This window comes from Petromyzon marinus, chromosome 3, assembly GCF_048934315.1.
Source record: "Petromyzon marinus isolate PM22_M1 ecotype Great Lakes invasive population chromosome 3, UKy_Petmar_22M1.pri1.0, whole genome shotgun sequence".
Lineage (NCBI taxonomy): Eukaryota > Metazoa > Chordata > Hyperoartia > Petromyzontiformes > Petromyzontidae > Petromyzon > Petromyzon marinus.
The window spans coordinates 2,774,015-3,023,525 of NC_133669.1; the positions used below are offsets into that span (position 1 = coordinate 2,774,015).

At 44.8% G+C, this 249,511-nt stretch overlaps 6 protein-coding genes across 13 annotated transcripts; 4 read left to right on the top strand and 2 right to left on the bottom strand.

Moving 5' to 3' along the window:
- Nucleotides 1-234: 234 nt before the first annotated feature.
- On the top strand, nt 235-17,117 carry LOC116951583 (xylosyltransferase 1-like). The gene is made up of 11 exons (XM_032970333.2): nt 235-2,197; nt 6,177-6,753; nt 8,288-8,511; nt 8,934-9,136; nt 10,917-10,997; nt 11,821-12,037; nt 12,694-12,870; nt 13,919-14,187; nt 14,573-14,765; nt 15,016-15,349; nt 16,066-17,117. The coding sequence occupies exons 1-11, from the start codon at nt 1,943-1,945 to the stop codon at nt 16,401-16,403; spliced, it is 2,868 nt and encodes a 955-aa protein (XP_032826224.2). The 5' UTR covers nt 235-1,942; the 3' UTR covers nt 16,404-17,117.
- Nucleotides 17,118-26,259: 9,142 nt separating this feature from the next.
- LOC116951602 (Golgi apparatus membrane protein TVP23 homolog B-like) lies at nt 26,260-42,785 on the top strand. Of its 3 annotated transcripts, none has more exons than XM_032970377.2 (7): nt 26,260-26,406; nt 26,507-26,592; nt 28,140-28,284; nt 28,393-28,482; nt 30,439-30,570; nt 31,627-31,755; nt 42,135-42,785. In XM_032970377.2, the coding sequence occupies exons 1-7, from the start codon at nt 26,398-26,400 to the stop codon at nt 42,171-42,173; spliced, it is 630 nt and encodes a 209-aa protein (XP_032826268.1). In that variant the 5' UTR covers nt 26,260-26,397; the 3' UTR covers nt 42,174-42,785. The 3 variants fall into 3 exon arrangements, with proteins under 3 accessions (XP_032826268.1, XP_032826258.1, XP_032826277.1); XM_032970367.2 differs by lacking the exon at nt 42,135-42,785 and adding an exon at nt 36,160-38,726; XM_032970386.2 differs by lacking the exon at nt 42,135-42,785 and adding an exon at nt 35,139-36,114.
- NUBP1 (NUBP iron-sulfur cluster assembly factor 1, cytosolic) lies at nt 42,456-94,017 on the bottom strand. The gene is made up of 11 exons (XM_032970354.2): nt 93,904-94,017; nt 89,443-89,547; nt 83,935-84,068; nt 80,451-80,519; nt 76,634-76,666; nt 71,070-71,160; nt 67,453-67,607; nt 61,290-61,400; nt 60,961-61,063; nt 58,533-58,616; nt 42,456-43,476 (listed from the first exon to the last, which is right to left on the bottom strand). Exons 1-11 carry the CDS (start codon nt 93,932-93,934, stop codon nt 43,433-43,435), a joined length of 960 nt encoding a protein of 319 aa, XP_032826245.1. The 5' UTR covers nt 93,935-94,017; the 3' UTR covers nt 42,456-43,432.
- Nucleotides 94,018-106,130: 12,113 nt separating this feature from the next.
- Nucleotides 106,131-131,006, top strand: LOC116951620 (peripheral myelin protein 22-like). 3 transcript variants are annotated; one of them, XM_032970407.2, is made up of 5 exons: nt 106,131-106,510; nt 108,630-108,724; nt 108,927-109,032; nt 123,792-123,932; nt 127,176-131,006. In XM_032970407.2, the coding sequence occupies exons 2-5, from the start codon at nt 108,647-108,649 to the stop codon at nt 127,334-127,336; spliced, it is 486 nt and encodes a 161-aa protein (XP_032826298.1). In that variant the 5' UTR covers nt 106,131-106,510; nt 108,630-108,646; the 3' UTR covers nt 127,337-131,006. The 3 variants fall into 3 exon arrangements, with proteins under 3 accessions (XP_032826298.1, XP_032826304.1, XP_032826289.1); XM_032970413.2 differs by lacking the exon at nt 106,131-106,510 and adding an exon at nt 106,572-106,849; XM_032970398.2 differs by lacking the exons at nt 106,131-106,510; nt 108,630-108,724 and adding an exon at nt 108,276-108,575.
- A 16,845-nt stretch (nt 131,007-147,851) lies between these two features.
- Nucleotides 147,852-220,227, top strand: LOC116951640 (glutamate receptor ionotropic, NMDA 2C-like). Of its 3 annotated transcripts, XM_076072487.1 has the most exons (14): nt 147,852-148,596; nt 151,747-151,789; nt 165,547-165,963; nt 177,916-178,511; nt 184,185-184,299; nt 187,240-187,448; nt 188,666-188,840; nt 191,487-191,640; nt 191,954-192,079; nt 193,921-194,150; nt 199,585-199,745; nt 202,284-202,471; nt 205,556-205,794; nt 216,479-220,227. In XM_076072487.1, the coding sequence occupies exons 2-14, from the start codon at nt 151,757-151,759 to the stop codon at nt 218,285-218,287; spliced, it is 4,452 nt and encodes a 1,483-aa protein (XP_075928602.1). In that variant the 5' UTR covers nt 147,852-148,596; nt 151,747-151,756; the 3' UTR covers nt 218,288-220,227. The 3 variants fall into 3 exon arrangements, with proteins under 3 accessions (XP_075928602.1, XP_032826333.1, XP_032826324.1); XM_032970442.2 differs by lacking the exon at nt 151,747-151,789 and having other exon boundaries at nt 147,853-148,339; XM_032970433.2 differs by lacking the exon at nt 151,747-151,789 and having other exon boundaries at nt 147,854-148,596.
- A 7,549-nt stretch (nt 220,228-227,776) lies between these two features.
- SLC35B3 (solute carrier family 35 member B3) lies at nt 227,777-248,572 on the bottom strand. Of its 2 annotated transcripts, none has more exons than XM_032970453.2 (10): nt 248,299-248,567; nt 243,668-243,925; nt 239,554-239,675; nt 238,101-238,255; nt 237,563-237,670; nt 235,861-235,958; nt 235,045-235,137; nt 233,419-233,530; nt 231,234-231,303; nt 227,777-229,184 (listed from the first exon to the last, which is right to left on the bottom strand). In XM_032970453.2, exons 2-10 carry the CDS (start codon nt 243,857-243,859, stop codon nt 229,040-229,042), a joined length of 1,095 nt encoding a protein of 364 aa, XP_032826344.1. In that variant the 5' UTR covers nt 243,860-243,925; nt 248,299-248,567; the 3' UTR covers nt 227,777-229,039. The 2 variants fall into 2 exon arrangements, with proteins under 2 accessions (XP_032826344.1, XP_032826351.1); XM_032970460.2 differs by lacking the exon at nt 227,777-229,184 and adding an exon at nt 229,255-229,739 and having other exon boundaries at nt 248,299-248,572.
- Nucleotides 248,573-249,511: the final 939 nt, after the last annotated feature.

The window sequence follows — 249,511 nt, forward strand, 5'->3', positions numbered from 1 at the left end:
GCGTGCAATATTATCAACAACACTGGGTTGAGATGTTGCTCATGTTCAGCTGCTAGCCACAAGGGTCGATGTGAGGCCTGAAACCTGTGAGCCCTTTGGTTTCACAATGTCATGAGCAACTTGAGCTGCTGTGTTGCGTGCTTTTCAATGCGATCTCACACCAAAACATTCAGGCGTTGTGTTTATCGCTCAGCCGAGTTAAATGGGCTGACTGAGCATTTTTGTAGCTCTCTTATCGTGTTCTGTGTTTACAGAGCTCCTTAGCTCAAGACGCTCTATAAATATAACCAGAATGTATAACTACATTCTGGTTAACGTCCAAGATTTGGATATGAAATGAACGTACACTTGAGGTGGCCTGTGTCAGAGTGCTCTGTGCAGTCAGTGCTTAGATCAGAGGATTGAGTAATGGGTGATCTCATGTGTAGTGAGCTCATAGTGTCTGTCTGGTTACCAATAACCTCACAGTGTTCACTTAAGCGGGCTCGTCTAAGGGACTCTAAACGGAAAAGTGTGTCCGCATGAAGTGCAGTACAGTATACGTTTTGATTTTCTAGTTCATCAAGCTATTCTCCTTGCAGAGTCGTGTTGTATAACGGCGTCTGTTTAAGCAAGCCTCACTGATGATTTGAGACCCAGACGGTAAGACCATTCCAGCATTTGCCTGCTTAAACAAACTCTGTTATGAAACATTGGTCTGGAAGGTCCATGAGCTGATAAAAAAGGGGGGAACATATTTTTATGCAGCTAGTTGCACTTTTGACTTTTTTTTTGGAACGCACAATGTCCTGTAACTTTGTGTAAGGAGTTCCGAAGGCTATAAACTGGAAGAGCAATGCACGACCAACACCCCTGTGTTTAATGCAGGATTACGGGGTCTGGTGTGGTGGTGGATAATTGCGATCGGTTGGGAATAATTAACGAATATTAGGGGAGGGCATTTACCCTCGCTGCTCTTTGATTACTATGCCCATGGCCAAATTTAGTGCAAATTACAAATGCGGAGCGTTTGAGAGGCACGCTACCGTACCCTTAGGATTTTAATTCTTCACTTTTCTAAAACTAATATCCTAAAATCCCAACTAGGTTCAATAGACATGTCATATATTTTATATATAATAAAAACCCACAAAACCTCTCAGTCCGCTTGTCACCAGGATAAGCGGACTGAGAAACGAACGAACGCACGTTTATTTAAGCCTATACAACAAAGACGTCCAATGATTTCAACTGAGACTTCCCAGAATGCCGAGTCTTCCTCCCCCACCCACCCACCCACCCCTATAGTTTGCACTCCCTCACTGTAAGCCCCAAAATTATGCTATTCATCTTGGGGTTTCGCCTCTCTTTCCAGCGGCTGCTTAATGCTTGCTTAAGTTCCATTGGCTCGCATCTGGCTGCCCTAGCGGCAGTTGAGGTGGAGTTGGGGAGGTCCCCTTCCTCGCGTGCAGGGCTCTCGCTCCTAACTCCCTGACGCCGGCTCATTGTGCCAAATTCGAAGAGAAGTTTTCCACGCTCGCGTTGACACCGGTTGTGCAGTCTCAGAGCACCGGGAAATTTGTTTTAAAAAAAACCCCAAAAATCCAACGCTTATAGCCCTTCGCTTGCATGAGAGACGCATCACCTGATGTTCTGTGGAGGGTTTTTTTTTGTGTAATTTGTAAAGTGAGGTTGGAGGGCACTGCTGGGATTGTCACCTGCACATCAAGGCGAAAGACCGAACCGCGTCAACATCTCAAACGACGGATATCGCCTGCACCGACAATCAATCTGCCTCCAGGAGTGAACCAAGTATTTCGTGACGCGCAAACACCCTCCACCGCTGTGGTTTAATTTTGGTTTTGCTGCGTGCCCAAAGGAACACGACCACCGAGACTGCAACCTCGACATTTCATCGGCCAAATTCCTGCAGAGGCCGTGAGGCAGGAAGAAGACGTGATAGATGATGGGTCACCTGTCCTCTCCGCCCTCAACGTCCGCCAGAGGTCCCGTGGTGCGGCGCGTGGTGAAGCTGCTGAGGCGGTACCGCTCGGCGGCGGCCGTCACCCTGCTCATCCTCGTGGCGCAGAGCGTGGCCGTGTGGAGGTTCGGCAGCGTGCAGGAGCTGGGGCACCCGCAGCAGCCGTGGGGGGGCAGAGGCGGGCGGCGCGGCCGTGCGCAGCTGCCGGACGCCGACGAGCTGCTTCCACGTAGCCACGTACGTGCGCGCGTGTGTGTGTGTCACACTGTGTGTGTGTCACACTGTGTGTGTGTCACCGTGTGTGTGTGTCACTGTGTGTGTGTGTCACCGTGTGTGTGTGTCACCGTGGAATGCGGTGGTGTAGCGGTGAGCGCTACGCTGCGCTATGAATCCGGTGACCCGAGTTCGATTCCCGCTCACGGCCAACACCGGTGGCGATTATCTGGACCGGTCCTGGGCCTCCTCTAGGTCGACTCAGCCTCAAATGAGTACCTGGTGCGATGTGTAAGCGTCGCCACTGGGGAGACAAAGGCGGCCGGGCGTGGTGCTGGCCACCCACCCACCCCCTCGTGTGCCATGCCGGCCTTCATACTGTAAGGTCCTACTCGCTAACAGCACTTGCCCCTAAACTCTGTTAAGTCTATACCGGTGATCTTTGTATTTGTGTGTCACGATATGCATGCCCAAAGTGGGGCTTGAACCCACGAACCCTGAGGTTAAGAGTATCGTGCTCTGAGCTCGCCGGGAACTGCGTTGCAGTGATTGTCGCGCACTGCGTTATGTACCAGGGGATCACCCAGGGCAAGTTCAATTCCCCGCTCACACAGCTGACGTCAGTGACGAGTGATATGTGAACCCCGTCGAGTGCCTCGTCGAGGTCGACTCAGCCTCAAAAGAGTACCTGGTGCGGTATATAATCAACACCAGCAGTTTGCAGACACAGGCAGCCGGGTGTAGTCCTGGCCACAACGCCCCATTGTTGTGTAATGTGGCCCCAAATGGTGCTCGTTAACAGGGCTTGCCCCAGCAGTCTGAATGACTACACGGGGGTCTTTGTTAGTGTGCAAAATAACTGGAACCTCCAGGAACAACTCATATATTTAAGTGCCATTATTCCCACCCACCCCCCACCCCAGATTACTCACATTGTAAGATATACAAAAAATATATTAATAAAACCTGCTTTTTAAAAAAGTATTTCATGCAAGGTAGAACAAATAGATGAATGTTGGATGCAGTGAATGAGAAGGGAAAACATTGTATCCTCTTGAGTGAAGTCGTTTTTTTCTTCTCCTAATTGGGACCCCCAGTGGAGGTAGTCCCGTGGCTCACGACCGCATTAATCAGCGCAGAGAGGCGTGGGCAGGGGCCACCACTGAGATCAAAGCTACAGTGGTGGCTCTCAATGGGGATGGTCGAGATGTAGAAACAATGTCACCAATCGTCACTTTTTAGGTGGATAAAAAATTATTATATTTTTTACCGCTCTTTGGGAAATCCGCAATGGTTGTGCCATTGATAGATTGCGTATGTATGTTGAACTTCTTTCGCACAGTACCTAGCTAACCTGTGGCATATAGTGGACAACCTTTTATCTGAGCAGATGCATGGAGCGTTTACGGCGAATCCTATCATCCGTGTTCACCCACACACAAACCTCCGGTTTTAATCTGGCCGCTAAGAGGATAAAAGTATAATGTAGCTCTCAGAGACACCGTCTTGTTCAGTTATCTGTATATTTATTGTGAATAAAGTCCGCCGACTCACTGATAATTGAACGAGTAACCGCGAGTTGACTATATACAGCTGGGTAACTTCTGTGACTCTACGCGACTCTCCCCATGTAGTTGGCTGGCTACACAGCAGCGGACGCGTAGTAGTCACGGAGACAATATGTAACTCTAGCCTTCCAAGACTACAAGGTGTCCGATCCAAGATGATGAAGACGACCCACTCCAAGACGACGACTACAGTTTCTTGATTCCCCCACAGCAGCAGCCCAGAGCCCTGTTCCACGCCGGCTTTTATCCACTCACCGACCCGGCCACGCTCCTTTTCCCGAACACTCTCTAACCTCATCTGGGCATGTGTGTGTCCCTGCCTCAATGATTATTTACGACTACTTAGGTCCCGTGCTTATCCTTATGCGACCCTGTCAGTGCCCGTCACGTCAATTAGTAACCACGGCCACGAGGAGCCGTACTGTCCTTACAATAGGATGAGTTGGCGCAACTTTATGGATCGCTCTTCTTGTCAGCACGAAGGGTTCAGATAATACGATGGATCGGACACCTCTTTTCGGTCATTCCTCTCATCTGCGTAATCGCGTAGTTGAATAAACATTAAAATCAGTTCACATTGCAAACTTCTAATTTAACTAGCATTAGGGTTTCGCAGCTGCCTGTCATTGCCTCGCCGAGAGAGACAACTCGTACTCGAAAAACAAACCTCGCTTAACCAATGCCATAGAATGTACGCACTCTCCAAATTGCCGTGTGGCTGATGTGGGATGTGTAAAAATAATTTATATTCTTACGTGGAGGTTCAGAGTTAGGATTAGGGGTGGAGGGACAGGGTTTAGGGTCAGGCCTGTGATCCTGATCACTTAATCATCACGTTCGTAGTTCTGCCACACAGTCGAGATGAGGTGACAGCGACGGGCAGCTCACGCATGCACTTGCGGCTTCGCACGCTTGCACAAGAAGGCCTTAGAGGTATTTTTTTGGGGTGGGGTTAGATCGCGTAAATATATATGGTGCCGTTAAACCCGGCACCATCCGTCTCGGTTCTGCCTCTGGCTTGTTGCCACCAAAAAATGTGACATTAACAATGAGCACCGAGAAGTTTGTATGCAATGCGTTGTGCATGGGGTTAGAGTGGTGGTGCAGCAGTTAGCATACCATGCAAGCCGGGTTCAATTCCCGGGTATGGCTATTTTCAGTGGCGACTGATATCTGAGCTGCTCTTGCGACCCACTTAACAAACACGCACATAGGGTAGTGCATAACAATCTATAGTTATACTGTACTTCTATGCTCCCACACCGATGTTCCCTGCCTTTGCCAACTTACACAGACCAGCGTGGTGAAGTATGGTCAAATAACCCCCATGACCCAAACAAGGAGCTGTAGATTAAATATACTTTTTTACAATATCCAGTGTGTATATATTACACTCTATAATGTGTTATATACTCAGTGGTCAAAATATAAATGTAGAAGTGCCACTATAAACCTGTTCGTCCTGCAGCCCATGTTCAATGCCATTTCATTGCCCTCTGCGGAAACATCGTGGTGTAGGAATATGAACCGTTCTGACAAGTATCGGTGTGGCGCGCCATCACATACCCGCCCCATTTTGACCACTGCTTTGTGCTGTGTATTGGGATTTTCAAGGTGGGGCATTGCACGGCTTAAGTTCGTTTTCTAACTCAGCGAACGAGTTAGCAATGGCGGGACTTGTAAGAGACACTGTTCATGGTGTTCCCATCTGCCCGGCATATCATGTATGTACGGTTTGTTGTACGTCTGTCACATGGCACGTAGCCGCCTGTGCTAATCAGAGGTGCGGCGTGGGGGGACTACTACACACCAAAATCAGTTCTAAAGAAATTAGTTTTCAATCTAGATTTAAAAGTGGACAGCTCCAGCGGCTTTCCTAATATCGAAAGGAAGAACGTTCCAGACGGCCGCAGACGCCTCGGAGCGTAGCGGTCCCCAACGAGACGCCGGCAGGCGATCCTATAACCCGCTCCTGCCACCACGCTGAGAGTAGCGTGGTCTGTGTCAACCGGGGGCCCGCCTAGGGGTTGTCTCCAATGTCGTCGATGGGTTTTTTCCGGCCTATCGCTCCAGCACAGCACAGAGCTTCGGGCTTGCCAGAGGAGCCTGGCATCCCAGGATTCCACTTGCCAAATAGTTTTTTTTAGGAGCAAAGGCAAACTTTGCTCAGTGTTTCCATTTCCTGCTGTTGGAATGCTCGCAAAGATGTCTGTACGCATGTATGTACGTTGGATTTCATTGGCCCCATACGTTGCCAACCATGCTGATCAGAGGTCGGGAAGATAGCGATTATATAAAAAAATATGTACATAGTTGCATTGTATGGCACGAAGAAAAGGATTCAGATATTAATGTGGAACACGTTAAACTTTACACTTTCATGAAAGTACGCCGTTATCATGTTTTGTAACAGTTCAACAATTTTGTTTTTGTAGGACTACAACGCTTTGTATCTACCAAATGAACGTTTCAAGAGCAATATCAAAGAAAACGTTAAACAGTTAAAGAACATGTCTTCGTTGGAGACAAAGTACTCCTCGTGGCAAAACCTGGGAAATGAGATTGCTGTGAAAAATGAGATTGAAAAGAAAATATTGTGGAACGCTCGAGCAGCGAACGGCATCGCGCGTAAGGGGAACACCTCGAGCAAGTTGTGGAGTCAGCACCATCAGAAAAGCCTTGGCAGCATACACGGCATGAAAGCTTCTAGATTTTTACAAAAGGATATCAAGACTCACGGCGGCTTGACGTCGAACAACATCAAGGCGGTAATGGTCGGCGGAAATTCGCTGCGACAAAACAGGGCTAAAACCAAGGCTTCAACTGACGAGTCGCAGGCTTTCCCGCAGCCAATCTCCGCCACTCCGTGCAAGATCGTCGAAGCAGACGCCCTGTCGGCGATGTCCCGGGCACAGAGCCGGCAGTGCAAGGAGGAGCTGGCCGCTGTCGTCTGCCTCCACCAACAAGGACGCCTCATGCCCGAGGAGTTGCCGCGAACGTGTCCTCTTAAAGGTAGGCAAGAGAGGCAGCTGCACGCCACAGCTGCGCCTGCTGCCACTGTTGCGCCCGACTTGTCAAGGAGTCGTAGTGTCCCTCCCACCGTGGCAGTTCACTTGCCGCAGTCGCAGCGGTTGGCTGCGCTGCCTCTGCAGCAAGAGGCACGTGTAACATCTCGATCTGGTGTGGCCTGGTGTGACACGGCCAGGTGTGACGCAGTCAGCGGTGATGACAGGTGTGACGATAGGTGTGATGCGGCCAGCTGGCAGGGCCAGCTGTGACGTGGCCAGGGTGTGACGCAGTCAGGTGAGATGCGCACAGGTTTGATGAGGCCAGATTTTATGAGCACAGGTGTGATGAGGCCAGGTGACAGGGCCAGGCGTGATGTGGCCAGGTATGATGCCAGGTGTGACGCAGCCAGGTGACAGGGCCAGGTGTGATGAGGCCAGGTGTGATGAGGCTTGGTGCGGTTCTGAGGTTCAATTTGGTGCATTTTCTCAAATTTTTCACTCTTTACCATCCGCGGGTTTGTTTAACACCCAAACTTCTAAAGCTGTTCATTTATCAACTCCATGCACAGTAGTAGTAGCAGCTGAAACAAAGCATTGAAGGTGCAAAGTTTTAAATGCAGTTCCGAAGTATAAGCCATGAGTAAACATTTTCGTTTTTGCCCTGAACCCCACATGTGACAAGTTGAGCGGACTTGTGTGAATACAGGACAGTGCTCTCGGCTGTACTACATGTGAATGTTGCGTCCGTGCGGGAAGTCACCTAACCCCTGACGGACTGCCAACATGCCGTTTCACTCGTTGTCGGTAGGCGTAGCTGTGAAAATAACTCGTGAAATAATAGATGGGCTCTCACGACAATGCCACAAAAGCCCTCCGGATCGACGGATTGTTTTAATGCATTACGATAATAATCACAGCCACATGTAGCTGAGCCATTCCCCCCTCCCCCATGTCACTTATTTGAAATATGAAATCCAGTGGGGCTCAGGAGGGTAACGCAAAATAGGAAACATCACCAGTTGGTTTCTTTTTAGATTAACTGTGTTACTGTTTATATGCATACAAACTTCAACGAGCAGAATACTCAAATTTAGTCGGATTGTCTGTAGCCGTTAGATTCGCACCGGCTACATCGTTAATGCACGTTCGCGCTCTGAATGAGATGAGTTCATATTTGTTGAACGTCTCTCGTCTTTTCTTCGCTGTCTCTGTGCAGTCTTCATGGCTCTGTGTCTGTGTTGTCTTCACAGTTGTGCCTCTGTGTTGTCTTCATGGCTGTGTTGTCTCTTGTGCACAGGGTGGCCCAGGTTCATTTAAAAGCTAAATGAATAATGCAAAGGGAAAAAAAATGTTAGGGGTCAATTAATTGGGGGGGTCACAAAACATCTGAACCACCCAGCACAATGTCCCCCTGTCTTCACGGCTGTGTCCGTGTGAAGTCCCCTGTCTTCACCGCTCCGTCTCTGTGTGGTCTCCACGGCTGCGCGTTGTCTCTGTGCTGTCCTCCCCCCCCCCCCCCATCTGCGGTGTCCGCGTAGAGAAGAAGCCTGGGGTCAGCGTGCAGTGGCTGCAGGAGGAGGCGGCTCGCGCGGCGCTCCCGGCGGAGAGGGGGAGGCCGGCAGCGGCGGGGGAGGCAGCCACCTCGTCCCCGGTCCGCGTCGCCTTCGTGCTCGCGGTGCACGGGCGCGCCTCCCGGCAGCTGCTGCAGATGTTCCGCGCGATCTACCACGCGTCGCACTTCTACTACATCCATGTGGACAAGGCGAGCCGAGCACCGCTCTGGGGTGTTCTGTCGTTGTTGTTGTTGTTGTTGTCTCTCTCTCACTCAACAATGCACGGCCCCCGTCCTCCGCGGTACAGAGACGAGTTGGCGACGCTGCTGTGTTGGCAGTGTGGCGCGCGAGCACAAATTGCCAGAAACTCTCAACATGCAGCCGTAGCAAACGCTGTGTGGCCTTAAAAAGGATAACAAATATATACATTCGGTGACGTTTTGGGGCAATGACCTTTCTTCACAGCACATTATTTATTTATTTGCACATTTACGTGCTATAAATGATGTCCTTTGAAGCGTGGTTGGTTTACGAATGGTGCGAAAGAAGTTCAACATTCGTACATACACTTTTTTTACGTAAAAAAATGTTTTTCATAAAACATAACGGGAGGTGTTACTGTTTGTTGCAGCGTTCGAATTACCTCTACAAGCAGGTGCTGGTACTTGCCCAGCGCTACGAGAACGTCCGCGTGACGTCCTGGCGCATGTCGACCATCTGGGGGGGCGCCAGCCTCCTCACCATGTACCTTCGCGCCATGTCTGATCTGATGGCCATGGACGACTGGCCGTGGGACTTTTTCATCAACCTCAGTGGCTCCGACTACCCAATTCGGTTCGTACGGCGCCGTGCGTCGTCTCGTTTTGAGCGGTACACGTGCACGCGCCTCTGTCCCGTGGTTGCGTAATGCTGAGAACAGGCCAAAAAGGCGCCAACATGTCAAGCGGCCAGCAATAAACAGCACGATCAAAGTTGTAAAAGATAAGAGTGTAACACATTTCTTCATGTGAACAATGTACATTGATACAGTAGTAGTAGTAGTAACCTTGACATGGTGGACCTCAATCTCAGGTTACACAAGCGAATTACCAACCCGAGTTGAAATCCAGGCCAAGGCTAACAACATTCAGAGTTTGAGGTTCAAAAGCCTAATCCAAAACAGCCCCATTTAGGGGCCAACATTTGATTGTTAGATATCTTGGGGAAATCAGGGGTGCAGCTCACGTGGAACTTAATGTGTTGAGTCTGAGCCCAAGGGAGAATTTGAACCGTGTGTGGTTTATTGTCCACTGGAGGCAATTGTTGTCCCGAGCGCAAGTTTATAGTTCACAGGATGCCGTAGACGCCAGCGTTATTACGGAGCTCTGGCTATGCCAGCACAATTGGGAGTCGTTTACCGTACTTTATACGGCACACAGGGGACAGGGTTTTTTTGTTGATACGTGATAAAAAAATTTTTTTATCAACTTGAGGTTTGTATTTTTGTGAGCAGAACTACGGTTCGTGAAACATCTTCTCGGTGAGATCTGTCCTTATCTACGATTGTTTATATGTTAAGTCTGATTTCCAGCCACACATCATTCATGTTTATAGTTATGATGACAGTAAAGCTTGCCATTTGTTTTATACAGAAACTTGCCTGCAGTGTATTATGCTTGGTAAGGTATAGGTGCATTTACTTAGGTTTTTATGTCTATAACAGAGGTTTATGGGTTAGAGTGCGTCAATATAAATGTGTCGTTAAACCAGCATCCACCCGACATAGCCAATTAGTAAGGTTTGTCACGTAACCAAAACATGCCAATTCTTTACTGTTTCAGCACACCAGTGTGTTGGAGAGCAAACCCACAACATTTACTGTTGTTACTAATTGGCTGTGTCGGGTGGTGGCGGGTTTAACGACACATTTATATTTATGCGATCTAACCTAAAAACCTCTATTGTAGATAATATTGGTCGCGAAAGCCTACGTGTTAAACTGTTTTTATGTCTTTACACTGCATTAAAATTCAGTGTGTAATGTATAACTGTAGAACGTTCAGTGGATGGCTTTTATTGTTCTCCTGGTGGTTTGCCAATATGAGTTTAACCTTTTTTTGTATCAGACATAATTACATTTGAACAAAAGGGAATGGTGCCTCCTACCTCGTATGGCAGGCAGTCTCATTGGACTTCTCATGAACAAACTTGCATGATCTTTTCCCACAGTTCAGTATTTCCACTCCTGTTGGCTGGCCACCACTCTATGCCCATTGTGGTCCATAGCTGAACAGGCATATGAGGGTAAAATGTATCCATGTTACATCATCTCTGTAGACAGCACAAAGCACTTTTGGCCTGTATGCCAAATGCCTGAGCTTCAGCTCTCGTGTGTAAAAGGTGAGGCAACACAGTACAGTACAACAAAATGCTATGACGAACTGTCTTGGTGGATTGTGGGAGAATAAACTGACATTGAGTCAGTTAAGGAGGCATGTGTAGCAGTGCTGAATGATGCGCATCAACCGTTCATTTGGAATCGTGTAAATATGAAATGTTATCAATTAAATCAGTCTGCTTATGTTTTAAAATATAAAACATGTTTTATGCTGCTTTTTTACATTATTTTTTTTAGAAGCAATAATGAACTGGTCGCCTTCCTCACCAAATACAAAGACAAGAATTTCCTTAAATCTCATGGCCGAGAAACTGAAAAGTAAGTGTGTTGATGATCATTATTCATAAAACTATTCCTTTCATCAAACGCCTTACACTTTACATAGTAGAGTATATTGTATACCTGTCAACCCATACGGTTTACCCGTATTCTTGTACAGAAAAAAATTGTTTTTAGGTCCATATGGTGAGATTTATAAGGGCATGGAATGACCAATTAGGTCTGAATTGTTCTGTAATACGGTAGGCACTGATAGGGGGTTGCCAGGTATGATCTTGTTTTGTACATATTCATTTAACTTTTAAAATCCCTTTGTCATCTGTTGCCAAGACAAATTTGAATGGTCCCTTTGACTGAAGATAAGGTTTCTTCATAATGTGCAATATTGTGGATATTAAATAGAAATCCGTTGTGTGATATACTGGATTGGCAGTGGTGCAAAAGCACAAATTACAAAAACACAACACGTAAGTGCTTGAGCCATGTACATAGCTGGCAATATGGAATAATTTCCTGTTATTCAATTTCATTGGTTGCAGATGATGTCATCAGAAAATCGAAGAAGGCCCAATTCTCTCTTAAGACATGTTGATGGATACTTTTTTGCAATGTAATGACGTAGCAATCTAGAGCTTACACTGGTTAATTGTAATGTCTGTACGTACTCTATATTAATGACATCGTTTTAACGGGATATACATCTTTATTAGCAGTGGCATATTTGTTTGATGTCAATTTTCGAGATGATGTTTTGTAAATAAATGTTATGATTAATGTTGAAAGAATGCGGCATGCTGAAAGAACACAAATACACTCTCAGTGGATAGGTACGGACATGTAAACTTGCTGATTTGCTCCACAGATTCATTAAAAAACAGGGCCTGAACAGAGTGTTCCACGAATGCGATGAACACATGTGGCGCGTAGGAGAACGCAAAATGCCGGCAGGGATTGCCATCGATGGCGGCTCGGACTGGTTTGCGGTCACCCGCCAATTTGTGTCCTACATCATTCACTCCAAATCCCGCCTGGTGTCTCAGCTCAAACAGTTCTACGCCTTCGCCCTGTTACCAGCAGAGGTAATGCACGATCACGTCTACAGCATATTACATTTCGTGCACGTGCTCCTCCTTTAAAGACATTTGTTATTTAATTCGAGGTATCAATGGCACGGTGACTTGCGCCCTCCTCTGCGTGGTTATTTTGCGAGACCAGTGGTTCTCAACGTGGACAGCAGTGGTCTGCGACAGTCCTCCAGGTGATCCGCGGGGCTGTGATGCAAATGCAGGTTAATCCGGACAATAATGACAATGTTTATACCTTTTGTTTCGAACATTAATTAACATTTCACTGATGACATTTGATTTTAAAATAAAGTTAAGTAAGCAACCCTGATTAAACTGCCCTAAACCCTAAGATCTAAATGTCTCCCCTAAAAAAAATCCTTATAGCTGCGTAAAAAAAAAGTGTTTATGTTCCAGTAATATTAATCATTTTGTCTTACTGGCATTGAGAGAGAGAGAGAGAAGCGAATGCGTTTTGTCACTAGGGGTCGGTGGGCTGGGTGGTCCGCGGAAATGTTTGCATCGGCTGAGCGGAGCGGTTCGCGGGCCAGAAAAGTTTGAGAAACACCGTGCCATAGACGAACAACAGCTCTGTTGAATAACCGTTATTTGTTGGCTGTAGTGCGAGCCAATGATACGACGACCACCGTGATATATGTTGCCGTTCACAGTCGTTCTTCCACACCTTGCTGGTGAACAGCGAGCACTGTGCCACACTGGTTGACAACAACCTGCGCATGACGAACTGGAATAGAAAGTTGGGCTGCAAGTGCCAGTACAAACACATTGTGGACTGGTGTGGCTGTTCCCCAAACGATTTCAAGATGCACGACTTGCCAAGATTCCAGGTACGTGCTATTCAATTTAGACGGAGGCTATTGATGTCCCGTGCTCACAAGGATAAGGATTTTGAATCTCTCGTACCACCTAAATAATCGAAACTGCATCTCAAAGTATTTTTTTCCCCCACATCTCCGATCGGCACGGTTGGCTACGTACGATGCGATTTAAGTTCTACATACGTACATCTTCCACGTGCTTAAAGAGGGACACGTGGCTCGGAAACGGAAAGCTATTGTAGAAATTCAGCTAACCGGCATTGTCCTGGCCTGCCCAGCGGAAAGTTTAAGCACCGTGCCCCCGTGATGTCGATCCCCTTCATTCTGATGCAGTGCCGATGCGGTGACGTCTTTCGAGTGAGCTATGGTATCAAAGCTTGACCATTACTTTACTTTTTGTATATCTCAATAACGAAGTTTTTGTCAGACAGCCCAGGGCTTGCAGCCCAGGTGTGTGTCTGAGAGATGAGAGCAGTTTTATGGGTTGCAGCTTCCTTTAAAATCACAAAGTGTGTTTATTACTTTTCCAAAAAAATGGAATGTTCTTCTAAAGGTGCATGCACTCTAAGCATGCAGAGAAAGCAGTGCCGTGCTGCCTTCTAGATTAAAGTAGTCAATTTTAGTCTTAATTTGCAGACACATTTGCCCATCACATTTATTTTTTGGCTGAAAGTACATTCATACGTAGAGGGCTGCAGAGCTTTGTGCAATTCTAGATTTCTATATTTGAAGCTTTCGTGACTGCAATGATCCATACTCTTTGGTTCTATTCGGTAAAGTCACGTGGGTAAAAAAAAAGAAAATTGTTGGCGTGGGCTCAGCGCTTGGCTGCCTTTCAGCTCGTCTCTGGTTCCGAAGCGATTGTGAGATTAAATTTGCATGAACTACGATTTAGCACTGGACATCATTATCTTTTATTACATCAGCAATCAACATTGGTCTATTCTCTTGTCAAATGTGTCACGTGTTTTTTAACTCTTGAGCGATTCGTCTAATTACTTGCTGAATATTAAGTTTGTGCACCGTTTCTTTCCTTTCCTTTTGTTTGCATTCGCAGCAACTTACACGCCCGACATTTTTTGCCCGTAAATTTGAGGCAGTGGTGAGCCAGGGGGTGCTCACGAGTTTGGACGCGGCTCTGTTCGGAGGGCCGCCGCCGCCCAGCGGACCGTCTCTGCAGGCCTACTGGGAAAATGCGTACGACGAGAGGACGGACTCGTCGGCATCACTCGGCGACGCCGCCCTCACGATCTACCAGGGCCTCTTCCGCCTCGGCCTCGCTCAAAACGCGCACCAAACGCCACGATCCGGCAGCAGCCTGTGCAGGTGAGGTCATCATCGTCGTCATCGCCAGCGGCAGCCACGCTGGATGAGGGCCGCCACGGGGTCATCGGTATCCCTCACGGTCCCGCAATGCCGCAATGTCGCAATGTCCGCCTGGCTTGTGCACGTGAGGCGATCCCATTGCTCCTTCTCCACGATGGTCAACTCTGTCGGCCGTAGGAGATTTAGAGTGTGGAATTTCCGCTAGATTCTCAGGGCCACTAACATATATGAGCACGGACAATAGCCGCTTTGAATACGTTTACACACACTTACACTCTTTGTATTATTTAGTTCTTATTAATAAATAATAATGTGATGACAGAATTAAATGTTTTACTGCAAGATGTTTTATTTCCTCGTATTTTCACTGCTCTTGTGCCCGCAGCTACGAGCCAGTGGGGCATCCCACAGCTGCCCACATTTACTTCTCAGCCGACCGATTCCAGGGTATCTTGGTGCAGCAGAGAGCGTCACACTCAGCCTCCCGCCACGAGGAAGTTCTGGAAACCTGGGCGTACCCAAGCAACCACTACAAAGTGTACAACTCCACTCTGTTACCCCGGCTGCAGAAGATGGAGGTGAAAGTACACTCACCACCAAGGCTAAAAACTCGACACATTTGTCAATAGCACTGTGGCCTTTAAAGGGAAATATATGTTAGGTGACGTTTTGGGCAATGATCCTTCTTCATGTGCTACGCAGAAGGGGACATTATTGGCGACGGTGTGATGGTGAAAAGCCTGCGAACTGATTCTGAGATGTGGGGGACTTGCGCCACCGTCACAAGCTAGTTTGAGTGGGAAGTTACTCGCACGTTGTTTTCCGCAGGTGGGGACAGACTGGGACCCCAAGGAAAGGGTTTTCAGAAACTTTGGGGGGCTGCTGGGCCCGTGGGAGCAGCCCGTGGCCGTGCAGCACTGGGTACCGGGGGCTAACGTCACCGTGACGGTGGTGTGGCTGGACCCCGCCGGCGTGATTGCCGCTTCGTACGACGCTCCCGTGCGCGGGGACCTGCTCGTGACCCTGTACCGACCCCCGCTGCGGCTGCCTCTCCGACCAGGGGCCTGGTCCGTCCGCCTGCTCGTTCGCTGGCGCCCCGTGGCGGAGGTGTTGTTCATGGTTTGCCCGTTGGCTTTCTTGGACGGGCAACCGATGACGAAAGGTGAGGTATTTCGTACGTTATTTTTGATCACGTATTTTTAACTATGCCTTTTTGTCTAACGGTTGTTTACCAAAGGTGAGCCTCGCCGAGTCTCGCGACTCTGTTTCAGGAGGGTCCCGCCAAATGTTTACAGGAGGGGGCCATGATGGAAAACTAATTTCTTTAGCACTGCTTTTTGTGTTTAGTTCGTTGTCCTTCCGCCGAACCTCCGATTAGCACGGTTAGCTACGTACGGTGGGCAAGAAGTTCAACATGCAATAATACAAAGTTATTACTTTGCGAATGACACCACGCGATTTGTATCGCCTACTGTGAAGCAGACGGCGCGTATTTTTACGGCTAATATACCCACGGTAGTGACTAGGGCTGCCGATGGATTTGAACCGCGAACTTCTGCAACAAGCGGCAACGCCTCTACCACTGTACATTGAGTGGAGTTGTGCCGCAGTAGTTGGCAGGGACGTGCAGTGCTTAAAACAATTGATCTGCTGCGGTCGATCGTGCATTCGGCTCTAGTTCTGGCCCCCTTGTGTAAAGGATGTAATTTCGCGACACAAACTGGTGTTAAACATCGTACCAACATTGTTTTAGTTGACGTCACAGTGCGCAAAGAGCACTGTGATGTAGCTCAGATTGTATGTTCTCGTGCTGAAGTGTTATTTGAAGTTGCACAGTATTTGCATTGTACTGACGTCTTAACAATTCTTTATTTGCAGAGAAAGCTGCCTATGCGCACATGGGCCCTCCGCAGAACAAATATTTGGAGCAGAGCTTTCAAGGTCTCAGGAGAGTGCTGAAACTTCCAGTCGAAAACACAGGGCAACAGGAAGCTAACGAACATGCCTTACTCACAGACAAGGCCCTTTGGGCCTGGATTGAGAACCTAATTTCGCGATTTTGGGTGCTGGCCGACACCTGCTCTGTTTCTGAGAGCTCTGTCCGACTGGGTTGCCAATCGTTGCCTCCCTGCAGACAATCGGTGTGGAGCTCCCATTATCCTGATCCAAAATCTGAACTTGGACCTGTCCAGTTGAATGGCACCATCAGACATTAGCCCGGCCGCACAGCAGCGGCGGCACGGAGCTCTGGGTTAGGTAGGCTAAGAAACTCACCTCGCGTATTCCATTCTCAGGAAAATGCGTGCGGGTGGATTGAGAAAGTATAATGCGTTGGCAGGAGCTTCCCCCAGAGTTTCTCCACCACCAGATGGACACATTCAGAGTCCGTGCAGCTTTCTTGAACTGGTATCGTGGCTGCTTTTGCCACTGCTGCGTTACCATTGCACACTGCTTGTACTTTTCAATGGTCAATTGATCCACCTGCATTGCATCACCTGAGATTGGAAAACCCGTATCGCCACTGCAAAACGGGAGATTGACAGAAAGAAACAAGGCTCTTCCAACATCAATTTGGTGTCCGTTTTGATGTTCATGACATTTTTTTGTAACAACAAACGTTTTCACTTCCTTATATTATACCAATTAGATTTGTAAAAAAAAAAAATTATCATGAAAATGTGTAGATGATTTTCGTTGTCATCAGCCATACTCTATCCACTGCTGGATCAAGACCTCTCCAATCCATTTCCACTCCATGTATTGTTACATTGGTTTGACAACTCCACGCCAGCCGATTTCGACGCTCCATCTCTGCGGTGATGATACTGCTGATTGGAATATGGCAACGAGCTGTGGCTGTACATCTGTACATGTGCATTGAGCATCCGTTATTCTATACAGGGCAATAAAATGAAATGGCTAGGAGCAAAGCAAATCAGATGCTGCCAGCATTGAGCCCCCCAAGCAATACTCACGAAGTGGCCCTCATTTCGACTCCAGAGGGACAAGCTTCTGAGTTGACCCAAGCAACTGTTTAAGCCCTTCGGGATGGCGTATTTGCGGGCATGGACTTTACGTATTCAACACGTGTAAAAACCAGTGGAGGCAGAACCCAATGAAGTGGGTTTTGCGTGGAGCTTCCAAGTTATTTCTGCAAAAAATCAGGAAGCGGCTATCACCTTTATTGAGAACACTTTTACACTGAATCAAGGTGCGACTGCATCTTACTACGGCCAGGAAGACATTAGCAATAGCGAGATTTGAGGCCATTAATTTTCTTCCAAACTTTTTTTAAACGCAGTGCATTCTTATTCTGGACACCACCATTGCACATTTTGGAGACCTCTCGCCTCTAAAATACGAATACCGTCAAAAGGCCTGAATCACGATGGGAAGAGCCACAGATGGCACAACTCAAGCCGTTGACGGTGATCGCGACGTGGCTTCAAACTGTGGCGCTCAAAGTGTGCAAAACCGTACACGTCATTTTTTTGCAGTGAACTCATGCCATTTCCCGTATTTTTATTTCTCAAGCACGCACTGGCATTGTTTTTACAACATTCCTACGGCCAATTTGGTCCCAATGTGACCCCATTCGTCAATGTCTGGTCATGACTGTAGCAGTAGAAGCTTGTTGCAAGCAGGGAACGCATGCTATGAAATAAGTTATTCAGATTTATGAAAGAAAAGTAATATATACCATTGCTCAATATTCTGAAATATTTTGTTAAATTATTGTAAAATGTCACCTCATGCATATTTTGCGGAAACTCTATTTATAATTTAAAATATTTTTTAAAACAAGTCTGCATTTGTTTTAAAATGTAGGCCTAAATATACAAAGCAAGGGCACAACGTTCTGCCGAGAGTAGTGGCCCACACCTGTAGCGGAAGACGTGGGGCTGGTGAACCCCACGGAGGTGTGATACCCACCTGTATGATGCAGTATAGAAGGTGGGTTGCTGACCTGTATGTGGCAGAGCTTCAGTTGCAGCGGTGGCGCACGACTTGAGTTTGAGAGCTGGAATCATCGCCTCTGGATTGACGACATTTAAAATCTACGCATCTTCATTGGAGATCAAGGGGCCGTCCATAAATGACGTCATGCACCTGGGGGGGGGGGGTCAGATATTTGTGACGATGTGTGACGAGGGGGGGGGGGGGTGAGAAATGTGACGTCACGTAAAAATGCGCAACTTTAAATAAATATAGACAACACGTTCTACTTAATTAAATAGACTTTTTAATAAATGTTTTCTCCTACAACATCAGAGTGCAGCGCCACATTAAATACGCACTACAATGACAATAGTGTAAAGCGATTTGAAGCTTGTTTTATTTTCAAAATGGAAATATGGTTTGGGGGGGGGGGGGCAGAGCTTTGTGACGTCATATTTGAGGGGGGGTCTGACTTTTTGTGACGCCGTGTGACGACGGGGGGGGGGGGGTCAAAAATCGTCCAAAATCGCGTGACGTCATTTATGGACGGCCCCCAAGTGCGGTGGCAACTCTCCACGTCACGTGAACAAGGAAGGAACTCGATTGCGATTTCAAGGGACTTCATAAGAGCAACGTATTATGCACCTGTGAATATACAGCTTTTAATTACCGTATTAGCCAGATTATGAGTTGCTCTGGAAAGTAAGATGCACCCCAAAGTTTGGGGTCGTTTTCAAACATGTTCTGTTTACGCGACAAACCTTACAAATTGGCTGTGTCGGGTGGTGGTGGGTTTAACGACATATTCATATTTACGTGATCTCACCCAAAAATAGACGACATCCCGGGAATTAAAGACGCAAGGGTACAAATAGACGCATATAACGTTAGGAAATAAAGAGTGGACGCTGTGGAGAATGCCGTGATATTATGAAAAGACGTCTTCCACAAGATAATTGCTTTAAAACAGGAGTCGGCAACACGCAACATCCGGAACCGTACGCGGCTTTTTAAAGACTGCGTCGTGACCGTTAATTATTCAGGAGCACCGTCTCGTCTTCACGTGCATTGCTGCTCGTGAAATATTGATGGGTTTTATTTTATCGAAATCGCAAACATATGGCTCTTCTCGTTATTCTGGTTGCCAACCCCTCCTCTAAAATTAGGAGAGATTTATTTTGGAAGATACTTCTAAACGAGATTAACATTTGTATGAAGGAAGATAATGTTTTACCGATATCACAAAACAGTGTTGTCACAAATAAGTGGCTACATATGGAACTATAAGTCCGATAATACGTTAACTGATGCATAATACATTGCTCAAAATACGTTGTCCAATTAATTAACCACTGTACATCTCCTACAATTATAAAACCGAATGAACAATTAACAATTCCCCAAAAGCAGAATGAGCTTGCATTGAATTACGGTGCAGTTTCATCAAAGCATATTACTATTACTTTATGAAGTAGTTTGACGTTTCTTATTGCACAATATTACTTTGATTTTAGAATATTATATTCTCAAACCTTAAATGTTCTACTTTGTTTCATCTCAGCCGTGTGAAACTGACCAAAGCGATTGCGTTGAGAGTGACAGGCATGGGAATTAGGCGTATGAGTGTTTGTCGTTAGATTGGTGCTCGATTGATAATAAAAAATGACTAAATTTCAACATTACAAGATTGGGATTTTGACAACTATTAAGGGATTTAGATTTTGACTGGTATGGGAATAATTATTATGGTTAGTTTATGGTTAGGAATAGACTTATGTTAAACACCGATGTTGGGAACTGAATAATTCCAGAATATAGTTATTTTTCCGATAGGGAGTTATTTGGTTAAGATTGCATGCTGGGTTTCCAGCTTAATTTTGCACCATTAAGCGTTTTGAAATAGCATACATTGGATTTGTGGAATATAATATGTTACCATAGTGATAATGATTATCTATATTAAGGGCATAAAACCAAATGCCATGACAGGAAAACCTCCATGATAATAAACACAACACACAATAACATCAAACAAATATTTATTATTACAATCAGAATAATTTATAGCCCTTTGTTAACCCAGTGTTCATGAAGCCTTCCCAACGTCGTGTCGGTCATGGGGATTGTTTGACCATACTTCACCACGCTGGCTAGCGTGGGTTGGCCAAACGGGGTGGGGTGCAGGACCAGTTCAGACATCACCACCGATGTTACCCGTGGCCAGGAATCGAACTCGGGTCGCCGGGGTTTATAGCGCAGAGCGCTTGACCATTGTGTCACCACCCCCTCCCCTGTTTTTAGTTATAGTATATGTTAAATAAATAGTTCTCAAATGAATGCACTAAAGTTGCAAATTAAGATTTTGGTTTTGGTCTTCACTGTGATTGGCAGCACGCTACGTTAATCAATATCGAGTCGACGCACGGGTATATCCTATGTCACGTGATTTGAAAAGGTGTGCATGCTTCCTTCCAATAGGTTCCATGAACATCTCTGATATATCATTTAGCATGAGATCAACAACGCCAAGTTTAACGGAACGTTGTGCGAAACCAAATCAACGTCGAAGTATTTGCAATACTGTGAACATTCTTTTGGAAATAAAACATTCCTTGTAATTGAAATGTTTATATGCAAATCTCATTATCTTGTACCGTACAGCTGAATGCCTCTACCATTGACCTTAATACACAAGTATTTGTGCTGCTACTGTACTGTATGAATCATCTGCAGTTGATGTTGCGCTAGAAACATTATACAAACACAGTTATACAATCTTAAAGTGTTGGCAATGGTGCACAAGTAAAAAGACGAAAACATTCATCAGTAACACTGTGGCCTTAAAAGCCAAAAAAGGAATAGGCGATGTTTTAGGGTAGTGTTCTTGATGAATGTGTAGAGTTTGTAATCTTAATTAAGGCATTATATGCTTAATTTTATTTTTGCAGCATACAACAATTGTAAAGTAAAAATAAAATAAAAGCAGTAACCGTACAAAGACTTACAAATTTCATACTTTCAGAATAAAATCTGTATTAACATATAATTTACAGTTGCCCATCACATTTATGTGTAGGACTATAGTTTTTTTTTCCATAAACCTTTCAGATCTTAAAAATGCTCTCGTTCCTATGCCAGGCGATGGCAGTCTGCTACCGATAAATCCACTGCTGGCGAAAAGCAGCAGTTTCTGTTGCAATGTTCAAGGGCATAATAAATGTGTTTGCAGAAGCTGGTTTCTACTCACTGGAAAACAGCGTATGGTGCAGACAATGTCTGATGCACACACTGCAACCAGAATGGCTCTGCAAGGAGGAAAGTTTTCCACTTTTCTCCAGTAGTACCGGATCGTGACATGTGATGCAACGTCTTGTTTCACAACAAAAAAATATATAACGATGTTCAGTTTCATATAGCATCGCTCAAGCAAATGTGCTTCTCCACAATCGCTGGTGAACTACAGAAAAGCTGGAAAGCAGCCAGGCAGTGAGCCGGTACGAGCAATTTCCCAACCTCTGCAGCCCTCTAGATATTAACATGTTTTCAGTCAATTAATGTGAATGTTTATACATGTGGGAGGAATCCAGAGCACCCAAAGTAAACCCACGCGTGCGAGTGGGCAAATACTCCATCCGACACAGAAGGGGCAGATCATATTAGTCCACACTGCGGTGTACCGCCTTCTCCTGCCGAGTGAGGGTATGGCACTTGGACATGACAGGTACGTGGCCAGCCCTTTGTAAATACACTGCTGGATATGAAAGCCTCCCCACGCATTGTCAGCCATGGGGGGGTTGTATGATCGTACTTACTGGACATCTATGAAAAAGAGCTTCACAAGCTCATCGGATTCCTCCAGGATAGATACAGATTTTTGCTTCGAGACCAGTTCCCATAGAATTCACAGCTGCTGCTGTTAGCCGTGGATGGGAATCAAACTCAGGTTACCGGCCGGGGCTCACATCACAGTGTGATAACCATTGTACAACCCCCAAAATAATACACTCTTACGATACCTGTTCAAGATGCCATACCCTCTGGTCAGGTTACAGTGCGCGTAACCTTTATTTAACAGAGATGTGATACAACCTGTTTCAATAGCGGACCCACAGAAAAATGCATGACATTCAATATTTGAGTACTATACACATATACATTGTTTGCATCCCGGATTAAATCACTAATATACAGTCCAGGGTATTTAAGCGATATTGCCACCACTTGAGCGTTCCGTAACTTCTAAAGTATAAAAGCCGCCACGGCAAACGGATTTACCAACAAACGGATCGCACAGCAACGACGTTGTCCAAAAAGGTTGTCAGGCCTGGCTTGACGTCAGACTCGCCACACGCCGGACAGCCGATTTACACTTGAGCAAGAGGTGGCAGTGTGTGCAGAGCTTTGTGGAGAGCAAATCCCCAATCGCTGTGCTGTGCTGTAGTGATGAGCCAAACGTTTTTTTTATCTTACTGGAGCCAGCCGGCAACAGACAGAAATACAAAACATGAGCATTTGAGCCAGCGAAATCCATCACCATATCCCCAAAACCTCAAGTATCTGAGAGGTCTTGGACGCCACGGTTGCGAGATGTTAACTACCTCGCCTGGTATACAGGAGGTTGTGGGTTCGATCCCGACCCTGTGACGCCCTCTGTATATTTGGAGTTTGCAAGTCTCTCTCCCCGTCTCTCTCCGAATTTATAATCTGCGTGCGGTTAGAGCATTTCGCTGCCATAAATTTCCACGTGATAAGCCACTTCGTTGAGCTATCATTTGTGGCAAGATCGCTTCTGAAAGAGAGCTATACTAGCTTAGCGGGCCTTACCTGGTTAAAAAAGAGAAAGTATATTCGTGTTTTTGTTTGTTTTAGTAATTGAATTGAAGGTGGAGGGGACAGCAGCTCCTTGTACAAAATGCAGAGTCCCCGTTGGCTACTGCGGTGGTCATGTGCATGCGATGGTGATAACAGCTCCTAAGCATGCATCAGCACACTCTTCGCCTTCCCCTCCCCACAGTGGCATAGATCACAATCACACCACAGTGTTGCCCTTTGTGACACCAGCGATGCATGAGGTGGCGGTTGTTTTGTCAGACAAACAACAACAGCCGCCTTTTACAAATAAGTGGCGGTGATGTCAGTAATTTCTGCGATGACATTACTGCGATTGGAGAAGCATCATCTTGGTGATGTTTTTTCCTTTTCCATAATTGTTTAAATATTATCATTACAAATAACAAGACACAATTGTACCACCAAATGTATTTGCTTCATTGGGAAACAAAAACATAATTGTCGTGGTAGATTCTTACATTATTATAAGCCATAGCATTTTTTAAATGATGGTAAATATTCTTGATAATTTTGAGGATATAACAATAGCACGGTTATAGGATGCAAAACTGTAAGACTATTTACAGTGAGGGAAAAAAGTATTTGATCCCCTGCTGATTTTGTACGTTTGCCCACTGACAAAGAAATGATCAGTCTATAATTTTAATGGTAGGTTTATTTGAACAGTGAGAGACAGAATAACAACAACAAAAATCCAGAAAAACGCATGTCAAAAATGTTATAAATTGATATGCATTTTAATGAGAGAAATAAGTATTTGACCCCCTCTCAATCAGAAAGATTTCTGGCTCCCAGGTGTCCCTTTAAGGGTGTGCTCCTAATCTCAGCTCGTTACCTGTATAAAAGACACCTGTCCACAGAAACAATCAATCAATCAGATTCCAAACTCTCCACCATGGCCAAGACCAAAGAGCTCTCCAAGGATGTCAGGGACAAGATTGTAGACCTACACAAGGCTGGAATGGGCTTACAAGACCTTTGCCAAGCAGCTTGGTGAGGAGGTGACAACAGTTGGTGCGATTATTCGCAAATGGAAGAAACACAAAATAACTGTCAATCTCCCTCGGCCTGGGGCTCCATGCAAGATCTCACCTCGTGGAGTTGCAATGATCATGAGAATGGTGAGGAATCAGCCCAGAACTACACGGGAGGATATTGTCAATGATCTCAAGACAGCTGGGACCATAGTCACCAAGAAAATAATTGGTAACACACTACGCCGTGAAGGACTGAAATCCTGCAGCGCCCGCAAGGTCCCCCTGCTCAAGAAAGCACATATACATGCCCGTCTGAAGTTTGCCAATGAACATCTGAATGATTCAGAGGACAACTGGGTGAAAGTGTTGTGGTCAGATGAGACCAAAATGGAGCTCTTTGGCATCAACTCAACTCGCCGTGTTTGGAGGAGGAGGAATGCTGCCTATGATGACCCCAAGAACACCATCCCCACCGTCAAACATGGAGGTGGAAACATAATGCTTTGGGGGTGTTTTTTTCTGCTAAGGGGACAGGACAACTTCACCGCATCAAAGGGACGATGGACGGGGCCATGTACCGTCAAATCTTGGGTGAGAACCTCCTTCCCTCAGCCAGGGCATTGAAAATGGGTCGTGGATGGGTATTCTAGCATGACAATGACCCAAAACACACGGCCAAGGCAACAAAGGAGTGGCTCAAGAAGAAGCACATTAAGGTCCTGGAGTTGCCTAGCCAGTCTCCAGACCTTAATTCCATAGAAAATCTGTGGAGGGAGCTGAAGGTTCGAGTTGCTAAACGTCAGCCTCGAAACCTTAATGACTTGGAGAAGATCTGCAAAGAGGAGTGGGACAAAATCCCTCCTAAGATGTGTGCAATCCTGGTGGCCAACTACAAGAAACGTCTGACCTCTGTGATTGACAACAAGGGTTTTGCCACCAAGTACTAAGTCATATTTTGCAGAGGGTCAAATACTTATTTCCCTCATTAAAATGCAAATCAATTCATAACATTTTTGACATGCGTTTTTCTGGATTGTGTTCTTGTTATTCTGTCTCTCACTGTTCAAATAAACCTACCATTAAAATTATAGACTGATCATTTCTTTGTCAGTGGGCAAACGTACAAAATCAGCAGGGGATCAAATACTTTTTTTCCCTCACTGTAAGTGACGGTAATCGGAGGTGGCCAGGTCTCCCGGGGTCAGGGTACAGGGTTTAGCGTGACAACACAAACAACAACAACCGCCATTCGCCACTAAGTTGCGGTGACGTCTCCACGGCGCCTGTGCCAGGCTAGGTGCACTTTTGAGGCCGCGTGAAGTGTCGAAGGCTCGCTGCTGGCAGGAAGTCACGGGACAGACCCAGGTGGTGCCATGGACTGACTGAGATGACTGGCAGATGCACCACCTGTGCCAGGCTAGGTGCAGGAGGACACGGGGTAGACCCAAATGGTGCCATGGATTGACTGACTGAGATGGCTGGCAGATGCACCACCTGTGCCAGGCTAGGTGCAGGAGGTCACGGGGCAGACCCAGGTGGTGCCATGGGTTGACTGACTGAGACGGCTGGCAGATGCACCACCTGTGCCAGGCTAGGTGCAGGAGGTCACGGGACAGATCCAGGTGGTGCCATAGATTGACTGAGATGACTGGCAGATGCACCACCTGTGCCAGGCTAGGTGCAGGAGGTCACGGGGCAGATCCAGATGGTGCCATGGATTGACTGAGATGACTGGCAGATGCACCACCTGTGCCAGGCTAGGTGCGGGAGGTCACGGGACAGACCCAGATGGTGCCATGGGTTAACTGAGACGGCTAGCAGATGCACCACCTGTGCCAGGCTAGGTGCAGGAGGACACGGGACAGACCCAGATGGTGCCATGGATTGACCGAGATGACTGGCAGATGCACCACCTGTGCCAGGCTAGGTGCAGGAGGTCACGGGACAGACCCAGGTGGTGCCATGGACTGACTGAGATGACTGGCAGATGCACCACCTGTGCCAGGCTAGGTGCAGGAGGACACGGGACAGACCCAGATGGTGCCATGGATTGACTGAGATGACTGGCAGATGCACCACCTGTGCCAGGCTAGGTGCAGGAGATCACGGGACAGACCCAGGTGGTGCCATGGACTGACTGAGATGACTGGCAGATGCACCACCTGTGCCAGGCTAGGTGCAGGAGGTCACGGGGCAGACCCAGGTGGTGCCATGGGTTGACTGAAACGGCTGCATTCACACCACCTGTGCCCCCCACTAAGCACAAACAACAACGGGCATCGATTATTGCGCTTTGCATCGATTAATAAAATCGTTAGTCCACGAGTACTGGGATCACTTTGAATCGTGACGTTCGTAGGAATCGCGAGAGACGAATCGAATTCCCACCGCGTCGATTCTCCAGCGCCACGCCCGAGAGCGACTGCCGATTTCCGTCGGCGCCATGAGAGCGGTACGTCCATACTGTCCCCCTCTCCGTCTCTCTTTTTATCTCTCTCACTGCGGCTGTGCTTAACCCGCGGACGTCTTTGTGTCTCGCCCTTCTCACCCAGGCGTCAGACGACGACACGGAGGACGTGGCTCTCGAGTTCGGCGACGACGATGAGGGGGCGCCTGGCCGGGCGAGGCGGCGCGTCGGGTGGGTTGCGCGCCCAGGCGAGACGGGGGGGCCCGAGGCGGGCTAGGCCGCGCGTGGGCTTTGCTCGCGCAGTTTGTGGCCTTAGGTGGTGGATTTTAAAACTATATATTCTTAGAGACCAGGACCGTCAAACAACTCTCAACTTGAGCGAAGGCGCTCTATCAATGATAAATTAAGACTACAGGGTTGTGTAACTTTTATTAAATAGTCTCGGAGGGGAACATCTTGCATAAGACTGAATATTTCATAGTTCATTTATTTGGTATAGCCCTGTGAGCCATTCGGCTCTTGAATCGGGTGCAACCGCAACAAACAAAAACACGAACAAGAAAAGATCTTAAAGTGATTATGTCACTGTGCAAACAGAAAATCCAGGAAAAAAACATTAAAATATACCTGAAATAGCACCGTACACCAACGCATCGCATTGCAGTGCGTTTAGCGGTGTTAGAGAGAGACGTCTTATAAGACATTAAACAATATTAAATATCACCAGCCATGGTCAATCCACTGCTGGATTAAGGTCTCCCCAAGCCACCGTCATCACTCACGATCCTGCGATGTCACAGCGCTTTGCGCGTAGGTTGGCTACAATCGGTGGCTTAATATTTTCATAGTTTCATTTATTTGATATAGCCCTGTGAGCCATTCGGCTCTTGAATCGTGTGCAACCGCAACAAACAAACAAAAACATGAACAAGAAAACATCTTAAAGTGACTTTGTGCATGTGCAAACAGAAAATCCAGGAAAAAACATCAAAATATTCCTGAAATAGCACCGTACACCAACGCTGTGTGCAAAAATCACAGTGGGATGCAAGTCAAACAACAAGAAAACTTATATTAAGGCCATCAGTCTAACTCCGTACTACAATAAACAAAAACATGGCCAAACCAAAAAGCTTTTAGAAATCACCAAAATAATTGAACACTTAATAATGACTCAACTATTCACTATTGTATACAGTGCTGTAGTGTGGGTAGTGTTCACTTATGCAGTGGCCTTGGAGAAAGAGGGGTTTCTCCCAGAAGATTGTCAAACAGTACTTTGTGATATTCTTGGTTCTTTCGGTAAAGTCACGTAGAAGGGAAACAATAAAATAATAACAAAATATAAAACAAATTTCTCAAGACGTTTCGACTGCAACACAATCATCATCAGGTGTGATGATTGCTTGTGTTGCAGTCGAAACGTGATAATTTTATTTTATATTTTTATTATTTTGTTTCCCTTCTACGTGACTTTACCGAAAGAACCAAGAATATTAATCCCTGCAGTCACGAAAGCTTTAAATCAAAGTACTTTGTGATGTTGCAGTAGTTGTGGAGTTGTATGTATGAACGGTATGTTGAACTTCTTTCGCACCGTACGTTGGGACTTTTTTTAGAGAGTACTGCCACAGTGCTGATGTAGTGGAATGGTCAAAACTATATATTTTCCTTAGTTGTATTACAGACAGGGAATTCGTCAAGATGGGGACAGTAATGATTAACCGAGGGTTATTTTTTTCTACCCTAACCCTATCGATGGTTTCCATGTGTTTCAGGCACCCGTTGGCGACATTTTCCCACCTATTTTTCCGTGTTTCTGCAATTGTCTTTTACTTAATTTGCGAGTGGTTCATCGACAGTTTCATTGCCAACTTTGTCACCATCATCTTATTTCTTTCCTTCGACTTCTGGACTGTGAAGGTATGAAATACATCTCGCGTTTTGATTTTAAATAAAGATCTCTTCTTCAAACAATAATGCAATATGTTGCATAACAAAACATATTTGTAAAATAATATATTTCATTAGAATGTCACTGGAAGATTGATGGTGGGATTACGTTGGTGGAACCAGATTGATGAAGATGGCAAGAGCCACTGGGTGTTTGAAGCCAGAAAGGTATGGTCGCATTTAACATAACCTGAAAACCAGCATTTACATGGCAGCTTTCTTGTTTAGTAGAGGTTTTGAACCTTGTCAGGATTTGATCTTTGAATGTTATGGGTTCACTGGATGGCACATTTTGAGCGCTACCTAAATTGTACATGCCTCATTTACATCATAGTTTGAAGTACACAAGTTGTCATGATGCCGATGGGAGATGTGTGGGTGTGGAGGAAGGCCAATGTTCGTATTTCAAAATAAATATTTTAAATGTAGGCATTGCATTCCATTTTTACATGAACCAAATATTAAGGCATTGATAATCACATAATTAACATGTTCAATGGAAGAGCCACACCTTTTAATTTAGTTTTACACTTTCATGTCGCTGTCCAGTATTTAAATAAGTGAATTGTTTAATTAGGGCCGTTATTTTGTTTGGACGAGTTTCTCAAAACTATACTCTCGACAAATGCCTAAAACATATGTTTTGTCACTGTTTTCACATGAAAAGATATGTAGGTGTCAAATGCAGACTGAAATACAGTGTCCATAAAGTTATAATCATATTCTTTGGTTCTTTCGGTAAAGTCACGTAGAATGAGATTAAAATAAAACAATAAAATTCTCACGACGTTTCGGCCACAACACAAGTGGCCTTCTTCAGGTGAAAGTAACAAACCTGTTGGGACGACAGCTACAATGAACGCTGCTAAGATTCGTGTCTTTTAAGCTGGTTGAGAGAAGTGAGGCACCTTGACAAAGGGGTTTACATATCAAACAGGAGAATTTAGCATTGAACCAGTAGAGGGATTAGCTTGTGACTGGTCACAGAAATAGCTATGTTAAAGTCAAAGCCTACACATCTACAGAGGCACCTCGTACATGGACGCCAAAGGGGCTGCAACAACTCAACTATCATACAGTAAACCGATGTGAAAAAAACCTAAGTCTAAATTACATCAATATAATAACTGTACCCAATATATTCTTCAATAAGCAGAGTTATTAACAGCAACTGGGTATACACTACACTATATAATGAATACCATATAGTAAACAGATAAAAAACTAAAATATAAACTACCTCAATGTTATCAATAAACTCTATATATTCTCCAATCAGCTGAGCTACCAACAATAAGTCATTATATATCAAGATGCTATATGGCGAAAAAATGGGTGGATTCTTACCCTCCACATCAGCACCACGGACCGCTACGAGCCCCGTTCAGACGGACGAGTCCATCGTGGTCGGAACAGAGGAGAGAAACAGCTGCGAGGCGCTGTTATAATCATGTTATAACCATACCATTAACCGTGGTGTGAGAAGTATTAAGAGTCAATGCCAGCGAAAGAGCTGCGGTCTGAAGGTCACCATAAAACAATTAAGAACCGAAATGGTATAAAACATCTTTCCAATGGTTACTAAGCCAGAATCCATCTATTTTATTCTCATTCTACGTGACTTTTCCGAAAGAACCAAAGAAGATGAATCCTTGCAGTCACGAAAGCTTTAAATCGAAATTTATAATCATATATCGGGTAATTAAATTAAACAGCAGTTTGAATTGCATGGTTGAACGTTGGGGTTCTGTTGAAAGATAAAGTGTATGATGGAAAAACTAAAAGAGCTTGAATCTTCAGTAGCATTTATAACGATTACACATGACATGTTGGCGAACAACTGCAGGAACAGCTGGGACTCATCTCCATGGGATACTGTGATTAATGCCATAGCAGACATGTGGAGGTTTAAAGAGATGAAACTGATCATAATATCTTGACACTACCAGGTGTGTGTGTAGTGTTATTAACCTCGCTTAATCTGCGAATTATAATTGTTTAATAATGGATGACACCTTTATTTACACTGACTGACATGGCTGGCAGATGCACCACCTGAGGTTGTATGAAGCAATGTTTGGTTAAAAATGGAATTGTGTTTCGTGCCTTGTGTTATTTTTTTAGGCGTCTTCACGAAACAAACTTAACTCCACAGAAGCAGAAGCCAGAATATTTTGGTTGGGCCTGATCATCACTCCTCTCATCTGGTCCATATTCTTCTTCAGCACACTCTTTGCTCTAAAGCTGAGGTGGATGGTAAGGGTACTGGCTGTATGTTACAAGTTTTACATATACATGCTTTTAAAACAGTGGCGCACTGTCCATACTGAAAATATGGATTTTCAGGTAAAGTTGTGTACAAAAGTAAGCTTTTTACGGTTGTGTCTAATACATTTGCATACATTTTATATTGTGTAGATGTATGCCTTGTATTAGTATGTAATGTATGCAAATATGTACTGATAACACATTCCTGCGGAGGGAGCTGGTAAGAACGTTGGGTTGCTCGGTCAATGGCCAGGGTCAACGGCGGCACCACGTGGTGTATTCCGCAAATATGCCCGACTGTGAGGGCGGGCACAAGCCGGCGTGAGTAGGTTAAACGTTGAGTTTTATAAGGGCACCACGGGGTGACCAGCCCCTCCCCACCCAGCCCCACCCCTCCCACCCCCCACCCAGCCCCACCCTCCCCACCCAGCCCCTCCCCACCCAGCCCCTTCCCACCCAGCCCCTCCCCACCCTCCCCTCCCCACCCAGCCCCTCCCCACCCAGCCCCTCCCCACCCTCCCCTCTCCACCCAGCCCCACCCCTCCCATTTTTGGATGCACAACGGACGGGCAATCCCCTGTGGGCTGGTGTAACCAGGAGGTTCCTACCAGTAAAAATACATTCTTACACTCAGTATCAACAGATACGAGTGATAGTTACTGTTGAAACTACAAAAAATAATATATATTTTTTTTAATCCAGATCTTGAATTGTGACAGTTAATCACATTGTCAGTTGGGTAAATCATAATTTAGGCATTGGGTGTTAGGAATGGTTAGAAATATAAAATGGTTACAAATATGGAATGTTCTTGTAAAGTAACAGAAACAGGTCACTGCATGTACTTAGAGACATGTGCCTGTGAAAAAAGTATGTCCCCCGTGCTCTGTTCAGCAAAAATATGGATCAGCATCTTTACGGGAACATGCATGTGTAACATGTATGCCACCACTCGTCCAATGTTTAATAAGCAATGTATACATTAGTTTTACATGATTATTTGTATGCACACGATCATGGCTTGCATGTCTGTTTTTTTTATAGGCATTGGTGATACTTGGAGTGATCCTACAGGGAGCCAACTTGTATGGCTATGTGCGCTGTAAACTTGGAGGCAAGCGCAATTTGACCACCTTAGCTTCTACATACCTAGGCCAGCAATTTCTACAAAGGGTAAGTCTTGAGATATTTCTCCATCTGTACCTTATATGCTTCACTTTTAATACAGAGAAGTATCACACCGACTCCCATAGTGATGTCAACCCAAATACAATTGACCCTTTACATTCGTGGGTTTTTTTATCGTTGCCTTTCAGTATTTCGTGACAAGTTTATCGTCATGGATATTTTAAATTCAAGGGGTTGTATTTTAATTGTTCGCGGGCGTATCTCGCGACTACCCGACAAGAAGTCTGTGACGCGTGGGAGCGGCGTGGATCGCTGAAGCGTGATAATTGCCTTGCCCACGCGACGTCACTCTAACCTCTGTCTGCCTCTCTTGACACGCAAGTGCTTTCCTATATAATAATTTGGAATTACCTACTGTATAATATACATTTTATATTCTTTGATATTTGCACTCTTAACCCTTTCCCGTTCCGATGACGTACATCCGTGTACGTCATCGTTTTTTCTTCCGATTCCCTTCCAATGACGTACGCTTGCATCATCAAAACCAAACCGGAAGTACAAATAAAACAACTTGCGATACCGAGGTTCCCACAAAGCCAAGCAGGAGGGTATGTGGCACAGTTTGGCGCCAGTTATCATAGAGTGCGGTTGTGTCACTACGGTTCTCTGCGGTGAGTACAATGTCTTTAAAAACAAAGGCGCTACATCTCTCTTGAAGAATATTAATGCTGAGCCGCTTGTGTGTTGCGAGATCAGAGGTGAACGAGACACCAACCCTTCAACTTGCAGTGGTCTCAGAATGGGAAAGGGTTAAATGTTTATATGAATCATTATTAAAGGTAAGTTAAATAAGAATAATATACAATATGTATTAATTGATATATAATACAGTTTGTATGTTTAAACCTAGTATATGTTAATGCCGCCTAACCCTATTTTCCTCAAGCTTTATTAATATTCACGGATTTAATATTCGTGCCGTTTTAAAGGAACGTGTCCCCGTGAATATTAAGGGTGCGTACTGCATTGTATAAATGAACAGGTTAAAAAATAACTTCGCTTTTCTGTTGTTAAGAAGCTCTCAATGTTAAGAAAAAATACCTTTACTGAGGCTTCGATTAATAGGCATAAATATCCTGCAGGCATTGGCTTCAGTTGTGTTAACACTGTTGATAAAGCACTAATTGTAAGTCGAGGGCGAGGGGTGATGGTGGAAGGGTGGTCGCTTTCGGCTATATTTGTCTCATTCGAGTTTAATTAGGCTTCAAAGTGCGACTAATTGGCAAGGTGTTAAGGAGGTTAGCAGTGGGCTTGGTGTGACAGTTTAACGAACGCTGCCATATGGTTGGTAGGCCTGCACAGTAGGTGTTTGCAAATACCTGCTGTGGAGGATGTACAAAGGCGCGCTGCTGGATGGTATTTTAAAAGTCTGCCTCATCTCTTTCATGGGCACTCGAGGGGGATGAAACAAGGCGTGATTAGGTGCCACGACTCGGGCACATGCAGAGCTCGAATATTTATCTATTCATGTTTATCTTGTGGCACACGCGATTTATGAAAATGCTGCACCTCCGAAAAACGCGGCTGCTGTGGCCGCCATGTTAATGGGTGCACCAGTGTTAGAGTACTCTTGTCATCTTGGGTGAGTGAGGCTCCTCGTTATTACCCTGCTGTATTTGATAGAATCGAATGTCAAATTAGTCGATTGATTGGCCCGGTGCTAACTGGTTCACTCCAGTCTCACTGGGCCATCGTTCAGTCGCCCCTTATGCTTCTGTCACCAAGTACACAACCATTGTAACTGACCGACGTTCAGGACCCGTGCTCGACCATCATATTGTAGGGACACGTTCATCTTATTTCCTCAATGCTCGACTTGGGAACACACTCCCAATAGCTCCCTCCCCAAGTTCCTGTAAAGCCTTGTTCAATTCAAGAAACATGTCCTCGTCCGCTCAACTATCATCCATGCCTTTAATTACTGATTACATTGCATTATGCGCCCTTCAGACTCTTGTGAGGAATTCGGATGCCTTTAATTGAGCTTTCGCGCACCCCCATCAATTCTCTAAACTCCTCCATTCGAACAATCACATTCAGCCATCAGTTTTAAGCTTTAAATACCTTCTGAACAGATCGAAATGTTATTTTGTTCCATCTGGAATAATTGAATTCCTGGGGGTTACTTTGGATTTTGGACTGGAATGTCTTACTTCCAGAGGTTAAGGTGTGAGACTCATCAAGACAAGTTGTGGAGTTTGAATAAGATGTGCAAAAGAACTATTTTTCTTAATAGAAAAGCTGCTAGGTCCTGAAAAACACTAAAGGTGGCACGCTCTTTCTGACTGCACATAAGATATTTACGATGAAATTTCAAAGTTCTTAGAATGACAGCCTCCATGACAGCAGTTTTTAAAAAACAATGTTCTGAAAACGGGTACTTCTGTGGCCCATACAGATTACATGGTACAGAGTGATGAGCAGTTGTGAATACCAAATAAGCACCATGACACATTTATGTCACTACAAAAGTGCAACATGCCACTGAAGGTGAAAAAAATCAATGAAATTTGTTGGGCATGCCTCTCGGACTGCAACATCATGCATCAAAATGTTCCGGTTGCTTAAAATATTTTTTCAAAGAGCGAAGCTCATGGGCGTTGGGCAGCAATGTGTGCTGTCAGCATTGATGTATGAGATGTCAAGACAGTCTTCAAAGGCCAACAGTACAGGCAAAAGTTTACATCGCCCTTCATTGAAATTCTGCTGGTTAGAAATTTTATCCAGTCTACAGAGTAGAGACGGCGCTTGGTGCTGTAATTTAAATTGAAATAAATCCATTGAGCAAAGCTTGAAATCTTTTTACTCCCATCCTCGTTCTTTTTGGTGGTTCTAACCCACAAATGCAAGTCAAGCTGGACAACTTCACTCCATTTACGTGGGGTTTGGTCCCTGGTGGTTGAAGTGCTACTTCAGTCATGCTAAAACCATGGGAACCATACGTGCTGCAGTTCATAGAGCCCCTGTGAACTTTCCTCTTGTTGTCATTGGTTCTACGAAGCCTATACATTCCGCTGACATGGTCCTTCTCTTGAGGCCCCCAAATGAAAATAGACAGCCCATAAGTGAGAGGAAATTAATGCATGGTGTTTTACAACACGATGGATGACAAGAATCCTTAAAAAGCAAAGGTGGAGGATGAATATGTTTATTCCTCAGCGCATTACATGAGACAAATGAATTAAAGATTTATTCCTTCATTTTGGGAACCATTGAATGGTTGTCAGCCCTCCCCCACCCCCCATTAAAGAATCAATTTGTGTAAAGGAATAGATGAGGTTTGTTGTGTAGTCTATGCAGCACAATGGATTTTACCTTCTGCAAAGACCCGTACACGTGTTCCCTATTTCTCTTGTGTTTGTCAGGTGAACAAGAGCCACTGACAAAAACGTTTTATCGGCAAAAAAGTGCAGCGGCACTTGAGACAAGATGGTGATTTAATGCCCCTTTGATTTTATCATCTTAAGAATAGAATGAATGTGGCAGTGAACAAAGTGGTCCTTGGATATTTTTGACATATCTAGCTGTACATGCACATTAGAAAATTTGAAAACATGCCCAGTTCCCCAAATCGCAAAACTTCAATGCAGAATATACAGCTAAGCGAACCCCCCCCCTCCCCCCAATATCTCTGCCTCGGTGGGCAAATATGCCCTCGCCCATTGCAGATGAGTGGTAAGTTGCGCATATGTGCTAGTCGTGTGGAGATTGTTGACAAGGTGGAATGTTGAGCCCTTGCATGTCCATCGCTGTTACACGATGCTTGGGGTATTGTTGTAAAGCACTCCTACTATATTTTTAAGGATCACATCCCAGTATTGATATCAGAATTTAAATACAGATAACCATCATTCATGTTGGAATATTACCTGGATGTAACACCACAGGCTTTTAAATTACATTCATATTACCTATATGTTGTATTACCACAACCACTGGATGACATTCTTTTGCTGAGCAGTTGGTTCATTTGGGTCTGTGCCGAATATGCTGTCACGAGTTGGGACGGTCGAAATAAAGTGCAAAATAATTGCAAATGGTGTGCATATATAGCAGTTGGTGACCATAGTGAGTCCGTAAAATTAAGTATCTGGTTTAATTGTGGGTGGTTGCTAAGATCACTACAATTTCAGTGATGCAAACTAGATATTTTGATATGGGCACATGTCCCTTATGAGCCACCTAGTTGTATCCGATTAATTCTTAGGGTTCAACTGTTATCAAGATCATAAAACATGAACATGTTCACTCCAACAATGGCATCTACTGGTTTTATCTGCATCTAATTGTAACTGGACATTGAAGTCAATAAGTATAGGAATATATGTGAAAATCATGCAATCTTTTTTAAAATTGTGTTGCTTGGCTTCTTCAAATGTGTTGCAGCCTGGAGCATTCAAGGCTGACTCTTACTTCAGTGGTGGAAAAAGCTGGTAGTGCATCTGTATTCACACCAGCATATCAAGGTCAAGAGGTCAACACGGCCCTTGCCGTTTGCCACCAAACCTCGGCTTGCCAATAATATTAGTCAATTTGATGAGGGCTGAGACAGCGCAAATAGAATTACCCTTCACTGTTGGTTAGACCCATGATTAGCGGGGTTTTTTGCCTGTGTGCGCATGTGTACGTGATCTTGTACGTACGTTAAAATCGATCACATTTGTGTGCACGCGTGTGCTGTTGTCCAAACATGGGCACACTGAATTTATACGAGACGAAAGGTGTGAGAGATTTTGACAACCCATCAGCCCCCACGGCCTTACAGGAGTATGTATGTGCACTAGAGATAAAGGATTACGCCACAAAAACAACTGCCACTGCCCAACTCCCATTTGACGAGATGACTACTTTAGTCTTAATGGGCGGAACACTGCACGAGTGAGTTGGTTTTCACACTCAAAACCAAAATCCTAGTGCTTACCTTAAATCCAGTTATCTGTGGAAAATTACAGATAACTGACGGGAGTTTAGCCAACAGTTTTTCTTATTTTCAGATGGAATTTAAGGTATTTTACCCCATCTAATTCAGGCTGAAAGCCAATAATTGTAGATGCCCAAAGACAATGCCGAGTCTGCAAGCAAATATTGTATTGTGAAGAAAGTGCATGGTGTACAGGTGCTGTGTTGCACACAGTTCACCGGAAATCACAGAAAACAGAAACATCTGTTTTTATCCTGGAAAATAATATCTACTGGCCAAGTTGACCTTGAGAAAGAGTGGCGTGTGTATAGCTCAATTGGCTTACTTGGCAAAAATGCTTCTGAACTTTTTGATCTTAAAAATGGACAACACCATGTCTCTTCGCGGCCTTCCTCATATCTCTAAATTCGCAGATAATTGGAAGTACAGTACTGATCTGGATAACGACATGTTATCCACACGCTTTATAACAGCCTGTCACGAATAAAGAACGGTTTCGCTAATTCGGATACGGATGGCAAGGGTTTAATTATGATTTACAACTTTAATGAGTGCGGCTTTAACGTTACAGTTTATTCGACGAGCTACGCATGAGAAGAGGCGCCTCGTGTTTTGAATCGAACGGCACATTTTGTCAACGGAAAATATTCAATGATATTCCAAATGCGATTGCTTTTTGCGCACAGCCATACTGCTGCTGCGTTGTTAAAAGTAATTGTAAATCTGTAGGTTTTGGGAAGTAATCTAAATGACGGTGTATTCTAAGCATATTGATTAGTTGAGTAATGAAAAAAAACCGTAATAGTGTGTAGTTATACAAATTTCTGGGTGTGCTTTGGTTTTTTTTGGCGAGTTAGAATCAGAATATTAATTTGCACTGGAGGAATCCGATGAGCTATAAAGCTCTTTTTCACAGATGTCCAGTAGGGGTGGGTAAGAACGTTACAAGAAACAACAAAAACACGTGATAGTAATGCAAAGTACAAGAAAGGTCAACAAATGGCCAAAACACAAATCGAACTAAACCATCCCCATCCTGCCAGACAAAGCCCACTGAGGTATTAACTTATTGATCAAAAGCGACCTGGCTGCAAACGATAGCTTGACAAAGTGGCTTATCGTGTGGACATTTATAGCAGCAAAATAATTTACATAGTTTTAACGCACGTTTCTAAATGTGGAGGGGAAAACCGGAGGACCCGGAGAAATACATCCACGCGACCATGAGATGGACGTGCACACTCCAAATATAAATACGGTCAGGGTTGGGATCGAACCCCCAACCTCCTGCATACCAGGCGAGGATGATAACATCTCGCCACCATGGCACCCCTTAAGTAGGGGCAGGATTTTCTGACGTTTGCTGGCAACTTGCACGGTCACATGAAGCTGCTTGTATTATAATAGTTGTTTTGCTTCTTCGGACCAATTAAATTAACGTGAATGTGATCACGACAATTCAGTATTGCCGAAATCTCATGTGGCCATGTGGTCGTACTCTGATGTACAAACTAAAACGGTACATTCACACCATTATCACTCGGTTACTGTCAGGTGAGATTTTATTTTCCTTATCCAATTTGGAATGCCTCATTTCATTGAGAAGTCGCGCTAATTGTTGTGATTTACCACCTGGTAATTAGATGAGAAAGTAGATGGTGACTTAACTGCTCTCTCGTGTTATGGAAATGTGGCTGAATAAGCTGCACGTCTAAAATTAACTTCTGTGCAGGAAATGTATTCATTGAAAAAAAACCTGGTTATGGTTGCCTTTTTATTTTCTTTATTTAAATAAACAGTATCACGGCTAGAAAAGCATCGCAATTCATTTAATGAGCTGAACTGTAGTATGAATGTAGTGTTATATTTTTAACATTATAATCGTGGCGGGACTATGACATGTACGAGGATGAGTCACGTTTCTCGGTTTAAATTCAGCAGCAAAATACCGCTGTGGAACGTCTTAAAAACATTTACTTGCCTCCATGGGGATAACACGATTGATGTATATTATTAAAAGACTTGTATTGAACGTGTGCCTTTTCAATTATTTAAAAAGTGCATGCCATTTCACAAATCGTTTGCTTATGAGTTGTTTGACCATACTTCACACCGGTTAGTGCGGGTTGGTGAAGAGAGGCACTCCAGCTTCAGATAGCGCTTACCGTTGATGATAGCTGTGGCCAAGAATGGAACTCTTGTTTGGTTTAGAGCACAATATGCTAACCACTGCATCACCGCTCCATTACTTAACCACATGATTTAACATGGGATTTTCAGTGACAGGGAAAAGAGGTTGTAGAACATTTGCCGATTGCTGTAAGAGGGTCGTGGTTTGAGTCCAGCGGCTGCCTTGGTTCATGCTGCGAGTATGCAAAAAAATGTACCGCTTATTGGTACTGATACTACAACACGTTGGTAAAAGGAAAAAATATATATGCCATCTTCTTCAGTGGTTTTTATGGATCCCATGATGTCATCGAAAAATAGAGGCGTGTGTGCCGGCGTCATGGTCCAGTTTTTTTAATATCTGCAAATGACTAAATTTGGTAAAACTGCATAGCAACATTGTCCCCTGCTGGCAGTGTATGCTCAAAGGTATAAATACAACACCTGAAATCCTTTGTGCTGTAAAACTGGTGCAAATAGCTTGTAAACTATTTATAGTTTTGTATTGACGTATCTTTTATAGCGTATAAGTACATATATTTATTTTCTTCACTATATTGACTATTACACTAACCTTGGCATGGGCAAGGCTTCATGCAGCGGTGGATTGACAAAGGACTGCAAATTATTAGTAATCTATAGGAACTAAAGGCCTGAAACCATTGCATGCCTTGACATTTTTTTGGAAGAATGCATCGTCATTCGTAAAAGCACATCAGGTGACGTGCAAGGTCAAATTGCTCATTGCAATGAGCGCCTAAAGGTCAGAAATCCAATCAAGGAAAAAGCAGATGGCGATATGGTAAGCATGGGCTTTGAAGGCGCGCCGTTGTCTGCAACAGCTAAGAAATCGGGCAGAGAGTAGTGCTGACAAGGAGAAGTGACTGCTGTGATCATCAACTGGCCCATTCTTCCTTTACGTTGACTATGCATCGCGTTAATACGAGGCCCTGCAATGTTCACGTCACACACTCACAATTAACTATTAGTTGCCCACTGCCTCTCCCAACTATTGCCACTCGTCCTATCTGTTGCCCTCCCGTTCTCCATCGGTCCACGTGTGTTTCCCTGCACATTTACGGGCAAGCAGAGCGTCTCTGCTAAATGTGGAGTGGAGCTCTCCCACCACACCCAGCAGTTGAAAATGGTGTAGCCGCGCTTCCCGATAACGGGTGCCTTGTTATCCCCTCCAGATGTCGCTGCTGGATTTAGAGCGAGCTGGATGCAGTGTCCTTTTTTATCCAGACGAGATCGCTGTCGAATGGGAAAATAGCCTCTTCACTCCGCGTGTGGCGAGGCGAACAGGCATGGCATGTGGGCAGGAGGTTGCACTGAATGCTGTAGCGGCATTCCCGTTCTGTTCAAACCCAGACAGACGGCTGCCAGTTTTTTTACTTGAAACTACGGCGCGATTCAATTGGAAGTTACCTCCCACCCGATTGACTTCTCCAAGTGAGCTTTATTTGCTGTCAAATGAAATATAATTGAATACATGGTCCATCGCTGAAAGGTAAAGTTGCGGTTCTGATTATATGGTTGGTGAAAGGACAATTTCAAGCGGTGTTTATAGGAAATGGTAGGCTTTCCACGATATGGATTTGGCAGGTTTTTTTCTCTTAAAAAAACCTGGCAAATTTGTTTATGGCAACATGAATAGGGCCATCAATATTTGTGTACTTCCAGAAACGCAAAGCACTGACCTTTTTCACAGGTGGGAGAGATATAGGTCAGGGTGATATCACTGTTGTGTGTTTCATAAGCACCATGGTGGTACGTGACCTTATGTAATATCAGCAAGGTTATGGTCCAAGCGCGTAAAGACGACGCATCGAATGAAACAGATTCTTACGCTTGCGGCACACGCATCCGATTGTGCTTGTGAGAATCACATATTTAGGTGAACGGGGCAAAGAAAACTATCCAAAGGAAAAAAAAATGAATTAGGACATAAATAGCTAACGCCACAACACCAGCGGCTGAAGAATTCTCAACGGCAACCGGAGCAGTGGTCGCTCCGGCCATTAGCTTGTCTTACGCGAGGGAGGTTATTCACAACAAATCTGTCCTCGGGTGGATTTAACTCCGCGCGACTATTTGTTTTCAAAACAGGCCAATTCTTTTCATCGCCGTCTTCCTGCCCGATGTTTTCTCGCCAGAGGGGAACTTGCTGGAAAAAATAACTGCCTATGATGATTCACCCCCTCCTCCCCCCCCCCCCCCCCCAAAGTGATTCAATGAATCTTCGCGATTAGATTCGGGAATAGGTTCGCTCGTGCTCTCGTTTCGATTGACGTTGCTGCGAAATGTTTGTACATTGAGATGGTAAGAGGCATCTTTATAACTTGTGAAGCAATGGCAATTATTTACCAAGGAAAACCTTATGACTTTTTTTTAAGGAAGGTTCTTCATTGGGATGTTTGGTCAGTCACATTTACAAGTACGAGGCTGAGAGACTCAAAGACCCGCACAGGTCAATCAACAGACAGTCCAGTGGAGAGGATCAAATCCATCCGTGCTGTACTATTAGGCACCTCACATCCTCACCGATGCCTCACCTGTAACACCTGGTCTGCACTGATGGTCCCCGAACCCAAACACCAACCAGGGTTGAATCCCCCTCTGCTCAGCTTCTGAAATCGGATGAGGCTGGGCAGTCATTGTGATGTGGTCATGAGCTCAGCTGTTTAAGTTGATGACGCTTTGCTCAATGTTGCTGTATGCACTCTAGTCAGCCATTAACAGGTTGGTGTTCGTAGAAATCGCTCAAGTTGGCTATGAAGTATTTGTGATTCAGAATATAAATTTCGATTTAAAGCTTTCGTGACTGCAAGGATTCATCTTCTTTGGTTCTTTCGGTAAAGTCACGTAGAATGAGAACAAAATAATATAATATAATTCTCACGACGTTTCGGCCACAACACAAGCAGCCTTCCTCAGGTGAAGAAACAGGTCTATCCAGGAGACAGAGAAGAACCAAAGAAGATTCAGTATATAAATTAAATGGTGTTTCTTTGATTACGTGACAACCCAATTACGCTCATGTAACAACTGAGAACACGTACAAAATCATGGAATATGTATTTTCTAATTAAATAAAGGAATTGAAGTATAAATAAAAATTGTGAAAACACCCCCATACTAATGAATCTAAATTATGTTACTGATAAATTACCTGCAATTTGCTCCACGCTTAATAACAAAGAACTGTTGCCATTCTTCATCGAACAATAATTTTCCTTCACTGACAACAAAACTCTGTGCTGTGTTACAGGCGTTTGGGAAGACGGCGGACCCAAATGCTGAAAAGTGACATAAGGTGGCTGCACGGTGATTGTGGGAGAATGGTGTGGGGTGTCACTTTGGGCTTACGAGGTGTCTTGATACTGTGGGGGTGGCAGCTCCAGTGCTTTGTAAACGTGGGTGTACATTTACGGGTTCAACTGTGGGCATTTCCATAGCTTCATGTAAAGGTGCACTTTAACTTTGTAGAACCTGTTAAATACATTGACAACTTTAATCAATAAACGCTGTAAGGAATAATCTTTAATCGGAACGCATTATAAGATATGAGCAAATTGACCCGACTGCAACGTTGGTGACAGAATATTTTTTTATTTGATTGAAACTTAAAACATCTGCAAAAAGCTGTGGCAATTTGGCAGTTAATCCATGCACCAAATATTGGTGGAATCGCTATTTATACCAACACATCAATCGGGTCTGATCCTGAGAATCGTGCAATGAACACTTTTTCACAAACACTTGTGAGAACTTCTATTTTTTTCTCTCTCACATGTATTAAAGCCGGGAATCTTGGTGCATTAAAATTTAACATATACCACTTGTTACTCATTTAGAATATTCTGGGGTTTTTTTTCTTTTCCTGAATATAAATGCAATGAGCTACTCAAAATGTATTTTCTTTTTTCCAGTAAATTAAACACGTCAGATGAGGGCTCTAATCTCCTGGTTGGATAAATATTGATCAAGTGCCATTGACGCAATTTAGAGGTGATACATTCCGAGGGGAAGTATATTATGTTTATTGTTAATGTTTAGGTGCAGGACCATGCTGTTTTTTTAAATGAAATCAAGAGGTACATTACATTATTTGCATTACATGTAAATTGCAGAAATATCATACTGGTATAACAAATATTTTGAGGTCGCAGAAAACACAGGTTTATTTTCTCTGTAAGTATCCTGTAGAACTCGCCTAGCAGACGTGAACATCAAACACTCGGTGGTGGAACGGCTCAGGTTTTGAGAGCCCAAAGTTTTGGGTTTGTTCACCCCCACCACCTGCCCAAGTTGAGATATGCTTGTTTGTCGGCTTAGGAAAACAAAAATCTTAACATGTATTTTGAAACTGCAGAATCAGAAATAATTTATTGCATCTATGCAACAATTTTTCAAAGACGTGACGATTATAAAATAAACATTTGCATTCTTGTAATTTTGGAATGTTACCATTTGCAATAAACACATTTTCTGTGAAGGGAAAACAAATGTCCATGTGTCTTCAACAGCAGCCATCACTGGGTTCGCATACGGTGTGGAGTTCTTGCTTCAGCCGTTATTCATTTTGATGGATGTGCAATATTCCTGAATCTCTGAAAAACAAGACGATAAAAAAGTATTGTCATGCGTTGAGGTTGCACAACACTCAATTATGACATGCGTTCATAACAATTTCCATCACACCTCTGGTGTTTGTTATTATTTGCTTAATGTTTGGATAAGTACGGCATTAATGTTCCAAAAATGTACCAAAGACTTACTTTTATGGCTAATCAACCGAGTATAGAATTAACTTATTCCATCTGTGTTTGGATATTGCAAGTATCTGTCTAGTTAATTTGTAAAAAAGAATATTCCATTCAATAGATTTAATACATTTCATGTTGCCAGATTGGTAAGTATAATGCACGGGTAAATTTTGCACAAAATAATTCAGAGTTGAGTATTTTATTAAGCTCTAACGATCACTTTTAGGTGTTGAAAAATGTCGTTGATTTCCTCTTCATCTTTGACGGGAGAACGTTGATGGTGGAGTGAAGAGACATGTGCCAGCATTTGTTTTATGGCTGGGGAAGTGGCCTCACAATGGGAATGCTATTTATGGCAAAAATCCTTGGGTGTGTGGTGAATGGAAAGAGCTGGCTTGTGTCTTGCTTGCTTTGGCTGCTTTGGTGCAGCTGCAGATCAGAGTGAGAGAGCTGGAAGTCAGCAGAGAGAGGAGGGGGGGGGCAGAATGTGGACTGCCTAGAAAAAAATACAATTTCTTTGCCAAGTAGAAAACAGCTGAAAAAAACATGCGCTGAATACGTTCTAAAAATGTAAAACCCCATGAATATGCATGATGCTTGCAAAATAATGGTGTCCCCATGTTCAAAACATGTTGTTTACAGGACTCGTCCCCATAGGTGGCACTGGGGCAGTGGTGTAGCAGTCCCCCATGGGGTGACTGTTGATTCAGTGGACCAGTTGGAATTATAAGCAACCTCCTAACTGGATAGAATATCAATATAGAATATCAATAGTGCTCTCAACTGGGAGCACGCTGGTGTACCAACTGAGCTATATCGTGGCTGGCACTCAGTCCTTTATGCTGAAGAACATTCTTGATTGCAAGGATATTTATCGTCATCGATCAATATCATCGACAGCCATGATCAATCCACTGTTGGATGGAGGCCTCCCCACATTGTTGCCATCCTGATGATCCAAGTGATGACGAAAGCCGCTTTGCTGCCGTACATAAACTGAACCCAACGCTCTGTTTTCTACGGCCAGCGTCCTCTCTCGGGTGCTTCCCCTACTGGCTGTCATTCCGTCGCCATCAACAAAGTGGCATCATCAAAGAAGTGGGACCAGTTGGATTAATAAAAGCTAAGTGCCTAACACAGAAATTAAATACCTCAGTCATGGACAGATGCCGCGATCCTTTTTATATTAAAAAAGGAGACAAAACTGATTTCTCAATTAAATTACTCCAGAGCTGTTTGCTTATGAAACACCTACATTAAGTGTTTATGAATATCATAGGGAATGGAAGAACGCATAATTGGGAAGCTGACCACCCAAGCTAGCCAGCTCGATATGTAAAACATTTTCTACCATTGATGACAAACAATATCAAATAACTCTATGCCTGGCTTTTGTCGACTATGAGCCATTTTGATTTATTCAGATGAAATCTTTTTTTATATCTTTTCAAGTACACCGTTAAATGTTGAGTGCTATTACAATAAAGCTGTACACATGTATTCATAACTGCCTAAGGCTTAGCAGCAGGCCATAGGAACATTTTGCAAAGTGTAACGCAACATAATCCCAGTTATTTCTTGCCACACACTACAGTGAAACGAGATGCAAAAGACCTTTACCGTTGTTTGACCCACTGACGAACACTCTGCTCTCTTGCATGCGGCTGCCAGTTCACTTTATTTTGGAAACAAACCTTTAAAATACCCCGTGTGTATGTTGGAACTTCTTTCGCATCGCACGTAGCATCTGCGATTAGCTCGGTTGGCTACATACGGCGCGAAAGAAGTTCAACGTATATACGTAGCCAACCGTGCTAATTGGAAGTGCAGGCCCTATTGTGTACTCTGGCAGCGAGGCAGCCGTGGAAATTGAGGGTAGGGAGGGACGCGCACTGGTACAAACCGGCTTCATGCTATATAAAGATTCTCAACATTCATCCTCCTCCTCCCCGCCACCCATGGTGGAAATCCTACCCATCGCACCTCGGCTCCACCAAGCTGGCCTGGGCGCAGAGATGGGACACGCCAGCGGATGACCATGGACAAAGCCAGGCACAGCGCGGGCCATTCGCTGTGCTCGCTCGTTCAGCTGCTCATTTTATTTCATGCATTATAATCAGAATATGTATTTAGACTGGAGGAATTCAGTGAGCTATACGGCTCACAGATGTCCATTAGGGGCACGGGGTAAGAACGTTACATCAACAAACTACAAAAACATGATAGTAGTGGAAAGTATAGGAAAGGTAAACAAATCAACCAAACAAACAAATAAAATTAAACCATCCCCAGACAAAGCCCACTGAGGTATTAACTTATTTTTCCAAAAGCGGCCTGGCGACAAATGATAGCTCAAAAAGCAGCCCATCATTTGGATTTAAAGCTTTCGTGACTGCAAGAATTCATCTTCTTGGTTCTTTCGGTAAAGTCACGTAGAATGAGAATAAAACAATAAAACAAAATAAGACAATAAAATTCTCACGACGTTTCGGCCACAACACAGCGCTGTCGTCCTGACAGTTCTGTTCCTTCACCTGAAGAAGGCTACTTGTGTTGTGGCCGAAACGTCGTGAGAATTTTATTGTCTTATTTTGTTTTATTGTTTTATTCTCATTCTACGTGACTTCACTGAAAGAACCAACAAGATAGCCCATCATTTGTTTAGCCAGCTGGGCCAATATTGGGCAACACCTGGCCCACCTTTTCACCCAGGCAACTGGAGAGCACAAGACGAAGTGTTACTAACCTAATGTTAAAATTGAACAAATATCCTGAAGAGTCACAAATAAGAGACGAACAACCTATATAGTATTCTTGTTTCTTTTTATTATTTTATTGTTTCCCTTCTACGTGACTTTACCGAAAGAACCCAGAATATGAATCCCTGCAGTCACGAAAGCTTTCAATCAAAATTTTACCTATATAGTATTAACAAAAATTGTACGTAATTTTCTCGAACTTGAAATCGAATGAATGGTTCTCAAACTATCTGGGACACTTTTTCCAGCGCCCAGCCAGGCTATTTAAAACACCGTGAGCGTCAACCGAACGCCACGAGGAAAATGTTTGCTATTGCATGCCCTTGTCAAGTGTGCCCTTATCCATTGCACGAGTGGGCGAACAATGTGAATCGAGTCTTAAACGATTCACATGCACGAAATTCACGTTGAAAGCTCACGGAATGGTCAGGGAATTTCACAGATTCAAAACCCCATAATTATGATTTTGGGAATAGTTTCTTCTGGAAGGGTACATTTCGAGGATTTTTTTTTTACATATCATTGCCATGCCATTTTCTGTCTCTTATCAGATCTGTAGACTTGGTTAAAAAGGAGGGCTCTGGAATGTTCTTTACAAACTGGTGGAATTAACTGCAGTACAAACTTATCAGGCTGGCCTTTGAAAACCAAGAATATGATCTATGTGCATTTACATGACCGTACAAGCCCTTTGTCAATCCACTGCTGGATGAGAGCCTCTCCACGCCATGCAGGTTGTGGGGTTTATTTGACTACTTCACCACGCTTCTTAGCGTGGGCTAGGAAAGCGTTAATGCATTAGCCGCGTCCGTCTGTAGTGTGGGGTCACGAAGGAGTGCAACTCCTTTAATCCACGTCGTTGATGTGGGGGAACTGATTGGTGGATCCTATAATCTGCAATACACCACGGAAAAAAACTAAAATTGGCGAAATTTTGCAAAATATACGAATTCTTAGGCACACGACTCCTCAAATCTGAAAAAATGAAAATTTTATGAGTTATCCCTTTATTGAAAATTTGGCAAGGCCAAAATATACATACATACTCATTAATGTACACTGTAAGATAAACTGCAGCAGAAACCATATGGAGGGGTGCATTTTGCATAGAAACGTTAAGAGGCTGGCATGCCTGCCCACTACTCTCAGAGGGCAATTCCTATGCTACAGCTTAATACAGCAGAATGCTGTAACAGGGCATGTGCTTCATGCAGGAGAGAGGTCCCCTTCCGAGAGCCCCCCTCCCCTCCACAATGCACTCATAAACACTCGGCCGCATCCCCCTCAGCACGTGCCCCCCCCCCATCCCTTCCCTCATCCACAGCACCACACTTCTGCCTCTTGGAGCAGCAAAAGGTTAATTAAACATTTTTTAAAATCGTTTTTGAAAACCGCTTTCAATCGTTGATGTGATGTATTGCCCATATTTACCCAAAAATCTATAGAGAACTGGGCATTTGACGAGCCGAGCATTCAGACTGGTAGCGACTGGCTCCGGGGTTTTGAAGTTCAATTTAAAATGTCAGCGTTGTCTGCGGACGGACGGATGAACGGACGCATGTACGGCCGTGAAAAAAGAGAAAAATCCGAGCACTCGTTCGTAAGAACTTAACCTTGGGCTCCATTAAAAACAAGTTCAGCCGTGGAAGGCGAGGAGGGAGGGGAGGCGACAGCGGGGGGAGGAGGCATGGAGGGGAGAGGCTGCGGAGGAGAGTGATGGAGCAAGCACAGCGTGTGGGGGACAAGGCTGGTTGATGCCGTCACAAAAATATGACCATGCCTTGTTAAAAAAAAGTATAATACCGCATTGTGTTTAATTGTGTAGCTGGCCGAAGTGCCCTTAATCTGAAGGGGCGTCGATGTTTTTTTTACCGAACGTCTACGGCTATTACAGAGTAGTTAGTTTTTTTTTCTTCAAATTAAACATAATTCATCATGCACGGAGGCAAGCGAGGTTTAAGAAAGATTTCTCTACCGTCAGCCAAAACTATGCATCAGATTTCTGAAAAAGATTAATTCATTTAAATCACGATTGTCCCTAGCCTCCATATACATTAGAACACAAGGATAAGATAATGTAACAGAGTCCCGAAGGATCACCTCTACACTGGTATGTTGCAGATTTAAATAGAGTATTTTTAAATCCATACCAATAGCAGACATCTATATATAAAACACGTAGTAATGAGACACAGGGGGAACTGCTCTCGGAGTAAATAACCAGATAAATGATACCAATTTAGCTTTATCTGTGAAGCTCTGTGTTTTCTGCATCTGCAGGATTTGGGTATACCATTAACATTTCAGAACAGTATTTTGAGTGTGCAATTTTTATTGACTCTGCTGAGACCATCAAACTTTTAACGCCTATTTTACTATGAATGGTTCGTGCCAATTTGGACGTATCTGATCCAAGGCATGAATATCTAAGCGGAGCTTGCTCATTACCCGGGCATAAGCTGTCACTGAGAGATGCCCAGAAAAATGTGAGAGACGGTTTTGTTAATTTATCATATCTCGTGAAGGGGTGCATGCATGGAATTACAATGAGACGCACGAACGTAAATACATGGACCGCTGATGAAACGCAAATTAGACGCATCATGTCGACTGTATGTATGATGTGTATGTTGAAGTTATTTCGCACCGTACGTAGCCAGCTGTGCTAATCGGACTGCGAAGGTAAGAACGCGCGCTTGTGAGATAAACATGACGGCGAGACGGGTGAAGGAGTGGTGGCATCCGAGAGGATGACCACCGTGGAGATGACTGATTTGCGTGCTATGAAGAAGTGCCATTGCTGTGGTTATTGAGATGAGGTCAGTTAGTGTGCGGGCGCAAGTTGGACTGTGGCATCCCAGGGCTCTTGAGGTATGGTGACAACATGGCGAGGCCTTCATCCAGCAGTGGACTGACAATGTCCGATGATGACGATAACGATGATCAATTTAAGATTAATTTTCACAAAATACAAACTCACAACTGCCCACGCATGCACATGGAGGGTGGGGGGAGTGCGTGAGGCGTGACGTCAGCACGCACCGACGCGGCTCCACGCTATGGAATGTGGGTGACGTCATAGCGCAGACGTGCGCGGTGACGTCATCGCAGCAAACTTGCCCGCCCGCGCGCCAGCCAGCAAATCTTTATTTTTATACAATTCGCATTGTGACGTAAATAAACATGTTATTAGTGTTACACTGTGAAGGCCAATTATTAGCAAATGGCGCCTACCCTAACCTCTCCTGAACCTCTCCCACCTGTTCCCCTCACCGTCACCATAACTAACACCGCCAATTTAAACAATAACGCCACCACTATCATCGTATGCACAATTTCATAATCGCTGCAACATGCCTTGGAATAAGGCGCTATATACATCTAACTAAGATAAGATGGTGCAGGGCAGTGATTTGCCTTGCATTCGGCAGTACAGCAAGTAGGTTTGCAGTACTTGAACGATGTTTGTTTATTATAATTGTATCCCTGTGTATTGAAACGGCAGTGTTCCTCTGCATGCCAGAGTACTCGCATCACTGAAAGGAATTTGCTAAATATCCCAAAGGGAAACTGTCTCTAAAATGAGTTTAACCCTCGCTGAAGCTTTGCTGAATAAAATAAATAAATAAACAATAAACGTCAGATTGTGTGCCGTTAACTTTGCATGCAAATTATTCATTGGACTCCCTTTCACTAGTTATATTTCTCATTTGTTAAGTAAAAAATGTTCAATGTAACCATATAGAACTATATTACGTATTTCCATTTTTTTACGTCTCCCAAATATCAGCGCAAAGACCAGATAGGTTATTGCACCGAAATTTGTGATATCAGCTTGCACGTTGGACTAAAATACAATGGCAGTGTTCCAGAGGTTTCTCACGCAGGACTGCGACACATTTTAGATTCTACTCGCAATTTGCAGCCACAAAATAGAACTTTTTTGGCAGTGACGCACAAGCACAAATAACAAAAAAATTACATTAATTAGTCAATAACACTGTGGGCCTTAAAAAAACACACAACTCATGTACGTGCCTATGAAGGGCCATTGCCCGAAACGTCACGGATTACGCGCTTTTAGGGCAGTGCTGTTGACGAATGTGTTGAAGTTGTCACAAAATACAGGTCAGCATCTGCAGTGGGTGAACGCTACACAGGTCTGCTACGTATCAAGATGCCAAGACAGGTATTTGCGTTCGTTCATTCGGAAGTGAAATGGAAGAGGGGAGACTATGAAAGAAAGTATACCATCACAACGGTACATTCAGAAATTAATATCTATTAAAAAACAATGCAAAAAAATTGAAACAGGACATGCTCTTGTAATTAAGTGCGTTCAGCCGTGGCGCTTGGCATAGGCAAACTCGACAAAGGCATAGGGCCCCACACATGCAAATAATCTGAATATTCATACTGGAGGAATCCGATGAGCTATAAAGCTCTTTTTCACGTGTTCAGTAGATGTCCAAAAGGGGGGTGATATTCACCAAAAATATATATGGGTGCTTGAATTAAAATCCTAATATGTATAAAAAGATAATAATTCTAATGCGACAATGAAAATACTGTATATGTTTTATTGTATTGTATTGTTCAGCATATGTTTGTACATGCAGCGGGAATCGACGTGTACCGAGACCTGGGACCGGTATTGCTGTGTTGAACTGTCTCATGGTACACTACCGTTTTGATCGATCTAGGCTGCCTGAGAAACATATCCGGGTTTGGCTCTGTGGAAAGGTCACATGAAGGCGGGCCGACACGCGCTCCACCAGGGGTAGAGGTCAGTGAGGGTCAGGGCTTAGACCATCAAACATCTAACGGTATGGGTGCGTACAGTATTCATATGGTTTTCTCTACACATCTCTCTCTCTCCTGTCTTCTTCTGAGTACATCTCTCTCTCTCCTGTCATCTGAACACATTTCTTGCCTATTTCGTCTAAACCAGTCGGCCGTCTCCGACCCATCCTCTCACGACTACATCACTCTCCTATGAATCCATCCCTTGCATCTCGTCCAAATGTACAATTTGATTAATTGCGGTCGCACGACCTCCGTGACAGCACAGCATGAGGAGACTTTTGTCCAAGCGGTGGATTGACAGGGCTGTAAATCATAACTTACCATAGGTCATCTAACCGTTAAAATTCTAGTTTTGCATATATGGGTAATATAAGCATTACTATTCAAGGTTTCATACACAAGTGGCATGTGTCTTTCTATAAGGTGAGTCAAGAATAGCGTCTGACATGTACAGTAAAATGGATTTCTGTTCTTCCCACACATGCCCCGGGGGACACGAGGGGGCTTATGTATACACGGCACCCACTGCAACACTCTTTAAATATTAATGACAACATCAGTTACATCTCCCTTACCTTTTATGAAAGCCAATGACGACCAGGCAAGGGGCAGCGGCTGTTTATAGGACGGAGATGGAATGGTGGCGTTTGAGTGATGGGGTACTTTAAAAAAAAATAGATACACTGTATGGTAATTACGTATCGGTTCCGTAGTTATGATGGTCTAAGAATATAAATCGAGGGAAAAATGGGCATGGACGGAGAAGAATCTTTAAGACAATAAATGCAAAGAGTCCATTAAAAATATTTCTTTTTTTTCTCCCTCTGTCGGCTGATAATTTTTTTTTAACCCCTCGGCTGCAACAAAAATAGCAGATGACGTACATTTATGAATTTATGACAACGCGTTAGATTTAGGGCATGGGCATATAAAAAAAAGGATTCTGGGTGGTATCCAAAAGTCCTCGAGTATAAAATGCCAATACGAATAAAATAGCAGGATTTTATCCAGCACCAACATCGGTGGGCATGCACACACACACACAGCGTAGTGTGAATCTCATCGTGTGTCCATCTATAAAGACTATAAAGACTCATCTAGATGGACACATTTTATACGCTCATAGATGGACACAAATTGGAGTGCATAATAAGGTAGATGCTCAGTTGAGAAATCCCATGTAATTAGACGTGCACACCATATTTTACTAAAACATAAACACACCAGAAAAGCACTCCGAAGCGAGCGGCTCGCAATTGGAACCCAGTGAGATCAAGTCCTGGTTGCGGGTTTGGACTCGGCCCATCATCCCTCCGGGGTCGGTACAATGATGTACCACTTTGTGGGGAAATCAACAGTGGTTTGTCCTTTGGATGGACTCGCCAACACTCCAGGAATGTAGAATCTCCGCTCCCAGCTCAGGGCTCTAAATGGGAGATGGTCACAGCTTCGGTGCTAATTTGAGCAGGAAACCACCATAAAGACTCTTTTACACACACCAACGCCCCCCCACCCACCCGCCAGTCATAAAGAGTTTTACATTTAACGTATTCGCAGCGAACTGTTGGGCAAAATATATTTTATGGGGGCTCTAATGGTTACAATTCCAAATAAATATCGTATGCACGTCTTTTAGCTGACCGATTGACGAATATGAATTGGTCGCTCTGCATCGTTACAGGAATAATACGCTTCTTTAAGGTAGCGAAAATAACGGCATTATTTTTTTGCGTAACACTTGAGCATATTACTTCAATTACAAAGTGTGAGTACGTATTTAAAATATATATCAGCATCCATTTTCTACGCTTCACTGAACTGCGTGCTCCCCATTACGGAATGAGCATCTGTACGGCTGTAATCTGTCTTCCTTGTTCCGTGGCCTCATTTTGTCACTCCACCTTCCTCATTAACCGACCCGCCGAGTTCATTTCCCCGTATCCACCGTGCGACATTATTTTTTTTTACCTCGCCGTTATCCACTTTACAACCTTGCGGTAATGGGTGCAGGGGAGAGCACGGCAAGGTTAAGGATGCAAAAACGTCGCAAGGGTGTTTTCAACGGGATTCTCTAAGGTTTTTTTTTTATTCCCGAGGGAAAATTTTTAACTTTTTCGTGAAATCCCAATCGCGGCGGAGGTCAACATGGGACGTGTAAATTTTATCGGGTCTCTCTGCATGCCATTTTTGCTGTTTGCATTTCGCGATGTGAACTTCATGTAAACAGGGATGCGCAACCCTACAGCGTGACCTTGTTCTAACAGAGGCGGGGTAGGTGGGGGGGGCAGACGCATAGAAAATCTCAGGGGAGCACGCACACGGTCAGTGTTAAACAAACTTTAAACAAACGTTAAACACTCCACAGAATGAGCAAGAGTACGTTCTGACAATTACCTATCGTGCATTCAGTTCTTACTCTCACGCCATGTGTACACGAGGGAAAGCTGTCATCCCTGGTGTTAAATATTTCACCGTCTATTTTTTTTCTAAATCACTGTTAAGATTTTATAAGGGAGCGCCGAGCCTTCCTACAGCAGGGAGGGGTGGGGGACTCAGCCCCCTCCAGCCCCCCCCCCTCCAGCCCCCGACGCTACGGTGTCGCGAGTGTGGCTCACCAATGCACAAGGCCAATATCGCAAGCAGGATGTGGGTCACGATGTGGAACATTACGCAGCAGAAATGGGATAGGATTCAATAATCTGCATCGACGCAACACAAAGCAATGCAAGAGAGATCATTCACACGTTTGTCTGTTTAATCCCTCCCAGGTGAGATCACCCTCCGAACAGAATCAGAATGTTTATTCATACTGGAGGAATCCTATGAGCTATAAAGCTCTTTTTCACCGATGTCCAGTAGGGGCGGTTAAGAAGGTTACAACAAGAATCAGTACAAAAACATGATAGTAGTGCAAAGTATAAGAAAGGTAAACAAATTACTCAAACACATACAAATGAAACTAAACCATCCCCATCCACTAGGCAAAGCCCACTGAAGTATCAACTTCTTTTTCAGAAGCAACCTGGTTACAAATGATAGCTCAACAAAGTGGCCCATCATCTAGACATTTATAGCACTAAAATAATCTAAATAATCTTAACGCATGTTTCTGAATGTGGAGGGAAAAACCGGAGGACCCAGAGAAAAAAATCCACGCGGCCAAGGGGAGAACATGCAAACTCCAAATATACAGCAGGCGTCGGGGTTGGGATCGAAACCCCAACCTCCTGCATACCAGGCGAAGAAGATAACGTCACATCACTGTGGCGGCCCTTCCTTCCCTTCCCACCACTCGCATATTTTCCACGAGTATCGCTCCAAGTCTCCAACAAACTTCTGGGCCAGTAAATCTCCTATTGGCCAACTTGAGCCAGCGGTGGAAATTCCACCTTCCCATGGCGGGGGACGAGAATGATGAAATTACTCCTGTTAACTTTCCTATATTGGTGGTAAACATGTTGATGGATGCTGGACGATGACGGGTTTGAGTTGAGCCTCCATTCACCAATCACAGTTGTTTAGATCTCACAACTATGAAAACATAACCGATTTTTTTCCCTTCACACCCTTGTATCCTGCAGCCCTCTGTAAAAACGGGGGTCACTGGACAAAGGCCTGACAGGATAGAAAATGCGTCCGGGACATTCACCTCCATTCCTATACAGCAAGAACATCGAAGAGGAAAAAACTTCCCCTCCACACTAAAGAGTCACCTTCGCTCACGAGTTTCCTCACTCAAAACCAACTTATTTTCCCTAGCTCACCCCACAACCCCTTAATCTCCCCTTCATAACCACCACCCGTTGCTGTTCCTTCTTCATATTCTCATTATGCGGTGATCACTCATTGCCCATTCATTCACTCCATTCATCATCGTTTACTGATATAAAATTAGCTTTCACCGAATTCACGCATCACAGATTTGCCCATTGCGTCCTCTCATCTATTTTATTCACCTCATCTCCGCCATTACATTCAAACGTTGTACCGTTCTTAATTATCTGTAAAGCACCTTGGTTAAGGCGCTGTATCAATTACGTTAAGATAAGGTTTGTCCACCTCTGTGCTACTTCTGAACCCGAGCCTCAAGCTCTCCCGAGGCCTACGTTGGGGCGTCATCGTCGATTGCGGGCGGTGTTCCTCCAACCGCAAGCTCACAACTCCGCGGGGCCCCATACACCCACACACGCCTCGTCTCCAATTAGCACGGTTGGCTCCGTACATTGGGAAAATACGTTCAACGTACATACATCTCTCACGTGCGTCAATGTGGCACATTCCGGACCCTGCTGTCGCCAAAGCCTTTGATCAATCTTTACCTGGTACCCTGACTACTATAAACTCCCAACTCTATGCTCCACGTTAAATCCCTCTAAACGCCAGATGATCCTGGCAAACACTGCCAGACTCCTCACATGTCAATGTGACCGATTCTCCGTGATTCTGAGATCATTCCACTGGCTTCCGTATAGATTTCCAATCCAAATCTACCACAAGATCAACGCCATTATTTTCTGGGTACTCCACGGCAATGCTCCCACTTAACTCTCTGATCTTATCTCAACTCGCTCTCTTTTCTCTGATGCTAAGCCGCTCCAAGTCTTCTCTCAAATCCTCCCATCAGCTCCTGACCATGGGAGATCATTCCTTAATCTCTGCTGTCTGGAGCTCCCATACAATGGGTTGTGTTCATTACTGGCTTCCCTCATACAAATCACAATGAAGCACTCTCCCCACTTTCTTCACCTATGATTAATAACCATATTATAGGTTAATACAAATAATAATTTCCAGTCCTTTATCAATTCACAGCTCTCTTCCCACACTGTATTGGTCAAGAGGGTTGTCTGACCATACTTCGCCACGCTCGTCACTGCGGATATCACTCGACACGAATGTTAGTCGTTACCAGGATTCTAGGTCAAGCTCACCACTTGCGTCACCACTCCATTCCTTATTCAGAGCACAGTTTTCTACTCTCTCCCACTCACTTGCTATATATTATCCTTATAGCCCTGATGTGCACACTTACCTACCACCCACAATACCCTACTAAACATGTGTCACATTTTACCCCAGGCCACACTGTGTCTTGAAATAAACTATTTTTACATGTTTTATAAATGCCACGGTACTAGACCGTGACTGCAAAATGTCACCGTGTAGTTCCTGTAAGGTTACACCTTCTACCTGAACGCACACCCTACACTCACCTACCATCAGCACACCCCCCACCCCCCCCCGCCATCATCCAACACCTGGCCAATGGGCAAGGGGAGGTGGTGGATTAACTATTCTATCGGATTGGCTCGTGGTGCCACAAGGGAGAGCTGCGTTGAATGGTGGAGCCTGGGAAGAATGAAGGAGTGGGATGCAGGGGGGGAGAGAGAGGGGGAACGTGCCTACGTTCACGTGTCAAATGTGCAAGACACATGGTGGCTCCGTGTACTGCCATCGCAACAATTATACGATCACACCCATGGGACCTCATTTCCACCTATCACAAAGCCAGGGACAGATGAACAGCTGGAAGCTACTGAGAGGCAGGGAGAGATCATCCCAACGATTTAGAGGTGCAATGTGGCCTGTATACAGAGGCTCGTTTGGGAATTGTGTAGCTCCCAGAGAATAAAAAGGGTCCTGGTCATGTACTAAGGCTGTGGCACAACTGCTGGGACATTGAGGACTAAATTACGTGGCACCGTAGTCCACTTCTGTATGGGTGTGCTTCCGGTACCACTTGAAAAAATATTATTGCTTAAAACGGAATTATAAAGTATGGGTGTGCTTAAATTTTTGGGCTTCCTGGAATCACACGTTTCTGATCCAGCGCTTTGGAGGCAAGGGTTTGGTGGGTCACATAAATGGGTTAAAACTCTTAAACCGGCTGGGATGCGGAGTGGCCAGGAGATGGCGGTACAGCCAGTGGATTTAATCCGTTTGTGCGGACCTCTTGAGTGTTGCCACCTGGAATTCGTGGGGTTCTCTCTGGGTTCTCCGCTGTCCTCCCACAGAGTATAAACACCCAACACAGGACCCTCCTCCTTCAAGGTATTCTTCAGATAAAAGTGAGGCTTTATTCCATAAACCTGGGAACATTACTATTGTCGTAATTTTGTATGATGTTGTATTATACTGGTAGGAACGAAGTTGTAAACTGAGTGTACCAGCCTGCAATAGATTAATGTGTCCGTCCGTCCCCTTTCAATACTTTAACGAAGTGAAATCTCGTGCTGTTGGGTGTAAAATCAGCAATAGACAGCGCAGAGACTTGTCCTACCAGCCCACCCTGCAGGGACCTGTTTATTATAAACTGGCTGGGAGTTATGACAAACATTGATAAAAATTGGAGATGGAGTTGGTGGATTACATGGAGGTGATGTTTGGGCAACGAAAAGCTTGTGGGAGTTAGCAGAGTAAGTAGTTTGACAACCTATTTGTGAATGTTGAGAGCTATTCCCACAGTATGTTGTTTTGAGTTTGTCCTTTTATTCATGCATTCCACATTGTGTCTCCCGGTGTAATTCCCGGCATACATTTTCATCCTGGAATGTATTTTTTTTTAATAATGCCCTTGCCAAAAAAAAAGCTAAACAAAAATATAAATTGGAGGGACACAGTTGGAAACATCTTATTTTTTTAAACGTAAAAGCTCACATGCTGTATAACGCCGCGCGTCCCATATGCACGTCCTCATGGTAAGGTGAATGTTTTTTACCGATTACATACTGCGTGTACATGGGGAAAATCTGATGGAGAAATCCATGATGCACATCATGAACTTTATTCAATTAGCTCGGCGAAGTCATAAATCATTAACTTCAGGATTATCCTTTATATTTTAAGCAATTATATTTTTCAAGTGGACCGGAAGCACAAGGATACAGTACTTGACTACAGTGCCAAGAGATGGATTGAATGCTAGAGGGGCAATGTTAGCTGCATTAACAAATGTGAAGAGCAGAGGGAGTGACGTTTTTAAAATTGATGTCACTGGATGAGCAATATTTTATTATTTTTACACCATGCTTTTGGATTTGACTTTATAGCCATGAACAAAACTCTTTATGAAAATGGACGCAGAAACACAAACGCACGTTGTATATCGAATCGAAGCTGCACTTAACGCACACAGGCTGACACGATTTTAGAGGCAAGAAAAACTGCCGTTAAACTCAAAAGTCACGTTTGGGTTAGGCCCACCAAAATGTTGGGGACGAGGCCACGGACATTTGGGCGAGCGCCACGACAAGGCGCGAAGCACGTGTGTTTTGGATGTTGTGCAAAGCAATCATAAATTGGGTGCCCGCGGCTGCACCAGTGCAGCGAACTTACTTTGGATGATCTCTCGGAAAGCCAACGCCGCCGCTGAGTCTGGGACCTCTGCGACAAAAGACTTTCCCTCATCGCAGCACCGCCCTAGAGCGGCGACGACAGAGAGAGAAAGAATACCGAGCGCGACCTATTATTAAATACCGCCGCATTGAACGTGTTATGGTGCATCGTAGTCTAAGGTGAATGGACGTGGAACTATGAGACGTTAACTTTTCCCGATTAGATTTACTCGTGATTTTTATTGATATAGAATGAAGAGGTTACTTCAACTGGTAGAAAACAAGTTTAGAAAATACAACTTGTTCTCGTGGTTATGTGATTGGTTACCTAAGAGGCCCGTTACTCATCTCACTCCAATATCTATCAGTCATCCTCTCAAAGAAGAGGTGCTGACATTAAAACTGCAGGATCTAGCGGAAGCGATGGCAAGGTGTGGTGGCATCAACCGGGCATTGGTCACGATGACCTCTTGACATCGCACACAGTCACTGATCGTAAAAAATGAGCTGTGACATGCGTGAGCTTCCTGGAGTGAGGATGCAATGCAAACAGCTCATCTTGTAGACACACACTCCTACGCTCGCCGTGTGTGTGCAGAGCCATTGGCGTGAGGCTGAAGCTTCATTCGTGAGAAGAAGAAAAAAAGGACTTTAGATTTAGGTCAGTCGTGCCATTACAGCGCTCGAGTCACGTCAAATTGCAGTTTAGAAAAACACGAGGCGATGTCGCAGTGATGTCACTACAATGACTCATCTGACCTAATGGTTTGTCTGTCCGTAACTGAAAGGTCTTTTATCTTTCTCATTAGCAAAGCTTCAATCTCGTGCTGCACGAGAGCACGCAACCCAGGAAGGTATCTGCAGGAAAAAGAGGCAATTGTTTTTTTTTCTGGGTTGCTTCTTCCTTTGAAGGGAAACGTGCTTTTGCATGCACAATGGGTGTTGCTGACACAGATCCCACTGGGGGAAAACTGCATCTTTTCAATGCAGTACATTTACTAAAACAATACATTTTCCAGCAAAAAAAAAAAGCACAACGATTTCCGAAATATGACAGTGCCGACGGACAAGATCCAGAAGCGTTGCTTCATCACAAAGAAATCCTAGGTCTACGCAAAAAGACAAAGGTGTCAGCCGCGTAGGCGAGTGTCGTGGCTCCCAGACCTGCGGTCCACGGGCCACTGGTGGTCTGCAAAAACCGTGGGAAGCGCTCCGTGGCACCGGTACTGATACTACGATTCAGGGTCGTTTTAATTGAGAAAAACTGTGTCGGTGTGCGCGGTGGGCCGGTGAAGATCGTCCTGGGGGGTTGACGGCAGTGAGCGGGTTCAGAGAGATTGAGAAGCACTGCTGTGTGGGGCACGGTTCACTCGACCCTCTTGTGCGAAGAGGACGGACGGCATTTGGCGAGACCAAATGCACGGACAGCAACAACCCTTGAAGGGTGTCTATTCTCTCTCTCTCTCTCTCTTCATCGGCCACTGAGTGAGCGTTCATTAATTCGCTTACGGGTTGGCATGTCCAGAGTCCCCGACTTCGGGACAGTGTCCAACAAATTACGGGAGACACTGCTACATGCCAGCAGCTGTGCCTCATTCATTCTGGGCCCTGGGTGTGCCGCCTGTTCCATTCCTCATTGCCCCTTCGCTCAGGGATCATGTGACAGCTGTTCAGCAGCAAGTACAAACATAGCCTGTGCCGTGCACGAATAATTTGTTCACCGACTCAAAAAGGTCGGTGCATATTCTGAGGGCATATTCTGAGGGCACAGTGGGCTGTGTGAATTATCCACTCAAAACAGTAAGACGCCTTTCATCGTCGCTCAACTCTGAACCAACCGCCACATATGCTCCGGCAAATACAGCAAGTGCTTTTGGAAAGCTAAACTTGAAAATGAAGAGCAACATGCCGACGTCCGTGAAGAAGCGTAAATTAGCTGCTTTGAAACACATGGATCGGCAATGTGAAATTACACAGAGAGACGGAAAGAGGAACACGTGGATGTGAGGACGTATGCAGATTAATGACATCATTAGGACACATTGCCGCTGGACGAGAACATTTAAAGCGTTGCACCCAATGAAGGGAACGTGCTGGAGAGGACGTCCAGCTTGGAGATGGAGTGATAAAATCAGCCCACATGTAGCTGCCTGGTGGATTCTTCAGTTCGCAGGGCCGTGAGAGATTTCCCAGCAGATTGGGGGAATTCTTCATCCAGCAGCGGACTGACCACAGCTGCTGATGATTGCGATGATGAAGAAATATAACCGATTCTCGTCATATGTTTTATTTGGTCATTTATGTATTTAACAAAAGAACATGAATAGGAAATCTTAAACCGACGTATACTTAATGTTGGGTTCCTTACGCCGCACGATTTGGCTCGAGTGGAAAGGAAGGAAGCAATATAGCTGTGAAAGTATTCTCACCTAGCCTTGGGTCGAGGGGAAGCTTCGCCAGGAAAGGCACGTTCATGCCGCGGCACATTTCCACAGCGCCTCCCGTGCTGGGCGGGAAAATCTGTGACTCGTTCTGAAGAAGGCGGCAAGATAACGCTCGTATAAACTGCGTGTGTTTAGTTTAGTTTGTTGTCCTTCTCCCATACCTCTGATTAGCACGGTTGGGTACGTAGGGTGCGGAAGAAGTTCACTGTACATAGGTACGTACATAAACCGTCCCCCGTGTTACTCGTACGTCCATACCCAAATTCAACAGGATGTCACGTAGTGTTGCCGAGCGACGTTTTACGCAGTTATACCTTGCACTTTGGGCAGATGAACCCACTCATGTTCTCTACGACGCCGATGATTGGTAGGTTCACTTTCCTGCAGAAGTTTATCTCCTTTCGTACATCTTGCAAAGACACCTCCTGAATCAGAATCAGAATCCGGATTTATCCTGGAGAAATCCGAAGGGTTATGAAGCTCTTTTTCACATATGTCCAGTAAAGGGGGGGGGGGGGGGCGGGACATAAAGTTACAACAACCAACAATACAACAAAAACAATAGGAGTGCAAATTATAGGAAAGTTAAGCACATAGCAATAAATAAATAAATAGCAATAAAATACGATTAAATTGTGTAAGTACATCAATTCCCAAGCTTGGGCAAGGCAGCAAAACAGCAAAAAAAAACTGTCCCAGACTACATAAAGACAACAAGCAACAGTCCCTCAATAAAATTGAACATTAAATTGACCATGAAGAGTGAAGGACACAGTTTAGTCCACCGTCTCCGTGACGTCCTGGTACATTTCTTGGTCAGAAATAAATTGAGAATGCAAATGTAGTATCCTTTATTTAACTAAGAGATTAAACATAGGCCCATCGGGACACGTGATACTCTTAGCCTCTGTGTGTTATATCAAGTCGTTAAGAAACCAAAATAATGTCTATTTTTTACGCAACTAATTTAGATTAGTTTCACGATTATCTGTAATAGATGTTGAAACAATGCTGCACCAACATATACCAAGTGTTCTTGTTGTAAACATACTGTATTCTCTGGACTATAAGATACTTGTGTAAAAGTGTACAAATGCAAAATATAAGTAATTATCACAAATATTTTAAAACAATTCTGGTAACATAATGTACAAGACTCGATGGTCTCCTGCACCAGAATCTACGGCAAGGTCGTCCACGGATAAGAGCAGCATCTCCCAAACCCAGCACACCAGGCAGCCTCCTCTATCTTGCTTCACCAGAGTACAGGACGTCCATCTTGTTTCACGAGGCAACGCCCCCAACCACTGTGTGGGGGCGACGCCCGACTGTTATCTAATCGGCCATAATCAAATCCAGATCAAAACCACAACAAGACTCGATAGTAAACCGAACAAAACTGTCGACAATGTTGTGTAATCTGGACCAGTTTTACGAGAAGGCAGTGGCATGGCGATAGCGCGACACAACGCGGATGTGTGAAGTCGCCAATGTGCGGCTTCACCTGTCGACACAACGGTCAGGAACGAGAGCGAGGTTTTCACTCAAAGCGGTAAACGGACAGCTTTTTTTTTGCGGAGGAAGAAGTGCAATTCGTATAATGGCTTAAATGTCACGAGTGGCCAATTGACCCCTTGTAAAATGTCAATTGCTGCAACCATGCCATAAGTAGGGCGATGAACGCAAGGAATGTTCCTCACAAACTCCAGGGGTGTTCAACTCAACGCAAGTAATGGCAAAGGGAAAAGTACGCAATTATGATATAATTGAAAATTTGAGACTATAACTGGATATGTGGAGTAAAACCCGTGCTAATTGTGCAGCCAAGTGGAATTAAAGTTTACAATTGGTGAAAATTACCTGCTATGACTTACAAAGAAAACGGGAAAAGAGCTGAAAAGTGCACGCATAAGGTATGGAGATATTCATGTTTGGAATTACACTGAAACAGAAAGAGGAACACTTAGAGCAAGGAACAAATGCAAGTCAGGGACATCACATTGACCATCAAGGAGAGTAAGTGGGCTTGGGAAGAATATGTTGTGAGAAGGTATGATGAAAAATAAGAATAGGTTGTACCCTTTCTGGCAATAAAACAGGTGTGTTAAGATGTTGAAACACCAAATAGACAGGTCTGTAATAACCACACGTACTTGTGGTGAACATGCAAATAAACATGCTCTGATAATATACGCATTGTCTTTGAAACTGATTGGCCTACACTAATCTTACCAGTGTCAGACCATAGAACAACGCCAACAGGCGAACAGTACATGGTTGATGGATGTGACTGATGACGGAATGGCAGAGAACATTGCCCTGAGAGGATAGCCCACAGCAGAGACGGAGCGATGAGATTTGTCCATATGCAGGAGTGAGATGCGTTGTGGCATCGCAGGACGGTAGGGGATGGTGATGACGTGGAAAGGTCTTCCTCCAGCAGTGGACAGACAATTGTTGATGATGATGGTGATGGAAGGTTAGGAAAATTACAATATTTACATGGTTAGATAGAGTATGGATATATTATTTTTTGTTTTATTTTATTTTTCTACCTTCGTGACTTTCCCGAAAGACCCAAAGAGTATGGATTCCTGCAGTCACGAAAGCTTCAAATCAAGATAGAGCAGTGTTTTGTTTGAAAATAGTGTTACCTTGAATTCTGTTTTAACTTTATTTAGCAAACCAAGACGGGGCGGGGGACATGCCAACACGGCAAGCCTTTGGTTCATTGATTATCTGCGATCGCAGATTCCAATTTGAGAAAACTGGGCACGGGGATATGTGGGGCTGAAGAGTGCTGGAGAGTGGAATGCCTGCTCTGATGATTTATCGTGAGGTGCGGCGGTGGGGGAGATGTGGGTATTTGCGTGGGAAAGGGGGAACGAGGGGAGGGCACAGGGGGAGGGGAGGGTGGAGGAGGAGGACGGAGAGGACAGGGTGGTGAGTATGGGGGAGGGAGGAGTGGGGAGTTCTAATGCTCACCACTCCGAATAGTGTGGTTTGGTGATTAATTGGTATGGATAGGAATTGGGGGGAGGGTAAATAGCTTTCAAGGTGTGTGATTTACATGGTTTCGTTCTGTGTTAAGGATTTCCAGAAATTATGCCCACCCCCCCTTCCTGTTCAGTAACTGGGGCTATGTACTGGGGCTCGTGTTGAGTTGAAATAAAAACAATTTTAAAAAATAATTGCCTGAATATCACGAGTCCTAAAAAGCTCTTAAAGGATTAATCACTGTGAATTAACATAACACACATTGTGTAATGCCTACCGCTGAAAAATATCACATCCTAAAAATATCTGGGCATTTGGTTGCATAATCATCTGTACCTTAAGACACATGGACAAAACGTTACCAAGATGTTTAAAATGTCATTTTTTGAATCCAGCTCTAATCAAATTATTCTCATTTCCTTCCCGATGATAATTGACTGTAGTAATGTGGGATAAAAATACACTGAAGCCACAGCCTGAAATGAGCTAGACCCGGTCGGTCTTCCACCCAGCCCTGGCATTTCACCTCTCATAAGAGTTATGTTGTCCATCATGGCCAACTCTATATATCTTCAAGAGAGAGTGCTTGCCTGTAACATCTGGCAGTTCAGCATTTAATCAAGCAAGCCCGCTGATAAGACGCCATATGTCAAAACCAGCCCAGTTTGCTTGTATTGAATTTACTCCTTGGGGGCTGCGAGAGCCATTGGGTTATAGGGACAGTACTTTACATTTGATGGGTAAAGAGACAAATGTATGGTGAGAGGGAGACATTACCTGCTAATCAATTTTGTTACTATAATGTAACCGAATATCTTACCATCTCAAAAATGTAATGCAATGGTCAAAGTGTGAACAAAACCTTTGCAGATAGGTAACGTATTCACTCAACAGACAAAAATAACAATGATAACCCCGGAGAGTCAGGCTGAGTCTGGAGGGTCCAGCTGTATTTGGTGGGATGTTTGTCCAACAGCGATGGCACCAGCGTTTCCGCATGACGCTTCACATTCGCGAAGCTTAACATTTCCTCGCAAATACAACATTTGGTGAGTTTATTTGCCTAATTTAAGTGTTGATTTAATTTAGATTTGCCACACAGATGGTCCCGTTTAGCCAGCTGGCCGGCTATATCGTAAGGGAGTTCCGTGGTGTGTGAGTGCAGCAACAGCAACAACATCTATATTGCAGAGAACGAATACAGGATTCTGAACCCTTTCACGCTCCGATGACGTACGTGTAGGTGTACGTCATCATTTTTTCTTCACATTCCGTTCCCATGACGTACGTGTACATAATGAAAACGAAACCGGAAGGAAAACTAAAATTAAATAACTTTTTCGGTACCAAGGCTCCCACAAGGCTGTGTGGGAGGGCACGTGGCACAGTTTGGCACCAGCTATCACAGAGTGCTGTCGTGTCGCTACGGTTATCTGCGGTGAGTAACAATGTCTTTAAAACAGCAGAGGCTATGCCTCTCTAAATAAAATGAATGCTAACCGCTGACACGTTCCGGAATTCGGCGGTGAACGGGACCCACCACCCTGCTACTTGCAGAAGTCTCGGAACGCTAAAGGGTTAAGGAATATTGCGCACTGCATTGCGCTCAGAAACAATGCCGACCATGTCAGCTTTCAACAGGTTTTGCATTGCCCTTGACAAAGGTGTCACCTGGGGATTAACATTTCATGCAAACTAACAATACCTCATTAGTGTCACGCACCATGATCACCTTTGTCTTCTCTCTCGTCTCTCGTGTTGAACACTGGAATTGTACTCATTGGTTTTTTCGGTAAAGTCACGTATGTAGAAATACAATAAAATTATATTAAAACAAAAAACAATCACGACGTTTCGATCACAATGCAAGCGATCTTCATCAGGTGTCCAAATCACGGAGGTAAATACAACAAAAAGATGAGAGACGAGAATTCAACAAACCTGAAAAAACATTATGTGAAGCACATCCAGTCAGGCCAACAACACAGTTAGACACTTCCTGGCGGACCACGATTTTCAGAAGAGTGTTAAATTTCGTGTTCAACCTTTGGATTGCACATACCAGCATAGATAGAATGAAAAATACGAGGTACACGGTCAGTAGAAATACATATACAAGTCCACCAAGAGGTAAGGAGGGAGGAAAGACGGACAGGGAGGCAGAGAGAGAGGGGGGGCGAAGGGATGAACAGAAGCTTAAATAGGAAATACAGTTGGAGGGGGGAGGGGCCAGAGCGAGAGCGGCAGCTCAAACACGCACATCTTACACATACAAAACGGCAGCTCAAAAAAGGACCACCTCTTGTAAATATACGTGACTTTACCGAAAAAACCAATGAGTAATTTTATGCAGTCACGAAAGCTTTAATACTGGAATTGTACTTTCAATTGAATTTGATCTTGTTTTCTGTTAATTTAATCTCATTTGCTACTTTGATGTTCCAAGCCTAACCGTGTACATTATGTGATGTATTACATAACTTGGTGTGCTTTTGAGTAAATGTTGTGATGTATAATTGCTGTACTCTTTGGTTCTTTCGGTAAAGTCACGTAGGTAGAAAAATAATAGATCACGACGTTTCGATCGCCACACAAGCAATCGTCTTCAGGTGGGGAAGAAGAAGATTTCGATTGCCACACAAGCAATCGTCTTCAGGTGGGGAAGAAGAAGATGATTTCGATCGCCACACAAGCAATCGTCTTCAGGTGGGGAAGAAGAAGATTTCGATCGCCACACAAGCAATCGTCTTCAGGTGGGGAAGAAGATGATTTCGATCGCCACACAAGCAATTGTCTTCAGGTGGGGAAGAAGATGATTTCGATCGCCACACAAGCAATCGTCTTCAGGTGGGGAAGAAGAAGATTTCGATCGCCACACAAGCAATCGTCTTCAGGTGGGGAAGAAGAATATTGCTTGTGTGGCGATCGAAACGACGTGATCTATTATTTTTCTACCTACGTGACTTTACCGAAAGAACCAAAGAGTATGGATTCCTGCAGTCACGAAAGCTTCAAATCAAGATTATAATTGCTGCTTTGATCTTTGTTTAAACCAGGGCTGCCATTAAAGAGAATGTGCTGTGAAAGGAAACGTTTAATGTCAATGGGCTATCGCCTAGGTATTAATAAATAAATTTACATTATTTAACATTTAGTGTATATAAATACCATGTCTGTGTTGAAACGTGTCACTGTGAAAATAATAGAGTGTAAACTTTAGCATAATAACAGTTGAATAAAACTTTGATACGAAGATCTTACCAAAAAAAAAAAGCATTTAACGCGTTCAACGTAAACTTTACAATAAAAAAAAGAGTTGGCTGCAAATTCTGAAGCAACACCACAGCTGGTACATTTTAGGAAAATAAAAAAACATATAAAGTACGCCGAGTTGTGCACGAGTGTACGTCACGACTAGCACGGTCGGCTACGTACGGTGCCGAAGGCGTTCAACGACACGCGCGTAACGTACGCACGAACCTGTGGCGTGGTGATGATCACTGCCCCGTCGAGGTTCGTTTCACTCAGATACTGGACGATGGACAGGTGCTCATCCGAGGTGCCCGGCGGAGTGTCCACCACAAGGTAGTCTACGGTGCCCCAGTTCACGTCCCGCAGAAACTGCTTGATCAGGCCTATCGGCACAGAAGAAGATAACAACAGAGATAACACAAGGGAAGGCGGGGGGGTCGGCTCAAAGCCAACTTCACCTCCGATTAGCACGGTTGGCTACGCAGGGTGTGGAAGAAGTTCAATGTACATACATACGTACATACATACGTACGTACATACCTGAGGAGCAAACCGTCTAATTGGCCCGTGGGCGAGAGCAGAATTTAGTCACCATCTAAGAGGGCCAATAGTTAATGAAACCAGTTTCTGTATTCTGTGATAAAATACTTCATTAAACAAGGTGAATGCACAATTAACTTTCATTGGCAACTTAAACCTATTGGTACAACTCAAGTGTTTCCTTCCCAGCTGGTACCAACAAGTAATATATTTGGTCTGGGCCAAAGGACTACATTGATAACACTTTGCGAACACCACCCACAGACTGAACGAAGTTAACCCGGGAACCACTGCTGCTTTCATTGAGCGTATTTGTTAAAAGAGCCAACAGAGTTAATGGGAAAAGCACTGCTGAGAAATCGCTAACAGTTTTCACGGGAGAAGTGCAACACATAGCACACGTAGGGAGGATGTTTGCGGCTCGGGCCCAGCGGGGAATTTGTGGCGCCCGCTCGGGATAACGTGCCGACTACTGTGGGCACATCCGTCCCTTGGGTACGGGCGAAGGGGGGCAACCGCTTCGACATCACAGTGTCAGATGTCACACTTCTGATTTAGTTTGAAGGTGTGGGGGGGGGGGGGGCACACAGTGGGGTTTGCCCCGGGCCCAGAACCCCCCCGAAATACGGCCCTGCCTGTGGCCACGGACTGTATGTATGTTGAACTTCTTTCGCACCCTACGTAGCCAACAGTGCCAACCGGGAGGTGCAAGCGGGTGGGCCACACAGAAACGCAGCACCCACCCCTTCTCCCTGCCTCCCTCCAAGCCAGCACCACCGGCCAAGCCTTAGCATGCTGCCTGCAAACCTTCAGAGTTAGCTGAAGTGAACCATGACTCCAATAGCTCAATCACCTGGCCAAGCAGCTTATCCGCTTGTCAAACGAATGAGAGACCCCAGGGCTCACAGTGAGTAAAGTCGGCTAAATTCTTGCCACGTCTCCTCATTAGATGTATGTCCCAACTGTTTAAAGCGTTCTTTCAACGCATTGAGAACTCGGCGATCTGGAATGGAGAGGGGGGAAGCCAATCACGATTTAATCACTTTGTACTTTTAATTCTATTCCACGGAAGCCTTCTTCCGCGTAATCAGAAACAAGCAGATTTCTTATCCGGGACAACGTTGCAGATGCCAACTGGAACAGGTCCAAAAGGAGGACTCTCTCACCAACATATTTCAATTATCTTACGTTACCATTTTAAGCGCCGAGTTATTACTCCATAAGAAAATTAAATAGAAATGTTTACAGAATGCGATTATGAATACGTTTACAATGCAGTGGGGTTAAATTATGAACCCGAGGACCTGAATTTGATTCCTCGCCACGGTTAAACATCAGTAGTAAAGTGACATCTGAACCAGTCCTGAGCCGCCGAAATTTACAAGCACACACTGACCAGCATGGTGAAGTATGGTCAACCTCCCTCCACTCCCCCATGACCAACACTGCATGGGGATGCCTTCATTTAGTGGTAGGATTAACATAGGGCTGATGATTATGACATGTATTTCTTTATTAACATAATCGTATATCGTTAATATCGCTGTTTAACCACTCAATCAGGGAGCGATTCTACCTTAAATGCCTGTATTGATATTAGGGGTGTACTGTAATGATTCACTCGCCTCGCAAGGTCACGATTCAGAGTCGCGATTCTATTCAAGGATTGATTATATTTTTAACATTGCAGTGAATGTAGCAGCACCTAGTGGCTAGGACGGAGTCACGTGAAACCATTATATACGTCTTTGATTTGAAAAAACATCGATTCTCATGATACACGCGATTTGAACGGGTGTACCGTGAGCTTACAAATGGAAATGAACCGGTGACTCGTTACGTTGTTACACCGATAACTGCCCTGATAGCAGATACATTTCGTTAGAACCAACAGGTCTCTCTCGTCCTCACTGTTGACATGTTCAGTTCTTGTCTGCGGTAATCTTGAACTTATGTATTTAATCCCATTTAGCTATCATCTCATTTTAAAACACGGGCGTTCTAAACACTGGACTCGGAAAGCCATGCGGTAGGCATTGTAGCGATCTGCAATTGTAGGCTCAAATAATTTAGGTACTTCTCAGTATGCATTGGCTGCACACGCCCACAGACACACATTTGGTGACCGCAATGCATCGCCTGCTACGGAGACGTGAAAGTAGCAATCATTTAAATTGTATAGCAAAAAAGACGGCACCATACCTATTGGTGTACGTACAGAAGCCTCTTGTATATGGACTTCATGCATACATACATATATATGTGTCCCCTTCAGGAGGGTATTTATATTCTCTGAATAAATTGACTGTCATGGCCAAGGCTGAAACGTGCAAGACAACGCTCTTAACAAAGTCGCGCGACAAAACGTTCAAATGCAAACTTCGGTTGATCAGCGTGGAGAATACCGACAGGTTTAAAATAAGTTTCACGCAACGCCCAGCGTTGCGATGTGGCACGCTATTTATACGTGAACGGTGCCATTAGCGCGGCGCGTTATTTGAAGTGCTGTTCCCTTTATTATAGGTAGGGAGCAGACTTGCAGCATGCGTGGCGTTTCCGCTATTTTCAGATCGGGCACATTTAGCTGGCAGGGCAGCACGCATTGCTTTCGTTCCTGGCATTATTCTGGGACACTGTGCCTGGCTGCCTGGACTGTCTCGCATACTTGTTAGATAATTCTACGCTCCCCCTCCCACATGTGCAAGAGCTGCAACCAAAAATGAAGTGTGCTCATCTTCGGGCTCACTAACATCCACCGCGGGGAGTAAATCACTTTCCAAGATGGGGACACTTTATCTACGAGGGTAAATATAGTGTTTAATCTTGATGGCTATGCACGCAGATGTAGCCGAACGCAGATATACTCGTTCGCGCGACATGAAACAAATCCACATTCTGACTCCATCATCCTCCTCCTTACCGACCACAGCAGGCCAGCCTACCGTGCCGTGCAATGTAAACCAATGAAAAAAAAAGAGCCGGGATAAAACGTGCTTTTAATGTGCAGACTATCACCACTGATACAATTAATTCAGATGAATTCACAGCTCACGATAAATTACTTACAAAACGCACCGTGACCTTTTTAACGTGCAATCAAATCGGCTCAAGCACCTCTGGGAATTTGAAGCTGAAAAAGAAAATCCTGCCAATGTGGATGGAAACTCGTGCGGTGCTCGTAACCCAACACGCTTCTCCTGCGTGCCTACCACCCAAGCAGGGGCCGGGAAAAAATCAAATGAATAACTATTGCTGCAAATCGCACATGGTGTACAGTATGCGCTTGCAAATAGATTTGTACATACCATTCTTTTTCGGTCCGCGCCATATCACAGCATCATTGGGGCTGCTGAGCAGGAACCCCACCGACATGACACCTAAATTCTCCTGAACATACTGCGAATGCAAAAAACACATTATGAAGTTTGTAGATAAATAAATATTTCCTGAAATTATAATTTAAATTACTTCTCTACAGCCGTTGTGCCGTATGTTTATGCTTGCAACAGCTTTTTTTTGTCAGCGTCAGTATCACACTACAGTATTTCAAAAAGAAAAATGCATTGTCGAATAACTAATGTCGAGCGAGGATTCAGTGCCCTTGAAAACCTCCAGATACAAACCTCCCTAAACCCAGGTTCTAAAACAACGCCGTTAAAATTGTGGGGATTTATGTCGTTGTAAGCATAGACTTGACTATACGTACGAGCCAAATTTTGACTTGAAGTCATTCTAGAACAGCGTTAGAATTTATAAAACTCACTCGTGACCTTTTATACAAGGTACACAAAATCTATACTGTTATTATTTTTAATAGTACATTATCAGCACGAGTAAATTGTCGCATGTCATACCAATAAAACACAATTAGTGGAAACAGCCAAATGTATTATTTGGAAGAGGTCAGAGACCATTTCAATGTCCCTTTTTATAAATATATCTCCACCACCACCACCACCACAGTATTGAGGGGGGAAAAAAACCCAAATGAAGGTATTATACATCCATTTAAAAGTTGAAAGCAAGTTATTTTCATTACCAGACAAATTAAATCCGCACTGCACCACTGCACAAACGTTCAATGGTCACAAAACCAAAGGATTCCAGCCAAGGTTACAAAGAATGTCTTCAGGATGAGAACAACTCCTTTTCCGCTTCCCGCGTGTGTTTACACCGTTGTCATTCAGAACGGAATGGCCGTGAAGGACTCCTGATTTTATCACCTCACGCGGAGCTTTCAATATCGGTCTTTGGAAAAAGAAAAAAAAGGCTTCAGGATATATTTTGCCTCAACTGGTTTGCTAATTTTTTTTTTTAAAATGCACTGAAAATTTAATTTGAGCCAGAGCATGTGATTCATCGTACAATGAATCTGCCGGGTTTCAAACGATGGCTCAACAAGTCTGTCATCATATCAGGTTAGCAGACTGTGATAAAATTGTTTTAATTACAATTCACTATGTACATATGTATCAATAGATCGTTTTATTCAATTCGTGAATGTAATTTTACATTTAAGAATTATCTTTAATGAATTCAATGTTGAAACTATAAGGAATCAAGTTATCAATTACAGTATTTTTTTTGTTTAACACATGCATTTCCATAGTTGGGGGAACGGCAACATTCTGCACATTACATAACCCATCTAAATGTCAGAGTGCATACATACATATAAGATTAGACGTGAGAGTTTGCAGGACGTGTTGATATTTGCAAGAACCAAAAAATTAGCATTTCCTTGGTAACCTCAAAATAGAAAATGCCTGTGGACCTCAAAGCGGAAAGGCTGAGGCTGAGCGAGATAGAAAGTGCGTAGGTCAGCCCACTCTCTCCGCCTCCCTGCCTCTAACGGTCATCGGTTCGCCCGCCTGCGATGGCGGTTGCACCGCAATTTGTGAATGCTAGGAGGGTAATGGTTACTACCTATGGGGAGGGGGGCAGGGGGGAAATCCGCGGCATATCATGGTGAAAAGAATTATGATTTCCGGTAATACCGGAAGAGAGGATAACGACATGTGGTGCATTCATAATTACACAACTAACAAAAACAACGGGACCTTTAATCGTGCCCGGGAAGACTTACAGATTTCCCAGGACAGCTACTTCAAAAAGAGGACGATTCAGTGAAAACAGGATGGGTGGCTACCCAAGCCGGGGGTTTTTCGTGGTTCCTTTGCTCCAGTGTTGTCCTACGTTTGTTGATTCTTGTTCGTTCGTTTGGTTGTTTAGCCCTCTCACAACTGTTTTTCAACTCAGTGTTTCTGCAGTCATTTAAGTCCTCAATATATAAGAATCGGTATCCCTAACCTGTGTTTATTCTGGTTGCGTAATCATAGTCTGCAAATTAAGTCCAAAGTAACAAAAACATTTTTTTTTGACAAACCAGCCTGCGGACAGATTTAACGGCCGATTATTCTATTCGCAGTCCAGTGATGAGACACTGCGGTGAGCATTGCGTATCTGAAGCCGCACATGGAGACCCAGAATGCCATTACAGGGTTGAGGTATTTACGCCATTATGATTAGCACAGGCGACGAGGGGAGGTTTGAGAGCAGTGGCGCGTTGGATCAAGCACTGCGCTGATGCCGCCTTATCTGAACTCGAACGTTGGCCACGGGCAAACATCGGCGGCCAAATCGGCTGCCAGTGACATCTGAAATGGCCCCTGGGACTTCGCCGACTCGCGGTGGCCAGCGTGTTCAAGTGCGGTCAACCAATCCCCATGACTATAAAACAGTTTGTTGAGTTAGGCCTTCGTCCAGCAGTGGATTGACAAAATGGCTGAAAAATTGGTATTTAATAAAAAAAAATTAATTACATTTTATTTAAATGTTTTTTTGTCATTATTAGAACTATTGCGGTAGGAATTCAAATGCACGCTATCAGCCATTTAGTTTTCTCAACAGTTACAAATGTTTCACTTCAAATCTCATCGAAAATCTGAATTTTAAAACGTGAAAATGAAGTTGGGGACTTTTTTATCGAAAACTAATCCTGCTTCTCATCTTCGGCGTGGCAACCTTTGGAAGCTGCTGCTTTTATGTCTGTCCTAGGCCAAGCTCAAATCAAATACAAATTAACCTCGAAAACCACCTAGGATTCGCTCAATTTTATCTTTCATTCCACCTCATGCTTTATCTCACAAACTAGCTAATCCACTCATCACTGCCATTTCTACTTCAAGACTGGTTATCATCTCGCTCTTTTCAACTCCAGAGTGAGATTCATTGGACGAAGTTCATCTTAAATGCATACACACATAACTCAGTCTCTTATCTCCACAAGATGATTAATCAGGACCAAAACCCTCAAAAGTCTTTGGTGCCCCCCAGAGCACTGAAGTGGACTGTATCCGGGACAAAAAATACTCCATTAATGGCCCAAACACCTCTAGTGTCATTGCTTTCAAAATATCCTGGTTAACTTTCCCATATAATTCAGAATTTGATGCCAAGCTGTCGATTCCACGTAATAACTTCACTTGCAGCCATATTTGACATAAGATACCAGTGCAATAAACGTACAGTCAGTATAAATGTGTTTCTAAAACTTTTAATGGTTTTCAAAACTTATTCCTCCAAGCCAACCTTTGTTATAGGGCAATTTATTTTATTTAATATGGTTTGCATTTGTGCAAGATTTAGATTTCTTCCGTGTATTGCAGCTGTTTTTTGCTCCTATTTGGTTATTTTTGCTCTGATTTATGTTAGCTTCATCTTTGTACTTGTATTTACGTTATTGTTTTTACCATGTTGGTGACCAAGGGCACCCTTTGCAATTGAGACTATCCTTGTCTCTTGAGTTCTCACCGATTTAAAATATACTTTAAATTGTCCTCTTGTTGTCTCTCAATGTAATTCTAAACATCTTTCCATCATTTGCACTTCCCACTTTCATTGTTAATGTCCATGTTTCTGTATGTTGATTCTAAATGTGGAGGGAAAAACCGGAGGGCCCAGAGAAAAAGCCACACGACCACGGGGAGAACACGCAAATTTCAAATATACAGGCATCAGGGTTGGAATTGAACCCACGACCTCCTGTATACCGTTAACATTTCGCCACCCTGGCGCCCTATATACACCTTCTTTAAACAAAATTCAATATTTCCAAGTACAAATACCTTGGAAAGTGTTACAGAAGCCATGCATATGCATGGGTTTTCCTCGTTGTTTTGTGAAGGACGATATAGAAGGAAGACAGAAACGGGAAAAGGACGAGAGGAAGGCCAAGGATTAGGACGGTGGAGGAGGAGCTGGAGGAACGGGGCATTTGTGGAAATGAAGAGGAGGGCAAGGAGCTGAGGAGGATTGAGAAGTTGACAACCAAGGACCCTGCTGTGAAGGCACAGCGCCAAAGAAGATGTCAGACATTGGATTTTGGATTTTTGTTGTTCGCTTGCTACAAAGCCAGGAGCAACCAATGCAGAAGCTTACGGATGACTTCGCGTGCCACTTTTGGATCGCGGGGGGAGTGAACTCCTAAACACCGCCCATTTGTTATGTTGTCGGGGGGGGGGGGGGCACGGAGATTATCTGAGTGCTGTGTCACCCTCTGGGTGTGACACTGGGCTAATCCTCAGTTTGGAGGGGGCTGTGAGGCGACGGCGAACATTCACCGTGCCCACGTTACGACGGCTCTCTCTCCAGAATCTACAACGCCACGCGCCGCGGTTTTCTGTAGGCTGCAGTATGACAATGCAGAGTTGGCACAGCAGCGCTGGATTGTAATTGCGTTGGTTAGCCGAGAGTTGCGCATAGCGAGTCATGACTTTTTTTATAGACATGAACAATGCATGAGAAATCCAATTAATGAAGGTAAATAAAAATACTGTACCGTCAAACGACAATTTTTTAAAACCCATGACCCATCACAACAAGTTTAATAGTCTAACATTTTGAAACATTCTAGTTAAGTTAAAGAACATTTTGCTGGCATAACAATTATAAAACCATGAATAAATCCTCACACGAAAATAAGCATTTTGTACATTTCTTCCGATTGTTCCTCAAGACCATGAACACTGGTTATACCATGGTCTCATGTGAAAACTGCCCAGCAAAAAATGTATAACGGACAGAAAATGTTGGGGTTGGTGCCTTCAACATATATTTTGTTGTTTAAATAAATAAGCCAAACATGCTATTGCATACAAAATCTTGGTCATGCAGACTTTAGGAAAGCACAGGGTATTTTTGGAATATGCTAGATTGGAAATTTCACAGATTGACATGGGCACGGAGGCACAAATTGTATCCTGCCTACACTGTGACAGTCCAGCCATTGAAACGACACATTCCATAATCTGGCATAGGGGTTGCTGCAGCAGAGCAGTTGTGTGGCAATGGACACGGTCCTGTCAATCACACCACCTTTCTTCTGGGCCCAGGAAGGGAAGCGTTACAAATAATAAAGTCTGAAATATCTGTGCCCTAACAGCCTAGAGACGACACAATCAGTTAAAAATAATGCAAACACGTAAGCGGATCAAGCGATAAAAGGTGGAATAGTGTCCTAATTTACAACAAATTCTACATTGCATATAACATTGCAATAACTTCGAGCCCTTTGTCAATCTACTTCTGGAGAAAGGACTCCCCATGCCGTGTCCGTCATGGGGGTAGTATGATCAATTGGTGAATGGGACGCACCCAGAATCGGTTTGGATGTTGCTCACTCCTGATGCTAGCCATGGGTGGGAATCAAAACTCAGCTCGCGGGGTTCAGAGCAATGCCTCCCCCACTGCTCCCAACATGTCATACACTGCTCTTTACTTATGCGTGCGTTGATTTATACGTGTACTGTGAAGTAGCGACCAATGATCTGTTGCATGTTGTTTTGTGGTGGATTGTCAAGTCGCTTACCACAAGAGACCAGCCCGCACCACTCTGATGAACCTAAAAAGAGAGAAAAACAAAACCATCAATATATTTTAAAAAAAGATCAACAACCAAAATAATGTTGGTTTGTATAAATATTATATTTATGTTTGGCCCTGGTATGAAGCTGCTAATAGATGTGATGATACCGGAGGATGGGATATCAGAGAATAACACTGGTTTACAAAAACAATTGCAGAATTGCAAGAATCACATTTGGGGATGACAAAATTAAACGTATCTTCATTTAACCTCTGAAATGAGATACAACGTATGCCAAACATAATATTTACGATAAGGAAAACAACCCAGGTAGGGCTTCAGTCGTGTACTACAATATAATCCTATATCACTCGGTCCTTTGGTCTTTTTGAACCGCTTCAAACGATTAAAATGAAATTGGAACCACGCAAAAACTGACACCGTGGAGAATTTGGAGAATGCCCTAAGCACCGTTTTGTGCAGCTGCTTCTACTGCTGCTACACAGGCTTCATTTCCCCTGCAGTATACACAGCTCCATTACTCATGTCCACTAATACAAGCACAGTTAGGACACTTGGAATTTGAATTTGACGTGCTTGATTTTATATATGTATACATATATAAAGTAAACCTACAAGCAGCCATGCTGCAAAAGTATGCAGAATACGGACTCAAAGACTATGAAATAATCTATCCGATTTATCTTTTGCCAACGAGTAAAATGAATGATTAAAAGCAGTCTCACGTAATGTATGTTTACATTGGATGCTCTTTTCGGCATGCCAGAGAAGCTACGCCCTATCAACAAAGACTGACTTTCATGCACTTTGCTACATCAATGCATTGATTTCAACCCATGTACAACAATTCCTTTGTACTGCGAATGTCACCAGAAGACACACACACACGGACGGAGAGCCTCCGTGCAAATTCTACTTGAAGCAGTTTCGCTGATAAACACGGCCACTTTTCTTGTGCGTGACAAGAATGCTGGCGAGCAACAGTGGCATCTTGTACTGCGGCCGTGCTTCTGTACGGGGCCCGTGGGGCAAGCACAATCGGTTCATTTAGGGCCATTACAGAAGCTGTCATGCTGCTGAATGAAAATGCAAAAGGAGTACGTTATCATACAACTTCTAGATTTACCGGCTTTGAGACGCATTTTCTCAGTGGCGGGGGGGGGGGTTCTTCATGTTTTTAAATTATTCAAAGTAATTAACTGCTCAAATAGGTTTACGCAGTGAAAACTGTCAAGGGAAAATGCTTTGTCATTCAGGTGGATGGGCGACTCCAACGGGTAACGCCACGCGCACGGCTGAGCACTGAGGCAGCAACCGCACGGAGGGCCTGATTTCAAGGCCCAACCCTCAGAGTCAGGTTTTCACCTTGGCAGTATATGAGGGAGCCTCAACATTTGACTCGGCTCAGCTGTGAGGCATTCATTCATTACACTCGCACAGAGTGAACACTCACCCGTTCATTTGCAGGCGGCGAAGCATCCATAACAGAAATGCCGTAGAAATATCGCAATTTGGCATAGGCCTGCTATGCGGTATAACTTCCAGGTCATTTCAAAACTGGATGTTTGCCGGGATTGCTTAAAGGGGTTTTGAATAGATAATGCCTTGTTATGTGGCTCGTATGTATGCTGAACTTCTTTCGTACCGTACGTAGCCAACCGTGCTAATCGGAGGTGCACATGATAAAGGTGCACATGATAAGGTTTTGTGGGTTAGATCGCGAAAATGTAAACGTGTCGTACACCCACCTCCACACGACACAGCCAATTGGTAAAGTTTGTCACGTGACACATTGTATTGGTTGCGAACGCTCACGTGTTAAATTGGCTAATAACTGTTAAATAACTACATTTGGTAGAGGGGAAAATGGCAACAACAAAAAATTGTTAATGACCTTTAATTAAAAATGTTTGTTTTTAAAAATGTACAAGGCTAACAACTAGATAAAAAAAGCAATGAAAAGCACACGTAAACCATGATATAATAAAGATGTATATATGCCAGTATTACATTAGGTACCATATGTATAGTACAGTACTATACAGTACGTCATGTATCCGACCATCACATCCACCCTGGCCAATTACCTCCTCACCCAGTGCAACATCTGCACATGGAGTAACTTTCGCCTTGTACAGATGTCCACAAACCCGACCATTTCACACACAGCCGCGTATTCTTAATCTCGAGTATGTTCTCTCACTTCTAAAAAAGTAAATAATTTCCCCATGCATCAAAAAACACTTTTTACTGTGCATCAGTAACCTGTCTGTGCAGCGTGTAACTGTCATTTAGTTTTTTTTCATAGACGTTCACATTTTCTCACCCTTTCACAGTGTATACATAACCACTGGCACGGTGTTGTTTGCATGGAAAAACACCAAATAGCACCTCAATGGACAAAAACATAATGCAGAAAACAGAAGCAGAAATGGGGGAACAATCCTTTGGGTTGTTTTAAATTAGCCTAAATTATACGAAACAAAATCATTCGAGTTGAACATGTTTCACAAAAATGCACTTCTGTGTATGTTTTTTTAAACTTCTTTTGCACCATACGTAGCCAACCATGCAAAAAAAAGTGTACAAAGAAGCAGAGAGAGAGATACATGCCTGAAATGACACTCCTAAAAAATATAGAAAGAGCAAAAACTCGGATCACAGAAAAAATGCAAATTAGTCTGCTAATTGACTGGGAAGCAAGCGGGTGGGCATGGACAGGACACTTCACGTAGAGAGAATGGGCGCTGGGGGAGTACACACCCCAGGGAATGAGCACCACGGATGTGGAGGGATGAGATCAGCTCATGTGCAGAAGAGAGATTGGTGCATTGTGGGACCGTGAGGCTTTATCACTAAAAATGCTTTGAAAAAAACGCAACTGCAACCCAAAACATGAGTCAGTCGCCCAAGTGTATCGAGAAGGTGGCTCCCAACTGATTCGGGAAGTCACGTGGTCGTTTCTGTTCAAATGGAAATGGAGACGAATGTTGTCAATTCTCCAGTAGCCATGTTTGTAGCCATGGCGGTACTGGGTGCCGTCGCCAGACAAAAGCACAGGAAGTGGCAACCCAGGGCATCTTCTCTGTCTTTAAGGAGCCGTATAAGCACTTGCACTTACCTTTACGTTACAGAGTAATTCAATGCATATATATTCGACATCGACTTCATCATCCACAGCAATATCATTACCAACACCATCATCACAAGTACAGTAACATCACATGAAAACAATGAAAGTTTTACGAAACAATTAGATAGTGTTCAGTTGCAATCATCCCTCAGGGAAACGTCTCTTGTCGTATATGAGGGGGCACGAGTTACTTCAGAAAAGCAAATTCACAGAAAAGCGAAGTTTTCATTCACTCATCGAAGATGACATAGACGGCCCCTTTGCCTGAAATCTCCAGAATGTTTCCAGGCCCCACTGGCAGCCATCACGTCCTGGATAGTTGTTAAATATTCCCTCTTTCAGTTGCTAAGCCAGACCCATTAAGTCTGGTGACACCCCGTCACGTTTGGAAAGCTTCTCATTCAGTCGGCATCGCTCCGCATTCAAGTCTCCAGACCCCCGGCACTTTTCTCCAATGCCTCCCAAGTCGTCTCAGGGTTTTTTTTGTTGTCTCAGACCTCACTGCGGCGAGAGTAAAAACAGTGCCGGTCCTTGCCGTTCACTGCAACTACTTGCTTTCCCCAGTGGTGCCTCTGTTGACGTGCACTCGGAATCATTCATGATCCCTCTCCGTTGTCCACAACAATGTTATTTCTTATACAGTGAAGGCAGGAGAGAACTTCTCACCTGATGGCCTTGCAGCCCCATGATTCTTGGAATAGATGGACCGCAGATGTCAATGTCCAATAGAGCAACCTGAAAACACATTTTTACAAATATTTTGAATGGATATACTGTACTGTTTATCAGTAAACAAATTAAAACTTATATTCAAATTTCGCCCCTTTACAAGAAAAATACTCTGGGGGAAAAAAGTGAAAACTTCAAATGTTTCACTGCCATGTGTGAAGATATATAGATTTATAACGCATCATGCTGCGTTGTATAGCATAACGACATCAATCAAAATTAGATCATGAATTCACTAACCCTAATACCACGATAAACCTTGAGGCATCTGTAAATAACAGCACTATAAACACAACGTTTAAAAAAACACACACACACTTGGAATGTGCAATACCACCCGTGCATTGATTCAAACGCTCATGATAAACGCAGCAAATTGAACGTGTGAGAATGGATTGAGATATATATGTAAATTGCACGCTAAATACACCTGGAGGCTAATGGAATGAACAAGATAGGACAAACGGAACATAAAATATAAACGAGGAAATAAAAACCGAAAAAAATAACTGATTCCTCAATCAAATTGAGACACCCTGAATCACAACCAGCTCTTCAAATGGCCACGAGACTGAATCATTATGTGCCTAATATGTAATGTGATAATATTTTAAGATTGAAATGTGAAGTATTTCAAATTACATTGACATTGTACTCAAATGGCCCCTTACGGGTTATTTGCATCATTAACCTCCAAAGTACTGACTTCACACACTGCGATGCCAACCAGTGAGTCAAGCCCAGAGGTACGCTACGGTTAATTGGAAATAGCTCGGAACGAAAACCATTAACGAACACTGAAATTAGTGCAACCTGATAACAACATAAAAAAGATAGCAAATGTCACGCTGGATGCCAATGGAGAAAATCTTTGAAAGCGGTCCAGATCCCCTTGGGAGCTACAACTCCTAATTTGCAGAGGACGTTGAGAACAATGTTCTACAGAAGACATGTTAAAGCGATCACATCCACCAGTGAACATCCTTTAATGGGGCCAACAGCACTCACTGCCATTACAGAAGGTGTTCCCAAAATGCACAAAAAGTTGCCAATTCATCACGGAGTTAACAGCATACGATGACAGCGTTGGGAGTTAACCACTGCAGTGGTGCAGTAGTTAGCACACTGCACTATGCACCAAAACACCCGAGTTTGATCACTGGCCATGTCTAACGTGACATCTGAACTGGATGTAACTGGTAATGGACCTACCCCTGCACCCCTTTACAACCCACAATGACCTGTGTGGTGAAGTATGGTCAAACAACCTCCAAATGTCCATGACTGACAGCATGGGAAAGCCTTCAGCCAGCAGTGGATTGGCGTTAAGATAAATGTGTGCCTCCAAATGAATTTAATTTCCAATATGATAGAACGGAATGGGAGTTTCAATATGGTTGATACGGACAATGTACTGTAATGGGGAAGCCAGTTTAAATGTGGAGCTTCTCCAGGCCAATAGCAGTAATGTCATCAAGACCTGGGGGATTTATTTATTGATATTTTCGAAGCACTGGCAGAGAGAAAGAGTGGCTATAACATTTAACAGAGAAGACGATTTCACAAGGTAACGGTGGAAATGGGTGGATTTCCATATTTGAAGCACCAAATTTCACAAGACGGAAACTTGCAAATTAGAGAAGATAAACTTTTTTTGATGTACGATCGCAGTAAAAGAATCAAGGAAGAATGCTCAGGGAAAATGAGTTGCAGTCACTTTGTGCAGATTGTTAAAATAACTAGAATGGGCAAAAGAGTGGATTTACACTTTGTTTTTCGAAATTGTTATGAGATGTTGCATTTACAGAGTACATTCAACAGAACTGTTACTTTGGAAATCAAGAAACACGTGGCTCTGGTTTCCCTGCAGAGCTCCATTCAGGATGTATAGTTCTGCATCTACTCGGTAAAACACATTGCCACGAGCTTATATGATATATATAGGGCCTATACACCTTCACTTCCATTAGCAGCTCTTCCAACATAAAGAATAGACGAGAATACTTGCATACAATAAATAATGCCAGGACTTTCATTAGAGTATACGAGTTAAATGAAATAAAGGAATTCCATTCCCTTCAGTAATGCTTACACGCATTTTTAAATAGACTTGAAACATTTCACAATTGGGTGTAATAAACTGTCACGGCGAAGTAGAGTAAATAGCTTGAGTGAGTGACGCTGGGATTATAAAGGCGCATATGCAATATAATCCTATTATCCGCATTGATCTCTTGGAAACCTAATGTCGCAAGACGATCGCCCTACCCACAACTCATCAACAACTCCAATTAATCAAAAATTCCCCACCCCCCCCCACTCACGAGAGAGTGTGGAGCAATGCTCATCTTTGTTGGCAAGTGGTGGAAAATCCACATTACGATGGCAGAGATAAGCCCGTCTTTCGTATGGCTACTCTGGACGGCTCAACGGGGTGCTGCTCATAATATTGCCCCCGAGGAGCCGATGGGCTGAGTCAAACCAGCAAGTGGCGTTTTAACGCAAGGCCGTGGAATTGTTAATCGCTCCACCACAGTGCCATCTGCCATTCGGCCTTCAACTTGGCAGCAGACTTCTGGGTGCCAACAACGAATAACAACCAACGCCCATCATTAGCAACTTGCCGTTCCTCAGCCCTGAACATATACCAGGGATGACACATTTCACCTTACTGGACGTCTGTGGGGAAAAAAGAGCTTCACAGCTCAACCGGATTCCCCCAGTATAAATAAGGATTCTGAGTCTGATATTCCATTACAGTCAGCCACTACTGCCTGCACAATATGAAAATGCCACACCCCAGCCACCCGTGCCATATACTCCCTGCCCATGTTCAACTCCAGGCTCAATGACCTTCCTAAACTCTTCAGCCTATAACCACGTCTTCTCCTGCCACTGCTGGTGGAAGCCCCACCACTCAAGGGAGCTCTAGTGTATTTACACTCCTTTTCTCGAGTATATGCGCATATACACTCTACATATCACTGTCTACATGATGCGCATGTCACACTCTTTTTTGGCCAATGTCTTGAGATGTGGTTGTACTGTACTGTGTTCCATTTCATACATTAGCGCGGATGGCTACGTACGCTGCGAAAGAAGTTCAACATACATACACATCGTTTACCTTTCACGGCAAAGGAATGGTTACCCTTCATGTGCCTACATCTACAGACGTAGAGTCTCGAAGTATATTTTCTATTTACTTTACCAGGGCCGAGCTCATTGACGAAAACAGTATTATAAACGACTCCCGCTACAAAACAAAATTCGTTTTAGCCAACGGAGGCTTTTTGAGAGGTGATTAAGATAAACATGCCACGGCAAGCGCCGCAAGGCTTGCCATAGCAAAAAGCTTCAGCGCCCGTTTTGTTTTTAAAAGCTCGTGAAAAGTCCATTAGCACAACGAGATGTTGCCCACCTGTTTGGTTTTGTCCTCCGCAATGCCACGAGCCAGCTGAGTGCTGAAGGTGCTCTTTCCCACGCCGCCTTTTCCCGACAGCACCAGCACCTTGTACTTCACAGAGGCCAACCTCTCCTTTATTTCTTTAATCGCTGCAACAACAACACACAATCAACCCATTAGTGGAGCTCAAAGGAGTACCGATCGCAGCGCGGCGAAAAACCCGTGGTCTGGGCAACACCCTGGGCTAGTGTGCAGCATACTAATGCAACGTTACCGCAAATCAATTTCGCTATAAACAAAGATATATCTCATCGCTGCACAAATGTTACAGCATTAAACATTGAAAGGACGAAGCCGCCCGACAGAAGGTCAAGTCAGAGGTTGTGTGTACTTAGTGTGTAGAGCTAGTCTGTCAATCCACTACTGAATGAGGGCCTCCCCACTTCACGTGGGTTCATGGGGGTTATTTGCCCATACTTCACCATGCTGGTCAGTGGGGGTGGTGGTGAAGACAGCGAGCATAGACATTGCCATGTAGTACAGTACAAATATGAATTTGCAACATTGTCCATTCCTGCTGTCCACAATAATCCAGGTGTAACAACGTTAAAACGCTGGACAGGACTGATCTCGAGTGGCAGTCAACAGCGGGAAGTGGAAATTGCACATTCCTATGGTGGAACTGAGTTTTTCCACACTGCTCTGTGGATTTATCAAACATCATCACTTGGGGAAATTGTCACGCGGGTAACAAATGTTTGATGTAACTTAGACCTGTAATGATCCCGCCTCTCCCCACCTTACGATTCAATACATCTACTCGGTTCAGTGTTACGACTCGATTCCAGGATCAAAAACAATTTTACACTGTGGCGAACGTAGCACCTCTATTGACTGCAGGGATCATTGTCATCATCATCAGCCATGAACGACAACCTTCTGGATGAAAGCCTCATGCCCGAGTCGTCACATTCCTTCACGGTCTCGGGAAGCGACGGTCCAATCTAGTTCCTGCACCCGAGCCGATGTCATTGCTCCATCTCCAAAGCAGACGCAGATGAAGTCAGTGTGTTCCCTCCTTGCGCTGTCCTTACATTTCCCCAACTTCATCCCTTCGCCACGCATCTTTCCAGGGATGTGTCCTGCCCAAGCATTTCTCATTTTCTTCTGACAGTAAGGTGTCGCTCATTTGTGATCGTTCTCTGATCAACGTGTTTCTCTTTTTGTCTCTTGTATTCGTGTTGAACTTCTTTTTTCGCACCGCTCTTAGCCAGCCGTGCTAATCGGCGGTGCTAATCTCGAGTGTCATCCCCCAAGCAGGAATCTCTCCGTGCTTCCTCGCACACCACTTTTTGGGTTTTACTCCATTTGCTTAGTAAGTGTCCATGTTTGCAAGAGGTGTCATGGCAGGTGACACTGCACTCATTAAAAGCGTTCTAATTCAAGCACTGTGGTACGTAGCTTTTCATTTTCAAATGATGTAATCTATCAAAAGCTCTTGCTCATGTTCTTGCTCACCTATTTAATTAATCATTCTAATCCAGATTCGCCCACCAACAATTTCCCTCGGTGTCATTCCCTCCAACGTACATTTAGTGACCTTGTTGTACATGACCTTTGTTATTTCCTTATACAATAAACCTCGCTATTTTGGTATTTGATCATTCGTAATTGGGGATAATTCTGCATATATTGTATATTAGTAATTCGCCATGAGCCGAATTGCCATACCAAATGGTCCAATTTCGGCATAGCGCGTGGAGCGATGCCGCACGCCACGACCAAAACAACGACTTGGTCTCGCGGCGGCGCGCGTGGTGAGCATTTGTGCAGACCTGTTGCTTTGGACTTTACCTTGTTAATGCACTCTGTGCAAGCCAACCATCTCACAAATGTCGTCTTCACCTACATAAAAAATGCAAAGGGACTGCAGTATACATTCTTTAGCCTGCGAGACGAATCCAAAGTTTAGGATAGAATTGGTGCAGGTGTATCAATGCGTATTTTCTTATCTGGTTACTGTTGGTAAGTGTTACTTTTTTTTAAAAATAATTATTGGAAAATAAATTTAGATTTTTTTTTTTATTGGGGCAAGAGGCATTGTACATAATTTGGAATATTGGCTAATTCGGCAAGGCCAGAGCTCCATATGTCTCAAATTAACAAGAGTTCACTGTATTTATCTTTGAGCTCAATCTTGCAGCCTTGATTCTTAAGTTCTCCAATCACTTTCCATCATTCATTTCCAATGGTTGTCACAACAACTGTCATCGGCAAATCTGAGACGGTTCATATTTTTCTCCACTTATATTAGTTTGTCCAATCCAAATTTTCACAAAATGTGCCCTAATATTACTGTCAACACCTTTTTGAGGGAGCGCATCTCCTTGCCAGACACCTCTTCCGCTTTGTATTTTGTTACTTTCTTCATCACGCAATCACAGCGCGGGTGTTCAGCCGTCATAAATTGCTTTGCTCATTCATATCAATGCCTTCATTCGCGTAGAAAAAAACATTAAAATGGCAAAACAAAATCAAATCGACGATTGGTCATTGACAACTGGTAGACAGCGCGAGGTAGGATTACAGCGCGCACGTGAAGAGAGAACCATGAAGCGACCAGATATGGGGGTGCCAGGAGAAGAGTTGGGAGGATACAATGGCACCAGGCGAGCCGGCCGATAGCCCCTCACCATTGCCACCGTCTTCAATGGTTAAAGCATTCAATGTGGAAAAATCTCGTAAGACGGAGCATCATGTTTGCAAGGGTGTTTCATCACTGCACCCCCTGTTCTGCTCATTTTAATAAATGTGACAATTACACCACTTTGGAGGCCTACATCAGCTTTCTTGGCCTCTTCACCAGCTTGTAGGGGCCCCTGTATAAAACCGCAGGGTCTCTAGACCAGCCCGCTATTCCCTTTAAACCGGGGGGCCGCAAGTTAGCACACTAAGTTCAGTACACCTGCTAGACAAGTTGCTTAGCCTATTCAGACCATCCGACCCTTAGACTACTGCCAAGACATTTCTTGCTCGAGGAGGCCCAGTTGACAGGGAGAGAGTAAGCAAGGACTTTGGTGAGTTCTGTTACAGGTGCCCGTGTCAATCATCAAGGCATGAGTCCTCCCCACACCCCTCAGTCAAAAATAGATTAACCAGTGCACGCACGCAATTGAGCACGTGCGGTTCATTGAAGCACAGTTAATCAAGTCTACTGGACTGACAGTGAGGTGAAGGTCAAAGGAGACCACAGGACGGAAGAGGAGGACAAGTGACCTCTCGTCGTGAGAAGAGGACAGACGAGAGAAGGATTCTCTCCGACAGCAGGCTGAATTAGAGACAGAGGATGTGGAGGGCAATGAGGTCACAAAAATGGGTAAGAGAAAAGCCATACATTATTTCTTTATACTTACAGAGATTATGTAGCTGATATGAAATTCAATAGGAAGCCAGGAAATGCGCTTAATGACAGGTTTAATATGGTCCCATTTCTGATTTGGAGTGATTACGTTGGCAGCAGCCATCTAGATAACATTATCTTCTGGGCAAAGGTGCCACAGGGGGTTATGGCACACCTGGTACATTGGCGGGGGGAGGGGTGGCACGCAATAAACAACAACCCCCACGAAACATCCCCTTCGCTGACGATGGATGGCAGGCAGGGTAATGAGAGCCAAACGACCAATTGTGACTGTTAAAAAAAATGTAATAGTACATTAAAAAAAGGTCTTCTGTATTTGTCAAGTTAAAAAGAGTGTGGCTCTGTCGAGATACAATGTAGATGACAGGTAGGACACAACAAAGCCTTGACGATTGCGCGTGTTGCGATCGAAACGTCGTAGTTTTTTGTGAATTATTTTGTTCTACGTGACTTTACCGAAAGACCCAAAGAATACGAATACAATGTAATGCACGAGCCGCTGCTCAAACCCTCATCCATGCTTTCATCACAACTCGACTAACAATTGCAACCCTCTCGTATGTATGGATAACTTCTTTCCCACCGTACATAGTCAACGGAGCCAATCGGAAGTGAAGTACTATTAGATTTGTTTAAACAGTCCAGACTTCTCTTCCACGTCCGTGAAGGAGACCACACCGCCGACTCCTCCAAATTCCAGAGAGTACATTGTAATCCGAGGCAGCGAATTGAACCCATGTCCTTTGTGTATCAGGCAAGGTCTCCACCCCGCCTGCCTCCCCACCTCAAATCTGTGCTGTACGGTCACCCCATGGTGCTGTGATTAGGAATTTAAAGAGTTCAGTAAAGTTGTTTCAACCTAAGCAGGGATACATGAACAACTGAGCTTTTTGGCACTAGTCAGGGTAATTACTGATGGGAGGATAAAGATATGTTTAGGCAGGTTGGAATTTATTAGAAAATATGAAGCAGTTTTATCTTTGGACAGATACCTTCATGATGTAAACTTGTTTTCTTACAGTTCTAAACCTGAATTCTTATAACGCTTATCATGGCTTGAGTCTGTTAACCATAGGGAATTAGGTTTTTCTGCCACTCTGTTGGCATATTGAATTTCCTGTGCATGCTTCTATTAGCAACCATGCCTCTCCTTCGTGAAAGAAATAATCCGGTCTTTGTGTTTGCTTCAAATTACATTCACAAATATAAAGAAACAGCATTATAAGGAAACACTGCACAACCATGAAGGACTCACACCTTTTGAGACCTCGTTTGCCAGTATTAAATTATGATATGGTTTTCCCCTTTCTGGCTATACAACAGTTGTGTTAAGATGTTAAAACACTAAACTGAAACCTTTGCAAGGAATTGTCTGCATTAACCACATATACTTGTGGTGAACATGTAAACAAAAAAACATGCTCTGACAGTATGTGCATTGTCTTTGAAACTGATTGGTCCACACCAGAGACAGCTTTCTTTAGAGCCTAGTCTCAAACAGTGTTAGACCAGAGGACGCTCACCCCGAGCTCTCAATGTCCTGATCGTGCGTTGTCTTTGTGCTGTTCACCTTTTGGCGTCCTCTGGTCTAACGCTGTTTGAGACAAGGCTCTAAAGAAAGTTGTCTCTGGTGTGGACCAATCAGTTTCAAAGACAATGCACATACTGTCAGAACATGTTTTTTTGTTTGCATATTCACCACAAGTACCGGTATGTGTGGTTAGTGCAGATATGATTCCTTGCAAAGGTTTCAGTTTGGTGTTTTAACATCTTAACACCTGTTTTATTACCAGAAAGGAGAAAACCCCATTTTCATGACTCACACCTTTATTAAAAACCCATCTTCTCATCTCCATCCACACAAACATCACACATTATATCTTTCACCATTACATTTTTGCCCAAGATACCCACCGAATGCATATTGCATGTATTTAAACGTATTGGCGCTTAGGGATTCTTATTAAGTTAGTAAAATAAAAGTGTTAAAATACACCATATCATTCTTAAAATAATGAAATCAAATGGAAAAAAAGCTTCCGATTCAGTATACCTTCAAATACATATGATCCAAAGGATGTGTATAAATTCATTCCGGGTACCTGGATCTGGAGCCTTCGTCACGCCAGATGCACACAGTGTCTGGTTGGGGCATCCTTGGCAGGCCGACACCTTCCCGGCCTGCTCGCTGCTTGTTCCAGGGCAGTCTGTGTAAAACAAATACGAAGACACCCCGTTTAGCAAGTGCTGTTAGAGAGCACCTATGAATGCCGGCACAGCACACGAAGGGGCGGGTGGCCAGCACCACGCCAGGTTGCCTTTGTTTCCCTGGTGGCGATGTTTACACACCGCACCAGGTACTCGTTTAAGTCTGAGCCAACCTAGGTGAGGCCCAAGAGCAGTTCAGATAATTGTCACTGGTTTTGGTCGTGAGCGGGAATCGAACTGCGTATAACACGTACACACACACACCAATGTCCACTGTGTATATACCTCTACAAACTGTCCTGGCAAAATGCTTTTTTCTCTGTGGCTGCTCCAATCATTTGGAATTGCATCCCGCTGCACAAACGCAGCAGCAGCATCATCGTGAAATCCACCGCCACTTCTGAGTGGAAGGCTCATATTAGGGGCCGTCCATAAATGACGTCACACACCTAGGGGGGGGAGGGGGGTCAAACATTTGTGACGATGTGTGACGAGGGGGGAAAGGTGGTTTGAGAAATGTGACGTCACATCAAAATGCGCAACTTTAAATAAATATAAATAGAATTGTTATAACACAAATTTTGATTATCATTATTAACTATTTGATTATTTAAATTTACTAAGGTCACCTTTTATTTATTCCATGAAGGAGCATTTTGCTTCTCCATGGGAGAATGGAGAAGCATACATTTTGTAAATTTTTTGAATGATTATTAAATATTTTTATTTTAATTATTCTACCACGGCATTTCATTCTGTGGAATGTGATTGTTATAATTGTACTCTCCATTTTGCTTGGTTCTACTACAAAGTTTCAAGTATTTTTTAATTACTTTAAATATTTTATAATTATAAGAGAATTTCAATATAATATTCTGAACATCTACAGTTTTAGTTAGACGTTGAATATTTTCAAGTGAATTTTATGCTAAATTTCAGCCTCCTATTTAATAAATGGTTTCTCCTACAACATCAGAGTGCTGCACCACATTAAACACGCAGTACAATGACAATAATTTAAAGTGATTTGAAGCATAATTTAAAAATGAAATTATGGTTGGGGGGGGGGGGCAGAGCTTTGTGACGTCATATTTGAGGGGGGTCTGACTTTTTGTGACGCCGTGTGACGAGGGGGGGAGGGGGGGGGTCAAAAATCGGCCAAAATCGCATGACGTCACTTATGAACGGCCCCTTCGTGTCGTCGGGCAGATGAAGCATGGCTTCTCGCATCCAAATCGCAACGGGGAAATTAGCGTTTGCATGAAAATCTGCCCGTTATAAATTGTTTAAATGTTGTTGAGGTTTTTGCCCTTTAATGCAACTATAATTGGTGACGTTTTGGGCAACGGCCCTTCTTCATGCCACATCGAGGCCAGACAGAGTGAATGGATAAGAGTTGAAGACTTGCACTTAAAAATAAATAAATAACTTTGATGTTTTGGCAGTTTCTATTTTCACAATTGTGGGCACTGTTGTCAAATGACAGATGTAATAACACCTTTCAATTAAGCCAACCACATATGAACGTCAACTGCACAGCCCTTTATCAATCCACTGCTGCATGACCGAATCCCCACACACTTTGGTCATGGGAGTTGTTTGGCTCGTTCAACGATACTTCACTACGCTGGTCAGCACAGGCTGCTGATAGGAGGGACCTTGGGAAGGTTAACGTATCACTAGTCCTTTATGTTAGCAATGGCCAGGAATCAAACTTAGGTTGCGGAGTGTTTAGTTTGTTGTCCCACCAACCCCCCCCCCCCCCACGTCTAATTAGCGTGGTTGGCTACGTACGGTGCGAAAGTTCAACATAGTGTACTTACCGACGTGCCACCGTTCCATGCCCCAAATACATATACAAAGTTATATTGTGGTTTGTAATAATATGTACACCCAGGATGTGCTAACCACAAGTCTGCACATTATGAACCAAGGTCACAGGTCAAGATCACAAGCTGCCAGTCACCTCCACAGCAATGGCTGATACTGCTCCTGCACTAATTCATTGTCTCCAGTGTATTCGCTTTAATCTCATCACACACAGTACAGCAACATAGCCGGTGTCTCCCGACAGCCCAATCTTGACGCTGTCCTCACGCAGTTACGTGTCACTATCCGTCAAGGTATAACTATGTTTGGACGTACAAACAACAAATTACTTCTAACCCCGGTTGGAAATCGACTCGGCCCATCATCCTTCTGGGATCAATTCAAGTGAGTGCCACTTTGCGAGCAGACAAAAAGTGGGATCCGACTCTCCCCCTGCTGTAAACTAACAAAAAAAATGTCTACTCGTTCCTCTGAACTATAAAGAGAAGGGAAAAAAATCCCCACTTGTATTTTTGGTGAACGCTGAATTCAGGTGCAAGTATATGCACTAGGAACAAAACAATGTACAACCTACGCGCTGCACAATATAATGGCTCGCAGTGTTATTTATCCACGCATTTCCTTTCTCAAATATATTAAGAGATGTGCCCATTCGGTGACGTTATGAGACAAGGATGTTCTAATTTGGAACTCTGAGACAGCGGTGCATCTTCTCCACGATGTAGACACTCAATGTCATGAAATGAGACATGTAAACTGTTGAGAGAGCTATAGACACAATTTGATGTTATGTTAATTGACGCGTTTATGTTCAGTAGCATCTGAATTCTAGACGCTAAGTGGCCCATCCACGTTTTCACGAATCTGGAGCTCCTTCAGCCTCTTGGGGCCCTAAGCGTTTGTCTCACCCCCTCCCCTAGGTGCGTGATGTCATTTATGGACGGCCCCTTAGCCACTCTGTTGAGCTATCATTCGTTGCCAAGTCGCTTCTGAAAAAGAGCTGTGTTTTGCTCGGTGGCCCTTAGCTGGTAAAATAAGAAAAGGTTTGTTTGAGCCATTTCTGTCGCTGGCCTCGTTAAATAACAGCCTCTAGGAAGGCGGGATCACGTACAACTGCTGTCTGCTGCTGCTGCTGCCTACAGCTTGACACGTGCTTGGGTTTCGTAACGTTGAGCCCCCTGGGTTGTTATCTTCATGAATGACGCGGCATCAAAGCAATATTGTCTTGACGATGACAGTATTCTCTACTACTCTTGTGAGTTCTTTCGGTAAAGTCACGCAGGTATATAAAATAAATTAAATTACGACGTTTCGGGCGCAACACAAGCGTCCGTCATCAGGCGGGGACAACCACAGCAAGAAACAATTGCTGAAGTGGGCAAAAGGGCTGCTGTGACAAGAGGTTATATAGGTAGGAGAGGGGCGAGGAGCAAGGGAGGAGAGATAGAGAGGTGGGGTAGGGGATTTGTGGTTGTCCCCACCTGATGACCGACGCTGGCGTTGCGCCCGAAACGTCGTGATTTAATTTATTTCATACCTACGTGACTTTACCGAAATAACTCAAAGAGTATGGATCTCTGCAGTCACGGAAACTTTTCATCTAGATTAGTATTCTCTGCTGTTCACGTTTGCCGATGTCCCAAGAGGATCGCGGTGTTGATTGTCGCCACACCCGAGGTCGTGTCGCGTCTGGCTTGGCGCTGTTCTTGTCGCGTCACCGTTTGACGTCTCAAGTGCGGTGCGCGATGTTCAGCGTTTTGAGACGTTCGATCGTGAATGACGCGATATAAAATGAATAAACACCGCTTCTGAGGGCCTCTTATCGACACTTCATACTCTGATGCGACTATTTATTAAGGAACCCCCCTTGAGCGACACCCATACCGAGGGGCTTCGACCCAGCAAACTCAAACCCGAGTTGTTGCTGGGTCGATTTAATGTTAATGGTAAGGCGAAATAATTTACACGAAGAGCACACGTGGAAAAAAAAAGTTGGGAGTACATTTTAAGCGAACCGTACCAGCCTCGTGAATTCGTGACTCACGCCTCTCTCAGCGTCGCTATCTATTGTGCAGTCTCAGTCCAAATCAATGTTTATGTCACACGAACATTGTTGTGAGCACGTCACCACGCGTTGACACGAGGCCTGAACCCATGGCCTCGGCAGTGGTGGCCTCAAATGCTTTCCGACAAAGCCATCATCTCTCTCTGTGTGTCTCTCTCTCTGAGAGAGCAACGCGACACAGCCTGACCTAGGACTCACAACCCAGCCACGGGCATCTCAGAAGTTGCTCCCGCTATGTCCATTGCGACATATCGAGGCGAGGTTAAAAAGACGACCCCAGCCGGTCACCGTGGAAGGGACTCGAACCCAGGTCGTCGGCGGTGCCGACTCAGCGCGTTGAACCCCCCCCTCCCTCCCCGAGGCACCGGGGCTGCGCTTCCGTCCGGCGTCTACTTAACGCCGGCGCGACATCGCCTGGACAGAGGGGCCGAGGGGGACTCGAGAGCTGAGGCGGACTCACGCTCGGGAGCGTCTTGCGGGCGATCGGCCATTGGGGTCCCTGTCGGAGCAGCCTCGCGCTCACTGTACTCGCGGTGCCGCACCCACGTGGTACTTGCACGGGCGCACCGCCCTCGCTCAGCATGCCTTGCCAACTCAGAGGGGGTTTTCCCTCCATATCCATCCACATGTCCACTTAACCACTTGCCCGCCCACCTACCTACCTACTCATCTGCTAACCACATACCCACCTACCCACACACCCACCCAGATACCCACCCACTCAGCCACATTCATTCCCACCCACTTACCCACCTACCTACCCACCTCCTACCCACATACCCACCCACCTAACAACAAATCCACTTAACCACATACCCACCCACCCACATACCCACCCACCTACCCACAAACCCACCCACCCACACTCATACCCACCCACCCACATACCCACCCATCTAGCGTATTAATTTTAACAATTATATGTTTACGTTTCAATTGTGTAACCAGGTGACAACTCTATAGACCAGGATACTGCATGTTAGAATATTTATTTATACTGGAGGAATCCGATGAGCTATAAAGCTCTTTTTCACAGATGTCCAGTATGTGTGTTGAACTTCTTTCACACCTTACGTAGCCAACCGTGCTGTTTTTTTATTTGCTGTTTTTTTTCATTTTGCTTTTTTTTTCATTTTGCTGGGGTTTTTTTCATGGATTATGTTTGCAATCACATAGTCACTTTAAGATGTTTTTCTTGTTTGTGTTTTAGTTTTTTTGTTTGTTGTGGTTGCATCCGATTCAAGAGCCGAATGACTCACAGGGCTATACCAAAAAAAATAAACTGAAACTGAAAATAAACTGAATCGCAGGTGCGGTGGAAGGACAACAAACTAAACACAACAACAAGCAGTTCTAAAGAAATCCGTTTTCAATATAGATTTAAAAGTGCATAGCTCCAGTGTCTTCTTTATGTCACTGCATTGCGCGCTTTCAGATGCGCAACCGCGATGCAGTGACGTCCTTTGTTCCGATGGCCAGCCAGAAGCCGCTGCGATTGAGGGATTTAATTTGGGGGGAATTATCCGAACATGGCAAATTTGGACCGTGACGCGGGCACACGGTGGCCTAGCTCTTGCAAATGAGGTCAGGGGATCCGGAACGTCCATTGCAAAGCAGACGCCTCGTGCTGCCTCCGGTTATTACAGCCACAGTATTAATCAGGGCGGCCGCTGGATTTGAACCGAGGACCTCTAAGACAAGCGGCAAAGCGCGGGACGCATGTGCCATGTCACCGCCTCGAACTAGGAGCCATATCTTAAAGAGAGCACCCGAGCCTATCACGTCTGATCCTTCACCAGCATTCATTCAAACAAGCCTGGCTTTGCGGATTAGACAATGTGTGTCGGTACCAAGCCCAGAGTTTTGCTTGCGTTGAATCAATGCTGCTGAAATGATGCATGTGGTAGAAGGCGTTAGGGCTGATGGATTGTATAAAAAATATCTTACTTTACGTCTAGATATATTTATTTTTTATGTCGAGAGAAGGTGAATGTTTTGTGGTTTTGCTTGCCTGGTTCTCTTCAGCAAATAAATACTGATTGGACAAATGATGTTGGAAATCGTGTTGCTTTGGAAGGCTCAAAGGGCGAGGGAGCTAAATATGACTTATGTTTTGGTGGTGGGTGGGACAGGCCATTGTCAATTATGTATGACCATTCACCCACAATACGCTCTCAGATCAGCACGTAACACATTTTGTGGAGATATTTCATTGTTAGTACCACGTGCATGATGTGGATAACCTTAAGTGGCTCCAATCTTTGCTGTATGATCACTTGTCAAAAATTAATTGGCTATCACATAGAGCAATTCACATTTAATATACCACATTCTCCGGATCATAAGACGCTCTCCAAACTTGTGCCCCAGTGTCAATATAGTAATACAAAGGCAGTCGCACACACAGGCACACCAGACTTTTGTTTTGAACATGCAAAGGGGAAAATGCGTCTTACAAAATGCTAATAATATACGAGCCTCTGTCAGTTGAACACGTAGGCTTTCGCGACCAGTATTATCCATAATACAGGGTTTTTTGGGGTTAGATCGCGTAGATATAAAAGTGTCGTTAAACTCGCCACCACCCCACATCGCCAAATTTTAAGGTTTGTGTGCAGCACACACCGGTGTGCTACATCAATAGCTACCGGTTGTCTAAAAAAGAAAATACCAATCGGTAATTTGCTGAGAGCGGTTTAGATATGGTTTTTATTTTTCGATTTAAAGCTTTCGTGACTGCAGGGATTCATCTTCTTGGTTCTTTCGGTAAAGTCACGTAGAAGGGAGATAATAAAATAATAAAAATAAAACAATAAAAGAAAATTCTCACCACGTTTTGGCCACAACACAAGTAGCCTTCCTCAGGTGAAGAAACAGAACTGTCGGAAAGACAGCACTCCAATGAACACTGCTAAGCTTGGCAGCGTATTTTAAGCTGGGTGGGAGGAGCAGAGCTCCTTGACAAAGGAGTTTACATATCAACAGAAGAATTTAGCATTGAAGTAGCTGTGTTAATGTGAGAGATTAGCAGGATGTTAAAGTCAGAAATTAGCATGTAACTGGGAGATTAGCATGATGTTAGTGTGAGGAATTAGCATGAAACTGGTCACGGAAGTAGCTATGTTAAAGTCAGAATTTACATATCAACAGAGGCATTTAGTATATTGACACTAAATAACTGCAACTACCCAACTATCATACAATAAACCGATGTGAAAGCACTAAATATAAACTACATCAATATAATCAATGTATTCAATATATTATCCAATAAGCTGAGCTATTAACATAAAGTAACTGGGTATACACTACACTATATAATGAATACCATATAGTAAACTGATAAAAAAATATATAAACTATATCAATATTATCAATTAACTCAATATACTCTCCAATCAGCTGAGCTACTAACGATAAGTCATTATACATTACAATTCTATGTCGAAAAAAGTGGCGGTTTCTTTTTTCCTCAACGTTAGCACCATTGAAAGCGACGAGCTTTGTTCAGACGGACGAGTCGATCTATGCTCAGAACGGAGGAGGGGGGAGAGAGAGCGAAACAGCCACGATGCGCTGCTGTCCTGTGTTGCGTTACAACTTTGCTATAAACTAGACTACTATACATTACATACCTTCCAATCTAAACTACATTATATAATATCGTATACACAGCCCAATGTAAGCTCTAACATTATGCATTATATTGATATGTCTCCAACTAAACTTGTTTCTACATTACACGACTATACACCGTAATATACACTGCCATAGACAAACCCCACCATTGAATTATACAATGTGTTACTATACACTACCCTATACTTTAGACTATAAAATATCAGACTTGTAATATTACACTATGTATTATTCTACCAACCCTACTGTATACCACACTGCTGTATATTCACTATACAATTACGATACTATATATTGCCTTATGAAGTATGTTAAACATTACACTGTTATACTATTTATTATTATACAATATGCTATAAACCATACCATTGACCGTCGTGTGAAAGGTACTAAGAGGCAGTGCCAGCGAATGGACTGCGGTCTGAAAGTCACCGTAAAATACAATCAATCAAGAACCGAAATGGTGTATCACGTCTTTCCAATGATTACTAAGCCAGAATCCATCTTCTCGGTTTAAATTGTCTCTGTGTTCACGGATGCAGTCCGAGATATGTCGTTTGGTTTCTCCAATGTAACTGCTCTCACAGAGGCAACTTAGTTTGTAGATGCCCGGGTGCTGTATGTCTGGAACCACATCTTTTACAGACGGGACCAGATCACGGATTTTATGTACTGTGTTGAATCAGACCTGGATCTTGTGTTTATTCAGGATTTTGGAGATATTTTTTGTGACCCCCGCAATGTAGGGTAAGGTGATGGTTTTGAATGGCTCCTCAAGAGGATCTTTCTTCATGGTTGGAGTGATGGCTTTGCGGATTGTGTAGTCGGAGTAACCATTTGCCTCGAGAGCTTGGTGTACGTGCTTGAGTTCACTGGCAATGTGTTCCTGGTCGGAGATGCATTGGGCTCTATGGTATAGAGTCTTGATGAGGGAATTCTTCTGGGATGGAAGGTGGTGGGAATCCGGTTTTAAGTAAGCATCCGTATGGGTAGCTTTCCTGTAGACAGAGTAGCTCATTGAACCATCAGGTCTCCTTTTAATTAGGACATCCAAAAAGAGTAGCTTGCCATCTTTTTCGACTTCCACCAAGGTGTGCTTACAAACAGCAAGAACTTGAACAGCTAGTCAACTTCGTGACCTGGAGCTGACCGCCACCACAAACTCAAGCACACGGGCGAGAAGCAGTACATGTGCGACGAGTGCGGCAAGACATTACTCGCGCTTGGCCTACCTGTACGTTTTTCACTTGTGTGTTTAACTGTTGTGGATCTTTGTTATCTTAAAGTTGGCAATTCTCCTGCTGTGTATCATACTACTGTCGTTCCCGGCCATATCTAGTGCCACACTCAACTCTACAAACGGCTACCCTCGTTACTTTGCGTCCATACTTATTGCTCGATTTGCCACTGCACCTGCAAATGAAACAGCTCATAGACACTTCTACACTCCATCATTGTATCCTTTTAAACCCTATCTTTGTCCCATTACTTCTCCAGCACTCCTTCCAAACTTCATTCTGCTCTTAAAAATAACACCATCTGCGAGCTGCTGCTATTCGTCCAAGGTTCACCGCTCTTCATTCTTTCACAGAAAATACTTGTGCAAACTATTAATTCTACTTTTCTTATTTCTGGGTGGAATTGAGCTTCATCCTGGCCAAAATATAAAGAACTCGTATAATTCGGTAGATTTTTCTGGCAGAAAAGGTGTTGGTGTTCTACATGTCAACATCAGAGGGCTTGTGATTAAATTAAGTCAACTAAAACTAGAAGTGGCAAATCTTGACCCGGACATTTTTTGCCTAACAGAAACATTTCTCACTCCTGCGGTCAATGACTTGCAGATTACGATTGACAACTACAACCATTTTCAGCTTGACCGAGGATCTAAAGGAGGTGGAATTGCCATCTATGTTCGTAATACTATTGCATTTTCACCAGCTCACTCCTTGTTTAAAAAATGTTGCTTTGAAAGTTTGGCTCTCCGAATAACTCTTCCAAATAATCATCAGATATTGGTAGTGTGCTGCTATAGACCGCCTAGTGGAAAGGATGTTGAAGCTGCATCTGCACTGAGAGAGCTTTTTGGGGGCCTCCCTAAAGGTGAAATAGTTTTACAGATTAATTTAACCTGTTTAAATTAATAAATGTCCCCACAAGACCCAACCTAAAAAATCCGGGACAGTCATCTCTGCTTGACGTCCTATTGACAAATGCCCCTCACAATTTCACACTGACTGGTGTTCTGGGTAATAACCTGAGTGATCACTCCTTCATTTTTGGTGTGAGATCATCAGCCAGACCCAAACCCCCCCCTAAATTGTTTGAGAAGCACTCTATGAGACATTTCAGCACTCAGGCATTTACTAATTATGTGCTTCACTCGGATATTGACAAGGTCTGTGATACCCCAACCTGACTAAGGCTTGGGAGACCTTCAGGTACACGTTTCTCCAAATTCTTAACAAACATGCTTCGTTGGTTAGATTTAAAACTAAAGGAAACCGCCCACCATGGTTTGATCCTTTGATTACAAAGCTCATGAAAACTAGGGACAAGGCTTGGGCATGTGCTCAGAAAAGTAATTTGGTCAATGACTGGCTAGAATACAGGATTTTAAGGAATAGATGCGTCAAAAAAATACGGCATGCAAAAAATGCCTATTTTTCCTCCACTCTCCTGGAATCACATGGAAATGCCAGGATTTTCTGGAAAACAATCAAATGTATCGAAAAGGCATCCAAAACAGACAATCTGCCCGTTGAGCTTAACCGAAATGGGGAATATTTTTCAGATCCCAAAAAAATAGTTGACAATTTTAACCTTCATTTTTCTGAAGCTGGTAATCTTTTTGATAATGTATTGGGAGTCACCCCTGCTCCTGCAAATTCCTACACCCCTGTCCAAACATTAAACGAATTTAGTTTCCAGCCAATCCACGAAAGTAATGTTCTGAAACAACTGTCCTACCTCAAAGGGTCCCCCTCTACCGGAGCAGATAGTTTTCCCGTCTTTGCTCTACTAACTGTTGGTCACCTAATATACAAACCTATAGCCCATATTTTCAACCTGTCCATCAAAGAAGCATCAGTTCCTCTACAATGGAAACATTCCTATGTCCGTCCATTTGACAAAGGGGGCCCTAAAGATGATCCAAATAACTACCGACCTATCTCAGTTTTGTCCCCGTTGATGAAAATTTTTGAAAAATTATTGATCTACCAAATTAGCAGTTTCCTGTCCACCAACAATCTACTACATCTAAAACAATCTGGGTTCCGAAAAAAATACAGCACCACAGCTGCTGCATTAGACTCTCTGAATCACATTTACAGTAGCCTTGATAATAAGCAGTACTGTGCCTGTCTTTTTCTTGACCTGTCCCAAGCTTTTGATACAGTAGACCACAACACCCTGCTTAGTAAACTAAGTTACCTCGGTTTTTCCGAAAACGCAGTAAAATGGTTACAAAATTACCTCTTTTCTCGCACTCAAACTGTATTCACAGATGGTTGGAGGTCAAACAGTGTTAAGATAACAAAAGGGGTTTCACAGGGTTCCATCCTCGGCCCTCTTTTGTTCTCTCTTTATGTCAATGACTTGGGCACTGAACTGGATTATTCCAGGGTAAATCTTTTTGCAGATGACAAGACACTGATTACTGCTGGCCACTCTCCGGATGACGTGATTGCTAAACTACAGGGTGATTTCAACAAACTACAACATCAGCTAGTTGCTCTTAAACTAGTCCTGAATACCTCCAAAACCAAGGTGCTATGCTTCTCACCGGGACTAAAGCAGGAAGTTATTTCTCCCCAATTACATTCCTTGAATAATTATCAAATAGAGCAAGCCAAGATCTATAAGTATCTTGGGGTCATCCTGGATTCAAAACTGAATTTTGAAGATCACATTGATTATATTGGTAAAAAGATGAAAATAAAAATTAGTTTTCTGTATCGACACAAGCACTGCTTCCCCCCAATGTTCCGTTTGGAATTGATAAAATCAACCATACTGCCTCTACTTGACTACTGTGACATCGTGTATAAATCAGCCCCAAGTACTGTACTGAAGAAGCTTGATTCCATCTATCACTCGGCCTTAAGATTTACATTGAACTGCCCATATAGGACTCACCACTGTGATCTCTACATTGGGTCAAACTTAACATCTCTTAATGTTCGACGGCTTGTGCACCAGATCTTATTTATTCACGATGTACTTACAAAAAAATCCACAGACTACCTGCTGGATCTCCTCTCTGTTTCAAAAAACAAATTTGACCTCAGGTCTTCGCTCATTTACCAGCTTCACATTCCCTATTGCTGTACAAAAACTGGAGGAAGGGCCTTTGCTATTGATGCCCCCAGAGTTTGGAATGCTATTGCCAATAAACTGCAACTTGAATCGCTACCAATGAGATCTTCTCTCAAAACTGCTCTAGAGGAGTTGTACACCCCTAGCTGCCAATGCTATTCATTGGCGTAAAAAAAATGTTTCTCTCCGGATGACGCTGCAAAGTATTATCTGTATTTTGATTTAGCGTGCTGATCTTAAAGGTGCATTGAAAAATTTGATACTCCGACCGATGCTTCTGTTGTTGTGGAGTAACTCATGCAGCCAGCTATGGCTCTAGGGTTTGGTGTTACATGTTATTTATGCAGTTTACTGTAAAAATACGGTCACAGTCCTTGTGATCACTGTTACGTTGCAATTATGGCTTCATTTTTTGGTGATTTGGAAAAGTTTTTTGGTTTGGACATGTTTGTTTTGTTGTAGTGCGGAGTTAGACTGATAGCCTTAATCTAAGTTTTTGTGGTTGTTGTTGTTTGACTTGCATCCCACTTGGATTTTTTCCACACAGCGTTGGTGTACGGTGCTTTTTTCAGGAATATTTTTGCTGTTATTTTTTCAATGGATTTTCTGTTTGCACAGTCACATAGTCACTTTAAGATGTTTTTCTTGTTCGTATTTTGTTTTTTTGTTTGTTGTGGTTGCACCCGATTCAAGAGCCGGATGGCTCACAGGGATATACCAAAATAAACTGAACCGAAACTGAACTGGTAAATCTGATGGTTGGGTGTATGGAATTGATGTGGTCGAGGAATTGGTCTAGAGCAGGCCGGCCATGTGTTCATTGGAGCGCTGTCTTTCCGACAGTTCTGTTTTTTCACCTGAGGAAGGCTACTTGTTATTATTATTATGTATTATTGTGTTATTTTATTTTATCAATTTATTATTTTATTCTCATTCTACGTGACTTTACCGAAAGAACCAAAGAAGAAGGCTACTTGTGTTGTGACCGAAACGTCGTGAGAATTTTATTTCATTATGTCTTATTTTTATTATTTTATTATTTCTCTTCTCCGTGACTTTACCGAAAGAACCAAGAAGATATGTTTTTTATGGTTTTGCACCTTGTTAGCTTGAACAAGGGTCATTGAACCAGAACAAAATGGTGCAAAATTGTGTTCTTGCCTAGGCAGGGCCTACAGAACTGCATTTTTAAGATGATGGTGAAATATGTTGCACTGAGTACCCTAAAACACATACTTGAGTATTTTTTTAGGTGAATGACATATCCCACATGCAATGCCACAAGAACACTACTCGGTCTCTGAATCTAAGTCAGACGGTTTCTTTTGAGTAGATTTTTTTCGACTCGAAAACGAAACAGAGTGGTTGAATGCGTCACGGATTCTAAGTTGAGTGTTAACCACGCCTGCTACGCGTAAAACGCAACTAAATAAAGGCCGACGCTTCACCACGCTCGATGCTGTGTGCTCATGTATGCGGGTAGCAGCCTCTGCCCTATCTTCTGCGTTTGTCTGTAAAGATGAATGAGATGTTAAGGAAATAAATTATCTCCTTTCACCACCTGGATGCACGGTTGGATGGGCAGTGAGTGCTTCCTGGGTGTGCCGTCTTCACCTTGGATGGAGATGACAATTGTAAATCATATCTTACACTTATAAATGACTCATATAAACAACCGTAGAGGTTGATGTGGTGGTGGTGCCCAGCATCATGGCACACGTGTGGTGTGCCACAGATCAAGCTAAGAAATGCGATATCTGTTATTCACATACTCTCTCAGCTGTGACCCTGTCGACCCACTTCATCACGGATAAGAGGCATCTAATGACATTTATGATGTCAGTTTATGCAGAACCACCCATATATTCATGCATGTAAACATCTGATTTTGTTTTCAAATGATGAGGAGAAAGCCCACTGAACATCCAAGGTTGGCATGTGGTTGGAACCGTTAGACCAACGTTGGTCCAACGTTCTGTGTTTACTGGAAAACTTATACTCAAGATTTAAATGTAATTTCTTTCAACTACTCAATTTATAATTACTAAGCTTGTTAAGGGCACTAGTTCTATTTTCAATGTATTGGATTCGGGGATGAGAATGAGACGTTAATAAGGGTAAAGCTATTGTGTAGATGTTTCTGTATTGATGCTTGTGGCTAACATTACGTGAATCTCTAAAAAATATATTCTTGAATTCTGCCACGAAGCAGGGTGATAAACGGTGTAATGTTGTTGCCGTAGGGTCAGCCTCCTTTACCAGTTGATTTGTTTCTATAAACTGTTTTATGAGTGGGGTTTTTTTAGATGCTAGTCGAGAAGCCGTTGCTCTGCAACGCATTAACAGGAGCACAAATTTTAAAGTTAGATTAAAAAAATTCCGAACCGTGCCTGCCAGTCTTCCGAAATTATTACTCCCACCTCTTCCAGTGTCGTTATCCATGATATGTCTTCCGAACTTCACCTTCCGCCGTCTCAGTTCAAATCAATGTTTGTTACACGGAAAATCCTGTTCATCCAGTTAGTTACCCAATTGGTTTTAGTTGCAACGGTCCGGCAGCCACGAACAAACACATAATTATTGTTGGGTTTGAGAGGAGCCCAGCCAGCAGCCAGCCAGGAAACTCGATGAATTGATTATTTGTAATTGTAGTATAATAGATTGGAATATAATTGCGTTTAAAAAATATTGTGAGAAAAAACGCCAATGCTCTCAAGATTATATATATTTATAACACAGCATATACGCACCTAGAATCTTGGGTTCTGGATTGTGAGAAGCTATGGTTGAGATGTGATCGTATGTCTCTAATTGGCATAAACAAGGCCCCAGCTCTACTCAGCCATCATGGCCCATATGAGGAGCTGTCCATCAGAATGTATATATCGGACTTCACAAGATAAACACAACGTTAAGGGGCCGTGACAAACCCCTTAACTCCAAGCCACAAAACGGAGCTTGGACTGCTTCACCTCATCTCAGTCACCCAAATCCAGGAGAGAGGAGGTCAAATTGTTCAGCTCTTATTAGAGGCAGGCAATGTTTTACCGCTGGGATAATTCCGTGGTCAGGATTGATTCACCGTAGACTCTAAAACAGTACGGTGGGTGGGAAGCTGTCCTTCAGCAAAAGCAGCTTCATCTTGTAGCCACGGTATGACGGTCACCAGTGACATTTTTTCTTATTCGTCATCCTCTGATATCCATGCAAATTGGCAAGAAACTCGGTTCCACGGGTCACTACGAATAATAGGATTTGCGAGTATAAAGAGCCATTTCAATGCACCATCGTGATTCGTGTTTTAGCGTTTTTATGCATCACATTCATACATTGTATTTTAACAGTGCACGCGATTTGATTCTCGCATAGACAAGCACACGTGTCAAACATAGCAGCAGCTATCGCGCACCGCGTCTCGGCACAATGTCACCGGTGAACATTCAACTATTATTGAGATTACGCTGCCAATGATTACAATGACGCCCTTTAGTGACCGCCCTCCCCCACCAACTTCGACGAATTCCCCGTTCCGAGTCACGGGCCAAGAAATGAAACAGCCTGCAAGCCGCTGGTGTTGTAGCCTCGCTGTCAGAACACGACTCCGGCGCTGCGAACCCAGACATCTGAGCTTGGCCACGGCTAAACATAAGGGGCGAGTGATACGTGAACCTCCCCTAGGCCCCTGCTATCACCAACTCGCACTGACCAATGTGGTAAATTGTGGTGGTGGTGGTGGTGGAAAGAGAAAAACAATATTCGTGACCAACACGGCGTGAGGAGATTGTCACCAAGTAGTGGATCGGCAAAAAAAAACTGTAAACAAGTTCGTGTGATTTATATATATGTATCGCACTGACTGTGCTGACTTCACAATAAACAGGGACCTCAACATTTTTATTCCTGAAAATCCCTCCCTGGCTAATGAAAATCGCCACCATCTTGAGGGCGAATGGCCAGCCGCAATATCGCAGAGTGCGTCGTTTGGCTTCAGAACGACCGCACGCACTTTGGTTAATTCCCTGCAGAAATTATGATGAGAAGGGTGACTCCGACGTGAATTCTCATCTTAATGACAAACGGTAGCTCTCAGATGCAACGCTGCCGCCGGCTGGAGGCTTGCGCAGCTGCCAAACTCTGCCCCACCCTTTCACGTTTCCTATTTACCCACTGCCCAAACTTGTCTTGTCCGTGACACGCAACGTTACGTCTAAATGTACCGCAGCCCACCGTGAGCGCTCATACCTTTCATTTAAAGCTCACGTCGCTATTTGGCAGGGCGCTGGTTAAGACAAAGGAGGCGGACTTTGCATGTACATACGAAAAAGAAAACAACTAAAATCATTACAGTCGAATAATAAATAACGTATCCGCCAAGTTGGAAGCGTATTTTCCGTTTGACTTGCCAACGTTTAACGCCACATTTGTGTGCGTCAACACCCGTTTGATTGTTTGACTCATGATGTCCACTTGCTAATGGTAATTTTGTTTTTGGCCGAATGCAGCAATGCGCCCAACGCCCACAAAATTCTGGAGACGCAAAAAAAACCCAACCCAGCCACACGCATGGAAGCCACGAGGAGGGAAGGAGGGAGTGACCGCCCCAGTGCTACCACCACCACGCATCCAATCCCCTAACACCGAGCCTGGTGGGTGGGGGAAGGGGCCCTTTGTAAACAAGTGCGATGGGTCTCCTCCTCCTCCCATCGTACTCCCCCATCATCATCATCACCATCGCCCATTCCTGTCGTGCCGGGCAGGACCCTGCTGCTGCCGCTGCTGCCGCTGCAGTCCGCGAGTGTGCGGCGATGCGCAGTTGTCACGCCCCGACGTGACGCATGAAGCCCCATCCCATCCCCTCCCCATTTCTCTGCCGCAAGCCGTGAGCTTTGGGCGTTGGTCTCGCTCCATCTCCACTTGCGAAGTGCCTCCTCACGTCTCCGTCTTCTCCCTCTCTCTCTCCCTCTCCGTCAGTGCCGGTCCCGCCCGGCTCTCTGCTCGTTCGACCCGCCGGGAGAAAGGGGTTTCACTTCTCCTTCTTCTTAACAATTCGTCGTAGCTTCATCTCCTCGTTCTCCCCCAACATCTCTTGCTCTGCCGTGAGCGTGCAAGTAAGTGCGCAACTGTCACTCGGGACACACACGGAAGGTGGCCGCTGAGCTGTGTTGGAGAGATAGAGGAGGAGAGGAGGGGGAAGGAAAACAAACTTTTAAAGTGTTGGGATTTTTGTTGTCGTCCTGGGAGTGAAAAATGCAGCCTCCTCCTCGCCTGCATCAGCGACGGCAGTGCCCGTTAGCCGCCGGAGTCGGAGCAGCAGCAGAGAGGCGCGGGGAACGCGCCCTGGCAACACGAGCAGACAGAATCCGATACTTTTACACAACACAGGAATAGACCGCGTTTATTCGTTTATCTACGGGCCGAATATTCGGTGTGACGCCCTGTATAAAAGTGTAAGTTCTCTTCTTTTGTTGTTGCTTTGCGAAACGGAAAACGAGCGGTTTGTTTTTGGTTGTTGTTTGCTCGTTACAAACATTCTTTCAATTGCAGATGCGCTGTCATATACGAAAAGAAAACAAATAGCAAGGCTCGGGAGGAGAGGGAGAGAGAAAAAAAAACTTATTTTTGCAGAGTTCCGTTATATTTGTTCGCACAGTACAATTGAACGAGAACGGCATCGGTGCCAAATGTGTTCGGTGTGCGGCAGAGCGAGAGTGGTGTTGTGGGTGGTGGTGTGTGGGTGGTGGTGTCGTGCTGACCGCCAGGAGTGGCCACTGTCAAATGCGTTCGGTGTGGGGCAGAGCGAGAGTGGTGTTGTGGGTGGTGGTGGTGCTGTCGTGCTGACCACCAGGAGTGGCCACTGTCAAATGTGTTCGGTGTGGGGCAGAGCGAGAGTGGTGTGTGGGTGGTGGTGGTGGTGGTGCTGTCGTGCTGACCACCAGGAGTGGCCACTGTCAAATGTGTTCGGTGTGGGGCATAGCGAGAGTGGTGTGTGGGTGGTGGTGGTGCTGTCGTGCTGACCGCCAGGAGTGGCCACTGCGAGTGGTCAGCCCTCCAGGGCTCTCACCTCCTCGCGTGGTTTGTTCGAGGCCGCTATTTCGGGTGCCAATTTTCGAACGTTACATTCCATGCATAGACATTCGGTCGCGTATTGCATTGCAGTGTTTGCTGTTTCGTTGTTAGTGTGTTTTATTTGTTGTCCTTCCAACTACCCCGCCCACCCCCCGGCTCCTCCGATGAGCACGGTTGTACGGTGTGTATGTTGAACTTCTTTCGCACCGTACGTAGTCAACCGTGCTAAATCGGAGGTGCGGGGGAAGGACAATAAACTAGACACAAAAAGCAAATTAGCTCTATGTTGGCTACGTGTGGTGCGAACTAGGTTCAACATACATTACACGTGTTGGACGAGGGCGTGTGCGTGGTGCGTGTGTGTAATTAATAAGAAAGTGACAGATGTGTGTTCCGCTCATAACAAGCACGTTCGGTTGTGCAAAGGTGCTTCACATGGCACGGGAAGTGGTGAATGGCAAATTGTGTTCGCGAATTGCGTTGTCAGCAAGGACGCTCAGCGCAACAACAACAACAACAGAAAAGCCCTCGAGTGTGCGAAAGACACTGACCCACGACACACGCCACCTATTCAAACAGAATGACCCAGATGGCGGTGGGGTGGGGAGGTCCTTGTGCGTGGTGGAGCAATGCGAAACGTGCGGCTGGATAGTTGGGCAGATGCTGCTGCTACTGCTTGCTGCTACTGCGCTTCGGGTGGTATTTATAAACGCCCGCTTGGGGCATCGCCTTTTCTGGGACGTGACATCATTGTTGGGCCGGTCGAGAATCGTGTTACCTATGTTTAAGCAATGGGGGGGGGGGGGGGGTAAGGGTGTTACAACAAACAGAAATGCTGCTATAGTGACCGAGCCAAATCAACTGTTAGAATAGTAATCATCAACACAATATGAATGTGCTGGGGGTGGTGGAAATGACGCACGTGCGCCGTGAGCCGCGACAAATGAGATGGCGAAAGAAGGTAAACAAAAACGTCGCTGTCTAACGTGGAAGATTGTGAGGCCGGATGAACCCCCCGCGTTTGCAAATGAACAAATCCCAGCGACGGATGACACGCTTCCGAATAAAAGGCGGAATCATCGCCGACTCGCTGAACCTTCGAGTGCGGTAAGTTGTCGTCGGTTCCCCGCTGCGGAATCAATCGAGATGCTCTCTTTGCAGGTGACCATCGGGCAAGTATGTTCCTGCTACTTTTGTTCGTGATCTTCCTGCACATCGTGCCCATTGTGCTGCTCTTCGTCTCAACCATCGACAGCGTGAGCACATTTTCTGCTGATAGTCGCTTTTGTTAATCCCGCATCCTCCCCCCCCCCCCCCCCGTTATCCTGAACAAGTGGAATGGGCATTCTTTTTTTGTCTTGCAGTGTGATCTTTTGAATATTTGCAGCCCGTTCGGTTGTGGTGGCGGTGGTGTTTTGATTCACAACTGCTTTTGTATCTGTGTGTGTGTTTTTTCAGTCATGGTGGGTTGTGGAGAGCAACGTCACAGATCTGTGGTATTCTTGCCATATTTATAAAGAAGAATGGAAGTGCAATGATATTAATTACAAGAACGAAGATGCAGGTAAACCATTCTTTATTACCGTCGTTAAGGCATCGTCAAAGGCGCGCAGCACGATTAGCGTTTGTAATATTACATTCCGCCATGCTATGCTAATTGAATACTCTATCTGTGTCGATCCATATAGTGAGATAAAAATGTGTCAAATTATATCATGTACAATATTGCATATATTACCTTCAGGATATATTTTAAGACTCGCCATGTGGTTTAACCGATTTCATTGTTTGACCCTCTGGGATTGACATTCCTAATTCATTTAGAGGTCCTCTGACCTCGCCTTCGCGATTAAAATAAGAATTGGCCTGAATGAGAAAAATCTATCTGAATGAATAAATAACGGCAGGATGTGCATGGGTTAAACCATTGTCAATTCTGGTATTGAACTGGGTGATGGGTGAGTGAAGGGGTGTGTTTCTGAATGCGTAGCTGGTCGTGTGGTTTTAAAATAGCCAAACTATATTTGGGAACTACCAGAGTCAGCTAAATACCTCGACGCTCTTTTGCGCTACGTTCATGCCAGCACTATCTTAGCTCTTACTTGTGATTTTGTGATGTGCTTTTGGAATATTTGAGGAAACATTTGAACGATCGGTCGTGTAATTTATGCATTGCATAACACCACAACTGTAAACGTCACGAGAGGGCCGACGATGATTCCACTCGGTCCTGCATAAGCTGCATGTGGTTGTAATTCTTTGTGTAGGCGTGTTCTAAAGGGATTTGCTAAGTGTTGCGATGAAAATAAACACAATGAGCCAGATACACGTGGTTGTCAAAATAGACTTTCCGAATAATAGTACAATTTAAAAAAATAATGATTTGGGCCGTTTTAGAAGGAATAAAGGTACTTTACCAGCAGCACGTGACTTAAGGACACATCTATTGTATATTTTTTATTACGAGAATCAACGTGAACTTTTGCCAGATAACAGATTCACGTCAGAGATGTGCGAGTACAAACGAATTATGGAACAGACTAAGGATCCCAGGTCTCTTGAGTTTCATTTCAAATCTGACGGCCATTTTATCCTTGTGAAGGGAATCAGTTACCAAGTGCATACACATTGCGTTGTATTTAACTTGTGTTTCGCTTTTGAATCAGTGGAGCAAGCCAACTCTACTGGCCAAACCGAAGTGCCTGAGCAATGAGACAAGGTTTTATAGGGGGAATGAGGCAGTGTCATGTAACAAGACCAGTAGCATCCTTGCCATTTTATTTGTAAACTAATATCAACTGCGGAAATACAAGTCCAAGAATACTTTATGATTTTACTTAAAATAATAAATTTCAAATTCCATAACGTATGCTCGACATGAGCAATGCATCTATGAAAATCACAAACACAAAATTGTCTGAATAATTTTCTCTTGTTGACTAGATATATATATCATTTGTTGGTTAATTTTATCAAAATGTATTCCCAATTGTCATATCAGCGCCACATGTCATGTGACAAATAATCTGTTGGGAAATCTCAGGATGTTGCCCTTGTTGGAGAATTGCTGCAGAAGAGTTTTCAGAAGTGATCTCTTTTATCCTTTACACAGTAGGGGTCACACTTTCTCTCCACTTTTCTGTAAGATTGTTCATCTTGCAACAGTTAAACGAATAAATTTGTAATAGTCAGAGCTGGATTTTAGCGTAATTAAGTTCAAAAGCAAATGTTACGTGATGGGTTCTTAAAAAATAAATGTGAAACAACATTTTTTTTCATCATTAGACCTCCTTTGCCAGTACCAAAATGTAATAATGGGGTTTTTCCCCTTTTTTCTGGCAACAAAACTGAAACCATTTTACAAGGATTCATGTCTGCATTAACCACAATACCTGCAATCAAAATGCAAACAAAAAACATATATGATAATATATGCATTGTCCTTGAAACTGATTGGTCCACACCAAGGGACGGCTTTCTTTTGAGCCTTGACCCAATTGGTGCTCGAATTGGTGCTCGACCACATGACGCCATAAGGCGTCATGTGGTCGAGCATCAATTGTGGTTAATGCAGACATGAATCCTTCTAAAAAGGTTTCAGTTTTGTTGCCATAAAAAAGGGGGAAAACCTTATTATAACATATTTTTTATTTGACACTTTTCATAGAAAGATCACAAAGCGCAGTACATGTTTAAAATTGCAACGCTCAATACAAGAAAAATGTGCCACACAAGACTAAACAGATTGCACCAAGTTCCTTGGCATTTGTTTAGCCATCGTTGACTGACCTGGCTCCCTCAACACCGCTAGACTTGAGAACCTGGTTGATTCACAGGCGGCTAAAACTCAGATTCGAGCCCAACATCTCAGTGGTGCTGGCTCAGCGCTCTATCCTCGGGGCCATTTGGCCGACCTCTTATTTATCAACTTAAAAAATAATACTTCAAAGGGCTTTTCTCAATGCCAAAGAATGCAACATTAAAAATGAAATTCAATATTGACAGAATACTCATCTATTAAACATGGCGCTTTGTATATTCAGATAATTGTGAATAATGGATGTTGTTAAACATTTATTAGTTCTATTTTTATAGAAATACCCTACATTTTTACAGCCGAAGTAGAATAAATTGTGTTGACTCGGGGAAAATATTGCCCTTTGATGTGTGACTATAATCTTCATTATGGTTTGCCAAACTGAGGTTGCCAAAGGTGGGTGTAAACATGATCCGCATTGTAACAACAACCTAACACTGCCCTTGTCCATGTTAAACACGCGTGTGGCACCACTTATGGGCTATGAACCTCATAACACTGCTGTGTTAACATTTATTGTTATTTTGTGATTGTAACATTAATTTACACCACAGCATTCGTGTAACAATCAGATTGCTACAACAACAACAACAAATATATCTCAAAACGTTTCACAAATTCCGCATGCTGCAATGCAGCCTCTTCATAGGACAGTGAAGAGGCTGCCCTATGAAGAGGCTGCGTTCAGGACAGATGGGTGACCATCATGCATAATATATTTTGTGGTAGGCTGCTACTGCTGTGAGGCTACATCATGGGCGAGCCAAGGTCAGTGCAGCAAAATCCATTGTACTGTACTACGTTCCTACGGCCACCATTCCCCACCATCGCCAACCTGCTCTGTTCAGCGCGGTGATCTACGGTCAAATAGTCCTGCGACCCACGTAAAGTGGGGAGGCCCTCGTCCAACGGTTGATTGACATTAGTACCCAAAAAATATATAAACCAGCGGTGTAGCTATTGAGTCAGGAGGAATCCGATGAGCTATGAAGATCTTTTCACAGATGTCCAGAGTGCCGGGCGGTGTGGCTGCACCAAGGCCCGTAGGCCTCAGGGGCCGCAGTAACGAGCTATGAAGCATGGGGAAGGCGGCTGGGAGGCCCTGTTTCATTCCTCCCTGACCACGGAGCCGCGTTACACCCAGCAAATAAACCGAAAAATCTCAAGAGGCTTGTCCCGACTGAAAGCCATGATGCCTAGACACAGTAAAAGGCCCTTATCCTGATCGCCCTTACAACCATCTCCAGGAAAACGGGGCCCAAACGATACTATGTATCCAGTCTGACCTCGGCTATGCGCAGATAAACAACATGAGAGCATTTCCTGATGTGACATTGACGCCAGTGTCGTGGGACCGGGCCGCGGTATTGCTTATCTCGCTGCCTGCAGAGGCGTTTTGTTTATTGATATGAATGAAACAAATTCGAGTCCCTGCATGTTGCAGCATTAATGTGACACGGTGTGGAGCAATCTGGAGATACATGCCACCGGCGGATCATTGAAGATGATCAGAGGGCAACTTCTGTTATCTTCTAACGCCGTTATCTGCGGCCTCGCTCCGCCACTTCAGCAAGGACAACAGGAGTAGTGCCATACTGAAAACACTTTTTGCTTACGTGATTGAGCACCTTATGAATGAAAGATATTTCAAAAAAATTACAAAGGGTGACAAAACCTACTTTGGAAGACACTGCGATCGGCCTCTTATCCACATCAACATCATTAGCCACAATAATCCACTGCTGGATTTAAGACCTCACCAACCAGTTCAATCAATGCATACACATCGGGAACGTGGACAATAATGGAGATGGAACAAAAGCTCAAAAGTGTAAATACTTGGGATTACACTGAGGGGCAGAGGGTGGACGACGTGGGTTAGAGAAAAAAGACAATTCAAGCGACATCAATTTGACTCGAGAAACGTAAGTGGGCTTGCGTAGGACATATTGCTAGATTGGATGATGGCACATCGATGGTAGTGGCTACCAAAAGGAGGGAACGCACCCGAGAAGACAATCCCCTTGGAGATTGAGCGATGGGAGCAGCTCGCGCTTCGGAATGAGCTGCTTTGTAGCATCATAGAATCTGAAGGGATATCGTAGACATGCAAAGACCTAATGATGATGAATTATTCCAGGAGCAAAAGGGTTAAAGAAGTGATGGATCTGAGATATATACAGTATGTTTTATTGTTCAGGTGTGAAAATTTGCGTGATGTAAAGGAAGAATAGCTCACGGTCAAGAGTTTAGGTTGTAAATTAACTTTAAGAAATGTTGAGAGTTCGTGAGTGGAATCTTCACTGGGGACAGACTTTTTACGAATACAGAAGACTTCAGTTTTTGGAATGTTGCGATGGACGAAATTGGGGACTAAGCCAAGAGGAGGGAGCGCCGAAACGGGGAGAGAGAAAAGAGAGTGAGGTGGGGTCAGCCAAATCGAAGACCACGGAGTGCCAATCACTTTGATGTGGTGGTCAATAACGAAGCCGTACATTCAGGGTCACAAAGCATGAAGATAGAAATTGAGAAGAGCGGAGAGCCGAGGTGTGTGACCGTTGCAGAACACTTCAAAAACAACAACAAAAACTGTTTTTGAAGGAGTTGCAGATGTTGATTGGGTCACAGGGAAAGGAGTTGGTTGTGAAATAGCGCAGAGGATAGGTATGAAACGGGTTTGTTGAGGACACACGGTTGAGCTGAGGAGAGTGACCGAGGAGAGCCGCAGCTGAACCAGCCGAGCTCGGCGGCCGAGCCAATCAGCTGCTGAGTTAGGGAAGTGAGCCAATCAGGTCAGGTGGGTCCAAAAACAAAGGCCAAGCAGACTACGGATGTGAGCCAACTTGTCCAAGGGAGTCGGCAAAACGGCCTGAGGGTGACATTTGGGCTGAAGGCAAAACCAAGTGGGAAAGAGTAATGTGTCTGTTGTAGTGAAGCCAGTGGTAGTGTGGTAAAGCCAGTGGTAGTGTGGTAAAGCCAGTAGTAGTGTGGTAGAGCTAGTGGTAGTGTGGTAGAGCTAGTGGTAGTGTGGTAAGTCCAGTGGTAGTGCGGTAAAGATATTTATAGTGTGATATTGCCAGTGGTAGTGTGGTAAAGCCAGTGGTAGTGCAGTAAAGCCAATGGTAGTGTGGTAAAGCCAGTTGTAGTGTGGTAGAGCTAGTGGTAGTGTGGTAAGTCCAGTGGTAGTGCGGTAAAGACATTTATAGTGTGATATTGCCAGTGGTAGTGTGGTAAAGTCAGTGGTAGTGTGGTAGAGCCAGTTGTAGTGCGGTAAAGCCAGTGGTAGTATGGTAAAGAAAGGTATAGTGTGATAAAGCCAGTGGTAGTGTGGTAAAGAAATGTATAGTGTGGTAAAGCCAGTGGTAGTGTAGTAGAGTCAGTGGTAGTGTGGTAAAGCCAGTAGTATTGCGGTAAAGCCAGTAGTATTGCGGTAAAGCCAGTAGTATGGTAAAGCCAGTGGTAGTGCGGTAAATAAATGTATAGCCTGGTTAAGCCAGTGGTAGTGTGGTAAAGCTGAACGTCAGAGATGCCACAGGCTAGGTGATGGAACTCAGTGCTGGGCACGTGTCCGTCTGGTTTAATCTATGACTACACCGGGGTGAGACAAAGTTGTGAATGGCATCAAAGTCGCAGATTCACGATCGGAGCGGATTAGGGGAAGAAAAACACCGATGGATGAGCTCGCCACTAAATTCACCTTGATTGCACAATTTCCACGAGTTAACTTGATCAAGAATGGGAACAGAACTGCAGTTGGCTGACAATGGCAAAACAATGCCGAGACAGTGACCAGCAGGACACTGGCGGTGTCTTCCACTCTACGCGAAACTCGTGATCGCCATCATTTTCCAACGTGGATATGAAAATGTGTTTACAAAATCACACACACACACACGCAAAAATATCAGGTTCGTATTACCGTTTGAACAACGAATCGAGAATGCAGGATACGTACCTTGAAACAAATTATGAATAATTGGTGAAAGGGAAGCAGTTGGCGTTTGGGGTTTACATTTGCGATGGTGAAACGGCAACTCTCTGGGGTGCGCACGGTTGCGTGCGTGGACTCAGGAAGCTCCGCGCAACCGCTCACACGGGATGCAATTATGCAAAGTGCACTTTTCGCTAATTTATCCGACACAATTGATTTTTGGGGCCAGGCATCAATCACGAGCGCCTTTGCCGACCAATCGAAGCACGCGACGGTTTTGTGTGCAGCCAGGTACGTTCCGTGCACCGTGCATCCTTGCAGAATCCCTCGCCCCGCCGTACGAGGTGCGATCTGCGTTTGCGGCAAGTCTCGGATTGGACGGTTTCAATAAAATGGGCAACTGGATTGTCTGTTGGAGGCATTGGAGAGTAAATTCACCACGTTATCCATAATTTCCAGTGGACGAGAGAAGTGTGGGTGGAATGGAGCAGTGGCGCAATTGTGGGTGCGCTATAAAGCCATTGACCTAAGTTAAATTCCCAGCCACAGCTAGCATCAGTGATGAGCGATTATCTGAATTGGTCCTCCTGGGCCCCACCGTTACCAATCAGCACTGAGTTGCGTGATGAAATATTTTGGTCAAACAACGCCTTATGACCATAGTTTTGGGAGGCCTTCATCAGGCAGTGGATTGATGGAGGGCTGTAATTAATTATTCATATTTGCCAAGAGCAGTTAGTGGCGTATTTTAGGCTTCACGAGAAGCAAAAGACTTCAAGATGTGCTTGGCCCTGCTGCACAAATCCAATTTCCTATTACTCTGCTATCTCTGAGTATGCCATGAAATAAAATTAAAATGATAAAATAAAGTGTAATAAAAAAATGGGGAAACGTGAAATTGCGCACATATATTTGACTGATAGGGGGATCTGTGGTGAAATGTAGAATGGGTGACTGTTAAGTACACATTCATCACAAGAGTTGGGTGTTTCATCGAGGACCCTGTGCTGGCATTGCAAAAATGTGACGTTTTGCAATGCCCAAAAAAATTCTGGAAATGTTCCGCCCCAACTCAGTGTGCAATGTGTGCAAAGCGGCAGCTGCACCCATTGCAGAGCTATTACTAGGACACTGGATAGGAATAATATCCATTTGACCTGCCGCACCACCCATCATTGATGCCTTAGGCCTCTACTTATGAGGTCTGACATGGCACGAGGACAGATCTGACCCTCTGCAGATAGACGTTCCGAAATGCCCGCCACTTTCTTCAGCGTGTTCGCTGGCAGCAAAACGTCCGACGGATTCACCTATTAAAAAAAACGACGGCAACTCCTTTATCGCCAGCTCCAACAGCAGCACACCTTGATGAACTGGGTGGAGCAGCGAAAGGGGCGACCGTGTGGCAGGAACAGGGCTATACAAGGCCACGCGATTCGTCGCCACCATCAGATGAACAACCAGTGTACACCAGACGAAAAAACTCCTGCCTGGCATCGACCTGTCATAGGAGATGACCGCAACCCGGACCGCGTGATTTTGCCAACTCCACTGACCCAATATAGCTATGGCAGCTGGTGGAAAGCGCTCGACACCACCACCGTCACGCCCTTCGATCACACCAGTTTATGATAGACCCTGCTGCTCAGCCCAGAGGGCAGCGGAACCCTGACGACGCAGCTCACCTTTCGTACCGTTCGGTTTAGTTGTAAAATAAAGACTACATTTTGCATGTCTCTTTGTCTGAGAGGCGATCAAATGTATGTTGAACTTCTTTTGCGCCCTACGTAGGCAGCCGTGCAAATCGGAGGTGCGGGGGAAGGACAAAAAACTACACACAAAAGGCAGTTCTCAAGAATGAGTTTTTTCAATCGAGATTTAAAAGTGCACAGTTCCAGTGGCTTCCTAATATCGGAAGGAAGAGAGTTCCAGACGGCCGCAGAAGCGCATCTGAAAGCATGGTGACCGTCTTTGTTCAGTAGGCAGCCAAAAGCCACTGCTTCTGCGAGAGGATACATGATGGTTTACGCTCCTTGACATGATCAGCAAGGTAACTGTGGTTCATTGGTGGCAAGCACCTTGTGTGTAATGAGTGCCACCTTATATGAATGGGTATGACCTTATATGAGACGCAGAAAAGGGTGAACGCCAAGCGAGTATTCATCACTTGGAGTGAGGTGCCACGAAAGGAGGCGATCGTTGGTTTTGCAATTCCAGAAATTGCTCTAAATCTGTTAAGCGAGTGTTATTGAAATAACATTAAGTAATTTGGGTTTAACATTTCCCAAGTTGCATGCTCCGTTATAAGAAGAAATTGCACCGGAGAGCCTTAAACCTGTGTGATATGAGTAGCACGAGTTATGGTCCTTAATAAAGTTTTTTTGGGTTACATCACGGAAGTATAAATGTGTCGTTAAGCCCGCCACCACCCGACATCATTAGTAAGAGTTCTCACGTCAACAAAACATGCCATTTCGTTACGAGTTCAGCACACCGGTGTGTGTTGGAGAGCAAACCCACAACATTTACAATTACGAGTAAATGGTATTTGAGATAGCTTTTTGGGTATCAATTTGAGAACTTTGCATGTACACTGTCGTGTTACTCATCCTGACCTTTGCCCTCAATCCCCCATCGTCATCTCTTCTGTGCGCACCCTCAACAGTATGCTCTTGCCCATCTGTACGGCCCTCTGTCTCCTGTGGGGCATCTTGGGTATTGGAGCTATTTGCGATCGGTCGCCATGTCCCCATTAAAAAATATATACGGTGCCCGTAAATGGTACACGAGACTCTTCTCGAAATGAGACCCGCCTGGGCTCTTGCGTTCTCACCTACTCAAACAAAGTAAACGCGAACGCTTGATATATACCGATGTCCTTCAGACTGAAGATTATCCTGCTGTGAGATGATATCGCCAAACACGGACAATTTTCAACGGATATAGGCTGACATACTTACAATGTTGTCACGGATAATTTAACGTCTTGCCACCGTACGTGCATTTAATAGTAAATCATACTTCACAACATTTTTTGCCAATCCAATCCTTAGATGTGAGGGTTGTTTGACCAATTCTTCACCACACTAGTTCGGCATGGGTTGGTGAAGCGAGAAGCCCAGCAATCACTCCACTGATGTTCGCCATCGATCACTGTGGATCTAACGCCAGTAGTTGGGTTGCTAGCGCAGCGCACTAACCACCTCAATACTCAAAATATATATATATTTAATCTTAAAATTTTGTTTCGTTTGTGGAAATGATGGAAAATATTTTTTTTACAGGAAAGTATCTTCGTATCGTTGCTTGTAGAAATAGAAGGTACCTTACTCCCATAGTGTTCAGACTTATCGCGCCATGGTATTCAAATGAGAGTTCGTGCTGGTTGGCTGCATTGTTGTGTTGATTGACGCAAGGGCTGTGGTTCCCATCTCGCAAGTAAGGGCGGTTTACGGGCAAAGTTGAGCCTCCAGATTCCCATCTTTCTGGGAATTATACAGCGGTTCGGAGTGAGACGGGGGGTTGGCCTCGGGCTATGCGGAGCCCCGGCCCACTCCAATGTGAGAGCCGCACCAGAGGACACTTTGCATCATTGCCAACTCCACGTTTTTGTCGCTAAATTGAGCAACTTTTTTTGTGGGTTTCCCTACAAGTGACAAGATTTTGTCACAGCTACCCACGACGATTTGAACAAGGAGCCGCAACACCGATGTCTCGGTGCTTGTGCACACAAATGGCAATGCAGTTTCGCAAATTATTTGTTTGATTTTGAGAGATGCATTTTGAGACGTTCTTCGATTAGAATGTTATGCAGATGCATGAGCGATTCCAGGTGTATATTGAGGATTAATGTACTGCGTTTGATACTTGGTGAATTCTCTCGTGACAGTTTTGACTTTAGATGGTCTGTCTGGTGACATATAGTGCCTCTTTGAGGTTCATTAGTAAAATGTATACTTTGAACAGTTGGCAACATTGGGCGAGAATCTGGTTTTCGGTACCGCGGCCAGGAAATCATGGTTCTTTGGTGTTTTCATTTGAAGAAAAATAAAAACATCTTGATTTCCCAAACTTGGAAATCAGAGTTGATGTCTGGCAGCCACATGGTGATTGCAATGTTTCTGGCCCTCCCCGCCTCCTGGCTTGGAAATAACGACTGTTTGTTTTCCCGCAGTACGGTACAATGCCCCCCAGTGAAATACACGGAGTTATTATCCGTTGAAAGCCCATTCGGAAAAAAACCCCAAAACTTCTATTTTGCAAGTGAATGTTTTGCAAAAACTGTAAGGACAATGTAACTTTTTGTAATCAAAAATGACAAAGGTGGTTATCTCATAATATGTTATATGTTCTGGTGGGGAAACCACTGATGATGTGATACACATACACAATGGGGTTTCCTTGAAAGGAATGCGTGCATGAAACGGTTTTGGTTTAAAAATCAGTAGTCTGAAACCGCATGCCAGTGATGGAAAAGGAATGCCTGATAAAATGCAAGGTTGCAACTGCACTGGTCTAAAGTGCACATAAGGCATTTAAATAAATCATTCCAATAATGATTTTAGAATTCTATGCTCCCTCTTGTTCCCTACAATTATGGATACATAAGCAGCGGCGAAAATATTTAAGAGCATAACTTTAAATAACCCGCACGGACTCGTCCTCGTCATAGTATTGTTCAAAACGATTCCCCTTCAATGCAGTGCTCATATTTACGAAGATGATCTGATGAATATTATTCTGCATGCATGAAGCGGCCTCTCCCGTCGACATGCACAGTGCAAACATGCTGCAGAAAAAAAAGCCATGTGCACACACGATGCGTGCAAAAAGCATTGCATGTATGTGCATATATATACATACATACATCCGTCTAGCGACGTGCAGCATACAAACAGCAAGGCGGCGATGACGCCCCTGCACAGAAGGGGGATAGGAAAATCCCTGAAGCAAGACATTCAAGAGTCTACCACACTGACAGCGGTGTCCATCAGTGGTGCAGTGTGGTTGGCATGGGTCCTGGTGCAGGGAATTAAATGCCTCACCTCACCACGCCCCACCGTCTAATTTCCCACCCTCCAGCTCACATACCCCAGTGCAGTTGCACAGCAGTCTGCACACTTGACTAGCGGCGATGTCACTGGTGTCAGTCTTTCCAGCCGAGGACGACTGCACGCGTGGTTTTTCTAATTGCGATTGTTGTGGTGTCATTTGTGCACCGCAACGTGAATATTTGGAGGGTTTTGTGCATCACCCCCACCTTAGTGGGCGTGAACAGTGCGGCAGCAAGGCTATGCCCCGTGAATTTAAACATTCCCTCTTTTGTTTTCAGTCGAATACAGGCATGTGTCTAAAGCAGGAGGGGTTTATTTTTATAATCGGTTCACATTACCTGCTGCCACCATATGGATCAGACACATACACAAGGGCAAATAGTAATGACACGAGCTGAAAATGTGATTTGTACAGAACCATGCGGAGATGCACGCAGGCGCGGTAGAAAGAGGTGCACATGGACGACAGAACACATGCAAATGAAAGACATCGCATTGACTGTTAAGGAATGTAAAGTGCGCTTGTCGCATGGAGGGTTGATGGCAGATGAACAAGAGCGATGACAGAATGGCAGCCAAAAGGAGAGAACACGATCAAAAGGATGCCCACAGCAAAGGTGGAGTGATGTGAGCAGCTGATGTGAAGCCGTGCGAGATCATTTGTGACGTCGCAGGACCTCGAGGGATGGCGTCCACAAACGGGAGGTTTAATTCCTGCAATAGATAAATGGCAGGGCTGTTGACGACGACGACGTCGAAACTGACGTTGTTATTTAGCAGCCTTGCTTTGAAACATAATTATCGGCAATTCCATCGACGAGCAGCGTCTAAATGCCTGCCCACCCCCGTACATTTTCGTTGAGACGTTGCCAGCCGCGGTCATTCCCCCTCGTCGACCGCGGTGTCTGCTGCTGCTGCTGCGGCGGCGGCGGTGTGTTCTTTAGGCCACGTCGTACTACGGCGGGCACATCTCACGCTCTGCACTGCAGGTGGCAACACAAATATCATGGAGGGGAGGTGGGGTTGGGAGAGGTGCGCAGACTTTCAAAGAAGGAGAGTAGAGAGAGAGTACTACCACCAAGGGGGGGGGGGGTGATCGTGAAGAATGGTGCGGTGAGAAATGTAATGAATAGTCCCATTTAGGACACGGCCCTTCCCTCGCTGTGTGGCTGCATTCGCTGGGGCGCAGGAACGGTTGGGCACACGCACGCGTACATACCCCGCCAACGGATTTGCTGCCGAACGCTGAGGTCGTACATGTAAAAGATGTTATTCCGATGGCCCAAAAACGGTGACGACAACAAGCCGGGCCCGATCTGCCCGTGCTCACCTCCTGTAGGATCAGACGCAATTATTGGGCGTTATTGTACACGGGGCGCACACGTTTGCGTCTGCAGAGCACGACTGAGCTCTGGAAGATTGACGCCAGTGTCCTTAGCTCACACTCCCTAACGGTTCCGAGGCATCTGCTATTGTCAAGGCGTATTTACTGACAGCGCAGTGGCTCGCCGCAGACGGATATGCACGGGGCTTAATTTTATCCGGAGCTGTGGCCCTGGAAAAGATTTGATGGGAAATGAAGCCGTTGGATATGCTTGAAGGCTCACTGCTGATAATGATGGATGACATAATAGCCCAGAATGAGCCCAATTTCGTCAGATCTTTCAAGCTAAGCAGACTTTAACCTGAAGATTGGATGGATACTCGGGGCTGTGCTACATTTTGGTCAGCAGAGGTTGGTCCGACAAAATCCATTGTTGTACAGTACAGTACTGGAATCCTATGTTCCCAGGACGATGCTCCCCACCTTCACCAAGCCACACCAACCAGCGTGGTGAAGTATGGTCAAACAATCCCCATGGCCAACACGGCACGAGGGCGGCCTTCACGTAGCAGTCGATTGACAAAGGGCTAAAAAAATAAATGCCGCAGTCTTATTTTATTGCACAAACTGTATTTAATAAAACCCAAATGTTACAAATACCACTGTGCACCCATTGTCATTTGCCCTTAGCTGACATGAAGCTTGCTGGTGGGTAAGGCTGAGAGTGGTTAAGTGATCCGCTTCATGTTTGCAGATCACACGCAAACACATTTCCAACGCTGGTTGACACGTTTATCTCTGTGCCACGGCGAGTGAGTGTAACATCCTGGTCCTGACTGCACTCTGGATTTGTGTTGGCCATGCAAACCGTTCCTCGCTGTCTTCGTTACTTCTACAAAATGCACTTGTGCGAGATTCATACCCTGCTGCTGCTATTTTTCTGCTTTAGGCTTGGTATTTGTTGCGGTTTATTTTGTATTATATGTATCCATTTTTTTGTATATTTTCTCGGCAGCTAACACAGCTAACGCTGCCGAGAAAATATATAAAAATTACTATCATTCCCACAACGTACGGTAAAAACGAGAGAGATAAAAAAAACGTTCCGCAATAATACGAAATGGATAAGTACCCAGAAACGGCAACAAATACCAAGCCTGAAGCAGAAAAATGAGGCGTGTTTACGACCGTTTTAAGGTTTAGCTGGGGGAGAGGGGTGAGGGTTTGGAGGGGGGGAATTTGCGGTTTGACCGCCATTTCTTACCCAGTAGTTGACCCCAATAACGACCAAACTTCCTGATTGACATCTGGTCGGGAGTTAGTGACCGGTGGTGCTGAGCACAGATGAGGATCTGGTTCTCAGCGGTGACCGTTAACCGAGAGTCGCGCGTGGGGGGAGGTGGAACTGGGGGGGGTTCTCAGTGTTTTCGCAGCAGCAGGAGAGTGGAGGAAAATCGTGCGCCCCGCAATGTTCCAACGTGTTAAATCGTTGCCGCCAGAGTCTCGGCTTTACTGAAATCTTGAATTGCGACGCTCGCACAAACATTTGCAAAAGCGCTGGTTGCCGATAAAGGGTGCATTGTGCATGTACCAGAAGTGTGCACAATGCTTTCTCCATTCACGTGTTCGACTGTGGTGTAAATACATGTTGACATTGTACAAACATACACTCTATATATACGTTGTACATTTGAACACGGCTGTCACGTATTTGCTGTGTCACTTGACACTCTGAATATTATTATTTTACGGTTACTATTTTAATTTTATTTTTAATACCCTTGCAAACGAGGTATTCTGTCTCAACGGACCGTCCAGGTGAAATGTTTTAATTAAAAAAATACATGGAATGCGAGAGACAAGGGGAGTGTGTTTATAGCCTTCTCTGGTATCCACTGGCGGCTACGCGCGCGTGTGATTCTGCAACGCTGTCAGTGACTTAATCTTTGCTGTGTATTCCGCCCAGAGCTTGTTGAGCATATGCAAAAAAGGTAAGGGCGCAGCCCTGCGATTGCTTGCCCACATCCCTCGCAGGCAGACGGGCCCTCCGCTAGAGGAGGCTCTGGAGAGGCCTCTTTGGGGGATATTTTTGCCTCCACGTCGAGGCTGATTTCGTACGCAGCCTCGTGCGCACTCTCGACACGCCGGCCTGTCGCCAACGTTCGTGACGTTCGCCACGATTGCTTCCCGTTCGCAGAGTGGATTCAGGCGGTGCAAGCCCTGATGATCCTGTCGGTGATCTTCTGCTGCTGCGCATTCTTCGCCTTCGTCTGCCAACTGTTCACGCTGAAGAAGGGCGGCCGATTCTTCATCACCGGAGTGCTGCAGCTTCTGGCGTGTGAGTGAGACGCACGTGTGGCGGTTGCGAAAAGACGCAGATGCCTTGATTCCGAGTGGTAATATAATGGTGAATCTACGTACGGTTTGTTCAACGCAGGTAAAAAGGTCATTAGAATCAGAATCTTTATTTATCCTTGAGAAATCCGATGAGCTGTGAAGCTCCTTTTCACAGAGGTCCAGTAAGGGGCGGGTCAGAAAGTTACAACAACAAAGGATACAAACAATGAAAAGGAGTGCAAAGTATGGGAAAGGAAAGAAAATCACAAAAAATAAATACTTAAAATAGATCAAGTATATAAGTTGCGTCTTTAAAAACCGCCAGAGTGCCCCCTCCATACAACTCAACTTCGCTCGCCGGGAAGCCTAAAAGCTGCGTGCTTAGGCCAAACAAGCGAGCTACAGGTACAAGGAGGGACATTCTATTTGAGGATGTTTTAAGAACACGAGCCGTTAAAAAGCTTCGTCAAACCAAACTTTACCAAGTCTTTTTATAGTATTGACATTTTAGCGCGATGTTACGTGAGCTCATTATCGTTATTTTTGATGGGCCATTCTCTAACAAACCCCATGATTGATGTGGTATTGGGAGGCCTTCATCCATCAGTGGATTTACAAAGGGCTGTAAAGTAGTATTTAACTATTTAAGATCTGCCTTATCTTTGCGCTTGATGTGTATCTCCTTGTACAATTTTATTGAGCGCAGTACAGAACGCAGAGTAGTGTTAGTAATGCCACATGCCACCCATTCAAAGCACGTGCACGTGTCCACAATGAGGTATGGGGTAGACGCAGCCCTGGACTCACGGTGAGCATGATGGACTTGCAATCCAGAGGTCGTCTCTTTGACCTCCCCGTGAGGAGTTTGAAACAATTAGCAAGTTACTTCACCACCCCCTACACCTCCAGCCCCCCCCCCTCCCTACTGAAAGCAACCCTACACAGATATATTAAAGAATCCAATACTCTATTGCCTTACGCTTGGCACGGTTACATATTTTAGCGTGTGATACTTGTATAATAAATCGTAATCTCGTTTATTAGTGCCACATTTAATTCATTACACATCAAAAATCGTCAACGGTATGAAGAAATGTACTCCACTTGGATATGCTGCAGAAACAATCCAGCAAAAGCAAAAGACCACCCCATATTGTTTCAGACAGCAATATAAAATGCATTTCTTCCCGGTTAGCAATAAATTATTGACCAAAACATTCTAGAGATGCAAGATGAATGAATGTAGCCTGCAACGTTGTATGCGAACTTAAACGATGAAAGATACATATTGTAGGTGGTTTCCAGAAACCATGTGGCATTCGCTTAGGACATTACACATTTCCATTTCATGAGTCATTACTCATTGGAATATATGACCAAAAATGTAATATTGTCAATGAAGCTTCCCAGATGTGCTTGTAAAAACTGTATAAAGGAAAATGTGGCTTGGTAGGACAATTAAGAGTTTTAGGGTTGAGAATATGTGGATAAGGGGTCTGAATATAATAATTTAAATAAACAGCCCCATAAGCACAAAGATTTGAGTGTTGGCAGAAGGCATTTCCACAGCATTGGCTATTTTCCTCCAAATATCTTTGGTGCCAAACACGTACCTTGGGTCCAAGGTACTACATGTAAAATTAGACCTGATATTGTTTGTAGAATGAGAGCGAGCTTGACAAAAAATGGCAGCTGTATTCATCTTCATTTAGAGTGGTATGTATTGCTTTGGAGTTTACAAATGTTATACATACAATGGAAAGAGACCTCCCTGAGGCCTTAGACATTCAAAATTGCATTGGTTATTTTGTGAGTAGGAACATACATTTGAGATAAGATACATTATTGCTGCTTCAGCAGTTTTACACAATTTCATAAAAAAGTTAAAAGCCAGGTTGAGTTCTATTTATGAACATAATCAAACATTAACGGTTACGAACTTGATTAGGTGCTTTCGTGACTGCAGGAATTACTCTTTGGTTTTTTCGATAAAGTCACGTAGGTGACTTTACCGAATAAACCAAAGAGTAATTAACGGTTACCTTTTGCTAAATCCCTTTTATCGTACAATGATTGCCGAGTGTGTAGCTGTCATTACAAAGGACATTAGAATAGGGGCCCTATTTTGTTTCTCCTCGAGGGCGATGTAAAACTTTTGCTTACATTTGGTCTGCTCAGCACTTGCGCAAAGCCGTCGTATGTGCACACGCATTTGTAAAAAAATCCCTACCGCATTTTCGCGTTGTGTGGGCAGAGGCATTCTTACATGGAGGCAGCTTTGGGTACATGTCAGCAATTGTTGCCAATGCTAAGGAGGGGGCGAATGTGTTTGCCCACGTGGGCTCAAATAGGCCCACGAGTGCAGTCCAACGTGGAAAGCCCCCCCCACTTCCAACTTTGATTTGTAACTTTTATTTCCAACGTGGTCTTCTCTGCAGCAGAAACTGCCTTGCAGGAGGCTTGCCTTACCTTTCCTCTCTTTGGGGAAATATTTCGGCATCCTGTTTAAATATTTTTACGCTTCTGTTTGCATGATGAATCCCACCTCGCCGTCACGGCTAAGCAATGGAACGCGCCAGGAGAAACTCGTACATTCCCAGCAAACGGCTGAGTTCACACAGAGGACCTCGTGAAAAAAAACTCACCACCAACCGCAAGACCTTCCTTGAAGCTGCGGCAGTTACTTTTAACAAATGTATAAAACCAGCTGTTGTAATTAATTGATAGCATTAATACACAGTTATTTGACGTCATCATTAAGCAATAAAGCAATATGTTGTTTATTCACACTGTGGACATATACGGGATATTTTTTATGGTTAGGAACATTGTTTCTTGCTCCTTCCACGTTCAGGTGAAAATTTATTCCGTTGTTTAAAATGTGAAGGAGAGGTGAGATGCCTCTTTGGTGCAAACATCTGTTTTTCCATGAGGAAGTAAAATGTGTCATTGTGGTAAGTCCCTAAAAACATAGAATATTTTAAGGTCCGAGGAAAACCATATTTCCGTAAACAACCCTCCAATTAGCCAATTAGTCTGTAATTGAAGGGTGTAGTTACACAGAAACATTTATGACTTTCCGCAACTTCTATGAACTTGTATTTCAACAACAAACACACCCACCCAATACGCCCAGCCACCCACCTAACAAGTTTGTTTTCTGCATTCATATTTTTGTGATGAAAGTCCAGCGTAATGTGTCGGTGCCGTATTCGTGTGCCCCCTCCCTCTCTCTCTCTTGCAGGTGCCTGCGTTTTGACCGCTGCATCCATTTACGTCGGCTGGTTCCAGCCTCAGCATCTGCCCTCCAGTGGCCCGGGCTACTCCTATATCCTAGCGTGGGTCGCCTTTACCCTCACTTTCCTTAGCGGCATCATATACTGCTTTTTGCGAAAGAAGGAATAATGTAGCGGGCACGTTCCCGAGTGGGGTCAAGGGTGCTTTTCCTGGTTGGAGTACTTTTTGTTTTGTCATAATCACTGGTACTCCCTTTGCAGACGATGCCACAAGGTCCTCAAAAACTTACAATGCTTTCATTTTGTACATGTTTGTAAATAGACAAGTTCATTGTTCAAGAATGCAATAGGAGTCATAAACGTAACATTTTATTTTATGATTTCACGTGTTACTTGACCGAGGCATCATAAGAAGTGAAACTACACAAATATTAATGTATTTTCATCTGTGAAGTATGCAATCGATAGTACTTAACAATAATGATAGTGAGCATGTTTTCTGCATAACATTTTTACATTTTAAATGTTTCATGTTCTAAGATTGATTACATGATTCTTTTAAGAGCTAAGGTCTATGCCCAAAAGACTTCCATTGCTTGCTGAAATCTATGCAAAAAATAACAGCATGTAAAGTTTTAAGAAGTAACGTCATTGTATTTGCTAATTTAAAATCACGAGATTATGATGGGGCATCTCTTGAGGACTAGACTTCACGTGAAAAGCCTTGACTACAATGCTTACAGTACAGTGTATTAATAGTGGCAAATAAACTGAATTTATGAAATACAGTGAGGGGAAAAAGTATTTGATTCCCTGCTGATTTTGTACGTTTGCCCACTGACAAAGAAATTATCTGTCTATAATTTTAATGGTAGGTTTATTTGAAGAGTGAGAGACAGAATTACAACAAAAACATCCGGAAAAACGCATGTCAAAAACGTTATAAATTGATTTGCATTTTAATGAGGGAAATAAGTATTTGACCCCTCTGCAAAACATGACTTAGTACTTGGTGGCAAAACCCTTGTTGGCAATCACAGAGGTCAGACGTTTCTTGTAGTTGGCCACCAGGTTTGCACACATCTCAGGAGGGATTTTGTCCCACTCCTGTTTGCAGATCTTCTCCAAGTCATCAAGGTTTCGAGGCTGACGTTTGGCAACTCGAATTTTCAGCTCCCTCCACAGATTTTCTCTGGGATTAAGGTCTGGAGACTGGCTAGGCCACTCCAGGACCTTAATTTGCTTCTTCTTGAGCCACTCCTTTGTTGCCTTGGCCATGTGTTTTGGGTCATTGTCATGCTGGAATACCCATCCACGACCCATTTTCAATGCCCTGGCTGAGGGAAGAAGGTTCTCACCCAATATTTGATGGTACATGGCCCCGTCCATCGTCCCTTTGATGCGGTGAAGTTGTCCTGTCCCCTTAGCAGAAAAACACCCCCAAAGCATTATGTTTCCACCTCCATGTTTGACGGTGGGGATGGTGTTCTTGGGGTTATAGGCCGCATTCCTCCTCCTCCAAACATGGCGAGTTGAGTTGATGCCAAAGAGCTCCATTTTGGTCTCATCTGACCACAACACATTCACCCAGTTGTCCTCTGAATCATTCAGATGCTCATTGTCAAACTTCAGACGGGCATGTATATGTTTCTTGAGCAGGGGGACCTTGCGAGCTCTGCAGAATTTCAGTCCTTCACGGCGTAGTGTGTTACCAATTGTTTTCTTGGTGACTATGGTCTTAGCTGCCTTGAGATCATTGGCAAGATCCTCCCGTGTAGTTCTGGGCTGATTCCTCACCATTCTCATGATCATTGCAACTCCACGAGGTGAGATCTTGCATGGAGCCCCAGACCGAGGGAGATTGACAGTTCTTTTGTGTTTCTTCCATTTGCGAATAATCGCACCAACTGTTGTCACCTTCTCACCAAGCTGCTTGGCAATGGTCTTGTAGCCCATTCCAGCCTTGTGTAGGTCTACAATCTTGTCCCTGACATCCTTGGAGAGCTCTTTGGTCTTTGCCATGGTGTAGAGTTTGGAATCTGAGTGATTGCTTCTGTGGACAGGTGCCTTTTATACAGGTAACAGGCTGAGATTAGGAGCACTCCCTTTAAGAGTGTGCTCCTAATCTCAGCTCGTTACCTATATAAAAGACATCTGGAAGCCAGAAATCTTTCTGATTAAGAGGGGGTCAAATACTTATTTCCCTCATTAAAATGCAAATCAATTTATAACATTTTTGACATGCGTTTTTCTGGATTTTGTTGTTGTTATTCTGTCTCTCACTGTTCAAATAAACCTACCATTAAAATTATAGATTGATCATTTCTTTGTCAGTGGGCAAACGTACAAAATCAGCAGGGGATCAAATACGTTTTTCCCTCACTGTATGCAAGGTATTATTATCAGGTATTTTCTTCATTTTAGCTTTCTATCAAATATAATATCTGGACAAAGTAAAATTTTTAAACATTTAATTTAAGACACTAATACCATAATATTGTGCTTCAGAAAAGTAATGTGCAACATATTAATTATAATTAGCTATTTTTGCAGTATTTTACGTTTTTTTCCCCTAGCTTATTTCAATTTACTCTATGAGAAATAAAACTAGACTTCTTACATTGAACTTTGTTTAGGTATGATTATTTTTAATGGGTAATGTATTGAATCCAATGTATTGAATCCAATGTATCCAATGTATTGAATCCAATGTGTTGATACGTAAGCTTAAGTTGAACCGTTTTGTGTTAGCGTTATGCGAACGCTAAAAGACAATAATATCACAACATGCAATACACATTCTAAACAAAAATTTGGTTGCAATCGCCTTCATTAGGGTCTGCAAATAACCAGATTCCTTGCACATTTCATTGTCAAGCGACTTCTGGGGTGCAGATAGGTCTGCCTTTGTCTCCCCTTTGCGTGATAATTTACTTTGCAATCAGAAAATTGTTGGAAATGTTGACTTAAGTGCAAAATTACGAGGGTGAATGACCTGAGACCAAGCGGCACATTCACACGATCGTCTACTCGAGAATTTATTACTGCATTTTCTCAAAGTTGACAACACTGGGAACGGCTTGCTCACTAATTTCGTCGACGAGTAGGATCTGTCGCTGGGAAATGCATAAGTTTCGTATTTACACCCGGTTGATGCTCTTAACGAAGTTGACCGTGTAAACTTATGAGTTGATTGAAAAAAAACCCAATATTGTCCATTCCAAGCACATTCAGATTTCAATAGTGCAGAGGAAAGAGTGGATCGTGTGATACTTGTGATCTGTGATTACCAGAAACAGCAGTAACCACCCTGGGGCTCTCCACTAGTAACCTACCGTTATATCTGCGTTGCATATTGTAAACACTTGTACTGTAATGCTAACCCTCTTAGTGCTATTATTATTTTGTAATAATATAAACACGTCGAACAAGAACACCCTACTAAATCCAGCGCACCTACGATCCGAGTAATATTTTGTACGTGTGTTGTGCGGTCACGCTATATGTCAGGATTTCTGTGGGGGCTTTTGGACTTGGCACGATTAAATGTTGGTGGGCATCACACCAGCTACAAGTGTTTATCCAATCCAAGGCAGTCACGGAAGGAGGTGCAAGTCGTACGGTTGCAACAGCGACCGAATGCTATCCAAGAATCACTGGGTGGTCCTGAATGAGTAGCTAAAGAGACCAATCAAATTTTATGGGATTTATTTTTTTCAATAATGGACAATTGAAAGTGAATAATCCAATACACTGTACTCGAAATGCAGTCATGCCATGTCTACGATGACATTCTGTTGCTCAGCCTGAAATAAAACTCTTGTTTTAAATATTCCAAAGGTTGCGTTTTGTTTACCTTCGTGTACTGTACACAAATAAATACGGCCATTGATACTTGATACTTCACACGGCATATATATTGATACTTCCCACACGGCAGAAGTTACGCGTTGGCAGGAACAAATTCAGAAGAGGCCTCACTTTCGATTTAAAGCAATCGTGACTGCAGGGATTCATCTTCTTGGTTCTTTCGGTAAAGTCACGTAGAATGGAAATAAACAATAAAATGAAAGTTATTTCCATTCTATGTGACTTTACCGAAAGAACCAATAAGATGAGGCCTGACTTTGCTGATGAGACCCTGAAAGTCAAACTCGGTGCAGGGCTTGCCTGCTTGAAATCACGCTGCTGAGATACATTGGTCCAGAAGGCAGAGGCATACAACATGTATTTTATGCAAAGAAACTCACTGCCCTATCCATCCATTATTTGTAAAACGTGATCCTCTTACTACAGCTTACAGTGAGTTTGATCTCAATGTGAATCTCTTAAACGAGTCTTGTCACAGTGATGCAACGTTAGTCAGTTTTTAACCCTAACTCAAGGTTGTGCAGTGGTAACAATTTGGCTAGCGGCAAAAAATAAAAACCCTGGGTTTGATTCCTGGCCCAGATGCCTTTCCGTGTGGATGGTGTATGTTCTCCCCTTATTTTACACCGCTCACCTCCCATAGCTTAAAAAAACACACAGTAACCGGTATTGGCCAAACATCGCAATGCTGAATAATTACCTGCAGATGACTCGATTGGGCTTACACAGCAGCAGCAACAACATCGCCCCCCTACTGCGAAAACGAGGAAGGACCCTCCTGAGAGCGGCTTGGGACTCAGGTGAGGACTTCGTGTGTAAGCAAGTGGAATGAATAAATAGTTACTAACCGCCACGATATTTTAAATATACAGTAAAGTTTACCTACTGTACCTCATAATAAAGGTTTTTGGGTTAGATCGCGTTTATTTATAAATGTGTCGTAACCCTCCACCACCCGACACGGCCAATCAGCAAAAAAAAGTGTCACGTTGACAAAAGACAAATAATTCACTACTTCAGCCCACCGGTGTGTTGAAGAGTTAATCCACATTTACAGTTTGAGTACGACGTTTCGCTGGTAAATACTTCCAGCATCATCAAGCAATTCGCCAGAATGGTAAAGCCCTCGCTCGCTCCCGGTTTTATATAGAGCAGCAGGGTGACGTCATCACTTAACTCATCAGGTGCAGTGATTAGAGGCGGAGGGGGGGGGTAATGTAATAATATAATCGATTAGTAATCAGTCATTGGTTATGATTAGTAATGAGTTGTAGATTAGTAATTCTTTAAATCAAAATGTAATGTGTATTATTTAATAATACGCTTCCAGGCCGCACTAAGCCGGTAGCTGTCAGAGCGATTAAAGTTATTCTTGTTCCTCTCAATTTCAATGGATTCTCTAATTAGTCTTTGCCAGTAATAATTAGTTTTACACACCACTGCAACATTGGAGGGTTATGACACATTTATAAATAAACGCGATCTAACCCAAAAACCTTTATTATGAATAATATTGGTCGCGAAAGCCTACGTGTTAAACTACTGTACCTCATTAGCCTACTCCATTATTCTAAAATATTCCAGGAGCACAAAGATACATTTCAACAATAGAGGGGTTTTTTTAGGGGGGGAGGGGGGGCTAGATCGCGTAAATATAAATGTGTCGTTAAACCCGCCACCACCCGACAGCTAATTCGTGAGGTTTGTCACGCAAACAAAACGTGGCAATAAGTTGCTAGTTCAGCTCACCGGTTGTGTGTTGGAGAACAAACCCGCCACAACATTTACAATTCCAGTACCGTGACGTTTCGCCGGTAATTACACCAACCAGCATCATCAGGCGACAGCCAGAGTTGTGGAGAAATCCTCCTGTGATGTGGTCACTTGTGAGCCAATCAGGTGCGATGGCCCGGGTGGGCGGGGAGGGTTAATGCATATCGATGATGTACATTTCAAATCCCTCTCGTACCGGACCTCAGCATAGCTCGCCGAGCAGACTGCGAGAGAGAGGAGGAACACATTTTTCAAAGTCAAATCCACGTAAGGAACCCACGATTCCAGCACGCATACAACAGTGGTAACCACACCACCCTTTGCTCACGTCTTGCCATGGAGATTCTGATCACAAGCTTGCCTCGTGTGGCAAAAGCTACAAACCTAAGTGCAGGATAACAAAACGGTAGGCGTCTGACCCCCCCCCACACCACCTTACACAGTCAGGTAACGTAACTCTCCTTCACCCATCGCTGCTGCCACCAACACATGATTGGGTGTGCTCAGCGGTAGAGCGAGCCTCTCGCGGTCGGAAGGTCTTCATAGTTCAAATCCCGGTTAGGGGTTGACTCAGCCAATCATCCCTCCGGGGTAGATACAATGGTTTACCACTTCTGCGGGGAAGTCAACAGTGGTTTTCCCTATGGACAGACCTGCCCCCGCCACCGCAATGTGGAATCTCCACCAGTGGCTGAGGGCTGTAAACTGGAGAGGAGCATCAATTGCCTCAATGTTCATTTGAGGAGGAACTCACTCTGACAGAATTCAGTGAATAAACTAAATAGCTCGCTGAGCTATTTAGCCTTTTTAAGAAGCGACCTGGCCACAAATGATAACTCAACGAAGTGGCTTATCGCGTGCAAATTTATCGCAGCCAAATACTCTAAACGCGCGATGTTGATTTCCAAACGTGGAGGGCACAACCGGAGGCCCCGGATAGAAAAATCCACACGGCCACTGTGAGAGAGAGAGAGACACGCAAACTCCACATGTACCAGCGACAGAGTCGGGATCTCCTGTATACCTAGCGAGGTAGTAAACATCTGCTAGCCACCCGTGGCGCCCACTTCCTGTGCACGTGTCTCACACAGTACGCGGGAGTTCCTGGGAGCCTTCAAGTGCCCCATTCTCCTTGTCGCACTCTCGCAACTGGGCGACTGCCAACTTCACTCAGTGATGTGGTCTTGTTTAAATACCCTTGGTTATCGTCTCACATTATCAGGCAACCCAACACTTTAGTACCCTCCAAAAGAGGGTTCGTGCGGAGGCAACAGTGTGGTTATCATCGCACTGCAAATACGAACCCCGTCACATGGGTTCGATTCCCGGCCATGGCTGACATCAGCGGCGATCGATGTCGGAACCCGTCGTGCGTCTCCACCCCTTCAGCAAACCCACACTGACCAGTCTGGTGAAGTATGGTCAAACAATGCTCGTGATCGACACGGCGTAGCATTGGGGGGAGGAGACCTTCACAGCAGCACGCGATTAACAAAGGTCTAGAAATGAAAGCCCTAATTGGTGTGGCCTTTGATACGAGGCAAAAGGAGGGGCAACGGGAGGTTGTAATCACCCTCCTCAAATTCGAATATAGGGGATATTGTGGTGCATACAAAAGATTGCCAAAAGAGACGGAGAGGTGACAATCATTGATTTGTTTTATCAATAGGCAGGGTTTTGTGATCAATGCTCTGCTACACGCCTGTTGGGAGGATGTCCCCCAAAGGGAGTTTGCTATTTTGACTTCCCCTGGCAGAGCTGCTGCTTGATTTCTAACCAATAATTGATTATATTTGCGACTGACTCTTGGTTAGGATCGGAGCTGTCAATACGAGTGATTGGAGCCGCCAATTACACAGAGCCACGCTCAACGAAGCCAGTCCACTCGGTGAGCCTCCACTTGTTTTGCCGTGAGAATTCACCGTTGGGGGTTGGATGCTCGTTTACCCGTGCGCGTGTAGTCCGTGCAGCTGCCGCAAAACAAACAAAAAACCCGGCACGGGGCACGGGTGGCGTGGATTCCGGAGCCAGGCACCTAAGAGATGTGCACCGTTTATGGCGTGGGAGACAAAGGCGGCCGGGCGTGGTGTTGGCCACCCACCCTCTTTGTGTGCCGTGCCGGCCTTCATAGGTGCTCGCTAACAGCAAGCACTTGCCTCAATAGTCTCTTAAGGCTATACGGGTGATCTTTGTCTTTGTGTGTGTGCTCGGGGCAACATGCGGAACTAGGTACACAGGTCGAATCCCGGAGCCAGCAGACAGGCGAGAAACATGGAATGTTCTCTCCGCCTTCTTGCAAACACCCTGACTGCTTTGCAAAGCTGTCGTGTCGCTTAACACAGGAGTTGCCAGATGGTGCCACTCCAACTTCGTAGGGTGTCAGCAGTGTGTCATAGATTAATAGTTACCGAGAGATTAACTAGTGATTCGTGCGTGGTTTGTAAAACAAATATTGTCAGTTTTGTAACATATTTAATTGCCAATCTTGTTCAAAACTATGCATATCTGGCAAATGTTATTTTTATGCTGGGTGTTAAGTTTCGAAGTCATTGGTGTTGGCGATTTATAGTTTTTGTGAAAACGTGTAAATTATTATCTGACGGACAAACGTACATTGGCTCTTCGGCAAAGCGGTAAAGAGGCTCTATGCTTCGATTTAAAGCTTTCGTGACTGCAGGGATTCATCTTCTTGGTTATTTTGGTAAAGTCACGTAGAAATAAGAAATAATAATAAACTTGCATTTAAACAAATGAACTAGAAACAGTCGCAGCGGTGTTTGTAAAAAAAATACAATTAATTTGTAATTATGGACAAGGCTATAAAATCAATGGGGTGAAGAGAATTAAGTAATTTGTGGAATGAGAGGTGGGTAACATAGGCGGTTACCTAGGGTGGAAAATGTAATGGTGATTTACAGAAATTGGTCAATCCACTACTGGATGTAGGCTTCCCCTTGACGGATCGTTCGTTGGGGGTTTGCTTGACCGTACCTCAACATGACGGTTGCCTCGTGTAGGTTCATGAAGGGCGAGAGTAAGGGCTGGTGTAGATGGCACTCGCCACGAACGTTCGCCGTGGTCAGGAATCAAACACGAAATGCGGCAGAGTTCAAAATTGCAGCGCACCATCGTAATCCGCCCTAAAGATCGGGCAGAAATTGTCCTCCCCCCTCCAAAGACATTTGCAGGGTTACCCATGACTCGAGTGGGCGTAGCGCTAAAGCTGCGTCGGTGGCTGCCCGAATAATCCCGCTGCATGCCCAGTTTGCTCAGGTCTTCATTCCAATCTTAACCCCGTTAAAAGGTTACACCGCTACTCGTAACGGTAAATGATGCAGAAAAACCAAATTCCTAAATGTGAGAGAACGTTTATCGTTTTCCCATCCCCGTATTGCATCGCGGAGCAATGTTGGCTGATGTTTTTATGTGACCAGCTTGCCAATGGGTCGTATCCCACGTTCATTTGTGAGCAGCTTGTTATCGTTGTCAAGTTAGTATTAATTGCATTCCCGGTGCGCCACGTATGTCTCGTGACAAAGAGTCGATTTGTAAAATATCGCAGAATAGCACGAACACGTGCGGTGTGAGAATTCTGTCAAAAAACTTGTGAAAAAACTCTTCAAGTGATTTTTATTTGTATCTTCATACAAAAGGCGCCAACGTTCCCCACACATTCTCCCTTGAGATTGGTATTTGGAGCATGACAACCCTCAGAGCTGTAATATATAAATAATAAAGTATGATGAGGTTATTTTTTTCCAGTCATTGGTAACAAGACTTAGACCATCGACTCGCAAACCCTTTTGAATCGAGTTTATTTGGGAGTGGCTGCCCGGAATTTCCAACCTAGTAGCTCAGTGGTGGAAGCTCAACACCTCTGAGTCACTTGGCCACTTCGGCAGGTTTATTTCTTTTAATTTGACAGTTGCTTTGTACATTTGATATGCCCTTTGTCAGATAACACTCTTATTTGACATTTGAAGCAGGTCCTTGATATTATTACATATCAGAGTAAATTACATTGGCCACATTTGTGTGAGCAGAACAAAAAAATATCCCTTGGTTCAGAATTTCCCGAGCCTTGATATTGAAATGCAAGGTGTCATCTGTTGTGTGACACATTGTACCGTGTTAGGGCTTGTGGCTATGGAATAGAGGGTTTTTTTTTATGCGCATTGTATATAGAGGTATAGAACACCCAGTGGTATTTCCCTGTAGGAGGGAATAAAAATAGCTTGTGAATGACGACAATGATGGCGTAAGAAATTCTATTTTTTTTGTTCTATCAATGAACCACTACACTCTCAGTATTATTCCAGAACGATGCCGCTCTGTAATGTTGGCAATTTCCTTTATTTTTTTTGGTGTGTTCCAGTGACACCTCTCTAAGCTGGATTACAGGTATCCACCGCCACACGCCATATTACACAGCAGCGTTGTTAGGGATACGTTTTTTTTGCAGCAGTGACATGGCAAAGAGGCCTCAGCTAGAGCTAACCTTAGAGTGCACTTGGTCTATTCTTCCATGTTGACTCGAGGTCTTCGAGTGGGTTGGTGCTCCCCATACTTCAACCCCACCGCATTGCGACATGCCGATCGACTAACGTTTGGTGCAACCATTTCATGTTGCCGGGCGGACAGAGGCGGGACGATTTGAGAAACGTGCTCCATTGTTTTTAAGCTGCCGTGCCAGAAGATGGACTCTCGAACCGACGACCTCTGGGTTGACAAGTGAGGGTGTGCGAGCCATTACATTAAGGCAATTCTTCCGAAGTAAATTAGACCATTATTCATCCGGAGCAAATACTGCAGTACCTTTAAACTGACTCTCGATGAATCTGACATCCGTGGAATCCCTGTTAACCCATTTCGCAGTGCGTGGAGTCAATTCTCAGTGCAGCATGTAACTTGTCTGTTGGAGCTCTATCAATCCTTCTGCCGCCAAAGGGGGGAAGTCTGGCCACACTCTTGCCAACGGCAGAGAGCCGCTCATCTCCACGTTGTGTTTCGCCACTTCTGCTCCGCAGCAGCCACACACACAATACACGGTTGTTGTCGTTGGTGTTGTCGTTGTTGTTGTCGTTGTTGTTGTCGTTGTTTTCAGGCGTGTTCGGAAAATGTGAAGATACATTCGGGTTTGGCACCACCTATTTAAAAAAAAAACCTGCACGAATTCATAAATTATGGAGGCATAGTGCAGTTGATGTGCACAGTGCGAGTAATGGGCATTTATGTCACGAGCCTTGACTGTGGTGAGTTACCGCTGGCAGTGAAAACTGGAGGGTGCCTCGTGCTTTTTAGGTTTCATGATCTTGCTTGGCTCAATGTAATCATAAAATCCATAGCGTCGTGTACACGTACAACATATATATTAGTAGATTCATACAAAGCGTTTTAAACAGCGGTGTGATAAACAGCTCGAATGCAAATTTCTGCCGTTCATTTTGCCTGCTTGTGGTATAAATAGATTGCAGTTTGTACGGAGATGGATTCTTCTTGAAAGTTAAAGCACCCGCGTTGTGAATTTTGTATTCGAAACATTCACCGGCGTTTGCGTATTGCACCTCTTGATGCACAGCGTGATATGAAAGCCAAGGGCCCTGCAAGGCAGCGTAACCTTGACAGCACAGCAACATCTCCGATATGCCCTCACTTGGGGAATGTGATTAAAAAACTGCCGAGACAAGATTCATTCCAACGCTGGACCCTGAAAATCAAAGTGCGGAATTTGCGGGGTTGCCAATTTCTTGGCAATTTCGGTGCGTTTATTTCTTTATACCTAATTATATACTGCGCGTGTGTCTGTGTATATATATAAGCAGGGTTGCTGATATATGGGTGTAATGGTTAGTACACTGGATAATTCAGAGGTCGCTGCTTCAATCTCCCGGGCACGGCAGTTGAAACAAAGAGAAGGATTCTTTAAAAAAAATCCCCTCCCCCGCCAGCAGTATAAACGGCTACAATCACAGTCCATCAGCAGATGGCAGCTTGCGTGTAATGGAGTCAAGTGTGGGTACCTCCTTACCGCCCCCAACATCTTCCAAGGGCACCTGGCCAGCATGTAAAAGAGTAGGCCAGATACCATCTCGAGGGGTTCACATGAGCGCCCTCTATTGGAAGCCCGTCCACCAGCAGTGGCGTGAGAGAGACATTTCAGGATATTCCGTTTGATGCGAGGTCATATTTAACCGAACGTATCCACATTCATCTATTTTGCCACCCGATATCATTTGATTTGACCTCTGGGTCCCACCTCTGCCAGACGAATATGATTTTATCCACATTTGATGAATCTCCGGAAGAAACATGTGCAGATAGAAGTTTTACATTTGAAAAATAAATACCTGTCGCGGAATTCACTTTGTTCTGACAACAATCATCCTGGCCTGTTCTTGCTTCGCGAAAATGAGACAAGTAACGGCGAGATTGTGTCATTGATCATCACACATTATAATTTACACTCCAGTTATAGTCACCCTGCAAACTAAAAATACGATTCCGCTCCTTTGTCTTTGACGTAAAGCTTGACCTTTTCGTGGCACATATTGTGTGTGTCATTTCTGTTCGCTGGCTTAAAGCCCTTGTACATTGTGGGATGTTGAAATGCTTCGGTAAGCCTGAACATTAATGGGATGATCTCCTTTTGTCCACTGAATCTGGACAATGCAATTGAAATGAATGTGATGCAAGGAACAATGCGTGAAAAGTGATGACGCCGAAGTGGCTCGATCGTTCTTCCTCTAAGCTTTGTGAGGTCTTTATTGAACAAGATCAAGCAGGGTTGAGCAAAGACCAAAAAGGTTGGACATCTTTAAGTAGGTGGAATCCACCTCAGGCACGAACGCAGGGACCAGCGTGACATGAATAGAGTTCACGTGTATCTAGACATGCTTAACATTCAGAATCAATATAAATGATTTATATTAAATAAGTTTTACGGTAGCATCGCTACGAGGTGTCATGTGCAAGCGACGCCGCCGTTATTTTGCTAATGAGCGCTGAATAATTCATGTTGTAACGAACGGTGAGATGGCCTGTGTCGTGAGTGACCGTGGACACTCCACAACCGCTGTCGTTTGGATCCGATTTGGAACCACAATTTGGTTCTTTGCGGTGCGCCACTGAAGAATGGAGCGTTCGGAAACCAGTGTAAAAAAAAACGCGCTTAGTTTTTTTTTACTATAAATTTGCCGTTTTAACCGATGAAATTTGCTCTTTCAACAGAAGAGATTTAAGTGCAATTTGAACATATGACAAAAATTGAATCACACGCAATGATGATAGCAGATTAATGCGTTTGACCAGCGTGAAATGGTTTCATTGGGGAAGAAAGATAATACAATCAGGGGGGGGGGGGGGGGGAGAAAAGGAGCCAGCTGTATCGCCCGTTCAGTCGCAGAGGAGATATCCGTGGTTTGGCTGAAACCGCTCCAGTGTCCTCCTCGACTGCGCTAGCCGCCATTAAACAACGATATTATACAATTGCCTTTACACAGCTCCACATTTAATTAGTTGCTAGCCACATTGTAAGTGTCGTGTGGGTTTACCCTCCAACACACGTGTGTTGTAGTAGTAAAAAATTGGGACGTTTTGTTTACATGACAAACCTTACTAATCGCTGTGTCCGGTGGTGGTGGGTTAACGACACATTTATATTTACCCGATTTAACCCCCACACCACCACCCCCCCCCCCCCCCCAAAAAAAAATCCCTCTATTACGGTGTAGGAAAATCCATGATTGCACCCTACCACGCTCCCATGTCTATGCTCGCCGCTGTCACCAACGGGCGCTGACCAGCGTGGTTGAAGCATTGTCGATAAGCCCCCACCACGTGGCCGCGACGTCGTGGGGAGATTTCTGCCCGCGGGCACTCGCTGTGCACGCGCACGGTCACAAGGAATGCGTCCACGATTCTCGTCGCACGTCGACAGTCGCTCGAACAGTACCGTCAACACAAATAGCTCACTCACTCCACGTTCCTAAGGTGGAGGAGGACGGATGAGCAGCGCGTCTTCCCGAAAGCGGCGCTCGTTTAATATTATAGTGGGGGGTGGGGGGTGGGACAACGGGGCAATGGCGATAATGGATCGGGTGGTAGAATCTGGGTCATGAGAGATGGGGAGGGGTGCGCTGCGGTGATGAATGCGCCCGTGGCACGTGCGTGGTTCTCATGCACTGGAGACGAACAACCTCGTAGGGTTTGCATCACTGTAATAAACTAAGGACCGCCTGGGATCAAATGTTCCTCGCTTCGAGGTTTTTATCTCACGCAATGCGAGATTTCTGTGTTTCTCTCTCTCTCTCAGGGTGGGCCCCAAGTTTTGTCTTCGATTTGCCTTCGGGAAGTGTTTGATATTTCTCGATATTTGATTATGGGGCCCAGTAACCGTGGCAGTAGGCAATTTGGACCAATAAATAGCAATAGTCTGTAACACCTTGCAACTGTAAGAGGTACAGTAACACTAATGCCAGTCGTTTGTCAATCAACTGCTGGATAAAAGTCTCCCACCTCACACCGTGTCGGTCATGAGGATTGTTTGGCCATACTTCACCAGGCTGGTCAGTGTGGGTTCGTGACAGAGGCTCCCAGAAGCTCCACTACCATCCAGCTCAGTATCTTGGAAGCTTTCCTTATGATGTGGTTGGCCCTGCTCAGAGGGTTTTGTATTCATTACAAGTCCTCTCCATCTCTAGTGTACGTTATATTAAATGTATGGGATGTGTTGCAGATATTCAGATTAACATTCTTTTTCTAAATCTGGGCTAGACATTTTATTGCAGTGAACCTACATTTTTTGTTAAAAATGGGATTGATGCGGAAACGTGACGTCCCCGGAAGTGATGGCGTTATGATCGACAATTCACCACTGCTTAGCTTGATGGTTTTGTACAATTTGCTGTACTGCCATCAACAGCCGCACGTTTTGCATGGAGGGCTCACGTCCTATCGTGTTTTTGTATTGTTCGTTGTTCTAACGTTCTGACCTGCCCCTCCTGGACATCTGTGAAAAGGAGCTTTGTAGCTCATCGGATTCCTCCAGTATAAATGTTCTGATTCTGATTCAAAATACGAGGCACTGCAGCAGCAGTAGCAGCTGTCTCGTCGGCCACGCCTGACTGATGAGGCTGAGAAAAATCAAAACCGGTTCAGGTTTCCCCTTTGCTTAACCAAATGCGCTGAAAAGACATTGGTAAAAAAAATCACGATTTTTCGATCGCAACACAAGCGATTATCTTCATGTGAAAAAATACAGTCGGCGGACTGCTGAGACAGGAAGGATGTACGCTTTATTTCTTCCCGCCTCAGCAATCCGCCGACTGTATTTTTTCACCTGAAGACAATCGCTTATATTGCGATCGAAAAATCGTGAAAAAATTGTTTTCTATCTACGTGACTTTACCGAAAGAACCAAAGAGTATGAATTCCTGCAGTCACAAAAGCTTTAAGTCAAGATTTAAAAATAAAAAAGTCCCATTGGTTGATGCTCTTCAATTGTTTAGTTTTTATATAAAAAATTAAACACCCTTTATTTATTTACATTTCATTATTACGTGTCAGCTAGAGTTCGCCGTATCTAGCTCGGGTAACTTAGTTGTGACAATTGCGGACAAATAAGTATTCGATCAAAATTTGAAGTCGAGGCAAAATAATTGTTATTCATGAGCTATTAGTTTTAACAGAAATAAGTTCAGGGAAAGTCCTCGGGGTTTGTGCTTTGCAGTTGCACAGTAATTGCCACGGGAACCACACGGCACGTGAGTGTAACAAGAAGACTGGCTATGCATACATAGCACCTCCAATGAGTACGGTTGGCTACGTACGGTGCGAAAGAGGTTCAAGATACGCACACACGTAGCCAATATGTAACGTGGGAAAACTCACGTTGATATCAACTCGTTACCCCCACAACCTTCTGATGGCATGGGTCCTCGTTTGTCCACCGTGAGTTGGATCAAGGCAGCTGGTACATCTGCCTCTGATGGCCCTTGTTGGATGAGATTTATTAAGTGCTTTGCATTCGCCCGATAAGCACCGATATTCCGCTCACGGCGATGGTGCACCGTGAATTCGTTCACGTTTGTGCTGGGCCACTTATGCCCCACGGGTGGTGTGCAGATTACGATGACCGATTTAAAGTCAATTTAGACCGACACCCATTAGGGAAAACTGGCAAATAATCAAATAACTGTATTAAATGATAAAAACAAACATGTTTTTAAAATTACATTTATGTGCAATTACAAAACTCGAAGACGTTAATTTAACGTTTAAATACTAACACTATTTGCAACTTAACAGCACGAAAATTACGACCTTGCAATTTAACCCCGAGTCGCTTACCATCATTACCAGCACCACCACCAGCACCACCGCCGTGAGGCAGACGCGACAGTTTCACAGAGACGAGTCTGGAGAGACGCAGGTTGACAGAGAGCGGAGGAGCACGTGGATCAGAGAAAGACGCGAACACACGCACGAGGGACGACACCTTGCCGTGACCGTGAAGGAATACAAATGGACTTGCTTGGTCTGGACCAGGGGTTGGCAACCTGCGGCCCCTTTGCGGCTCTTTGGCTGCCCCCTTGAGGCTCTTTGGCTGACCCCCTTGCGGCTCTTTGGCTGCCCCCTTGCGGCTCTTTGGCTGACCCCTTGCGGCTCTTTGGCTGTCCCCTTGCGGCTCTTTGGCTGCCCCCTTGAGGCTCTTTAGCTAACCCCTTGCGGCTCTTTAGCTAACCCCCTTGTGGCTCTTTGGCTGCCCCCTTGCGGCTCTTTGGCTGACCCCTTGCGGCTCTTTGGCTGTCCCCTTGCGGCTCTTTGGCTGCCCCCTTGCGGCTCTTTGGCTGCCCCCTTGTGGCTCTTTGGCTGTCCCCTTGCGGCTCTTTGGCTGTCCCCTTGCGGCTCTTTGGCTGACCCCTTGAGGCTCTTTGGCTGTCTCCTTGAGGCTCTTTGGCTGTCTCCTTGAGGCTCTTTGGCTGACCCCTTGCGGCTCTTTGGCTGCCCCCTTGCGGCTCTTTGGCTGACCCCTTGAGGCTCTTTGGCTGTCTCCTTGAGGCTCTTTGGCTGTCTCCTTGAGGCTCTTTGGCTGACCCCTTGCGGCTCTTTGGCTGCCCCCTTGAGGCTCTTTGGCTGCCTCCTTGCGGCTCTTTGGCTGCCCCCTTGAGGCTCTTTGGCTGTCCCCTTGAGGCTCTTTGGCTGACCCCTTGCGGCTCTTTGGCTGCCCCCTTGAGGCTCTTTGGCTGCCTCCTTGCGGCTCTTTGGCTGCCCCCTTGAGGCTCTTTGGCTGCCTCCTTGCGGCTCTTTGGCTGCCCCCTTGAGGCTCTTTGGCTGACCCCCTTGTGGCTCTTTGGCTGACCCCTTGCGGCTCTTTGGCTGACCCCCTTGTGGCTCTTTGGCTGCCTCCTTGCGGCTCTTTGGCTGCCCCCTTGAGGCTCTTTGGCTGCCTCCTTGCGGCTCTTTGGCTGCCCCCTTGAGGCTCTTTGGCTGCCTCCTTGCGGCTCTTTGGCTGCCCCCTTGAGGCTCTTTGGCTGACCCCCTTGTGGCTCTTTGGCTGACCCCTTGTGGCTCTTTGGCTGACCCCCTTGTGGCTCTTTGGCTGACCCCTTGCGGCTCTTTGGCTGTCCCCTTGAGGCTCTTTGGCTGTCCCCTTGTGGCTCTTTGGCTGACCCTTTGTGGCTCTTTGGCTGACCCCCTTGTGGCTCTTTGGCTGCCTCCTTGTGACTCTTTGGCTGTCTCCTTGAGGCTCTTTGGCTGTCCCCTTGAGGCTCTTTGGCTGTCTCCTTGTGGCTCTTTGGCTGCCCCCTTGAGGCTCTTTGGCTGACCCCTTGTGGCTCTTTGGCTGACCCCTTGTGGCTCTTTGGCTGACCCCCTTGTGGCTCTTTGGCTGACCCCTTGCGGCTCTTTGGCTGTCCCCTTGAGGCTCTTTGGCTGTCCCCTTGTGGCTCTTTGGCTGCCTCCTTGTGACTCTTTGGCTGTCTCCTTGAGGCTCTTTGGCTGTCCCCTTGAGGCTCTTTGGCTGTCTCCTTGTGGCTCTTTGGCTGCCCCCTTGAGGCTCTTTGGCTGACCCCTTGCGGCTCTTTGGCTGCCCCCTTGCGGCTCTTTGGCTGCCTCCTTGCGGCTCCTTGGCTGCCCTCTTGTGGGCAAACTTTTCTTTAACTGATTTTACTTCATTCGGTTATTTTACTCTCTAAAGTTATGGGTCAGCAACCCGCGTCCCCGGAGCGGCACGCGGCTCTCGTATTCACCGCGCAGTGCATTGCGGCTCATGAAATATTGAGATTTAAAAAAATAAGATTTTACCGAATAAAAAAAAGTCTCTTCTTATAATTTTGGTGGCCGACCACGCCTGGTCTGGACACATGGCTGCAGGGAATGGATGGCCAATGGAGGGGGGGGGGGGCAGTAAACGGCAGGAATTGGGTGGGGGGCACACGGGGGGCACTGCCCCCCCCCCCCCCGCTCCCCCACCTTATCTTCGCTTAGAATGGCCACTGATTTGTTATCACCTAACGCAGTGTGGTTAGCACGCCGTGGCTATGAACTTGGCCAAAAAAATGTGTTCCGTTAACGCGCCACGGATAACATCGGTGGCGAGTGATCTCTGAATCAGTCATAGCCAGGTCGACATTCAACAACCCACATTGACCAGCGTGGTGAAGTATGGTCTAACACCCCCCCCCCCCCCCCCCCCCACGAATGATAGAACATCGGGAGGTCCCATTCCATCCAGCAGTGCAATGACAAAAGGGCTCTAAGTAAATTGTCGGTATTCTTTCATTAATATTATTGTGGCAAACAAACTAGAAACTCAATGCCTTGATTAAAGGTAACGCATGAAAACGAGTGATTTCCCAAAGTTGTCTTAGATTTTGTGTTTAAACAAAATAAAACCTACTCAGACGGCGCGGAACCCACAACAGGTGCTCGGTTATCCACAGAGCCACGGAAGGCGCTCGACGACACAGCCCCGGCCCCCGCCGAGGGGAGATGGAGCGATGTTAAAGAGCTCGAGTGCGTGTGCCGGGCGGATCATTGACACCGCAAGACGGCGAGAGATGACGACGGCTTGTGGAGATCTTCATCCAGCGGTGGATGGATCATGGCTGCTGCTGCTGACGATGACAGCGGTGGATTGGTTTTGGGTAGCCAGTCGTGCCGCCAGTAGCTGGACCCGTCACTGCGCCTATGGCTTGCAGAACCCACGCGGTTGCCGATGATTGCCGGAGGGAATTGGGATGAGCATCAGCGCAAGCCCCCATTATTTAATGGCTTCTCTAAGGAAGTGATTTTTTTTTTATTCGTAAGGTCGGCATCTTGTGGTGACGCAGCCTTATCAGGCGCTTTGTAGCGAGCGGCAGAAATGCGATGTTCGGCCGAGACTCTTCTCAGAGAAGAGATTTGCAGAGATTGTATCACGGTTTGGCGACATACCGTGCGAAAGAAAGTTCAACGTGCATACGTAGAGGCTTATTGGGCAACGATGGGATCTGGCCTGCACTGTTAGCGTCGGCCAGGCTGAAATTTGATGGGGGGGAGATGGGGGGATCTCCCCTGGATCTGCTTTATTATTATTCTGGTGATTGTACTTGTGAGGGTATACATTTATAGATTTCCCCCCCTCTCCCAATAACAGATGTAGACCCGACAATGTCAGGGTTGAGACTGGTTCGTTCGTGAGTCGGATACTGGCTTCCAGGTGGCCAGGAGATGGAAGCACAGCAATGGATCGATGAATGTCTATGCGGAACGATTGTCGCCCCCGTCGATGCTATGCGCGGTGGTTTTCGCCCGTTTCCTCCCACATTGAGCCAATGACTCATTATTGGAATATCGAAATCTAGCATGGCCCTCTCGACAAAAAGGGTCTTGAGACTTATTGAAGCTTCCCAAGATAGAATGCATTACTATTATGATTATTTCAAAGTGTAAAAAAAAATTACACGTAAAGGCAATATCAACCGCGACGTTCAGTTTTGTCCTGTAATACATGTTTTTTTTGGGGTAGATCGCATAAATATAAATGTGTCGTTGAACCCACCACCACCCGACACAGCCAATTAGTAACGTTTGTCACGTAAACAGAACATGCAAACTCATTACTAGTACAGCACACCAGGGTGTTGCAGTGCAAATCCTGTGTTTGTGTAATTGGCTGTGTCGGGTGGTGGCGGGTTTAACGACACATTTATATTTACGCGATTTAACCCCCCAAAAAAAACATGCATTATGGATGATATTGGTCGCGAAAGCCTACCTATTAAACTTTTTGGTATTTTATTATTTCTCAATCATGAGATCAAGGTCTCATCAAGCCGCGTCGGCCATGGAGGCGTTGTTTGACCATACTTTACCATGCTGGTCGGTGGGAATTCAAAGGCGAAAGCCAATGGGCAGAGGCCACGGTGCGACACTGTGCGATTGTCATGAGGCGCACGTTTGTCTCCGTTGAACTTCACCCACGTGCGCTCCCTTGAAAGCTGCGCGCGACGAGCGTCGCTCCGTGGCTGCCGCCGCCGAATGCGTTGCAGGGCAGCGACAGGGGTTTGTGTGTGCGTCGTGAACGTTGCGGGCTGCGTGTTGCGTGATGCGCTCGCCTCTTGCAACGAGGAGTCCGTTCCGCGTGGAATATTCACAGTGGCGAGGAATATTCCGAAAGAGAGAGAGAGAGGGGCGGGTAGGGGGAGGAGCACGTAAAACACGACCTGGCAAAAAAAAAGAAATCGGGCGGGGATTTCACGAATTTGCACTGCGATATAGATATTGATTCGCGTTTCAAGAGTACATATTTTGTTCTCAATTGCACCAAGTTCCCCATAGGTGTTGCATTCAAGCCAGCTCGCTAATTAATACACCGGGACTGCGCCCTGCTAATTTGGCACGCTTTAAACAACAGATTAACAGGCACGCGCGCAACATCATCGCTCGTAAAACAAAAACAGGACTTCTCGACACGGCAGAGTTGACGGAAAGGAGGGACGAAAGGCGAGACGAGGTTTGTGGTGGGAGAGGCGGAGGGATGGATGGATGGAGAGAGGAGGAGGAGGAAGAGGAGGAGGCTCATTAACTATGCTGCAAAGTGGGACACGCAGCTGGGCTGAACGAGAACGCGAAGGGCTCCCGAGCCTCTGTCGCCGCTCTCACTCCTCACTCGGCACACTCAGGGCACGCCACGCGGGCTGGGCTCTCTGACTCGCAGCGCTCGAAGATTACTCCGTTTTAGCTCCCCCACCGCCACCCCCCCCCCCCCCCCCCAGGGAGAAGGAGGGAGGGAGGAAGGGGGGAGAGACCCACATCGTCTTGGAGCTTCCCCGAGCCGAAGCCGACTGGAGCGCTGCTGGTGCCGCTGGTGGTGCCCGCTTGGCTCACACCGCACTCACGCAGAGCCAAGGAGCCCCCCCCCCCCCCCCCGATACCGTCTCGTCGGCTCCGTGATGTCATCTGCGAAGGAGGAACGCGCGCGTCTCCACGACCATGTTTAAGGTGGACGGGAATAGTGCAGCGGTACAACGAGGAGGATTCGTTACCGGTGCGAAGGAGAGCGTGGCGAGCCCACATAGGCGACCCTGGTGCAGTAATTGCTGAATTGATTAGCGTGCGTGTCGTGTGGAGGGGGGGGGACACGAGGGGGGGGGGGGGTGGTGAGAATGTTAAGATGTACGCGGTTCGGAGCTCGCAGCTGGAGGAGGAGAGAGGATTGGATGTAGGTCTCTGATCAAGGAGGACAGCTCCAGCACCTGATTCATTGTGATGCTATTCTTCTCTCCAATATCATTCTTCTGAAAGGTAAAGAAAGCTTCTGCGCGATTTCAAATGTGAAATGGTGCGAAACGAGACGTTCAGTCGCCGCTCCTCGTGCGTTAAGCGTGGCGAGCGCCAGGGATGAGAATTGAAACAAAAAAACCTTATCTGAACTGCAAATCGCAGCTCGTAAATGAGCATTTATTAGAATAAAACGCTGATAATACGTCGTGACTGCTTTGATATGTTAATGTGTGTGTGTGTGTTACAAGATCGTATTATTTAGCCTCTGTGCCATCTGGTTGTGTGGGTAAAAAAAAATGTAACGTGGTGATCACAATTAACGTCGATAGGAAATGACCACGAACGAGTCTTTTGTAGAGTCAGTAAAAAAAAACAATCATGGATTGTTAGATATATTTAAAAAATCATTACGGAGCCTTGTTGTGATCTTGTATATGCTGGCTACGTATCGCGGATCTTGTATTGGTACATATTTCGCCAAAAGGTGCCAAACCATTCAATTCTACCACGGTGTAGAGAAATGCCAGCAGCTCATAACACGGCGAGAAAACGCAGCAATATCATTAAGCAGATCACATAGTCAACGTTACGTGCGTGCTATGTGCAAACGTTCACGTTGGAATTTTTTTATATATATAATAAATTGCCATATATCGACGTAAATCCATTTCGCATCACTGTACCGCTGCTTGCTGGCGTACACGTCGCATGAATACTGATAAGGCGAGACCCCACAAAGCAGCCACCGTCTTCATTTCATACGCATTTTAATTGTGGAACGTTCAACTACCCACACACAAAGGAGATTGTTACTCGCGATACGCGGCGAGAAGGCGATGCCCGCAATTGCGTCGAGTTCGTCGGTGGCTCGTGATTTTAAGTTGATCACTCTATTAAAATAGTTCACCCGCATGATGCCCACCACCACCAACAACAACAGCAAAGAAAATCACAGTCATCATTCGCGTGGTTATATTTTTAGACTCGTCTTGGCGAAAGCTCACTCATCATGTTGGTCGCTCGGCCAATTCGTTTACCGAATGGAAACGTTTCATGATCGAGATTTTGCGAATTCGACAGATGCTTGTGCAAATGACGGGCGCGCCGTGACATCTCACGGCACGATTTGGGTTCGTGAAGTCCACTTGAGTGGAGGCGGTGTGCCGTGTGGCGATGTCCTGGGGTGATGGACATTGCTGGGGATGCCAGCCACTCGGAATCATTGCAGCCACGACACCCACCGGCAGAGTTGGCACTCCCTTCACGTCCTCTTGTCTCACCAGATGTTGTTATACTCGTCGCCGTCGTCGTTATTATTGTTGTCATGGGAAATAATATAACGCGTGCCATTGATACATTATTGTTCAGATGGAATTCGTTGTTGAATGTGACACCATTGATTGTACACCGTGGAAAGGTGTGGGAACTAGGTCTGAATGAATGAACATTGCCTGCATTAGACTGTCTAAAATATGTAGTGTAGGTTGGATGTGCGCCTACGCAATGTATGTGTTTCCTCTGTATATGTTTGTGTGATACAGGATACACGGTGCGTGGTGTAACCAACAGGAGCGGTATTGCTAATCATGAGTGCAGTACACAATGGGGATACGTGGCTCTTCGGGAAAACGTCACAGTAATAAGTGGATGTGGGCGTTCATCCACCTTGCGTGCAGTACCCTCAGTGGGTTTTAATACGACATGGGGTTTTTTAGAAATGTGTATTCTTACCTCATAATTTCATAAAGAGACATGTGTAATGAAGAATGGCACATTTGATATGTGTGTCGCTTTAGGATATAAAACGCAAGGTACGGTTTACGATTTTCAGCACAAACTGAAAATAAATACAACCATTAGTCTCCCTTATCTACGGTTCCTAAAAACGTTTATTTAAAATGGCCACCTTGAAGTGGTTTCAATATGCAGCGAGTCTCATCCACTTGAGGTGCAGCCGACTGATGGAACAGCCACCAAACAGCCCCTCCTGATGGTGTGTGTGTGTGGGCAAACGGCATCCACGGCTTCACAGCATCCCCGACACATTCACGAATGCCGTGTTCACGACAAAGGTGCACGTTGCTTAAAACAATATTCTGCAGCTTCATTAAAGCAATACGCAAATCATCTTAATGTGTAGTTGAGTTAAAATCAATTGAAACAGATCTCAGCCTGTTGGGGCCTTTGACATCGAATGTTTCCCGGTGTCATTTCTTTCAAAATGCCACCCTTGACCTACATTGTACTCAAGTCTCATTAAAGCGATGACTTTTTACTTGAGATTATACAAACTGACTTTTTGAGATTCTAATTTTGATCTCGTGTTCATCTTCATTGGGTTTCTTATAATCGATTCTCAATTTATGTGAACAACTATACACGTTCATGTTCTTCCACGTCTTCTGAATTTGATTGAATTTCAGTTGTCGACCTGTAGAGTCTGCTTCACAGGCAGCTGATTGTGATGCCAGATCATGTATCAATCATGTGTCTATCAACGTCGGGTTCCTGTGTAATATTCGAGTTTATTTTGGCACTGATTATCTTAATTTATTAAACCCACGTCCACACGGACTATTATTGATGCAATACATCAACAATAATCAACTATGAAGTTTGGAATAGAGCGTGGCAGGGTGGCATTGTAGAGGCAACGAGGAGGAGGCATCTGTGATGGAAGGGACACGTGTGTAGGCTTGGATGAGAGGCAGGTTAACTGAGATAGACGTCGAGACACATGGTGCTCAGACCGCGGAGGTCGGGTGTAGGCTATTCAACAGTTGTGGTATGTGGCAGAGGGAAGCGATGCCGAGATGTGGTGGCGACATTGGAATAGCGCTCGCCATGACGACCTCGTGATCTCCACGTGCGCACGTAACTTTACCAACGTTGTTATTGCTGGCATTGGCCTCGGTCATGTGATTAAACATTTCTGTTACGACGCAAATTAAATTCAGGGACAAAGGAATGAACTTGGGAGTTTCCCTGGGGTGGGGGGCTTGGGGGGGGAGGGGGGGCACGTGGTCTGGGGTGGAGGGCAAATATCCATGTGGGACCACGTCAAGTGGCCAAAGGGGCCCCATGAACGCTCATCATTATGTTGGCACGGCACCAGTGTAGCGTACCCTTCCTGTCTCCTTTGTTTCCACACGCGTGCCCTTAATTTTTCAGACATGGAAGGATGTTCACTTCACGAGCTGCACGGTCTTACAGGGTAAGGCAATTCACGCCGCCTATGGATAATGTAACATATTCATGGTGTACGTATTACACTCTACGTTACAAGTGCAGCCCTTTTGTCAATCCACTGTTGGATGAGTGCCTCCCCCACACCGTGCGGGGCATGGGGGGTTATTTGACCGTACTTCGTCACACCGATCAGTAAGGGTTGGTGGAGGAAGGGCACATAGACATTAGAGAATAGTACAGTACAAGAAAAAATCGTCACTGTAGACAATGCAGCCCTGCAGCGACCTCCAACACCTGTTCGTTGCGGTCATCCATCCAATAAATATCCAGGCTCAACTTTGCTTAGCTTCAGAGAGATCAGGTGCATTCCGGGCATATGGTCTTGGGCAGTGACACATTATGTGTATGCATGCGGTGTGCTCTATATGCCGTACGAATAATGTACAAAGACTAACCCCCCCCCACCTCACAATTAACATCGTTTGATACCCACCATTAAATAACCTGCGGTACCAGAGTTGGCTGATGTTTTGGGAAATGGCCGCCTATTCGGTGCAGAGAGAGATTGGGGGCAGCCTAAATGTTTTGACTGACATTTGAAGGAAGACTTGGACACACTGTGGTGGTGCCTTGAGAACACTGACATTTGGACGTACAATACCCCCTTGGATGACATTTAGCGATAGTTGGCATAAACGATTTTCATAACGACCAGATAACTGGATAGCAAACCAAAACCTATAAATCTGCAGCAGCAACAACAAAAAACCACACTCAAATCGTTTCGTTTAAAGCAAACAAAAAATTAGCACGTGATGTAAATAAAATCAAAACAAAATCAACGTGTGTACGTGCATTGATCTAAATTAAGCAACGACAAAAAAATTGACCAGGTTGCATCCTCTGCAGCCCACTGCAAGTCAATAGATTAACGTTTCGTTGTGAGTGCAGCAGTTGAAGACATTGTTATGTTAAGTAGGTCAACCATTTTTAGGTGTGACCAATTCATGCACTGTTCGTTTGCTAATGTATTCCCACGGGAAGGATCCGAAACAATGCTCTCCAGCAATTAGCCACATCATTACACTCCTTACACAACTGCCATATATTTCTACCTCGTCCATCAAAAATTACGCGCATTCTGTCCATCGACAAATACACGCGCACATAGACCGTGCACAGGCGTTAAACATTTCTACTGTGTATAATGTTTACACGTAGAAAATAATGTATGGAGTCCAAAGGATGGTAGGTGTGTTTTGACGTTGCAGGCTTCTCTGTTTATACAAGGTCGTGTCTAACTGGAATTCACAACCGATGGCTTGTTTTAAGGAAAGCTGAACTGAGCTCTTTAACCCTGCCGAGTGAACAATGTCCCATCTTTAAAACAGAGAAAAATCCTGCCCTCCTTTGAGCCTCATTCCCATCAGAGGCCAGCATGACATCGCGTACAGCCGTGCACACATTTAAGGTCGCTCGAACCATCGCCAGCGAGGTGATAAACCACTGGGCTTGTGTCACCAAGGTGAGCCGACCAGGCACGTCCAACGAATCTGTATCCTCCTGCTCTTCAGACGAGTGCAGCACATGCAAATCGCGTCTACGTAAATACCTTAAGTTAGAGGTGTTTTTAATTTAAAAAAAAACACACACAATCTTAGCAAGAACAACAAAAATGTTTTTTTATATAGATGTGTGGCCCCTTGTCTCAGTGTTCGAAGCAACAGATTGTCAAACGCTTTCTCTGCCTCGCCGTGTATGTCAGTAAAAACGTCACGGCTGCCATTTCTCTCTTCTCTTCTAAAAGGGCCATTTTATTAAAAAAAAATCTTCCACTGTACCCTCTACTAAGGCTGTGTTAATGACGACAGTGGTGAGGTCTCCTTCATTGCTTGTAGACAATTGCCGAAGAAAATGCACTTCGTTTTTTAAACATTATATAGCATGTATTAACGACTTCTGTATACACTGTACTACTGAATGCATCCGTACACTGGAATGCATGCATACATTATATTAGTATACATTATGTACTGTGTATGTATTTTTTTCCCTATACAACCCCAGTATGGGGTAAATGTGCTGCACAGACATCTCAAGTAGGATGATGGGTACTTGCTTGGGAGTGGCGTTAAGATCAGCAGGGGAGAACGTGGGTGGGGAGGAGGGCATTGCTATGTTTAGGAGTCTGATCCTGGGCTGCTTTGTTGTAAGAACACCCAGTTTACAGTCATTCTGTGATCACATTTTTTAAAATGTATTTTTTTTAAACTGTAACAGCATTTTTTTCCGCAGCACTTACCCACAATGCTACCACATTTCCGGGAGGCACAACCGAGACACGGTGTGAGCTGGTGGGAGAAACATTTGTAACCAGAACAAAATGTAGATTTCTCAAATGTTTCCGAACACCAGGAGAGCCTTTCTGAAACCGGAACTGTCGCAGCTAAAGCCTTTACCTTTACAACAATTTGTTCTGGCCAGGAATGGGATGAATCCATCATTGGCGAATTGTATCAAAATTTAAGCTGAGCTTCCGTACCCTAAATACAATCTATCCGAATTTGTGTCTAAAAAGCACAAATATAATGCAATCACGTTTAACTTTCCGGGTCCCCTGCTAACCGTAAGAACAGCAACAACTGGATACTCCGTTGCATCTGCATCAACATAGCAGCGGCCCTGGCGTGGCTCATATCAAGTGTGCCGCTTATGAGCAAGAGTGGAAATTGAACCCAGGATGCTGCTGACATCATAGACCATTGCACTACTAACCACTCTTACTCCGTGGTAACCAACTTTTACCTCTCACACCATGGTAAATGTTTTAACTCTCAGACCAAGTGCAGCTCTTTAACCTTCATCATCATGGTGGATGAGAGAGCTCCCCAAGCTGTGGGAATATTTATCCCAAAGATGCAATAATTCGTTTAGCTCATGCACGTGAGCTGATATCATTTTCTCCGACTCAGAATCAGAATATTTATACTAGAGGAGGAATCCGATGAGCTATAAAGCTCTTTTTTCACAGATGTCCAGTAGGGGCATGGGATATAAGAACGTGACATCAACAATCAGTACAAAAAAACACAATAGGAGTGCAAAGTACAACAAAGTTAAACAAATCGCCCAAACACAGACAAATACAACTAAACCATCCCCATCCTACAAGGCAAATCCCACTGAGGTATTAACTTATTTTTCACAAGCAACCTGGCCACAAATGATAGCTGAAGAAAGTGGCCCATCATTTGAACATTTATATCACCAAAATAATCATGGTGGATGTCCTTTCGAGTAAATTCTATATTCTCGATCATCAGCCATCATCCCTTCTCATGACATGTCCTGGCTAAACCCAACTATCTTAAGAATTAATATTTATATAAATGTAGCTTGTATATGTTCTCTGATCCACGTGTTGCTGTTTTATGTCTCTCATTGTATTTTCGAGCATTCACCTATCCACGAATATAAATTGTTCACAAATATCAATGAGACAGAATAACAAAACCGTTAGGATTCAATGAACTACGTGAGAAATGTGAGATTTAGGAAAGGTTTATCTACCGCTGTCTGAATACATCACATTAATCAGAGTCTGGGAAATACTAATGAATATCAAATATCATCCAACCAAGCCTTTGTAGACTATGACATGGCATTGAAATTAGTGGAAATTAATGCTGTCATTCAAGTGCTCACAGACCAATGCATAAATAAATGTATGGTATTTAAGTGCATTTTAAATACATTGTACTATTGTATATCACCCCATTTATTAATGATTTTATATCCACAATATTTGACGTAACTTTACTTAAAGCATTTTAAATACATTATACACGGCATAACATTATATAATAGCTTGAAGATATTCTATACCGCAATGGCATATTTAGAGCATTTCTAAGGTACAGTAAATTAAATTGAGCACAGTCAGAATCAGAATATATATTTATACTGGAGGACGAACCCGATGAGCTATGAAGCTCTTTTTTTCACTCAGATGTCCAGTAGGGGAACGGGATAAGAACGTGACATCAACAACAAACAGTACAGTAAAATTTTGATTTAAAGCTTTCGTGACTGCAGGGATTCATATTCTTGGTTCTTTCGGTAAAGTCACGTAGAAGGGAAACAATAAAATAATAATTTAAAACAATACAATTCTCACGACAGTGTTGTTGCACATCCTAGTTTGTGAGGATCTGCTGCCACGGGGTTTCAAGTTGACGATTGCTCTTTTTACCAGGTGAGAGCTCAAGAGGCCCAGGAGATTTTCGTTTATGAAGATCTTGAGCTAGCTGGCCAGAATTGGGAGGAGGAAGAACAACAAAAAAACTTAGCCCACTTTTCTCCCAGGGCAACTGGAGAGCACAAAGTGTTTCTCACCTGACATTAAAACTAACAATCGAGTCTCGATTGTAGGAGTTACCTAGATCAACACCGTGGTGAAAGCACTATCGTAAAATAAAATACAACACGTGTGTGTGTGTGCGCGCGTGTTACTCGGCCTACACATTTATGTTTGTTAAATCCTATAGATGATCGAATCTAAATTCCGAATCCTCCAATTCCTAGGTCCAGCGTATGAACAATCTAGAAATGATCAGCTTCACCTTTAACAACATACAGTGCACGTAATTATTGTACCTTAGCAAGGGATTGTTTTTCCAATTACGTCTATATTCGGGGAATTTTGTCAGATAAAGTGGTTCCACTGCTTATTGAACTAGGGCTGACTAGCTTGAAAAAATGTACCTACCTAATAATGCTATGTCTGTTCACTAATACACCCACCAATTTACATTCAGCGTTCTAATAATGAGGCTGCACAGAAATTTAGCACTGTGCAGTAAGGTCACAATCACGAACAATGTAAGATGTTCCATTACAGACAACTTGATCATTCACACACACACAATGTTGTGTAAGGGCAGGTATTCTCTCACCTGAAACACTGCCAACAGAGTGTTCCCGGACAGATAATAACTGTACATTACTCGGAACGACAAGCACCACTCGAATGCACTGTAATGTCTCTATGTATATATTAAAATAAATCAATTACATTTCTGTCGCTGCTTGACGACCGAGAGGGCCCCTCCAGCTGAACTCGATAGCAACAGCTACTTTCCTGCCCCCGCAAGCTTCCAGCTCTCCTTCATCTCAATTTTTAATTAAAAAAATGTAAATAGACGTGTCCAGCTCATAGGTCCGCCCGTCATGTGCCCGTGGCCACAAGTGTCCATTTTACTGGACTGGAAAAACCTCAGCGTGTAGGGTAGTGTCAGCCTGCTAAGAATTCACCATTAAGGAGGGGGGGGGGGACAAAGGAGCACAGCGTTCTAAAATCCTAAAATTTAACTTCAGTGGAATGACAGGCCCTGAGCCGTGAATAAAACAACCGGCCCCGCACTCCGTAGGAAGTAAGTAACTCGATGAAAATAAAGAGGGGCACGATTCCCCACTTGTAAAACAAACAAAAATCGCACGTTTTCCGGTGTAAACAAATATGGCAATAGTTCCCCACAACTGCCAGCATTCCAGTGAGATGACAAAAGGTGAATGGGGAAAGTGACATTAAAATAACAAACGCATCACAAAGCAAGTTACACGTGTACCTCTTGCACGGGGTTTTGTTATCAGCCACCTTGGCTTAGACCCCTGCACACCGTAGTCCTGGCATCACCGAGTCTTTGGCTGTAGCCACTGCTGGTGACGCTGAGACAATCAATCAACCTCCCACAGTCCGCCGAGAGATGCACGCCAACTCTCATGAGCCCCCTAACACCACGGCCCCTGGCTACCGATGGATCTGGCGGACACGTGGCTTTGTGTGGCCATATCCTTTGGAAGGACACAGTTCCCAGCCGGTTGCCTGCAACATCCCAATAGGACAAAAAAAACATATTTTTTATAGGGGTCAGAGTTGCCTACAGGTGCAATCACGGGCTAAGCGGGAGGGATGGCGATACCCTGGGAGGTGCACGTGGTTTGTCCAAGGCCTCACCATGACAAACCTGGCACTTGCTGCGGGAGGCTAAGAGCGACTGGAAGCTGAGCATGCGAGCTGAGAGTACAATGACGCTGGCTCGCGTGAAGACTAGGCGCAGGCAAAGGTGGTGCGCGCGCATGATCAAGGGCTTTTTGGGAGGCACGGATTTGGTTGTGGGGTCAAATTAAAATTCGTGAATCTCTCCCATACTTGCTGGGCTGTTAGGCAGTCAGGAGGTGGCAGTATAGCAAAATGGATTCAAGGCATTTGTGCAGCGGTTTCTCTTCACATGGAAGGGGGTGTACGCGTTTTTGAGGCGCCTTTCGCTTTGATTTCACGTGCACAGACATTGATTTCCTTCGGAGAGGATTGGACACACGTTTCTTTCGCTGAACCCTGCGGAAAAGGAGACTATGTGACTTAATGAAGGGTCCATTATTAATTGTGCACTATAGCACAACGTATATACAGTATATATTTTTTGCCAGTGAGATGTGTTATTCATATTTGGTTCAGCTATTGTGATTTTGGATGCAATGGGCTTGTAGCTCGGCCATCACATTATTGTCAATCATATAAAGTACACAGTGTAATTGTCACGCATCTGTTAATGATGCTCATTTTAGTACTGCACTTAATGAAAATGAATGTAAGCTAATACATGAATGCAAGCGATAAGCAATTAATGGGATTTTTTTTACAGTTAAATCAACACGAAACTAATTGCCGAAGAGCCGCTCCAGCTATGGGGTTATGTGGGAAGTCCAACGTATCGCGAACGATTAAACGTATAAATATGACATTTTATTTCACATCGACACGCAATGAAACCCGATCCCATTTAATGAACACGTAATAACGCACCAACAATAAACGAAATATTGACCATTTCAAATGCACAATTAAATAGCGCTTAGAATTCAGTTGCACACTTTACTGTGCGGTTAAATCCCGGCCGCTGGGCATCAGCATGAGAACTCAGGTGCAATGCTTGGGGTTGGTTTGATGAGAGGATGGCTGATGGCATTTTGTTGTTGTTGACGGGCCTGAAGAATGTGTAAGTTTTTTTTTATTTCTAAATGTAATGTCAAATTAAAGTGACAAGCCAGAGCATAAGGGACCCCCTGGACACAGCACGTGGGTCGCCTTGGCCACCCAAGGGCACGGGGTTCTCTGAATTCCATACAACCGTTAAGTACTTATAGCTTTATAATTGCCAGTGCACAAATGCAGGTCAAATGTATGTGGAGTTTTTTTTATTTAAAACAACGGTTAAAAATAGCATTTTACACTTCCTAACACTGAATTGATAACACGTCTCAAATTCCCCGCACGAGATTAGCACAAAGCATGACTGCGTGCAGCACAAGCAGTGGGTGAACAGTGTTGCAAGTGGGGTTTTTGGTTTGTTTTTGCAATCGTTATTTATTGATTTATTTTGGAAGCTTATCTGCTTTCAAGAGGATTCACTGTTTTCTCCAATGGCAATTCTTCGTCGGTCATTGTCTATCTACCGCTGGATGAAGGCCTCCCCACACTCTCACCAGCCCACACAGGTCTCCGATGCCACAATCCATATCGCTGCGGTGCATCACCTGATCTCATCCCTCCGTCTCCACCGCTGATCGACCCCACGGGGTCCATCCGCTCCTTCGCCTGTCATTCTGTCACCAGTCTTGTCCATCATCCACCATCCATCCCTTACAGCAAAGTCTCCCGGGCCTGAGCCCACCTCCGTTCAGCACTGTTGGCAACGTACGGTGCTAAAGAAGTTCAGCACCCATGCACACTTGCATTAGTCATGGGAATGACTGCACGTGTAATAATGAAGTCACGTAACTGAACAAATAATGTTCAGGTATTCTCTGTGCAATGCTTGATTGATACTTAACCCCTTGGTGTCTGTTGCTGGGTACGTTGCTGGTCACACCACCGCCTCGGTCTTTATACGTGTTCTTTAAAAGCACTTGCCCCAACAGCACTACGTAGGCTAAACAGGTGATCTTTGTCACACTGTGACATCGTTGATTCATGCGCTACGATCACAGGAACTCAGCTTTGCTTCCTGACCAATGCACAGCATCGGTGGCAATCGGTGTCTGGACCAGTCCTGAGTGAGGGCCCCCTGGTCTGGAGTGTGAACTTCGGCACGGTGGTACTGCCCACACCTCCACCATGCCAGTCCGAGTTGATAACCCACCCCAACACTTGCCCCTGCAGTCTGTAAGGCTCAATTGGCCTATCACAACCGCACACCAATTTAGCACACCATGCTACAGGATGCGAGGTTCAAAACTAAAATGAGCTGAGGCTTGAATTTTTAAGAAGCGCTCAATGTGCAGAAAAATGCCAGGGTGGACCATTTGCATGTAAACAGTAAACATTGGCGTGAGCTAATTGGTGCTAATTAGCGCGTGTCATTTAGCTCCTAGCCCTTGGGATTCGTGAGTTTCCACATTATCGAGTCTCCGAGTCTCATATACACACTGTTGGCTCCAAGAGCACGGCTGGCTTGCCCCTCTTTTTTTATATTTTTACGGTTCATTGTTAATTCCTGATGCTCAGAAAGCCACCCTTGGGATTTTAAGTTGATGAGTTGTTGCCTAAGGCACGGAGCCATTCTAAGACAACCTTATGTCACCATGAGTTAACTTATTAATGTCCGTTGCTTAGAAGGACAAGCTGACACTCTTATCATTCTTAGGTTGCATTAATAATTTTTGAGGCGCACAAAGACGGGTTAAGACACCTTAAAATCCTCCGAATGGATTGGCTGAGAACATTGTTAATTGACTATTCATAATTTGGTGCATTTAGTATTTGCGCAATTCATAGAACGCATGGCTATCACGAAGGAGCTCTGTTTCACAGACAGTCTGAGGTAGTTTCACAGTCGGGGTGCGATGTTGCTATGTATAATCCCATTCCATTATTTCGCGGGTAAATATTTTGAAACTTGCCATATTTGGAACATGACACTGGTACGCGATGGTTTATTCATTTCAAATGACGTCAGAATATGTTTTTTTATCGGTCACTGAGAAGCAGACTGCGAAATATTTTATGCATAATACACATTAACCAGGGCGGCCATGCAGATTCAAACCACGAACCTCTCCCAACAAGTAGCGAGCACGATACCACTGTGAAACGTCACCGCGCCGATGTCTCCGCTCGAGCGTACAACATTGTACATACCAAGCATTGGTATCTTCATGCCAAGGCCGTAATTACAATATATATTGGGGGGGGGGACACATCCAATATTCAAATATGCTCAAAATGTCCCCCCCAATATATTGCTATAAAATAGATTTCTGTTTATATGATTGTGGTTATGGTTGTACTTTATTAATTCCTAATCTCTGCCATTGCATACAATGAAACAAGAAAAGATAAAAAAGTAAAAACAGAGCAATGTAATACAATACACTATTAGACATTATTGTAAAAAAAAAGTCCATCCTATGTGTTAGTTATTTTTTTTATATTTTAGGCAGGAAATTCGTTTTCAAATTTAGATTTATTTATTTTCTGGGGGGGGGGATCCCCAGACCCTCTGGAAGATTTGGTCCCCCCAAATGTTGACTCCATGGCTACGGCCTTGCTTCATGCTACGCTTGTTTTGTTTTGCCAGCACTCAAGAAGAGTTTGTTCAAACATTCGCCACTGCTGGTTGCACAGATTTAAGGGACAACAACAGCAGCAGCAACAACATCAACACGAGCGCACGTGTTCAAATGCGGTATAGCACAACGTCTTCTGGGCAATGCTGCAGATTAGAACGATATCCAATTTAAAAACAGGGAAGATGTGGGGGAATTTTGATTGCATCACACCACCTTTATTATATCACACCACCTATTTAAGTCCCAAGACTGGAGGAGATGTTCACACTTCCCGGCAATGGCCTCACGATGCTGCTCGTAGCTGCAGAGCGAAACGCCGTGAATGTTGTGGGTCGCTCTCTCCCACAGCCGCCGTGCTGTAGCAGCGATTCGTTGGGGCATTTGTTCACGCGGCAACTGTGTTTGGCTGCGTCAGGTGGCGGAGGGTGTACGACACAGCACTGGGCTTTTACTCGCCCAGCGATCTGATCCAAAAATGTATTACGGATCAGGAAAGTTGCTGTTACCTTGTTACGGGTTCGTTGAACGATTTAGGCGTCAAATGCATGTGAACATTATTTAACTTTAAACACAATGTAGTACTGTATTTAATGCTTTGCTTCAGAGAATCAACTAAGACGTCTCTTTGGACCGTTATTAATAATCCACGTTAATATTAACTAATAATTCATAATAATGAATCCATAATTAATATAACCAATAATAAGGAATTATTAATAATAATGCTGCACGTAAAATGTATATTTGGACAATTATAGAGAAGAACGCGGCTATCTTCCTTTCCGAAACTAAGAGTGACATTTTTCTGTTCCATAAGCAACAAGCGTACGTTTTATGCCTTTGCTAAAGAGCGCTGTACCTTTAAGGGGGAGAGAGGTGGGGTGAATTGCTACTCAAACCTATGGGATTAATGAGCTATTCTCGGCTTGAAACGGTTTCAGGAGAGAAGGTTTTAAAGTGTGTGGCGGGGGCACAGGGGAGGGGATTAGTCAGGCTGCCCCGCTTCCTACAATCGGGAGTAAGACGTTCCTCGTTTGTTGTCCCTCCAGATCGCATTGAGCGAAGTGCATCGGCAGCTCACGGCAAGCGTAGTGGAGGCAGCGTCCAGAGAGATAGCCGGGAGGCGGCGGTGGCCCAGTGGGCAGCGCACTAACTCGGGCCCCCGCCTGACTTTGATTCCTGGCCGTGGGTGACATCGGCGGCGAGTGGCATCGCACCGACTCACGCTGACATCTTCGTCGCACGGCTGATCTTGACGCAGAGCAACGGCCATAAAGTTTACATTGAGGCGGTTGTGCCAGATGATTGCGTCAGGAGTAGCGGAGTGTGCCGCTGTGATGCCACCTCCTTCATATAGATCCCTGTGCGAGTATAAGTCGTTCTCTAGATGAGTCTTTGGGTCTCAATGTTGATCTATGTATCTCTGTATGAGTCTATGGGTCTCTATGCGCTGTGAAAGTTGCATCACTGGCTTGGAACTGACAGAGCGCAGACATCGTGTTGGGCTCTCTGAGAGACCCTCTGACTCTCCGATTTTCCCTAGGAACGTCTCTAGGTGCCAACTCACCGTCGAGACTTAACTTTTCCCGGGTCCAAGTTGACCACGTAAAAATAATCGTTGCTCAGAATCGTCGGTATGGAACGCTTTATTGGTAGAAATATCACAAGAGATTTCCATTTGATGGACAAAAAAACCGTATAAGTAAAAAAATATATAAAGTAAAATATTCACATTCTGGTTTTATACGATTCCGCTTGCACCTTTTAGTCAAAGGAAGTCCAAATCCTGAAAAATCATTAACCCCTGGTTGGCTTCCTCTCCTCCCTGTTTGACTCCCCCCTCTCACCCCCCACCGCGGCCCACCCCCCAATGCCCCCCCCCCCCCCCCCCAGTCTACTCACAGAGACGCCTCTCTTGCTACTTGTACACATCGCAGTTATTATTACAAAGGGCGCGTGAGATGCGCCATGCCCAGCCCAATCGCGTGTGAACATCAGGCCAAGGGAATCTGCCGCCGTGGCCAATGAGTTACGCGCCCGCACCGGGGGCTAATGGTTACAAAGAGGCAGAGCCTCTAATAAATTAAAACTCCACCGGGCATGGACTCGGAAACCCTCCGAGAACATAATGCAATCGAGTGTTGGGAGCGACCTATATGTATTCTCGTGTAAAACACCGATATACACGGAGGGGGGGGGGGGGGGAATTAAAATGAGTTAGGAACTGTGCCGTGAAGACCTAGGAGGCATGGGTTCTGTGGCACCAAGCCAGACAGGGGTTGTGGGCACGGTTTATTGGGCACTGCAAATACATACATGTACACGCAGAAGCACCTCGTTCTTAAACACATTCATACTCGAGTCATCTGACGATTCACCCTCCCTGCCGTGTGATGAATCGTCACCACGTTGTGGTCACGCATTGATTCAAACGTCGATTATCATTTTGTGTTTTTGTCTCGTTTCCGTTTCATTTGCATTGTCTGTTTCCACGTGCGTGCTTCGTCTTGATTGCTGTCCGAGGCCACTCCATTAGCCTTCGGGGTAACATTTTAGCACGTCATTTAGATAAATAATAAATTATTGATTGCAGTGGGCACCGATATGAACACGAATTGCCATCGTAAAGATCTGTGCGAACCGGTGAGTCGTTGAATAGTTACTTGCCTGATTGAAATTCATAAACATTCCTGCAGAGATTCCAGAGTGATTTGTGCAACTCCGAGTTTGTGTACGGTTTGGCTTTTTTTGCATTGAACGGGGGCCCCAGGATTGTATACGGAGTGCTCTTACCAATAAGATCTGGCAATCTAGCAGCATTTGTTGAACAAGTCTGATGGCTGATGAGACCTAAAAAGTTGAAAACCAGCACTGGAGTTGCCTGGTTTAAACAAATACCGGTTCATATTCTTGGTTCTTTCGGTAAAGTCACGTTGAAGGGAAACAATCAAATAATAAAATATATATGATGACTGTTTGTGTTACAGTCGAAACGTCGTGAGAATTTTATTGTTTTATATATTTTAGTATTTTATTGTTTCCCTTCAACGTGACTTTACCGAAAGAACCAAGAATATGAATCACTGCAGTCACGAAAGCTTTAAATCAAAATTCAAATGCCGGTTGTTAACTTTGGCCTGGAAAACCAAGATGCTGGTGGACTAAACATATATACCTTTTATTTATATTGTGGAGACAACAGAAGTTGTTCTGCTTATCCTGTACATGTGAATATTAACATCCCAGGACACACGCCCTGATAGGACACATAAGGAGTGGCTTATTATCTGTACATAAGGGATGTTATAAAGCACACTCTTTTAATGTATAGAATATGAGCAGACACAACATGATAGAGTTTTATTTAACAATACCGCAGTGCTATTCCTGTCGTGCGCTGGTCTTGAGACTGAATACCGTACTTCTTGAGACTGACTGTAGGACCGGCCTTGCTGTGCACGTCTGCTGAAAAACTCTACGTCGGTAAAGCAATTTGATTGCGATTCTTATTGAATGCAACTCGGGAAACAAAATGTGGCAATCAAAAGTGACGGCGTGATATTTATTTACGCAAACACGTATCATTGCTGTGACATGCCACGAGCACACACAGCTACAAATGGGCTACAAAAACACAGCGTTCACTAAGCCATTATGAACTCATCTTTGGAACATTCCTCCTAGAATGTCACACTTCCACGCAGTAACGACGTCTTTCCACCAGCTTACGGAATTTTTTTTGCATTTGACCGTGGCGGCTGCTGAAAACAAACCATCTGCAAAAGTCGATGTGGCACTTTCCGACTGACAAACATTACCACAATTTGTTGGCAAGGAATTACCTGTCACAGGGATTCACCATGGGATTATTAAGATATCGGGGGAAGGGATAAATTGTACGGCGTGCGTGAAGCGTGGCTACTTTAACACATCCTTCGCGCAGCATAAAGCTCACTCGTTCGCGTGTGGATCTCGAACATTTTTGCGTAGTTTCTTTAATCCTACCCATTCTCGCCCACATCACAAAATGCTAGCGCGTGTTTTCCGCTTAACGCCAATGCTGATTGGGAGAACGCTGTTTTGAATGTTGCGAGTGCCACTCTTCAATGTTATCTCTCTCTTTCTCGTTGTCCCCCCACCCCCCGCCTGCAGGAATTCACAATACGGTTGAGTATGGGGAATGCTGTTGTGGCTGTTTTAATGCTACTTGAAATCTTAGCACGAAACTGGGATACGGTCTGTGAAGCGAAGAGTACACGTCCAACTGTAAATATAACTGTTATCTTCGGCTGGAGCGCGCTGGGCATTCCGGACATACTGAATACGGACGACCTCTCCGGCATCCCGGTGGCGATCAACCTGAAGAACAAAGTACTGAACGAGACGAGTCCCACTGGCATCATCAACCAGCTATGCAGCCTGGTGTCCTCGGAGAGAATGAACGGAATTGTGTACGGTGACGACACCAGCCAAGAAGCCATCGCTCAGATTTTGGATTTTATATCGTCGCAGACGTTACTGCCCATAGTTGGCATTAACGGTGGCGCTTCCATGGTCATGAGCGGAAAGGTAAGCGCGTCCGGTTTGACCGGTCGAAAAAATATATCTCTACGTTGACAAGACGGTTCGTACGCACATGTGCAGCAGAGCTTTAACAATCTCAGAGAGTCGGCGCTAATGTCGGTGTTGTTATGAGAATGGGCAGAACGGTAAGTGACCTGGTTTCGGCATGCTTAGTGCAGATAGTGACATTTTAAATATTATCCATAATAGAGGTTTTTGGGGTTAGATGGCGTAAATGTAAATGTGGCGTTAAACCTGCAACCAGCCGACGCAGTCAATTAGAAAGGTTTGTCACGTAAATAATAATAATAAGTGCCAATTCTTTACTAGTCGAGCACACGGGTGTGTGGAAGAGTAAACCCACAACATTTACAACTCGAGTACAATGTTTTGCCAGTAATCACAACTAGCATCATCAGGAGACAGCCAGAATTGTGGAAACATCCTCCTGTTAAAATACCCGTTAAATATGCACACTCACTTGCAAAATGTAGACACGAATGATTACATTGCACAAGCTGGGCGGTGCAACAGCGATGGCGGTTGTTATCTCGCTGCACTATGAACCCAGTTATTCCCAATTCCCAGCCAATGGCTAATATCAATCATCAGTGGCGGGTCATATCTGATTCTGCAGTGTGGTCTCCCATTTACCAACCCGCGCTGAACGTCCGAACAACCCCCATATATATATTCTCGTAGAAGGGAAACAATAAAATAATAAAAATATAAAACAATACAATTCTCATGATGTTTCGATGATGATGATGATTGCTTGTGTTGCAGTCGAAACGTCGTGAGAATTTTATCGTTTTATATTTTTGTTATTTTATTGTTTCCCTTCTACGTGACTTTACCGAAAGAACCAAGAATATGAATCCCTGCAGTCACGAAAGCTTTAAATCAAAACCCCCATATAATTGGCATGGCTCTGGCGAGGTTTTCATTCAGCAGCAGATTGGCTAAGGGCTGTAAATGATTATTTTTAGTACGTACTGAATAACTTAAATGTCAGTTCGTGATGTCGTATGAGGGATATATGAGGGGTACATTTGTTTTAATTGCGTGGCTTGGGAATACAACATTTTGGTGAGAAAACAAAACTGGTGTAATTAGTTTGTGTACTTGCAGCTGTACACACGTAATTACCGAGATCACATCGAGAGAAAACTTAAGAAATACTGTACACGGCGTGGTAAATCAACGCCTGCACGTCACACGTGTCGCCTACACTCGGAGCCGTTTAAATAATGAAACATTTGATTGTATTCCAGCGATACAAGCAACCAAAACACGCTAATTGTATCGAGTGCTGACGTTGCCATACTGTGACCGACTGCCCACAGTGGGGGCAAAGAGATGTGAAGGAGCGAGAGACGGGCGTTTGGGATAATTCGATATTAGCTACATTTATCACGGAGTGTACAAAGCGTACACTCGGGGCAACGCTTTTAAAATCACTCGCATATTGATAGAGCTCTTTCTCTGGGAACATTACATTTTTATTTGCTCTTTCTTAAGGGTAAATTGAGGTGGGGAAATACTCACGGCAACACTTTTGGGGTGCACCGGCTTGTTCTTATGTAACACGCGAGACATTTCCCCAACACTGCGAGGAGATCCGGCGTCATCATCAGCCTGAAATTTCCCTCCATCAACGATGACTTTAGGCAGGCACGGAACCCCCATCGAGGGAGAGGAGGGAATGTCGGCAGCGGTTATTTATACAGCTCAATCTACTCCCTGACCCAAGGACCGGGCCATCCCAGATGCCGGGCTGCAGATAAGCGTGCGAGTTAGCAATTATACAGCTCAGACAGGAGAGGCTAGATGGGGAGGGGGAGAGATTCAGCGTAGAATTTGCTAAGCGCCGGATTCGCGATTGATCAACTTAACAATTGATCATTTTCGTTTGATTTTGTTGTTGTAAAAACGTGGTTGGAGATGTTTCCATTGACAACAGTGGTGAAATTGGCAAAACAATTCGATTCCTTCATGAGGCCTCCTTTGCCAGTACCAAAATATACTAATAGGGGTTTTCCCCTTTTTCTCTGGCAACAAAACTGACACCTTTTGCAAGGAATCATGTTAACATTAACCACAATACTTGCAGTCAAATTCAAACAAAAAACAATACTCTGATCATTTATGCATTGTCCTTGAAACTGATTGGTCCACACCAGAGACAGCTTTTCTTAGAGCCTAGTCTCATACGGTGTTCGACCAGATGACGCCAAAAGGTGCACTCGATTCGCAATTCGATTCCTATCGACGTTTATGGCTAATGCCAGCGATATATTGGAAGCCTGTTCTGTGCCTCTCTTAGGTAGACTCGGCCTTAAATGAGTTGTGTGATAACATCAACACTGTGGAGACAAAGGTGGCCAGGAATGGTGCTCACCACACCACCCGCTCGTGAACTGTGCGGGCCTTAATAGGTGCTCGCTAACAGCACTTGACCCAACAGTGTACGTAGACCATATGGGCAAAATTTGTCTCTGTATGGATGCGGGGTTAATTACCAATTGTGTTTCAGGAAATAATAAATTTAGTACTCTTGGAAATCTTGAAAACGCCGAATGCATGAGGAAACAATTTGTACTGGACTGACCAAGGGTCTAAATAGCACCTCGAAACACAATGTTCACTGCTAACCTCAGGATCCGTCCAGTCCCTGGGACCCACCCTGGTTTTCTAGGTATTTTTCTGTGTTGCGGCAGCAAAAAATGTTCCAGCAGAGCTCATCGTATCCAACTAAAACGGGCCGTTTTCAGTCACGACATTCGTTTTCAATGGACCCCTTTTTTTTTGTTCCCACCAAACTGCAAGTAAAATTTGCTTTTATTGAAAGAAGCTAATTTAAAATTAAAGTTGCTTTCGTCAACAAGCCTTCGAGATTCACAAATGAATTCTGGGCATTTCCCCCTGACTCAACATTTCCCTGCGATGCCTGCACTGCCACTTTTTCAAACGATGCCATTACATAACCGCGACACGTAGCCACAGACAAAACAAACCAAAAAAATCACCTTCCACAACGAGATTGGATTAAAAAAGAAATTACAAGGAACTGTATCAGTGGATTAGGTTTTTGCTATAAATAACCTTCCAGCCGAGAGCTATGCACAACACGTGACCTCATAATACATACCTCTTTGCAAAGTACATGCTGCCTCTCCGATGGCAGGTACTATAAATTATCTTGAAAGCTGCCAGTAGTTCGGCTGATTCAATCACATCTCGCTTTCTTAGATAAGTGATCTTTGGCTGACTGCAAATGCGATAAGACTAGTTTTATACACAAACAAATTGACAGCCGCAAGTTCATTCTCTGTTTTAACATTTAGCACCTTACCCTCTGGTTAAACGGACTTGCAGATTGAATCCCTTGGGTTTCGGAGGCGTTTGGCATTGCCAGAAGTTTGACTCAGCACTGGTAGTCAGCACAAACAGAGTTTTCTGCCTGCAATGTGAGCAAAAATATTTCATTAATGCGCCGATTTTCTTTTTCTTTCCCAGAGTGCTTTCTATGCACGATTTATTTCTGTCACTGGCCCCAAACCTCGTCACACCCCTGGTGCAACGGAAAGGGGAAATACTCGACGTTGCCTGTGGCGTGCGTCCCAAGATCTGTCGTGCATTTTTTCCAATGTTGCGTGCAGGAAAATTTGGCTGAACCCCCACAATCCCAAAACCGTTCGTGATTCCATGCAACAAAAAATCTCCTCGACTCATTTGCCCTGTGAGCGTGGCCTGGCGCAAATGGCTTTTTTTTACCTGAGTACACAGTTGCACGCTCCCCCTAGAAATAATTTGTCTCAATAAGAACTACAAAGTCTAAACGTACCTTTCCTTATCTGCAATTTATTTTATGACGCTGCTGGCATAGACAGCGGTGCACAAAGCACGATTGACAAAACAAAAACAACTCAACAAAATTCATCAGTAACGATGCCTTAAAAGAAAAATATATAATAGGCGACGTTTTGGGCTATTGCCCGTCTTCATGGCACCTCCCCTTCTTCACATGCTATGGACTAGGGCAGTGGTATTGATGAATGTGTTGAGCGATTTTTTTTCTCTCTCTGTCTCTTATCTGCAAGAAATTGCAAATTGCAGAAGGGGTCTGTTATCACCTTTCTCTAAAGAAAAGATGTAATCTCAAAGAGAAACAGCTGTTGCCTTGTAGATACAAGATACGGGGATGGTCAAGTTCATCATCATGGCACTCCCGTGATTGCACTCCCGTCCATATTCATACAAAGTTTTAAGTTTATTTTTTGTGTATTGTTTAACTAGGTGAGAACCCAAGAGACTGGGATATAGTCTCATTTGCAAAAGTGACCTGGGGCACTCAATGTGAGAGAAGCAAAGGCATAACATAAAGTTCTCCGAACGAAGCAAAGAGAAGTCAGTGGAAAAAAACCATAACAGAACCTGTAACGTTTTTTTTCTCCTTAACAAAGCTAAAAACTAACAAATCACACAGCCAGGTCTGCAAGATCTCTTTGTGTTTCGAACTTGTTTTTTTTTCCTTTTAAACTCTGATGAGCTGGGGTGGAGCAGTGGTGCAGTGGTGAGCGCACCTCCATGAATTCGGTGGCCTGAATTGTTCAATTCCCAGCCTTGCACGGCACACACGCGCCCGTCCCGCGCAAGTAAGAACGCCATTCCCGATTGAATGAGGACTTGCGTGATTCCTGCACCGCATGTGTGCGGCGCAAGATTTGCACCGCATCGCAGCGGAGCTCTCGGCTCTCGAGAATGGTTTGCTCGATAAGCGTGAGCGGCAGGACGCGCGCGACTTGTCGGTTTCCACGGCAGAGTCGGCTCAACAGGAGCCGGCAGAGGGAAGGGGCCACTGGCTACAGCTGCGGCAGCGAGTTGGCCGATCATTCGCCACCACCGATTTTCCACTGCTCGCAATGCTCGGGGGTTGCATTCTGCACTCGAAGGAGTCCCCGCAATCCGGAGGCACACTGCACAGAGGCGTACATCGGTACGTGGCACGGTCGGCTACGTGCGGTGCGGAAGAAGATGAACGTACATCCACACGTACGGCCCAACGCGTGCACAGTGCAGCTCACAGGCGCCACGTGCGCGGCGCGGGCAGCTTCCAGGTGCGGCACCCACACAGTGGTGCCCACAGCCACGGTCAGAGTCCAACTCCAGGCAGCCGGGCGTAGGGCAGCTACTGGGGTGAGCTCACCGATGGTGTCCGCTGCTCGCGTCAGGTTACCCAGGAGGGGATTCGTGGCGAAGCCGTTCGGCTCTCGCCTGCAGATCGGCTGCCAGTGCGTGGCGCAGTGCACCGTGGTTGTTGCCATGCATTGAAACAAAGAATCAAATTTTGCCGATGATATATATCTGCATCGCCAGTTTAGGCAGGTAACCACAATTGAGTGGCGTATCTTTCCATGATGGCAATAACAAAACATCGCGCAGTCCTTTCACATGTTGGTAAAGTGTATATCTATTCCTGACGTTCCACCCAACTCCCAGCTCTGTTGACTACAAAGCATAATAACTCTCCAATGGCTCTTGACGCTTGGCTTTAGTCGTGTGTACATCAGTTTAGTCCTCGCAGTCACCCATGCTTTCTATAGCTGGCAGGCTTCCCTGGTCTGGGCAGCATTGTTTCTGAGTCCCACAGCACACAAAGGTGCTCAATACTGGATCAGCTGAGTCAGCTTAAAGTGGCCCTCCTTGTTCCTCGACCACGAGGGCCTTACGACAAGGAAAGATGCCAGTCAAAGGCGTCAGCTCCATTGCTGTGTTCCCACGACCACCGGCGTAGCAGGCCGGCTCAGTTCGTGAAGCCGAATCCCCAGGGCGACGTTACCGGGTCGAGCGAACTAGAACATAGCCTGCGCGGCCCACTTACGCTGCGCTGAGCAGATCGCTCTCCATAGGACGCCAATGTCAGTCGCACCGCCGTCAGAGAACAGTCGTGGTGTCACGGGGAGCAACGCAGAACAGAAGACCGTGCCATTATTTCCCTCCACCGGCGGAGGGGAGAGGGGATAGGGAACAGACAAATGAAGGAGAGGGGCTCAGCCCACGGAGTTGCGAATTAGAACGAGGCCCGAGGCGTTCCCGGAACATCCCCAGACTGTTCGAGATTTGAAGCTTTCGTGACTGCAAGGATCCATACTCTTTGGTTCTATTCGGTAAAGTCACGTAGGTAAAAAATGAAAAAAACACTTGACTTTACCGAATAGAACCAAAGAGTATCCCCAGACTGGTCCGGCACGGTTCAGGTCTGGGTTTTCAGTGGCTGCTGGAACGTAGACAATATCCGCTCCATTCTACGCAGCATTTCCCTTGGACCAGTTGCAACTCAGAGAATTAAGAAACACAATGTCCCATGCATAAAACCACTGGAGCCTTGTATGCACAGCGCAATATTTCAATACATTTCCACGTAATATTAGCCCAACACCAAAGACATGAATTACTTTGTGGTTCTGTGGCCTCGCATTTTACAGCTGCAGTGCATCGGCAGGCCAACAACCTATTCTGCTGCCAATGCCATGTCTAACGGACCGGGCCACTGCTGATGCTTTCGCAAGCCCCTGCACTGCTCACATGACCCCCCCCCCTCTCCCCAATAAGGATTTGCATTTATATGGCACTTAGCCGCCCGCAGTATCTCAAAGCGCTTTACAAACACGCTTTGGGAATTTCACAAAGCAAAAGAGCGCGAAGGGATAAGTTAAGCTAAAAAAAACAATGAAATAACGTAATTGAAAAAATAACAGGCAAGGGAGGAGGGGGAGGGGGGAGAAAGTCGCCCCACGCGACAAATCGCACGGTCCGCGAAGGCAGGGCAGGGGGCGCCTGACTGTGGGAAAGTGAAGAGAAACCGAAGCATTTCGATTCAACGCATCAAGCTCAGCTCCCCCCGGACCTTCCACGGCGCTGATAGGAAAGCCTGCGCTGCACGATGCCAGGGGCCGTCTCTGCCGAGTGTGATTTAGTGCAATCTCACTAAGTGACGCGGCAAGTCGTCATTCACGAAATGCAATCTACACGGGGTAAAGAAAAAAAACGCATGGCACGAGGTCTCGTGACCCGCAGCCCCCCCCTCTCTCACCCAAGGCGACTCTTCCTCGCGTTGCTGTGAACGAACGCTACCTGATGCGCAAATTAGGAAAATGTAAAACTCCCCGGTAGCGCTGCGACTGTTGGTTGTCCAGAACAGACCGTACAACGTGGAACGACGCAATGCCCCGATGCACAAATACGAAGGAGACGTCACGGCGATGATGACACACCCATGATGCGGTTATCTGGCTTGACCACCTGCATGTGAAATTGTCTGCTGCTGTTGTTGTTGTTCTGCATCGGCATCAGTCGTACGAAAGAAACAAAGAAATAAAAGCGTTACCCGATGCACAGAATCACGCGTGCGTGTGAGGTCACCACCACCTCCCACACACTTGGGCCCCGAAGCAGGCCGTGTGGCAATTACATTGCAGTGGATTTAATTTTATTAATTTTTTTATCAAAACATACTTTGAGAAACATACAATTTTCTAAACGGGATTTTACGAACCGCATTATCATCGCGTGGCGGGAGGGAACAACGGAAACAGTAAGAAAATAACAAGATAAGCGAATTAATTATGTACGAGAGACCTCCCATTGTACAATGGACTACAGCGACCACCAAAAGCCCCCCAAAGGGCTCCAGGCCATTTTTTTTCACATCCACCGCATTGCGATGGCTTTCCTCGCCATTTAATTAACGCCACCAATAATTTACAGGGGTGGAGCGGTGGCGCATCGGTTAGCGCACGGTTGCTCTGAACTCGGCGTTCCGAGATTGCACTACTCCGCGCGTTGGATGCCGGTCGGATCGATTCAGATATCACTCGCCACTGACGTCAGCTGTGGCCAGGATTCAAACTCTGGTCGTCAGGTTCACGGACTAAGTGCTCTCCCCACAGTACCACCAGCTCCTAATGATAAGAGTGATTTTAATGTTAAAAATGTTTGGCAATAACATGCTTTACTCAACCGTGGTCAACCGTCGAGACTCACAGCTCATCTGCAAGGGTCCCTTAGCAAGATGGCAACCATATGTCAGTTTCACATAGAATTTACAAAATGTAAAAAAATACAACACATTAACATTGCATGCCAGCATAATGTATCATCTGTGGCATTGTCCATACTCTGCAATGCGTTCCGTGCAACGGACACTAACATACGAGCTGTCCACCACCCTCAATGGAATTTTTTTTATCAGGTGAAATATTTTAACGGTTAAAAATAAATCATTTTCAGAAATGCACATTTGTAAGTGGAAATAATGGCGTGAAAAGGCTTAAAATGTGTACCGGCAAGACGTGAAGTGGCATAATGGGCACATATTGTTTGGACATTTGTGAAAAGGAGCTTTATAGCTCATTGTATTCCTCCAGAATATATAAATATTCTGATTCTGTTTACTCCTCAGGGAAGTCGACTGCAGTTTGCTTGTGCTCTGCATTAACACCAACATGCTGCCATATTGATAAGTGTGTGTGTGTGATTATCATAGTGACAATTTCTCCCCCACCACCTACCCCCCCCCCCCCCCAATTTGTTTTTATCTACCTCTCAATTGTTGAAATAAATAATCATTATTACACACGTATGGTCACGTAGGTCAGGTCACAGGCAATGTGCCAGTCGGCTCTGAAATAGGGAAATAATGAGCACACATCAATACGCTGCGTAGAAAATCCAATCCTTGGTGCTGCAATAATCATGCGCGGTGCCATTAAGAATATTTTTTTAATTGGTTACGTTTCTTCTTCTAGGTAGGAGGCGTATATTCCCCTCTAGGTGAGAGAGAAAATCCCACTTCCTCTCGCCAAAAAAAATTACACATTTTGTTTGCATGTGGGGAGTCACGCGGTAGGCCCCAGGGTGCAGGAGTGCGTGGGTGATATCGGGATGCGAGTGTGGGATGGCGGAGGAGAAGGGGGAGGGGGAGAAGCCGCCGTGTGTGGAGGAGATGTAACAACATGAATCTATAGCGACTGCGATTGACGAGTGTCGTCTGCGAATCGAGGGGCAGCCCGTGGGCTCCGAGTGGTGAGCGTTGGTGGTTGTGTGTAATTGACGTCGGTGGTAGGGTTTAGGCTACGCGGTGGGGCGATGTTAACTCTCTCGCCAGGCATGCAGGTCGTGGGTTCGATCCTGACCTTGATACCTGTACATTTGGAATTTGCGTGTCTCTCTGTCCCCATGGTCGCGTGGATTTTTCGCCTGGTCTTCCGGTTTTTCCCCTCCACATTTAGAATCGACATGACAGTATTTGTTGCTGCTAAGCCACTTCGTTGAGAACTATCATTTGTGGCCAGGTAGCTTCTGAAAAAGAGCTCTGTAGCTCAGTGGAGCCTTACATGGTGAAATAAAAATAAAATAGTTTCGTTTAGCGGTTGAAGTAAGTGGTGAGCGTGATTGGTGAGTGCAAGTGGAGAGTTGCCCATGTGCAGTCGTGATTATTACCAGCGGTGAGTTACCGAGTCGAATGGCCCCATTTGTGCGTGAGTGAAGGATCTTAAGTGCTCAATAAGTGGCGAGCGCTAATTCTTACTGATTGATATAATAACAATAATAACAACAACGAATAATTGATTTTATTTACGGAAATTCTAACTGCTGAGATTTCAGCTGTTCAAATTATGTTTTTACATATATATTATGAAAGGAAAACAAGCGTGGATTTTTTTTAAACCACAAATTGCGTTTATTTGCTAACACGGAGCCAAGCCAACGGTGCCCTCGTGGTGCTGCCATAGCGACGTGAAGGGCGACTCATGAACAGGCTGGAAGTTGCCACGCAAATGGAGTTGTCCACTTTGCCGAAAGGAATTATTTCGTACCTTGCCAAAACTCCGTCTTTAAAGAGCCAAGGAATCGCTTTAACTCCGCAACACAGGAGCACGATTGCATCCCCTCGCATGCGCGCGTGTCTCTGTGTGCGTATCCACATGGTTCGCTCCACCCAACCGTCCTCCATCACCTTCATCCCTCTGCCAGATTCCCCCAGTGGACACACGACCGCGGGCGTGTGTTCTTACGGCATCCGTGCTTCTGGCTTCAGGTCATCTTCTGCGATACCAACATCTAGACTCCATTGGCGGCCCCCCGAGCCAGTGTTGGAAATTCCACGTTCCCATGGCGGTGACCAGCCTCTCGTATTCTTGGTTCTTTTGGTAAAGTCACGTAGAAGGGACACAATAAAATAATACAAATATAAAACGATAAAATTCTCACGACGTTTCGACTGCAACACAAGCAATCATCATCAGGTGTGAAAACCACAGCAAGAAAATTAGAAAAAAGTGGCGGTTTTTTTTAACGTTAGCACCACGGAGAGCGATTTGGCAGTTATTCAGATGGACGAGTCCATCTATGTTCGGAAAAGAGGAGGGGGAGACGAAAATAATGGATGCGGTCTGAAAGCCACCATAAGCGTGAACAATCAGTTAAGACCTGAAATGGTTTATCAAATCCTTCCAATGATTGCTTAGCCAGAATCCATCTTCTCGGTTGAAATTGTCTCTGTGTTTGTATATGTGGATAGCCTCATGAACTAATCTCTCATGGTAGCCAGATGGCTTGCAAAGAACCTCTGTCTTGGAGAAGTCAATGTCATGTGAGCCTACTGAATTATAACAGTGATCTGCCACGGCCGAGGTGTTGGTCCTACCGTGTTTTAGGTCTGCTTTGTGTTCACGAATGCGGTCCGAGACATGTTGTTTGGTTTCTCCAATGCAACGACTACCACAGAGGCAACTTAGTTTGTAGACGCCAGGGTACTGTATGTCCGGAATCACATCTTTTACAGATGGAACCAGATCACGGATTTTATGTAATGTGTTGAAACGGACCTGGATCTTGTGTTTATTCAAGATTTTGGAGATTTTTGTTTGTGATCCCCGCAATGTAGGGTAAAGTGATTGTTTTGAAAGGCTCCTCAAGAGGGTTCTTTTTCATGGTTGGAGTGATAGATTTGCAGATTGTGTAGTCGGAATAACCATTAGCCTTAAGAGCTCGGTGTACGTGCTTGAGTTCACTGGCTATGTGTTCCTGGACGGATATGCATTGGGCTCTATGGTGCAGAGTCTTGATGAGGGAATTCTTCTGGGATGGATGGTGGTGCTAACGTAAAAAAAACCCGCCACTTTTTTCAAATTTTCTTGCCGTGGTTTTTACACCTGATGATGATTGCTTGTGTTGCAGTCGAAACGTTGTGAGAATTTTATTGTTTTATATTTTTATTACTTTATTGTTTCCCTTCTACGTTACTTTACTGAAAGAAGCAAGAATATGAATCCCTGCAGTCACGAAAGCTTTAAATCAAAATTCAGCCTCTCGTAGTTATAATTTATGTCACGTAATCTGCAGTGTTGTATAGATGCAACTGATTAGTGAAAGACAAATTAAACCGCGATAATATAGTGCATTGATAGTAATAATAATAATACTGTGGGTGTAGCAGTGCCACAGTGGTTAGCACTATGAGCCTAGGGACCTGTGTATTATTCCCAGTCACGGGCAACGTGGGTGGCGAGTGATATCTGAACCAATCTAGGGCCCATTTACTTCTCCAGCCCCCATAATCGACATGGTGTGAGGAGGCATTCATCCATTGGCCACGGAGCTATAAATGATCACTCATATTTATTTTTCTATTTATACGGCATAGTACCAGGTTGTCGCATTCATGAAATGGACGAAACACATCGCCTTGGTGATTCGCCCCAGTGTGGGTGACAGACGCAATCGGCACTTTGATTTTTACAAAAGCCTGGCTGAAAAAGAGCATTCATCAACACAGACTCAAAGGCAGGCTTATAAGAACAAAATGTAACATTGCAAAAATTAAAATGTTCTTAGGGGCTTTTCGGTGGAAAGCATTCAAATGAAATCCGTTCTAACGTTTTATATTTGCAGGAGATGCGGTCGATGTTTTTGCAGTTTGGAGCTTCGGTGCAGCAGCATTCCAACATCCTGATGCGCATTCTGGAGGAGTACGACTGGAACAGCTTTTCCATCATCACCAGCTTCTACCCCGGCTACCACGACTTTGTCAATCACATTAAGCACATCACAATCAACAGCTACTTCGGCTGGGAAATTCAGACCATCGTCTCCATCGACGTGAAGAAGGACGACGACATCGCCATCCGCATGCAACTGAAGAAGGTGCACACGCAGGTCATCGTGCTGTACTGCTCGAGGGACGAAGCCGAGTTCCTCTTCCACATGGCAAACAGCGTCGGCCTCATGGGGCCTGGCTTCGTGTGGCTGGCCGCTGGCCTGTCGGTGGAGGACGGCGAAATCATTCCCCTCGGCTTCCCCATCGGTCTCATCACGGTCGCGTTCAATGACCTGGACTACAGTTTCTCGCAACGCATGGCGGATTCGGTGGCCATCATCGCCTCGGCTGCCCAGCGCACCTACCAGGATTACGGTCACATCCCCGAGGCAAAGACGGGCTGCGACTCGCAGCCCGACGAGGTGCCAGAAGAAAACAATATATTTTACGAGTAAGTGAGCAGAGAGCGTGCATGCTGCCACGGTCTCGTAAGCCGTTGATCACCGCCCGTGAAAGCATTACACCTCCACTAGTTAATGTCGTTCCCTCGAAACGTGAGAGAATCAGTGCTTTAAAATCTCACGTAAATGTCCACGTCGTTTATGATTAATGACACGCGTGTGAAAACCCAGTGTGGCGCAGCACCTCTGGAGTACGTGCACAGTGAATGTTAAATTGCTATACCCGTGTGTACAGGTTGAGACTTGCACGCGCATAGGCTCATTTGTGCCCTCATAGACCGCCAAGCGTGCACACGAATTCATGAGACAGACCTTCACAATTGGCCACAAGCTGGGGTTCCACAGTCAAATCATCATTATCCCCCTTCCTGTCGCTCTCTTGTACTGATTGTGTCATTAATCAGGTAAGTATTAATGAGATATTATCTCACGCGATGTGTTATTTTTTTATATAGAAATACAGACGTAGCCATAGTATTTATAAGAGTCCACGATGGTGGGATTTCCGCTATTTCAATCGGTTTGAGTGTCACTTGATTTCAAATATATATTTGAAAATACCGATGTCATATTTGGATTCAACACACCTCAACAATAATAATAATAATTTCATTTTTATGTAGCGTCATTCATGCAATTGCATCCCACAACGCTGCACATCAATTAGCCAGTCCTTTACACAGATAATACAAAAATAAAACCCCCACTACTTAGCAAATAAATAAAAATGCATACATAAATAATGAGAAAATAACTACACATCACTAGAAAATGGTCATCACCGAGAAAATAAATCAAATAAATCCGTATGCTTAGACAAACCTTCATTAGCCTGGGTTGAAATTATTTTTAAAAATATATATTTTAAAACGTATCATGGTTTGCTTCCTACATTTGGGAGGCCTCGAATTTGACAATCTCGCTTTTCTGATTTTAGTAACGTAAGAAAGTAAACAAAAAATGTTCCAGATTTCAGCTTCCTACCCATTTTAGAAGAGCGTGATTGTTACTATCACACACTCACTCACAACCGTATATATATTCGATTTGTTTTCTATGACTGTCCAATACAACACCGTTGATATTTCCATATAGGAAGTCAGACATTTGCGGAGGAAAACAGGAAAGCCTTGAGCCTGGAAACGAAAAATAAACTATTTTTTTATTTTACCAGGTAAGGCCCACTGAGCTATATAGCTCTTTCTCAGAAGTCATTTGGCCTCAAATGATAGCTCAACGACGTGGATTATCACGTGGACATTTATAGCAGCCAAATACTCTAAACTCATGTTTCTAAATGTGGAGGGAAAAACCGGATGACCCGGAGAAAAATCCACACGATTACAGGGAGAACATTCAAACTCTAAATATACAGGCGTCAGGGTCGGGATAAAACCCACGACCTCCTGTATACCAGGCGAGGTAGTTGACATCTCGCCGCGGCGCCCCTGGACTTGAACAGCGTAGAGGATTAAGCACAACTAATATAATCACAGGCATTGCACGGTAGAGTGTCGTAGTGATTACTAACACAAGCCGCGATGGTCATTGATGCGGAAGAATGATTTGTACCGCCGTTTCAGTGTTAGGCAACGGTCACTGACGCAGCCCGGGATTCATTCGTTCCTCGTGAAGTTTAGCGGCGGTGGTGTTGACGTTGGCGTCTTAAGGTGCTGGCGGAACGGGCTCCTCTCTGGTTGCATTGAGTTTTCGTGTAATGGCAGAGAGCCAGCCGCTCAACGGCCGATGACATCCACACCAAGGGAATGGCACCCTGGGTAATCGTGGCCTTGCCGAAGGCTGATGAGCTTCCAGTTTTCCATTAAAGGGATCCTAAAATATACATTAACTTATAAAATACTTTATAAATAAATAGTTTGCGTTAAAGATTTAAGCGGACTCACCCCAATCTTGTGTGTCGTTTGTTAACCTGTCAATCACTTGGTATCATGGGAAGAATTGTGGATTCCATTGTAATTTTGTTGTACTGTAGTATAAATAGTACGATTCACAGATTACAGACGGATGGGCAAGAGGAGTTTGACCATCGCAAATTCCATCAGAAGACAATCATCCGCAGAGAGACGCACATCCAAACGGGAAACAAAATCAATAATTTGACTTTCAACTGGTCATAGAGCAACAGCACGCCTGATCTACAGCACTTGAGGCAGCGCTGTTTGAACATAAGGTTGAAACAACGCTTTCCAACTTAGAATGAGGGAATTGCCTCCCCATAAAATGTTAACGGTCCTGTTGATTTAGTTCATTTTGTTTAATCAGGCAAGAACTCAAAGAGGACAGGATATAATCTCATTCATAAGAGTGACCCCGGGTCACCAGAATGACAAAAATAAATATATAAAAACTAAACACAGCAAGGATAATAAAACAAGGTCAGAGAAGAACCACCGCACTGCAGGAGAAATCAAAATGACCGCGAAAATGTCCATTAATATTCATGACAATAAATGCTTTCCTGTCAGAGACGTTGTTGGCTCGGTCATATCGCATGTATTTTTAAAAGCTTCATTGTAAAAATAAGTTTGAAAAAAACATGAAGTTAGGGAAATCATTATTGCGGTAACACACCACATTTATGAAAAATGACCCAAATAGCCGCAGAGGCAAGTCAAGTGGTGTTACATGGAGGGGAAGTATGGTCAATTCAACCGCGTACAAACCTGTCAACCCCTTATCAGTGCCTACCTTATTACAAACCAATTCAGACATTATTGGTCACCCCGTGCCCCTTATAAATCTCAACGTTTTATCCTACAAAGTCCCAACACAAAGAGACAAAACATTTTTTTGCCCCTATTGAAACGGCTGTACGCCCTGAAAACGCAATTTCCCTGTACACGAATACGGGTAAACCGTATGGGTTTGACAGGTATGCGCTTAACTGGCACGGTGTTAGGAGGCCTTCATCCAGCAGTGGATTTACAAAGGGTTTGTAATTTAAGAGAATAATACGATTTTTTCTCAGTGTGGCCCTATCGACGATGGCTACTGTTGTTTATGTTTGGCAGCGGCCAAGCCCGGGAGTGGCCACGTGGCAGGCTCCAAATGTGGAGTGGAATTGTTCCCATCCAAAAGCACGTGGCACTTGTCTCGTGAAGCTCCATTCGCGCGTCACGAGACAATTAAATCAGATTTGAGACGCGGCAGTTGAAATTGATTCCAATTGTTTTGTGTCACTGGAGGTAGTTTTGTTAATATTTTTTTATTTTTTTAACGATGCAAATATAATGCACGGATTCAATATAGTCAATTCCAAGGTGATACTGTTTTACAAATGTGTTAAGGATGGTATGGTACTATATGTACGTAGTGGTCGATCGCTGCTGAAAAAGAAGATAATAGCTCAGTGGGCTTTACTTGCTAAGATAAAAAAAATAGTTTAGTTTCACAGTATTTCAATATTGTTTTTTTAAGTTGTTTGTTTACCTTTCCGAAACATTTGCACTCCTATCGTGTTTTTTTATTGGTTGTTGTTGTTTATATTCTTTGGGTCTTTCGGTAATGTCACTTAGATAGAAAAAATAATAACAATAAAATAATAAAAATAAATACTAATGAAAATTAAGTGATTCTTTGGGTGTTTCGGTAAAGTCATGTAGATAGAAAAAATAATTATATCTACGTGACTTTACCGAAATACACAAAGAATATGAATTCCTGCAGTCACAAAAGCTTTAAGTCAAGAGGTTGTTGTTGTAACGTTTTTACCCCATGCCCCTACTAGGACGTCTGTGAAAGAGAGCTTTATAGCTCATCGGATTCCTCCTCCAGGAGAAATAAATATTGTAAATTCTATATTTATTTTTATTATGACGACAGTGATGATGATATTATATTCTTGGTTCTTTCGGTAAAGTCACGTAGAAGGGAAACAATAAAATAATAAAAATATAAAACAAAATTCTCACGACGTTTCGACTGCAACACAAGCAATCATCATCAGGTGTGAAAACCACAACAAGAACATTTGAAAAAAGTGGCGGTTATTTTTAACGTTAGCACCACGGATAGCGATTTGACAGTTTGTTCAGATGGACGAGTCCATCTATGTTCGGAAAAGTATGGGTAGCTTTCCTGCTTACCTGAAACCGGATTCACACCACCATCCATCCCAGAAGAATTCCCTCATCAAGGCTCTGCACCATAGAGCCCAATGCATATCCGACCAGGAACACATAGCCAGTGAACCAAGCACGTACACCAAGCTCTTAAGGCTAATGGTTATTCCGACTACACAATCCGCAAAGCTATCACTCCAACCATGAAAAGGGACGCTCTTGAGGAGCCTTTCAAAACCATCACTTTACCCTACATTGCGGGGATCACAAAAAAGATCTCCAAAATCTTGAATCAACACAAGATCCAGGTCCGATTCAACACATTACATAAAATACGTGATCTGGTTCCGTCTGTAAAAGATGTGATTCCGGACATACAGTACCCTGGCGTCTACAAACTAAGTTGCCTCTGTGGTAGTAGTTACATTGGAGAAACCAAACGACATGTCTCGGACCGCATTCGTGAACACAAAGCAAACCTAAAACACAGTAGCACCAACACCTCGGCCGTGGCAGATCACTGTTATAATTCTGTAGGTTCACATGACATTGACTCCTCCAAGACAGAGGTTCTTTGCAAGCCATCTGGCTACCATGAGAGATTCGTTCATGAGGCTATCCACATATACAAACACAGAGACAATTTCAACCGAGAAGATGGATTCCGGCTTAGCAATCATTGGAAGGATTTGATAAACCATTTCGGGTCTTAATTGATTGATCACGCTTAAGTTGGCTTTCAGACCGCATCCATTATTTTTCGTCTCCCCCCTCCTCTTTCCCGAACATAGATGGACTCGTCCATCTGAGCAAACTGTCAAATCGCTCTCCGTGGTGCTAACGTTAAAAAACCGCCACTTTTTTCATATTTTCTTGTTGTGTTTTTCACAACTGATGATGATTGCTTGTGTTGCAGTCGAAACGTCTTGAGAATTTTATTGTTTTATATTTTTATTATTTTATTGTTTCCCTTCTACGTGACTTTACCGAAACAACCAAGAATATGAATCCCTGCAGTCACGAAAGCTTTAAATCAATGATGATGATGTTACGACGCATGAATTCTCGCCGTTGCAGGTATTTGATTAATGTAAGCTTCTGTATGTATTTTATGATGTTGACGACGACGATGATGATGTGAATTCTCACCGTTGCAGGTATTTGATGAATGTAAGCTTCTGTATGTATTTTATGATGTTGACGACGACGATGATGATGATGATGATGTGAATTCTCACCGTTGCAGGTATTTGATGAATGTAAGCTTCTGTATGTATTTTATGATGTTGACGACGACGATGATGATGATGATGTGAATTCTCACCGTTGCAGGTATTTGATGAATCTAAGCTTCTGTATGTATTTTATGATGTTGACGACGATGATGATGGTGATGTGAATTCTCACCGTTGCAGGTATTTGATGAATGTAAGCTTCTGTATGTATTTTATTATGTTGACGACGATGATGATGATGTGAATTCTCACCGTTGCAGGTATTTGATGAATGTAAGCTTCTGTATGTATTTTATGATGTTGACGACGATGATGATGATGATGATGTGAATTCTCACTGTTGCAGGTATTTGATGAATGTAAGCTGGCACGATAAAGACCTCTCGTTTAAACGCGACGGCTACCTCGCCAATCCTCCCATGGTGGTGAAAGTTCTCAACAAAAAGCGCACGTGGGAGAAGGTGAGCTGCTCCTCCTCCACTTTGTCGCGTCCATCCGCACCAACTGGATACACGGTTACAAACGACCTCTCTGAAAAAATAAGAATAGCTCTTACCCTTTCTGGCGATAAAACAGGAGATGTTAAGATGTTGAAACACCAAATAGATACATTTGGCAAGGAATCAAGTTCTCTCTCTCTCTGTGAGCGACATCAATTCCTCTAAGACGTTGGTGATTGTCCACTTCCTTCCGTCAGAATATGTATTCATCCTCGAGGAATCCGGTGAGCTGTAGCGCTCTTTTTCACGGACGTCCAGTGGTTCCATTCACCTCTCTTTCTGTGATATTTACTCGAGAGATTTGAATCAGATACTCCTCCAAGTCTGCCTCCAATCGTTCAAATAGCTTTTTGGTGTAACGCAATTCGCTCTCGTCCACGGATTCAATAAACGCACAGGCGTATGAAACGTTTGAGTGAATCGCAGCTGACGTTGGCTGACTATGATATACCGCTTATATTTGCTAATTCTACAAGTAATGGCTGTTGTGCACCAGTTGTTAATGATGATGATGATAAAATCACGGTAAGGGTGAAAAATGCTCACCTCATTAAAACATCCTCATGGTGAATACACCTGTCAAACATGGGTGTACGACTGGAGCGACGCCTATCTTGTGCTGCCAAAGCTTCTGTGATGCATATCTTGGTAGAATAAAACAAAGAGTTCAGTTTAGAGTGATTTTGCAGGTAATTTCTCAGCATTGGGGGTGAGGTTTTGGCCCAAAAGCAGTTCCCATGTGTGTTGTGGGTTTAGCTCTGGGAAGAAGCCAGAGGACACGGAGGAAGCCCCATGCCAAACACGGGGGAGTACAGAGAGAGAACTTCCACTCAGGGATTCACCCGAGTTAGGAATCGAACCCAGCCCCTGTCCAGCTGCGAGGCGCGATCGTTACCACTGCCTCCACCTTGTGTAGTTTATATATACAGTATATAAGTACATACGCACATGTACGTTCGTATTTAAATAGCCATCAGATTATTTTTCCGGTTGTTCTCTCAAATGTCCAGCTCTTTTGACCCCCGTACCACATGGCAGGCGTTGTTACTCTCGCCTCAGACACCCGTCTCTAAAACATCTCAGGTCTAATTCTAGATTTGAAGCTTTCGTGACTGCAAGGATTCATACTCTTTGGTTTTTTTCGGTAAAGTCACGTGGGTAAAATACAATTTTAAATAAAATAAGACAGCTAAATTAAATCACGACGTTTCGGAGGCAACACAAGCTTCCGTCTTCAGGTGCAACAGTCACAGCAAGATAGCTTGCTTGTGTTGCCTCCGAAACGTCGTGATTTAATTTAGTTGTTTTCTTTTATTTTACATTTTATTTTACCTACGTGACTTTACCGAAAAAACCAAAGAGTAAATCTCACGTCTAGCTTCTTGCACTCTTAGAGAAACGATTTACGCGGTCCATAAAACCCCACCGATGCTGCTCCACAATGCCCCGCGCGACTACGAAGATCTGCCTTCGTTCAGCAATAAAACACGGTTCAGGGTTCAGGACGCAGAGCGATGCCTAACAGCGTAATGATTTACACACTCGGGTGTCGTAGCATTAATTCACAATCAATAATGCACTGCCCTTTGATGAATCGCTGCTGATTGAGGCCTAATCACGTCGTGTTGGTAGCCCATGGTGGTTGTTTGACCATACTTCATCTCGCTCGTCGGTGCATCTTGATGGTGCTGGCAGGGAGGATTCTTGAGCCAGTTTAGGTGATCGCTGGATTCATAGCGAAGTGCAGCTGCTCATACCCATTGTCATATTCTGTTTAATTCGTGCGTTGTTGTTTGCGTGAGTTTAATTCCCTTCCAGAAGCCACATCATGCAGAATTCATTAAAAAAGTACACATGGAAACAATAATAACGACATGATATGTAAATGTGGTAATTTCACCAAGCCGCACCGACCAGTGTTGTGAAGTATGGTCACGTAATCCTGCCCCACCCCTCCATGTACGTGAATTGATGATGTAGTGGATAGATACATTGTGGCTGTTGACGATTGACGATGATATGCGGTTGGCTACTTACGGTGCGAAAGATGTTCAAGATACATATTGTTTTCAAGTTATAGTATTTTCATATTCATATAAATGTGTCGAATTCAACTAAATGTCATTCTAAATTGCAGAAAGTTAACAACGTGTGTGTGGCCTGCAGTCATGTCCGATGGTCTTTACCATACCTGTGAAACGCTTTCACAATTAGAACTTTCAGCATCCAATTACAAGACAAAATTATTTCCATTTGATTACGGCACTGCCAAAAAAAACTGCTCTGGGCACGTGCAGTTTAGTTACAAAATCTCTACATCAGTACAAATCAACGCAAGCCTCCCGTACGTCACGTGACTTGTGTGTGACCACGCCCGCCCCCTTTGTGAAAACAGACGCTGCTCCGTGCAGATCTCTCCTGCTTGCTCCTTCCTTCTCTCTCTCCCTCTCATCATCTCTCTCCTCTTATCTCCCCCCCCCCCCTTCCTGCCCGGCTCTCCTTCCCTCTTCCTGCTGCTCATCTTGAGCCCGCTTTGAACTGTCTTGAGGACTTACATCCTGGCTTCCCTTCCATTTTCCATTCCCCTTTTCTCTATCCATTCGTGATATATCATTGACTCCCCTTGCTGTGGTGATGTGCCACTGGTAAACAGTGTTCACACACTGTTATGTGGGTGCCGTATAAGCATTCTGACAAGTTTTAATTCGTCGAATTCTGCATTAATTCGCTTGACATCGTATTCAAAGTGATGTGCAAGTGCGTGCGTTGAACTTGTTTCGCGTCGTACGTAGCCAACCGTGCTAATCGGAGGTGCGGGGGGAAAAAAAAAACAACCCTTGGCATTTTGGCAACCATGGCTTTGGCTCGCAACAAGGGTTTTCGTCGACACGCTCGTTCCAGGTCGGGATGTGGGAGAAGGACCGGCTGTCGCTGAAATACCCTCTGTGGCCGCGCTACGAGCTGTCCGAGTCCACGGTGATGGACGACCGCCACCTGAGCGTGGTGACACTGGAGGAGAAGCCCTTCGTCATCGTGGAGGACGTGGACCCCCAAACACGCATGTGCATGCGCAACACCGTCCCCTGCCGCCAGAAGATCAAGCTGTTCAGGTGAGTCCACGGGCCTACGATGGAGGGCCCACTGCCCACACCACCCCCCCACCAAACACGTCATCTCACGAAAAACGCGCGGCGTCGGTGCCAATGTTTTGACGTGCGGTTGGGGAACGTTTGCCCCAACGTTGGCTGGACGTTGGCCCAACGTTCCGTGTATACTGGGCTGTTATATATATTCTTCCCATTTAAGGCGACAATGTTATTGCCGAATGTGTTGGGGGGGTTTTTTGTTGTTGTTGTTGGGTTATTTATTGCCGTGCACTGCTGCTGCCGCAGCCAGCATCACCAAATAATTTGCTCCGGTAGGGAGTGATTTATCTGCAGGCGTTTATTTTGCTAGAACGGCCGTCCAAGCGTGGGTGTTGGTTGCTGTGGCACATTCACCGCGTGACTGCCTTCCCCGGATACATTTGTGGGTGTTTCTATATTTGGGCAGGCAGAGCAAATGTTATTTTGTTACGTGAGGTGAATAGCAAGGGGAGGCCTCGCCACGCCGCTAGCCCCCTCCGCGCCGGTGGCCACGACGCCGTAGGGGGAAGAACAAAAACAATCCGCAGAATTTTTGTTGTTGCTTGCTGCCTGAGTGGAGATGAGCAAAGTGTATCCTACAGACGCTTTGCTCCGCTTGAATCATGGCTTCGTCTCCTCCGTAGCCCGGGATACCTCTGTAGATTCAATGATGGAACGCAACACATTTATTTTCTACAAGTGTCCTGCTAGGCGGTGCCTTTAATTGGCCATTTACTTTCTGACAAATATCTACAGAGAGTGGCTCTCTGACTCGCTCCGTTTTGGGCTCATTGCTCTTCACCCGAGCGAATTACTGGGACACTATTTTCTTTACCGGCAGAGAGGTGGTGCAGCGGTTTGTAAACTGCACTCAGAGCCCTGCGAACCTGAGTTTGATTTCCAGCCACGGCCAACATCAGTGACATTGGAACCAGTCCTGGAAATTCCCCCCCCGCCACCCCCTCAACCTTTCATAAACGCACACTGAACAGTATGATGAAGTGTGGTCAACCATCCCCCACGAATGATACGGCATGGGAGAGGCCTTCATAGAGTAGTGAATTAACTGAGGACTGTAAATTCCTATTATTTTATATTTTTACCACTATATTCCAATACCATTGCGTAAATAGTTTAATAAGAACTTGTATATGTGCGTGTGTACGCACGTGTGTATTTCCCCCCCTCCCCCCCCCCCCCAGTAATATGACCAATCCATCTTCGAGCCCATACGTGAAGAAGTGCTGCAAAGGGTTCTGCATCGACATCTTGAAGAAGCTCTCCAAAACCGTGAAATTCACTTACGACCTTTACCTGGTCACCAACGGCAAGCACGGGAGCAAGATCAACGGGGTGTGGAACGGAATGATTGGCGAGGTAAGGAGCCTTCGTTTCAATCGGTAAATATCCCTTCTGGTTGTCCGATAATACTTTTTATCCCAGCGGTCCTAATGCACTGCGTGAGGCCCCGTGCTGTGTAAACTATTCGGGATTTGAACGCGCAGCGCGACGGGCACGCGCAAAAATCATTGGGCGCCGTTTTCGTGGTTGCGTTATCAGATCAATATCATCGACGCCAAAGAGACAGGTGAGAAAAAAAAAATCCGCTGCTGTAAATTGAAATGAAACCGCCGATTTCGCGTCTCAGATCTCGGCGTGGCCATTGCGAACGATCAATCCCAACGCCGGCGACGCTCCACTGCTCAGCGCCGTTGGCGTGACATCCGGCAGCCTCCACCCTGCAGCGCTGCCCTGCAAAAAACAGCGGCTGGAGCAAGCAAGCGGGCAGTGTGCAGCCGGGATGATCAGCGTTAGGTCGACTTCGGTCATTGATGAAAGAGCTCTGCAACTTTGTAACAGTGGCAAAAAATGTTTACGAATTGTTATCATCGTGATGATCATCATATTGCTGCAATTCAAAAAATGTTTCGGTTTACATGAGGCCCTGAGATGGGGCGCCATGTGGTGTGCCAATTAAACAGCAGTCGATTTGTTTCGGACTGCGTCTTCAGTGACGCTTCTTCATAAGAAAAAGTTATCTCTCTCGTTTATCTATCCACAGTAGCAAGTAGCGTGTAAGGCAAACAGTCAACCAGCTTAAACATTCCGTCTTTTTGTTTTGTGTTTTTATAATGAATAAATAAATGCTGCGTCTTCACGAAATGCAATTATTAGCAGCAGCATTAAACACGAGACATCGATTCGTTTCCATTAGATTGAATTCCAAATTACAAGAAGGCGTGTGAGCGCCTGGTTCGCGCTCGTCAGCGTGCGGGGCACAGGAGCACGCGAGGCAATTTCGTGAGTGCGCTCGCAGCATTCAACGTTATGACGCTGGCAAGTGGCTTAAGTTACACTGCCAAATGTTGTCGCTTGATAGGCCGTTGTGCATCATCACGTGCAGTGTTTCTACGAGTTGAATGTCCTAATTTCCTTACCAGCTCACCACCCCTCTCACTCTCACAATCCACTACCCCCTCTCACTCTGCACACTCGTTCACCTGCGCGCCATCCATGTTTTGCTTCGTTCATTCGCCGCAACAACCCCCTCGCTTGGTGTCCCACGTCTTGCCGCAGGCTGCCACCTCGACTCCGTACCGTGGCCCTCCTTCTGTCCTTACACCGCTCTCGACACCTCTTCACGCCACTGCCCCCCCTCTTCACTCACCACGATTCCTCCTCTCTCTCTGCCTGTCCCTTCCTTCCTCTGCTTCCATCATAGCTCCGGTACCCCCCAACCCGCCATCATCTCCCTCCCCCCGTCTAGCCTTCTCATTTCTCTCATCACAATCTCGGCTACCTTAATATCCTCTACTCCGACGGACTCCCTATATCGTCTCTTCCCTTGCACCCCCCTCTGACCACCATGATGCACCACGCTGTTGGAATGGGGCCAAGCAGTAAACTGACAACGGCCACCTTCACGACCACAACAACAATGAAACAGGCTGGGCAGCCAATATGCCTTCCACAGCAACGCTTTCCAACATTTATAGTTGAACACTTAGGCTTTCCGACCAAAAATATCCAAAATATAATTTTTGTTTTACGTGATCGAACCCGAAAACCTACGTTATCTTTCCAGCATTGTCCGTTTAATGTGTCCCCATCTGCTCCTTCGTGGATGGATGGAATTTCGTGTTTAGCGATGCACTGTCGGGCCACCTACGTGTCCGTTCTTTGAATCGTGAGCACGCCAATCCCGCGGAACAATGAGGTCCAGCAAGAGGGGCGGCTCACGCGGCGAGATTAAATTGTTAAGTCGCCCGTGCTTGTGCTCGTGTGCTCGTGTGTCGCGATGTGACGCTCCTCCAGGTGGTGAACATGCGTGTGCTTGTGTGCTCGTGTGTCGCGATGTGACGCTCCACCAGGTGGTGAACATGCGTGTGCTCGTGTGTCGCGATGTGACGCTCCACCAGGTGGTGAACATGCGTGTGTTTGTGTGTCGCGATGTGACGCTCTACCAGGTGGTGAACATGCGTGTGTTTGTGTGTCGCGATGTGACGTTCCACCAGGTGGTGAACATGCGTGTGTTTGTGTGTCGCGATGTGACGTTCCACCAGGTGGTGAACATGCGTGTGTTTGTGTGTCGCGATGTGATGCTCCACCAGGTGGTGAACATGCGTGTGCTTGTGTCGCGATGTGACGCGATGTGACGCTCCACCAGGTGGTGAACACGCGTGTGCTTGTGCTCGTGTGTCGCGATGTGACGCTCCACCAGGTGGTGAACATGCGTGTGCTTGTGCTCGTGTGTCGCGATGTGACGCTCCACCAGGTGGTGAACATGCGTGTGCTTGTGTGCTCGTGTGTCGCGATGTGACGCTCCACCAGGTGGTGAACATGCGTGTGCTCGTGTGTCGCGATGTGACGCTCCACCAGGTGGTGAACATGCGTGTGTTTGTGTGTCGCGATGTGACGCTCCACCAGGTGGTGAACATGCGTGTGCTCCTGTGTCGCGATGTGACGCTCCACCAGGTGGTGAACATGCGTGTGCTCCTGTGTGGCGATGTGACGCTCCACCAGGTGGTGAACATGCGGGCCCACATGGCCGTTGGATCGCTCACGATCAACGAGGAACGCTCGGAGGTGGTGGACTTCTCGGTCCCGTTCGTGGAGACGGGCATCAGCGTCATGGTGCCTCGGAGCAACGGGACCGTATCGCCGTCCGCGTTTCTTGGTAAATCGCCGCTAGGGCTGCCGTGACATCTCGCGGACGGACTGCGAGGGTGGGGGACAAGGTGCGAGACTCGGAGAGGTCCCCCACCGCTTGCGTCGATCGTCCGGCGGTAAACGCGGTGTAAATATTGCGGCGGTGGCGGCGGCGAATTAATATGCATCAGATAAGAAGGGATGGCAGGCCGTAAACTTTAGTTTTAAATCTTTATATGCCTGAATTATGCCTCGTTTATGAATAACACTTTTTTTTGTCAAACGGTGCGAATCGGTTTGTAATAAGGTTATCCTGCTGTGGGTTTTGTTTGTAATTGCAGAGCCGTTCAGTGCCGACGTCTGGGTCATGATGTTCATCTTGTGCTTACTCGTGTCCGGAATAGCCGTCTTCATCTTTGAATACTTCAGTCCCGTTGGCTACAATCGACAGCTGTCAGCCGGAAAGGGTGAGTCCCGCTCCTATGTATGTGTGTGTGTGTTTGTGCGTTCAACTTTTTTCGCACCGTACGTAGCCAATCGTGATAATCGCCGTAGCCTGCAGATGCGCCGGGTTTATTTTACGCTGGATTTATGTCTGCAGTGATTTTCTGCATCGATAAATCATCACGTTTCTTTATTAGTGTCATCGTCACAATAATCGTCATCGTCATCAATTTTCAAGGGGTGTCCGTGCACCGCTGTACATTTCGTCGAATTAATTTTAACTTTAAATCTTTCTTATTTGTAATATGTCACTTTGGATGCATATGGCGAAATTAAATTAGCAATATAAAAGAATAAACAAAAATGTCCATCACCCCACGATGACCAGCATGGCCAAACAACTCCCATGACAGTGGATTAACAGAGTGCTGTACAATACTTATTATATTTAGAATCTTTCACTCACCCGAGTGATTTAAATTCATCTTGTTAGCCCTGAGGGGTGAGAGTCTGGATTGTCCGTCAACCAGGAGGCACGTCTCCTGTCTCCCTATTGTGCGTTAAGCCCTCTAACCATAGTACCTCCTGCCTCGATGAAAGGAATATTTTCCCCAATATGTTTTCCAGCCATTTAAGACATTGCAATTAAAAAAAATTAATTTCATGGACGTATAATTACGCTTTCAGCTGTAAAACTTCGTAGCATATGCCGTCTGCTTTAATCTTCCCAATGTTACATCACCAAATTAATTACACCTTTTTATATAATCACATTTTACAACTTCTTTGGTTCTTTCGGTAAAATTCAACATCATTCCTGCATTTACACGGGCAAGATGACCAGTGCATCATCACCATCATTATCCAGATCATGTGTTTGAGATTTAAAATCCATGGAACGCTGCAAAGAAGCCGCTGTGCCCAAGGAGTATATTGCACATGTCATAGACAAGAGCCATCGATTGATCAGCGGACCATTTCTCGTGGTTATGTAGTAGCGCCCAAATGCATGGAAATAAGGACAAGACGAGCCAAGGAAGCCTTGGGATTGAATCAAGGACTCGGCACGTTCGTCACAGACGCTGTGGACTTAAAATAAAAAAAAGTACATAATAGGTGACATTTTGCGCAGTGGCAATTTTTTTCACAGCACATGAAAAATGGGCCATAGTCTGCAACTTCAATCGTTTATTTTATTTTTTTAAAGGCCACAGTGTTATTTTTGAATGCGTTGAATCGTTTTTTGTTACTTGCGCTTGTGCACCACTTCCAACACAGCAGCAGCAGCCGCAGCTGCATCACCAAATAATTTGTTTATATTTAATCAGTCAGCCTGTATGAGCACATTGGAGGCGTAGAGATACTTTCATGTGACCACAGTACCTGCTGTCAACAGCTCTTGATTAGTCCGAGAAATTCTGGAAGATCAACAAATTATTTATATAGCCAGCATGAAGACTTGGACATCGCAATTCCAGACAAGATGGACAAATCCAACCGAACTTTACAAAAGTGGCAAAGATACCATATGAATAACTCACACCAAAGCAATATACATTTTAGACAATATAAATGAATAAATGCATAAGATATCACTATAATTCATTTTCAGATGTAATTTAAGCATCACTAATCATCAACAGTTGTATATACATATTTCTTAGAAAAAAAAACCGTGACGATTCGAGAAAGTGCAATGCATCACGACTGGAAAGATTTAGACGAAAACCGGTTAAAACTAGATTTAAAACATAAAATAAAAATATTTTAGAATATCATCTTCAGTGAATAACTTCCCGCGTGGTGCCGCGCGCACGCTCGTAACGCGTTCATCTCTGCCTGTTGTTTTATGTCTCTCTGCAAGAATTCGGAGGGCCGGCGTTCACCATTGGCAAGTCCATCTGGCTTCTCTGGGCCATCGTGTTCAACAACTCGGTGCCAGTGGAGAACCCGCGGGGAACCACCAGCAAGTTCATGGTCTCCGTTTGGGCTTTCTTCGCCGTAATTTTCCTCGCCAGCTACACGGCCAATTTGGCGGCCTTCATGATCCAGGAGGACTACATTGACCAGGTTTCAGGTCTCAGCGACAAAAAGGTAAATCGATCTTCCCCTTGCCATCTTGCAATGCTTCCGGATGCTCTTACTCGGAAAGAAAGAAAAGAGAACCGCTATAACACGGCCCCCTTGTGAAACCTACTCGCGTACGATCGAAAGCTATTTGGAAATTACGTAATTTGGAATGTGCAGCATGCTCGTGTCTATTCATGCAATCCTTTGAAAGCATTGGTCTACATGTATAAGTCGATGTGGCATTGCACGTCTTTCACTGAAATAAAATGGAACTCTTTTAAAATCCATAGCGACAATGATGCGGGAATTCACAGACACCGGGAGATTTTATTATTATTCGTTGTTGTTGTTGTTTTTGCGGTAAGGTTATGCAAATTGATCCCTCCCCACCCCACGATTCATATTTAAGTAAAATCGCCACGGCGTTCCGTGAGCTTAACGCCGTGTGACGTTCGCGATGCGAGACACATTAGGGACACAATGGACGGGGTCGCATTTCTCGGGCCGTCTCCCGCGCTATCGCTGCTCACCGAGAAACAGCAGCGGGGGAGCGATGTCAACACGCCGCTGTAATAACGCCCATGTCATGCGGCACTCTGCAAATCACCTTATCGCGCCAGGAAGTATGGTGGGATTCATCCGGTCCTTTAATAGACTTTAAGAGAACATGGAATGGGTGGAGATAACAGAAGATATCTTCCAGGGGAGAAATTTAAAGTGCCCTACGCTTTCCCATTCGCCGGCTTTGCTTTTCAAGCGACGCTTTCACCCATTTGTGTTTTGGGTGGGGGGGGGTAGAGGGAGTCGGGAGGGGGGGGGGCAAAAACAATCTGTGGGTATAAACATCTCTCAGATCCAGAGGGGCTGTAGTTCCAAAAATATCAAAAGCACATCCCACACACAATTGGTTGCCACTTATGCACCAGCAGCTGTTATTCCACTGTCCGAGAATGGAACTGTCAAATTTGTTTTAAATATCCACAAAAATAGACTGAATAAAACAAAACAATACATAGTGATATATATACGTGTGTCTATTTAACACGAACGTTATTTAAGTACGTGAATTAAGCAAACGCAAATGTGTCGTATGAGAAGTCTACATTATTGCTCAAATAAAAATAAACGTTAAATTATGCATTATTAGGAGAATAAGTCGGCTCAGGAAGATTATTTTTAGACTGATCGTTGTGCAATTACTAATTAAGTAACAGAAAACCAAACGGGTATCGGGTGGCTATTGGACTACTATGTAAGCAGAGAGGCAATAATCAGTAGCAATTGAAATGTAGAATGCGCATTCCATCCTAGGATCCCAACGCGCAATGCACGAAAAGCAGGAAACAAAAACAAAACCAAGGCAACCGACAAATCTAAAGAGGGAAGACCACTATCAACGAGATGGGGTTTCAAAGCAGACTTTAATCTATCGACCGACTCGATTTCCTGACTTCAAATGGCAAGGCGTTCGAAATGCAATTGCAAGTGAAGTTATCAGAAATAATGTCTTCACTCGTCGGTACATTTCACTTGTCCCTCCTTTCACCCTCAAAGGACAAGAAGCCTGGAAGCAGAGCACACGCAGAGAGAGAGAGTGAGACAGTTAGAGACACAGAGAGACACAGAGAGACAGAGTGAGACACAGAGACAGAGAGAGACACAGACACAGAGAGAGACAGAGTTAGAGACACACAGAGACAGAGTTAGAGACACAGAAAGACTGAGTTAGAGACAGAGTGAGACAGAGAGAGAGACAGAGAGACACAGAGAGACAGAGTTTGAGACAGAGAGAAACAGAGAGACAGAGTTAGAGAGACACAGAGAGACAGAGTGAGGCACAGAGACAGAGAGAGACACAGAGAGACAGAGAGAGACAAAGTTAGAGACACAGAGACACAGAGAGAGACAGAGTTAGAGACACAGAGAGACAGAGTGAGAGACACAGAGAGACACAGAGACACAGAGTTAGAGACACAGAGAGACAGAGTTAGAGACACAGAGAGACACAGAGAGACAGAGAGAGAGACACAGAGACAGAGTTAGAGACACAGAGAGACAGAGTGAGACAGAGTGAGAGACACAGACAGACAGAGTTAGAGACACACATAGAGAGACACGGAGAGACAGAGACAGAGTCAGAGACACAGAGACAGAGTTAGAGACACAGAGAAACAGAGAGAGACAGAGTTAGAGACACAGAGACAGAGTGAGAGACACAGAGAGACAGAGAGAGACAGAGTGAGAGACACACAGAGAGACAGAGTTAGAGACACAGAGAGAGACAGAGTTAGAGACACAGAGAGACAGAGTTAGAACACACAGAGAGACAGAGAGAGACAGAGTTAGAGACACAGAGAGAGACAGAGTTAGAGACACAGAGAGACAGAGTTAGAGACAAAGAGAGACAGAGAGAGAGACAGAGAGAGACACAGAGACACAGAGTTAGACAGAGATAGACACAGAGAGACAGAGTTAGAACACACAGAGAGACACAGCGAGAGACAGAGTTAGAGACACAGAGAGACAGAGGGAGACAGAGAGAAAAACACTTGCCAGTTTATGGAAATACATACATTGAATGCATTAACATCTAGATTTGAATTCACATGCCTAGATGTGGAGTTGGGCTTTCGAGCTGGCGAGTGTAAAAAGGGCTTCTCCGATTGGTCTCATTATTGTCCACTTCATTCATGTCACTTTATTTTAATTTCGTAATTTTAGTGACCCAGAAACTCCCTTGCAAAATGAGACTCATCCTCGTCTGTGGCGTTTCCATCACCTGGTTGAAAAAACGTCAACTGACACTGAACCAATGGGTTGAGAGTAAATCTTTGCACAGGAGCTCATTTCGTTCCTCCACCTCCGTGATGGTCACACTCTAAGACGCGTTCTCTCCTTGAGCTGCAATTCCTTCACCAGTCCCGTCCCCCTTGCTCCAACGTCTCGTCTGGCGATATGTCTCTCCGAAATACAACTTGCTTACCTGAACGATCAATCTGATGTCTTTAGTTTTGTGATAGCTCATTGATCCACATCTTCCTTTTTTATGTTTTATCAGTGCAATTGCATTTTTTTTCTTTCCTCTCATAACGCAATAAAAAAATGTCATTGTGAGATAAAAATAGGCGTTCGTGTATTTGAGAATGTTCACATCCGCGTATCAGGCAGGACGCTTTGATGAAAGAATGATAGCCGGTGGGGCAAAAATAATAACAGTGGCAACCAAGGGAGGGGAATGCACCAGAGGTGACGTCTACCGCGGAGATGGAGCTATGAAATCGGCAGCTGCTGGGTGGATTGTGACATTGCAGGGCCATGAGAGATTTCTACAGATCTGGGAGGCCTTCATCCAGCAGTGGATTGATCTCGGCTGGTGATGATGCTGACGATGAATACGATTGTGCAAAATGGGTGCCTACTGCATATTGATTGATGTCCACCTATTGACGGATGCCCATGCATACTTACAGAAGTCATGCAAAATAAATCGGTGCCACCGTCATGTAATATTCATTCGTAGTTGCATTCCACATTCCATTAAAGAGGCACATAAATACCAGAGCCTCTCTGCTCCCACCGCTGTCGTTCGGACGGCTCCCAACCTCCCCGGTTTGCGAGTGCGAGCCTGTCCCTTTTTGCGAAAGCGTTATTTTTTTGTTAATTTCACCCAGTAGCCTTTTTACAATGCTAAATTGCACACTCAATCCCGATCATCAATTGGAAGGCTAATTCATGAGGCGGTTTGGCGATGTTGGGACACCGTGGCCACGGTGTAACGGTCAGCACGCACGCGGATATTGAAACCTCGAGGTCGCCGCTCTGAGCTCCCAGCAGGGCGGAGTGAAACAAAGTGACACGTCCATAAGATCCACACGCTGCCTCTGCCCGCCCAGCAGTGTAAACGGGTAACAGCAGAGCGAGGGGCCGCAGTGGCGAGATGTTAGCTGCCTCGCCTGGTATACAGGAGGTCGTGGGTTCGATCACGACCCTGACACCTGCTGTATATTTGGAGTTTGCATGTTCTCCCCGTGGTCACGTGGATTTTTCTCCGGGTCCTCAGGTTTTTTTCCTCCAGATTTAGAAACATTCCCTTAAAGTATTTGGCTGCTGTAAATTTCCACGTGATAAGCCACTGTGTTAAGCTATCATTTTGTGGCCAGATGGCTTCTGAAAAAGAGCCACGTATCTCAGTGGGCCTTTCCTGGTCAAATAACAATAGGTTGGGTTTCAGTACAATCGATCTTATTACCTTACCGATCACTCTGCCACTCATTACAGAGTTACCCTGCGGACTGCCAGCAAGAGTGATGTGTTTTCATTAGTGTGCGACCTGTCTTATGGCCCCTCACTTTTTTTAGAGTAGAATAAGCCTGGAGCACAGGGTTTGGTAGTGTCAGAAAGATAATTTTCGTAAAACCCTTGAAAAATGTGGGAACTTTGGGTAATCCATTAGCAGTGACCTCGGGGTACCTCTTGAGAGGTTTTTTGTTTTTTTCTCTGGATTATTAATAGGCCTGTAAGATGTAAATAAATATACATACATGTATGCACATTGCTAGCAGAACGGAGCTCTGGAGAGCCCCTCTAGTTAGCATTCGGCCTACTCGTTCACACTCTGGCCAGACAACTTGGAGAAGGTTGGAGCACTCACACTTTACCCCACCGCATGCGAACCGCCGATCGAGGAACTGCATTGAGGCCATATACGGTGCTGGGTGGACAGAGGAAGCGAGGGAACATTGTGGAAACTTGCCCCATCGTCTCAACTGCCGCGCCGGGAGATTGAACTGATGACCCCTGACTTACAAGTCCAGTGTACTATCCATTAGAGGTTCATTTGAGTTAGGTTGCATAAATATAAATGCGTCGTTAAACCCGCCACCACCCGACACAGCCAATCGCGTAAACAGAACATGCCAATTCGTTATAAATTCAGCACACCAGTGTATTGGAGTGTAAACCCAGCGCACTGACCATTACCGCACTGTGGCAGCATGCCATATGTAACTTTGACTTAACATTCACCTCATGAAGTATTTAAAGAAATGTTTTAAAGAAATATTCTTGAAACAGAATTAGAGGGTTGGTAGCACAACGTATTAAGAACCCGGTGGGTCCCAATTTTAATTCTTAACCATGGCTAACATCAGCAGCACGTGATTTCTGACCTCACCCCGTTCACCAACCCTCACCGGCCTGCCTGGTGAAGTATGGTCAAACATCCCCCATAACCGACACGGCATGGGGAGGCATTCATCCAGCAATGGATTTTAAAAATGGTCTAACTTGAAGTTCAATTGTCTCCTGTTATTCATAAGCATTCTTGAAACGCATGTCAAGTCTAAATTGTGTAAGCGACCAATGTGTGTGCGTATGTTCGTTCCAAATTATTGTCTCGTAATAAAGAACTAAGGTTTGTTTTTAACAAGTCGCATTATTCCCCCCCCCCCTTCCTTAGTTCCAAAGCCCGCTGGAACATTCACCGCCGTTCCGGTTTGGAACTGTTCCAAACGGAAGCACGGAGCGTAACATTCGAAATAATTACCTACAAATGCATGGCTACATGTCAAAGTTCCACCAAAAGTCCGTAGAAGATGCTTTAATGAGCCTGAAAGCAGGGTAAGTTATCTTTTTTTTTATTATCACATCAAAGCAAGCGCACGCATGGCATCTCGCAACAGGGTGGAGGATTCATCCCCGAGCAAAATGTTCCCCGGTACCTCACGGCACCTTGCTCTGCCGTGGCGTACACGTTGAGAGACTAGGGCAGACAGCAGGTATAAACACCAACAGGTGAACAACGTCTTCGACCCTCCAGCCACAGTGACACTGCCAAGAACATTGTACGCGCACAACTCTGCGCCATGCCTTGCCCGTTTGCCCGAGGTAAAAAATCTTATCACCTTCCACATCCCCTCAGCGGTTCTTACAGCAGCCACTCACCTTCCTCCGCTCTCCCGGCCACCCCAGTGTTTGCAGTTGCGGTGGTATTACAGCCAGATCGGAATCAAAGACCACTACATTAATTAATGGCTGTAACGCCTTACTGCGTAGTAGAGCATTTATAGTTGGGTGTCTTCCGTGAGTATGCGGAGGTGTCTCGTTCCGGTACCATGAACCCCGGACCCATTTACCGCCATCAGATAGCCTGAGGCCACAATGGGGGGAAAGTCAGTTGGACAACCATTCAAAGCGGGAGTCTGCCTTGGCTTTGTATTCATATGATGAAAAGTAGGACTTCACATTCCGGGATAAAACGCAGGCCGGCCGGCCGGTCCAATCCTCCCGTTGCGACGACGTGTGGCGTACATGCTGGGCCTGAGCTGCGCTGACTCCGAGCCAGAATTGCGTCAATCAAGGCCGGGCTGCCACCCCACGGCCGCGTTGCCCCGCTGTGTTTAAACTCCAGCTGCTTGCCCACCACACTCACACTCCCACTCCTTGTTCCAAAGTCCCAGTCCCCTTCATCATTAGACCTCCTTTGCCAGTACCAAAATGTAATAATAGGGTTTTTACCCTTTTTTCTGGCAACAAAACTGAAACCTTTTTACAAGGATTCATGTCTGCATTAACCACAATACCTGCAGTCAAAATGCAAACAAAAAACATACTATGATAATATATGCATTGTCCTTGAAACTGATTGGTCCACACCAAGGGACGGCTTCTGGCGTCATGTGGTCGAGCACCAATTGGGTTGAGGCTCAAAAGAAAGCCGTCCCTTGGTGTGGACCAATCAGTTTCAAGGACAATGCATATATTATCATAGTATGTTTTTTGTTTGCATTTTGACTGCAGGTATTGTGGTTAATGCTGACATGAATCCTTGTAAAAAGGTTTCAGTTTTGTTGCCAGAAAAAAGGGGAAAACCCCTATTATTATCCCAGTCCCCTGTGGCCTAAGCGTCCTGCCCAAGAACAAAGCATTCAGTGGGCAAGCATCAAGGCAAGGGCTGGTCGTGGTGATGGTTGAGAATTTACATGAAAATGAAACGTGCCGAGACGAAAGTGTATTTTTTGTGATGAAAACAAAAAAGTAATTTTTCTGTCGTGATGCAAGAAATTATTGGGCAGTGGTGCACAAGTACAAACAACAACAAAATAACCTCAACACATTCATCATCCCTGTATTTCTTTATGCCTCTGTCAGTCTCTCTCCATCTCTTCATCTTTCTGTGTCTCTCAATAAATCGTGTCTCTGTCTCTTCCTTCGTCTCAGTGCAACTCTTCATGTCTCGGTATCTCAGTCTCTCTCTTCATCTCAATGTCTCTCCGTGCCTGTGTGTGTGTGTCTCTCTCTGTGTCTTATCACGATCTGCACAGCACTGACCTCATTGTTGAGACAGCTTAGAGCCCAGAGGCTGTACACAACTTCTCCAGGGGCAGTAATCTCAGCGCAAAGCCCTACACGGATTGAGTGTTCCGTGGAAATGAGCCATGAAGAAATGTTTAAAGCCATCGCAGGTGTTCCTATGAGTGGATCACTATATTAATTATACATTGTGAAAAGTTACCGCTGCAACATTAAATGCGTTTACATAGAACCTAACGGCCATATGTGATCAAAAATCAACTCTTGTTTAACTTCAAGCAAAGAGCTCATCAGATCAAGCTCGTAAATACCATTCGACACTTAACCTAAAGTTTAATGTATTAGGACATGAACAATATGATTTGCACTTATTAATACCTGACATTTGTGAGAAAAAAATCTTGTCATTATTCAGTTACAGTCGGTTCACAGATAACGGAGCTGGGCCCTGTATATTTGGGGTTTGTGTGTTCTTCCCCTGGTCGCGTGGGGTTTTCTCCGGGTCCTCCACATTTAGAAACGTGCGCTTAGAGTAACTGTCTGCTGTAAATTTCCACATGATAAGCCACTTCGTTAAGCTATCACCTGTGGCCAGGTCGCTTCTGAAAAAAAGAGCAATATCGCTCAGGGGGCCTTACCTCGAAAAATAAAACATTGTTAAGTTTGAGTTTAATCTCCATAGCCACTTCTAGTTGCATCTTCTTTGTATCGCTTGTCAACGCGTGCACAACACATCTAAATAGCCCTTATCTTCCCGGCAATAATTAGTAACTAGCTTCTAATGCTCCGGCTTCTTCAAGCAATGGTGGTGTGCCTATCGGTGAACTCGCTCTTCCACTCTTTCAGGAAGCTCGATGCGTTCATCTACGACGCAGCGGTGCTGAACTATATGGCGGGGAAGGACGAGGGCTGTCGCCTCGTCACCATTGGGAGTGGAAAAGTGTTCGTGGCTACAGGATATGGCATTGCCCTGCAGAAGAGTTCCCGTTGGAAAAGAGCCATAGATTTGGCTCTCCTGCAGTTTATCGGTGACGGTAAGACATGTTTATTTTTGTTCAATAAAATACCTCGAGATGAATTTTAACGAATGTGACTATCTGAACATAATGATTCATTTGCCATGTTAATATTTAAATTTATGTTACTATATTGACACGCGTATATCTCCAAAGTTTTGGTCTCGGCTGACACACCTGACAATAAAATAAGCACAGAGGCATGGAGAGGTGTGTACTTGGAATTGCACCGGGAAGACAGAGGGACACTCGGGTTGGAGACCGTACACACACACTAGCGACGTCGCGTATCGACTGCTGAAAGGGTCGGCGGGCTTGGGCAGGGCTCGTCACAAGCAGGAGCGATAGCCGGTGGGCGAGAATGATTACGGAGTGGCAGTCAAAGGAGGGAGTGCGCCCAAAGAGGAAACATCTGCCAGCGGAGAAGGAGCGATTGAATCAGCTCATGTGCAGGTGCCGGGTGGATTTATATATCGTAAGCGCCATGAGAGATTATGATGATAACTTGAGGATGCCTTCCTCCAGCAGTGGATGGATCATGGCTGATGATGACGATGGAACGTATGCAAATTGCTCAAGGTGACCTTTGGCAGTCGCTTTGCAGTCGACCATTTTGAGGAGCTATATTTGATGCCGGGGTCAAAGGTCAACGCAACTATGGTGTGACTACAAAGATGACCTAACACGAAAGTGTAATCGTGACATTTGGGAAATGTTCTCTGCATAATTGAGTGCAGGGTTGAGGTCACATTTCAAAAGTCCTACGATTGTTTCACTTGATCACTCAGAGATCCCCCGCGCACCAAGTTCATCGCTCGTTCGTTGATATGTATGACGTGACACTGCGTCTGGCCCTGTCCGCCAAGTGGCGCGGCGGTTAGCGTGGGGCACTGTGAACCCAGGGACCTGAATTTAACACCTGAGTTCAAATCCCAGCCACAGCCACATTAATGACACGATGTGGGTGGGGGAGGCATCTACTTACCCAGCAGTGGATTGACAGAGGGATTACAATTATGTATTTATGATTATTATTACTGTCTGCCATTGATTTCAGTAAGTTGCTGATGTTGGTATTGATGGTGGTGAACGGACTGCGGATTGGTAGTAATCTGGCGGGATCCATGATGAGCAGTCTTGCTCCATGGGTCACTATGACCATAGTTGGTGCCAATGATGCTAAGATCAAATGGTTAATGAACCCAAACATGCTCTCTCTCAAATTATATAAATAAACAAAGTCAATAAACAGCATGCATATGTTTAACACAGTGCAGAAAAATGTGGAACAGTGTTGTCAATATGTAAAATGATAGGCGTCACACCTAAGAAAAGTTACGGACATCTTTTAAAAATGGGCCGTCCATAAATGACGTCACGCACCTGGGGGGAGGGGGGGGTCAGACATTTGTGACGCTGTGTGACGATGGGGGGGGAGGGTTTGAGAAACGTGACGTCACATCAAAATGCGCAACTTTAAACAAATATAGACAACACGTTCTACTTAATTAATAGACTTTTAAATAAATGTTTTCTCCTACAACATCAGAGTGCAGCGCCACATTAAATACGCACTGCAATAACAATAGTTTAAACCGATTTGAAGCATGTTTTATGGTTTTGAGGGGGGGGGTGCATAGCTTTGTGACGTCATATTTGAGGGGGGGGGGTCTGACTTTTTGTGACGCCGTGTGACGAGGGGGGGGGGTCAAAAATCGTCCAAAATCGCGTGACGTCATTTATGGAGGGCCCCAAAGCACGATTTCTTTTGTGCTGCGCCGCGACGCAGCGACGCGTGGACTCCAACGGTTCGAGCGACCGCTTAAAGAGAGACGAATTACGAGAAGTAACTTCACCGTCAAACTGGTGACAGGGAGAACAACGGTTATTGATTGAACACGGTACTGACAAATGTAAACAAATATACCTGTAATATCAAGGTTGTGCACGCTCATACATTTTTAATGACTCCTATTAGGCGCACATGTAAATTTGTCGAGACGCATAAAAACCAGGGTCACTGCGTCATTAATCAAAAGCGTCACTTTTGCGCCAGAAGTTTTGCCTCCTGTTTGGCGAATGACCAGAAGTGTCTGTTTTGTCCAAATGCGACATTCCTGTGCTTCAATCTGGACAACAACAAAGATAGGCTGTGCTTTTGTTTTGAGGGGTGGGGATCACGGCAAAAATGTGTATTTTAAGGCTGTCAAGCCGAGCCTCTGGTTTGATGTAAACATTCTAGAACTGTAATGGCGAGGTTTGACGAGTAGAGTGATGATCCATGATGAGGGTGGCCAACCACGAGAGATGACATTCACCAATAGAACATAGCGTATTCTCTGGATAATAAGGCGCATTATCCCCCACCCCAACCCCACCCCCTCCCCCCAGTATTTTTAAGCAAAGGTTGGGGGTAACGTCTGATGATCTGGAAGAAGGCTGGTTCTCCATCACAATGCTGTGCAGTGTATGTAAACAGGAGCAAAAACAAACGGAAATGAGATTGTAAAAATAAAAAAATACAATCAATCAACCTGGTGACCCAGTTTAACACGTAGTAGGCTTTAGCGACCAATGTTATTTAACGTGAATGTTTTTGCATTGCATCGCATAAATGTGTCGTCAATCCACCACCACCCGACACAGCCAATGAGCATGGTTTTCCACGTGAACAAAACGTGCCAATTAGTTACCACTTCAGCACACCGGTTGTGTGTCGGAGAGTAAACCCACAACGTTTACAATGTTGATACGACGTTTCGTTTGGTGATCACAACAACCAGCTTCTTTACAACCAGCTTGCGCCCCGAGGTTCAATCCCGGTAAATTCGTCTATCCTGATCTCTTGGGTTCTCTCGCGGTGATAAAAAAAAATAAACCTGAATGGAATTATGACCCAAATTTGCGACAATGCGTCGTATTGTTAAATTATCAGTGAAGCGTACGGCAGATTATCCGCCCCCACCGACATCATCATCGTCGTCGATGTCGTCTTTTGAACGGAAAACCCAACACGCGCGCGTTGCGGTTTTGTTGTTGTTCTCAGCGATTCCCGATGCTGCGCCTCTCTTTCTCTCTCGTCCCCCGTGTTGTGCCACGCAGGCGAAATGGACGAACTGGAGATGATCTGGTTGACGGGCATCTGCCACGGCGAGAGGAACGACGTGATGAGCAGCCAGCTGGACATCGACAACATGGCGGGAGTGTTCTACATGCTGCTCGTGGCCATGGGCCTGAGCTTCATCGTCTTCGTGTGCGAACACTTCTTCTACCACGTGGGACGCCACTGCGTGAAGAATAAAGAGAACGACGAGCCGGGCCTCCTCTATTCCATAAGCAGGGTGAGTTTGGGTTTGTTGGTGGGAAGGGTGCGAGCCGTGCGAAACGTCAGTCGACATCGCTGTGCTGTCCTGCTATCGTCGTCGTCGTCGTCCAGCGGTTGTCGATTTTTTTTTTCTCTCTCTCTCTTCCCGCAAAGATACAGTGAGGGAAAAAAGCATTTAATCCCCTGCTGATTTTGTACGTTTGTCCACTGACAAAGAAATCATCAGTCTATAATTTTAACGGTAGGTTTATTTGAACAGTGAGAGACAGAATAACAACAACAAAATATCCAGAAAAACGCATGTCAAAAATGTAATAAATTGATTTGCATTTTAATGAGGGAAATAAGTATTTGACCCCCTCTCAATCAGAAAGATTTCTGGCTCCCAGGTGTCTTTTATACAGGTAACGAGCTGAGATTAGGAGCACACTCTTAAAGGGAGTGCTCCTAATCTCAGCTTGTTACCTGTATAAAAGACACCTGTCCACAGAAGCAATCAATCAATCAGATTCCAAACTCTCCACCATGGCCAAGACCAAAGAGCTCTCCAAGGATGTCAGGGACAACGTTGTAGACCTACACAAGGCTGGAATGGGCTACAAGACCATTGCCAAGCAGCTTGGTGAGAAGGTGACAATAGTTGGTGCGATTATTCGCAAATGGAAGAAACACAAAAGAACTGTCAACCTCCCTCGGCCTGGGGCTCCATGCAAGATCTCACCTCGTGGAGTTGCAATGGTCTTGAGAACGGTGAGGAATCAGCCCAGAACTACACGGGAGGATCTTGTCAATGATCTCAAGGCAGCTGGGACCATAGTCACCAAGAAAACAATTGGTAACACACCACGCCGTGAAGGACTGAAATCCTGCAGCGCCCGCAAGGTCCCCCTGCTCAAGAAAGCACATATACATGGCCATCTGAAGTTTGCCAATGAACATCTAAATGATTCAGAGGACAACTGTGTGAAAGTGTTGTGGTCAGATGAGACCAAAATGGAGCTCTTTGGCATCAACTCAACTCGCCGTGTTTGGAGGAGGAGGAATGCTGCCTATGATGACCCCAAGAACACCATCCCCACCGTCAAACATGGAGGTGGAAATATTATGCTTTGGGGGTGTTTTTCTGCTAAAGGGACAGGACAACTTCACCGCATCTTAGGGACGATGGACGGGGCCATGTACCGTCAAATATTGGGTGAGAACCTCCTTCCCTCAGCCAGGGCATTGAAAATGGGTCGTGGATGGGTATTCCAGCATGACAATGACCCAAAACACACGGCCAAGGCAACAAAGGAGTGGCTGAAGAAGAAGCACATTAAGGTCCTGGAGTGGCCTAGCCAGTCTCCAGACCTTAATCCCATAGAAAATCTATGGAGGGAGCTGAAGGTTCGAGTTGCCAAACGTCAGCCTCGAAACCTTAATGACTTGGAGAAGATCTGCAAAGAGGAGTCGGACAAAATCCCTCCTGAGATGTGTGCAAACCTGGTGGCCAACTACAAGAAACGTCTGACCTCTGTGATTGCCTACAAGGATTTTGCCACCAAGTACCAAGTCATGTTTTGCAGAGGGGTCAAATACTTATTTCCTTCATTAAAATGCAAATCAATTCATAACATTTTTGACATGCGTTTTTCTAGATTTTTTTGTTGTTATTCTGTCTCTCACTGTTCAAATAAACCTACCATTAAAATTATAGACTGATCATTTCTTTGTCAGTGGGCAAACGTACAAAATCAGCAGGGGATCAAATACTTTTTTTCCCTCACTCTACATAAGTAAATAACCCTAAACAAGTTTTTTTTTATTAAACAATTTGAAGTCTTTAGTATTCAACAACTTTCGGGAGCAACAGCAAAGGCTACCCTTCAATCACCATACTCTACGTCACCTGTCTCTCCTGTCCTCTCACAGTGTGCGCTGTTACTAGGCACGTTCTCTACGCGCTGTTCCAAATCGGAATGGGGTGGGGGGCAAGACGTGAGAGTGTTTAATATTAAAATATTTCGTGAAATATTTTCATATTAAAACCAGCACTGCCCGCGCATTTTCGCGGTGTACACGGTCCGGGGTGGAGGGTGGGGGGCAGTGGGGGGGGGGGGGGTGACGTCACCACGAGGCTTCACGCTGCATCGCCACAAACAGCACAAGGACAATGCACACACACACACACGCACGTTTTCTAAAGCATGTTTAAAATAAAGAAGAGTTTTTACCCTTCCTGGCAATAACACAGGAGGTGTTAAGATGTCCAAACACCAAACAGAAACCTTTTGCAAGGAATCAAGTCTGCATTCATCGCACATACTTGTGGCAAAACATGCAAACCAATCATGCTCTGATAATTCACTATGTAAAAAAAATGTTTTTTTGTTCCTGGGTAGTAGGTGTTATTTTCCAATTGCTTGTGCCTCAAAAGTATAGAAAATTATTATCAACTCCATTAATAACACTGTGTAACAAATGTATATGTTTTTTTGTTCCTGAGTAGTAAGTGTTATTTCTTAATTGCTTATGCCTCAGAAGTAGAGAAAATGGCTATTATTACCCCACAAACTTTGCTTTTGTGACCAGGACAGTGGTATTTTGAAATTTACCTATTTTCAATGAGAAAAGTGTGCATTTGTGTCATTCCTTCACGTAAAGTTCTGGTCACAAAAGCAAAGTTTGTAGGGAATAATAGCCATTTTCTTTCATTTTGAGGCATAAGCAATTAGAAAATAACACTTACTTCCCAAGAACAAAAATCGTGTTACATAGTGATATAATATATGCATTCGTCTTTGAATCTGGCCTACACCAGAGACATCTTAACACCTGTTCTATTGCCAGAAAGGGGGGAAATCTATTCATCTAGTTCCATCATTTTCATCCTGGCAAAAAGATCTCATGGACACGAAAGCATGTATGTTTGAATGTTTTCTCACACGACATGTCTGATTAATGCAGACTCAATGCTACCTTCAGATGGGTGTCTATTTGGCGTTTGAACATCATATCACCTCCTGCAGTGTTCTTACCAGAAAGGGTGACGCCTATGCTTTGTCGCCATCTTAATGCTACCCCCTTAAGCTGGTGACGTCGGGTGACAAGCAGGCATGAATAATAATGAATTGTCACGATTAGGATCACAAATGCGTTTCAAGGATAGGTTGGGGGTTTGTTTTTTTCGTCTCGAGCTTAAGAATCCATTTGATCTTCTAAATATATTATTTCCCAGCGCTCTATCGATATCATGGCACCGCGTAACAAGACGGAAAAATCCATTCAAAGATTTGCGTGGGGCAAGCGAACCAACACTGCTGATGGCCCTCCGAGAGATTTTTTTTTAAGAAATTCTTACGTGGCCTCTTTATTTTCCTACAATAAGGGGCATCACTTACTTCCCACTGCTGTTAGATCAGTGTTTGTCACATAGAAGTCCCACCGATGGTTTACTTCTCAGAGACCTGGAGTTTAGCCATATTAAGTGGAAACATACTATGTAATGATAGTTTTTGTGTGTGTGTGTTAATGTATGTTGAACTTATTTCGCACCGTACGTAGCCAACTGTGCTAATTGGAGGTGCGAGGGAAGGACAACAAACTTAACACAAAACGCAGCGCAATTTTTTTTATTTAAAAGTGTGTAGCTCCAGTGGCTCCCTAATATCGACAGGAAGAGCGTTCCAGGCGGCCGCAGAAGCGCATCTGTTTGCACGTGATGCAGCTGCCGTATTTGTTCGATGGCTAGCGAGGATGGTTTATGCTCCTTAGTGTGTGCAGTTATCAGTAAGTGGGTTGAGACCATCAACTCACTGCAACTTGAGATCACGGTTTAATCACGGGTGTAACCATGGGCGGAGCCAGGATTTCAGGCCGGGGTGACATTCAACAAATTTTACTTTCAAGAATGATTAGACAGTCAGGCTGTTGAACTAGACGCCATCGGTTGGCGACACACTCTGACAATGCAGTTGCACGGAGTCCGCCAGACCGAGTGTCGTACACTTATACGCAGAATGTCACCCCTGTCACCCCCCCCTGGCTCCGCCCCTGGGTGTAACTGACACCCGGGGTTCAAACCCGGAGTCTCAGTCGTGTCGGCTCGGCAGCCCAGTGAGACTATTTCAATCGATGCATGGTTAAAATTCCAAAGTGACAACATCCAAAATATATGTCCTTTCTCTATTCCATGAAACCCATGTTTACTGTGTATAGAATGGAAAGATAACTCAAAAAATGAGTTCGCTCAAAAAAGGTGTTTCTCCGAATGCCACTGAGGAATCTACAGAAAGCCACCTGGAAGGCGGCACAATCAGGGATCTCACGTCGCTGAGTGGTGGCATGAGACCAGGCAAAACAAATAATCCTCCAGCGCTACTGAAGATGCGTGCCACTGGATCTATTCCAGGAAAAGTGAGACTTCCAGACGAGGCAACAGCTCTGGAGCATCCTGTGATGTGCAAACATTCAACGATGCAAGGAAACTAACGGGCGCAAATATCCGATTGGATTTCTGCTATCGATTTTGCCGATCCACAGCCTCCTTCGTCGCCGTCTGGCAATTAACGGTGTCATGAGTGATTCTGCTGAGGACGGCAGTAGGGGTGGCAGTGGCATTTTTATTGGCTCTGTTATGGTGCCATGTTGCAATGCATTCTCAACCCAGCGATTTTGATTACCGTAATTATTACAATTCAGCATCGCAATTCAAATCAAGAATATTTTTTTATTCTCTCATGTTTTTTTTATTTTCAATTGTTCCGCCTCGTACAGTCAGGTATATGTGCCATTAACATGTAAACTATTTAAATTAAACTATTTTTTTCATTTTACCAGGTAAAGCCCTCTGAGCTATATAGCTCTTTTTTAGAAGCGACCTGGCCACAAATTATATCTTAATGCAGTGGCTAATCATGTGGAAATGTATAGCAACCAAATACTCGAAGCGCATGTTTATAAATGTGGAGGGAAAAACTGTAGGACCCGGACAAAAATCCACGTGACCACTAGAACGTGCGAACTCAAAATATACAGGTGTCAGGGTCGGGATTTAACCCACGACCTCCTGTATATATAATTTGTGTATCATTTGTGTCCATTGTAAATAATTGATACTCACGTACGCGCGCACACACACACACATCCGTAATTCGATAGCTACATCGGAACAGTGTGAATAAATTGTAATTGTGCGGATCAATGCATCGTCACACGTTGACCGGGCACAGAGATGGAAGAGACGGCTGAAAATGCACGCTTCCTCAAGCTTTCTCGCGTTGGCCTCAGATGGGGGAATGAGCGAGAGCGCGAGCAGGGCGAGCCTCTGGCAGAGGAGAACGAGCGGGGAAAAAACGAAGCTTTTATTATCCCAGCAGGGAACCACGTTAGTTCCGCCTGAGAGATCACGATCGGAGGAGGAGTGGGGACGTGTCGAGATTATCGCAGGTTTGTTAAGATACAGGCGGCGCAACAAAACAGGACCGCCGCTCGCCAATGTCGGAGGCTCGTACGGCACAATGAACCGTGGCTCGTGATCCGCGGTGAATTTGCATTTGTATGACTTCTGCAGGGGCAGCTAGGGGGTTGCGCACGTTTTGGTGCATTAACTCTTTGAGTCGAGAATTAATTTGGGGGTCAGCGCATTGCGCGTAGGGCCGAGCATCCTGACCGAAACCCCGGCAATTGTTCCTAGGCCAAGGATGTGAATATAAAACAAGCTGATAAATGCTCTCGAATTGGGTTCAATTACTGCCCACGCAGCACAGGTTATTTAGTCGTATTTAGGCATGCTGTCCACAGTGCAGCATTGTGACTGGATGATTCAATATTGATATACTTGAGGGCAGGCCGTCCTACAGACGAGGTGATGCAACACACACGTGTCTCTTACCTGACCCTCACTACACTCCACTCACCATTCACCAGATATTGACACGAAGTAGACACTCACCACTTAAAAAGGAAATCAAATACTCAGATACGACTCACCAGACAGTCACCAGGCACTCTCCACTCACCCAATAACCACTCACCTATTGCCAGCCATAGTATATGCCGTACGCTGTGTAATAAGAACCTGGAGTCCATCGATGATGATCATGTGGTCATGGTTTTTAGATCTAGATCAAAGGTCATAGGTCACACGGCTCATCTTCAATACCAGAAGTTCCTGGATTATTAAGATTCACTGTAACGGGCCATCCATTTAGTACGTACGCATGGAGGGGAGAGGAGGGCTTAACGCAAATGTGTACGCTTGCGTATGGGGGTCTATTGACAATGTACGCACGCATAGGAAACGGGGGGGGTGGGGGGGGGTGAAGCCGATAATAATGTGTCTACATTGGCCTTCAAATTAGTTAGATAGTCCGGCGATGGATCATCTGTTTTCTTAAACACGTTAATATTAATCATCATTGATTGTTTCTGCGTGGATTAAATATCGGCCGTTCTATAGGATTCTGGGGGGTGGGGGGGGTGCGTCAAGCGTACGTACGCAGGTGGGGGTGGGGGGGGTGGGTGTAAAAAGTACGCGTGTGTACAGGGAGGGCTCACGTTTTGACAGATTTTTGCGTACCTACTAAATGGATGGCCCCTTATTGCTAAGGGCTCCAACAACCAAACATGAAGAAACTTATCAAAGACTTCAATCACAGTTGGAGAAAGATTCCAAGCGGACCTGTGTGACCCCCCTGCTTTTGAACTAGCGCAAGGTCATATATTTCGCACATATTTCATCTTCAAAACCGTAGTTCCCTGTTTCAGTGTGGTGAGAATGAGGCCTCACTGCACTTCGATAATCACTCAAGCAAATGCTGTGACTGACACTGACATATGATTGAAGCTATTTGAGAACAAAATGAGAGGATTTATCCGCAAATCTGGCTATCGCCTGATAATGCTAGTTGAAATTGCTGGTGAAACGTCATACTCGAATTATAAATGTTGGCATGTTTTGTTTACGTGACAAATGTTACTAATTGGCTGTGTCGGGTAGTGGCGGGTGGATTAACGATACATTTATATTTACGCAACCTATCCCAAACAAAGAATATTATGAATGAAGCTGTTCACCATGTATATAGATTGGTGACAAACTGTGACTGCCAATTTTTATGAAAATCATTCCTATGACTTCGGTCTATAGCCACGGGAATACAAACCGCGCAGTGGGTGGAAACTTGATCAGGACTTTCACGGTTTTTACATTATGCATGGGCAGAATTAAATGTGCAAATTACATTTTGCATAAAGTGTTAATTTGTGTTAATTTGCAAAAATAACAGGTCTAAAGAGGCGTAACTAGGGTGTACGTGGATGGCAACTCGGTAAATATACGGTAGCATCTGAGGAAACTTACAACAGCACTGATCTTCTTTTGTTCTTTCGGTAAAGTCACGTAGAATGAGAATAAAATAATAAATTGATAAAATAAAATAACAATAATATTCTCACGACGTTTCGGCCACAACACAAGCGGCCTTCATCAGGTGAAGGGACGCTTGTGTTGTGGCCGAAACGTCGTGAGAATATTATTGTTATTTTATTTTATCAATTTATTATTTTATTCTCATTCTACGTGACTTTACCGAAAGAACAAAAGAAGATGAATCCTTGCAGTCACGAAAGCTTTAAATCGAAATTTAACAGCACTGATGATAGAAAAAGACTCAACCAACTCGTCATTAACACCACTGGCCTTAAAAAGGAAAAAAATATATAAAATGGGCGACATTTTCGGACAATGCCCCTTCCTCATAGCACATTTATAGCACATTTATGTGCTATGAGGAAGGTGCATTTTCCTTTGAAGGCGGATTTATTGATCAATATGTTGGGTTTTGTTGTTGTTAATTGTGCTTGTGCACAACTGCCAACACAGCAGCATCAGCATCATAAAATTAGTTTTTCCCATCGATAGCCTTTTGGCTGGCCATTTTAGAAGTCCTCCAAGTGCCCATCAGATAGAACACATGGAACAGCGGGCAGAATTAAGAGCGACGGCTTATGTTGTGCTGATAAAGACGGCAACACCTGGCCGAGCTGGCAACCGCTGAGACCCCCCCGGTGGGTTGAACCTGGGCAGCTGCCCATGAATAAAGTGGACGCTCAAGTGCAGTGAGTGTTTTTTTTTTTGGGTTTCAGCCTGGTCGCGAGCGGCTTTACGAAACAAATAAAAAAAAACCTCGTTGAATGTGATTTAATTTAGATAAATTTCCACTTTGAGAATACTGTGGTAGAATTTCAATAACATTGAAGGGCCGGCGGGGAGTGAACTAAAATAATAAAGAAGATGAATGGCACTACTGCAATGAACTAAACTAAACTATGGAGCCCGAGTATTCCGCAGATCTTTGTGCGAAAACGATTGTGGGGCTCTTCGTGCAGTGGAAGCCATGTCACCCCAGCATTCCTGCTAAATTTAGCCCAGTTGGTTATTCCGTGCCTCTATCTACTGAGCTGTGCAACGAGATGGCGAGTGCGGTGCTGCTACAGGGAGAGAGAGCACGTGCGCGAGCCCGCCAATTGCGGCCATGCGCGCACAATCGGCGAGCTGCTGCTCCTAAACGCTTGGCCCTGCCCGGGCACGACCGCCGACGCTAACGAAGTGCACGCGCTCAGATCGGACGCGGCGCGAAAGCCACGGCGATGGGTGGAATGACTCGAAGTAAGCAATCGCTCGCCGCTCCTCCACTCTGCCGCCGCCGCCGCCGCCACAGGGCCGTGTTTATCCGGTCACATTCCTCCGGCAGACGGCCACAAGCGCAAATGGAGACAGCCTTCTTCATTTTGTGCAACCGGTTGCTTTTGTCCGAATCTCCGAAATGCGATTTGACCTCAGTGTATTTTGGAAATGTTAATGCGCTGACTCTTGTAAAAGAGTGCCATGGTGACGAGGTGTTAACTACCACACTTGGCATACGAGAGGTCGTGGGTTCGATCCCGATCTTGACAGCCTGTGTGTTTGCGTTTAGCATCTTCTCCCCGTGGTCGCGTGGAATTTTGTCCGGGTCCTCCGGTTTTTCCCTCTCCATTTAGAACCTTGCGTCTCGAGTATTTGGCTGCTATACATTTCCACATGATAAGCCACTTCGTTGAGCTATCATTTGTGGCCAGGTCGCTTCTCAAAAAGAGCTACATACTGTAGCTCAGTGTGCCTTGCCTGGTAAAATAAAATAAAAAATAGTTGAAATAGTTAATAGTATGGTTCGTCATGCGCGTACATTTTAATGGAAAAACATCCGTAAGCGCTGTGCCACTATGGGGGAAAGTGGTGGCGTGGCGATTGGCACGCTGTGCTATTAATCGGGTCACCCGAGTTCGATTCCTGCCCGTCGCAAACATCAGTTGCGAATTTTTGCCAATATACACTGACCAACCTGGTGAAGTATGGTCTAACAACCCCCATGACCGGCAATGCACAGGAGAGGTCTTTATCCAAGAGTGGCTTGATGAAGGGCTGTAAATTATATATAACTATGTAACACGATTTTTGTTCCTGGGTAGTAAGTGTTATTTTCTAATTGCTTATGTCTGAAAATGAAAGAAAATGGCTATTATTATTCCCCACAAACTTTGCTTTAGTGACCAGGGCTTCACGTGCAGGAATGACACAAATGCACACCACGTGTTTTCATTGAAAATAGGTAAATTTCAAAATATCACACTCCTGGTCAGAAGCAAAGTTTGTGGGGAATAATAGCCATTTTATTTCATTTTGAGGCATAAGCTATTAGAAAATAACACTTACTACCCAGGAACCAAAAAAATGTTTTTGTTACACAGTTAATTATTTTATTATGAGCCGCGTACCATGTCAAAGTTTATAGACGCTTGTAATTGCTTACTTTCATTGGCAACAATGAAATATCAACGGCACTCACAGCAACATAGCCGGTTATCCCATTGCTGTATTAGCATATCATAAGACGCTCCGGAATAATATAATGCACGCCAAACGTATGTAACCTGATCACAAAGAGACAAACATACCGACCAGATTACTTTTGCCCTTTAAAATACCTGGTAGAAAAGTGTGTGTCTTGCAACCTGACGAATATGATATCAGTAGGGCCGGCCAAAAGTGGGGTGGGGGGCCCTTGACGCTTTCAGACTGAAAACCCAACATATTAAATCTGACACCGTGACGTAAAAGCGTGAGGCCCCCCCCCCAAAGCGTGGGACCCGGGGCTGTTGCCCAGATTTGCCGTTACCCAAGGGACGGCTTTGGGTAACAGTGGAAGAGTCACCAGGAGACTTGGCTTAGATCTCCCAATTTGCATGGGCAGACGACAGCAGTCTGGGCACAGATTCTGAAGTATTGCTGGCTCTAGCCTGGGAAAGATAAGATTTAGTTGTTTTTTTACTTTTTACAAAAATGATGGCAAATTCCTTTCTCCTGAGACTGAACATTTCACTGTATTTTTCGTGAGAGCGATGGGGAAGGTGCTCATGAAGATGTTCACGTTTACCGATTTTCGTATCAGCTTGTCTCAAGTCTGCGTGCAGCATCAAACAGTCGGTGTGACACATATATATGTATATATATACACTGTGTATGGTGGTGTCGCATATATCACTGGCATTTTTTGACAAGTGCATCGTGATTTCTTTAACATGTTTTTTTTTTCTTTCACCGAGCGTTTAAACCGATTGAGCACTCTTACAAATGAATTACGGTGAATTGCTGTGTTACTTTTCTTCGCGTGTCTCTGCAGGAATTGTACAGCTGCATTTACGGAATTGAAATTTCCAATCGAAAGAAATACATGCAGTCGCCGAAGAAGCGTGTGATGGACACAAATTCGAGCATCGTGAGGTTACTGAAAACCGCGCGTAGCATGGCCAACCTGACTCACATCAACGGGAGCAATTCCACTCCTCACCGCAGCAGCAGCAACAACGAACGGGCACCCCAACCGACCCACGGCATGAACGGGCCCTACCACAGAACGTCGATAAACAACTCGGTCCTGTACAACCACAACCCGTCTTCGCACCGCTCCAGCCTGCGGGAGACGAGCTTTCACGAGAGCGACGCCGCGTCGCAGTACCGCTCCAACGCGAGGCTGTCATCGCGCGGTTCCTTTTCCCTGAAGGAGCAGGAGCAGATCCACCCCTCGGTCCGGGCAAACTCGGTCAACACGACGATCCACGAGTTCGGCGAGGCGGAGCGCAACATGGCGAGGTCTCGCCACGCCTCCGAGAGGCCCCGGGACCTGGCCCCGGGCCTGCGGGGCATGCGGAGGAGCGCGTCCCATGCCTACATCGCGTCGCAGAAAATGTACAAAAACGGATCGGAGCTCGGCAGGGGCTACGTGTCGGACCTAGAAGACATACGGGAGCACAGCCCCATCCTGAGGCACGACGCCTACAGGGAGAAGAACGTCCCCTACAGAAAGTTTGATCGGAACCTGCGCGACGGCGGTCGACTCCCGGGACGCTTCTCGCTCAAGGAGAAAGAACTCTACGGGATGCCGCCCCCGCGTATAATGACCAAATATGCATCCATGGACTGGAAAGACCCAAAGATATTCACCCGCGATGCCCCCAACGTCCTGGAACCGGCGGCGGCGGCGAAGAAGAGGTCACTGTTCAAGCGAAGCGACAGCTTCGTCGAGCAAGAGGCCACCATGCGTTCTACCTCCTCCATCGGATCGTACTTCCCGCAGCACGAGGAGTGCAGCGGCTGCAGGATGAAATGCCACGAGGTCGCGCCGATGAGCGTGCACAAGGGGGAGCCGGCTCACCCGTCCCGGAGCTGCCCGGGCCACTCCAAGTGGTACGGCAACACGCACGGCGGCGCGCGTCACCAGTGCGTCGGCTGCAAGTGCCCCGGCATCGCCGACAAGAAGGCCGCGGCGGACCACGGGGAGCGCTACATCGCGGAGCGGCAGAAGCGGCCGCGCGGCGACGACGAGTGCTCCTTCAGCTCGTTCTCGTCGCACAACGTGCACAGCGCGCCGCCGAAGGAGTCCCACCACAAGCACGGTTACGCGCCCGAGTACGACAAGCCGGCGGAGATGTACTCCTCCTCCGCGGCCGCCGCGGCCAAGGGCGACTTTGCGGAGGGGAAGTTCGGAGACACCGACGGTGCCGAGTCGGTGCGGACGATGCACTGCTACCGGCCGGGCAACTCCGGCGACGCGGAGGCGGGGCTGCAGCACGGCCGCCACCAGCCGCCCGAGTGCCAGCCGCACAAGGCCTTTGCGGATTCGTACCCCGAATCCCTGAGCTCGTCCTACACCGACCGGGGTTACTTGAACACGACTAACTTCGGTCGACGGGCGGCCGCCGCTGATCAAGCACACAACAGACACTTCCCTCCCATCAATAAATCAGAGGGCATGGGCTGGGTTCAAAAACACAACTCAGCGGAAGAAATTCAACTTTGTAATCAAGACACAGTTGCCAAAATGCCTTATTTTCTAAGCAAGACTGATGGGTGGACAGTACCACGACCCATCAATAGTACTTGCATTAGAAGGGTCTACAGCAAGCTGCCAAGTGTGGAATCAGAAGTCTGAAACTTGGTGTACATATATATAATTTATACAGTGCTGTAATCTGCTGTACAAGAATACCTGTGAATATTTAACATTAATATTGTACATAAATGAAATGTTCAATTTTGCACTTAAATGCTTCCGTCTTGGCACTCTTCTTTATACAATCTGCATGGTTTATTGGTGACTTTTCACTTGAAAAATTAACTGTTCTAGTTTAAAACATTATTATAATTATTTCCTAAAGTAGATTGTCATCGACATATGTACACAATGTGTGGAGTTTGTATAAAATAAAAAGGGTAGATTAAAAAAAAAGTTCCAAAAAGAGTAATTTGCATGGAAAATACCACATTTTTCTGTGGAAAGCAATAGGAAGCATGAAGTCTGCGACCTCTGAGAGGCGGTACAGAAAACTGCTCTCGTGCGACGTGGCAAATTTACAATAAGCCATATAAACCATCGTAACGTTTATTTTCTCATTATTCAAATTATCTTCAAGCGACGTGAGCAAATTTCGGGCTAAAATTTATACACATTTTAAAAAGGCTAAAAAAAATCCTCGCCGCGCATTTCTTTCAAAGTTGACGGCGCTTGGCACAAATCCGTCATTTGGCACCGCGTTCCCACGCGACAATGGGTAGAGTCCTGACGTCTAACGGAGAACGGTTCCTCGTACAGTATGTACTGCCTTAAAACGTTAACATTCACCTACCCAAGTACATATTATTATTTAAATTATGAAACATATCAAATGAGAGCGACTAATTTGATATTTATTTTGGTAAGGCGTTGTCACGTGTTCAAAAAAAAGTATCCGCAGATGAATGTGCAAATTTCCTTGCTCACTGCATCACAGGTTGACCAATTCCAGGGTTCGATGTAAAGTATTGTTTAAAGCCATATAAACCTTTCAGTGCACCTCCAATGATTTCCCTCCACATTTTGTGCTTGTATATATAAATCTCTCTCTCTCCATACAAACCCTATACTACAACCTTTTTGTAAGATAAATACCCGTGTCGTTATATATACACACACCATTTTTAATGTGACAGGGTAAATACAATACAATTCTGTTTAATTGTACCGTAGCAAATCGTTTTACATTCAAATAGGTAAAGAGGGCTAAATATTTAGTAGGAGATATGCTTTTTCCATTTTTCCATACACGGTGTTAGATTAGTAGCCATTGTGTTATTTATTTCTTTGCAGTTAACACACATACTATGTGCATGCATTTTTACCTTCTACATTTTTGTAGCAAAATAATATAAATTATCGCATTTACCTTTACAATCGTTTGCAGTTCGTAGAGCTACATATGCTTTGTTTTGTATGGCTGCAGCCGAATGGCCCCACACTCTTGAGGCCCCTTCGTCACTCTAGTCCCGCGGTGTGGGATTTTGACGTCATTTCATGGAGGTTTATGGTGCAAGGGATGCATTTCCACACACGTCACATCCGAAGCCACCAGGTGTAAAATACTGCGTGTTATACATTCCTTGCTTAGCGTTCGCCAGTGATCTTTTTTAAACGGAAGACGTGTATAATATATAACTATATCAACAAGTTAGAAGTTTACACTAATTAACACATTTCTCATTCATCATTTTACTTCCTTTCACTGCCGGTTTGAAGATTTCCATCCATCGTGTCTACACATGGCAATATTATAACCGAAGCTATAAAACCTACAAATCTAGCAAATCCTTTCCGATAATAAAATGGGTTCGTGGTCGTGTGGTTTTAGCCAATATCACAAGTTAGTATATGGAAGATGGAGTCAATATTTAGGTGTGACACGGTTTTTATAATAAGAGTAATGTTGTTTTATTATTAATCAACATCTGCAATGTGCTCAAGATCCCTTGTTGTTTAACCTACATGTATTAAAATTTGACCACATTTACTTGAAACTGCTTATTTTGACCGAATAAATTTCATGAATTTAAAATCAATGATGAGCCTCTGCTTGATTTTTCCAACGCGTGCTGCTGCAGAACTAAAGAGTGCTTGGGAGAGCGGAGGGTTCGTTAGCATGCCGTGCCACTGCACCGAAAACCCGGGTTTGACTCCCAGCCGTGATCTATAGGCAGGGGTCAGCATTTCAAAATAACAAGAAGAGCTATTTTTTTCCTGTGGAATTCGGACAAATATAACTCAATATTTCAAAAGCCGCAATGCACATGAATAACGTCAGAGCCTCATGCGGCTCCAGAGCTGCATGTTGCCAACCCCTGGGCTGTAGTGTCTCCATAACATCAGTGGCCCCTGGGCTATAGTGTCTCCATAACATCAGTGCCGAGTGATATATGAACCAATTCTGGACCCCGAACCCTTCGCAAACCCTCACCGATGGTTATGGTGAAGTATGTAATTGAGATGATTTTAATACAGCAGTGAAATGCCCGAAGGCTGTAAATTATGAGCACCAGTATTACTCGTAAAGTAACTATTTCTGTAGCTGACTGCTTTTGACAGACATCATTTGGATTACTGTATTAATTTTAACTTTCTAATCTGCTTTATTCTGAACCCTTTCATCCAATCTCCTGTGAAATGCATCACTACTTGACAATTCTTCATTATTTATTCAGTGGCTGTGTTAAATAATATTGTGCTAATAACCACGACTTTCTTTGCCTAATTAATGATTCTCAAGAAAATGAAGCCAAGCATTTCTGCGATTACAACAACAAAACCTAGAAGTGCCTAAAATTGCGCAACGTGCTGGACTTGACATGTTACGCTCGTTTAATAGGACAAATGCATCAGCAGACGCAACTCAAAAGTCATTGTTTTAGTGTAAGCTGCAATGCAGTGGCGGTCGGTGGTAACGAGGTTTTTTTTTAATAAAATTCATTTTTTGGTGATGACATTGGAATGGGTGTGGGGTGAGAGAGACATAAATAGAAAGATGTAGATACACGCACATCAAAAGCATCGTTTTCACCGTTGATAAAAGTGCGTTCTGTGCGCGTACAGCTTCCTGGCGGCTCGATCCCACTCATCACTACACATTGATGAGATGAGAAACTAGGGTCATTAAACCATGGATCCGACGAGACCCAGATCCTTGGTGGCAATTCCTACAATCGCTTATACCCGACAGGGGATGGGGTAGTGCCTAGAAGCTCACCAAATCAACCGTCGCCTCTCTCTCATTTTAGCTCAATCATTTGGGCAAACACACCCCTGAAGGTTGGCATTTAAAGGATTAATCTGACACCAATGGATGGAGGCGGGAGTGCAAACGGTCGAGGGGCTTACTTGACCCCGATTTGCGGCCACATTCAAAATGTAAAGGCCAAGTATGACATCGCCAGCCATGGGGTTGTTGTTTTTAAAGATATATATTTTACATGAAGGCATGCGATCTTTTCTCTCTCCCCCCAAAATCCAGTTGTCAAGAGCCCACGCGCTTTAAAAATAAAAAAAATCTTAATTCTTCAATAAATCACGAGTCATTCATAAGCCCTTACTTGAAAGCAACGGTAATCCGAGAGCGCAGAAGTTCTCCTCTTCCATTATCGCCTCCTGACGGAGCGCTGCCGGCAGATGACAAGGGGTAGAGAGGAGCCTCGAAGGGATATCTTCTGGGTCCCCTTGTTCGCAATTTTTGTTCTTCAAATTTCAAATGCGGACGTGCGGAGCTTGGCAAGAAGCAAGCGTGGCAATGGACGCCCGTCGTGCGAGATGCTCCACCCTCACTGAAGCCGAGGATGTCCCCAAATTTCCCCGTCGGAAATGATTCGGTGCCGCTGCGACTGGCAATAACATAAAGTCAACACATTGGTCAATACCACCGTGGCCTTAAAAATGAAAGTATTATAGTTTTTTTTTTACTTACAGTATTATTATTTCCTTTTACGGCGGTGTTATTGGCGAATGCGTTGATCGATTTCGTTATCTTTGTAATATCGCTCTCCTTTGCCTCAGAAACATGTCTCCTAAACCTCGTAAGGGGTTGATTAATTGACTAAATCTCACGACGCGCCTTGCTCCGAACAGTCCACGTCATTCGTGAAATCAGTCCGGTATTGTGGTTCAATTGTGGCAAGCACTTTGTGTGTGGATAAAAAAAAAGGAATCCCGTGTCAATGATGGCGGCTATTTGACCATACTGTACCACCGGCCGTCTAAATATATATTTGTTTTTTATATATATAAAACTTGAAGGAGCACCAAACACTGGGTCTTGGCAATTGGTGGCCGCTCATAATGATGCCTCTTATTCCCACAAAGCCTCGCGTGTCAGGGCTGTGGTGTCACCTGTATTGTGTGACAGGTAAACGTGTCAGGGCTGTGGTGTCACCTGTATTGTGTGACAGGTAAACGTGTCAAGGCTGTGGTGTCACCTGTATTGTGTGACAGGTAAACGTGTCATGGCTGTGGTGTCACCTGTATTGTGTGACAGGTAAACGTGTCATGGCTGTGGTGTCACCTGTATTGTGTGACAGGTAAACGTGTCATGGCTGTGGTGTCACCTGTATTGTGTGACAGGTAAACGTGTCATGGCTGTGGTGTCACCTGTATTGTGTGACAGGTAAACGTGTCAGGGCTGTGGTGTCACCTGTATTGTGTGACAAGTAAACGTGTCAGAGCTGTGGTGTCACCTGTATTGTGTGACAGGTAAACGTGTCAGAGCTGTGGTGTCACCTGTATTGTGGGACAGGTAAACGTGTCATGGCTGTGGTGTCACCTGTATTGTGTGGCAGGTAAACGTGTCAGGGCTGTGGTGTCACCTGTATTGTGTGACAGGTAAACGTGTCATGGCTGTGGTGTCACTTGTATTGTGTGACAAGTAAACGTGTCAGGGCTGTGGTGTCACCTGTATTGTGTGACAGGTAAACGTGTCATGGCTGTGGTGTCACCTGTATTGTGTGACAGGTAAACGTGTCAGGGCTCTGTAGTGTCACCTGTATTGTGTGACAGGTAAACGTGTCATGGCTGTGGTGTCACCTGTATTGTGACAGGTAAACGTGTCAGGGCTGTGGTGTCACCTGTATTGTGTGACAGGTAAACGTGTCAGAGCTGTGGTGTCATCTGTATTGTGTGACAGGTAAACGTGTCAGGGCTGTGGTGTCACCTGTATTGTGTGACAGGTAAACGTGTCATGGCTGTGGTGTCACCTGTATTGTGTGACAGGTAAACGTGTCAGGGCTGTGGTGTCACCTGTATTGTGTGACAGGTAAACGTGTCATGGCTGTGGTGTCACCTGTATTGTGTGACAGGTAAACGTGTCAGGGCTCTGTAGTGGCACCTGTATTGTGTGACAGGTAAACGTGTCAGGGCTGTGGTGTCACCTGTATTGTGTGACAGGTAAACGTGTCAGGGCTGTGGTGTCACCTGTATTGTGTGACAGGTAAACGTGTCAGGGCTGTGGTGTCACCTGTATTGTGTGACAGGTAAACGTGTCAGGGCTGTGGTGTCACCTGTATTGTGTGACAGGTAAACGTGTCAGGGCTGTGGTGTCACCTGTATTGTGTGACAGGTAAACGTGTCAGGGCTGTGGTGTCACCTGTATTGTGTGACAGGTAAACGTGTCAGAGCTGTGGTGTCACCTGTATTGTGTGACAGGTAAACGTGTCATGGCTGTGGTGTCACCTGTATTGTGTGACAGGTAAACGTGTCAGGGCTGTGGTGTCACCTGTATTGTGTGACAGGTAAACGTGTCATGGCTGTGGTGTCACCTGTATTGTGTGACAGGTAAACGTGTCAGGGCTGTGGTGTCGCCTCCTGTATATTTAAGCGACGTTTCGGGCAATGGCCCTTCTCATTCGTATAAGGGCCGTCACTCAAAATGCCGTCTTTTTTTATTACACGCTTTCATTTAACTCGCTCTGTTGTTGTTCTTGTCGTTGTTGTTGTATCCTCAAATCTTGTAACTCAATTTTTACCCACTTCCCAATGTGGTATCGACTGCAAACTTGATATACTTATGTCATACTGATGACAATACTATATTCTATCATAAAATATATATTTTTAAACATTCTTTCATATGTTATGTTTCGGCTTGGGTCTAATTGTCCACGCTCAACTGACGTTGGCTGTAATTGACCACGGCCCCCTGACGTTGTGGCAAAGCTTCGGGCCCACTTCTTGGAGTCGTGGAGTTCTTCCATTACTCCAGTACATTTAATAAAAGCGTGTTTTTAAAAAAAGTTTTTTTTTTTTAAATATTACTTTTCAGGCAGCGTTGTTAACGAATCCGCCGACCGTTCTGTTGTCGTTATCGATTGAGTGCGCCGCTGCCCGCGCACTATCAGCGAATCGTTTGTGTCGACGTTCAGCAGATGCCCGGGCACCTGTCGTAGAGATCGGCCGATTGCCACCCCCCACCGGTAGCAGCTCCCGTCCCGGGGCGAATGCGCTGTCCGCAAGCCGGCCGTGCCCACGCGCAGGGCACGCAAATCGCGAGACGTCGCACGTCGCGCTCGAAGTGAGGAGGACGCGGCGAGGATGTTTATATTCCTGCTCCCCCCCCCATCACCTCCACCGCCACCTTGCTGGCGCGCTAAAGGTGGACAAAACAAACGGGGGAAATAATTACAAAGACCACGCGCGGGTCCCCTCCTGCCAGAGGGTATGGGCACCATCAAAGCGGTCCCATTCATCCGTTTCAAAGTTTAAGCGATCTTCACTAATCTAGATTTGAAGTTTTCGTACGATCTTCGATGTTATTCGGCAGCCGACTTGATCCGACGCACGCGTTGGGATTTCTGCTGGGTCCTTCCCTCCGTAACAAAAGGCAAACAGTTCCGATTCCACCGCACTTTCCTCGCTTCCATGGGATCTTGCAACTGCTACCACAGGCGACACGTGTCCTCCATGACCTGCTATTCCTCCTTCTTGCTTCAAGTCATCTCTTTAAGGTCACCTGCCATCCTCCACTCCGCACGCACGCCTAATCCATTGCACTCTCTTCTTCCTGATTGTCTGCAAAGCTTCCTTGACATTGGAGTCGCAACCATGCCAAGTCCCTGACCCTATTGTATCATGAAATATCAAGCATCCTCCACACACCCAAAGCGCATGATGCACATCCCTACCAAAATGCCGAACACCCTGCCGATCATCTATATTCCCACTTCCTACTGACACCCACAATAAACAAAGAGCAACCCTATTCCTAGGCTTCACAATGCGTTCAGTTTGTTGTCCCTCCCCTGCACCTCCGATTAGCACGGCTGGCTACGCGCAGTGAGTAAGAAGTTCAACATACATAGAATGTAAACATGTGATTGAACGTACTGTATAGTAAGTCAAAGTAAAGTAACCTTCGACAAAATTTCAAGTTTATTTTGCTTAACCACGCGAGAACTCCAAGAGACCTGGATAAGTCCAAGTTGCAAGAGTGACCTGAGGCCTTAAGTCTGCCAATAGCAGGCGATGACTACTGTGTATAATCCCATTTTAGTCATGAGTGGATCAATTTCGTATTTGGCGCATTTGAACAGCGATGCCAGCACGCAACAGACCCAACTCTTGCGAATGACGTCAGATGATCTTTCAGGTCCAATGCGAAGCAGAGACATCGTGTTATTACGGATATTACTCCCGCAGTATTAACCAGGGCAAGCCGCTGGAACCGCACCGTGAAACCTCGACAACAAGCGGGGGAAACTCGTAACCGCTCGGCCATGGCACCAACCAATCAAGTCGGGACGTATCAAAACCACTCAATTCCAGAAGCGTTATCCACAGCGTCTTCTTTTATTACGAAGTTTCGTTTAATAAAAAAAAAAGTACTTGTAGACGCACATTCGTTTCCCCCCCACCCCATCCACCAGAGACACTTCTCGTGCCAGTCCACAGCATGCACCGTCATACACCTGTGACATCGCAACCAAAAAGGTGGCAAGTACACACTTACAATAAAAGTTATGATCAGCATCACGTAAAGCAATTGTGAGCAGCAACCTTCCCAGCGTCAGTCTTCATCATCATCATCAAGATTCAGTGCCCAAAAAAACCCTTTAAAAAAAGAGAAAAAGTTGCAATAAAGGACGCAGATGTTTGGGTTGGTGGGTGGCGCCGCAGTCCAGCCAATCTCGGCAGCGACTTCTGCCTTCGAGAAGCTCCAGCCGAGGTCACACAAGTCGTCCCAGGGCGGGCGACGGCCTCCTCCTGCCACGTTGGCGCATGGCCCTCGGGCTGACGTCCGCAGCGGGCCCCCCCCCCCCCCCCCCCCCCGGAGCACCGTCCACGCGCGCGACACCGCGAACGACTCAAACCCCACGACGCCGTCGCAGAGACTCCGACGGCAGAGACGTCGGCGCGCTTCTTGGAATTTCTTCTCGGCCGGAGACGCACTGCGGGGCTGCCTCCCTGGGTCGTCTCAGCGCCGCAAGTTTGGACACCGCGGCGCAACAGCGCACAAAACAAAAAAGGAATGCGTTTGAGAGGTTCGCAGCGCCGCGCGCTTGCAGGAGGATTCTGTAGCGAAGACGTGCGGCGCGCGCTCTGGAACCCCGCTTGCATTGATTCCGTTAGCAAATCTTTTTTAATTGCACAGTTCGATGCACACAGCAAACTTCGTTATTATTATTTTTAAAAATGTAAAAAAAAAGCAATAACTGAACGTGGAGGTGCGTTTTAGATATGAATCAACCACAAAAATATTAAGACAATTAGTTGATTAGAAAAACTGTGATTGCCATTCAGGCTAAATGTGCATTACGCGCCAAGCCCAGGTTCGTGGATAGTGCCGAGATCACGTGCATGACATACATACACCTCCAAAGGCAGTGAAAAAGGATGCCTGTAAGATGCAGTACAGAAAGTAGGTATCTCAACCGAGGATAAATTGAGTGTTCTTCTCGTGTGTCGGTTCTATCTCGGAAACCCAGTTTCCTCCCTCATTAAACAATACACGTTATAGAAATAAATTATAAAAGCCAATTTAAGCAGGACTCGTGAAAAAAAGTATTTGGACTCGACAATGCTTATTTGGGTTAACACATTGCGACATTCCGATTATCTGTTATCCTGTAAACTGCCATCCCAACATCTGCCGACTTAGGGAGCCACATTTTCACAACTCCATCATTGCGCAAGTCCTCTCTATATTGAACAAAAGGGTCACAAATTAAGCGATTGGTAAATTCAACATACAACACAAGTTTTTTTTAAAGACAGTAATAATCATGTACAGCCTCTCTAAAGTCGCTGCCCGATGGCCTCTCCACTCTGTGGGAAAGCCGTGTGGTTTACTGACCATACTTGACCAAGCCGACTTGTGCGGGTTGACAAAGGGGAGGCCCCCAGAACTTCTTCAGATATCGCTTGTCATTGGCGTTAACCATGGCTGGGAATTGAACTCTTTGTTACTGGCTTCATTAGGCACTGCACCACAGCTCCCCACAGTCATTTGTTATAGTTCTAAAAACCAGAGAAAAGAGAAAGTGTCCTCCAAGCAGAGAAAGCCTCGCTATGACGAGACTTTTTTCAGGAGGTGTTCTGCATTACGATGTTTGGTCAATTCCTCTTTTTAATCATGAGTGTTTTGCGTGTAGGAACAAGGCCAGGAGAAACCCGCACGCATGATGGGATAACACGATACAATCAACACAGGTTGGGCATGGCACAATTTGTACATCCTCCCATTTCTTAGTCAAAGCATGTGAGTAAACGTGCATTAGCTATTATAGCACGGCTTTACAAGTGTGCGAACCAATGCACGGGAGGATGTGGAGTTGAGTGGACTTGCCAACGACTGCTACCAGCGGTGTCAAGATCGACCTCTGTGGAGGAGGCTCATGAAGGCCGCTACTGGACAGTTGGAGGCAGTCGCCCTCCAGCAATAATGGAGGGCAGAGGAGCGATGCTCCCAACAATGAGCAGAGCGCCGGGCGGCTAAAATACAGCACAAGTTGGCACAGTAGGGGGTACAGCTGGTGCATCTACCAGTCATCTCAGTCAGCGAACCCATGGCACTTGAGTCTGTCCGAGACCTCGGGACAGACTCGACACTTCCCGTGGCCGCAAAGTGCACCTGGCCTGGCACACGCGCCGTGGTGACGTCACCATCACTTAGTGGCGAATGGCGGGTATTGGTATTGGTGCCAAAGCACTCGGCCAGTTGCAAATGAAATTTTTAATTCCTGAACATAAGTGCGCTTTACAAAACTGCTTTTAGCCAAATTACTTTAATCACCGTCGAGGGACGTTTTACAAAAAGACACGTTAAATCAAGTTTTTACTCCTTAAATATTTTCCCTTAAAAGATTTTCTCAGACGGCCGCAACATACATGATGCCTCCACATATCGTTGACAGACGCATACATAATGACAATAAATCAACAGACAGGGCCTATTTGGAAGTGTCAACATGTCTCTCCAGTCATAAATTGAATTGTCCATTGCCGACTGCATCAGATGAATTGAGCAGAGCGGCGCAGCTTGACTTACAGCCGACTTCTGACTGCATCCTGCCAGTTGGGGGTTTTACACCCCTCCAATTGCCAACATTGAATGTGCAGCGTTGGACGAGGGGGGGCGGGATGCAGAACGGGCCACAAAGCAGCTGAGATTTTACGGCAACTCATTTTAAATGAGACAGCGGATGAGAAGGGATTCGCTGAATTAGGGGGGAGAGGACGTGTACGAGTGAAAACTGAGATGACTATAAAATTAAGATACAAACAAATATATTCAAACACCGTTGGCGTAATGGCCATTGTTCCACCGAATAAGACGAGTAAAATCATTTAAAAATATAACGGCACCGTCGTCATTGTATACCCCCATGTATTTTTTACACGTCACACGGTGTGAGAAAAGCTCGTGCGTTTCTTCGTCAGGAAAGTCCACAGGTTGTAGAACATGGCACAGTTGATCTTGTCCGAATTTTTGCTGTAGAAATTTAGGAAAATCCCCAACACTACCACTGCTCCCGCGAATACGTAGCTGCAAAAAAAAGCATCGTTCAAAATGTTTCACAACGGCGTCTGATTCAAACATGGAACAGGCACAGCGATTACTACAAAAACGGTAATTTATTGCCTGCATATGCGTTTAACTAGTTAACAGAAACTAAGGACGATGCATGTGAACGCGTAACTGTTAGCAGACTCGGGCCACTTTTTATTGACTTTAGAATCACTCTTCCAAAAGAGCACCCCAAACAAACGGTTATTGAAAAGCTGATGTCATATTTAGCCCAAACAACCTGGAAAATATCCAAATGCAATCTTTCGTAGATTAAAAAAAACTAAAAAAAAATGTCAATGTTTACCCAGATCGCACTGACAAAGTTTGCAAACTAATTAAAAGTTTACAGCATTTTACTTGCAGAAATCACCATCAGTTTACGTGCATGCAGTGAACAACAATTCCCTTGCATCACAAACATTTATGGCTGTAAAGCTTCACAGCTGATGACTCCGTTCCAAATGTTTTTGGCAGCAAGGCGTCAATGTTTTTCCACTATATCAACTCTTGTTTATGTTCAGGGTCCGAGCGCTGCAAAGCGTGAAATAAATCGTTGTTGCGTTTTCATTAGACTTCCAAACATTCAACGCAATCGCGCTCCCGAATATTTGGTGCGGCTTTTCATAGGCGCCAATGTTCGGTCGCGTAGGTATAATGTAATTAATAAAAATATGACCCTCCACCATCTGCCAAAGCAAATCAGCTCAGATCAAATTGTCACGTCATGAGAAAATATGCAGCTGATTTGGGTTTTCAGCTAACCGAAATGTTTGTTGAAGAGCATGCATAATTTTATAATTTTACACGATGAATGACTGGAGATTACATACAGCATCATCAGCTGTTAACAAAAGCTCGGCTCTCTCTTGCTTGAAAGAGCTTCCTGATTCTCATCCTTAAGTAGGTGATATGACATCATCAGGACAGCCACCCCAGGTGAACCGGTTTAATAATGAGATGATTGCCGGTTGATTGGTTGTGATTGGCAGATTATATTTATTGTAATAAGATTAATCTAGTAAGTGGTTGGTGAAAATAGGCTTTTAATTATATTAACGTTTCCTACGTTAGTTATAGAGCTGGAGTTTAAATGGTATTGTGATTCTCATCCAGCGTTAATTGGTTCATAGGGTTAATTAAATTAGCATTTTTGGGATTTGCAATGAGGAAATTAGCAATACTAGTTGACTGTAAATGTGACATTAGTGTATACCTATGCAATCCAACGCAAAATAAACCAATTACGAATCAGACGCATGGGACATCACTTGCCATTTATGGTTTCTCACTTTCCGGCCCATTTCTGTTCGTCCACTCACAGATAAATCGTGACAAATACCCTCACCTTGCTTCTATCGATAACACTGCATTGTGATCTGTATTCTTTTTCTGGAAATTCATCACCAATCCATGGTCAAATATCGTCAAATCCATACCTTTGTTAAACATTAGCACAGACGCAAGTCTGCCCATATTTATGCAAACTCCGGTCATCCTCGCAGCGGCTTTTGGCTACCATCGAAGACAGCCACCGCATCGTGCGGTGCTTTCAGATGCACTTCCACGGCCGTCTGGAATGCTTTTTCTTCCGATATTAGGAAGCCACTGGAGTTATGAACTTTTAAATCTAAGTTAAAAGTAATTTCTTTAGAACTGTTTTGTGTGTTTCGTTTGTTGTCCTTCTCCCGCACCTCCGATATGCACGGGTGGCTACGTATGGCGCAAAAGACGTTCAACATACACACAATGCGAACACCGCTGAGCTCAAGTGCGATACTGCATGCATGTATAGATAAAGAAATCCAAATTTACCAAACATTTGTGTATATGTTACATGTATAAATTAATGCATGGGCAAGATCCCTTTGGAATTCTCTCTGTAGTTGCTTTATCTGCCTTCATTCTGAGTGTTCGGCTTCAAATTACAATTCATAAATACAGTAGATAACAGATAACAACCGTGCTATTTCATAATAATGTTAAATCGTATATCTGTTAAGCTGTACGTAAGTAAATGTTACTTACTGTATAGTGAAGGGTTTTGAGAAAAACATGAAGGACAGCACAATTGTCATGGCCTTTCTCCCAGTTGTAACTGCAACAATATAAAAAAATACATCTCACGTGAAAGTCACCAACTATTTCTAGAATTACACTCTTGACGGTGAGCAGTCCTGACACCTTGGGTCGATTTGCTCAACAAAAACGTTCATCAGGGCGAATGATAACCATGCAATGAGGATTATGAATAGCATCAACGCTTCAAACCAACGTGCCTTCAGCAGATTAATGAGCACACGAGGTGGACTGCTATTTGTGGCCCGACTCATGCAAATGATGGGTTACTCGACTCCATTTACTCATAACGTTATCTGCAGGATATGGAACAGGCCAGAACAAATTTCACTTTGTTTTCAATAAGGTTTTTGCCCAAGAGACTATAAACTTTTATTGGGAGGAAACCATAGCACTCGGAGAAATATTTCCAACACAAGGCGGATGGGAGGGGGGGGTAACATATTTTCTTCAAACCCAATCCACTGAATTATCTGTGGAATGAACCAACTGCTCTATTTCTATCTCCTGGCCACCACTGGCAGAGCCAAACAAGTCTTCCATTAATTTCAATAATTATTGGAGATGTATCGCGTGATACCAAATATTTAAACAGCCTACACAAATTTTACATTTTGCAGCTGTGATGGAATAACTTAGGCATGTGATAATTAATAAGCACATTGATTAAAATAGACCATTATGCTCATAATACATTCATTGAGCCGCACGTGTTGTATTTGATTGGTTCAAGTAAACCTTGCAGCCGATATAGATTTCCAAGTGCACCACCATTCATCAAGCTGTCAGGCTGGGGGATCATTACATACCTCGTGTATTCATTAGGCCTACATGGCCAAATCACTTGGAATGTGTCCGATATCGTCAGATCTGGGCACCTAAGCAGGACTGAGAGTCCGTAGTATAGTGCTTGGATAAGTGACCACAGTGGGTAAAAGCTTGTTATGGCTGCTGCTGCTACTGGGTGACGTATTGAGCACAGGGCAATGTAGGAGAGAATCCATTATTGCAATGTACTTCTGTGCTCACTGCCTTCACCAACCCGCACTGACCAACGTGGTGAAGTATAGACAAATGATTAGCATGGTATGAGCAGGCCCTCTCCCAGCAGTGGGATTGACAAAAGGGCCGTCCGTACGTGCACATGCATTCGTTAAGATACCACGCCGAGATCGCAAGACCATTGCACTGAAGATCATCATCAAATCAATGTTGCTGAACCGTATTGGAACACTGGATCTCAGTGGTGCAGGTGGCTCAATAAAATTCTGCCGCAGAATTTCAGGTCGTGCAGTCACTCAAAGCAACAGTGCATAAATGGGAAAACTAAGAAATGTTAGCTGATAAAATAAATGTAATTTACAGAGGATTTAAGCATTTTTCTTTTCTGTAGAAAAACATGAATCAATTCCACGATCATCATTAACTGTAAGATTGTATTCATATTGCACAATTTTTTTTATATCACTATTTAAAAACCGTCATAATAATTACTTGAGAAGGCATATCAAACAAAATCCTCGACTGGGTTGAAGCTCTATGGGCTGGGTTTTTCCACTGACGGTTGGCTACTGGCAGGACGAAAGAAGCTCAATATACGTATGTGCATCACGGTCCACGTGAAGTATAAAGCGGAGAGCAAACACTCGCTCTCGTTGCAGCCTAACAAGGACGAACGGGTTCCACCATTTACTTCTAGAAACTTCTCTAATGGCCTAACACACAAGCTTTGTGCATTAAATAAGAAATAACTTTCTTTTTATATCCCTGCATTTCATATTTTGGGGAATTTTAAAGTAATGCTGTGATGTGGAATTGGGCTGAATGTATTGGGGGAAATAAAAGTATGACATTTAATATGCGTTGTTACGTCTTTCAGCGGGGTTTTTTTTTGTTTCTTAAACTTAAAATGTAGTTTTTTTGGCGTGCTTGTGTTTCTTTAATGTTGTTACTCGGGTGCAATGTGTTATTTGGTAAAAATGTGGATATGTATACGTGTACTACAGCAAAGCATAATGTTACATAACAAACAAATACAGTTTAAGGAAATACTATACACAAAGTAGTTAGCTATCCTGCAACAAAATATAAAATGTCATTCCACACGACAGGAGATAAATTAAAGTTTCATTACCTGTGACCGCAACAAGTGCTCCAAAGAGTTTAATCAAAGCCAGTACGAATGAAATTCCCAAGTACCCACTGATAGAGAAGATCAGCGCGTAGCCATATGTCTGAAACGGATGCTGAAACAAACGAAAACGTTAATTCCATTAAAGTCAAAATTGCATGATATGCAATAAAGAATAGCAGCTATAGGAACAGCATTCAAACAGTCATCCCTGAACGATGTTCAGGATTCTACACAAAACAGTGGCTGGTGACGTGGCCAAGCCATAGCACGTTTTCCGCTTGATGCAGAGGTTTGCAGTTCATGGACTGGGAGTCTAAAAACACATTTCTGTGTGATCCATCAACCCGAGCCTTTAGAGTGCTAGATCACAGGCCTGTGCCGCTTTGTTGATGGAAAAAAAACATTCCGAGAATGCGCCTTCTGCTCATATCCTTATAACTCATCACCATCAAATGAACAACATTTTTTGCATTCATTAACTGACACTAACTGTATGAATTTGCTGTAATATTCTCTATAACGCATCAAATTGGTGTGATGATGTATAATGCTGTTTTAAACTTCAATTTGTTTTGTGAACATGAAAGTACAAGCAATGTTTTTTAAGAAATTAATGAGCGCCGAGTCATTTGTTGTGATGCTTGAGAGTCATGGGCATTGGACTAAGCCAAATAGCTATTGGTCATCTTTAGCCTCACATTCTTACAAAGAGCCCCAAAAAATTGGTTGTAGAAAATATGAAGTCATTTTATTCGGATTCAGTGCCCTTCAAAACCTTTGATGAAAGTCTGTGAAGCCCTTTGTTTCAAACATTTTTCTAAGTAAGGTATACTCTCGAATATCCTTGCTAATGAAGGGGATGGCCGCAGATATTTCAAAATCATGGCTAATCCAAAAGTATCCATTTTCTGCGGATCTTAATGCCAAAAAACACTATTATACGATCGACCGATCGATGTGCGTGCTCAGTGTTGTATATGAAAACCCTTTCCTGCTCCCGCGCAGAGGACTCTGGCCCACTAGGTGGACAGCACAGCCACGTCAATCAAAATCAATCAAATTCCCCCCACTGTTGTATAGATATGCAACGACTGTACTGTAGCGGCGATCACGTGGATTTCGGATTAACCAGACCACATATTTGTTCGGTTTAAGCACGTGAATTGTAATCAATATTATCCAAGAATAACAATGTATAGCTGTTGTTAGGTTAGTACTTTGGGCTTAAGGGAAAACCCAGGAGTTATTAATTTATTTCAAAATCTCAGGTGCGTGGTTAATCCGCAAATCAGATAAACTGCACGCGGATAAATCAAGAGTCTTCTGTAGTTCCCAGACTGGACCATGTCAAGTCTAGTCATCCAGGTCACTCGTGCAAATGAGGCTCATCCTGGTCTCTTGAGTTCTCACCTGGTTCAACAAAATCAACTTGAAACTTGGATGTTTTTTTTTTTACATTCTGCTGTTCAGATTTGATGGCTACATTAGAGCCAGGAAAAATTAATACTAATGCACTACATATACATTATTTATACATATCTCTTTAAACAAGAGTGCAAATGGATGTGTGTACATTCTATATCAAGCCAAGATGAATTGTAAATGTGCACTAAATTTCGAGTTTACCTGGTAACAAAATGTAAAGGCTGTACTGAAGCTTCCTGACAGTCCGATTCCAAAAAACAGATACACAAATCCGATGGAATAGGAGTAGAGTACCTGAAAAACACAACGTGCAACACAAGCTCGTATACGCACACTTTAATCAATTACAATAGTTTGCGGTAGTTAACCAGGGACCTACGGTAATTTAAGTGTTGGAAAAAGTCAGCGTTACGCATTGTAAATTCACACCACAATATTTAAAATGCACGACGACACAGTGGCATAGCCTCTATCAACATGGTCAGCTCCAACCGTGCTCAGAGAAGGCATCTGAGCGCAGACTTAATCTCTCATGCAAAGTCTCCTGCAGAGCTGCACGTGACTTCGCGAATTAAAAAAAATGTTTCACCCGTTCGTAGTCGATTCATAGTCTAAGGAATGCACCCACACCTGCATGTCATGTCAAATAAACGAGAATCATAGCGGCTGGGACGTATTGTTCGGATCATATCCGTCAATTAAATATGTGACGGAGATAAAGTGCACAAGCCCTTTGCTCAGGCAGCATCGCCTCCCGAGCACGGGGCAGAGTTCCTCTTTGTTTGCATCCTTTATTTAGCCACATTAATACGGCACATCGCATACACCACATGATGAATACCACATCCTGAAAGCGAACACATCAACCCCCCCCCACGTGGCTTCACATATACCGGCTCAAAACGATCGATTGGTATAATCCAAAAATGAACCGGTCTCACAAATCAGTCTTCTTATCTGCGACAACCCCCTGTTCCACATTATCAGGTGCGAGAAATATAAACTGAGAATATTCACCATTTCCGAGTTGGAGCTGCTAAATTCTTTCATGGCTTTCTCTTGCACATTGCCAATTGCTGCGTCGGCACAGAGTGCAAGCAGTATCAATGCAACGCCTGTAAAAAAGGGAAAACAGAATTAATCAGGAACCGACACATTTTGAAATGTATTCAATAACGGCAGCAACGGCGTTAAACAATTAGTGCCGATTGTGTTATGAAAACCGACAACAATCATTATCTTGCACTAATGAAGTCAATTCATTCAAATCATTGATTCGAATTGAGCAATTATATGACACCGCAGCGAAATTATCGACACCTTAATTTACGTTGGTAGGTTTAACAGAACGGTGAAAAGGTTATCGTATTACATAATGAAACATGGGCAAAGCATCTTAATTCACACCACATTAACAAGATTATAAAACAACTACATTTTACCATCACGGGTGACTTACAACTTGCTTAAGTTGTCTTAACAATGTGGATGATGGAATTAAAACAAAAATGCTCACTTCAACGAAGTGCTTTTCCTGCCAACAGCAACGCGATTCGGAGTAAAGTTTGCATGCAGAGCTGTTCAGGCATTACAAATGACCCGTTACTGGGGAATTTTGATGAAAAGGTTTATGCTATATCTAATTATCCGGCTGGGTGGCACTGTGATTTAGTGCACGCATTAAAATACTCTTCATAGCCTAGCATCGCGGTCCCCAGGGAAGTGTGCTTGGGTGCAGGCATGATCTCACACTCCATAAGCATGGGCTTCGTCTGCTGTTCTGCCACAGGCACAACACACGGGAGCCAGGTCTTCACCCTTACGCAAGCGAAGCCTCGGCCGTTACTTGCTCATCAACCGTTTTGTTGCGTAGCAGTCACTGCCAAAAATGATCGTATGCCATTCACCGAACTGGGGTGGAGCAGTGGCGCTGCGGTTAACGCATCGCACTATGAAACCGACGACCCCAGTTGAAACCGACGACCCGAGTTCGATTTCCAGACACAGCTGGACCGTCCTGGACACTCTCTCTTCACCAATCTGCACTGACCATCGTGGTAGAGTACGGTCAAACTGCGATGAATGGCGTGGTCTGGGGCAGCCTTCATCAGGTCGTGGAATGGTAAAGAGCTGGGCACTTTTATTTTGTTGAATTTAAGATCCTGTGGCAATTATCTGCACCTCGTGATGTCATGCAGCATATACTGTACAAGGTATTCATTCAGGTATCATATTAATGGTTGATAAATAAACAGCTGATTGGACTGAGTCGATAAAACAACACACACTGACACTTGGTGAGTCTCCATTCTGTGAATCAGGATTTGAAAGGGTCACATGTGTTTTCCAACGTCGGGTGCAACCATTTTAATGATTACGTTACATGCTAAAGAGTATGTTATATGCTAAAGAGTATGTTACGTGCTAAAGAGTATGTTATGTGCTGTTACATGAACACTTAAGCCTTTCAGTTTTTCTTTTGGAATTCACTTTTACCTTCCGCACAAACTGGGCCACACATGAACGTACGACTCGGTTGCTTTTCAAAAATGTTCCCCTCTCTTGGCCGATTAGTGGTGCCAAGACGCTCGCAGCGACGGATGAAAAAAATATATCGTTTGCGAACCTAGGCCTCACCATGGCCACGGGCCGCATGAAAATAATTCCCGAGGGCATGTGAATCCCGCGTGCCCTGAGGCACAGCATCGGCGAGCCTTACCCGTTATGTTGAAGTTGGGGACGACTTTGCTGTCCGCGAGGGTGAACCATATGAGGCCCAGGCTCATACAGATCACCGCACACACATCCACCAGGGTGTACCTCTTCCCTGGATAAGAGGATTTAACGTTTCCATTGTCAACGATTCCGTCCAAATTTCAGATTTAATTACTTTAAACGCACATTCAAGTGACTGTTTCATCATGCAATGTTTAAAAAACCGCAATAATTAACGGGTTAAACAAAGGGATGTTTTAATTACATTACAGAGTGAAAGATCTCAACATTTTGGCTGACAGGCCTTCTTTGGGAAATGTACGCAGTTCAGCACTGTATTTTTACATAACCTTTCATTTATTAAGCATATTCCCAAAAGCGACATTTTAAACACGTTCAAGGGACACTTCCACATGATAAGAGAATGTGTTTAAACAGTTTTTCAAGTTTGATGCAGCAAAGATAATGGAATGTAACAGAACCTCTGTAATTTCAAATGTTATTCAGAATGGGAAAGAAAACGTGGCAAATTATGAGATTACCTTGGATAAGCACACCTCCTATCATGACTGGAACAAGTTTACAGCACTTAAATATCACTTGTGTTGGGTAATTCAGGTAACCAAGAGATGTGTTTGACAGTCCCATTGTCGCAACAGTCAAAAAGGCAATCATGAAATAGGTCCGTAGAGGAATCCTGCAATGTGGAATAACGACAGGCAAAATAATTTGTTTATACAGATAACAAAAAGTAAAAAATAATAACGAATTACAGTCCGGTAAAACGTCAATAATCACTCCTTGAAAAATTTGCCTTGCCACGAAAAATTGCAATTCCGTGAGATTGGGACTTTTTGGAGGGTGTCTAAAAACAACTAGCAAAAAATGCATGGATTATATCGGCAAACCCCTCTGCAAAATTCACGAGATACCGCACCAAAAATTATTATTTTTCAAACATGGTGGGGCTCCTTGAATAGCAATAATAATATACAATTTACAGGTATAACACGCACATATTTCGCGAAACGATGAATTGTTCAATCGAGAACTCAGAGGCACAGAGCTAGAGCTTAAAGTCCCTCGTACGCTTGCCTGAACATGTGAGAGCCTGAACAGGTGGAGAGCCTCATTGAAAAATGGATGGTGATTAGATGCCGCGCTTGCACAGTGGGAGAGAGTTCCAAGCGGCCGCTAGTGCGGCTACGGAGAAACGCCGTTGGTCGCTGATTACAGGATCCGCAAAAGTGCGTCCCCATAACATCACGGATTTTTGGAGTTCTACTGCATTACAAAAAAGTACTTCGAAGTTGTAATTAGTTTTGGAAAATACTTTCAAGAAAATAAAAATGCATCACAGACATATCATGCCAACAATGTGTTGTGTAAACACTTCACACTGCTACATTCCCAAAGCTGTTACAGACACTAACATAAACCTATAATAGGAAAGTACAAACACTTTAATAACACTAGCAAAGACACACAAGTAAATACCACACATGCATCATCATATTTTATAAAATGACAACGCAATTATAGCACATTATAAATACTGTCGCATTATTACTAATATTTGCGCAAGCAAGGCAGAGATAACGGTTGGGCTGGAGGAAAGTGGCTTTACGCATGGGCATTTAAATAACGATGATGAGAACAGAGGGGGCCTATTGTTCAAGGGCAAGAGGTCACGAACGCCTGCATTATTTTAATGCCACCACGCTTCCCCCCATTGCTGCCTTCATTCGTCACGGAATTTTGAAATGCATCTTCAACGTTTTTTTATCATGGTTAAAATTTCAAGTGAGAACAATGTATTCACAAGAGCCAATGGTTTAAAAAAAAGATTCAAAACTAATTCGGAATTTTATGGTGGAAATTTGACAATTAAACGGAGGCTGAAATGTATAATTCTTGGCACTAAAGCATAGGCAAATGTTTGCTTTTTGACTCATGGTTTTACTGAAAAAAACTATAACATTCATTATACTTTACCTCCTCTGTTTATTGCTTTTTATTTTCAGCTCGACAAGACCAAACAGCGAGTAGTAAGCAAACTGCACAAGGGTCAGGTACCAGCCGAAGGGCTTGAAGCCCTCCACAGAGAAGATGAGCTCCTGCGAAGAAAACCAACAAAGGATGAAACATCATCCGTGTGCATGGAGTCTTCAATGCTTTTCAACGTGCATTTGTCCTAAAAATTACATACTTTTGGAGAAAAAATAACCAGGCTAACGACATTGTTCACGCTGTTAAGAAAAGTAATTGGACTTGGGAAGGACGCATCGCTGGAATGGATGATGAAGAATAAGTCGAGATTTATCGCCAAGTGGTAGCCGAGGTAGGGAGAGACCACCACGGAGATAGAATTATGAAAATAGCTCGTATGCAGGCGTTTGGATGAAAGGTGGCAACGCAGCAGTATGAGAGATGGTGACGGCTTAAGGGAGGCCTTCATCCATCAGCGGATTTATAATGGCCGATGACGATGATAAAATGTAGGACAACACAATTTCAGACGAAGTGATGTGTTCGTATAAGTCTTCATACTGGGGTTCAGATAATGATTGCAGTGGCAGGTGCAGTAAAAAATTCCAGGAAATAAAATTGCATAACCTGTGTTTTATAGCACGCTTAATAAACACAACTTACAAAACAGACAGGAGAGTGGCAATGAGGTTTTGTTTTTCCTCAAATAACTGCCATGCATACTGTTTTCATATCCATATGGATGCATAAACATGAGGAATAACCTGGTAAATCAAGCACTGAAGCTTTTAAGCAAGAATGGAAAGTGAGCATGAACAAGTAGCCATACCTTTACACTAAAATATCAAGAGAAAGACTATGGTAGACCAATTAATGCTCGAGGAATGCACTTGCGTAGAAAATTTAACATAAACTGTAGCGCTTATAATGAGGTCCACAGTGGCATAAGGCGTGTAAGTTTTTGGTGGTTGACGCAAGTTGAGCCCTCTGAGACGTGCAGTCAAAGCAGCCATAAATCAGGCAGAGATGGAGAAAATGGCCCTACCAATGAAGGCTCTCAGAGGATTGTTCACAATTGCACACGTGGAGGCGGAAGGTTAACACTCGCAGAGCTGTAAAGAGGGAAATTAAAGGCAAGTCTGATTGACATGCAGGCGATACATCCCCTACGAAGACTTCTCAAATTGTAACAAAATTAGATCCGCAAGAGACAAGCACGGAAGAATGAGATTTTAGCGGAGATCACGGGAGAATGTTGCAGACTTGCAATCAAAAACATCCCTTTCCAACCACTGACATATAAACAACGTTTTGGTTTCATTAAAATCGTGACACGTGGTTTCAATTGTAAGTAAAATTTAAAAAGTGGAGTTTAATTGTAGCCTGTCTACTGGACAATGTCCACTGATCCTTGCAAAAAGAAGACTGGCTGGGCAATGGAGGCAGCGAGAAAGTGAAAATCCTGTGTACAAATGCCAAAATTAGGAAAATTCAACTAGTTACAAAACACCAAAATCCACATGCCTATCCATATACATTAGATGGTACATACAGTGACGGAAGAAAGTATTTGATCCCCTGCTGATTTTGTACGTTTGCCCACTGGCAAAGAAATGATCAGTCTATAATTTTAATGGTAGGTTTATTTGAACAGTGAGAGGCAGAATAACAACAATAAAATCCAGAAAAACGCATGTCAAAAATGTTATAAATTGATTTGCATTTTAATGAGGGAAATAAGTATTTGACCCCCTCTCAATCAGAAAGATGTCTGGCTCCTATGTGTCTTTTATACAGGTAACGAGCTGAGATTAGGAACACTCTTAAAGGGAGTGCTCCTAATCTCAGCTTGCTACCTGTATAAAAGGCACCTGTCCACAGAAGCAATCAATCAAACAGATTACAAACTCTCCACCATGGCCAAGACTGAAGAGCTTTCCAAGGATGTCAGGGACAAGATTGTAGACCTACACAAGGCTGGAATGGGCTACAAGACCATTGCTAAGCAGCTTGGTGAGAAGGTGACAACAGTTGGTGCGATTATTCGCAAATGGAAGAAACCCAAAAGAACTGTCAATCTCCCTCGGCCTGGGGCTCCATGCAAGATCTCACCTCGTGGAGTTGCAATGATCATGAGAACGGTGAGGAATCAGCCCAGAACTACACGGGAGGATCTTGTCAATGATCTCAAGGCAGCTGGGGCCATAGTCACCAAGAAAACAATTGGTAACACACTATGCTGTGAAGGACTGAAATCCTGCAGCGCCCACAAAGTCCCCCTGCTCAAGAAAGCACATATACATGCCCGTCTGAAGTTTGCCAGTGAACATCTGAATGATTCAGAGGACAACTGGGTGAAAGTGTTGTGGTCAGATGAGACCAAAATGGAGCTCTTTGGCATCAACTTAACTCGCCGTGTTTGGAGGAGGAATGCTGCCTATGATGACCCCAAGAACACCATCCCCACCGTCAAACATGAAGGTGGAAACATTATGCTTTGGGGGTGTTTTTCTGCTAAGGGGACAGGACAACTTCACCGCAACAAAGGGACAATGGGCGGGGCCATGTACCGTCAAATCTTGGGTGAGAACCTCCTTCCCTCAGCCAGGGCATTGAAAATGGGTCGTGGATGGGTATTCCAGCATGACAATGACCCAAAACACACGGCCAAGGCAACAAAGGAGTGGCTCAAGAAGAAGCACATTAAGGTCCTGGAGTGGCCTAGCCAGTCTCCAGACCTTAATCCCATAGAAAATCTGTGGAGGGAGCTGAAGCTTCGAGTTGCCAAACGTCAACCTCGAAATCTTAATGAGTTTGGAGAAAATCTGCAAAGAGGAGTGGGACAAAATCCCTCCTAAGATGTGTGCAAACCTGGTGGCCAACTACAAGAAACGTCTGACCTCTGTGATTGCCAACAAGGGTTTTGCTACCAAGTACTAAGTCATGTTTTGCAGAGGGGTCAAATACTTATTTCCCTCATTAAAATGCAAATCAATTTATAACATTTTTGACATGCGTTTTTCTGCATTTTTTTGTTGTTATTGTCACTCACTGTTCAAATAAACCTACCGTTAAAATTATCGACTGATCATTTCTTTGTCAGTGGGCAAACGTACAAAATCAGCAGGGGATCAAATATTTTTTTCCCTCACTGTATGTAATACATGTTAGTATTTTCAGTCGCTTTCAATATATTTGGATATTCACATTGGCATACAATGAAGTGCAGCAATGGCAAAGTGGCAGGCGTACTGCGTTTTGAACCCAGCCCTTCCTGAGTTCGATTCCCGGCCATGGCTAGAATCCGTGGTCGTCGTATTTGGACCACTCACCACCCCTCACCAGACCACACTGACCAGCGTGGTGAAGTATGGTCAAACAACCCCCATAACCAACATGGCGTGGAGAAGCCTTCATCCAGCAGTTGACTGACAAAGAGGCTGAACATTTTTTATCATGCACTATACAATGGATGTGAAGCAGAAGTTTGGTGCTGGATACAACCACATTTGCAAATATGATTTGTAACTTTGATCCTTACCTGTGTATCGATAGTTCATTTGAATGTGCAATTTTATTGAGGGACTCCTGTGTGTTGTCTTGGTGTGGTCTGGGACTGTTTTTGTTCTCCAAGCTTCCATTTAGTGTTGAAATATCAGCAGGCATTTATGTACTTATGCAATATGTTCTTATTTGCTTTATACATTTTTCATGACTTGCTTACCTTTTCTATATTTTGCACTTAGTTTGTTGTAACTTTCTGACCCATCCCTACAGGACACCTATGAGTAAAGAGCTTCATAGATAATCGGATTCCTCCAGTCTAAATAAAGATTCTGATTCTGATCAATATATACTACAAACAGAGGTCACAAGATCATGTTCCACTGTGAATGCATACACTGTATAGGGGAGCGGTAGTGTAGCGGTTTGCGTGCTGTGCTACAAACCCGGCGACCCAAGCTCGATTCCTATTCGTGGCCAGCACCAGTGACAATTATCTGAACTGCTCCTGGGCCTCCCATAGGTCGACTCGGCTTCAAATTAGTACTTGGTGCGGTTTTTAAACATCGCCACCTTGGAGACGTGTCTACATGTGCTTCACCACGATCCAACGTACCTGAAGGTAACCATAGATGAGGTAGAAGACGAAGACCCCTCCCAAGCAGATGAGGAACTGCACGCTGCGTGAAAATTTCCCCAGGTTCAAACCCAGCACGTACAGCTCCTCCGTCGTTCGTATGTGCGGAGAGATCACTTCTTGCTTCGTCGAGATGTTAATGCTCACGAACTTCCTTGTGTTGGGGTCCATTGTGGCTGTTACTTTAAACGCGTCTTCAGCACTTGTGTCCTCAGCGTCATGCTGTGGTTTACTCTCCTGCACGTAGAAAAAAGAAACACATTCACACAACGTTAGTTAGTGTTTCGTTACAACTAATCAGTTACCTTATTCATAACAAGCAAAGGGAGCAAGGCTGTATACTTTTGGAAGGAGGCCAGGTCAAAAAAGCCTTTATAATAGCTTTGGGGTAAGGACCAATCATGTAAGGATATTTCAATCACGAAGAGGCTTGTAAAATAATTATATTCGTAATGTTTTATATTTTATTAAATGGGCAGATGTTGTAAAGTGATCGAGCACGACGGTGCCCTTACACAACCATACATTAGAAGAGCGGCAATTGGCTATTCGTTTGTCCCGAGGGTGGAAAAACAAAACACCTTCAATATCGTTAAAATTCCACGAATCATGGCAACATTTTACACATTGGTAGAACGACTGCATTGAGACAATAATGCATCACAAACAAGTAAACATATTTTTAATGAGGCCAAAAAAAATTGGTAAATCCTGTAAAATGTATTGTCTTTGTTTACATTTTTGGCACAAATTGGACACACGTTTGGAAAATGTAACTTGTTGTGGATTACTTAATTAACTGCTCCTGTGCTGGCACCTAACGACGGTACTGCGTTCCCAACACGAGCGATGTTGGCCGGAGTTTTAAAATGATCTGGCCTAAAACCTCCGTTTTCATCACAGGCCTGCTCACATATTGATTGGAGCCGTTCCACCCATTTGTAAATGTGGCCATTATTCGTACAGTCAGCAGCCATATTGCAGCTTCATTCTTTACGTTGATCTTCTAATGTACAGCTTCAGAGGGCCAAAAAAATAAACGGCTGACTAACCTTTTTTAAATGTTTTCATTATGCAATCGCACTCTTACCTTTTAACACAGAATTCCAGTAAAATGTATTACCAAATATAGTAGAGACTCAAATTGTTAAAATCAGAGCATAATGCGACCGTCATCGCAGCCAGCTCCATATGTTATACTTTATATCATGCAATGAAAGGCAATGGAGAGCAGGTTAGTAGTTAGGAGCCATCCATTTAGGAGGTACGCAATCTGTCAAACTTGACCCCTCCCCCCCTCCCTGTACGCACGTGAACCTTTTACACCCCCCCCCCCCCCACCTGCATGCGTACGCTTGACCCCCCCCCCTAATCCTATAGAACGGCTGAGATTTAAACCACGCAAAAACGATCAAGGATTAATAATATTAACGTGTTTAAGCAAACAGATAGTCCACCGCCGGCTGCATTAAATAATTAAGTTGCGTACCTTTAAAAAGTTTGTCAAATGCGCTAGGTTCAAACGCCGACTGAACCCAGTGGAACAGGTGATGTATTATAGCGATTTCGTCAACACGCGCCATGTCAGGATGAAGCACAGCAGCGTTAGCTGCAGTCTTCTGGGTCGCCGACGTCGTCATCATCATCATCCAGCTTATGATTGTTCTCACTGTCAGAAGGCTCAGGAGTGTGAATGCGTTGGTGTTGTTTTACACTGGCCTGCGGCAGCTAAAGTCTTGAGCCAGCGGCAGTCTGCAGTGAGGCCAGATTGAAGGATGTGTAATCCATGGGGCAGGCCGCCAGACTATGTCAGACTCACTGATGAGCTGCGTGATAGCTGCAGTCAGCATACAAGTGACACCTCTCCCACAGGCCTACTTCTCCCGGTAGTACTTGTTGTCTGACAGCTGAAGAAACTGAATTGTGGCTCATTTGAAGGCCAATGTAGACAAATTATTATCGAGGCTTCACCCCCCTCCCCCCGTTTCCTATGCGTACGGACATTGTCAGTAGACCCCACCATACGCTAGGGTACGCATTTGGGTTAACCCCCCCTCCATGCGAACGTACTAAATGGATGGCTCCTTATGCTGGCATGCATGCTGTGCTGTTGATCACAGTTGATTTTGCCATTGCAAGCTGGGCTTCCAGAAAGTTAACTAAAATAAAAAAAATTATGATTTAGATTTTAAAAATACATGTTTCTCCAGAAAGCATGATGTCTACCAGACACGCTCATCAAATATGAATTAAAATATTCCACTCACACTTGTCTATACGAATGTTAAAACATTTTAAACACCACCGTGAAAATATCATGTTAACCACTTAAATAATCCAAATAAACAAGGTTGCATATCGCTCAAAATTAAGGTATTTTTTAAAATTCACATTAATGTATAAATGTCATATTTTCACTTAAGACCGCAGAACTCATATGGTGGCACTCACCTCATCACCAGCAATACATAACTGATGTGCATCAATAATTAAGTTAATTTACATGAATAATGTGCATGTGTGAAGTTTTAATTAATATATATGGTTTTGAGCTGTTCCATATTGAGCAACTGTGTCATGGGAGTGTGGAGTGATATTAGGAAGCAGATTCTCTCATCCGTAACACCGTTTCCCTGCTTTGTTACAAAATAAATCAGTTCTCCTGCATCAGTATTTATGGGTCAGAGCAGAAACTGGTGTCACGAGATAGCTATCAGCATGGTGAGGTATGGTCAAATAACCCCCATGACCCACATGGCATGGCAAGGCCATCATGCAGCAGCTGAATGACAAAAGGGCTGCACGTGTGTGCATCCTTTGAAGGGGTTATAAAACATTAACTTTCATTGGCCATAAAAACTGTATTTTTAGCACTAAAATGTGCCAATTTTAGGTGAATCTATCATGGTTGACACTGTGGCTTGCCATGGGATTCTGACCGAGGAAGGGGAGGGTTAGCAAGACGTTAAACTGCCAATGGTGAAGCAAAGTTCCCATTACGTTCATGTTACAGAGCGGTTATGAGAGTCAAAGGCCAAATTGACATTTAGACCATGGAAGGATATACAATACAGTCGAACAATAGATTGTGGGGCACTGCCTTCTGCTGCCCACAATTTAGCCTCGACAGTGGGCGTCACTTCCAAACATCATCTCTGGCCACTGTCCTCCCGAAAACACGCAACACTGCGTTGTGTCATATCAGGCTGCGCAGAAAACAGAAAGATATGCTGTTGGGCCCTCGTCTACACATGCAGTGATTTATGTTTTGTCCGCTTGGATGCATCTCCTGCAGTCACATTCATCAGCTGCTTTAGTGCGGATGGGGCAGATCGAAGAGCGATTGACATGTCTGAGTGATGGTCAAGTCTTTGATTATTTAAAAAGACACTGACATTCCATTGACATTGGTTCCATTACATATCCAGTAATGTCGACTTCATGCTATGGGCAACACGCACATCATTTAAATGGTTTTTTTTCTTCCAAACTTGCATCGGGCAGGCCAAGACGCACAGCGTATTACAGTATTTACAAGACCGCTTTTGATTGCAACTTTCTTTATGGCCGAGTTAACCTAGGGGGAAGCCCCGGGAAGGTTCAGGTACCACCTGCAAGTGGCCAGGAATCAAAACACAAATCGGCAAGTTCAGTGCCATGCGATAACTACACCTCCAATACACACTCTCACACACACCCCCATAGGTAATGACAACATTACCCGATACACCTACTTTAGGCTGCTGGGTCTATTGCTGTTGGCGAGCACCTATTAAGGTAAGCCTACGGTACACACAAGCAGATGGTACGGCCAATACCGTGCCCGCTTCGACCCTTGGGGGAGTCACACTTTGACGTCTGCTGGGTGGGTCAACGCAGCAATGGCATCTCTCGCTTCAGGGCCGGGGTGTTGGTTGAGAGTAATAAAAATCAACGGAGAAAAGGCCAAAATATTGCCTAGGCTCGTGATAATAGCTATAGTCCTTGGAGAAATGCTTCATTGATTGATGGCTGCTCTCTGGATGCAGTGGGGGACAGAATGTTAGCAGTCGTTCCCGGGGCCAACGAGCCCACTGGTGGTTGGACACAAACACAAGTCAGGCAGACGCACACAGTCACCCACACCGACTCGGAGAGAGACGACAAAGGCACGCATACACACAGCAAGAGACAAACTCGCACGCACACAACAACACTGCCAACGAGATTCAGACACACGCGGCACATTCCCACGTACACTTGTGCACAGGCAGACTCAATCGCATACAAAGACACACACTGTCGTGCATTTACATGCACACACACACACGCATCACAATACTTAGGATCACCCACAAACATACAAACTCCTCCTCATAACCTCCATACATACCACACACTGCCACGTATACACGCACGCCGCCACACTAACACAGGAGAGGCCTAACCACGCCAAACGAAGCCACCACCACTCCTCGTGACGTTCTCTCGCGCGCACGGAGACGTCAGTCGAAGCTGCAGCGGCAACAACGTTGGACACTCACAGAGCCACACGGACAATGCTGACAAAACCCACAGCGATAGCAAAATGCCATCTCTCACTCCCTCTCTCCCTCCCTCCCCTCTCCCACCTCGACAGCTCAGGCGGCGGCGGCTTTAGCTTCCTCCTCAGCGGCTGCCGTGGCTCTGGGCAGCGAAAGCGGCGCGCCCTGTGCGGCAACTTAGCACACGGGGGGTGGGGCAGCGCCGCTGTTTGTCGGGCTCAATGTGACACGGGTCAACTACACAAGTAGGATAATGCGCGCGCGTGCGTGTGTAGCTACAGTACCGGCAACTGTACTGCTACTGTAATGACACACGGACGCAGGGGGCCCCGGAACGAGCAATGAGACCCTTGGGGCCCCGGAACAGGCATTGAGACACGCGGGGCCCCGGAACGAGAATCGAGACACTTGCGGGGGGGGCCCGAAACGAGAATCAAGATACTTGGGGCCCCGGAACGGGCATCGAGACACGCGGGGCCCCGGAACGAGCATCGAGACACGTGGTGGGTTTGCCTGGGAGTCTCGCGGACGAGTCCCGCGACTGATTGCCCCCTCTGTGGCACGGTGTTAAGTGGCGTTGGCTGCGTACGGCGCGAAAGAAGTTAAACATTCATACATATACGCACGGACATTCATTATATATGCACACAGCCACAGTAGTGCCATTGTGGGCATGCATCCCAAACTACGGACCGTATTGTACTCCCAACAGAGACTCAAATCGATGCATAGATGACCCATAGATGTGCATTAAAGACAATCTACAGTAATGCGATTGTGGCCATGCATCCCAAACTACGGACTTATGGTAAAACGAATGTAAACTCGTAGAGATATTAAAGACAAGCCAGAGTAATGCTATTGTGGGCATGCAATCCACGCAATTGATCGTATAGCAAACCACTGCAGTCTACGCTGCTTCAACGGAGGAGTAGCAGAAGCACACGAACTTTTTCTCCTGAAGTCCTCTCGTGGCTCGCAGACCTCGACATTTCGCTCCTGAACATATTGCCATACACAATAATATAAAAAAACGTCAACACGTTCGTCAATAACTGTAACCTTAAATAGCGACGTTTCAGGCAACGGCTCTTCGTATGCACCACTGAAAATTACGCATACCCTAACTGCTAAAACGTTCCAGTTTTTTAAAGCGGAAATACTTATTTTGAAAAAAGTCGAGTCATTCTCGTGTACCCATCACACACACACAGTACGCTCTCTCTGTACTCCCACGTTTAGATGAGCAGGTGCGATAACGCACTGGTGTTTTCATCGTCAGATGAATTGGGTGACGACA

Excerpts from the sequence above, each read along its gene's own strand:
- LOC116951583 (XM_032970333.2), top strand. The coding sequence starts at position 1,943 with ATGATGGGTCACCTGTCCTCTCCGCCCTCAACGTCCGCCAGAGGTCCC. Across the intron at positions 2,198-6,176 it reads AGCTGCTTCCACGTAGCCAC|GACTACAACGCTTTGTATCT; the intron begins GTACGTGCGCGC and ends TTGTTTTTGTAG. Across the intron at positions 14,188-14,572 it reads TCCGGCAGCAGCCTGTGCAG|CTACGAGCCAGTGGGGCATC; the intron begins GTGAGGTCATCA and ends TTGTGCCCGCAG.
- LOC116951602 (XM_032970367.2), top strand. Across the intron at positions 28,285-28,392 it reads TCGACTTCTGGACTGTGAAG|AATGTCACTGGAAGATTGAT; the intron begins GTATGAAATACA and ends ATATTTCATTAG. Across the intron at positions 28,483-30,438 it reads GGGTGTTTGAAGCCAGAAAG|GCGTCTTCACGAAACAAACT; the intron begins GTATGGTCGCAT and ends TTATTTTTTTAG.
- NUBP1 (XM_032970354.2), bottom strand. The coding sequence starts at position 93,934 with ATGGCCGATCGCCCGCAAGACGCTCCCGAGC. Across the intron at positions 67,608-71,069 it reads GCGCGGACCGAAAAAGAATG|GCCTGATCAAGCAGTTTCTG; the intron begins GTATGTACAAAT and ends CTGTGCCGATAG. Across the intron at positions 61,401-67,452 it reads TGATCATCACCACGCCACAG|GAGGTGTCTTTGCAAGATGT; the intron begins GTTCGTGCGTAC and ends ATTCTGATTCAG.
- LOC116951620 (XM_032970398.2), top strand. The coding sequence starts at position 108,417 with ATGGCGAAAGAAGGTAAACAAAAACGTCGCTGTCTAACGTGGAAGATT. Across the intron at positions 108,576-108,926 it reads TCGCTGAACCTTCGAGTGCG|TCATGGTGGGTTGTGGAGAG; the intron begins GTAAGTTGTCGT and ends GTGTTTTTTCAG. Across the intron at positions 123,933-127,175 it reads AGTGCTGCAGCTTCTGGCGT|GTGCCTGCGTTTTGACCGCT; the intron begins GTGAGTGAGACG and ends TCTCTCTTGCAG.
- LOC116951640 (XM_076072487.1), top strand. The coding sequence starts at position 151,757 with ATGTTCACTTCACGAGCTGCACGGTCTTACAGG. Across the intron at positions 151,790-165,546 it reads GAGCTGCACGGTCTTACAGG|GAATTCACAATACGGTTGAG; the intron begins GTAAGGCAATTC and ends CCCCGCCTGCAG. Across the intron at positions 188,841-191,486 it reads GGAACGGAATGATTGGCGAG|GTGGTGAACATGCGGGCCCA; the intron begins GTAAGGAGCCTT and ends ACGCTCCACCAG.
- SLC35B3 (XM_032970453.2), bottom strand. The coding sequence starts at position 243,859 with ATGGACCCCAACACAAGGAAGTTCGTGAGCATTAACATCTCGACGAAG. Across the intron at positions 239,676-243,667 it reads TCATCTATGGTTACCTTCAG|GAGCTCATCTTCTCTGTGGA; the intron begins GTACGTTGGATC and ends TTTTCTTCGCAG. Across the intron at positions 231,304-233,418 it reads AGCACTTGTTGCGGTCACAG|TTACAACTGGGAGAAAGGCC; the intron begins GTAATGAAACTT and ends ATATTGTTGCAG.